Source organism: Hippoglossus stenolepis, chromosome 12 (assembly GCF_022539355.2).
Source record: "Hippoglossus stenolepis isolate QCI-W04-F060 chromosome 12, HSTE1.2, whole genome shotgun sequence".
Taxonomy (NCBI): Eukaryota; Metazoa; Chordata; class Actinopteri; order Pleuronectiformes; family Pleuronectidae; genus Hippoglossus; species Hippoglossus stenolepis.
This window is the reverse complement of record NC_061494.1, coordinates 4,375,258-4,663,615: the sequence shown is the minus strand read 5'-3', so window position 1 is coordinate 4,663,615 and position 288,358 is coordinate 4,375,258. Positions and strand designations below refer to the sequence as shown.

The 288,358-nt window shown below is 41.9% G+C and overlaps 8 protein-coding genes and 1 long non-coding RNA gene across 14 annotated transcripts; 4 read left to right on the top strand and 5 right to left on the bottom strand.

Annotated features, from left to right (window-relative positions):
• The first annotated feature begins 453 nt into the window (after nt 1-453).
• ttc7a (tetratricopeptide repeat domain 7A) lies at nt 454-54,303 on the top strand. Of its 4 annotated transcripts, XM_035172368.2 has the most exons (21): nt 454-590; nt 1,471-1,657; nt 6,477-6,640; nt 6,950-7,118; nt 11,473-11,603; nt 12,500-12,624; nt 14,078-14,156; nt 14,673-14,842; nt 16,817-16,880; nt 17,037-17,174; nt 19,513-19,596; nt 20,515-20,619; nt 23,586-23,703; nt 24,409-24,466; nt 24,893-24,965; nt 25,054-25,214; nt 32,499-32,615; nt 34,024-34,136; nt 34,712-34,846; nt 38,804-39,006; nt 52,623-54,303. In XM_035172368.2, exons 1-21 carry the CDS (start codon nt 534-536, stop codon nt 52,839-52,841), a joined length of 2,670 nt encoding a protein of 889 aa, XP_035028259.2. In that variant the 5' UTR covers nt 454-533; the 3' UTR covers nt 52,842-54,303. The 4 variants fall into 4 exon arrangements, with proteins under 4 accessions (XP_035028259.2, XP_035028257.2, XP_047198276.1 ...); XM_035172366.2 differs by having other exon boundaries at nt 16,817-17,174; XM_047342320.1 differs by lacking the exon at nt 454-590 and having other exon boundaries at nt 1,276-1,657; nt 16,817-17,174.
• Nucleotides 15,839-17,209, bottom strand: LOC118118886. Its single transcript, XR_004698012.2, has 3 exons — nt 16,985-17,209; nt 16,790-16,902; nt 15,839-16,545 (listed from the first exon to the last, which is right to left on the bottom strand). It is a non-coding gene; the product is annotated as an uncharacterized LOC118118886 (long non-coding RNA).
• Nucleotides 54,304-60,591: 6,288 nt separating the features above from the next.
• On the bottom strand, nt 60,592-70,124 carry stpg4 (sperm-tail PG-rich repeat containing 4). The gene is made up of 7 exons (XM_047342196.1): nt 69,981-70,124; nt 69,762-69,818; nt 68,901-69,155; nt 67,812-67,876; nt 67,463-67,508; nt 62,039-62,143; nt 60,592-60,813 (listed from the first exon to the last, which is right to left on the bottom strand). Exons 1-7 carry the CDS (start codon nt 70,068-70,070, stop codon nt 60,706-60,708), a joined length of 726 nt encoding a protein of 241 aa, XP_047198152.1. The 5' UTR covers nt 70,071-70,124; the 3' UTR covers nt 60,592-60,705.
• A 1,799-nt stretch (nt 70,125-71,923) lies between these two features.
• calm2a (calmodulin 2a (phosphorylase kinase, delta)) lies at nt 71,924-76,254 on the bottom strand. Its single transcript, XM_035172229.2, has 6 exons — nt 76,103-76,254; nt 75,169-75,199; nt 73,698-73,841; nt 73,507-73,613; nt 73,295-73,430; nt 71,924-73,205 (listed from the first exon to the last, which is right to left on the bottom strand). Exons 1-6 carry the CDS (start codon nt 76,103-76,105, stop codon nt 73,177-73,179), a joined length of 450 nt encoding a protein of 149 aa, XP_035028120.1. The 5' UTR covers nt 76,106-76,254; the 3' UTR covers nt 71,924-73,176.
• Nucleotides 76,255-81,630: 5,376 nt separating this feature from the next.
• Nucleotides 81,631-90,799, bottom strand: si:ch73-105b23.6 (mucin-like protein). Its single transcript, XM_035172228.2, has 12 exons — nt 90,532-90,799; nt 90,291-90,443; nt 89,616-89,794; nt 88,581-88,773; nt 88,359-88,478; nt 88,157-88,276; nt 87,274-87,294; nt 87,073-87,134; nt 86,751-86,943; nt 86,356-86,481; nt 85,292-85,427; nt 81,631-82,423 (listed from the first exon to the last, which is right to left on the bottom strand). The coding sequence occupies exons 1-12, from the start codon at nt 90,629-90,631 to the stop codon at nt 82,282-82,284; spliced, it is 1,545 nt and encodes a 514-aa protein (XP_035028119.1). The 5' UTR covers nt 90,632-90,799; the 3' UTR covers nt 81,631-82,281.
• A 20,126-nt stretch (nt 90,800-110,925) lies between these two features.
• Nucleotides 110,926-113,866, top strand: epcam (epithelial cell adhesion molecule). The gene is made up of 9 exons (XM_035173462.2): nt 110,926-111,262; nt 111,909-112,010; nt 112,120-112,381; nt 112,470-112,535; nt 112,629-112,695; nt 112,811-112,909; nt 113,006-113,203; nt 113,299-113,343; nt 113,463-113,866. Exons 1-9 carry the CDS (start codon nt 111,202-111,204, stop codon nt 113,484-113,486), a joined length of 924 nt encoding a protein of 307 aa, XP_035029353.2. The 5' UTR covers nt 110,926-111,201; the 3' UTR covers nt 113,487-113,866.
• Nucleotides 113,867-115,320: 1,454 nt separating this feature from the next.
• Nucleotides 115,321-154,345, bottom strand: plekhh2 (pleckstrin homology domain containing, family H (with MyTH4 domain) member 2). Its single transcript, XM_035173347.2, has 30 exons — nt 154,193-154,345; nt 150,823-150,958; nt 139,852-139,914; nt 139,612-139,761; nt 138,625-138,708; nt 138,442-138,523; nt 138,140-138,325; nt 136,502-137,403; nt 135,539-135,614; nt 135,369-135,463; nt 134,911-135,070; nt 133,921-134,057; nt 133,571-133,684; nt 133,175-133,261; nt 132,786-132,944; nt 132,505-132,585; nt 132,059-132,238; nt 131,233-131,341; nt 130,165-130,277; nt 129,796-129,975; nt 129,102-129,199; nt 127,470-127,647; nt 126,770-126,925; nt 126,564-126,661; nt 125,682-125,823; nt 125,434-125,570; nt 124,395-124,524; nt 120,614-120,700; nt 120,043-120,192; nt 115,321-116,825 (listed from the first exon to the last, which is right to left on the bottom strand). The coding sequence occupies exons 2-30, from the start codon at nt 150,943-150,945 to the stop codon at nt 116,640-116,642; spliced, it is 4,443 nt and encodes a 1,480-aa protein (XP_035029238.2). The 5' UTR covers nt 150,946-150,958; nt 154,193-154,345; the 3' UTR covers nt 115,321-116,639.
• A 471-nt stretch (nt 154,346-154,816) lies between these two features.
• Nucleotides 154,817-253,025, top strand: thada (THADA armadillo repeat containing). 2 transcript variants are annotated; one of them, XM_035172763.2, is made up of 38 exons: nt 154,817-154,898; nt 155,432-155,511; nt 155,700-155,809; nt 156,166-156,296; nt 156,687-156,835; nt 156,972-157,004; nt 157,092-157,140; nt 157,458-157,651; nt 158,837-158,931; nt 159,470-159,693; nt 159,787-160,511; nt 160,692-160,837; nt 160,966-161,121; nt 161,368-161,475; nt 161,958-162,081; nt 163,083-163,228; nt 163,582-163,810; nt 163,918-164,053; nt 164,201-164,337; nt 165,143-165,289; nt 165,873-166,033; nt 173,720-173,829; nt 178,657-178,789; nt 181,438-181,560; nt 182,096-182,218; nt 183,323-183,414; nt 190,897-190,986; nt 196,171-196,302; nt 205,489-205,657; nt 217,941-218,044; nt 221,573-221,655; nt 230,951-231,333; nt 234,997-235,121; nt 238,447-238,507; nt 239,738-239,888; nt 240,132-240,254; nt 250,572-250,747; nt 252,449-253,025. In XM_035172763.2, the coding sequence occupies exons 2-38, from the start codon at nt 155,436-155,438 to the stop codon at nt 252,767-252,769; spliced, it is 5,775 nt and encodes a 1,924-aa protein (XP_035028654.2). In that variant the 5' UTR covers nt 154,817-154,898; nt 155,432-155,435; the 3' UTR covers nt 252,770-253,025. The 2 variants fall into 2 exon arrangements, with proteins under 2 accessions (XP_035028654.2, XP_035028653.2); XM_035172762.2 differs by having other exon boundaries at nt 154,866-155,511.
• Nucleotides 253,026-255,556: 2,531 nt separating this feature from the next.
• On the top strand, nt 255,557-259,257 carry zfp36l2 (zinc finger protein 36, C3H type-like 2). 2 transcript variants are annotated; one of them, XM_035172550.2, is made up of 2 exons: nt 255,557-255,954; nt 256,115-259,257. In XM_035172550.2, exons 1-2 carry the CDS (start codon nt 255,865-255,867, stop codon nt 257,312-257,314), a joined length of 1,290 nt encoding a protein of 429 aa, XP_035028441.1. In that variant the 5' UTR covers nt 255,557-255,864; the 3' UTR covers nt 257,315-259,257. The 2 variants fall into 2 exon arrangements, with proteins under 2 accessions (XP_035028441.1, XP_035028440.1); XM_035172549.2 differs by having other exon boundaries at nt 255,559-255,954; nt 256,112-259,257.
• The last annotated feature ends 29,101 nt before the right edge of the window (nt 259,258-288,358 follow it).

Sequence of the window (288,358 nt, the reverse complement as noted above, 5' to 3'; positions counted from 1 at the left end):
TTCCTTAAATATTACGCTAAGTTATGTTTCTATCTAAATAAGCTGTATGTCGCCTTTATTGTCCTACAGGATGCAGAGATACCGCTAAAAAAAATTATGACATCATTTATGATTAATGTCGTATTACGGGGAATATGTTAGCTTTAGACTGTCTCTTTGGAATAAGAGTAAGTGCACTGAATATTTCTATAATTTAATCTTAAATTAGTGGTAAAATTAGAGGTATGAGAAAATTAGTTTGGCCCCCTGCAAAAATCTAGGTTTACTCAAATGGCCCCCTCAGGAAAAAATAATTACCCGCCCCTGCTCTCTCTACAGGCACTTGTGGCGCTTTCGAGGGAACAAAGTATTTTGTTTTATGACCGTTTCTATCTTGACCGAGAGACAACATCTTTGAGCAGCCTTTCATTACGTCAGCAGGGGGGCGGGAGGCACGCAGCCTCTCAGCTGTCAGATCCGCAGCCCCGCACAGGAGCGCGCGCAGGGCAGCAGCAGGAGGAGGAGGAGGAGAAGCGTGGATCAGTGTCAAACAAATGTCAAGTTTCCAGAAAGAAAATGACGCTGCTAAATCCCTGTTCAGGAGGCTCGAGGTTATATTTGATGTCATAAAGTAGCTGATAGAGACTCACAGTCACCCCCCACCCCACCTGTACTGTGGCTCATAGGACAGTAGTGTTCACTGTTCAGCACATCCTTGTGTAATCTTCATTTCCCCCCTCAGTAAATCTCGTTAGTGTGACGCAAAACTAAATATATTGTGATCGTCTGTTTGTCTAAGTGCAACCTTGTGCCTGACTTACATGACAGATGTAATAGATTGTCACTGAGCCAGGAGGTTGGCCAGTGTCCGCCTGCCGCTGCTGCTGGAGCCAGATCAGGGAGCAAGCCAAGCGATTACAAATGAACGGGTTTTATTCCCACTGAGCTCATCTATGAACTGAACGTGTTTTTTTAAAAGAAGAAGAAGAAAAAGCAAACAGCTGCAGATGCATGCAGCATGTATCGTACCTCAGCTGGGGGGGGGGGACACAGAGCGGAGAGCAGTGCTACTACTTAAGCTCCACCTGATCCAGTTAAAGTGTTAGTGCAGGAGATTATAGGGACTTGGGTTTTAAAAAGGAAGAAACGCGCTTCCTTCAAATCACGTTCACACTTTAGTCAAGAGGAACCCATTACTGACAGGAGTCCAATGCGTAAAGTGTGCGTAAAAGTGCGTAAAAAGTGAGCGTTGGAAAGTGCACAGTGAGCAAATATTCCACATGAAATGGAATAAAACTTAGACTTGCGATAGATAATAACTCGCTCCTGTGTTAACATGACATCCTAACACTGAAAATGAAAAACAGTATCATGTGTCTCACTGTTTACCTTTGCTAGTCATGTCCTCCTGTGGCTTTATCGTAACGCACACTCCACCCTCCATCCCTGCGCACTCACTCACAGATTACACATTTATTTCCCCGGGTGTAGTTTGCTGTTACTCCCATCGTATCCGGGGACTACAGTCACCACCGGGACAGAGCGACGATGGCGTCCCGGGTCTCCTTCACCCAGGTCCGGCTGGAAGTGGAGCTGGAGCGGTACCGGGCCGAGTGCCAGTGGGACAAGATGCCGGCGATCATCGACCAGATGCAGGCTGCGCGGTTCCACGAGGACGGTGAGCGAGTGTTTTTTTTTACACCTAGAGGATTTGAGTCCAAAGGTGACGCTCCCTGATTTTGTGCTCGCCTCTTACTTCATGTGCACGCTGCAAAAAATGACCACTGGATTACAAAAAGTCCCAGGGAGTCCAGGTTGGAAAGCTGGTGTGTCGCGTAATAAGTTCAGGATCAGGTGTCAAGCTGTTCTCTCACTTGTTTCAGGAAGTTGCCTCCAGAGAATGTGTAGCTTAGTTTAAAAAAAACTGATGCTAGAAATGCTTTGGAATAAGTTGCATTGAGAAGGATGAGGATTTACTGTCAACTGATGATTTCAAGAACCATACATATATATATTTTTTTTTTTTTTCAGAAAGGTTTGATATTTTCCTGCACAGGGGTTTGAGAGGAGGCTCCACAAGTTAGACTTTGGACTTACAGCTACATAGAGTAAATAACTGTGCTTACAAGTTTCCTCAGCATATGTGTCCCACTTGATGAGAACAGTAATAATAATAATACATTGTTATGTCTACAACCCATAAGACAATTTGACTCATAGGGTGTGACAGGTGTGAAACCCTCTGTCCCTAACCCCCGACTAGAGAGGGGGAAAACTCTTTTATCGGGGGGAAAAATGTAGAATCCTCAGAAAGAGCCACATGAGAAGGATCCTTCTTTCAGGATGGACAGAAGTACAACAGATGCACGTGTTAGCACATCGACAAATAACAATATTTACTGCATTCGTGAGAAAAGGCAGTGTCTAACATCAATGGAGAGGTGTATCAATGATTTAAGTACTTATACAGAATAAAAGGTCTGACAGAGATGAAGGGAGCAGTAAGGATAACGATGTATGGTATTGCCAGTACTAGTGTATGTGGGCAGGTATATTGTATATCTAGGCAACGTAGTTGTAATCATAACCCACGATCCATGATGTGGCCGCAGCTGCGATCCTGGATCTGCAACAACAAGGCACAAGTTGATTACTTTGTCGCGGTGCGTCACAGCAGGGTCACAGAGAGGTAGCCGTATGTCTCCAAGAGGAAAATGTCACAAGTTTCCAGTACAAGAATAACAGAGTGTGTACATGATCAAAGGTGCACGGGCCTTCACTTTGTTTACCCTCATGCAGAATACAGACAACCAGTGAACTGTTCACGCTTGGCTTTCAGCCGTGAAGTCCTCCACACTGAGAATTGCAAACACACTTCTCCTTCTGTGCCTCACAACACATGACTTTGGTAAGTCACTAATGCATGTGCCTCCACCCCTCACCTTAACAAAGTAAATACAGTTTCAGTTGACGCGACCGCGAATCAGAAGGGTGGGTATGAGGAGGAAATAAAGTGCTGATTTAAACTACCTGTAACAACACAATTAAATCGCACAAATCGTCGTGACCTTCTCCCACAGAAGCACCGGAGTAAAATTAGCCAAAAATATCTCCCTCAAATTCAGCTTGTGTTTCTAAACCTCTGCCTCCATGTTCCAGTAACGGGTTCCTAGAGCTGTAGCTTTGACCTCAGTATAATCCCAACTTTCAGCAGAAGTCAGGGCAGAAACTTCTCTCTGGGCTTTTGTAACATCAAAGTTATGAGTGTCCTCTGACCCGTGCCACAGGCTCAAACAATGCAAAAATGTACCTGGGTCTTATTAGTACAACCACCTGTAGATCTGCGTCACCCTGTGGCTAACACAAGTGACTCATCTCTAATTTGAAGTGCTCTACTTTCTCTCTCCCTTTTTCCAAAGCTTGCTCCATCCCCATTCTCTCACACTCCATTTAGAAATCTCAAAATGTCTCCCTTTTCCATTTTTGCATCACATTTCCTCCTGCAGTTGCACTGCTCTAAACAAAGCTGTGGAACTGTACTGCAGTGAATGCAACCTGAACTGCCTCCAACAGCTTGGCAGAAACATGTGTGTTTTTGGTATCATGTCAGTTTTTGAGCAGCTCAAATGTGTTGCCACATTAAATAAATCTTTCTTTATGAAAATGCGAGAAGATGGTTTTTACTTACTCACAGTGCTTGGTATCCATTTTTAATGTCGTCACACTGACTACACACCCAGACCCACATCAAGAACATCCTAAAGAACAAGACAAGGCAGATGGAGTCACAAATATACACAACCACAGGGAGCAACAACACAATTTAAACTCATTGTTCTCCTTGGGCACAGCTCATATGCTGCTCAACACTAGAGAACTAAAGTGTCTAAAATCTGAAGTCAACTGTCACTGTGGCCCTCCCAACAATATTACACTGCTCAAACTCACCTGAAGTGTCGACATTGTTCAGGTTCAAAATTGGACCATAACCCTGCGTGTGTTATGTTTAGCAGCATATTGAAGAAGGGAGGTCAACCCAGCAAATATTTAAAGGAACACTGCCCAACTTTTACTGAGCTCCAGCCACACGTGGTGATTGATTCTGTTGGGCTTCATGTCAGAGCCATTAAATGGTTTTAATTTAGAGAAAAAACTAATTTTGAGGATACACAAAGCCAGAGCTCTGAATGCTCAGTGCTCACAGTGGATATTACCCATGATCCCCAGCTTCCTGAACCAGAAGAGCTGCTGCTGAAACAAATATGTCATATTTTAAAAGTTTCCTCACTGAATATCAGAGATAAACATTTTTTGAATGCCTTCTAATGTCTTTTTAACTGATCTACGGTTCAGCATTACTTTGAACTTGCTGGACCTGATTCTGTCATTTGAAGCTGTGATGATCAGTCAGTTGCACACTTCTCACAGGAGATCGCACCCTCTCACCAGAGTTACATAGAGCAAGAACAGACGTTCAGGGTGAGCAGTGGGATCGAAAGCGGCTCCATTCTTTCTATTCCAAGTGAACCATTTTGTAGTAAACAAAAAGATAATGAAGGCTAGCTCAACATAAGTAGACTATAACTTATTTAGGCAGTCATTAATGTGACCTGAAGGCCGTCACAGTCTGACCTGGTCAGTGTGTTAAAAACATGGAGCGTAAGTTGATCTAGAGGAACTTCATGACATGTAAAGCAATGAGGAAATAAACTTCCACCGTGCTGTAAAACAGTACAACACCTATTACTCTGTGTTCTCAGCTCCCTTGTTGTATGAATTAAAGGATAAAGATGGGTAATGGCGGGATTCATCTGTATAATAAGAACAGTAATAGTTTGATATGAATCAGCCTCAGAGAAGATTGTTATAAAAGAATAATGTTGTACACCAATATTCTACAAGGCCACAGAGAGAAATGGAAGGTAAGGCCCAGCGGGTCGTGTCCTCTGTGGTTTTCCAGGGTCTGTGTGGGTTTAGGCGTCCAAGGGGAATTATGTCTGACAAATAGAGCACAAGGTACCTTGTAGACTGATTCTAGTATACTTTAGATGTAATATAGGCCTGTTCAAATGTGCCCTGTGGAGTTTTCTTCCAAACGAACAGCTTTTGTTAACATTCAGCCTCACTTAAACACACAGTGTGTATCCTCGAGGCTGAGCAAACATGTAGAAATAATTTCCTTCCTTATTAAACATTTGCCAAGTTTTTATGTTTGTCTTTTTGAGTATTCTAAAGCTACAGCATTTACCTCCAAGTTTACCAGCAGTCTACTTACCTTTGTGTCCTCTTTGCTACACTTCTTTGTGCTTTAGCTCCACAGATTTAAGTACATGGGAAGTTTGTAAAGGACTTAATTGTTTTCTCTCTTTAGTGAAAACTCTCCATCGGGCTTGTCAGTATAAATATCACCTTTCACAACTAGAATGTCACTCAGCAGTGTGCGTACTTCCGCCAAGGCCCAGGTGCCTTCCTAAATTAAAACATTACTAATAGCCATGGCCACGTTATACTACTTAGCTACATGTTGGTGGTACTTATAGGTTACTAGTCCTAATTATAACAGCAACAGACAAAATACTACAGCCCTATACCCCTCACATTTAAATCCACTAGATTTTTATTTGGATCCACACAAAATTGCACACACATCAATACCAACACCAAAAATGTGTCTAAGATCAATGAAGTATTCTATGAGAAATCAAGAAAATGTGGCCCACACCACATCCTTCCACCAGATTATGTGGTAAATCCAGTAGTTGTTGTCTAACTAACTATCAGACAAACAAACAAACAAACAAATGCCCACTCTTGAACAGAAACTACAGATCACAGCCACTTTAACTTCAGCACACCCGCACACTTTCTCCTTGGGTTTTTTTTCTTAATATTTTGTGGCAGAGCCTCATCCTGCTGTTTATCCCTAAACCTCCCACCTCACTGAAAGCTTTCGCCTTGACTCTGCTGATAAAACCAACTGGCAAATATGTCAGAGTATATCAGAGTGTAAACACTGCACTGGCGTCAGAACACACACACACACACACACACACACACACACAGACAGAGACACACACACACACACACACTGTGAAAAGTTCAACAGGAAGGCTTTAATCAAGCGTGTGTACTGAGTTCTAGCACTGGACGAAGAGTGAATGTCAGCTACAATCGGGGCAGAACAGGATCAGTTCATCAAATGAATAAACGGTGATATCTTGATCCAGAGTAGGTGTATGTGCAGTGTTTATCATGTGATTGCAAAGTTAAAGCTATTTGAGGAAAGTATGAGGGAAATGGAAACTGCAGCTTCTGAATAGACTTGAGGACTGTGGCGTATATTTGAACTTTTCTCCCTGAGCCAGTGGGAAATGTTGTTTTTAGTGGCCTGAGTGAGGTTTGCTTTGGCTACAGAAACGAATGACCTGTGACCCTGATCTCAGACCTGCTGCAGCAAAACTCAGTTCACGTTTAACTTTTCAAATCCCGCCCCCCAGATGATTATGGGACCCTGATGATGGCTGAGGCGCTGCTGGAGGAGTGTCTGCAGGAAAACATGGACCTATTGCGGCACGCCACACCTTTGTTGGACAAGACCCAGACGAGACTGTACAGGGCCAAAGGCCACCTCAACACCATCCTGAGCCGAGGCCGTCTCACAGTCAGTCTGATCTGTGATGTGTATCTGCTGCCTGCCTTACTTGTTGTCCGTCCCTGCTTGTCGTGCATACCTGCTCACTATCTTGTCCACCCATCGGCCTGTCTGCGTTTGTGTGTTTGCGTGTCAGTCCTCTGCTTGTGCCTTCATCATCTAACGCTTACTCTGCCTCCATAAAGCTCATTGTCCTAATATGACCCTAATAAAGGTGCATTAGGGTACGGCACACTGGAAGCTTCACTATGTACACAAATCTCTATCTTGTTCTTTCCCCCAGTTATTACCAACCATTCATCCCCTCTTGTCCTCCAGCCTAGGTACCTGAATGAGGCTCTGCTGCTGATGGCCAAAGTGCACTATGTGCAGGGCCGTTACCGGGACGCCCAGGGAATGTGTGCCAGGGTGGGACTGGAGGAGCTGACACAGGACGACCAGCCAACCTATCACCTTCGCCTGCTGGCTGAGGGTTTTGTTATTAAAGGTACCTGAGGCCTCTCTAAACTTAAAGAGCAAATGGTAACAGCAACATTATATATACACACTGGGAAATAGTCAGATCTGGCAACGTCACTAAAGAGAAATCAGACAGGGCAACAAAGCTCAGCAAAAACTATATGGAAGGTTCCGGTTGACAGAATCATTATTTGAAACCTAAAAACCTACCTACTGTATGTGCTATAGTTAAAATGATCATAGACCTTAAAGAACATTCACCCTCCTACTGTTATAGAGAACTCTCATGGTGTCCGAATAATCAATATATAATAAAATAACATATAATAAATAATTACCAACTGGTAAAATTGACATCAACTCCACCTCAAGTCAGAATTCGAATGTCATCATCACTTATAAATCAATTAACATAATTTAAAATCAGCTTTAAATGGTGTTTTATGATGTGAACTTGACAAATAAACTTTTTTCACTTACAAAGTGCAAATCCATCTGTCTCAAGCACCTAACATCAGACTTTTTAGACTATTTATGCCAGTGACACGTGATCCTTTTTCTTTGTTATTTTGTTGATATTATAATATCACCTTATAACAACACCTTGACACGTCTTTAGGTGACAAGATGTTGTTTAAACGTCATAAATATACATAAATACAATTCATTTAGTTACAGCGTCCATGTTTTTACCACATTCCAACATCAACGCACTTGAGCACATCACAGTCAGAACGAATAACCTGAATAACTGCACGTAACTGCACAGCTAGTTGTTGCTTACTAATTTTTCCACCTCTACTGTAGTCTTTGGTCAACTACACTGTTAGGAAAGTGTGTTGAAGATCCAACAGAATCAGAGAGAAGTTCAAACTGTCTTGAATATACTGAAAAAAGAGCTGTAGGTATTTTCGATTTTCTGACACAAACAGGACCCAAGTTATATTAAAACTGAAACTGTCCTTTTTGAAAGTGGCGACTGAATTGAGTAAACTTCCTCATGCCTCAGACATTATAATTGTGACAAACAAATTGAGCTGCCATTGATATTTACAGTGATATAAAATCAATTGAAAACTATCACATATGGGCAAGAAATGAATTCTCTTTAAAATACCTTTTTATTGTACATGTGTTGTTAAATGGAGGAAGGCCAGTAAAATATAATACTGTACTTTCACCATAGTTATCTTTAGAAAAGTCACAGATAACACACAGAAACACACACACACACACACACACACACACACACACACACACACACACACACACACACACACACACACACACACACACACACTAATGCCAGGGATGTAAAGGGCCAATCTAGCAAAAGCAGAAGGCTGCAGGCTTATTGGAACAAAGTGTGTCAATCAATTACACGATTAAACACATCTGTTCCTATTAGCACACACACACACACACACACACACACACACACACACACACACACACACACACACACACACACACACATAAAGATTCAAATGTGATGTAATCCACAGCCCTGCCAATGGTTTCACACTGTTAGCAGTTAGTAAAGTTCGTATCAGCTCACATCTGTTGCAGAGAATCAAAGAATGCAGCTAGCAAATATTTCAAGATGAAAGAAATTCATTCATCTCATTTCTTAGACCTCAAGGTTACACATGTAACCATGGTGAGAATCATAATTCATAATTGAATAGAAACACAATTGTGTTACAAATTAGACGACAATAATTACAGAAGCTTTCGGGTTATGCACAACTGCATCAGAGGTATTCAAGCAAATACTCTTTAGACATGGGACTCAATGTCATACATTCATTTAGAGAAACCTGTGCAGTGGTCTTCCTCCACTCAACTTGTGTGTAATGCTAAAGATAACACTATTTACAGCTTTAGTGATAAAATAAACCTGCAGTATGTCAGCTGGAGCCTTGTGTTGGCTGCTATCAGGATTTGAGACTCTGCACAGTTTACACCTTTGTTAATAAGCAGAAGCATCACTGTCGACTGGCATGTTCCTCTGAAAACCACCACAGGCAAGACTGAGCAGCTCTACACATAAATATCCTTGATGATCCTGTTCCTTATCCCTTCTGCTGGGAGATATCACCTCCTTAAAACCACAATGTCCCTGTGTGGAGTGTGGAAGTGGAGGGGTGGCCACATGAAATCCAGTCAGTGGAGATGGATGTAACACAGCTGGAGAACATCAGCTCAATGGGGCAGATAGTTATGTCTATTCAAGTTTTAACCTCAGCGTGTTAATGAAAGTTTGACATATTGGCCCGATACAGTTCTGCGGGACAAAGACGACCTTTGTGTTTTCTCCCGATGCCTATAATCAAGTCTCATATTAGATACATTCAGAGGGAAGAAACTAGGTAAAACTATATATACAGTCTATGGGTAAAACCCTTCTGGGAACAGATTTACTGACTGTGAGTCATGCATTTCTCAGCCACACACACACACAAGCTGTCTGAAGTTCAGAAGTGCAATTTCGTTTATATCTGATTTATTTGAGCGTTTACTTTTATAAAAAGTCCCTTTCCTAGAGATATTCGTATTTCCGTCCAACATGACACATTGAGTCCCAACGTGACGAAAGTGAAAAGTCACAGAACATTACACAGCCCGTTGTCCTTGGAGAACTGGACAATGTTGTTACACTCATCATTATCATAATGCCATAACACTCCCTGTTTCCTGTTAATCGGACATGACGTCAGGCCCATGAAACTGAAGACGATTTCATTATAATAACTGTCGGACCTTGATTTCCTTTTGATTGTTTTGAAACCCACTAAATGATATTTACACTGGATAGTTTGAGCCTCTGAGGCCACATGAGGAGACAGAGCAGCTCCTGTGGGGCTGGCGTAGCCCCTTCCCATGATTTATTTGTGTACGTAGTGTATATTGCTGTGGGAATGAAGTTACAGTAGATGTGAATATTTGGATGATGATGTCTTGTCTCTCGGCAGCTGTCTGTTTATTCGATTAGGCCTGGAGTCTGGCCTGAGGCTGCTGTCCGTCACAGGCCTCGGTCTAGAAAAGTTCCTGCTTTATTGTCGTTTATTTGGACCATTACGTCCACTAACGGGCATCAGAGCAGGCATCTGGACACCACTGCCCTACTCACAGCTTCCTCTGTATTCATGCATCTACAGTGCATCCCTCTGCACAGAGCTGTATTAATGAATGTAAAACATGTCTCATCAATTTTGACATCCAGAAACAAATCCAGCTTCTGTTGGAGGGCAATCGGTGCTCTGATGAAAATATATTATTTCAGAGTCTCAAGTCATGCTAGCAGCTATATGCACAGGCACATGCTCACAATGCTAATGTGCTGATGTTTGGCAGATACACTGTTGTAGCCATAGATGTCTGTTGTGTGGGTTTAGTAATGGACCTCCAGTCCCAGAGTTATGTTGCTGCTATGAGTATTTTTAGCTGTTTCTTTGTTTCTGCTTTTTGGTTTGTCTATGCACTTTGGCTAGGAGGCGAGGATCTGACCATTCTGCGATTGAAAATAAAAAATTTGAAATGCACCTCATCACCTAAAAACCTGATACTCCAATCTACTTTTTATTCATACTACATTTAAGGTTCCATTGAGTCCTGGTCACGATGAGCATCAATGAATAAAAAAGTTCCAAATATAAATACAAGCAGGAGCAAATAACACACCCAAACACAGCAAACAGAAGAACACAAACATATAGGAATCAATGGCAAAAATGAAATCATGGAAAATAAAAAGCACATGTTAAAAACAATGACAATATTCTATGAACAGATTTTAAAAGATTTTTAAACTTGCCAAGAAAGGGAAACAATTCTTAGTTTAGTTCGTCCTTGCAGCTCATTTCAAGTATGTCATACAGGAAGGCATGAGGCAGACTTACCCAGCTCTGTTCTTGTAGTTGGGACCTTGATCATTTTCTCAGATTGTGTATTTTAGGTATTAAACCAATTAAGGTATCTGCAACTTTAATAATCACTTTCATGACATTTTACTTTATTACCAAAGACGTGTTCTCACCCCTGTCCATTGGTTGGTTGGTATGTTCAGCAGGATATTAAGGGACAGATCCAGGAATACCTTTCTTAAACATAGTGAGATACGGCAGGTTTTTTGACATGTTCACTGATTTCCCAGTGAATAAATGTTGATGGAAAAAAATCACACATATTTAGGGGACTGATATCTATGAGTGTGTGCTATTGGTGCAACTTGATTGAATCCAAGGGGACTGGTGGGCCTTGGTGGAGGCATGTGCTGTACTGACTCAGTAGCTTTTAAATAGAATATCTTATTGTATATATGAATTACCACCCTTGCTGGTGGGGGACAGCAGGTGATGGTAACATCCTTGTGTTTTCAGGTTTGTCTCTGGACCATCAGATAGTGTCTTCAGTGTCTCGGGTTCGTCTGTCAGAGAGGGAGGAGGAGAGTCTGTCCTGTTACCTCAGGGCCTGCGACGCTGCTCTGTCCTTCCTGCAGGAGCTCGATAAGGTGGAGTGTTATACATGTAGAGACATGTCGGTGTGTTTCTGTGACTGTGTGTTTCTGTGGGGTCAGTAACACTGAAATTAGAGGTGTAGAATGTGTGTTTGCATGAATTAAGTGCAGTTTATTGACAGAGGAGTTGTGTTAATCACTTATATTGTTTTCATTCATTGTTTATTTGAGTGTATTTATTCTGTAGTATATTAGTGTAGTGTATTTATATTTAGTTCTCTAACATTTTTGACAAGTAATTAGTATTCTGTATAATGTAAACAAACTAAGGATGGTTGTATCCAAGTTACGGCACCCCAGGGAAAATATAAATGTTTTTAACATTATTATTATAGTATAACAAAATACTAACGGTGCATTATCTGAAGAAAAGCTAATATTTAACGTCTGTTTGCCGCAAAGTTGTTTTTACAAATCAACAAAACATGCAGATTACTCATTAAAATAAAACGCATGAATATTTTCATTCTACTTAATATATTTTGCAGTTATCATTGCTATTTTGTTTTCAGATCAAGATTTTATAGATTAAACACAAAAGATTGATGAGTAATTTGAAAAATCTGCGTCTTGACCAAACTTTAACATGAAAGTACTGCTTGCATGTTGATGCACCAGTGGTAATAACATGATAATAAGCGGGCTCATTATGCATCATAAGTGTTTTTACTTTTGACCTTTTATGTTTTGTTGCCTATGCTCACTGGTGTAAAGTTTGAAGTGACTTTATCTGGTGAAGAAGTTTTTCACTCTGAGACGATACAGTATACTGGAGCGTGATAGAAAAAATACAAACCTAAGACATTTAAGGCTTACTCATAAGTTTTTATTTTTTATTAATGTCCACCTGACTGTAGTGAATATAAACTTTATTGTGCATGTATTTACAGACAGTAACCACGCCCCACGCTAAGACAGCCAAAGCCAATCTGCTGCCTCCACCTGTGGAAATGGACCTGGGCTATTTCCTGCAAGCTGCACTACAGAGTGCTTACATTTGTCTACTGCGCAGGGGGTGAGTCGACCAATGCAACACCCAACACATACCCAGTGTCTGTTGCTCTCCAACGCATTTTGCTGCTCTGTTAAAAGGGCTTTTTATCTTTACTGTTTACAATAATCTTTGAGTTTAGTTACATTTATTTCATTTATTTAAGTGTACTCCAAAAACAAAACAAAACAATACTTATATACACATTCCATGAATGAAAAAAGAGCAGGAAGAAGAAGAATCTTCCTACCTGCCCCTTTCATATAAATAAGATTACATGTAAACAGATGTCCTTTCTTTTTAAAAATCACATCACAAAGCATTCATAAATTAAATAACCATCATCATAACATGAGCATTACTCAATAAGATCGTACTGTCATTACTTTGTTCTATAAATGTATTTGTTTTTCTTTTAAATTGGTTTGTTTGTCCTAATGAATTTAGATTTTTACTTGAAAATGTCAGGCAACAAAATAATCACCTATTTCATCTTCAATGTGATGGAAACATTGTAAAGATTAAATACTGACCTCTAACCAACTGTGAGCCGATTAGAACTTTATCTGAGTTTGGATCAATTGTAAGAAAATCTTTAAATCCATTTTTGTGTTGATGGCCTTATGTAATCTCAGACTGATTCATCATAGTTCATCCACCTGTATTTACGTGACGTCACTGGCTATGCAGTATGTTTAGAGGCTGCAGTCTTTGCTGACTCATCCTCGTCTGTGATGCAGGGAACCATCGGCTGTGACCTCCTGTCCTCGTTTTAGAAAAGTGAGGAGGAAAAGAAATCGAGCAAAATGCCTTCAGGCTCTGCATGACCCCAGTGCAGGGGAGATGTACTATAAGTTGTGACCAGCAGGTGTCAGTGTTTAAAAGCTAAAGAAGCATTGATGACGTGTGAGACTTGCATACAGCCAGTGGTCAGTTTATTAGGTACACGACTAATGCAGGTTGCTGTGACTGAAGGGGCTCGATCCCAGTCTTCCTCATCTGAATGCCGAAGTGTCCTTGGGCAAGATACTGTGTGAATGGCAATAAAAACTGTACTGCAAAGCCGCTATATAAATACAAACCATTTACCATTTATAGTATGTTAATGCTCTGTTTCTGTTGAAACTATGTTAATTTCTTAGTGTGATCAATTTGGATGTTGTGCTGATTGTATTGTATTGTTGTCACTCACAGTTGTTTCTTATCTCTACCATCACTGATGTTTATAGGGTGAGGAAAATGTTGGAAAAAAACAACAACTAGTGAGAGTATTGCTTCAGTCAATTTTCTTATTATATGTGGCAATCCGTGGCTCTGGGTATGTGAGTGCAGTGTGCAATCAGAATATCACTGCTCCTGTGATACCGAGTTATCTGCTCTCCTCTCCACAAGCTACTTCTGTGTTTTTATATTTAGGTATTTGTTACAATTTCACAGCCTGTACATCACATTGATATACGCCCTCTTTGTATGTTAGTCATCTCGCACAAGGTGCTCACCAGCTGCGTAGGGTGCTCAGGGTGGTGGAGTCACGAGGGTCTCAGAGCTTCAGGAAGGTGAGTTGTCTCTGTCTCCCTCTCTCTCTAACACACACACACACACACACACACACACACACAGCTGCTTAATCTAAATTTGTATACGATATAACATTGCACTGTATTCCTATACTACTGTACTACTACAAATTTCATCCACATTCCATTTAATGTTTTGACTTTTAAAACGTGGATTCTGTTCATAATAATATTTAATGTTCTCACCCTGAGCGTAAGGAAAATGGTCGACATGTAAATATGGTCTATAAGTGCAGGTCAGTAGCAATTTGCAAAACTCATCATATGTTTAAAAAAATCTGCACTTGATGAAAAATCATGATGAAAAATCATATTGCAGTGTTTTTTACAAAATGCATAATTTCCATCTGGAAAGTTTTTTTGGTTAACATGTTATATTTGTGCAGTGTGTTTCTATGAGTATGATAATCATTTCATACACCATAACCTCATCAGCATGCCAGTTGTCAGGATTTGAAATAATTCATCAGTTACTGCCTTGTTGTTGGATCCTAGTCTGCAGCGAGGAAGCTGGCGGGGGTGCTGCTGAGCTCAGTGAGTGAAGACAGCTACTGGCCCCCACTTGGTCCTCCACCCTCAGCCTGGCTCCATAGAGAGGGAGCCGCCGCCTCCAAAGACGCCATCTACCCCACCGTCAGACCACCGCAGCGTTACAGCACGGAGTGGTTTGTGTTTCACTTGTTTTCTTTTGTCTTAGTCTTTACTCAATGAAACCTCTTAACCCAAAGGTCACCATTTGAGTGACGATTCCAGTCGATTGTCTCTGTAGGAATCGAAGTTTCAGACCAAGTGTACCACTTTAGTCCAAGGTACCATCCGATCGACAAGAGTACATCTCAATACGTTTGAGCCAAAGAATGAGTCATTAGCAGGATGGTGTGAATAAACACACACAGATTATCTCACATTCCATCCTGCTCGTATCAGTGTGATCCAAAACTCAACTTGTACTGATATGAGGCAGCAATTTTGGTGCCTGGGAAAATCAATACTACACACAAAAAAGGCAGCCTGCCAGTTAATAAGCAAAGGAAACATCTATTTGACTATTAATCATTAGCCAACAAACCAATGATAATGTAGCCTGCTTATTAATTCACCATGTTTGGTCCAATTTAGTTTGAAATTTGTCTCAGAGTTTTCAAGTTATCAAGAGATGAATGTGGGCTCGACCGCAGGCAATGGGCTATCATCGGTTGTTGCTTATCATTAGCTTGTGTACAGAGTAAGAGACAAAATCACATGGTTCCTCAAGACCCATTGCTTTGTGTTCATAGGCTGTATCTGTGTCCAGTGGAACCCACCTAAATGCCACTAGAGGTCATTGCATATCAGGTTTAATTGAAACCTGAACAGTTAAAGGTCACAGTTAAAAGTCATGTGTTCACAGCTCAGGTTTCATATCAAATCAAGCTTAACTGAGTTGGTCAATATAAAGCAAGTATGTATCAATTAAAGCAGCATATGCTCAGTACCTGCAGAAAACTGTTACTTAGTTTGTCAGTAATGTAGACGGGTGACACCAGTGAACACCAGTGAGTCTATTCCAGTCTATTCCAATGTAGGATAATATATATAATATATTAGTTATGTAACATTTATATTTTACAGTTCTTGAAACCACAGTAAGTTGGACAGAGGCAGTTATTGTAGGAACAAAGTGTTTTATCATTTGATTCGATAGAAGCGTAACTAGAGCATATATGATAAAAACACACACTATACAGTGTTTGAAAGGTATTTCTAAATTCTTTCACCAACAACTTTAAACCCCTCAGAGTTCCTGTTTAATTGAATGCAGCCCCTCATCTTACTAAAGATTGAGTATAGATGACACAGCATAAAATAGCATAGCCTTACATTGCACATTATTGCACATAATATATCAGAACATTATACTGCATAGTAGTATAGCATAACATTGCATAACAGAACAGAATGGAAAATGGCATAGTTTACCATAGCGTAGGATAACATAGAATGTCATGTCAAAGTCACATACTACACATACTATACATATATATTATATAGCCATAAAATCCCCTTTCACAGTCCTGACAAGACAAGACTGGTTATCTGCATCATTTTGTTGCCTTGTTTCTGCATTTCCCACTTTGTGGGGATCCTGCACTCGTTGTTCAGGCCCTGTGAGCCATACTTAGTCACCGCCACATGACTAATCCTGCCCACACTATCACAAGTGAAGATCTAAATCCATGTCTGAGATTAGAAGGAGAGGTTGAACAGGAGAATTCACCCCCAGGAACAGTTGTACTCTTCATTATTGTCCGTGGCTTTTGTCATCGTTGCCTCTAGTGAATAGCCCAGTATGGTGTCTGGCAAATGTGTCCTTGAACAGGACACAGAGCTGACCAGAGAGGGAAGAGAGGCACAGAGAGGGAGGAGGGAGAGGGGTGGGAGGGGTAGAGATGAAGGTGTGTGTGCGTGTGTGTGTGGGACATCTGAGATAGTGCTGTATAGTGATACACCCAGGGTGGTCCGTGTTATGTTACAGCCCCACAGGTGAGACAGAAACTGGATGCTCCTGGAAATCTACCTCCAGACAAACTGTGTGAGTGTGTGTGTGTGTGTGATTGACTTCCTGTTCTTACCATTTCCTGTTTCCTGTGTCCTGGTAGTTGCTTCTGTCCTCAGGACGTGGTGGAAGAGGCATTGTTGCTGCTGCTCATCACAGAGTCAATGGTGAGCTACACACACACACACACTTGCACACAGCCAGCATGTTTGCTTTCTAATGTTTCACCAAATTTCCACACTGTATCTCAGACCTTCCTTTGTTTTCCTACCTGTTCTCTTTCCCCCTCCTCTTCATCACTCTCCGTCTCTCTCTTCATCCAGGCCAGTGGCGAAGCGGTGATCAGTCGTCTGCCTGACCAGGCCGAGGCTCGCCAGGCCAGTCTGCAGGATGCCACCTCTGTCTATGATCTGCTCACCATCGGCATGGCCAGGAGGGGGCAGTACGCCATGCTGTCTGAGGTGTGCTCACACACTCTTGCACACACTCATTGCTGGAGGTCTGAGGGGAGGGGAGTAAAAGAGCGATGAGATGTTTTAGTAAGAGATTTGCCTTTGCCAAACTTTTTAATGAATGTGCTCATCACTTTGAACAAAGGGATTATGAATCTTTTTCTCATAGTCTCTTCTCATCTCTCAGCATCCCATTTACTCTTTGCCTTCTTCTACAGCTTCCCCTCTTATTCTTACTTATCTTGCTCCAAATTCCTCCTACATATTCTCACTTTTACAGCTACATCTAATGTGACTGCGACCATGTGGGAAGATGGGGAGGCAGAGGTCGGAGGGGTCATCTTAAGTTAGGTTTGTCCACCTATCTGAGTGATTCATAGGAGGAATCAGTCGTCTTATAGGGAGGACAACACACACACACACACACACACACACACACACACACACACACACACACACACACACACACACACACACACACACACACACACACACACACACACACACACACACTGAGGTACCACCTACACTAGTGGATCAGTTTGCTGATATATATATATAATGCCAGTATGGGCCATTTGTTAAAAAATAGATATCAGCCAGTTCGCACCATCCATCAGTGATGTGATGAATAAGATTCACTGTGATCAACTACATACTCACTGTGACATTAATCAATTCACAGCGTGTCTGCTGTAAACCTTTATTATCAAAATTCTGTTTGAGGATACTCAAGTGTGTATTTGTATTTTCATAATGCTGGGTTTTGCAGATGATTGCCAATCATTGAAAAAATAACATTCAGGGAAAATGTTGAAGGATTGACAGTTGTATGAGGTTGAACATCAAATCAGTGGTGAAACAGGTTCAACTGTAGTTAAGACAAAGGAACAACATCAAAGGTTAAAAATATTCTAGTACAACCAAAGTCCTGAAATCAGTTAAAGTAGATGAATATTAGCTGAAAGAAGCTGATCTGCTTTTATAAAGGGGTTTGCATTGAGTTACAAGTACAATATGACACTGACACTGTTTATTACCACCATTTGAAGTTCATATGGTGAACAGGTTATCAAACAGTTCCCTATTTACACAACCAGAGCAACATGACAATGAATTCACTTGGCCAACGTTCAGCATGCCCTCTTCTGTGAGTTCCATTTTGGTCTCTTACAACTCCTGAGGGAAATATCTGGCTCTTCAGCTGCTAAATGTTCCACTATGTTCACCATCTATTCTCTAGCTTTGTCTGCTGCATGTTTTTCTTTTTTCATAGAAAACAGAAATGAGACTGATGAGGGCACTGAGGCTAAACCAAAACAGTGAAGGCGTAAAATAGACCTACATCTAAATCACAGAGCTGCAAGATGTTGAAACACAATGTGGAGCAGAGAGGATGAGAGAGTGTTGGTGGTAATTCTCTGGCTTTGTCAAAACATTATGCACTGTACATATTACACATAGTCATTCGACCAATTAAGTATGTCAAAAATAATGATTAGTTCAGCTTTAAGTCGAGTCAGTGACTTAGGTTTCTGTTCCTGCCTCCAACTTTGAGTGAACCCTAATTCAGACTCTACTTGTTAACCCTCTAAACAGGGGTTAAACTGGGATTTGTAATGGGCCTGGGCCTGATTTAGCAAGGTTAACAAGGGTCAGCGCTGTTATGTAGCAGCTTCATGTGGCTTTATAAAGACCAAGCAAGTATTTCTGGAGCAATTACGATTCCTGCTTTGCTTAGTTCATACATTTTGTCTGTTTTAAGAAATGCTATTCAGTCCTCAGTTAGTCGGATCACTCAGCGGTCGATAAGTGTGTGTTGAGCTCTGTGCAGCAGGATGTCTTTTTTTCTGCATGTTCAATGGTCAGCAGGCTTTCTATTAAGTGCACATTATTTAATCCGAGTATCAGGCAGACCTTTCTTCTGGTTGAGCTCACTTCTGCATGACTGATAACATCTGACTGATTGGCGCTCCATGCCATCCTCTGTTCATCCACACACACACATCAATCACAGCATTATGTACTGAAGCAGCAGAGTGGGTGGTGTGTGGTGACTGACAGGCATTTCCAGCTTGTAAAGATGGAGCCACGGAGAGCCGCCATTCATCTCAGCACTTTGTTAAGGAGAAAGAATGAGCAAAACGTTTTTTTTTTCCTGATTTAAAAATTGTTTTCATATTTGTTTAGTGTAAAGACATTTTAAACCAAACACTGTGTCTGTTCAGTGCAGTTTCCCTGCTGAAAACTCTGCTTACACATCCCTCTTCAACAAAAGGACATAACTAACATGTATTTGTGTGTCTGTGTGTGTGTGTGTGTGTGTGTGTGTGTGCTTCTTCTCCAGTGTCTGGAGCGAGCCATGAAGTTCTCATTCAACGAGTTCCACCTCTGGCACCAGCTGGGCCTGTCACTCATGGCGGCGGGGAAGGTGAGCTCATTACTCCTTATATATCAGCAACAGACCCTCACGCCACGCCACACCCGAAGGAGACATCCATCATCTGCCATGCCTCATGCCCCGTACACTGCGGCGCGCCTTCCTCACAGGCGTGCAACACATAGCATTCATAGCTAAGTGCTCAATTTGCTTGGAGGGGCAGATGGGTTACATTTTATTGGGTCTGGACGAATCAGGTATTGCCAAGTAATTGACAGTAACAAAAAGGTCCAATAAAAGTCAATCAGCTAGATTTTTCATTGAAAACCCTGTAGGACACATTGTGTTGTCCTACAACTGCCTTTCCCACCACCATCCACTGTAATATGAAATATTGAATAACTGGGGAATAATTTTATATTCATTTGCTGCTATGTGAACATGATGATGACATGATGAGAAACCAGTGCATTCTTCAAATGGGAGTCCTCAAGAGGAATAAGGAATCGTGTAGAATCCTCTCTCTCTTTCTCCTCAGAGTATGTGAGTGGATGGGAGCATGTGTGTGTGCGCCCATGTGTGTGACACAGAAATTGATCTGGGTTTCAGGATAAAGTGACACTGCAGATCAATGGAGAGCTCTGGAAATAGGCTGCTCCCTAGAAGGAGAAGGGGCCGCCTCACTGTCGTCAGATCCGCTTCTATTTAGGGCCAGCCGAGTGTGTGTGTGTCTGCATGTGTGTGAGCGCATGTGCGTGTGCACGTGGTCCATTAATGATTGACCTACATGTATTAAGTGACTGTGTGCCTAAATGGGTCTAATTAAGGCTGTGTAAGGACAGTTGATGTGTGTTTGATACACTCGCAAAAAGTGATCCATGTCATCTGTTGCTGCATGATAACTGGCTGCTGTGTGCACATGAATCACAATTTGTCACTGACATGTGTGTGTGTGTGTGTGTCTTCCAGGGTGTTGGTGCTGTATCTGTATTTAAAGAGTGTGCCAGGATGAGACCCGAGGACCCTTCATTGCCCCTGTTGGCTGCTAAAGTCTGCATTGGTCAACTGCACAGGGTGAATACAAATACACACAACACCTATGAAGTTGTATGTAATAACCATAATATGCTGGTACACACAGAGTCAGGCCTGGGAGCCTGAAGCTCACACACACATTGGAGGAAGAACTGGTGTCTTGTGCACTGCATTTCCCAGAGATACTTGTAGCTGTGAATCTTCTGGAGATGTGTTTCTGTAGGTGGAGCTGTTTTCCATGTCTGTTCACTCATGTGCTGACTTATATTCCTCTAATTAGAGGATCTTTTCACCAGCAAAGGTGGGTACATGTCTATGAGAGTACAACACTGGACCTTTATTGAGAGAAACTGCTTTAATTCACTATTTATTATAAATCCATCCATCAATGCAAAATCCTTTAAATCAAACAGTCTAAGAGGAATACAAAATCTGTCTTTGCACCCACTGCTCACAACTCATGTCCACACTGAGGCCATAATATGCGATGAGACCTCATAAGTGGACACTGCTTCATTCTAAGGAGTCACTAGAAAGAAAAAGTTGGGATCCATTGGTTTATGTTACATCTGTAGTTTTGAGTGAAATGTCTTACAGTTGGTTGGATCACCGTGAAGTGCACTGCACACGTTCAGTTGCAGTTTGACTTGTCATATTTTTTTGTGAGAACTAAAGATATTCAAGCTTTAGATGTATTTTGTGCTTAGTACTATTGAGCAAATGTTAGCATGCTGCCAACATGCTAAGTTGGTGAGAACAGTAGACATTATGATGCTAAACATCAGTATGGTACTATAGTACTTCTACTACACATATTATTGTATCATTTTACAGATTTTTTTTTTTATATACAATTTATTTGTAAATGCCATTGACTAAATAATTTTGATCAAATAAAGGTTGTAATCCATAAATTGATATAACAAGAAATTGTTCTTAATTGTCTTGAATGTTAAATTACATTGAATTCGATGTAAAAACACAGAATTTACACATCCTATTGCTTAATGTATGTATTTGTATTCGTATTTGTATCAAAGAAATTCTGTAGAGTAATTGGACGACAAATTTTTGGAAACTTTTGCTGTCAGACTCTTTGTTTTACAGTATTTTGTTATCGTGTGCATGTGTAACACTGTGCAACCTAATCGCTAACATGGCCATAGACTCTTAACACTGTGTATTTTGCATTTTAACACAACTCACTGACATGTTCTGTGACAAGTGGTTAAAACTCGCCAATGCTTCGTATTACATGGTTTTCAGGCAGAAGAAGTTAAGGTACACATAAAGGTTGACATTCCACAGGATTACAGCCCCAGTAGCAAGGATCCATTCTCCATCTGGAACTAATGAGATATAATCTGCATGTGAATGCAGTAGCACGGACAATCATGTCTGTAATCCATGCATGTTCATTTTCATTTAGTTAGACCTGTCCCCACAGCTTCAGTTAACACGTATAAAATGTTAAGCTGAAAGGTGACATAGTGTCATAGAATTGTGTAGTGCATCGGCTGGAGGGTTATACAATATTTAGTGGGGAAGGTGTGTGTGTGTGTGTGTGTGTGTGTGTGTGTGTGTGTGTGTGTGTGTGTGTGTGTGTGTGTGTGTGTGTGTGTGTGTGTGTGTGTGTGTGTGTGTGTGTGTGTGTGTGTGTGTGTGTGTGTGCACGCGTGAAGTCAGAAAGTCATCGCACAGCATCACTGTGTCGCTAATGTTTGGGGATTGACACTGGGGTCACTCAGGCAGATACACATCACTCTGAAGCGTGGCCAGCTTGGATAGTCCTGCTGTTCATGATCTGGGCGTCACAGCAACAGTGGTATTTAGGGTGGAGGGGGGAGAGAGAGAGAATGAGTGAGGGTGAGTTAGACAGAACGAGAGAGAGAAAGGGGTCAGAGATTAGAAAAGAGGAGCTAACGGGGGAATGGAGGGAGCACATCTGTCAGTGGCTGGAGATCATGGCAGGCCGGAGACACTAAGGAGCTTACAGCCTTAATCACAATGGGACACTGTGGCCATAGTGCAGTGGGGCATTACATAAATGGGCCACCATTATCCACCAGCAGCCCCACTGGACAGTCTGGACTGTTTATTTAGGATTTCTTCATGTCTTTATACATATATGTGAGAATGTGAGTGATGTCTGGGCACATGGAACCCTCTCATAACCCAGGACATCAGCACACACTGAAAGTGGAGCTCCTTTTCTAAATTCCTGAAGAGCAGTTTTGCAGATGCAAGGTTCTCACCCGACAACAGAAACATATTCTTCTTGCACACCATTCAAAAATGGCCGTGTGTTTTGAATGACTGGTGATTGTGTGCTGGCTGTGTGGAGTCAGAGAAAGAGACAAAGACGGAACAGAGGGGGAGGATGATGGGAGGAAGAGGAGTATGGAGAAGGAGGGAGGGAGGGTGTCAGAGCAGTTGGCTCACTGTGCTGCTGGCATGCAGTCAAAGGCATTACCCCCATGCCCACCTACCCACCTGCCTGCCCACCACCAGCAGTACCTCACACGGAGTGACACACTTTTTCCTCGGCTCAGAGCACCACGGCTCAGCTCAGCCACACAGCGCCCGCAGTCTACTGCTGTGTGTGTGTGTGTGTGTCGGTGTGTGTGTCCTTCAGCAAACTCTGCGTTGTCCTTCAGCTAAATCTACTCGGCCCAAACTCACACCAGGCACAGCCATCAACACTCCGTTCCCTGCTGCACTTCAGCTGCATCTGTCTAACAGTACGACTCTTGCTTTTCCTGTTGCACACCCATGTCGAGAATGTTGCAGGTCCAGTTCCTCGCAATGATCCTAGATCCTTTTAATCATATCAATTATAGGTCACATGATTTCTTTCTTTCTTCATGAATTCTTTGAAATACAACTGCTGTGCATTTCTTTACCTCTGGATTTGTGTGTGAAGGCTGTTTTCTGTTGCTGATCCTGGAGAGGCTATATACTTTATGTTTGTGTGTGTGTGCATGTGTGTGTGTGTGCGCCTCCAGTTTGAGGAGGCAGAGGCTCTGTCCCAGAGTGTGGTGTCCATGGGGGAGGGAGCTGGAGAACTTCTGCCCAGGGCCTACCTGGCTCTGGGGCTCTGCTGCAGTCTACAGGCCTCTGATGGTATGGATACACAAATACACAAACCGTCAAACAAACAAATCTGTGACTTGCTTTAAAGGGTTCACACTTTCCTGAAAAAAACAACCTCCCGTGGTCATGCAAGTAATCACTGTGAAGGCAGCAGGCTTCAAAACATTAAGACGGGTAATCAGGGAATGGTTGTCAATCTAGGTTTCTTTTAACAATGGTCATCTTTCCATATCCATAAAGTTAAACAGATCTTAAATAGTTCAACATTCATTCACTTTCTTCTCTCTAATGGTCAGATTAGCTTGGCATGAAGACTTTAGGCCTGGCTGGTTGAAAGCCAAAGCCCTTTGATCCAAGGTTTACAAATCCACTTTTCAGTTACTCTAAAGCTTATTAATGAACATGTTATCCTTTTAGTTTAATCAATATAAAAACCAATGTGTAAAAATGTCCAGTTGAGGTTTTCCTTGTAGTTTCATGCCAGAGTACTTTTGGCTGGGACTTCAGAGAGTGTTGTCACTGGTAGGTTGCTAGGATACCAGCAGTACCTGCCAGGCTAGTTCTCCAACCCTGTTGCCAGTATTTACGCATATGTGTTTGTGTGTTATGGATCATTTCAAAAGACGGATGACAAATGATCTACTTTGTTGATAAGGTGGTGACTTGTTGAACACATGTTGCTTCAATTCTATACAACATAAAACATTTTAAAACTAAAAACGAGTGTCTCTACAGCTTCTCTCAAAGCAGATCGGAATGACTTCAACAAGAGAGCGCTGCAGGCTCTGAGCAAGTACGTCCTGGTTCTCTCTGTTTTCAGTTTCTCAGTGATCAGATGCCTGTTGGCCTAACTACTGCTAATGAGAAAATGCCAACATGCAAAACTGTGATTGTGAACATTTTTACCTGCCAAACATGAGCATGCTGTCAATGTCATGATTAGCACACCTAAGTTAACTTGTAGCTTAAGGCACCACTATTGTTAGCTATAACATAATAATCATAAAAACACAATATAATATTATATGCATTTATGAATGAATGTAAGTATATATATATATATATCCAGCCCAACTTGTTTTTTTATTATTTTATCATTGTTATTAACTAGCACCCTGGTATTTTTGAGTTTAAATGGGATTTAAAAAAGTGACGTATCCTGGTGATATAACCTTTGCTAAAACATGAAACATAAGGGACGTGTCTCTCTCTTCCTCAGGGCTCACTCCTTAGACCCCCTGGATGCACAGATTGCTATGTACCTGGCTCTGCAGCTAGCACTTGTCCGCCAGGTAAAGATATCTGTTGCTGAATCGACAAGTTATGTATCAGAAATCGTTGCATATTGTAAGTTAGTGTGTGTGTGTGTGTGTGTGGCAGGTATCTGCAGCCATGGAGCCCCTGCAGGCAGCTTTAACTCTCCATGGAGACGACTTGCACTCCCTCCACCTGCTCACCCTGCTGCTCAGCGCCCAGAAACACTACCGTCATGCCCTGGACACCGTGGGCTTGGCCCTCAGCCAGCACCCAGACAACTTCAAGTAAAACCCACTGAACCATCCCACTCACACACGCAATAAGAAATGTGGGTAAAGGTGTTGGTGAAATGAGGATAAAGTGCCAAACGATCGCTGTACTTTTTAGACTTTGCATGTGCGTTTTCCACATTTGTGTGTGTGTGTGTGTTTGTGTGAGGGTGGCTCCAGTGAGTGGTGCAGTGAGGCCCCGTCCCAAAACTAGTCCTCTCCGTAGGGATAGGGTGTCTCAGTGCTACTTTGTTGGAGGCCAAGCAGACACACACTCAACACCTTATTTAGATGTGCCAGAGTAGAGGCCTTTGCAGTACCTATGCCCCTCATACCCCCTTACCCCCTTACCCTTTAACACTGCAGCTCTGACCCCGGCCCTCGTGCTGCTCTCCTGACAGATCTGAGTCGTTCACCATATAAACCCACCAGTCTGCTACACTAAGCAGGTTAAAACACAGCATTTTGAGGCATGTATGGAATTAGTCTTTTTCTATGGGACACGTTGAAGGCATTTCATAGCTGCAGGAACTCAACCTGTGTGTTGTGGGTTGATATCTCTCACCTTTCATCATAATATCATGTAACTTCAAGGACTCAATATAACATTTTGGGCTCAAATTCCAATTGCTTTCGAACGTATGTAAACATTTTAATATTTTGTAGATTTGTTCATATCCTCATAACAAAGAATATTTTGAATTATTATCCTTCTGATTATTATTCTTGTCTAGGTTGAAAGTTAACTTGTGAGTCTTTGGATTGCTCACCTTGAAATTGAGTCATTGAGTAAAGCCGGCACAGGTATAGTATAGTACAGGCCCCAAAATGTGGTTTAAGATGCTCACATAATCTCACAAGAATGTTTTCAGACAGCCATACTGAGCAAAAGCAGATTGATTAGCTGTGGAGGAAGCGCTATAGTGTCAGAGATACACACCATTAACTATCCAGGCCAGTTATTGCACACTAACCATAACATGGAAGCATGTTGCATCATCTTTCTGATGCGTCTTCTCTTTCATTTCAAAGCCCAGTAAAGCATTTCATAATGCAACCATTTGGGGTCAGTGTTGGCCTCCACGGCCCCTGCACACACAGATGGGGTACATCCATACATCAGGAGCGAGAGGAAGAGAGAGAGGAAATGCAGAAAAACAAGAAAATTGATGACATAATGAAGGGAAGGAAGGATGTAAGAGCCTGACAGGAAGAAGAAGGAAAAACTGAGACAGTGTGGGAGGATGCAGGAGAGATGACGGTTTCATAATTGCACAGGCTTTACTGATGAGTACTGTATGTACAATTGGAAAATGAAATCTGTTCTCTCTCTATCTCAATGCCCAATTGCACACACACACACACACACACACACACACACACACACACACACACACACACACACACACACACACACACACACACACACACACATACACACTACACCTCCTCCGTAGAGACACTTGACTGCTTTGACCCATTTAAGAGCTCTTTTCTGCGCTCAGCCAATCAAAATGCTCTCTGCGCCAGGAATCCCCATCGCCCCAGTAACCATGAGGTCATATGGGTAGAGCAGGCAGCATCAGTTGTTGTTCCCAAACTGTTGTTATGGAGTGGCAGAGAGACATTGACTTAGGGAGACAAAGAGAGAGAGAGATCAAAATCTATTTATGTATAATTTGCTGAATGGAACACCTGCATTAATGACTTGTTACTGAAAGTCTGTATCATTGCCTCTCAGATTTATTGATTTATCGATAGAGAGATATGGATCAGCCTGGGCTGAACTTACCCAATAGATTTGAGTCCAAACCGAACCTAAAGGAATTGTCTGACTAGAGAGTTACAGTGTAACAAATGGTCCTGTCCGCTGTTGTATAAATCTGTCCATTATAGTTGAGTTAACATGAAAAGTGTAGTTTACTGTATACTAAATAATAAAAAGGATATCATAAAGAAAGTTATATAGGGGTAATGTTACACCTCTTACCAAGCCAACTAAGACGACATCTCTTCCTATTAACATAATTTCCCAGAAGAACTATAGTACGCTTTAAAGTCAGCCCTAACAATAAGGCTGCGATCCCTTCAAGCTGCACTAATCAATATTTTCATATTAATGATGAATTAATTGACTGTGTGAAATGTGAACGGTGTCTCTAAAAGGGACTCTGCACTTCCTCTCATTTCCAGAGAGCGTTTTAGCCTCTTTCTGCGAAAGTTAATAAAAGTTAGCAACTCGCTGTTTATCATGCAGTAGTTAAAGTTCCAGCTTTTTCCCTCAGGAGTCAATGGACATCAATACAGAGCCTAAAAGAGAGAAAAGATTCATTTAGATTCCTCAGGTGCAGAGAGACACCTCTCGATGTGTGCTCTGTGTCTGCTGTTAGGGTGAAAAGCCAATTTGCTAACCAATTAGCCATTAGCAGCCAATACAGCTTTAATAGACTAAACCTAAATCACCTTGACTTGTTGTGAAAGGATTATTATAACAAATATTTTGCAAATGTGGTGTTGTGTGTTTTCATGAAGCGTGAATTCTAGGAAGTCGTAAATAAATGTGTTTTAAATGCTCGCAGAGGAGCACATCTTAAACAAGCTCACAAGCTCATTGGTTCATCCAACTTCCTGTTGGACAGGCAAGTTTAAAACAAATTGCTTAAAGATATAATATGTAGCTTCATTAAAATATCTAGAAACAACTAAACTTATGTTATGTGTTGTTGACTTGTGTACTTACATTATCCAAAAATGTTTCCAACATTATTCAAACCCAGAGAAAATCCCCAATTTTATTCAAGGTAACAGGACGTTTCATTTTGGTCATCTGTTAACTACGTCATATCCACATTGGCCGTGGCTTTGTCCGTGTCTGCTTTAACTCCAAACTATGTATGATGAAAGATAAACACACAGCTAGCCAGTTAGCCAGTAGGAAATAAAACTGTAATCGATCTTCATTCATAAACATGCGCCAGAGCCACTTCAGGTATCTGCAATGGTGAATTCTGCATCTCCCATGATCCCACGCTGCTTCAAGACGTCGTCAAACTAGTTATTTTGTTATTGTTTTGATTGAGAGGCTCCTCGCAGCCAAAGTTACACATTGTATGTTTAATGTCAGACCCAGAATTCATACAGAGGCATAAAATCAAACGGCTGCATGATTGACTCCAATTGGCAACCGTGCATGCGTGTTGACTTACATGCAGACAGGGTTTAAGATTAACAGTATGCATTTCAAAGAATGTATCATCATGTTTTGATTAATATGAGTATTTTTGCCTTTACCCAACCCAGACCTGCAATATGCACATGAAAATGAAGCCAGACCCAGTCAGAATAAGTCAATACCCCTGGGACCCGCTGGGGCTGAGGCCAAGTTGCAGATCTCAGAGTCAGAAAATGAAACAGAGAGAGGGAGAGAGAGAGAGGATAATGAAAGGAGGTGTTTTCTCAGTAACAAGCTCATTGAATATCATTTGCTTTGGATGTGTGAGTGAGCATCAGGGATCAAAGCTTGTACTGTGCGAGGTGCTAGGCATTCCAAGACAGTTGTGTGTGAATGTGTGTGTACTTGTGTGTTGTGATGCTGGGGGGGATGTGTACATGTGTAAAAGATCGTAATCTTGCACATGCATGTTTGTGTGTCACTGTGTGTGTGTGTGTGTGTGTGTACGCATGCATGTGTGTGATTCTTGTTAGCCGCTGCCTCTCTGCACCTCAGCAAACTGTCAGCTCGCTGTAGCATACTGAATTTCTCCTTCCTCCTTTTCTGCCACATCCTCTACCCCCGGCTTCGCTCTCTCTCACTCTCTCTTTTTCCATCTCTTTCTCTCTTTGGCTCTCGTCTTTTTTATCTCTCCGTCTGTGTTTTTTCCTTTTCTTTGTAATTTTAATCACCCAGTAAACAGGCATGCGTTTCAATGTGAAATGTGATTCTGCTACAGATTGAGAGAGCTGGGGAGAGAAAGGGAGAGAAGGGGGAGGGTTGTGTGTGTGTAAGAGAGCGAGTGAGAGATCGTGGTCTTACAGTTTGTACTAAAGAGAATGATTAATCCCAGTCTTTGATTCTGCATTCATCTAAGGGGATGTTGGAGCATGAGCAAGTGTGCATGTGTGTGCATCTGTGCCAGTGTGTGTATAAGCATGCACATGCATGCCTGGCTCACGCTCTACTACACAAAGCAAGCATGTCTGCACAGGCTTGAGTGTGTGTTAATCTCTATTCATTCCCATTCAAGTGAAAAGGAAAGTGGTTTCAGACTTTTGACCCCACTATATGAAGTACATGTATGTTATGTGTGTGTCTGTGTGTGTGTGTGTGTGTGTGTGTGTGTGTATGTGTGTGTGTACACTACACACACTCTGATCTGTGGGAGTGCAGAATGAGTAATACTGTAGATGTACCACTTTTTTCAAGGGAACATTATTAGCTATTTTTAAATGGAGTTTACGCAGGCAGTCACTACTCTAGCTGGGCGCCACTGAGCTACACTGCTCGCTGCCGTCCATCCACAGCCACTATGCTGGCTCTGCACGAGCCTGCCTCATTCCCAGGAGGGTGGAAATGACAGCCTTTGTAATTTGATGTGCAGTTGTGAGTGCTGTAATCTTGATGAAATCCACTTTTTTCTGGAGCTGCAAAGGAAACACAAGTATGTGATCGGGTGCTGCAAGGTGGAAAAGACTATCCTCAGATGCCTTAGATCATTTTGATATTAATTACCATCATGTACCAGGTACTATGTACTCATGACAGACTTATATGTGAATTAATGCAAAAGAAGTAGTCTGGGAATTTCCAAATATTTCCCTCATTAACAGAGAAACAAGCCTTGTATCATTGCCTGTAATTACTTACATTCAAATATTGATTTAATTTATATATTCAAACAAAGTATATTTGAGCAAGATGACTCCATATTTTCTAATCAGCTCCTATATTAGCTGCTGTTAATTGCAATTTCATGTTTTCTTGTTTCTTCCATTGCAGTCTGTACTAGTTAGCCGTTGTTTTTGATCTGTATGAAACTGCTGTCAATTCAACTCAACATTTTCTTACATAACACCTCTCACTATGAAACATCTGCAGGATGTGCTGAGTGTCCCTAACGTTAACTCAAGAATAAATTGCTCATTTATTTGTAAATGACAATAGCATCTATGTTAAAGAAATTAGCAATAATACAAACTCAGTTATTACTAGCTATATTAGTTTATATTATACACATTTGTGATGGCATAAAACTATGCAAGAAATCAGTGTACAGTGTCAAACATGGCCTTAATTGAAAACAGGCTCACAGTAGAGACAGGCCTCCCTGTTCTTCTTCTCAATTTTATGGAAAGATGACCATCATTTTACTGGTAATGCAACCTCAAATATTCTGCATGCATCCTTCATAGCTGCACAGATGTTTCACATCTTCCAGTCTTCCAGTGAGTCAAGTGTCATATCCCTCCCTTTCATATTTAATTTGTTACTACTGTAGGGAGTGCTGACTTTGATTTATAACAGTCAATGAGAACAGTATTTGTGTTTAAAAAAACAAGACAAAAGTAGGTACATAAACTAAGACTCTGTAATTATAAGAATATTATGACAATTTAGAGTAAACATAGTTTTGGTGCGTCATCATACAGTATCAGTAGATACTGTGCATGTAAGACAGTGGGAAGTCAATATGTACTGTATGATGTGTACCCACACACACACACACACACACACACACACACACACACACACACACACACACACCATGTCACATTTCAACACTAGGATGGATTTACAGCATCAAAATGCTTCTAAACGCTTTGCCACACTGGTAATGGGGAGCCTAGAGACACACAAAATCGCACACACACACTCTGGTGGACCCCTACTGGCAGGCGTATCCTTAACACAAAGTCCCTCGGCAGCACTTGTCATCCACACGTCAGAAAATCCAACGCCCTTCCTCCCACACACATACACTTCCTCCCTCCATCTTCTCCTCACCCCCTCTACACACACACACACCCCACTCCACCAAGTAGTGAGTTGGTAATGAGGCGCATTTCACTGAGAGTTTTCTCTCCTGACACGGGCTCGTCTCTCTCTGCTATTGATCCTCACCCTCCCTGCATCCCTTCGTCCTTCCCTTTCTCCTTCGCCTCTATCACCCCCCTCTCTCTCTCTCTCTCTCTCTCCCTTTGACATGACAGTACAGAATAATTGGAGGAGCCTTCAACAGGGAGGCAGTGGACAGATAGGCAGGCAGGCGTCGGATTTGGCGAACACCATAGTCTCCGTGCCTCTCTCGCTTTCTTTCTCTCTGTCCTCACACTCATGGATGAGTGATGCCCATGACAGACTGCATCCTCTGAGAGCCCCTTCTGGCAATTACTAAACACGCGCACACACACACACACACACACACACATGCACACACACCAGAGACTCCCACATCACTTAACCAGTTGTCTTCAACTAAAAGGGCAGAGCAAAGACACTCTATGGCCTGTACTCTGCAACCTCTTCACTCACACACACACACACACACACACACACACACACACACACACACACACACACACACACACACACACACACACACACACACACACACACACACACAACCACAAATAGATAACATATACACTCTTAGAGCTTGTTGTTGATGACCATCTTTACCCATCTCTCTTTCTATTGATCCATGGGTACTTCAATCCACATACATCAGTGAGATGTTGATGGGTCTTAAGCACTTACCAAGCTACTGTCGTGGCTCAAACACTTTCACAAGCAAATTAATCCATATTTATAAGCTTCTTTATTTTCATAGCCAAATAAGCAACTGGGGATATGCAGCTAATTTGCAGGGATCCACTTTTAGTGAACACCGTCAAGCATTCAAAGTCATTGTCTCATGCAAACTTAGAGTTGTTAGAATGTTGTGTATACATATGCATCAGTGACAAGAAGAACAGGTTAGACTGCGTTTGAATCCAACTTAAGACTCCTTCAGGCGATTCAGTTTACTGTTGAATTTCTTTCAGGTACAGAAACAGCAGCTACTTTACTGTACAATAGGTGCACATAAGTTAATCACATAGGTTCATCATATGGCAATAAAACACAAAAAAGTACCACAACATTGAAAAGGATTAGTAATGTGTGTGTGTGTGTGTGTGTGTGTGTGTGTGTGTGTGTGTGTGTGTGTGTGTGTGTGTGTGTGTGTGTGTGTGTGTGTGTGTGTGTGTGTGTGTGTGTGTGTGTGTGTGTGTGTGTGTGTGTGTGTGTCTTTTGTGTTCCAGTCTCCTGTTCACAAAGGTAAAGCTTGAAGAGGCTCTGCTCGGCCCAGCTGTTGCCCTGCAGACCTGTGAAGAGATGTTGCAACGGTGGCAAAGCCGCTATGATGTCAGTCGCTCCAGGTGAGTGTGGGTATGCAAGAGGTGTGTATCATATGTACTGAACATTGGGTGATACTTCACTGCTCAAGTATTTTTACTGCTATGTTAAGAAAAGAGGGGGAAGCTTTGCTGCGGTGGTATTGATTGAATTGATTAGTGTGTGTGTGTGTGTGTGTGCGTGTGTGTGCGTGTGCGTGTGTGTGTGTATTCATGCACTCTGCATTTCTGACATATTGATAAGACCAGTCAGTAAACTTGCATTTATTCGCTCTTACAAGTGGGTGTGTCCCCCCTTCAGACAGATTACCATTTGTCCTGAAACAGTTCGGGCCAGTCACGACCATTTATCTAATAATGGGGCAGGTTTGATATGATAAATGACATCAAGATGGCTGCTGCTGATATGTAGGTCTGTTGGATCTGCTATTGTGGATATTGAACAAACTGCCTGGATGTTTTGATCTTTTACGTCATCCACGTTTGTTTCGTTTATCCAGCAAAAGCGCAAATGGGTCTGATGTTGCCTAATATCAGATATCAATGTTCAGTTATATCATGATATGTTAATAAGATTCTATCTGTGATCTGTGAGAGTGGTTTTGAGATATTGGGCATCATACTTTTTAAAGATGTATGATAACATTTCTGTATCTTAAGCTAATAATAAAAATCAGCTTTTCATCTCGAAAAACATAATAAAATAATAATCCATCTGCTGGCTACCAGTTTTCTCTGATCAAATTATTAATTTTAGTTTTTGTTAAAGTTCAAAATGTCATTACTTTCTCAGTTTTCTTTCTGCCTGGTTCTACCCAAAAACTGTGATATATGCGTAGGAGGTCTAGGACACATTGTCCAACACTACTGAGCATCCACTTTTAGCCAGCACGGACTGCAGTGACTCTCAGAAGGATGATACAAGGTGGAGAACGACATAGTGTACATATCCACAGCTTGGCTTTCCAATTCCCTTTTTGACATTTGAGAGAGGCCATACATGGAGATGCATACACACTATAGTTTCTGGCAGGAATTATTATTTACAGCAAAATATACAAAATATTTTAATCGGGATTTAATTTTATGCTGAGTTCCACTTAAAACTCACATAAAACAGTCATAAAACAGTGAAACGGCACATATACTGTGCAAAACCTGATTGGTTCTCCTTACTCTCAGTGCTGACTGGCTTCACAGATGGAGCCTTATGGAGGATAACTTTAAAGATACTGGTAGAACATTTCTTTTTTTTAATATAAGGCGATTGATCAAATCCCCAAAATACACATACATAAAGTAATTTTTAAAAAGAACATAAGAAGCTTGTGTATAAGCTGTGTATATCAGTGCTTGCATCACTGGGTGTGTTGGCTCATGTATTATGCTAGTACAGCACATGTCTTCATTGGCGTGTGCATGTGTGTTGCAGTGAGACAGATGACAGCAGCAGTACGCCGATGGCCGAGAGGACAGAGGTCAGCCCCGGAGGCAGGAAACCCTCCATCCACCTGACCCTGCCTGACTTCCAGGACGCCTCCACCGGTCTGCTCTGTTGCTGGTTTAAGTCTTTTTAATGAGGGCACTTCCTCTGCACATATTTGGATTGCCACATGCTGAATTGATTATTTTTAAGTTAAACACATCACTCTTCCTCTCTGGTGTTGGGTAAATACCAGTGAGAGAAGGTGAACATGCCGGTCAGTTTAATTTCCCCGGCATTTGACCTATTATGGATTAAAACTGTGTTTGCCTGTCCACAACCCAGTTTTGGGCAACAGATGGGCTGTTTAAATAATAATGATCTGACTCACCTCCACATCTGTGATAGGAGCAGGATCAGGGGCCTGTGCACTTTTCATTCAGTCACAGGAAATGTATTGATGTTCTGAGAATGAGCAGAACAAACGTGTTCCCGAGCACGGCTCGATTCAGTCATTGTTATTTTCTGCTGACAAATGAACAATCGATCTCTGCTTCATGCTCAGTCTTGTCAATCTTGACCTGCGTTTGAAAGTTTGTACAATTTATCTGGGACAAATTATCGTTTCCCTGTGTGTTTCCATTCAATATCTGTAACAAACATTTACAGCTTGTCGTCCCTTCATTTCCCTCCACAGGTTCATTGAGCCCCTCGTCAGTTGCAGTGTCTCGCCTGGATGCGGCGCTCTCTGAGGTGTCGGATATCAGCTCCTCCCGTCGCCAAGGACCCACCTACATCTGGACCACCCTGGAACGCATCTGGCTGCAGGCTGGTAAGACAGCGATACATGCGGCTATAACACAGTTTTCCAAAATTGGATTTGAAATTCCCTTTTGTCAAGAAGGAATTTCTGTTACAGGGTCAGCAAGTAACCATGTAATCACAGTGTGTGTTGCCTCGGAGTTAATTTGCCGTTGAACTGAGAGAACAGGGAAACTGTGGCCATGTGTTTATTGACTTTGAGCTGTAAAAACGTTGGCTATAATTGTACAGCTATGGCTATGCAATCGATAGTAATCAGATTCTATGGTTTTGTGTGTCGCAGTGGTGTTATTAAGGTTTATGAATAATAATCTCAATCTTGAAGTGCAAAATGGACAGAACATTGATTTCAGACAATTATTAAGCTTTGCAGTTCTCCCCAGTCTTTGATTGAAAGATTACAGCAATAAAACCTTTCAACAGCAGAGCCTTCAGACAACGATGTATGTGAGGCTGGACTTTTATGCCTCTATTTCCACTGGTCAAGAAACCCACTAACACCTCACAATCTGCCTTTTGTCTGCAATGGGAGTGGATTCAATCAGCAGTCATTCCTGGGTCAAATGACTCTGCAGTAGACACTCTGGGTTCTGGCTCTGATTGGCAGTGATGGAAACATGACCCCTGGATGAACGTGCTTATTTGGCAAGATAGCTAGGTGAGAAAGTTTTTCGATGCGTTCATGACATTGAACCTGACACACCAGGGAAAAAACAGAAAGGAAAAGTCCTCTACTGGCAATGTGAGAGGGGTCAAACACCTTTTTAGCTGGTTTACCGCTACATTCTGATGTCAGGATGATAACATGTTCACAGTGACAATGTTAACATGCTTAGCGGGTATAATATTTACTATAGTCACTACCATGACTATACCATTAAGCTTGCTAATTACTAAAGGGCACTAATAACAAAGTATATTATAAAAATGTTTTTATTGTGACCTGATGAAGGTGCTAAATTGATTACAATTAATCCTGAGAGGGGCATGAATGTCACCATCAAATTTCATCACAGATCAGATTGACTATGAGATAGTTGTAAAGGAAGTTCTGTCAAAACAAAAATGAAAACATTGGTAGTACTACATGACAAGTCAGGTCAATTAAGTTATTAGGATTTATCCTCTGAGGACCATGAATGTCTGAAAATGTCATGACAGTCCATTCAAATAGGTGTTAACATTGTTCTGTCCACTATCAAAGTGGTGGATAAGTTCCCCATCTGACAGACTGACACTGTCATGTCAAGTTAATTGATTTGCAAAGAACATTTATAAATGACAGACATTTACCAAAGTTCTGTAAAATAGAGGGGATACATAAAGATATAAAACAAACAGCCAAGAAGACAACAATAACATAAATAATGATTTATTAAAAACCACAAATAAGTGTTAAAATGAATACCTAAAAAATGGATTGTATCCACTGTTTAGATCTGTGTTCAGAGTAAAGACAGTTAGGTCTATTCAAAGAGGTAATACATGCACCTTGTTGACTCTACTGATTATACTTGGCTCATCCAGATCCAGTGAGTCTATGACCGTCCAGTGGTCATAGATTGTCTCTCTTCCAGTTTGTTCAACAGGAAAGATGTGACTTTAAGGTGGGGAGATGTGGTGGACCTCAAGGATCAATCGTTGGACCACACACACTTGCGGTTAACCACAACCACCACATATCCATATATGTCAAAAGTATCCCAAAAATGTAAGCTCCCATTGGGGATGGAAACCTTTTTAGGGATGACCTCATCCGAAAATTCCAGATCAGACAAAAATAAAAGTCAGAATCGTTGATGGCAAATTTGAATGAAAATCCTCTCCACACAGACTGTTGTACAGATGCTACTATAAAAGCTGTGACTGTCGCACACAGCTTACTGACCTGCTTACAAGCTTAGTTGAATTTCAATCTCTCTGGGGAGCGAGACATTGTTTATGTACTTCGTACAATGTGAACACACATTTTTTTCTCCATGTTTTGAGCACTGCAGTCACACGAATTCACTTGGGGGTCACCTCTGTATAATGAAAGTTGAAAAAACCTTGTGTTAACCACAAGGGATATGTATATTTACAAGAGAACAATTCCTGCAGGAGATGATATATTTGTAACCTTGTTTAAAAACTACATAATTTAGTGTGACTGCTGCAGCCATTTTCTATTACCTCTGCCTTCACAAACAAGGGTAAATAAAAAATATGTTAACAATTTAGTGGTCAGAGCCATTTCAGTCCCATTGAATACTGCATACCTTATGTCGGAGTGTGCGCTGTACCTGCATAAATGAAGCCACTGCTCTATTAAGGGCAGAATGGCAGTGATGCATACGGCCATTACTTCCACCCCTTCAGCCCTCAGTCTGCATGTGGAAGTTCATGGGAGAGCAGAGCATTCGCAGGAAATGAAGGGAGAGAAGTACAGAGATGCTCCACACAAACACTCCATCTATCCACTCAGCTGGAGTGGACGAGGCATGGGAATGGGAATCCATAGTGAGCGCAGTGATGCAACCAGAATACCAGCGTGTTACAGTAGAGGATGGGATGGGTGGAGGGGCCGCGGGGTCACGTCCCCTGTGGCCGGGTGTAATTTGAAGGTTATTTTCTATGTCTGACCTTTGAACCCTACTATTCCTCTGCTGAGAACAGGCGAAATAGAACACGCTCATGAAGCTGTGTGCGTGTGTGTGTGTCTCTCACTGACGGCAGAGACAGTCCTACCCTCAGTGACCCCCTCTCCTTCCCAGCATTCCTCTTCACATCGGTCACTTCCTCTCTCAATCTTACATCCTGATTGACCAAAAACACACACACACACACACACAGAGAGAGAGACTGAGGGTTCTTTAAAAGGGACACACTGAGCTGTACATACACATTCAAACTCTAACACACAGACATCTAAATGGAGTGTATATATACACGCACTGATCTAATAGCAAAAAACATTTCTGAGAGCTCAGGTGATGAGCAGGAAAAGGCTTTACATAACCATTCACTGAATCCTTTTTCCGTGAAATGAAGCTATGATAAGGAACCCTGAGTCTGGAAAATGGTTCTCTTTCATCTCACATGAGGTAGCATGCATCCACTAAGTATTTCCCATCTGTGCATCTGTGGAACACAGGTAAACAAACAAAACATCCGCTACCAAACACACACATGGGTTCACACAGCGCTCAGGAGCAGACGGCACGTACAATGTATTTGCAGAGCACAGCTTACTCTATCTCTCTGTATCACACACACACACACACACTCACAGGGCAGTCTGTGTTCAGAGCTGAGGGTTTTCTTTCTCAGGGTTTATCTGGGTGTCGACCCAGCGTCCACTCATCAGAATGATTGACAGCTCCCTCCTACAGCATCCTGTCCACTCAGTGGTCTGCTCCATCCTCAGGGGCGGGTCCCCTGGTGTGTGTGTGTGAGTGTGTGTGTTTGTGTGTGTGTGTGAGTCTGGGGTTTGTCCTCATCTTCCCAACAGCAGCAAAGAAAGGAGGCAGCTTTAGTATGCGATGGCCATATTTAGGCAAGTCTCTCATGACTTCCCAGGCACTACACTGCTCCCACTCTCTCTCTCAATGTGTGTGTGTGTATGTGTCCATCCAACTGTAGTGTTTTGTGTTTGTATTTGAGCGCTGCACAGTTTACATTTTAACTTGATGGCGTTGAACTCACTGTGAAGTCATCTGTCACTTTCACTTATCGTTGGGGGGGAATTAATAATAATAATATTTTTTTTTCCTCCATTCTGTGTCCCTTATTTTCCCTGTTTTCTTCATCATCCTTTTCTTACCCTTGCTTCCTTTCCTAAACTCATTTACCCTCCTTGCTTTCTGTCTTCTCTGCCCTCGTCCAAACATCTCTGTCTTTTCTCCTTCTCCTCCCTTCATAACCCTCCATCTTTTTTTTCCTGTATCTCTTTGGTCTTCCTCCTCTTCACTTCACTCTCCTCCTGCAGGGGAGCTGTTCATGGCAGACAGTCGGTTAAAGGAGGCCCAGTTCTGCATAGCTGAAGCGAGCTCAATCTTCCCCAACTCGCACTCGCTGCTGCTGCAGCGGGGCCGACTGGCCGAGCTCCGGGGCCAACTGGACGAAGCCAAAGGCCTGTATGACGAGGCCCTGGCCATCCATCCCACAGGAGAGAGGATACTGGTGCACATGGTGAGAGACAGTGAAAGCATTAGAGGCTGCTTAATTAAATTAGAATTTATGACATTCTGTTCTGTTAAGTGTCTCACTCAATTTATGCTATTAGATTACCAGTGACCAAAGAAGCATGCACTCATGTATGCAGCCTGGCATACATCTGTACACTCATGCACACTGAAAACGCTGGGCTTGAATTCACTAAATTACATTACACTGTTACGCAAGAACATGAGAGTTAAGTCAGACTCACATCTGCAGTCATGTAACGTATATTCAGAAACACAAGAAACAGATGCAAACAAATTGTAATGTTTTTCTTAAAGCCACTGAATGGAATTACACAAAATTTAATTCTGTCAGATCTCCTTATCGTAAACATAAACACACCACAAACAGTACACGCACTCATCAGAATACGTAGTTTCATGTGAGTCATCGGGCCTGATCTTTATGTCTTTACACGCCAAGTCATTGCATCTAAATACAAAGACTTTCCACTGTAAGGCTGTTCAGTGCCTGTTAGGCCTATGTCATGCTATGTTTATGCTACTTAATACAGTGTTATTAAGTAGCATAAACATAGCAATATAACAAAAGTTCAATACATTGTCATTGTCTGTTGATAAAGGAGAGTTTTAAACCACAACCTTCAGGAGCAAAAATTGACATTTATCGTGATAATCATCAACATCAACCGATATGAAAAATGGTATCTTCATAACAGTTTTAGTCATATCACCCAGCCCAAAAAACATGTACTAAGATTAAATTACATATCAAATAAAAATGTTGTTGTTATTGTTTGCTTGGTCTAAAAACACAAACACACATTCAGGTATTCAATTTATTGACTTTCAGACTGGACATCACATAATGTATATTCAGACACACACATACATGCATACAAGCATGCACTCAGGCTAACACACACATATATATGCACACACACGCATGCACACTCTTAAGATACAACTTGAAAAGTCAAGTGTTTAACCCTCTTTTCTGTTATTAACTTTTTATGTAGATTTGAGTTGATTTTACAAATTTAAAAAGTCATGGAAATATCAAAATACCATTTAAATGACATGAATACAACCTAAACTACTTCATGACAAAATCATAAAGATAACATATTTTCTTTTAAAGGATTCAACAATCAATATATAGAGGAATATCTGTGATTCTTCATTAGTGCTGTAATATATTCTGGCATGTTTAATATCTAATCAATACCTCATTATGCTGAATCAGGTGGGCTGGAGGTGAAGCTTAACAAATCCCTCCTTTTTAAAAGCCTGTACCGAAGGTTGTCAAGTGCTCTGCGTTGTTAATGTGCAGCCCTCTTTAAAGAAATACTGTCGACTGATGACTTGTTTTTAGACTAGTAGGTTTTTTTTCTACTAATATTCACTCGCTGGCACATTTAAAGGTTGTAAATTGTGTTACCTTTAAATAGTCTCTATTAGAAGACAAAATTAATGGTAGTTCATGATATTTGTGGTTTTTTTATGAACCAGGCTTGGATGATATTATCTTGCAAGCCAATGGCTGCTGCTCATAGTCATTGCTATCAAACTAAACAATCACCCCTTATTACAAGCCGATAGCATATTTTAGTCTGAAAATGTATACTGGGAAAATACATAAATGTTAGTACAAAGCTAGTTTGTCGTTAGTGGATTTTATTTTTTCCCATGAGTGTACTGTGTCAGTGTAGTAGCTCAGTCATATTCTGAAATGTGTTAGGCAAACTTAAAGTTTCAACAAATGACAAATGCTCCTAAAAGACTGGATTTCGCTTGGCTGATCTCTCCCCCACATTTCTTTCATCCAAGCAGATCCACTCCTTCTCTCTCTCTCTCTCTCTCTCTCTCTCTCTCTCTCTCCCACACACACACACACACACACACTTCGGCACAATAAAGAGCCTCTCTCACCCACTTCCATCCACTCCCTCGCTCAGTCTCGCTCCAGTCTGTCCTGCTGATGATCCACTGGATTAACCACGGTTGCTCTGACCTTTGAACTTTCTCTGTTGTCATGGTGAAAGGACCAGAGAGGGATATTCCTCAATCCAAGACCCGCACTACCTGATACCTGCTTACACACAACACATGCATACACATGACTGTGGTCTCCATAGTGATCATAGATGTGCTGTTTGATATTTCTTTGTTTCAAGTACTAGCAACCTTGTGACCACATAAGGCTAATGCTTTTGTTCCTACTGTGCACTTTAGTGTGTGTGTGTGTGTGTGTGTGTGTGTGTGTGTGTGTGTGTGTGTGTGTGTGTGTGTGTGTGTGTGTGTGTGTGTGTGTGTGTGTGTGTGTGTGTGTGTGTGTGTGTGTGTGGAGAAGTGAAGTCCCATTGGGGTAGACAGAGGTACGCGTCTCTTCCATATTTGGCCTGTGGGAGAACCAATCCCAGGGGGTGAAAAGTTGAACCAAAGCCAGCTGGCATTGTCCTACTCTGGGTCTCTTACAGGGCAGCTGTGTTCTTAGTCTGAGTGTGTGTGTGTGTGTGTGTGTGTGTGTGTGTGTGTGTGTGTGTGCGCACGCGAGCATGTGCGTGCAGGCACATGTGCATGTGTCAAGAGATGACTATGTGCCTCCATGGATTTGGCACGTAAGTACACTTTTTTTTTTATAAGCTGTATGTGTAATGAACCAGTGAAATACAGACATAGGGGAAAGATTCAAAAGCAGACCTAGAGTCAGAGATGAAAAGGTGCGTCCTTTAACTAATGCCCTCCAAACTTTGTGATGGAGGGGTTTGAGGCAGGCAGTGGTCAAACCATCCAAAGTCCAGAGGGCTTACCAATATGATTGTTCAGCCGCTTGTCTGTAGATGGCTCACTTTCCCAGTGCTCACTAGTCAGCTGAGTTACTGTAGCGAGTCAATTCCTCTCTCATTCCTCTCACATAATTATTTTCTCTGACATTTAGCATTTTCCGGACTTCTCTTTGAGCTCATCTGTGACAGCTATAATTTTATTATTCTCTGAAATAAACCAGAGATTCTCCCTGGTTTATGTGCAAATGTCAGAAGACGCTAAGAACTCATCATGAAATTGAGCTCTGCAGATCACGTTAAACAACTAGAGGCACCCATTCAACCCACTGGAGGCAAGGAAAGGGTTGATACAGCTTAATACAGTCTAATGATTAACTCTATGTGGGTCTCCCTAATTCTGAAGGTCCATGTACCTGGTCAGTCAGATGGAATTCTAGGACTTGAGGGATTGAGGCAACTGCATATTACACCGAAGCCCTCTGTTTTCATGGTGAGTTGTGTATTTGAACTCGGCGGGCTTGCCAAATTAAACGGTTCAACCAGTTCTGCACGGTTCAACCAGTTCTGCAAGTTCCACAAACTTTGAATTTCCCCTTGGAAATGTAATAATAATAACATTTAGGACTTCAGCGGCTGCATGTAACACACTGCGGCCCCCTGTTTGGTTTTGCTGTGAGTCCTATCTTTTGATTATGGCTGGTTCACTTAGGTGTGGCCTGTAAGGATATCATCTCCCCTCCATTCTTACATTTCCAGTTTTACATTACAGCCTTTCAAATGTTAGTAGTTTTGTCAATGTATATATCCAGTATACATCTGGAGTATAGTGCACAGTTCAGACACAGTCTTATTTTCATGCTTCGTTTGGGGAAGTATTCAGGGTTTGGGTCAGGTTGTGTTCACAGGTTCCATTCTCTTACATGTGGTCTCGGGTTTTCATTTCTCTTTTTGTATTCTTGCAGAAATGACCCTGGGGGTAAATGTTATATTGCTGAGAACAGGCCAGGCATGTCTGTCTATTTAAGACAGATTATGTTTGATAACTTCACAATTAAACGTTGGTCACAGAATGTGCCCAGGATCAATATCAGACAGAAGACGAGAAAAAAATAAAATAATAGTATTTTCATTCAAGACTCTTACCAAAGGTAAATATTTTTTCCTGTCAAGGAGTAAAGTTATTTTGATTCTAATTCATAGAGCTTTGCCGCTTACTGAAGTAGGGATCAAGAGTAAGGAATCAGGACAGTGATATGATCACAGGAACACTGTGTTGTTAGAATGTCTCTTAACTTTATATGCCCCACATATATGTCGTGTTGATTTACAAACTAAAGCACTTTCCCAGTGGATTTTGAAATCTTTGGTGATCGTCAATTGTCACAGCGGTCTAAATCGCTGTCTGGATGAATCTCATTCTATTATCACTTTAATAATACACTTTAATAACTTTTTTAAGTGGATGTGATCTTTTACGATTCCCCTTGTGCATCCGTTCTCATAGGTGCTTGGACTTCCCCTTCATTTTTGGTTAGGTAAGGCACTTCTCAGGGTTGTCCAATCATCAACCTTTTGTTTGTGCTCAGCATTGAAGTCCTTGGCGGAGGCGATAAGATTCAATTCTTTAGTGACGGGCATTAATATGGATTCCCATAAAGTTCCCTATATGCCGATGATGTTCTGCTCCTTCGTACCATTCTTAACAGAGTGATAGCAGTTGTTAAGGTCGTCTAAATCTTTGGCCGGTTCTCATTCTACAAGATCAAAAAATGTAGCATTGGAGGCTATGCTTTGGATCCTCTCAAGTCACCAAGGACCTCATCTATCTCTGACCATTTCGATGTTCTCCTTCCTCCTTGTTTGTTTACCTTGATGTTAAATAATGATCTTTAGGTCATTACAGTATAAATCTCCTGCCTTTTATTCTGTAAAGTGAAAATTTAAAAGGACTAATCTCCCATTATCACTTCTAGATAATATTTTATTTTCCAAATGGTCTCCGTTCTTTTGACTATAAAGTCTCACTCAGTTCACCATTTCCCTTGTGCAAACTACAAAAGGTTTTCTCCTCATCTGTCACGTGTTAAGGGTTAAGAGCAGAGGATGTCGCACCTTGTTAAACCCTATGAGACAAATTGTGATTTGTGAATATGGGCTACACAAACAAAAGAACAATTCGTTATTGATTGATCGATTGATATAGAATTATGCATGTTGTGCATTGCAAACTCGACATGCTAATGAGGCATTATGGTAAATAAATGCATCCTTACAACGTGATGGAGTCTAAGTGGGACGCTATGCAGGACATTTTTATTTGGAGCACTGCCCATATTTCTGGCTTGCATCAGCCTGCCAGAATACAATCTGCAGTTGCTGCTACTCAGTGGCTCTGGCTTCATGCATTTATTTTTATACTATATCTGCTGTGACCACTTTGTGTGCCGGTGGCCCATTTAATCTGCTCTGCCTTAAGGGGAATTCTGATGATATTCTTGGACGATATTCTTACACTTGAGCAATTATTCTGCAAAAGTACATACTGTTCTTTCCTAGAATGCCTTTTCAGATCTTATACAGCTTTGTCCAGTTATCAGGAGTTGTATTAAGTAAAGTATATTTTAGTATACAAAAGATCTTAGCTATATTCCTTTACAATTTTTCAGTTTTTCATTATGAAAAATGTATTATTAACACATTATATGAGAATATGTGCCACTGTAACATGGCTCTAAAAAACGACTTTATTCATATTATTTTTGTCATTTGCCATAATTACACAGCTGACAGTGTTATTATGGGGGAGAGAAAGGTTCTTGCTTCTAATTTTTAATACCGTAGACATTGTTCTGGCCTTGATGGCCAAGTTTCCTGTACATTTTTAGAGCATTTAACGTGACATCTTCAATTACATTCACCTAAGCTACAGAGTGTGGAGTGAAGTCGTACTTTTCTCCACAGCATCCACAGTAGATGGAAAGATGTACAGGAGGTGTGATTCATAATAACACACCACCACCATCTTTTCACAGTCACCACATAGGGCCAACCACTTTACTCACTCTACCTCTGTATGCTGCCATCAGGCCTGTGTACATGGTTTTCGAGTGTGTGCATGAGAGAAAGAGAGAACGAGAAAGGCAATGATCAGACAGTGACTCACTGCTCTGGTCAGCTGCTGGTTTTAGAGTATTTTTGGATGGATGAGGGTGTGTTAGTGAGAGAAACCAGTATAGGCCTATGGTATGCTGTGTGTATCCGTGTGTGTCTGTGTATGTGTGGTAATGGTTAAAGACAACTCTCTAATTTAAAGTCTCGGTTGTTGCAGTCCACAGTTTAAATCCAAGTATTTATTCTGTTTGTCTATTGCAGAATTAGCCATGATTAGCTTTTAAACATTTGCTGGTCTCTTAACCTCATTACAGTATTTGGTGGACATATGTGTATGTGTGGCATGCTGTGCATGTGTGTCTGTTCCCGATGGATATCTGATCCTGAAACACGGCCCAGCCTTTCTTCAGGCGATGGTATGAAATTCATCTGACCCACTCCCAACATCCTCTACACCCCATCCGTCCTGTTCTGTAGTGGGGCCTGCTCTGAGTCAGTCTGACAAACACACACACACACACACACACACACACACACACACCCACACCCACACACTCTTTTTACTTTTCCTCCTCTCCAGCATATTCATACACAGCTTCATATATGTATGCTTATCTCAAGGACGAGGACTGTGCTCATTGAATTAATCGCGTTCCAATTATCAAATGCCCCCATCTCTCTCTCTCTCTCTCTCTCTCTCTCTCTCTCTCTCCTCGTGTGTGTGGATGGGGGTGGTTGTCAGCTGATTAGATAATGCAAATACATTATTTATAACACTTTGCTCATTCTCGCTGCTTTATGGGATTGCCTAGCAACCACGGAAATATATTCTATTGAGCAAGACCTCCGATAACCACAGAGAGGGAGAGAGAGAGAGAGGAAGAAAGACTCGGGGTTGCAAACAGGGAGACGATTGGGAGTTGGCTGGTGCCTCCGTTGCTATGTATGGCTCATCTGGGCTCACTTATTTTTTCCTTTTTCTTTGACGCCTCTCTCTTTTTTTCTCTCCATTTCTTTTTCTTTCTTTTCATTGTTCCCGTTTTAGCTCTCTCTTGTTCGCTCACACTCCCTTACCTCATTGCTTACTTCTCCTTTTCTTTTCCTCTTTTGCTCCTGTATCACTTCTCTCTGTCATTCCTTCTTCCTCTTGTTTCCTGTTGCTGTCTTTCCATATGTGTTTTTCACACGTAAATATGTGTGTGTCATGATGACTGAGGTGGTGCTCTTCGCAATTTGGGAATTGATTCTTGATGCATTGTATTTGTGCCATTTCTTTTTTTTCTCACTCGTTCACACACACACACACACACACACACACACACACACACACACACACACACACACACACACACACACACACACACACACACACACACACACACACACACACACACACACACAAACAAACACAAACTACAGGAATAGATACACATACTATTTGCCATTGAAACATGCCATGCAGGTGGATATCATGGCCTAATATGTCAAGCTCTGCATGGTCAGTATAATGCCAACAACACAAAAGATGGCTCAGTAAAAGTGTTGAATAAGATATAACCTCTTGAATCTCACTTAGAAGTTGGTGGGTCAGAGAGCAATTTCCAACGTTTCCACATATGTCTGTACATGTGTGTAAATGCACAAAGCAAACACAGTATTTTCATTTGAGATAGATAGGTAATTAAGTAGGTAGGTAGATAGATAAGATTATAATTTTGGAGGAAATACCTCCTTTTTTGAGAGCTAGATGAGAAAATTGATACCACTCCTATGCCTGTACGCCCAATATGAAGCTGCCGCCAGAAGACTTTTAGAAAATTGTTTGTATTAACATTGGAAACGGGGAAACTGCAAACCTGGCTGGTTAGAGCTCAATGCCTCTGACATTCTCTGATCAACACAATGTATCTGGACCACCCTTTTCCCTGCTTCCAGTCTTTACACTAATTGAATTTAATGGAATGCTGGCTGTAGCTTTATATTTCACTGACACATGTATTCTAATCTGACTCATCAGCAAAGCACCTTACCTCCCAAAACGTTGAGGTGTCGATGTAGCGAGCACTTAACAAGGTTAATAATTAAGGAAAGTTAAAGCCACCACGTTTGAAGTAAACAGTACCCTTGGCTCACCTCTCACCTTAGCTTTCCCTGTCTGCCCAGACTTAACCACTGATGAGATTAATGGTTCAGGTAAACGCTTTTACTCAGTCATTGGCAGGGCATCGTACCACTGTGAGTATGTGTGTAGTAGATGTTAGCCTACAGGTTCAACAGATGATTACTGGGTGTCATTACAAGCCCTCTGGATGTCACATTGCATTATTGTGGACCTGAACCATGCCACGCACACTCTTGACCACTTACAGCCTGAAACCATTGCAGAACTGTTTCTAACCTTGAATCTAGACTCAACAATTTATTGGCTCAGTCTTATTTTCCAATTTTTTCGGTCAGTCGTAGCTCCTTGGCTCTGTAGGCAGCATGGCTGACAACAGCAGATTGCAAGTCTATATTTAGAGTTCAGCTGTCTGTCTAGAAAGATGTTAATTCCTGTGTTTTTTTTTCTCTGGGAAATGATTCATAGGACCATTTTACACATTTTATTTTATTGTATATTTAACTGTGATTAGATGAAATGGCAGATTTTCCAATCAATTTACACCCAGTAACCCATAGAACAGAGTAAAAGAAATGTTTTTGGTTTGGATCCACATCCAACCACACATTTGATTGAAGCATGTATAGCTTTCGATCAGCGTGTGGCTTTAAACATTAGCTGGATTTGCATTTGAATTTTCAATGCAAACTATGATTTAATTAAGGAAGAAAATTAGCTTTTTCTCATAAAGAAGTTATCCAATAGATATGAGTCCCATAAATAAATATCTGTGGTGTCTGCTTAGCCGTAGTTTGTATGTTTGATTATTACAAAGCACTCCTTTTGTCTTTGTACAGTATAAAATATAAAATACTTTAACTGACACTTTAAAACAAAATCTAATTTCCCTGATTCTAATCGATTCCATAATCAAATCTACGTTGGCTGTGTTTGCGTTTGACATTCGGGAAGCTTTGATTCTTTTTAATCTATCTGATGGAAGTATACACTTAATTAAATGCTGTGTGTTGCTGCAGCATTTCAAAAGTTTGCTTAAATTCAGCCTGAAACACCACTGCACTGCCCACTTGCTCAGTTTGGCTCAGTTCAGTTCAGTTGTGCTTTAATGGCACGACAAGAAACAAACCTATGCTGCCAAGCTTGATGGGATCTGCTGAGGTAAAACTGCAGACAGATGGCTGCGAGTAATTAAAGCAAAACCAATAGATAACAGTTTTATTCGTGCGATGCCAAAAACATGCGGGAGCAATCTAAATGTTCCTGAGCACACATTCGTTCACTCACTTCCTTTTTTAATCTGTTCACTCTCCCACTCACTTTCATTTTCTGCATGGTTGCATCTACAATACTGTAAATAGCACTTAAAAGTGAGTCTCCTTCACCCATTCACATTAACATACTAATGTCAGTGACCACAATGGTTTGATGAATCTGAAGCAATGTGGGGTGTAGTGTCTTGATTGTATATTAACAGGGAAGACATAATTGGTAGCCAGAGTCTGCGCATTAGTAATCATGAAGTTGAGCCGTGGTATCGAGGCCCTTCCGACAATTAATTTTAACTCTGTCTCAGCTGTCAATCATTCTTCTCAGCTCATTTTTATAGCACCAAATATTTAAAACCAAACGTTCTGGAAAAATACACTGGAGCGTTCCTCAGTGTGATAAGAACTACCTCAAATGAAAATATGTATTTTTAAGTTTGCTTGATTTTTAAGGGTGGTCCATGTCCCATCAACTAACATGGAGTAGGTGGAGTTTATGACAGATACTGTGGCCAGCTACCAGGGGGTGATTCGGATGTTTTGCCTTCATTTTCTTCATGTTGTCCATCTTTAGTTACTGTCAATGGTCTTTCCCAAGGTTGAACTGCCTGTGATTAGTGGATGACCTGTGTCTCCTTTTCTGTTCTCACACTGAATGAAAATCTCTCTCAAGTTCCCTGAAAATCTGTTTTCTTTATCTCTCTCTGATTTTTGCTCCAACGTAAATAAATTGTTTATTACTTTGGTTATAACACAGTGGATTTTTTTTTATGTTGAGATAGCATAAATTTCAGATTTCAACATCGATTTCAGTCCAACATTTGTACATGACATTGGCATTACGACATTATCAACTCTTACGCAAGATATTTTCTTAAGGCCTGGTCATGTCAGAAAGTGGAAAAGTAAAATGATTGCATCTGTATGATCAGAAGCTTGGTCACTTCTCACAGAGCCAGCTGGGCAAATTAAAACTGTAGCTGGCGTACGACTTGCTTACATTGTAGCCAGCTGGGATATGCTCGAGACTACTTATGCTCAGGAACGAACATCATCTCAATCAAACGGAAGAAAGAAGCAAGCTCTAGTTTGCTTCTCACATATGCACAACATAGCAGGAGGTTCTCTGCACAGGCACATTAACAACAGCAACAAATCCTCTGCATTATTCAGGCGAAAGGTGGAGCAGCAGGCAGAGGCTGGAAGAAACGTATTAATTCCACTGCAGAGATCACGTGATTTCACTGATGACAGCTTTTATCACCACAAACTCTCTTGGCATCTTGTCGGTAACTTCTATGTGTATGTCACTGCTTGTTTTCTTTTAGTTTTTTTCTTTATTATTCGTGTTCAAGCGTCATAAACTCCCCCACTCGCTCGCTGTGAATCCAGCGGGGGATCCCCTGCTGTGTTCTTACATTGGATTCTCCCGACTTTCTGCAGACTTTATTCTAGCGGGGCCAGGCGGAGAAAGTCCGCAGATAATTCGGAGGCTCTCATTCGGACATTTGCGTTCACACATGCACCTCCTCCGGAGAAAGCACAGCACAGTGAATATATGGGTCACCAAAGCTGACTTACTTACCCGGCAAACCCAGTAACTAAGTAGTGGAATGAATTGCTGAGAAATTATCAGGTTTAAAACCATCATATTAGAGAGCCAAATACTGTTTGTACATACTGACAAGCCAACGGTGCTGTAGCCTGAGACACTGCACAGACTGAGCAGGAAATAGGGTTCAGCAGAAATCTTCCCTAAAGTCAACATTTGGCATTTTTAACAAGTCTGTACATATACAACTTTAAAATAGTTTAATTAAAACAACTTCAGAGTTTTTTTTTATTTAGGTTTATTTGCTTGGAACAGACCCAGGCTAGCTACCCTACTAAGCTAAGCCAACAACATCCTGTAACCAGCTCTGTCTATAATGGACATTGTTTTACTTGTTGCCATGTGCGTGTATTAGGCTGTAAGTTTTTCCTGTCGGCGTAGTGTTTATATCAGACCACAGTACACACTATGCAGTAGAATTTATTTGATTGAGCTGCTGACAATGATCAACTTTTCCATGGTTACCAGCATAACTGACATGCCGCACAGATGTGTGTGTTGGTGTGTGTTGGCCTAGTAGCCGACTGTGTTTATGCTAGAGACGCTGGAACAATGTAACCCCTGTGAGAGGCTGGAGAGCACAGACAGTAAGATGTGGACACTAGTGGCCAAACCAGTGGGAAGGAATACATCATACACCAGAGGCATACACCCACACTGACACACACACACACACACACACACAAGCTGGTAAACCTGTGTGTACATCCTGTGACAGGTTTTCTCCATACCCAAGAGTTTCAGTCTTCCTCTGTGTTTTCCACACAGCAGCAATGAGGAAAAGGAGAAAAGAGGAATAGAGAGTGTGTGTGTGTGTGTGTGTGTGTGTGTGTGTGTGTGTGTGTACTCTTTTGAAAGTTGAATCAGAGCCTCTAGACAGCTATGTGAATTTCAGCCCAATTAATCTGGAGCTTGTGAGTAGAGACTGTATAACAAGACTTGTCTGTCTGACCTCAGGCCAGCTTTCTGTGTGTGTGTGTGTGTGTGTGTGTGTGTGTGTGTGTGTGTGTGTGTGTGTGTGTGTGAGTGAGATAGTCAGAATGAGGGAGGGGTGCTTGTGTCACCTCTTGTGTGCTTGTGACACTGTAGCTTTTTTTGTGTGTGTGTGTGAATGTGCAGTATGTTTGTGTGGAAGACAGATTTGACTCCATGCTGTTGGTCAGTTGCACGACGCCTTTTCCACTGGGTCCTCAAACACACGGCACCCCAACTGAGCTGAACTCTGAAGAGACAGAACACACACACACACACACACACACACACACACACACAAAGTTCCGTATGACCTTTAAAATGGCGACAATTGATATCATCTGTAATCTCCCTCGCTCACATATATTCTTCCTTACGCACACACACACACCCTGAAACATAATGGCTGTTTATTTAATTTATACATCTATACACTTAATATGAAATTCCAGTTATATACTTCTCACACACACACACACATACATACAATATGTACATTGAGACAGTATAAAACCAGAGTGTGGAGCTTGCATGCATACCCACCATCATCGCCCAGCACGGCCCTGCAAATGAACACTACACAAAAATAACATCTTCTTTAGAGGTACATACCAATGTTTTTAGATCATTCTTGTTGATTTTTCTGCCTCTATTGTGCAGAAGTCTGTTCATTTTTAGATGTAAAAGGATACTTTCAGAGTTTTTGAACTTGCCTGTTATTTGTACTGAAAGTGATCACCCATGTTGGGGAATTAAATGCATTACTCAGTAATGAAAGTTAGTTGGTACATCAGTTACTCGTCCCAGGAGGACTCTGTTATTGCAGTTTAGAGGTTGGTTTGTCAGGTTGGCTTTTGTGTTGATTTGTGTTATAAACACGTCTGACCTGGACAATCTCCTGCTGCGTTCTTCATATGTGAGAGGCAAAGTCTGGACCCAACTGTGCAGATGTTCTCCGGCGTACATACTGAAGACTGCAGTAGGCTGCAATTGTTATTTCTTATAACATTGTAATCAGTACTGCTGCCAGTGAAGTCACATGCTCAGAAGGTAAAACAGTAAAACAGTAACATTGTAACCCAGACTTCAGGAAGCTACATGTCTGTTCAGGGATACCTATGATTGTCTTCTTGGTTTGATTCCTCCGTGTTGTTAGTGAACGCAGCATGGATTTCACGTTTGTTTGTTTGTTTGTTTGTTTGTGTGTGTGTGTGTGTGTACTGCACAATCTCTCTGCAGAGAGCTACCTCTTATCTATTGATTTTTATTTCTCCCTTCAGTTGTACAGTTCCAGATGAACATGACTAGTCAAGTGTGGTAGAGTTTATTGTTGTTTTGTACTAAACTAGTCCACAGGACAGCAGGCATTATAATCCAAGATGTTGTTTTAGTTTTTTTGTAAAAATCCACAATCTGCTTACTTGATCTTATCAAGCAAAGAAAAATGTTTTAATGTTGGATATTCAGGAACTTGAAAAAACATGACAAATGAGGTTCTGAGGTTTGAAAATGAGAGCAAGCCATAGTTCAGCTTTTATCCTGTAACTTAACTCAGAAGTTGGGTTAATTGAGTTTTATTTCAACAATTAAATGACACTTTGTCCCATTTTTAAACCAGTGTTTAATTACTTTTTATTCCCAAATTCTAAAAATGTCAGGAACTTCAAGGAACACAACTTGATATAACATTTGTATTAACATTTTGAAGCAACATTTGACTTCTTTTATCCCTCTATCTATCTTCCCATCCAGGGTCGTTTGCTGGTGAGAACCGGGCGTGTCCACCTCGGGGAGAAGATCCTGCGTGATGCAGTTCAGGTCCACAGCACCTCTCACGAGGCGTGGAGCGGCCTGGGTGAGGCCCTGCAGTCTCGGAGCGCCAGCCAGGCCCCCGACTGCTTCTTGACGGCACTGGAGCTTGAGGCATCTTGCCCCATCCGGCCCTTCACGATCATTCTCAGGGAGCTCTGAGGGGGTCTGGCCTGGGGTGGAGGTCTGAGTGAAGGTTAAGGAATTGGCCTCTGGCTGGATGATTGTACACATGGTGCAATGAATAGTTTGACATTTAAGGAAGTAGACCTGTTTGCTTTTTTTCCTAGCGTAAAATGAGAGAATTGAAACCATTCTAGCATCCTTCCATTTAATATAAAGCTAGAGCCAGCAGCACTTCACTTACACTTACTTACAGATGTTAAGAGATTTCCTCATCTTTGGACCAATGACTGTCTATATATGATGTCGCCACTTCCTCCCAATGTAGAAAAATGAAGCGAAAGTATCCCAGACCCAGGTGCCACCATCTTATTTGGAGCCAGAGTCTGTGCAGCAGTGATCGTGGAGTGGAACCACGTTATCAACATCCCATTGATACACCAGATTTTGGCTTCACTTTTGTGCTCCTGTCATGTCCCACATTTTAATATACAGTCATTGTTTTGGGTGCGGCCTTGCTAGCTGTTTCCCTGTTGCCAGTCTTTAATGTACAAATAGGAGAATGAGATCTATTTTTCTCATGTAACTCTTGGCAAGAAGGCAAAACCTTCTAATATTCCTTCAAATAAGTACATTTTTGGTAACAGGACATGTAACAAATAATTAGTCTCCTGGACTGAATAGTCTCAGGCAAAAATGAATTTGTGTCATGATGATCCTGTAAGTTTCCAGAACTACTACATCTGTACATTCATAGCATCTGATCTTAGTGAGCTAATGTTGGATGAAAAAATGGAAAATAATTAATATCAACATGAAAATGCAGGTAACAGGGGTGTATAGACAAATGTTTAAAGTACTATTTCAATGAACATCTCCTATGGAGTTATTAGTAAAGAATAAGTTTATTTCAACCATACTACAAATGTAATATTTTTAATAATCAGAAAATGTTCCCACGAATGGTTCATAAATTGCAAAGATGTGCTGGTTACGTCTTGAGGTAGACTGTACAGTATGTTGTTGTGTTATATGTGGAAATGCAGATACATGGTTTATGTACAGGCTCCCAGTCAGAACAGCAGCAGCTCCACTTCATCTGTATCTTAGCCTCTGATGTATTTTTGATGATCAAGTTGATTGACACAGCTTTTATCTGCACACACACAAACACACACACACACAGAGGGATATTACCACCCTTTCATCCTCAAATGAGAGCTCCTATATGATCCTAAATTCACTTATCATTCCACATTATGTGTGTGTGTCTATATGTGTATTCATACTGTACGTGTCTTGCATTATGTATTTTCATGCATGTGTGTTTGTTGAAGACCATCCCTCTAGGGTGTTATCAGTCCCTGTTCTGTTTGTTCTGTTTGTACAGTACAGTAGGCGACTCATCCCCTAATAGTCTGTGTGTGTTATTTGTGTTGTTTTTTTGACTCATCTCTTTGTAATGCTCTCCATTATAAACAACAATGGCTTTTAAAAATCACTGCTGAATGGCGCGTCTTCACCTGCCTTGTCACTTGTGACTAATGGACATCACTTCCGAGTGCCTAACCACATTAATGTGAGCAGTGGGACCGGGCTGCCGGCTTATGTAATACTGCCAGCACAGTTTTCTGCCTCCAAACTCCCTCCCCCTCCTCCTCTTCCTCCTCCTTTCTCTCTCTCTCTCTCTCCTCCTCCATCTCTCTATGTCTCTCGCTCTCTCCCAGCTTGCCTGATGTGATGTGATGTGGCTTGGTTGCCTAGCAGCCATCCCCTTGTTTGAGTAACTGGGGAAGGGGAGAGATATCTGGTCTGCTGAACAACACACACACACACGCACACACACACACACAGCGAGAGGCAGATAATGCCCCTGTTGTGTTGTTTTACAGGCTTGTCAGTGTCTGTTTGATGTCTGCTGTTGCCATGTGAGGTATGAGCCAGCTATAATCAATGTCTCAGGCTGGTGTAAATTGATTTGTGTTATGGGAAGAGTCCCTGCCTTTGCTCTCAGCAAACCCACTATTTCTTAACCCTTTAGCTCCCTGCAGGGCTGCAAACACTAATCCCCGCCTTCTCTGTCTTATTTTAAAACCCCTACCATCGCCCACCTTCCCAACGCTTCTCGCATGAAAATCTCTCATTTATCAATACATTGATTTGTGCGCTGGAATTATCGATCACTGTCGACTCTTTTCTACCGCCCGAAAAAAAAATCTATTTTTACTTTTCCCCTCCTCGCTCGCTGGCTGTCCCTTGTTCCATCCTCTGCTCATTAACGCCGTGTGTGACACCTACACAGGGGCTCCGGGAGATGAATGGTCTAATCCCTGTGGGTAAGGAGTGAAATATTACATGGTGTGCTCACACATGCACAAATACACGCACGCACTGACAATGAGAGGCACACGCACACACCGTGCAGTACTGTTCACATGCTCCAATACACACCGGTTTTGACTGCTCTGATAAAAGGAGACAGATTAATGAAGGAAATGGCCCCATGCAAAGCCTTTCACCACGACAACAGGCAGATGAAGCTCTACTGGCTCACACACACACACACGCAGGACTTACACTTAGGGTCAATATGCCTCATGTATAAGTTCTTACTTATTGTGTATGCCCCTCTGCGTCATTGTGACGTCAGAGCACCCAGGTGTGTCGCTCTGGTTACTCACTTCTACACCCGTGCATCACGAGACCGTCTTAGTGTGTGAAAGGAAGGTGGGGTGATGGAGAGTGAAGACTATCAAGTGTTGGTTACCCAAACCATAGCCTTTATGGTTGCTGTGACACACACACACACACACACACACACACACGCATCCTGAGATACACGGCAGCCATATTAGATTGATTAGAGATCAATAACAAACTAATAACTCACAATCAGGAGTGGTGAACACTTTGATTGAGGTGCCGGTGTGTTTGGTATTCAGGTCAGTGTGTGTGGATGCCAGGCCTGCAAGGGGCATATGGAGGGCACGGGCTGGGTGGTGCTGGTGTAAGGCAAGAAGGAAACCATAAACCGTCATTGTGATGTCCAAACAAGGCCGGGGAGTCACGGACGGGTGAGGGGTGTGTGATGGAGGTTATGAGGATCAGATGCAGTTTCATAATCTCATTTATAAATAAAATGGCCGGTACAGTATACACATACATGTTTCATCCTCGAGGGCCAAATGTGTTGCAGCAGAGTTCAATGCAACAAGATGTTCAGTGTTCACATGTTGACAAGAGAAGGCCTCAAGGTGAGTCGTACATAAAGTATAGTCGCAGAGATACTTTGATATACAAGTATTTCTTTTTAAAGGGTCATGCTCCGACATGAGCTGAACACTTTCTAAAGATGCACACTATTGAGTAATGTCTTAGCGCTGCTGGAATTGACATAGAATCTATGTAATTGAATCTGCTATTGTCACTTTTATAGGTGGAATGGAAAAAGAAATAGGTCAACATTTTGACAATCAATAAATATACAGTATGTATATACAGTATGTGTATATGAATATATAGACACACATAGTCTACAATGAGAACATGTGGACAACAAAGTTTAAAGTTAAAATACAAATTTATAGGGAGTGGTTTTATTCACTGACTTCCTTCACATGACAATTGTAACAAATAATTTAACTTAAATCATTTATCGAAATACTTGGGTTCAATGTCACAAATACATTGTATCCACTGACTCCAATATGAAATTTACTGAAAAGCTCAGTTTCTCCATGACATCATTGTCCTACTTGGTCTCAATACAGTCTTGCATCATGGGGGATTCTGGCCGTAACCAGTAATTGTACAAAACTCATCCAGCTCATCGTGCAGCTGTGAACAGAAAATAATAATAAGTGTGAAGGCAAAAAGGTCAGACTTTCACAGAAACAACAAAACGTCTACTCTACAAGCCTCAAGCAGCCCTGATAATCCTGCTTAACCATTTGAAACAAGAGTTGAATTCGTCTCACATTGTTGCTCTTGATTTTGGGACATGCTCTGTTGCTCATTTATGAGGCTAAAATAATCGAGCACAGAGTCCAAAAATGCCGCAGTCAACATCAGCTTGGCAGAGCAGTGCGGCCTCTCCCATCAATTGCTCCCTCTCACTTGATCGCCCCTCGGTCCACACACAGTGTGACGGTGCCAGCACCATTACCCACTTAAACAATGACCCCAACTTGTTTGCTAACAGTCCTCCTTTGGAGCTGATTAAACTTTTAAATGTCATTTAACAGAAGGGTAATGTTGCTCCCATGTGTCTGTCGGCAGCCCGGGGGAGGTAAACGGACACCTGGTCACCCTCCTGGCGTGTCACACTGCCCGCTAAATTCCTCTGCTGGCCAGTCATCAGCCTCGGCGTGGGATGTGATGAGAGTGAATGTGACCTGGGCTTAAAGGAGACAGCACCCCTGAACCTGCCGCCACTTTGTGTGACCCTCTCGCCGCTGGCTGGAGTTTCTCAAGGTGCTCATGTTATTCAGATGGGGGAGTAAGGGAGACGGAGTCGGGCCGGATCTGTAATACTGGGTGGCCATTGTAGTTCAACACAATGTCAGTGTATGAACAATGGCGGCTCTGTTGGAGAGATTGCTGGTTTGCTGACAACAAGTGGAGACTCAGCAACTGATAATGGCATTTGTCCCACACCATTATTGGATTATGGGTATTTCTGAGTAACCTCACATTCCCAGTAAATTCCAGCGGCGTGCCTTCGTCATCATTCTGCAGCAGTGTCACATTTTCTCAGCACGCTGTCCCGACTTAGCTGTTAATTTGACGTCCTTGACTCTCGCCCAGCTGCACCACTGAGTGGCAGGGGTCACCTCCTGTTGGAAGCTGCCAAAAACACAGATTTTGAATCCCGACCCTCGCTGACGTGCAGCACTGTTGTGCCTCCTGAATTTTCTCATTAAGCTGCTCCTGGAAGCTGAAGCTGATGTTTGGGCTCCCCGCGCGACCGGCCCTGACACCAGATGCTCTTATGATCTTTAAGTGATACAACTTCAATCTTAAATCCCTTTCTCGCCACGCGGATGAAAAGTCTGTGTCATAGTATTTGTGCACTGCATGTATAGTCTTCACTGCATGTGTTAGCTATGCTGACCATTTCCTCTGCTGCATTGAGCAAAAGCTTATATATACAGAAATGTTCATTCTTAAGTGATTAAAAAAAACAGAAAGCAGATTTTTTTTTAGGGATATCCAAGTCATTTTCAGTTATGAATCACTGAGTCCATCCTAGTCGGTGCATGTGTTTGCACGTTTGCGCATCTGTTTGCAGTGGTGTTTAAAAAAAGCAAAGGATCACCAGGGCACGCGTGCATTTGCATGTATGGCATTGTGCGGCTGCTTGCGTATTCTTTGAAGCAATGTGTGGGGGGCATGATTGACAGCGAAAGAGCCGGTGCCGGGCCGTGCCTGTGGTCGAGGCAGGCTGTGGGAGATGGAGGGTGTTAAGTCGTCAGTATGAGGCATATGTCAGAGATCAGTGCTGGACTCTGGAGATCACTGACATGAGAAGGGAGGAAGGGAGCCGGGGGTTGAGACGGGCAGAGATTACTGGGGGCTTGGTGCGTTGAGTCATCACACACAAACACACACGTACGCGTGCACAAACACACATCTCTCTTATTGCATCCTTCCTCACAAGCAGTGGACGCACAGGCCCAGCCCTCCAGAGGCTGTGTGCAAAGCCGCATGTTAATAAGATTGTCTTCCTCTCCGGGTGGAAGTGTGCACTCCTTTGTCTCCAGCATAATGACAGGGGGAATAAGAGCCCGGCTCTTGAACCTCTTCATGCTCTTAAGTGTCTGCAACTGAAGGAAAACAGTGGAGGAGACTAAAGTCGGCCAAGTAGATGTGCCGTGATAACGTCCTGCATACCTCGCCTGGAGTGTTGTCACAAACAAAGCATTTAACTGATGTACAGCTGGAGGAGTCAGTGCAAGGCCTCTTGCTGTTCAGTATCTCACATGTTACAAAATCCCCTGAGGTAATCTGTGATCACTGACGAGTAATTCTTCAAGCAAACCACTGCTCTCCATTTAGTTTTATGTAATAGGTTGAAATGGGCATCTATGATGCAGCTATCCCTCCTGTGACCTTAGGGATGAACTGTACGTTACTCCATGATTGTGTCACACAGCGATCCCAACTCAAACCTTTGGGAAAATAACACATGTTGCTGCTCCTAATGTGTTTCATGATCACACAGATATTTACAGTCTGTCAGGAATGATAACATCACAAGCTTTCCAGTTGCATGGCTTTAGTTGTCTCTTCTTCACAGTACAGGCCATGTGCCTTGTGCTGTCATTCGCCATGACAGCAGATTTAAAGGAGCATTAAATTGTTTCTTTCTGCTGTTGTTGTTTTATCCCTGGTAAACAGGGCAAGAAGATGCAAACACAATATTTACATATAATCACTTTATTCATTTCATATTTGATATAAGTGTGTATGCATATCAACCAAATATGGTGCAACATTAAAGAGAGTTGTTTTTCTGCTCTTATAGTCTAGATCTAAAAGTAGGTTGAAATAGGTCTTACGGTCAAAAAATATCTTTTACATCTCTTTTGGTCTCCACCAACTCCTTAAAGAAATATTTGGTTCACATGCAGCCAGTAGCTAACAGTAGCTGTCTGCTGCTTGGGGGTCAAAAGTCTAAAATTTCGTATGGGTATATTTTTAGATTTGTGAGTGGAGCCACCTTCATACTTCTCACTGGAAATTTGAGTTCCGTGGGGCAAGGACATTTTTAGCTGCTCAGTCGGTGGTGACTTTACATATTTTATCAAGAGAACACTTGTTGAGTGTCTACATCCAAATGAGCTCAAAGAAATGAGCCGAGATCCTCCACCAAAGTCATGACCGCTGTTCTGTCAATGAAGCAGCCAGCAGACTCTTTACTGAATGGGTGATTATTCATGCACTAAAATAAAGCTCAATCAAGTGGGCTTTAATTACCTTGAATCTGATAGCTGAATCTGGGTGGGCCAGTATGGATGAATACACTCCCTCAACAACTGTCTGAACCGGCTGTGACAAAATTCTGCTGCTGTCGGGCCTGAGTGTTTGACTCTGTGGATATGAAGCAGTGCTGATAAAGTGCATACATGCTCAGCTTCTCTGAAAAAGTAAAAGTTAGAAAAACTATATTTTTCTATTTCGATATCATAACAGTAATGCACCTGAAATGTGTTTTCTTTGTACCTTTTCCTTGTTATTATCTGCACCACCATTATGTTGCATGTGGAGGTGATTCCTATCACCGCTGCTCTCCATGTCCTTACATTATTGCCCATGTCTATCTGTCGAAAGAAATGGTGGGTATGCAGAGCAGGTAGCGATAAGAATAGCTGTTTTATTGTGTGCCACTGCCTTGGCCCCTAATACTGAATGTGTTATCTGAGGGTGCAGGATGCCATACTAAGCTATGTGCATGTGACGCATGGCTGAGCAGCATTCCTCCTCCTGAGTGCATCGTAGGCCAGAGATAGTAGGAAGGCGAAGCAGCCTGACTGCCAACAGAGAGGGAGAGAGGAGCGAGAGCAGGCGTGAGGAGAGATGAAGGGAGAGAGCAATACCGGGAACATGTAGTTAAGTGGAATGAAGTACCCTTTGTTGCAGATAAGATCATTCTGCTTCCCTGGCTGGCGTCACTAAAGAGATTTGAGCACAACGAATGTAGTTGATTACGTCGTTGGCGGCCCACAAAATCCATCCCTGATAAACATGAGTCCAAGTAATAAGAGACTGGAGGGTTTTTGTCTTTTGTGAAGCATGATTTTATTGTTATTTCATCAGTGAGGCCGGGTCATGTGTGATTTGACCGTAGGTTGAGAGAAAAGATGAAGGGAGGATCAGGGCCTTATGGGAAATAAAGCGCACTCTAGGGAATGCTGCGGAAAAAGAGGCTAAATGAGGGGTCCATGACCTCTGTGTTCAGAGGGCCACCAAACTTCCAGTTTGGTTCATAAGCTCCTGGTCCTGGGGTCTTCTGCGCAACACACACACGCACACACACAGACACAAATACATTTTTCATCTCTTGCTCTTTGTTAAGACATTTTCAAGTACATGTAAAATATTTACAGAATGTTCTCAAGTGCTGAGGCCATTGCTTATCTACTGTTCTCTTAGCCTACTGTATATAGTATGTGTTCTTTGCTGCATCCTGTTAAGAACACTTTCTTTAAAAAGTATTCAGACATTCTTTTTACACATTAATATAATGCCGATTTAATTTTGTACTAGAAATTCTAAAATGTGTCCTTTCCATCTACACTCAATTAACTGCGATGACTAAAAGGAAAAATACATTATGGGTTGGAATTTTGGTCTAAACTGATATTAATTATATCAGATCCGATCAATGCAAAGACCTGACCACAATTCACAGCATATGGTCTGAGTGCTTTTGTAAACAAGAGACGTCAAACCATAACACAATTAAGTGTGGTAAATGCGAACGGGTCTGGATACTTTATGAAGCCACTTCCATTTTATATATTTCCATCAGTCATGTGGAAATCAGTCCCATCACCACAATGAGGTAATTACATAAATATCATCAATGAGAAACAACCAACTATGCCCGAATGCAGCCAAGAGGATATAAAAGTAAATATAAGTTCATACTTTTACACATATACGCAAATGGGGCTGATTTACTGTGTTCACAAGAAGAGTCCATCTGAACTTCTGTCAGAGATAAATGCTGATATTCCAAAGGGCCTCATCTTTGCCCTCTGGCATTATGCCTTTGCTAAACTGTGGCTTCTAGGCACCTACAGTAGCTAACATTAGCATCCATGTTGCGGTTTCGTAGAGTCTGTGTTCTCACAACTTTGCCACTTGAACGCCAAGCACACCATGTCCATGACTTTTCATGTCATAACCATGAGCTCAGGAGTTCTGTTTGAAAGCAGCGCTACAGTTGCACCCACACAGTGGTTGTCTGGTTTACCTCTCAGGACTACGTGGGCGGGATGATTTGTTAACCCGTCATCATTCTTATTGGTACTCAAGGGTTTTGTGACGTAATACATTTCCGCCTTAGTTCCACCCATTTTCACCCTGACCACGTCCAATCAGCCAGAGTCATTAAAACACTGGGGTGTGTGTGTGCATTAGCAGAGGTTTTTAAAATGGCTGCACTTAAAATGATGTGGTGTGGGTACGTGTTCACAGATGGAGGTGTAAATGGGATGTACAGGACTCACTAGGTCAACATAATGGAGCCGTGGCAGAGTGGATTTGAAGCAGGAAGTGATGCCTTTCCCAGGTCTGGTCTGTGGATTGTAGCGACATGGAGCAGGTCCCTCCCTCTGAGGTGGTCACAGAGAGGAGGTATTAATGAGGGGGGGGGGGATTGATTGATTCATTGATTTTGTGAGCAAGCCTCAATGTGCCGCTGAGCAAGGCTAGCATATAATCATTACCATGTAAACACACGGACACTTTTTCCCATTCATTCTTGATTGTAAATGTCGATTGTAAATGATTAATAATTAATTCATTCATATTAATTGATATTAACAATGGAGCTTGGTGAGATGGAGGAGCTTCACTGTGCAAAGCAGATGAGCTATCAGTGGAATGCACCTGAGCTCTATTCCTGTCCTTTGTCAAACAAAAGATCAAACAAAAAGTTAATTACAAAAAGAAAATATCAGGTAGAAGTAGCTTATTTTTCGTATAAATTTTTATCAGCTGAATACAAATATTTTAGTTTTTTCTCCAACATAGTTTTTATTGAAATTTACTATGGAGGCTCGAGTCCTCCTGCAGCGACCAGTCCTGTCCATATCTTTAAAATGTCCATTAGCAGTAACTTGTAGCAAGTAGCTTGGTCATTAGGCAAGCTTCAATGACAGAGCATAATCCAAATTGTAGTCACCATAACTTTAGCTAAATATGATGTTGCGATGTGTAAAGTAGTTATTTTCAAAGCCCTCATTCCCACAGTTCATCATTGAAACTGCCTAGTCCCACACACTGAACTGAAACATGGTCCAAATGTGTATATCTCTCATGATATCTGGTTTTTAAGTGCTGTTGCTGAGACCGACTTGCTAAACATTGCAAAAAATTCTGAGATGAAATCGAAGATGAACAATGGATTGAAGGCTTTTTAAGGGTTAGGGTTATTAGTCAGATTCTAACAGTTTGAGCAGATGAGTATTCAGGACTCATGTTCACTGTGCAGTACATTCTGTGAACAAATCGCTCATCGTGCACCATTCCCTCGCAAAAAGAATCAGGAACAGTCTCTTTAGTTTTCATATATTTTTATCATTCATATTTACTGATGTTATTTTCATCTTCTTATGCTATCTATAATTACTCACGCATAATTTGCGCTATTGCTACTTGTTTCAATAAGCTACTGGTGACATGTTTTGCTTCTGCTGTGGTAATTTCCCACCGGAATCAATGATGTTCCCACCTAGACTTGACTCATTTCCTCCTGCAAAGGAAATGACTTGTATCTCTCCCTCAGTGACTGAGTGTATCCCTGTGAATGTGATCTGAGTGAGTGATTCAAAGTCATTGATTTGTTCGCAGGGATCCGCACGAACAAATAACGTTTTCAGAGATTCGCTGACGTGACACAGGGTGAGTGACTCAATGACTTGTGTCAGTCACTCAGTGAGTGAGTGTAGCCCTGCACGTTCGATCACAACTGACTGAGCACTCAACCCAACTGAGAGATGAATGGATCGAAGTGATTCAGCTCAGTTTGTTCACCCAAACAGTCATTTTATCGTTTGAACAACCCTAAACTAACCTGATATACATCTCAAGCTTAATAGACACAAACAATCGAGGACACGGTGTTGGGTAGAAAACACATTTCTACAATGTCACAACAGCTTATATACAGACATGTTCAATATTTAGAAATAAAGCAGCTTTCTGGAAGGCTGTGAAATTAGAGTTTAGAGGTGAATTTGTATGCGTCACATTTCCTTGCATTTATCATTTTTTTAACCATATTCCACCTTTTGATAGACAACTCTGGCAGCTCCGACACATATTCCAGTGAGGAACAGCAGTTTGTAGTAGTTGGTAATTGTAAACAAGGCTAATCACAAAGTTAGCTCCAGGTAGAGAGAAATAACCTGTGTGTGTCCAAAACCATCACCTGACACTGGTGGTTAAACTTAAAAGGACATGCTGAGCACTGGTGAACTCAATCTGTTTATTATATTTGTAATCTCTGAGCCCACTGGCGGTAACAGTCAATGTTTTGGGGCTTCAGGTGTAGACAGCAGGGCCAAGACGTTGGCCGTACTTTACAGTACTGGTAGTTTATTTTATTACATGAGTCAAACGTTTCTCCACACAAAACTCAAACAGTGATACCTTTTCTGGCTTTGGGTGTGTATAGAGATTGATACATTTGTGATGAATCCTTCGTTGTTCAGGAATGGAAGGAAACTGTTCTTGGCTGAATTTGAAGGAGCCTTCAAAATGGGACGGCCTGGTCGCACCGCTGTGATGCAATAAGTCTCCAAATGCAGCCTCAAAAGAATGTGGCCCTAATTCTTGTGGTTTTCCACCGCACGTCTTTGCACGTTTCACTCTGATGACGTCACTTACAATTCCATCATGTTGCAGGGCAGGGCTAGCATGTGATCACTGGTATGTAATCCCACATATAGTTACCTTGGTCAGGTCAGAAACCGCTTTATTGTATTTTTGTGACTTGAACATTAGTACCATGGCGGTTTTTCCATCTCCTTGTCATTATCTTTACTGGAAGTGTCAGTTAGCAGGAGATTATACCTTGTTGAAAGCAGCCTGCCTATTAGACAGATGTTCAGTTACCAAGCAGAGTCAAAAACAAAAAATCCAGAGGCAAGAAGGGACTAGTCTAAACTGTCATTAGCTAAACCCCTTTAAACAAACGGCTCATGTTCCCTCAAGGGGCAACATGGACTTTTTATTCCACCTGAATTAAAGTTGTATTATTCATAAGAATCCAAAGCAGACAGGATGATTTTATGAATATTTCCTGAGGCCAGAGTAACTGATTTTCTACGGTCATCATGACCTCTAACAGTTAAAGAGCCAAATGAGAGATTAATTGTTACACCCTTGGACCTGCACTCGTGAAAACTCTATTGTTAAACCCCGCTGTAACTCCAGGCATCTGAGGGATGCACTCACTGTAAACATGAGACATATTTTACATCACATACCAATATTTTTAAGATCTAGGACATATCATTCGCCATGTGACTGAATGGTCTCTGCCCTGTTGTTTAGGGTAAGGTTAATGTATGTCAAAACTCAGTGTCTCACTCTGTGTCTCTCTCCGTCTCCTTGCCTTTCACTAATCCTTTCCTCTTACCCACTAGCACACATACTGGTCATCATCAGTGGTGTGCCATGCAGAAATAGCATCAAACCCCTCCACCCTCCTCCTCAGACATAAAACTATCTCCCTGTCCCTGAACACCGGACCAGTCGTTCATTCTCAGCTCTGATTCTGACCGAGGGAGACAGGAAGGTGTCTTTTCCTTTTCTCCACCCCTTAGAGGAATGACTGCTATGTGCCATTTAAACCCTGTTGCATGTTGACTTGATCATGTGCAACTGGTCAGCTGGCCCCCATCGTGCCTGGGGATGCTCCCAGAGGTGCTAATGCAGGCATATTTTATGGGATCAAGCAAACAACAGTGACATTTTTACAGATGTGTGTGTGTGTGTTTGTGTGGGTGTGTTTGTGTGTGTGTGTGTGTGTGTGTGTGTGTGTGTGTGTGTGTGTGTGTGTGTGTGTGTGTGTGTGTGTGTGTGTGTGTGTGTCTGTGTGTGTGTGTGTCTGTGTGTGTGAGTGTTGAACCTAAGCACCTGGCCTACTTTCCTACAGTGGCACAGCACATTAGGAGTGTTCCCCTCTGTGGAGTAGGTAGGTGGTGAAGTGAAATGAATATGATATTTTGATTTGGAAAATAACAGTGAGGCTGTTTTGTGTCCATATACATATTAAATATTTCACATAGTGCCACCAAATTTGTATTCCCAGCAAACAAAAATATGACACATCCCTGCTAGTGGCTCTGTACAAGTGGAGCTGGGTAATGCTAATGTTGGCATGCTAACATGTTTCTGATTACAATGCTGACTTACCAGGTTTAATGTTTATTTTTACCCAGTTAGCTTGCTAACATGTGAATCAGCTTCATTCTGGGATGACAGTGGTATAAGGTGAACTGTAAAGGGATCACCAAATGAGGGGACCATGAATGGAATAAATTTCATGGCAATCAATTTAATAAATGTCTAGATATTTCACTCAAAACTACTAATGGTGGTGCTAGTGGGACAGACAGGAAGCCAGCATCATTAAGGTACTTCCTCTGGGCACCATGAATAACTGTATCATATTTCATTCTAATCAATGTTGTTTTGGGGGTATTTTTCCCTACTCTTGTTGAGGGTTAAGAACAGAGGATGTCACATCTGGCCCTATGAGACAAATTGTGTTTTGTGAATATGGACTATACAAATAAAATTTGATTGATCATTCATTAATTGTAGCACATCAACTTGTTGTAGAGATATATCCTTAAAATAACACAAATGTTAACCTCAAGGGAACTAAAAGTCAAAAGAACATCCTCTATGGAACGTGTCAGTCTCATGGTTTGTCTGGACGTGGTGAACTGACCAATAAAATAAAATAAAAAGGACCAGCCTGGTCATCAGGCAACAGCATTAGAGTGTAAAAGTCTGTGATTATGACTTTAATCGAAACAGGCTTGAATCTCAAGGGAGAATTTGTTCCTTCCGAGCAGCACGTGCAGTCGATATTGCAAGAAAGCACAACATATAAATCTAGGACACACAGGGGCCTCGGGATGGAGAAATTAAGTCCAGTCATAAAAAAAGAGAATATATACAGCTTATTGTTTTCTTTTTGTGTTCCCAAACATTCTCAGCTCACTGGGGGTTTCTTTTTTAAAGGTGTGGAATTCACTTTCATTTTATTCTGGGATCCATTCACAGAGAAGTAGGACATTTCTATCTCCCATCTCAGGACGGACCTAGAATTCCCAGAGTAAAGCATTACAACGTCTCAACTTTGATCCACTAATGTCTAGTCAGCCCCATCATTTCAGCTGTCTGATCGATCTGCGCCTTCAGTTAACTTTGCTGCAGCACTTGTGTAGCTGCTTAACCTTTGACAGTAAACTTGTCTTGGAGTCGCTATGACACCACTAATGGCAGAAAACTGCTCCCAACTCTGCAGTAATAACACCCTCGGGATTTCTTAGCGCCTTTCCTTCTCTGTCAACACTCAGCAGCTGCCAGCACGGCTCAAATATCCATCAGCTACCAGCATGGACACATGGGAGAGGCTGCGACACCCTGCAATATGAACCAAAGCTGACTGGTCAGCCAGAGCAGTGCCATAACAGGCCCTCAAATGGGACAAACCATACAACCAGCCGGTGGAATCGGTTTTTCTTTGACCCTTGTAGATGTCATAACTAGCCTGTGCACACAGCACATACCAGATGCACGTCATAGCTTGTAATCAAAACCTATTGAAAGTCTATTGTAATGAAGCCCTTTTGTGTGCAATGGAAAGACTGATTGGTCTTAATAACTAGTCTTGGTGACCAGATACTTACAGGCGGAAAGCTGATCCTCTGCACAGTCGACCGAAACATTGCATGCCTGCAAGGAGAGCAGAGCAGGGGGGTGGCTGTCAAAAAAAGAACAAGAAGAAGAACAAGAGAGGACAACAATGAGGGTAGGAGCGAGTGAAGAAAAGAATAAGGTTGTGCTTGACCAGAAGCAGAGAACAGAGAGCAGGTTGGCGGTTGCTCCTTCATGTTTGAGATGCGAGGAGGGAAGATGAGAGAGAGGGAAGGAGAAGCTGAATGAGGAGTAAGGACTCTTCGATCAAGGGATGAATCATGGGTTGACTGCTCCGCTGCGATCTGAGAGTCAAAGAGAGGCTGTTTGTCGAGAGCTTACTTGCAGGGAGTCTTCTCCACTGGTTTGGCCGTCACATCGTAGTCGCACGGTGAAGTGTTTATATGCTGGCACAGGGAACAAAGGAAAAGACCTGTTCATATGACAGTATCACCATGGGTTTGCTTTTTGTCTGCTGGGTCACATAAAGCATACAGTCGGCTTCTGTTTCCAACACATCTACTGTTTTCAGGTAGCAAGTACATTTTAATGAGCACCTCCTGTATTTTTAAACAAAGCACTGTGATGAAATCGAAATGCCAAATACACTATTAAAACTTATGAATAATAAAGAGTGCTTAAGTAAAGGAACCCCTTAGGCTTAAAAACTAGAATCAAGGTGGTGTTGAGGCGGTGGAGCAACAGTTCCTGCTAATAATAACTTCAGCAGGAAATACATTATTGACTGGCTATTACACTGCACATTGCATCGGTTTTTAGGTTGTGGCATCAGAAAGACAATAACTGTTTAAGATTTTTGAAAAATAGGTTTATATTGAGGAATTCAAAGCACATTAACCAAGGAGGTTATGTTTTCATTGAGGTCTGTCTGACTTTTAGCAGGATTACGCAAAAACTGCAGTGCCAATTTTAGTGAAACTAAAAACTAAGGGTTCTTAAGAAATAATGTAGAAATCTTGATGAAAAAAAACTTAAGCGTGTAAAGTGCAAATATCTATGATCAAGTGAAATTTGGTGCAGATCCAGATAATGATCCGGATGTAGCTGATTTCAAGTGCCTGTTAGTGTTGTCAGAGGTATATCCACTGTCCAAGTTCCCCTCTAGTTATATTTTGTTGTACTTGGGAAATGTCTCTATTTTCTTTTATTTGTTCATTTTTTACAAAGAGTATAGCATCTGTATTCTAACTATGTAGGCAGAGACAGGAGCTGATGAAAGCAGAGGGAAAGAGCTAGCCTGACTCTGTCCAAACATCAAAAGCACAAATCATTTCTCTAATTTCTTGAGAAACAAGCTTCCTTAATTCTTGTTAAAACAGTAGTTGGAGTTGCATCAAAATGTATCACAAATATTGACCAAATATTCAGAATATCTGCAATGTGGTCCCAAGGGAGTAATCTGAAGCCCACCTTGTCTCTGATGCCGAGGGTATCGATGTCGGGCCGTGGGCAGTTTTTGAAAGAGTAGGAAGCCTGGTTCATCAGGACCTCCTGGGTGGAATCAATGTAATCATACGCTCCAGGCATCAGCAATTCCCCGTTACGCACACCCAGGGTCTTAGCTTTTCTGCCCACACCTTTAAACCCATAGGTTTTCTTCACAGGGTTCAGTTCAGCTTCTTCGATGAAGTCTCGAATGTGATAGAGACCAGGGAGGGGTGTGTCCTGGGAGAGGATGAGAGGGGAAAGCTTTGGGGAATGTTTGCTTGTTGCTGGGATAGGCAAATTATATAAGCGAGGTAACTGAACTGCACTGACGGTAAATGTTGGAAACATCGAGTTGTTTGGCCTATTATTTGCTGTGCAGGAAACATTGGGCAGAAGAAGGAAGCTGTTTAAAAACGGAGACTGAGAGCTTGGATCAGATTAATTTAAACTGATAATTAATTAGGTCTATATGTTATTAGAATATGCACTGTGGACCACTTAGGGACTGGACTCAGAGCAACGTAAGTGTTTCATTTATTTCTGGCAGGCAGCACACTTTGGAAAGAGACAATGGGAAAGTGAAGTGCAATAAAAGCCAGTAATTGAAAACTATACACGTCCCAAGAACAATGATATGTTTATGATGCTCTTCTCTGTTGTATTATTCTCAAACCCTGACTATTGGAAGGTTCCTGAAGGCAGCACAGCACTGCTACAGCTACACATGAGCTAATGAGCCACTTCACATCGACAAACCAGTGACAAGCGTTCAGCTCAGACGCCCGAGCAGTAGCGTCTGCTGTGAGGACAGGCTGTGAAACCACACTGCAGCATGACACCTACTTTCAGTGTTCGCAGCCACCAGCTCCCACGGCCACACAGGTCCACCCTGTCATCGCCCTGCAGATAAGACCAGGACACAGTGGATTGTTTCAGTTCTGATGACACTGCTATGCCAACAATGTCCTGATGCATCTCCAGCGTGTCTCATCCTGCGCTTTCGCAGCTCTGCTCATTAAGCACACACACACAGTTATGAGGGCTGTAAAGATAGACCCTTACCTTATCAGTTCTATTGCCACCCCTGGACATGTCAGCGACTTTACTGGCAGCTTTGTGTTTCCATGTGACCGTGTCCTGCGCTCTACTCATTGTCGCTCGCTATCTCCTCGACTGGAGATCCGGTGACACCTGACCACCATTAAAACTGTGACTGTTACTATAGCAGCCACTCCACTATCGATCAATTTTTCAACAAGCCGGCCTGGTGAGGGGCTAAATTTAGACTCACCTACCAGTTATACTAAGAGTAAGACACAATGGCAAGCACCGAGGTATACAGAGCATACTGCACATGCTGCAGTTACTTAGTCCTCACGATCATCATCTACTCACATGTGATATTTGGAGGCAGACTATGACATTGACAGGAATATACAGCCGGAGAGTTGGCATTAAAGTGCAAATTGCAGGTCGAGAAAAGACAGGAACACAAGTCTCATTCTTCACTGCATCTGGTTTCCAAACCATGGTCTGAGGATTTCCTGTGGTCCGGTCACCTGACAAATACTAACCTGCATCATGGAAGTTATCCTTTCCAATTATTTGTTGGTTTGTTTGTTTATTTGTAAGGATTGATTCATTGATTTCTCAGAAAATAGTACATCTTGATGAAAAAAATCAGGCATGTTTACAGGACTGCTATTTATGGGTGTGTGCAACTTGGTGCTCTACTGAGTGACATTGTACTTGGTTGGTTGGAGGGATGTGATATGAGTCAGGAAAGAACCGATTCAATTTTGGTTCCAGAAATGCTGAATGGGAGACAGGACGTTTTTCACAATGTTTACAGATTCCCCAGGGAGTAATCTTGTAAAAGAAATTAGGCTCATATTGTGAACTGATATCTGAGTGTATGAAATTTGGTGCAGCTTGATTGAGTTTAAGGGGACTGTTGAGCTTTGGCGGAGGTATGCGCTCTATGGCAATTTTTGTTTAAATAAGCAATTTATTCTCTCATTTTGACATTTGTAAAGACAGAACTCTATCGATCATTCAGCCTCTGAATACTGTTGTCACCTCAGCCTCTTTTCTGTGGATCTTACCGCCAGTATCAAACTAGACTGAAGTGTGATGTCAGGTACAAGCACATTCACATGCACACGCACGTGCACAGACACACACTCACACAGAAATTGGCAGAACTTAATCCAACACCTGAAGTGAAAGTCTCGCTCTGGGAGCATAGGCGCAACATTCAGCCTCGTTGCTAGGCAACATGGAAATTCAAAGTTTGAAGGAACCAAGAATTCATGTTTATGCTACTTGACAAGGATGTCTCATGAGATCAGAGAGTACATGAGGAGAAATACACAAATACACACACATAGGTGTAGGAGCTGTTAACTGACTGACGTTTTCCTGTACATGTCTGTTTCCACCACAGTACCTGATGTATATTCAGTCTGTTAAGTGTGGACATTGAATGAGCGCAGACACGAACTGTGTAATTAACAGCTTTTTACAAGCTGACGGCAATGACACTTTAAACTGAGTGTTTTCAGTTGTGTGATAATTGGTTGGGACGAGATTAGAACCACTTGTGTCCTCGATTCACACCTGAAATTGTTGTGGGTCATGTTGCTTCTCTGTTGTCTTGGAAATCAACTATGCAATAATCACAATCATCTCACTTCGAGCTACATTCAAGAAAAGTTAGTCATGTGTAATGTAAATAAATAGCTGTTTCACATCACAGTTGTACTGCGTGTATAAGCTGTTACCTCACTTAGAATGCTCTGTTTGAATGTGCTTCCACAGGGAATCCTCATCATGCATGACTGACCAAACCACAAACTGCTGTCCTAACGACTCCCAACGGACAGTAAAACATCAGAGAAACTCAAGTTGTAAAACTGTTTTTAGAGTCTACTGCGCAACCACTGCATAGGATCAAGGGCACAGCCTTATAATAGCAGCTAAAGAATTCACAAAGTACACAGAGCAGAGGTCCACAAGAGCTTTATTTTGTCATTCGTCAAAATAACAAACTTAGTATCTCTGCAAGCTACTGTAACAAACTCAATAATCAGAAATAAAATAAAAAAACAGGTACACCTCTATTTACACCATGGTTTCTGATGTACAATCACCTGCACCTCGTGATTGGGGAAAATGCCAAGTAAGACATGAGGCAGTCAGCTTCTACATGGTGCCGTGCCAACAGCAGCAGACAACACATGGCCTTTATAGTCAGTCGGGGAGCTGGACAGTACAAGGCTAATCTAATGTTAAGTACCATTGTGTGCACTTCACAATAGAAGCCTTTGATCCCACTCAGTGCTTTTATTTTAATGACAATACAATTTCATCTGAGCTTATCTGAACATTAAGAGGCATTGGCTGATGCTCCTCAGTGCTTTTGGGAAATTAACAGGGGACACTGTAAATCTAGAAACGTTAAACATTGTGTTTATTCTATGCAACAGGAGAAAAAAAAAAAGTCCTATTGAAAAAATAAAAAAAAATAAAAAAAGGAGCATCCTGTCCTCAATACAAAAATGGGAATTATTACAGGGTATACAAACTCAAGGATCCATAACTGAGAAAACAAGACAATTTTCATATCTGGGTAGATTGTAAATTTTATTGGAAAACAAAAATATACAACTTGGAATGAATTATTTGAGGCATGACCAGAGGTCATTAAAAAAAGAAAACAAAAGAAAAATAAAAGTAGTGAGTAAAACATTAAAAAGCATAAGATTAGTCGTTTTCTGGTATATAGAACAGCAGATACAAAAAGAGTTTGTACGAGTACCTAGGAGATACACCCGTGTCATTTTTTTTGCAATAGTGCAATGCTGAAAGATTTCCATATATACTTTGTCCGTAGTCCATGCAGAGTTTAAACTCCTCTACATTGTTTCCATGCCAACAGTGTTGCCAAGTGACAACCAGCTGACAGGTTTCCAATGTCGCCATGCGTGGAGGGGCCCCGAGCACACAAGACAGGAAGATTCGAAGTTCTCCGGCTCCCAGGGGCCTCCACGAGCATCTGGTTGTACGACCGTTCCGTCACTCCAAAACACCATGACAGCAAAAGAAAGGGACATGGGGACAAGAGCCTATGCAGTTTACATGCAGTTCCTTTGGACAGCAGAAGGAGCAGGGACCAAGGGGGGCTATTAAGATTTTACAGATAAATTACACAAAGAAAAAAGGCAAATTATTTATATACGAAATCTGTACAAGGCCTTCACTTCGCTGTCATCATTTGTACGAACTCTGTGGGAAAGAGGGGGAGATGAAAATACACATCAGTATCCAATGAGCGATCCAAGCGGATTACAATACATAATACAACATATACAAACCTTCATAGTTGACCTGGCCATCCCCGTCAATGTCTGCTTCTCTGATCATCTCGTCCACTTCCTCATCAGTCAGCTTCTCTCCAAGGTTTGTCATCACATGGCGCAGCTCAGCAGCACTGATGTATCCGTTGCCATCCTGAATATAAAGATCATTCAGTAAGCAAATAAAAATTCTGCAGATACACATGTGCGTGAGTGAAGACGGTATTTACTTTGTCAAAGACACGGAATGCTTCTCTGATCTCCTCCTCGCTGTCTGTGTCCTTCATCTTCCTTGCCATCATGGTCAGGAACTCGGGGAAGTCTATCGTCCCATTTCCTGAAGATGAAACAGACTTTTATGGGCAATTCCATCCGGCATGCATGTGGTTACCAGGTTCTGAAGCCAAATTTGAGTTCTCACCATCAGCATCCACTTCATTGATCATATCCTGCAGCTCTGCCTCTGTGGGGTTCTGGCCAAGAGAGCGCATGACTGTGCCCAGCTCTTTGGTGGTGATGGTGCCATCGCCATCCTTGTCAAAGAGCGAAAATGCCTCTTTGAACTCTAATTGAAGAAAACAAAAAAGGATATGAGCTTTTTAAAGAAAGGTGTCATACCTATAGTTAGATATGTACATGAAAAGTGGCAAGACACAATGACAGTGGTTGTAAACAAAAAGCACAGAAGGTTGAACCTAATCATTAAACCATGTAAATACTGTCAGCCCAGCCTGTATAACAACATCTTCCTCAAGTCTGCAAATCACACTGACCCATGTTTAACCTGTAAACTAGCTACAGCATAACAACAAGCCCGTCTGTTTAGTGTTCCAACTGCAGTCGTTTCTGGCTAAACAAGGACAGCGACCACGAGACCAAGCAGCAGGGCAAAGTTGGGCACCATCAGCACTGAATGACAGCCTGTGTAGTTCAGTTGAGCCGTGAGGGATGAGGAATGATAACACACATCAAGTGTGATGAGGCCAGTGGGCAATGTGTACTGGCATGCAGCAGCTTGTGAGCATCATAAAAACTACAACCTGCCCTGCCATTTGCAGGGTCAAACGCACAGGGCAACACCCTTTGTTATGAGAAAAGGCCTGTGGTCTGCAGCAACCGCAGGAAGTTCTGGGGGTGCCACATCCCTCTGGTCGCTGAGACAATTACAACCTCACATCACAGAAGGTGCTTATTACGCTGTAATTTACTAAAGTCAATAGGACATTTGGACTTTGTTGAGGTGCATATTCATGCTATGCTGTTTGTACAAACTGGCAATTTAAAAACCTGCACATCAGCATAAGGCACAGGCTTACTCACTGCAAGCTGATACTATGAAATACAGTAAGAGTATGATGAGTGTATTGTAAAACCTCAGACCTATGCTATATCTAGTCAACAGGAGGACGTTATGATCGGGGAAACCGCTACAACTGTTCCCCAGTTTAGACATGAACAGCATTCATTGCAGTCTGAGCACATTCTGTAAGCATATGCAGACACTCGTTTTAGGATACCAGCAGACCAAGCCCAGGTTGTTGCTGCAATTGTTCTTGAAACATTCCTATCTGATGAGTACACACCCAGGCAAAGGACACGTCACATAAAAAGGTGACTGCAAATACCCCGCCAGAACACATAGTGCTTCCAGATTACATCATTTATTACATGGCAACCATGAAAATGCAAAGTTTTCCATGAGGGAGTCCTGCGTTCCAGAGCCAGCAAGCAACAGCCGTTTCATTCATTCCTGTTTTATGACCAGTAGGCTACCCTGTGGAATGCCTTAAAAGGCAAAAGTATAAATCCACTGCAAGGGATGCAATGATCCATAATGAAGGCCACTGCGCAGGATATGAGGAAAGTAGGAGATCAATGCAGCGATGTCTTACCAGCAATCTGCTCTTCTGTAAGCTGATCAGCCTGGAAAAAAGAAGATGGGAGGAATTATTAGTATGTCAGAGCAAAAAAATATAATCCCCAATTAGCATTTGCACCTAGACGCTACTTTGATCGTCATTTTAAGTAAATCACCACAAACATATCTAAAACATTGTAAGGAGATTTTAGTACAGCTGGCAAAGTGTGATACAATGTGCGTTATGATATTGGAATATTGTAAGTATAAAAGCATGGTATTATCGTACGGGTATCTACCAATCCTATTACTGAAGGTGAGGGAAAGAATATGGAGAAAACGTACGAGTCCGTGTGGTGTTCAGACATCCCTCTACGTTTGAATGTCTGATGACGCCAACTTCGCCACAGACACCGAATGACTGACAATTTGGCGGTAACCGTTAGCTAGTGAGAGCTAAAGTTAGCTAGCTACCGTTTGGCAGCAGGCTTACAGTAACCGACCCACAGACACACACTCAGCAGAATGACTGACTTGTAAAACAGTCACCATCATTTCTCACACCAGCCCCTGTCAGCCAGGAAGGAGAGACGCATTTACCAACAGTCACTGTCGGGATTTAGCATTAGCTAGAAATATGTTGGGCTTGCACAAAAGGCAGTGTTATTAATGGACGTGCCCTGTCTCAGGTTATGCTAATGTTATACACACCGTTGTTACTGCATTCATTCAGAACAGCCCAGCTGAAGCTAACGTTAGCTTTGCCTGACAGCCCAGCAACCACCGAGCTGTCACTTGCTCGTCGGGCACTGCGGTGGTTACATTTACGAGCGTCGGCTTAAGCTTAGTCAGCTGTACCTTCCTCTTTCACCGACATGAGATATGCAGCCTCACAGGAAGGACCGCGGCTAAAAGGTCTGTCCGCCATTTCTAGACAGCAGAGAAAGCACAAATGTGGCGTCTCTTACCATTTCGATGTGGGTGCAGCGGCTGATTCACGACAAAATCCGTAACAACCGGGTCCAGAACAGAATCCGCGCAGTGAACAGAGTCTATGGACACACTGAGGAAGAGGCGGCAGCACCCGCCTTTAAGCGCTGCCCTAAACTCCGCCTCTTTCCCATATCCCTCCGCCGACTTCCCTCTTCCTCGGTTTCCTAATCCCTGATAAAAACACATTTGCAATCATCGTCGCTCGCGCGGAAAAACAGACACGCGGCCGAAACACGCGTGTCTGACTGTCGCGCGTGTTCTCATGTCAATATCACCGACGGCGTCACCCGTCGCCGGCGGTCTACATGGCGGCGCACGAATACCTTCTGCTACTCCGCGGTGGGGCGCAAGACGTCGCTGGGAGAAACCGCGCTCTGTGATTGGTGCGTTTGTACCTGCAATGCGTCACTCCCATGGTCTGCGCTGCCGCTGCGTCTTGTCCGCAGACACCAGAGCCACGGGCGCCGCGGACGGGCCTGTTGCACGGTGCGTGTGCACGTCATGCGCACAGAGGTGGCTTTTAGAAGCAATTAGCTGCGGTTGTGAAACGTTGCCGACCCCGTTCACATGACCGGTGTGCTCGTTCCTTATTAGATTACTTGTGTTTGATCATTTTAAAATGTGTGTTACAAGGTTACCACACACCCAGAGTCACTGTGTCTGAAGTTTCTCCTTCTGCCAGTCCCCCAGTGCACGTCTCCATCACTTGACATTCTACACAGAAGTGAATTTGTGTGAGTTAGTGTTCAAGAGTTGGTCATTCTTGGTGTGCATGTGTGTGTGCACGTTTAGAAGAGTGATATGTGACAAGCCGGCAGCTGACAGTGTGTGTGTGTGTGTATGGACTGGGGGGGGATCTGATGACCTGATTGCTTATGCCTGACTGCCCTCCTGTCTCCCACTGACCACCTGCCTCCGGCCCTCTCCCCCCCCAGTCCCCATGGGAGATGCCGTGGAGGAGGGTGCACGGACAGACGGAGACGTGCCAGGAGCATCCTCTCAGAGAATGTGCTAGAATCTCCACGTCCCCAAACAGCCCCCCTCTCTCCTCTCTCTTCTCTCTCTCTCTCTCTCTCTCTCTCTCTCTCTCTCTCCTCTTTTTCCTCCTGATTCTGCTGCCTCTCTTGTTGGTAGATGTCACACTACAAGCACAGAGGCAGGGACTGTGCAAAAAGCCCCCAACGCTGATTGTAAGAACGAGGATCCAAAGTGGTTCCCCCACCTCACATCTGCACCGTGAGGTGATGGCGCCTGCGTCATGTGTTCTGCTGAGCAGCCTCAGAATCACCTGGGCCCCCCCCCCCCACTGACCTGCCTAATCTGGAGCACATTGGTTTCCTTTCATTTGAATCTGTTTTTCTGCTACAGGGTTTTTGTCACCGTGCAGATTATGTAATGGCAAAGGTGGCGGCACAAAGGCCTAAATCTGTCACAAGAATCAGATAAGCTGGAGCATGTGTGGAGGTGTATGAATTCACGTTTTGCCTCTTTTAAAATACTTAAAATGTGACCTTAGATGCTAATACGCAGCTGCCATGAAGACTTTACTGCATTTCTCCTACAGTCTTGTGCAACACCTACAGTAAATTATCGGTCAGAGACAATGCTTTATTGTTAGTGGGTCATAAATATTTCAATATCAGAAGAGCTCTCTACTTTGTCCTCCTGCCCAATTTCTTTAGCTGCACTTCATCCAATATGCACAATCAGCTGTTTGCTTGGTTCATGACATGCCCCTCAATGATCCCCAGGTCCCAGAGGAGCCGCTCTGGGTCAGAGGTGACTGTAGGTTGAAGGTTAATATGGACAGGGCATATTGGAATTCAGGAGACATGACTTAATGGTCCATAAAAGCTGAAGCCAATCTCCAGGATGGAAACTAGGCGTTCACCCTCGACGTGGAGGACAATGCAGTATTTCTCACAGTGTTGCCTTATATACATTTGCGAGCATGTAAACGTTGTGCTCAAACCACTGCCGTTGCCATTATGTTTCCCCTCCGGTTTTCAGCTCTGTGAATATGTAAGCGCCTCGTGGAATACTTGTAAGTCCTTATCGGACGCAAGCTCAGCCAAGAACAATTTTATCGAACCGCAACTTTCATTTCCAGATCACACGGGCCAAAGTTCATTGGAGCTGCACAGAGGCGAGGCCGAAGTCAGACCCTCCATTTTCATTTATATCACCTCCCAGTGGCCTGTACAACATCACTCCCACTGATAGCATTGTTCCCTCCGCAGGACAAAAAAAAAACTTATCATGTGGGTCAGTTCGGTTTGTGGAGATGGGGGGGTGGGTTGGCACGCAGCATGTGAGAGACGCTGTGTGGTAGACGTGTGCAGGGTGTTGCAGTCAGGCCTTGAAGTTAATCAGCTCTCAAGCAAAACGCATCCAGAGCAGAGAAGGCTGATTGGTGTACCTGAGTGACCTGAGTGGACTTTGAGGGATAAAGCGCTGGTGACAAATATGAGAAGATGTTTACCTGTGTAACTGAAAGACGCGCACGCCATTATTAATGAATGAGGCTTTGTGTAATGCACCTGCTGGTCTCATGCCAACGGGGTGGATCACCTTTCATAGGAGAAGAATGGCCGTTTGTTTGTCATGGACGTAGCTGCATCAGTGAAAAGGCGTTTACATTGTGTGAGCCTGTGCACATTCAGGCCTGTATGTGTTAATGCTAATTGAAGATACACATGTGTGTGTGCGTTAGATTAACCTATATTATGCCTCTGTACAGTGCTTCTCTATGCACACACTGATGGTAAAACCCACAAGGACGAGGTGTGTTTGTGTACGTATGTATTTTTTATGACTCAAAGGCAATTTCGGCTTCATCTGATTACCAGTGCTTCTGGCCAAAGGTCTGCCGCAGTCAATGGAAAACGTTAACGGCCTATACAACAAACCACGTCCAGATAGCGTGAACGGTTTTACTGCCGTGCACTAAGGGCATAAGCCGCGTAAGGTCCAACATCAGTCTGGCCGCCGCACACGAGCCAATCCTACCTGTTACTGAGAAATGACTTGTTTTCCAAAATTACATCATGAAGCAGAAATGATTAATGGCCTCAAATCAGATAAGAGGATTTGCTTTGGCCTGCTATTCGCAGCCTATTTCAATCATGTAGTGATGAAATGGATATAGTGTTAAGCATGCAGTTATTTTCCCATCCCCCTGAACATGTTTCTGGTTTTGTTGGGGCCTGGCTCTAGATCATCAGCCGCCTCTAAACTTGCACATGTCACTTGTTTTATTTGAGGGGATCCGAGAGACAAAACCACTTACTGGCTGTCAAATAGAATCCCTGCTGTTGATCTTCACTCCCTCATTTTTTTTACCCCCCGCCTGTCCCCTCTCTCTGTCTCTCTTTCTCTCTCTGACTCTGTCTCTCTCCCACTCTCCCTCTCTCCCTCTCTCTGGCGTGCCTCCAGGTTGTCTTCTGCAGTCAGCGAGGAGCTGGAGTTCAAACGCCGCAGCCTTCAGCATCACATGAAACACTGCTACTTGGAACCTTCCAGAACTGTGACACTACAAAGCGCTCTCTCGCCAAGGTGATTTCATCCTCAGTGGTCGTTTGTGAGTGGCCACTGTTCGCTCTGTGTCCTGCCTTTGTATCACAGGTGTCAGCAAGTCTACTCGCTGTGGATTTTTATTCTTTACAGAAGTTTCCTCTGCAAATCCTGTCTGTGCTGTTGAGGGCTCAATCTCAGTTTACCTGCTTAGTCAATCATGTCGAAATTGAAACTGAAGGAATCAAGCAGCACTGCAGAGTTTATGCAGGGGTAGCTGTCTGAATGACTGTGTACTTTGGTGCGTAACGGCAATAAAAGAAGTGGCAGGTGCAGGACAGAGTGTTTGTGAGAAGCGGCCCGTCCTTGACCCTGGTTGTAGCAGAGGCCAGGTCTGTCTCTGCAGTGGCAGGGACCTGCAGGGCTGCCTCGCTCCGCGTCCCCCTCAGATGATCTCATTCTGCAGGGGGCAGCGGGCTCCACTGCATGCTGTGGCCACTTCCAGATCAAGGCTGCAGAGCAGGTGTCTAGTCATCTGTTTGTGTGTGTGTGTGTGTGTGTGTGTGTGTGTGTGTGTGTGTGTGTGTGTGTGTGTGTGTGTGTGTGTGTGTGTGTGTGTGTGTGTGTGTGTGTGGCTGTGACAGTGCTGCGTTTCTGCTTAAACCTCTATGGCTTAAACCCTGCTCATAAACAAATGTGATTGATCTGCCTTGGGTGTAAGGCTCAGCTGAGACACCCGGTGGCTAGTAGAGGAATTGCAGGTCAAACAAAAAAAAAGTGAATGCCTTATACAAAAGTGGAAAATTACATTTAGTCAACTACTGTGCATAAGATGAATTAATATATCGTGCGCTTTTGTATATGAGTGCATATTATGCTACTTCATGCTTCTACAACAGTTTCTAGTTATTTTTCAGATGCAAAAAAATATGATCACCAAGCATGTTTATAGAAGAATGTACATGAGAGTATATAAAGTAGTTAACATTAACTCCACCACAACTATCTAAAAAACAAATATTCTACTTACATGTTAATGCACCAATAATAACATCCCTATAATACACATACTGATGTAGAGGGATTACTTTTAGTTTTGATACTTAAACAGATTACTCATCTGTACTTTCTAAAGTAAGTTTTGAATACAAGAAATTTACTTGTAATAGGTATAAAGTTGTTAAAATCAATTATATCTAACTAGGACAACATTAAAACCTTTATATGTGAATGCAATAGCTCTAAAACGTTAAGTGCACTCTGCTGATAATACTTATATATAATTGTACTTTCATATTTGCAAAATGTATAATTTAGCAGTTTTACACCATGCTATTATTTAATACAATGTGAGTTATTATTTAACTAGTGATCAAATTAAAGATGAATCCTTGATTTAGTATTAGTCAGAATGTATTGTAAACCTCCACTTCAGTGTGTAGTTTATTTGACATTAAGTAGCAGGATTGATCCATACTGTACTGATAAAAAACAAGATTTGTATGCTGTAGTAGAATTGGAATGAATTGTCCTTCATTTCAGAGTTTGAGGTGTTTTTCTGCGCTGCTAAGAATAACATTTGGGGGAGATGACATCACTAAGTTCATTCGGCATGCACACCTTTTAAAGACACTGAGTCCTTAGTTACAGTTACAGCTTGATATGTATTAGTTTGCAGGAAGATGACAATATTAATTTCCCTCCTCAGTGGCAGGTCACAGGTCAAAGTAAGATGTAGAAAAAACTAATCTAAACCCGGTGCTTTCTTCTCTTCTTATCTCTTTCTTATCAGTTAGCCACAAGGCCATTCTGTTCCCAACGTGAGTAAAGTGACATCATTGTTTCTGCTCTTGAAATCACCACAGCAACACTAATCAAGTTGCTCTTTTATTGATTTACATTATATTTACACATCATTTTTTATTTCTATTGACAGTCTAGCTTTTCTGGAGACAGCTTTCAGTTGAAACACTGAGTTACTCGGCTGTGTGATATGAACTGGGAATGAGACATGAACAATAATTAGCGGTTGGTTTGTTGTTGTGTGATTCCAAAGTGAGATAAATGCTTTCAGAAAGTACTTTTATGGACTGTGTTTGCAATCATAACCACATATGTACGTTACTGTACATTTTGGACAAGGGCAGTAATAAACAAGAAAGTGAATATAATTGTGCACAGAGGGCAGGAGGGTGACACGCCAGGCATTCTGGTAAATGCTAATGTTGCTATCAAGAATGCTGTTGGCCTCGTATCAGCTGGAAGCTAAAGACCACTGCAGTGGTATACTTTTCATCAACGTCTCCAGCCAAGAGATTGTCAAGTTCTGCTGGGTCAGACTCTGACTGTAAACTGTCGTCCAGGCAGAATAAAAAAAACTTCCAGCTCACACTTGGCAGGTCCATCCCTCAGCGGGAGAGGATCGGAGATGACTGACATTAAAAGTCACTCAGGTTTAATGCTTGTTTGTTACCATATAAATAAATGTCATTCATCTTGTCTTTATAAAACATATACAGTAGCTCCAAAAGTGCTTTGTGTTTGTAGACTTGTGCATTTCCGTGTGCAGGGTTCACTGTCTTTGAGTGTCTGTGTGAGGGATCTGCAAACATATTGCATGTGTGTTTATGGGGCATATGTGCTATCTGAGGCGTTGCCTGGGTGTGTAAATGTCGATGATCCGGGGGCTGCAGTGGGTCATGTAGTGCAGAGCGGGGTCAGAGTAGTTGAAGGGTGGGGGGTTGGACTGCTCCTGGATGTGGTCTGGCAGCAAGTGGGGGAGGCTGGAAGAAAACACATGAGCCAATCAGATTGCAGAGGTAAACAAGAAATCACTGCAGTCTGCCTCTCAAGATATATTAGAATATGTTGTACTCATAAACCAACAGAGTGATGTCCATATTAATATCTAGCATTCATTTTAAGGATATGATGTCTATAAAAAGCGGGGCCAGTGAGCCTTCAGTATGTGGACCGAATTCAAGGTGTCTTCTTCTATGTCCTCAGATAAACTACAGCAGTGGTCGGCAATAATATCTGACCCTCCAGATCATTATGATAATGTAAATATATTTATTTCACCATATCGGACTGACACAGACTGTCTCTGTCTCCGTCATAGAATCACATCCTCTTTTGCAAGTTCTCTTCCAAGCAAAAGCTAAATGTTAATTTTGTTGTTGCAATGCTTTATGTTGAGCTGAATTACAGAGCTTTTATTTAGAAAGGTTGTGAACTTGGGTCTGAAGATTATGTTGATGCTTAACAGACACTCTGAAACAGCAGACATGCAAAGTATGAAAAAACACCAATCAAGCAAATTAAGTGTTATTTTATGAAAAACACTAACTATAACATTTTCATTGCAGATAAACCAGGTAGGATGAACACAACGTTTTCTATCTTCACTCCGCACTGTTTATAAAAAGCTCTGCACTCAACGTCCAGCACACCAAGAATAAAAAGTGACTATCATTATTATTATTGTAGTATTGTAGTATATTAAAGAGGAGGACTCACTAATGAAAATGAATAATTCTGAAGTAGCTCTGGAGCATTAACACAGGACAAGAGAACAGCCCATTAAAAACAGGCAGGTTTAGAGTGGACACTGCACTAGTCTCTATCACTTTCTGTTTATTTTCGACCTTATTCAGTGGATTCTTAGCTCTAACTACTGCTGCCACTAATTCTCCATCCAGCAGACAATCATCTCAGGCAATTCGTGGACAGCTTTGGATGGGCAGCAGTTGTTGTGGAATACTCAGTGACTCATGAATATTCATGCAAGTTCTAGCCTAGATATTCAGAGTGTTGAAAGATGCTGAAATCTGGGGCTAAAGCTGATTCACAACATGAAACACACATCCTGAATGCTTCTCTGGACTCCCCGTGGTGTGATTTGCAGCTCAGACACATTGTTTACCAATATGGTTGTTCTTTATGCAGATATGTATATCCTCTCTGATAATGAGGTACACACTGTGCAACCTTGTGTTCCATGAATCATTCAAAACACAATTCCAGCCAAATCATTTCTGTCAAAAGATTTGTCTGCTCCTTGATTACACTACATGTTGTGACGTGTTGTGTTTAAAACGCTTTGTCCAGAATCTAGTCAAGCACCCTGACATGTTACATATATTATAAATATAGTGGTATTTTGTTAATGAAATGTTGCAGCACCTACATACGATGATACATAGCTTTACGGGAACACTGGAAACGTTGCATAAACAGTTTCTGCTCCATCTCCATCATATCACATGCATCTGGGATTATTATTTTATTATATATAAATAATCTTCTTCAGATCCAACAGCACAATCTCCTCCCTGGGTTTTGGTCCTCAATTTAACATAATCCCACAATGCAGGCACAGACCACAGCTATTATTTCCATAGGGTCTAGTTTACAGATTTGCAGAGAAAGCAGGCCAGTCATCAGGGGGATTAAGGGTCTCTATGGCCCACTAACACCTGGCCCAGATGCCATACATCTGTACACACACGCTGGGGCCAAGGACACACGCACATTATGCTGCACTAAGTCATGAATACACTGCTGCACACATTCACACACACATAGACATCTGCATGAGATGTAACCTATTTTAGAGCGAACTTCCATTCCAACACAAAACATTCAGCTTTATCATGAAATCATATGATTGTGTGATATATTTTTCATGTGATTGTTGAGGCTGTGGCTGAATCATTTCAGTCTGTTTATTGTCAATGACTTTTCAATCTGTGTTGTCAAGTTCAATACCGAAAAAGTCTCACAATACCAAACACTGTGTGTTGTAGTTACCTCCGCCAAGGAGGTTGTGTTTTCACCCATGTCCATTTACTCAAAAACAACTAAACGGATGTGCACTTGGCAGAATGATGTGGTATGGATCAGAGAAGCAACCATTAAATTTAAAATACATATTCACTCCCTTCAGAAACTCTACAGGGTGATTTAAGCAAACAACCTCTGATTACCTTGGTTTAGTGTCTATTCTATTTACTGTTCCTTGGTGTTACCCAAGCAAAGTTTCATAACTCAGACCAAAGCTGTTAGTAGGAAGTGTCTTTGTTTAATATAGTAAGAGAGTGGGCAGTTCATCCTCCGACTGAGAAGTTAAGAAGAAGACAGTGCTGCAGCAGCAGTACAGAGGACAGGATTTAAAGCCTCCGAGCTGCTGAAAACGATTGTCTCTGGGCAGACCTACTTGACTACTGTACCTTGAAACAGTGTGTGTGTGTGTGTGTGTGTGTGTGAGAGAGAGAGATTTATATTGTGGGGACGTAAAGCTGTTTCCACATTATGGCTCCTTGTATTCCCTGAGGTATTCCCCAAAATGCGAATCATGACATGTTTTAAGGTTCGGGTAAGGTTAAGTTTAGGGTTGGGCAAGAAGTAGCTATGGTCAAGGTTAAAGTAAGTCTCCAACAAATAATATGTCATAAAAGTCATGGATCCACAACCCTGTGTGTGTGTGTGTGTGTGTGTGTGTGTGTGTGTGTGTGTGTGTGTGTGTGTGTGTGCCATTGTCTGGTCATTCACTGCAGCAGTATATTGTGTGGTGACCCTGCCTCCCCCTGCCCAAAGGAGCTGCTGACCCACCTAATACACACATTTAATGTGTTACGTGTGTTACTCACTCTCCAGTCACCGTCTTCCTGCAGCAGCAGAAGCAGGCCAGTAGAGCCAGGAGAAGCAGCAGGAGCAGAGGGATGCCGATGCCCAGAACCAGCCCAAGGACAAGGTCCCGCCCCTTGTTACTCACCCTGCCTTGCTCTGGAACAGGTCAGGCAGTGTTAAGTCATGGCAAACTGAGGCAAAGTCTCTTCAAATCAGTCACACAGAAGTGAGAAGGGACAGGATGAATGTTAAGGTGTCTGTTATAATTTATAATTACAACACCATTGAACGATTTTTATTGAATCTTTCAATGATTACATCAGGACCTGCAAAATGACAATGACACTGGATATATACTGTAAGTGTTAATATTAGTTCAAGTAGTAAATGTAATTTCTAGTAAATGGTTCATGGGTTTAGTACTCATAACATTGATTCTGACCATCTATTATTCTGAAAATGAGCCTTAAGCTGTTTCAGAAATGAAGTTCAGAAGATGTCCGGACGATGGGGGACAGACTTTCTTCAGAGTTTGACTTTTACCTATGGAGAACTCAACAGGAGAAAATCATCTGGAGCGTTCAGGTGAGGGCTGGCGCAGCAGGCAGAGGCACATTTTAATTCCGTTGCAGAGATCACTTGTTTTTGTCTGTCACACATCAACACAGGCGTCGGCCCCTTATCACCAAAAGCCCACAAATCTTGTTGTCTTTCCAAGTTGACCTCTTCAACTGTGTCTTCGACGTGTATGACACCTATTTTTTTATCCAGAGACACTTGTGTTCATTTTGCATCTGTCCCTTGTTAGAAACGTTATCACCCACTTGCTCACAAAGGATCCTGTGGATCTCCTGCTGTTTTCTCACATGGGCTCACTCAGACATTCTCCAGAGTTTTAACCCGGGAGTTGGCAGGAGAAACTCCGCAGAGGGTCCAGAATCGCTCACTCTGACATTTGCGTTCTTAGATACAGCCCCTCCGCATAATTTCAGGAGGTTATAAAGAGTTCAGTGCAGGTCTGAAAGCAGCTTTAGGGTCATTAATAAACCTGCAGGGTAGATATAACGTATGCTCAGGTTCTCACCTAATACACAGGACTGGGTTTCATCCATATCAGTGCCGTTACAGACACACCTGTAGCCTCCGTATGTGTTAGCACAGAGCGCTGGATGGACACACACCGCCTCCTTGGCCGTGCACTCATCCAGATCTGTAGGTTTTTTGACAAAATAACACCTTAAAACATGAGGAAAATAACAAAACAAATATCTATCACTCAGAGCTTTAAATAAAATCTAAGAAAAGCTATAAACTGAAGTGACCGATTTTATCAAGTGGAATGAAAAGCATTGATGAGTGTTAGCACTCTGGTGTTGGACTTGTTGAGCTTATAAAAGGAAATTTGAACCCTAATCCTTCCAAAAATAAATGAATGAAAGAAAGCAAAGAATACAAATATTAAAACACAAAGTATCTTACCATCAACCTCAATACCATTGATGTCATATTGGCTGCTGACTCTGGCCAGGTAGTCTCTGATATACCAGTGAGGCGTGTCACTGGACATGTTAATACGATATTCATTTGAACCTGGTGTGGAGCTCTGTTTTTGATCCTTCTTACTGGCGTTGTAGAATTTGTTCTGGAAACCCATCATCAAGATGTCCACCAGCTGAGACAAGGTTAGCATTAACAGATTATTGATTTGCAAAATAGAAATGGGTTCAATTGTTCATTGGTGATATAAGTTACTATTTAAACACACACACACACACACACACACACACATGCTTGCACACACCTGTTCCAGCCCGTCAGATTTGTCCTCCCTCCAGTTCACAGAGACGTTGAACAAATTTGACCCTACAGAAACACGACAGCAGGAACATCTCTGTTATCAACATACAGTATATGGACATGTTTACCTTGGCAACACCAGATGCGGGGCTGAACTATGATGTAGCCCATGAGGCCATAGACAGAGGCACATGGAAGCTCTCACCTGGAGGGTTGGCAGAGTCACCTGCAGAGAAACACATGATTCAGTCAAATACACACTGACTCACATGTTCACCACTGTTGAACACAAAGCAGTCATATATCAGTTATCATTATTTGTTTATATATTTGCTTCTACCCTTCATTTATTATGATCAATAAAGATCAATTCTGAGGGATTATTATTACCTCAATGAAGGAGGATATATATTCATCAGTGTTTGTTTGTCTGTTTATTAGCACGATTACACACAAACTACTGAACTGATTTACATGAAATTTCCAGTTCCAGTAATTCATTTTTATTTCTATTTACTTGGCCAGATAGGGTGTTAGCCTTGACAGAGGCTAGTGCTTACCAAGTGCCCCTGTAGTTATTTATAATGTGCATAAAAATACATGTATTTAAAGGAACATCATTTCTATGTGGGGCCTTCTATATAACACACTGTAATTGGAAAAAGAAATGATGTACAACATGTTGAGGGGCTGCCAAAGATCATATTAATCATAATAAACTATAAAAAAAAAAAAAAGTAGAGTATGAAGTTAGAGAAAATATAAGAGGATTCATCAAATGTATACCATATACACTTGCTGCATGTAGGTGTAATGTATAGTATTTTGGCACATAAAGTAGCCTACAGCACATGTTAGCACGGGTACTCTAGATCAGAGGTGCACTAAAAATTCACCTACATGCACATGTTTGCAGTGGAAGTGGTTCCTAGTTTGGGAACCACTGCTTTCAATGAAGCTGTATCTCATACATTATCTATAGCACCTTTATTGGCAAGAAAATACATAAAAAAATACATTGTTGGACTATATTTGCTGTATTTTGTTGTCTGTTATTGTCTGCTGGTCAATAGACAATCAACACATACCACATCCATCAGTGTCCTTGCTGTCCTTGTATCTGCAGAGGCATTCAACAGAGCCTGGCTTGTTCTTACACTCAAACTTAGCATTGGGGCAGGTTGAAACCTCTGCACACTCGTTTATATCTACAAATAAAGACAAAGGCAGATGCGAGGTTAGATTATTGTAAATAAATGTGTTCAAACTGAAGTATTGTGTCTTCAGTACCTGTGCAGTTGTGTCCGTTTCCTGTGAAGCCAGGCTTACACGTGCAGGTGTAGTTTTGTTTTGTGCTGCGGCAGTCGGCATCTTTGTGGCAGGGGAAGGGGTACGGAGGGATGCACATGTCTGAGAAGCAAGAAAGAGATAAATCATACTCTGTCGAGGTCAATTTTATTTTTAACAAATCTAATAATGTGACTGTAAAAAAATCTGTAATGTGCCACAAACCATGCTCAAAGCACTTATATCCCTCTTTTCCATTGGAGACAGTATTCTCAGGACACTCTCCACAGGTGAACTGGTCGGGCTCTGTCATGGACTGGCACCTCACCCCTCGGAAACAGGGCTTTCCTAGACATATGTCTGAAGCGTTCCCACAGAACTTCCCACTGAACCCCTTTGGACACAGGCAGCCCACCACCTACGAGGAGGAGTAAGAAGGAACGGAAAGTGCGACGGACAGTTTAATATTCAGCATACGTAGACAAGAGCTTCGTAAAGCTGGAGCATACTTAATTTTTACCCCTCCCACTTGCACTTGGATGCACCAGCAAGGATGACCTTTTCAACAGTCTCATCTTGTCCTATACTCAGTGAGTGTTGCAAAAGTCAAAACATCTATACATGTCTCTTGTCCTCTAAACCACATTTCTTTAAATTCAATGTGAAACATCATCAAGTCAAGGACAGATGTAGTTGCTCAGAGGTGAGGACGACTGTTAGCCCCCGAGGTTTCTTAAAGAACCCCAGTATTGACAGAATCCACCTGAATTCCGTCAAGACAAAATGTGACTTCGGACAGGAACACAACTAGATTATTCATCAAGGTAATCTGATTAATCCTAAAACTGTATATCAGGGCATTAAAAATCATTAGGCATTGCCTCAACACTGAGACACCCAAGTGTCACAACAGTGCCAACATGTTGTAGATTATACTGTTTAACATGATTTAATCCATATCAAAGGAATATAATCCAACAATACTTTTGAAATAATTACAAAATCTATGAGACGTAATGAGGAGATGCCTTTTTGGTTAATAATCTTTTTTTTCATCATGAATATTCCAGATAAGTTCATTTATAAATCCTTCTAACTTAAATAACTTGTAAAATCACAAGATCTGTTTATTACTGTTAAAAGACAACACCAGCACAAACTGGCAGATTCTCAATAAGCTGTGAAACGTCAGGTGAGGAATATATGAAAGAATGTGCAAACCACATGCGATACGAGAGTCGGCTACATTCATAACCTCACCTGGAACTTCCCCTGCTGGTGGTTTTCGGCGATGCTGTTGTACTGGCAGGTTCCTCCATTGAGGCAGCTGCAAACCCGCAGAATCGGGGTGAACAGGGAGCTAGAGAGCTCGTCGCTGACCTTGATGGTTAGCTGGACAGGCTGCGTGCTGAGGGGAGTCCACGCCAGGTAGCCATCACCTGGAGCGGAAAGCACAAAGAGTTGTATAACAGGAGAGTAAAGCCTCAACAAACAGGAACTCATTCATAAACTGCCATGAGAGGGTCATGGGGTATCTGAGGCAGCATACATTGTCTTTCTGAGGTTACATTTTTAAAAGAACACACATTACAACAATGTACAAGAGCATTTTCTGTCAAAGTAGGAAAATACCAATAGTATAACAACAGTACAATACGATAATAATAAATTATAAATAATAGTATTTTGGCTTTTTGGTTTGTTTGTGCATGTCTCTCTCTGTGACCCATCCACTGACTCAGCTCTGAAATGTCCCATCTGGTGAAAGAGTGCACTGCTGCTCATCATCCCACTGACAAATGTCAACAGTAACGTCATCGGCAACAGTGATGGACGAAAGGGGGGGGGGTCTCCTTGGTAAGAAGAATCAAGTAAGTGTCTTTTTAGTTTGTGTGCATGTGTGTGTGTGTGTGTGCGTGTGTGTGTTTGTCTCACCACTGCTAATAGAAACTCCTGGAGGCCTGGGGTAGAGCAATGAGTAGGTGATGGGGTCGGCGTTAGGATCCTCAGCAACAATCCGAATGTTGACAGTAGAATTGACCTTGCTGTGGATCACTGTGGGTTCTGTCACTATGGGAGGCATGTTACCTACCAGACCACAGACACACCACATCAAATTAACACAGGTCAGTGATGGAAACTCGAAAACCTTTCCATAATCGTGCAGACAGCTTACCATAGATCCGAGCCAGATTTTGGAATTGCTTCTTGGCGTCCAGAGTCTGCAGGCCCATGTCAGAGCTGCCTGATGCTAGAGTGTCGTGGACACACATCATGTTACCTTTGCAGGTTTTCCTCAGCTCCTCCACCTCAGCAGGACTGACGCTTTCCAGCAGGTGCTCAGTGGAGACATGCTTCAGTGGAACCAGTGGAGGCGGAGAGAACAACAGGCTCTCTGGGACTGGGACTGCCCCTAGAAACACAAACACACACACACACAGAACCAAAAATGAGGACAGATGTGGGTAGAGACAAGTGTTGTATACAAGTGTTAAAATATCAGCCTATCACACAGTCCTGGACTGAAGGGTAATGTGAAGCTCGGAGCTGTAAGTTTCAGTTGGCATTTTGCGTGAAACCAGAAATGTGACTTAGTTGTTGATCTGTATAAAGTAAGACAACTGCATTGTCAGCACAGTGACTCCAAACATACATGTAGGTGTGGATGTCACAGACAGGGTAGGTTTGTAATAACAAGGCCCTGAAAAGGACGAAGCTGTTAATATGTGGTAGAATAGACAGTATGGATGAGGTCTTGAACCTAAAGCTCTCCACTTAATTTCATATTCCAGACAGTTTCTGTGTCACACAGTATATTTAAGGGACCAGTGTGAAAGATTTAGTGACATCTAGTGGCAAGGTTGCACACTGCAGTCAACTGAGCACCCTCCCTCTTACTCCTCCCTACCTGAAGCCATTTTAAGACATGACCTGTCTGCCTTTCATACATGCACAACACAGCGGGGGGTTCTTTGCCTGGTGCAGCAGGCAGAGGCAGGAAGTGACGTATTAACTCTGCTGCAGAGATCACACAGATACTGGTGTCAGCTCTTATCACCACAAGCTCTCTTGACACGTTTGTCACTGTCTTCTATGTGTATTTCCTTTTCACCAGGAGATATTTGTTTTCTGTTAGTTAATTTTATTATTATGTCGTGCGTGTGAAGCGTCATCAACCCCCCCACTCACTCGCGGTGAATCCAACAGGGGATCCGCTGCTGTGTTCGCACATCGACTTCTCCTGGATTTCTAGGGACATTATACTAGCCAGGCGGAGGAAGTCCACAGAGACTACGAAGCGTCTCACTCTGACATTTTGCGTTCCCACATGCACCTCCTCCCGTGAAAATACAGAGGAACTGCGGAGTTCAGTGCATGTCTGAAAGCAGCTCATGTGTGTCGGAGAACCTATGATGTTCTTCATCTCTAGAGACAGTGTTTGGTTTGTGTTTTCTGAGCTACAGTAGAAATGTGGTGGCTTCAGTGGAAGAGGACCCACTCCCTCAGAAAACTACCTGGCTCTTTACTTGCTGAATGTGTTCCTTTTGGTCACCAGCTCGTTGCTAACTTTCCACATCTGTTGTGTGGCACTGGACAGGTAGTGAGCTGTAGGTTTATCAGAGTTTTTTCCTCTCTTGATTTGTCACTACCAGCCACTCCTGACACGTTACCCATAGCAATCTGATCCACTGTTACTATTAAAATATTGATTATAACAGCTTTAAAAGCTGGCAAAAAGAACTCCAGTTTTAGCAGCTCAATTTACACCTGACATGACGGATATGGTTCTGTTGTCAGAAGCATCGAAGCAAGTGAATCTGCTGTGGACGAGCGTGCCCAGAGAGGGCTGGATGGCAGAAGTCAAGCTCCAGGTATTAAGATTTGATACAACAGAGTCACAAACGGGGATAGACATGTCACTGAAGGCCGCCAGTAAGCCTGACTGGGAATTAGTGGTGATACAGGAAAATAGAATAAGTGTATGCATCTACTCACAGGACAAACCAAAGTGATGCAGTCTCTCCTCTGTGGGGGGGTTGAGGTCTGCTGAGGGGAGGAGCCTGCCGTCTGACATGAGGAAATCATCAGAGCGGTTGGAGCTCCACAGACCCATGAGACCCACGGTGCGGTTGTAGAAGGCCTGAGGGACTCCCACCATGGCCGCCAGCTGATTGTGGCCTACAACCCGCCATGCCACCACATGGAGACCCCCAGCGTACAGCGCTGCACAGCGATCCACTGACATGCAGCGCACGGCAAAGTCCTTCACACCCATGTGCACGACACCTGAAAGGACAGTAACAACATGTTTATCATCTGATGAAGACAACAGCTATTAGGACTTAAGTAGATATTTATGTTAAGTGTGTTTGTATAAAACATGTTCTTACATCAATTGTACTACAATTAAAAGTACTGGGTTACATGTCAGATGTGCCAGGTTATAATTACCAACTGTTACTGGGACTTCAACATTATCCACAAAAATCTGGAGTCCGTCTCCTTTCGCTGCACATCTCCATTCAATCTGTAAATGACACAACAGCTGGATTAGACACAAGTGTTCCACGAATATTATCTACCGCTTATATAAATATCGCCTGCTTAAACAGCTGCATGTAAAACTGGATTGTGCTGGCTTTAAAAAACTAGATGGGTATCAGACTATTATACAGAAATGTGTCCAAGCCTAAAGTACTGGTGTCTTTGGCTTTTATAGAAAACTGCACATATATCCTAATCCAAATAATAATATAAAAATAATTTTTAAACAATATATTTTATTAAATTAATTAATAGGAATATTTCCTCCAAAGATTTTGATACTGAAACTCTCTTCTTCTTTGTCACATTACAGACAAAAAATGGTTTTAGATTAATTTGTTTATATAGTGTATATCCTCTTACTTTTTGAAGTTTGGAAATTCTCATCTTAAATGACCAAATCAAACACAAACTATCAATTAATGAGTTTAGAAATATATAAGACTTCTTTTTGTAACTTGAACAATCTCAGGCTAGCTACTTCCCCCTGATTATTTTTGCTAATTTAGGCTTATCACCACCAAATTCCAACTTTATACCGAACACTCACACATTAGTATGGTATTGATAACCCTCAGAAAGTAAATGGGCTTATTGTTAAAAAATTTAACTTATTTGATACAGAACTAAATTCTATCTCTCTCTCTTTGTACACACACACTCCAGTGTCTCCCCTTGCGACACACAAACATCCTGACCTTGCCGATGCCCTGGTGGAAGGCAGCCATGCGAGCCACCACTGGGACTTCGATGAGCCCCTTTGCGTCTGTGTGTAGTTTGTCAGTCTGTCCTTGCAGGGTGAAGATATTAGAGCCGGTGGTGGAGGAAAGACGCACGATCACAAACTCTCCCAGGGCCTTGAAGGAGTATTCTGTACCATCAAAGGTGATGAAATGGAGGCTGCCATACACCATCGCTGCGAGAAAAACACAGCACATCTAGGTTTTCTGGGCCATTATTTGAATTCATCATACTAGGCAGACAGCTGAGTATCAATACTATACTATTTTCCTATGTAAAGAAATAGAAGTAGGAGTAACAGCTTCTTTTTTTTTAAATTAAAGGCAAAGTTGGCTACTTTTTTATTATGGCACTCATAAGTTGCTCTTATAAAATATTATTAAGAAATCCTTAAGAGGTGACATATGGTTTTTCATATTTCATGGTGTCAGTATGTAAAGTCTACATTAGCACAGGCCAAACAAATAGTAAATATAACAGATTGCTGCATGTGTTCTGCCGCTTTTAACTTGCTTTGTATTTATTGAGTCGAGTCCCTCACCTACACCCTGTGTCGCCTTCATGCCTGGGCTGCAGCCGTCACGGCTGGCCCAGCTGTGACCTTGGCAGCGGTCCAGTGGTCTCTTGTTGAGGTACAGGTGACACAGAGGAGACTCGATACAACACCACTGGAATGGCAGGAGATCTCCATCTGACGAGAGAAGTTTGATTAAATGGAGAGGTCAGACAGAGTGTCCTGGAAGTAGAAGGTTGCAGGTTTGATCCCAGCTCTGTCTTGAGCAAGGCACTTATATCTTACAGACGCTACATTTCCTTGTGTTTATAGTGTATCTCAACGTGTTACTTTTATCTGCTTTGCTGCTGTTCAATGGCAAATTCCCCCATAGTGGGACTGATAATGGGTCATCTAATCTCATCTTAATCACTAGGTTATTATTACATCAACTAAAATCAGAGATAATTAACTGGCACTTAAAATCCTATGTCTATGGTTGATTTGACCAAAACTCCAGAATCATTGTATTACCGATTTGTTTCTGTACGCTGTGTCCGGAGAAGTAGCGTTCGTTGTATCCAGCCAGCAGAGGACCCTCTGGTTCATACACACATCTTTTCCCTGAGCCATGTCTGTTGGACAGGACTGACTGAAAGACATGCCCCGCTGCACCCCCCCACCGCTGATCCCTTAGCTTCTTCACCCTTAAACTCGGATCAGTCGTATCCTGCAGGAACGACAGGTCCTCCAGAGCCTGGGTTCGGGTGCAGGGACAAGAAGACAGCTCCTGTGTCCACTCAGCAGGCTCAGGCTCCTCCATTGCCCAAGCCTGGCATCTGATTTGGGGATGTACGTCTGACCCCGCTGGTTCTGTCAAATCATACACCAGCTGTCCCAACTGCCCCAGGGTCCTTTTCCCCTGCTGGGGCCGGTATCTGCCTCCAGGTCCAAACAGGTTTTCAGGGGGAACAGTTGGTTCCTTAAAGGAAAACTTTCCATTTGTGTATCCAATGACAGCATCGTGATATTGCCTCTGGCCAGGACCCCAGTGCATGTCCCCATATCGCAGGAGAGCAAAGGAACGTGCGCCATCCGTGGTCAGGATGCACTGGAAAGTGTTAGTCTGAAAACAACAAATCAGAACTGTTTTTAAGATACTGTATGAATTATCACACTGTTGTTCATGAACAATAGGACATTTGTGACATACAATAGACAGGTGGCAGCAAATATCACGACACCGCATTGAAGCCCTTTAGGATGACTCAACCCCAAGATGGCACCAAAGTTAAACAGAAGAGCAACAACAAAAGAGTGTTTCATTCACGACTGATTAGAGCTGACGGTTAAAGTTCAAACATTGCACATAACAACAGCATTTAAAGCAGACAAGCATGAAAGCAGACAGTGACATTCCCTGCTGCATCACACCCTTCATTCAGACTGGTACAAAAGAGATTTCAGATCTAGATAAAGCCTCTGTCAGATACGTTTTAGATTATATTCAATGAAGTGCTGTGATGCCATTTTTACTTGTTTGTTCTTCTTACTATGGAAGCCTATAGGGGACTATATGATAATTATGATATAAACTTGAAAAAGAAAATGCAATTCCATTACAAATCTTCACATACAATGTTGATTGTTATTGGTTTATTGATAATATTATTATATTTGTTATGTATCATCTTATTATTATTTATGTTACTTGAGTATAAATTTAGATGTAAATTTAATAATCAAATTAGCCTTTTTCACATTCTATGTGTGTTTTAAGACTCAGGTGAAAATTAAACACTGTTCTGTGATTTTAAAAGTCACACGCCCCTCTAAAGAGGACAATATTCAAACGTTAATTGAAATGTGAAAATTAAATAACAACAAAACATTTCCTGATGAGCAACTACCAATACTGCTCTTGTTCTGCCTTGGCAATCAAAAATTACAATCAAACTGGTAACAGACTTTACACAGAGGGAGTAGCATTGGTTATATCACTACAGGGTGAATTCTTCACCTCCCAGGTTCCGGCTGCCTTTCAAAAATCAGGTTCAGGTATTCCACCTCCAGAGATAAATATGAATATTTATAATGCTATTTTTAGAAATTCCATTTTCATTTTTAAGTTTACATTGTCATTTGAACTTAGGCCCAAATAAGCCTCCATACCTTCCAGTTCATCATTAATACTATGGACCAGGATTGTGCACACACACACACACACACACACACACACACACACACACACACACACACACACACACACACACACACACACACACACACACACACACACACACACACACATAAACCAAATACAAACTCACAAAAAAAACAGGATACATAGCACATTTGAACGTTTTCATGGTTGAATCAATCTTTACCTCTGAGAGGTTGAACTTCTGGTAAAAGATGGGCATCACATGGTCCCAGGTGATTTTGAGGATCCACGCTGGAGTAAAAGGAGGCTTGGTTCTCTGAACCTCAAACTTTGTTACTTCATACTTTGTACGATTAAACACTATCTGGGAGTAGACGTCTGACATATCCATCTTATCATATTCCTGAGAGAAAGAGTAATATCAATCATAACTAGTAGAATAAAGTCATTCTATATGAATGGGCAGCTTGGTTTGCAGATTGCAACTTTATGACTTTGTATTTGATTTTACTTTCTTTCAACTGAAAAAAAAAAAAAAACTCTGGTCTTACTCCACGAGGCTTGACCCCTGATGGCATCTAACCTGATAGAGCAGTCGTCCGTAACCATTGGTGAGGTCAGCATCATCCCAGAAGGCTGCCAACAGAGCCACATTCATATTGTTGGGAAAACCACTGGCAAAAGGAGCAGGGAGCAGGTACTGCTCATTCTCAGCGACAGTTTGAAACTGGACAAGGCCATTGTCCGAAAACTGGGAAAGAGAGAGATGGTATAAAGCAGTTATCAAAAAGGTCAACCATCATCGCCTGTCATTCCTTCATTTCATTATTAGATCCATGTGCATTATTGCTGTTCTAGGAGGAGTGAAAGCCTCATAAGAATCACATATTCTATTTGCAGCATTATGCTGCCATTGCAGACTGTAGTAAGTCTGCAATGGCTGTAGTGTGTGTATCATTGTCTTCACAAAATCACACTGATGAAGATTATGCTGTATCATGATGTATTCACTTTCCATTACTGTAATGTTTGTCATGGATCTCTAAATATTTTGAAATGTAAATAATTTTCTACAGAACAGGACATTTATAAATTAATTAGATATAACATTTTAAAGCAATTTTGTAACCGTGGCAGTGGGATGTGTTTAGTATTGTAGTGGATTGAGCTTAGAAACTCACATAAACCCTGTCGTACAATTTTCCCATAAAGGGGAATCCCATTGGTGGAGTGATATACGGTGAATTTCCATCTTCTGTGTCCACCTTTACACCTTCATCACCGACCTCTGCTCCAAAGGGGTACAGGTTGCTCTCTATTGGGGAAGCACAGAAATTAAATAAGGATTGCTACATTTGGATGTCATCAACCAAACTAACCATTTAAAAATATAAAATTCACGGTGTATATACACATCAGTCAGTTGATATATTAAATGGATGTTGTGCTATCTGAATGCTAAGCTGCTATTCTGTTCCGTTCTGTGCTGAGCACTGTGCTGACAGACCAAACTGCCTGGAGAGTCATCCTGCTAAACATTTAATATTTGACACCACAGATAAGCGATATGTTCATTCTACCTACCCTATTATATTTGAACTGATTTGTTGAAAGATTTTTTCCTTTAAGTGACAATTATAATTTCAAATTTAACTAGCTGTACACTGTGTTTCTCAATAAACGTGGTCATAGAAAAGGGTGAGTCATATATGAGCAAAAACAGACTATGATAATCAACAGAGGTGTAAAACAAAGACATTGCGAACCATCTCGAGCCATTGTCGTTGTTGTGCACCATGTGCCGCTCTTGGGACAGGAACAGGTAAAGGACCCTGGCATGTTCTTACACAATGTTTGCCCTGGGCATGTCAGGGGTGACACACACTCATCGAAGTCCACACATCCTTCTCTTCCATGACCATTATCTTTGGTTGCATTCCATCCGTAACTGCATGAGCATTTGAAACCTCCTGCATGGTTGGAGCAGGTGGCAGCAGGGTGACACTGCCCATTATCCTGCTGGCATTCATCGAAATCTACACACAGGGGCCCTATACTCATGAAGCCGCGTATACAAACACATATAAATGACCCAGGGGTGTTGTGACAGCGGGCAAGAAGGTGGCACGGTTTGGTCAAGGCAACGCATTCATCCACATCTTTGCACCAGGATCCATTCCCAGCAAATCCCAGAGGGCAGTGGCATGAGAAGGAACCAGGGGTGTTCCAGCACCTTGCCAAGTGGTGGCACGGTAAATGCTCACATTCATTGGTGTCGACACATGCCTGTTTCTCCTCATGGTATCCCACGGAACAAGAGCAGTTGTATGTTCCAGGAAAGTTGGTACACACCTGGTCAAAGCGGCAGGTGGTGTTGTCCTTGCATTCGTCAATATCCTCACACCCCAGGCTATTGGGTTTGTACCCAGGAGAACACAGACAAAAGAAGGACCCTGCTGTATTGTTACATAATGAGTTCTCTGGGCATGGGGTGTCATCTGGGTTGAGACACTCATCCACATCATGACATACTGTACCATTCAGAATAAATCCCACATTACAGGGGCAGAGGTAAGACCCTAGGATGTTGACACATGTAGAATGGGGCTGACACACTGAAGAGTTGAAAGAGTCTGAGCATTCATCTACATCTACACACTCTGTCCGATTGCTCCAGAATCCTTTAATGCATTCGCAGTAATATGACCCAATGGCATTGATACATGTCCCATTGGTGCAAAGCTCCCCCATCTCAGTGTCATTGCATTCATCGATGTCCACACACAAGTCAGTTAAACTGGAAAATCCAGCATCACAAAGACACAGGTAACCGCCATCGGTGTTGATGCATGTGCTATGCTCATGGCAGGTGGAATTGTCTAGGCACTCGTCGATATCCTCACAGTCAGTGTTGTTGCCTTGGTAACCTTCCCAGCACTCACAGACAGAAAATCCAACAGTATTAAGGCAGTTGGAGAAATTAGGGCACTGGATAAGGCCAAGGAAGCATTCATCTATGTCCAAACACAAGGAGCTGTTGCTTGAGAAACCTGGGTCACAGGTACATTCATAGCTCCCATTTATGTTAGTACAAGCACTGTTTTCAGGGCAGGTGTAGTTCCCTGTCACACATTCATCCATGTCCTGACAGCGTGTCCCATTGTTTTCAAAGCCTTCCCAGCAGTCACAGATAAAGGAACCGTCAGTGTTGAAGCAGTGGGAGAAGGCAAGGCAGACTTCCCCTTGTAAACGGTCACATTCGTTTACATCCCTGCAGTCAGTGCCACTTCCTTCATAACCATCTTTGCACCTACAATAGAAGGAACCCTGGTATGGGTCACACTCGGCAAGGCGGTGGCAGGCGCTACTAGCATTCAGGCAAGTATCTTCACTCACGCACGTGCCATTGTTGTACACCAAGCCCAAAACACATGTACATGTGAAGGAACCAAGGGTGTTGCTGCACGTCATGTTCGGGCTACAGGTTGTATTCAGCTGACATTCATCCACATCTTCACAAACGAAGCCATCACCATGGTATCCATCCTGGCACTGGCAGATGTAGGAGCCGTTTGAATTGAGACACAAAGCCTGGGCACTGCAGTTGTGTGGCAGGGAGGAGCTCTTGTCACACTCGTTCACATCCTGGCAGTCAAAGCCACTGCCCTCCATGCCAGGTGGACAGGCACAGTAGAAAGATCCACGTGTGTTAGTGCAGCTGGCAACCGGATGGCATCCTCCATTTTGGATTTGGCACTCATCAAAGTCTATAATTTATCCAAAATGGGAAAGTGTCAGGGTAACAGCCCCAAATGGTGCTAAAAGAAAGCTCAGCAGACAGTCCACTTATTGGGGCAAAAATACTATTAGCATTATAAATGTTAACTATTAGAATTTCATGCTTACCAGAGCAGTTCCTCCCGTCACCTGTGAAGCCGCTCAGACAGACGCAGGAATAGCTGCCTATTGTGTTAACACACTGGGCAAACTCGCTACACTCCTGCTGCCCTGTCTCACACTCGTTCACATCTAGCAAGGTGATGGACAAATGGAGAGGGAGGGAGAAGGAGAGGGAGATCATTAGTTTTAACAGTGTGTTGTCAGAGGGCAGTCAAGTAGAAGAGTTAATGATTTCTGTGGGCTGCTTAAGCCAATTTTTACAGATGGACTTTTACTTTGAAGTGAGGTAAAGCAAATGTCTAAGTTTGGTGGCTATGGACAGAAAGGAAAAAGGATTATAAAAAAGAGGTATCCTCATTATCATGGTTCTGTCATGTCAGTTTGAAATGTTTGGAAACTTAATGACATTAACACATATTAATTTGAAAATAGGAATGATATAACTGTATTTTACCGACACATCGTGCTCCATTCAGGGTGTAGCCATTCTTGCAGACACAGGAAAATGATCCAGGGATATTCACACACTCAGTTTCATTTTCTGGACAAATGTTTTCCCTCTGGCACTCATCTATGTCTGAACACGTCAGTCCATCACCCACATAGCCCAGGTCACAAACACACTGATATCCAGTGGGTGACTGGTGGCACAGACCATGTTTGTGGCAGGCAGGGTCACACAATGGACTAGGTGGCACACAGGTGTCATTGAAGGCCACTGTACCATTCAAACATGAGCAGACATGATTACCGGGGGAGTTGATACACTTTGAGAAGGCTGGACAGATGGTATCAGAAATGGTGCACTCGTCCACATCCTGACAGGAGAAGCCGTCACCATTGAAACCCTGCTGACAAGAGCAGAAGAAGTCTCCTATGAAGTTGGTACAGAGTGCCCGTGGGTGGCATGTACCCACCACAGAACACTCATCAATATCCTTACACTGGGTGCCATTTCCTGCAAAACCTCGCTTGCAGGTACAAATGTGTGACCCAATGATATTGAGGCATGTGGCGTTGACATGGCAAGGGTTGTCTTTGCACTCATCCATATCAACACATTCCATGTTGTTGGCAGGACGATAGTAACCAACATGGCAGGGGCACTCGTATGATCCATCAATGTTCTTGCACTCTTCATTCACTCCACATGGATTATTCTGTTCCTTGCACTCATTTATATCCTGGCAAAGAGTCCGGTTAACCAAGACAAAGCCTGTCAGGCACAGGCAAGAGAAGGAACCCAGGTTGTTGTCACATGTAGCCTTGTTTCTGCAACCTCCATTATCCACCAGACACTCATTCACATCATTGCACTGGATCGCCCCATCGCCAAAATATCCCACTTGGCAAGTGCAGTTGTAGGAGCCAGGAAGGTTAATGCAAAGGGCATTTGAGTGGCACTGCCTAGCCAACGAGCATTCGTCCACATCCACGCAGGTCAAGCCATCTCCTCTGTACCCTGCTTCGCACTCACAAGAGAAGGAGCCAGGGGAATTAATGCAGTTTGCATAGGGACTGCATCGGCCCACCGCACACTCATCCACATCAAGGCACTTGGAGTCGTTGAAGATGAAGCCAACGCCACAGTCGCAGTAATATGATCCACCAGTGTTGACACAGGTAGTGATAGAAGGGCAGATGTTGGAGGTTGCACACTCATTAATATCCTCACACAGTCGTCCATCTCCAATGAAACCTGCTAGACAGACACACTCATAAGTCCCCAGCCTATTGATGCAGGTAGCTTTGGGATCACATTGATTGTTTTCATTGCATTCATTTATGTCAGCACACATCAGCCCATTTCCGACAAAACCGCTGTTACAGCTACACCGATATGACCCTATGCTGTTTGTACAGTCTGCATATAGACTGCAGATGTTACTTGCACATTCGTCAATGTCCACACAGTTTTTCCCATTACTTTCAAAGCCAGTGCTGCATGTGCAGTAGTAAGTGCCTGGTAGATTTTTACAACCTTTGTAGCCAAGTGAGGAAGAACAAACGTAAGGAGTCTCTGAACATTCATCTATGTCAAGACACAGGTAGTTTCCATTGCCCTTATAGCCAACATTACAGGTACAAGCATAGGACCCTGGGTTGTTGGTGCATGTGGCATTCCAATGGCAGGTCCTTGTGTTAGTGCATTCATTATTATCAGTACACTGGAAGCCGTTGCCCGTGAAGCCAACTTTACACCGGCACTGTCGCCCTCCCTCGAAGTTAGTGCAGAGAGCATTGGCATGACAGCCTCCATTTTCTTTTTGGCACTCGTTGATGTCCTGGCAGTTGGTGCCATCTCCAACATATCCACTGATGCAGACACAGCTGTAGCTGCCCAGAGTGTTGTTGCAGCGGGCCTTTGTATGACAACTATGCAGACCGCTGAGACATTCATCAATGTCATTGCACAGGATACCATTGCCCTGGTAGCCCATGTTGCACACACAGGTGAAGTTGTTGCTGGCCTTCAGACACTCAGCCTCAGGGTGGCACTTGCTGCCTGCTGCCTCGCAGTCCCTCAGGTCAGCAACTGCAAAAAAACAGGATAAGACAAAATAGTATGAAAGATAAATCTTTCAACTAATTTTTGAATGTTAAAGGAGTATATGTTATTTGGTTTCTTCTGTCTGTATATTGAATAAAAACAGTATTGATTGTTAAACTGAAGGTACCTGCACTGCAGTATTCCAGCACTGCAACTAGACTTATCAGCCACAGGAGTGGAAACCTGTCAGGGTGAAGGAAAGAAATTCATGAGAATTGGCCATTACCCTTTGGAGTAATATTAAGTAATGTGTTTTGCTGTATATTCAGCTATAGTAGAATTATACTGAACAAAGACTAAAACATTAAGTCATTGTTAATTTAAGGAGACATGAGTTTCATCCCCTTAGTGTTTGGTTGGAGCATTCAATTAAAGACATATAGTTTCAGTCTGTTATGTCATCAATATACAGCCATGAAGCCATTGAAAAACGTTAACTAGAAAGAACATTTAAAAAAATGTCAGAATTAACACAAGCCATGGATTCACACCAATCAGCCACAACCTTAAAGCTCTTACCAGTTTTATATTTTGGTTGATTTGTGTAAAGTTCTGATTTGACCTAATTGAGGAGTGTGTGTTACCTTGCTTACTGTACTTAGAGCCTACTTTCATCCCACTGGAACAATGGTGGGGTGTCTATTGTTACAGTTAGTGTAGCACAGTTAAACCTGTCTTATCCTAACACAACACTCAAACAGGACATTTACCATCATTCTGCTCTGGCTTACCCAACATTGCATTCTCCTTTCAGATAAAGTTTCATAATGTGAATAGTGTTTTCTCATTTCAAAGTAGGAATAATTTTCTCGACTTTATAGACTGTCTATGAAATAGATTCTGGAATAAAATTTTTTTTTCTATGTAGTTTCTTTGGTAAATTCCTGAAAATTCTATTTCCTCAGCTCAAGATGAATGAAAGATATCCCAGAGTTCCTGTGGGTCTTTTATACCTTGAGGTACATGTTTTTATTCAACCTCACATTAATCCAAACTGTGCAGTTTGAACATGATATCAACCCAATGATAGTGTGTCTAGCCCGACACACCATCATCGGGTTGATATCATTTTCAAACTGCACAGTTGCGGCTCTGGTTTAAAATGTCTTTCCCTCTGCTCTACAGGTCCCATCCATTTGTCCCACTGGCTCAGGGATTTAGTTGAGCTGAATTATTACAATCACTAAAATAATGATAATAGTCCATGTTTGTTCTGATTGGATTACAATCTATATGTCAATACTCACTCCAGGCTATACAAGGCTATTGTCTGTGTCTCAGGGGAAGGTTATGGATGGACAGTGAGAGTGCTGAGGCAGAACCCCATTACATAAATGCAGGACTGTCTACATTGAATCGCACAGAGCCTCCCTGAGGAACTGGAACTGGGACAAAGACCGTATTCATGTATGACAGCCGCCATAATCTCCATTCCCATCTGTAACATGTATAGCCATGTGAAACGTGAGCAGATGGTTACTGTCTCAGGCCACTGGGAGTCTGAAAGGTCAATTGTCTTACTTTCAGCATTTTATTACAATTACAATTTTATTGTTTTTCTGCACGCAGATTTTCCCTAAACAGAACTCATCAATCACTCATTCTTTACCTAAATACACCCATCAGTCACAACATTAAAGCCTGATTTAATTTAGAATTCTCATACCTCCCCATTAAATATGATTGTTCAACTAGCAGCTGGTTAGCTTAGCTTAAAGGCTGAAAACCTTGCTCTAAGTTTGTTTATCAGTACCTTAAAAGGGTCTTTTTTACTGTATAATGTATCTTAACCATCTTAATCATTGTTTTGTGTTTTTGTTACTTGGCTTCTGTTTTATTCCTTATATTTGTTTGTTTATTTATACTTTTCATCTGTATCTACATATCAGGCTGCCATTTTGGCCAGTTTGACACATTAAACAGTTGTATTTTTTAGGAATGAGAATGAGAAATAACCACAAAGTAATTAGATAAATGAAATACATTTGTAAATACTGCAAGTAAACAGTGAAACAATAAATTAACAATTACATACTTAAATTGATAGTGACAAAGGAAAAATATCACAAAAATGTATTAATATCTTCTTTTGTTTATTACTCAAATATATATGATAGTATGTAATCAATAACAAGATCCCATCGGAAAAACAAAATTCAAAGTTGACAAAGTTTGTCATGAACTGATTCATTTAACAATGAATAAACTTCTTTGTGTCCATGTGAAACCTTTATATTTAATCTTATAAAATGGATCATGTGGGTTCAGGGTCACATTACATGGATTAATGATAACTTCGCAAATGAGCTATAATGAGCCATATTTGGCCAATTCTACCAACAACATAAACAAGAAAGACGTAAAAAGAAACGTTCAAAAGCAGAGATTTTCACTTACCGCATATTTCCCCGTCACCTGGTGGGCTTTGAGTCTTTCTTGGGGGAGAAAGTGTGGACTCCCCTCTTCTGGATCTCTCTCCTTCTCTTCGTCTTTCTTCCGCCGAGTGGAACCTCTGTCCTCAAGCAGCATCTTCCGTTTCCTTCTTCTCCACCTCTGTCTTGATTCCTCCACCCCTGGGACTAGGGACAATGGCCCACCTCACCATACCATGCACTGCCCTGACATCTTAAACCTCTGGGAAGGGGAACACCCATATTCCCCTGCTTATGTGTCAGCTCTCACACAATAAATGGACCTCTCCCCTAAGGCCCTCATTTGTCCTCTTCACAGTTGACAAGAAGAAGGGACACCCAAATGTCTTTCATACACCTGTTAATCTGAAGAGAAAGAGATTTGGAGCTACCCGGTATTAAACTGTGTGATTTGTGTTTGATATCAGTTTCTAGAAAATAAGTATAGTACAAACATGTGGATCCCATTACAATCACCAGTGACACCAGTAGAATAGTTTAATCAAACCATTTAGACCCATTTTTCATGAGCTATACTAAAAGCTGAGAATCTTTTTTTCAGTTTTATTTATTTAAAACATCAGTCCACTCTTACTGAACTGACTTGAATCCTACATTCTGTGCTATGAATAGTATAATAGTATTTTCTGGTAAATGCCATTCATCCATTAATGACATGAATGCCAATTCATAACTGTCTTTTTTCATGAAGGTTTTCTATATTGTTATTTTGTTAATGTGCACTGTTACACACCACATCTATTGCACTTCTGTGACTCTCTTTTCCTCACTCTTATTGAGGGTAAAGGACAGAGGATGTTGCTCATTGTTAGGCCCTATGAGCCAAATTGTGATTTGATTTGAAATATCTTAATTACAATGGAGTATTAGGGCTATTTGTATGGAAAAACAAATACATAATAGTACAAGAATAAAATCATAATTTTAGGGTATGTGTTATTTCCGGAATATCAGAAGATCAGCCTGTGGCTAGTGTTAAAATTAGGAATGAACATCTTGTTAAGTTATACTTGAGTATAGGTTTCACAACTAATTAAACACTTGATCTTTTGGCACATCAGCACCACATTATCCTAAGTATCAGGACCCTGTAATATTGTACAAGAAACTGTCTATTCTGAAGAATGAACAGCACAGACTTGGAGGAAAGTGCCTCTTGTGTGGAGGAGGAAATGTTTGGTAGTGGTCAACTGTAATCTGTGCGCTATTCAAAGGGGTTTCATCGATTCATTGAAACTGTTACATTGATAATCAAGAGCAGACGTTGAACTCTGGTAAGCACGGGCTCTCCTTGCTGCTTATTTCATTACAAATACTTGTCTTTATCTCGTAATATTATGATATCTTTGTCCTTAAAATACAACCTTTAATCTTATAAAATTATGACATTTTTTATCAGATTTCTTTTCAATATGGCCCTAAAACTCAGTCATGCTAAATATTTGATCTAGTTCTGCTGTTATTTGAGGGATTATTTTATGACCTAACTTTAGAATTCACCTGGTCCTTGCCACTTTTCAAGCAGTCTCATGGTGGACCTGCCACACAGTGCAGTGCAGTTTATGACATGCAGCAATAAATTGGCAGCAGCTACTGCACAGATAAGGCGGCCATGAGCAAGTTTATGATCTCCGTCCACAGGTGGGAAAAGTGGGAAAACTCTTGTAGTGGACTTATGCCCTTATTTGGTGATGTTTTTCTTCCAACTGCTACAGCGGACGGACAGACACAGATGATGATCTCATGTCTTTCATGTCTTTTTTCATATTATGTTTTATGAAACGCCTCTTTGTATAAGTTCTGGCTTTTGTGAACTTGCGGCCAGTTCCATTTTGAGCACCCGTGCTTGTTGTGTAACCTCTGCAGAGCTTACTATTATAAAGACTCAAAGGCAACTCCAGTCGGAGAATTTCATTATTTCAAATCTCAAGATGAATTTCCATCACACTCTTTTCATGGCCTGTCTTTAAGATTTACGTATGTGATCACTTGGGCCTCTGTAATTGTTGACCTTTTTTTATAATTGACAATAGGTCTTATGATCTCTTTATTGCTGATCAGTCTGTGGCTGTAATGAGCACAGTTTTGTTCTGCTTTGTTTTCAGTGAGGTGCTAACCATGAAAGCAGCTAACATGGTTTATTCTGTGTGTTTCTGTTTCCCAGTGAGGCTTCTCTCTGTCTGAGCAGAAGAAGCAGTTTGTCCTCCTACGTCCTCCCTCAGGCTAAAAGTGGGATTAGCAGTGACAGGGACAGGGTATATCTGATTGTACAATTAAAGCATATTGTCACATTAGTGAAATATGACATAATATTTGCTTGAGTGGGAGGAGAAGAACATTACCCTTCAACTCTCTTCTGAAATGATATACTGGCTTCCTTCCTGATATATAACAATTGTGCAATGTTTCCTCAATCATTTTTTGATCTTCTTCCTTTCTAGACCACTTGGAGTGTTGTCAATAATAAAGTTGAAACAAACACACAGTGGGTCCAGGTGAGCTATGCTGGGGCCGTGACTGAGGTTAGTGACTACTTGTGACATCACAAAAATATGGAAGCCATACTGGCTAATTTTAGGAATCATTTTTGAATTCAAACTATATTCACGTCCATGACATTTAACTAGCACCTTAAAAAAAAGAAAACAGAAATCCTACTTTCTACAATATTAGACCTTAAAAAATAATTGAATTTTTCTCTTTGTTATATTCTCTGTTGTTAAGCTATTAAACGTTGTAACACAGTCTAAAGTACAAATCCTGTGTCCTTTCCTGTCCTTTTTTCCTTGACCAACGAAAGATGTGAAGGACTCAGGAGACAAAGTAACTTCGATACTACACATACATGAGGCCACATAATCATGCCATAATCAATGTGATTGACCAAGTGATTGGATCCAACGGTTTTTTTTGCTAAAGGAGACAACAAAGAAAGCATTGAAGCATATTTTTCAAAAGAAAAGAGACAATTCAGCCACAGCCAGTATCACGGTTTCTGTCTCCGCCCTGTTTACCAACCTCCTATCATACTCCACCTGGCCACTAGATGTCCCTGGTCTTTCCTCCTGTGTCCGGATGCACCTGCTCACCTGTTCCTCATTTCTCTCATCTGCTTCCTGGCATTTGTTGCAGCCCTGTTTCACCAGTCAGCTGCCACATCGTCTCCTGTCTCTGTGTGTCTCCCTTTGTGCTGTGCATGTTGTGGACTCCTGTAACTGCTGCCTGTGTGTAGGTATCTGTTGTCTGCTCTCACCTGACTGTCTGCCCATCTGTCTGTTTGAGCCTGGTCCTCATCTATCAATTCAAGTTGATTCATTGCACCAGCCTGCTCTCGGGTCCTCCCTTCCACTGTTCCCACCACCAAACATGACCCTCAGCAACCACTTCTCAACACAAGTGCCCCTGCAGTAATACAAGATGGTAGGAGGCACACCGACGGGTTTCTACATTTATATGACGGATCTGTCCTCAGAGGCACATGAAAATAACTTGTACACTCTTTAATGAGATCCTCTAATAATCGTACTAGAGAAAGGGTGTCATTATGGAACCTGTTTGCTTACGTCTTAAGAGTATGAGGAACATTTTTTAATATCTCAGCCTCACAGAACAGCAGCTTATCTTAATCGGATGTCTGGTTTTGAGATTTGATTTGTCAGAGAAATACAAAAATCTAGACGCATGTATGAACATGTCTAAATAAACCATGACATTTCTTCACAACAGCCCCACCCGCAACCATCTACACCATTTTTATAGAAACTCTGATCTGACAGTAATGGACTCAGGTAACTAATACTCACGTCATGAAGGTGGCTGATTACCTTAACATTTTACCGCAAATGATTTAAGTGACTTGTGGCTGTGATTAGTGCATGTTTCAGTATTTTTCTTACTTGAGATTTGTGACTTGCACATTTAATGCAGATTCATGAAGTGAAGTAGATGAAAATTATATTTTTGCTTGTCAATCAAAAACACTGAATAAAGAAAACTGAATCTGTTCATTTCTCCTTGGCTGAAAGCCTGAAAATACAAAATCCTACACACGCTTTGAATCATTTAGTTGATTTTTACCTCTTACATCAGACTCCAAAGAACACAACGTGTGAATGTGATTAAAAAGGTCCAGGGATGAAGATCTTAATTATTTCAGTCAACTGTGAATGTTATTATCGCAGTTTGCATATGATGTTGGAGATATGTGTGCCAACATTTCTTCATCTATTCCCTCCTACAAAATTCTTGTAAGCTGTTGAGAGTTAATTATATGTTTCCAACAGATGAGGTTAGCCAGTATAAGACAAAAAAAAAATATTTGAGAAAAGTTTGACTCTGAGTCCATTAACTTAGAACGCAGGAAAAATAGTCAAGTTTCAATGTAAATTGTTAGGGATGATATCTGTCCGTAGCTCTTGTGGGTTTCAGATGTCTTTGCAAAACAGATGTTCCAAGAAAACATTTCAAGTATGTTACCTTCATTTTTTGACCTTTAAAGGTTCAGGGAGCAACATGCTTTTTAGTCACATGCTTATCATAGAATCCTGTGTGTTGGTATTTGGTCCACATTTGTTAAATGACTCTGACTTTTAGCATAAAAGCAAATTTCAAAACAAATTCTATTTTTTCATCGGGTCCCTTCTGCTGAATGTCATCTCCTCCATTTTCCGTATTTTACAAGTTTCATTATTGACTTACTTTGTTTAATGAATCAGACTAAAGAATCCACATCACTGCTGGTGAGAATATTTCACAAACATAAACTACATGAGACCTGAGGCTGTGACTCATCCAGCTGAACGTGACTCACAACACCTGAGAGATGTTTTCTCAACCTCTGGTTTCAGTCGTGTTAGATACCTGCTCGGACATTTGATGATGTCATCATAACACAATGCTCCTCAGTTTATAGTAAACAACAAACATATTCGGACTTAGTTTCTGTGCTTCTAATGCACACAGTGGGATATTTGAAATGAAATATGAACAAGGACACCGTTTTGGACAAAGTGGTTTGAATGTACCACAAAGTTTGAGAGATTGTGTCTGAATAACTTACCACAAAGAATCAAAAACATGTGTATTGAAATAGTACAATAGAATAAATGGCAGCGTTTACACATGCACATCCACACGATGATTAACATCTTGCAGAAATGTACAAGTGATTTATTGAATTTAAAGATCAGAGTTGGAAGAAAAGCCAAATCTTTTTCACCTTTTTAACTCACACTAAAGTATAGAGATCAGTCGCAATAGTGACTTCTAGAAATACATTGATTAACAGATTGTTTTACAGATAATTTCCCGGAGGCAGAAAGAATGAAGGTCAGACAAAAGCAACTGCTACTAAATTTGCCTTAAATCATTAATAAATAAGTTTAGACTGTTAACTGTTTGCCAAAGTAGTCTTTGGAATGTGGTGAACATTCATTGACAACAGCAGCTCGTTTTTACCAAACTGGTTTTGAGATTTGATTTGCTGGAGAAACACAAAAATTGAAAACATCTCAATAACCCTAATATTACCCCGTTTTATTTATGAATCAATCAATCAATAAAACTTCATAGAATACATCTTGGAGTTCCTCGGAAATGTAACAGAAAGAAAAACAAAAACATGAGAAAGGAGGGGGCGCGACCAAATATGGTCACACCGGGGAAAGGGTGCGCATGAATCCCCGCCCCCTCTTGACGTCATGCGTGTGCAGGTACAGGTGATATAAAGTGACCTCACCTTCACGGTGTGCTTCAGTTCTATCAGAACAAACGGAACTAGACGGAGCCGCGCATTAGCCGAACGTCCCCTGCAGCCCAGCCCTTCACCTGTGTGCGTGCGCGCTCTCGCTCGAGTTTCTCTCCAAACAGGTTGGACGAGGACACACCTGCGGCTCAGACACAGGAAGCCCCGTGTGTGTGAGGTTATATAGTCAGTGGACGGCGAACAGACAAGGACGAGAACACAGGGACACTTGTTCAACACTCTGCTGAGAAGTTTGCGTTGCTTTTGAAAGTCCATCATGAAGATGTGGATCGTGCTGGTGCTGGCGGCCATGGCGGCGGGCGCCTCTGCTCAAAGCTGTGAGTAGTTTGATCAATTACACTTTTAAAAAAAAAAAACCGTTTCAAATGTGTCGTGCCGCAGTTTGATGTCTGAGTGTCGCCTCCACGCGAACAGCACTGCGGGGCTGCAGCAACAGTTTGGTTACAGGCGGGAATAATTCGGTGACATTTTAAGAGCTGGAGTTAATGTTTCATCTCCTCTCTCGCCCCAGCGTGTCAGCCAGTGGTGTGAAGTGACTTTATGGTTGAGTTTAAATGGACGGAAGTGGGATTCAAGTCGGTTAATGCGAGGGACGCGGTTGGTATCGTTGAGTGGGGGTGGGGAGGATCTGCCCGCTCTTTGAGGAAGTGTGTGTGTGTGTGTGTGTGGAAACCAACGCCCAGGTGCTCAGTAAACCTGCTTGTCTACCTGCTGCACTAGTGTTTATAGGCCTGTATATACCACAGCACTATAAAAACCTGCCAACCCTGCCTCTGCAACAGTTCTCTTCTTTAGTACTTTTGACTAAACCTCCTAGAGGCCTTTTGTCCGTTTATGTGACATATTGTGTTGTTCATTCAAATCACTGGATATACTAACTGAAGCTTCCTTGATGCTGACATGAGGTTTGTTTTGTGTTGATTGTGTGTCGGTGTGAATTTAACCCTGGTTCTTTGTGCTCAGGTTCATGTGAAACTCTGAAGTGGGCCACCTGCGATGGAACTCCGTGTACGTGTACCGTCATGGTCGACGAAGGCGCAAAACAACCTCTGCTATGCACTGAATGTAAGTATTAATGAGGTCAAACACATACTTTACCTCCCACAGCACCACTCTTTATTTTTGTTGTTGTTGGTGTTTCCTTCTCATGTGCTCCACCCCTTCTCATTTTCAGTGGTCCCCAAGTGTTACTTGATGAAGGCCGAGATGTACCTATCCAGAAAGGGCAAGGACACGCGTACGCTGGGAGGAAAGCCAGTGGAGTCCGCCTTCGTGGACAACGACGGCATCTACGACCCGGAATGCGAGAACGACGGCAAATTCAAGGCCAAGCAGTGCAACAACACCGAGGAGTGCTGGTGCGTCAACAGCGCTGGCGTCCGGCGAACTGACAAGGGAGACAAGACTATCAAGTGTGAAAAGCTGGTGGAGACCTTGTGAGTAACTTCATCCTCATCGGTGTGGATTACGTATTGGAATCAAATGTTTAAATGTTCAACACTGAAATGTTTTATCTCCCTTCAGCTGGGTTCGTCTTCAGCTGACTCACAAAGAGGTTACAAAACCAGTGAATGCTGACAAGTTGAAGGCGTAAGTATATTTGACAGCCCCCACATTGAAACACAAACGTACAACTACATTCTTGTCAATAAGTTTCTCATTGTAACCTTGTTTTCAATACAGTGCCATTGCGGAGGCCATTCAAAAGCGTTACAAGAACTTCAACAAGGACTTGGTGGAGAAAATCGAGGTGAGTGGTATCTCCGGGAAGTTTACGTTGAGTTTTCTCACATTTCTATACAGTGACTTTTTTTCAGGAGAGCATCACAGGATCGACACTAACAATCCTGTCTGTCATTTTGCAGTATGACCCTAAAGCCCGCTTGATCGTGGTGGATGTGAAGAAGCCAATGGGAGACCGCACGAGTGACCTGACCCACATGGCCTATTACATGGAGAAAGATGTATGTTGAAGCTTTATACTGAGTGTGTATTTTGCAATTCCACACAAGGTTTTAACTGTTAAAACTCACACTGTTACTTCTTCTCTTCTCCTGCAGGTGAAGGTGCTGCCACTGTTCAAGAACCAGGAAAAGTTTGAGCCCAACGTGGACGGCCAGAAACTGGAGATGGAGAACATCCTGGTGTACTACGTGGACGAGGAGGCCCCGACCTTCACCATGAAGCACCTGTCGGGCGGGATCATCGCCGTCATCGTGGTGGTGGTGCTGGCTGTGGTTGCCGGCCTGCTGGTCCTGGTGAGTGAACTTTTCTTTGTCTCTTCGGTTTTGAAGCACGGTGTAGATTTTTCAGACCGTTGGACGATGTATCCTGATTTTTCTTTTGTTTGCAGTTCTTTGCCAGAAGGCGTCAGAGCCAGAAGTACAACAAGACTCAGGTGAGATGAATGTCCTGTAACTTCATATTTTTGCATGTTAATTGGTGTAAAAGTCCCTTGTTGCGCCGCAGAACTGCAGTTTAACGACCCTTTATTCTCTGCTCCCTCCTGTAATGCAGCAAAGAGAGATGGACCCCATGTAACCTCTTCATTGCAGCGGCAGTCTTACGAAGAGTCCGCTTTGTACATCAGCTTTTTGGATGAACGTCTTTTGCAGTGGGATTGTGCCCTTTTCACCATTTTACTTGAGGAATGCAGATGGATCAACTTGCTGTTTGTCAATGTTGTCGTTGGCAATACCGGTATCGCCATTTATTTATAAATTGTGTAAAGTGTTGAACTTGTCATCCAATCTACATGCCATAAAGAACTGTGCTTTTTAAAAATACGCTTGGCACATGCCACATTTTAATGTTAGAACGTGTTGATCGGTTTAATTTCCATATCATAGATTGTACAGTTTCTTTCTTACTAATGTGTGTTTGATGGATTGTTTTTAATAAAATATGTTTTAAAGACTCTTGATGTGATGTGGTGCAGGCTTCTTTTCATGACACAGGTTTGTCAGTGGACTTTGTGCCTTTTTTAAATGCAGTGGAAAAATACAGTGGGAGTGTATGGGGGAAGGGAACAGGCTGCAGGAAGCTGCTGCAGGCTCTTTTTAGCATGTTGAGCTTTTAGCCTTAACATCAGAATCACTAAGCTGTGAAATTCCTCCCTGATAAGTAAACCTGATACATAAAGTCGGCATAAACACTTGGTGTGCTTAAATGATTACAGTACACAAACGTTTCCCTCAAACCTCTCCTCCTCTCAGACGTGTAAGATGGCTGCTTTGATAAAGGTGAATTGCACTGAGCCTTTTGTTTACTCGGAGCAGCTCTGATTGGGGGTTTTCTACTCCGGTTTTAAATGGGTGTGGCAGGCTTTATTTATTTAGTTTTTGAATGCGTCACTGTCCTGGTTTTAAATGTTTCTTCTTTAAGGGAAACTTAATGGCTTGACTTATGATTATAGGAAGAGAATACACCTGCAGATGAATGCAATGATGGCTCTTGGCACTAACAGCGTGAGACTCTTGAGTTCTGTGTAATTTTTATGACCGCACCACTTCAGCGTAGGTTGGTTAGTCATTTCTAGCTGTATCTCTCGAAACTGTTTGGCGTCGTGTCCAACCTGTCAGTCAGGTTCTGCCTCACTCATTCAACACGTGCACTATATGTACATAACAAATACTGAGAGAAACTTGAGTTCAAAGCCTCACTGCACGAGCCCTTTATCCACAAGTCGGCTCAAAAGTCCGGCAGAAATCGTCTTAATTGAACAAAGAGACAAGAGTGCGAGGTGGGAAGCTTGTTGTGTTGCACTGTGAAGAAGCTCAGGTGAAACGGCTGAAGTGAAAATTCTTTGTGTGTCCTGTCACAACATGCTCAGTGGTTGGTGTTTACGTTGTCTACCTGAAGGCAGCAGCTCAGGAGGGAGTCCCTATTTAACCTTGTCACAGCGAAGTCCTCAAAGATGCAGTGACCCAAAAGTAACACTGACAATAAAACAGTTCCATAAATGACAACTAATCCTATCTATTTCCTGTTGACCTTTGTTTTTACATACAAATCACTGGTATGACTTCCTCTTTTTGATGTTTAATCATTCCTTTTGTTATAGGCACCTATTTCCTAGTTCCATTTCGCCTCTCCCCAGTGATCCCGCCCCTCGTCGTCTCCATGGCGACACCAGGACAAAAGTATGTCTCTAACTAGTTCAGGCAGGTTAGGTATCATATATCCTCCCTCCCCCCACCCAGCTCTCTCTCTGTCCTCTGTGAAAGACGACAGGAATGAGGGTGTGTCAGTTGCAGTCGGGCACCTGCAGCAGGTATCAGCATGTCAGTAATGCTCCACCAATGAGGATGCGGCAGGGCAGCTTTTGTCGGACTGGGCCTTAGAGGAAGTGATAAGTTGAAAAAAAATGAGTGTCTGAGCATCTTACGGTTTCTGTTTATTCAGACATGCTTCCCAGGAGGCAAGGTTTATTATGTGAATGAGTAAAAAAAGAGCAGTTGTCTGGAAAAAAAAGTCACCTTGTCTGCTGCAGTTCAGTTTATTCCAACATTAGATAGTACATAATTATGAGACTTATTCCAAGGATGATTTAAATACAATGTATTTCATATGACAAATAAATATAAGACCTGACAAATCTTGCTGTATGACATTAGTTCTCTTCCTGTATCGGTACCCTGCCCTAATCACGTGGAGGCGTCCTGCTGATTCTGAGTGAAGGATTAAAGTTTCACAGCTCTCCTGGCTGTTCAGTAACTAAGAGCACACAGGGTTCACACTGGTCTCCTCCAACAACGTTCAGTCATTCTCAACACAACCAACCAATCCAGTCTATATCTATCACACATGTTGCATCACAGCAGATACACAGAGCTCTTACATTTCCAGGGCAGTTTGTCTGTGCTGTGGCTGGTTACCTGTTATTGCCTCCTGCTTTCATCATATTGTTCAGTAGGCTTCATTATACCACAACACTAAGAGTTTTAGTCCCTGGAAGAGTTACTGTGCCCTACAGGAGGCAAGACAAAAAAATACAAAAACAACCCTCATCTTCACCTCTTCTATGACGATTGTGTGATGGTTTTGAAGGCGGGAATACAAATGATAACATCAAACAGCGTCTTTACCAAAGGAAAAGTACCAGACAGCACAGATTAATGAGACATATCAGAAGCGAAGTCAGTCTGTCAATAACGGCTGTTGACTTCTCTCTTTGGAGTCAGAACATAAAAGCAACGCACTCATCATGGAGACAAAAAAAGGAAAGGTCCCTGGGGAATGTAAAGCAAAGCTTCTTATTTGTTCCTAAACACCCTTGTATCTTAGTATGAAGCTCAAAGCTCCAGTTTAAGCCCACATCTGATAATGTGATCTGTGACAAAGGCACAAAATAACCGTTCTGAAGGTTACAGCTTAAAACTGGAGGACGTGGACGCACAATAATCCTGTGTGATGATATCAGTGAAGTGCTGCAACCTGAGCTGGTGTCTGATATCAAATTATACCAAACAGAGAAAGGAGGCCAGTTTTAGCCTCATCTGGATGGAGCACTCGTGGTTTAAGGAGATAGCATTAAACCAGAAATTAATCTGTCCCAGTGAGACAAATATACAGACGAGAAGGACACTGGAATTAGTTCCGCTGTAGCTGCAAATATGTCCTTCCTTTTCAAAGTCTAAACAAGGTAAAAGGAAAGTGAGTGTGTCTCAGAGAGATCAGGGTGTCGTCATGTGGTCACAGCAGCGTAGGGGCCTTGCTGGGACGTCCCAGCGCTGGTGGAGATTTGCTCCTCAGCTCTTTGCACTTCAGGCTGATGGGCTGGGCCACCATGAGAGCTGGGGCAGAGAGGTGGTGGGCAGCGGCCTTCAGCTGGTGAGCACTGTTGATGTAACTGGAGATGAGGAGGGTGATTTCCCTGATCTGTTGACCAAGCAAAACAAAAAGCACATCAGTGTTTGTTTCCATGTATGGGTGAAATAAATAAATCCTTATTGTGGTTGGTTTCCGAGTTTCTCAGGTTAGACCAGGTCAGTTCGCGGGACTCAGTAGTTCCTCAATCTGTCAAACTGTTCACGGAACTAATTAGATCAGATAATGTGCAGTTAGTCATGAGGTGATGAGGCACCACAATAACAGTACCATCACAAAAATGTTAAAGCAACAATGTGTATCCTTTTTACCTTAAAATAGCAGCTTCAAAATGAGTTTGATGGTTCACTGACTCAGAGGAGAGAGAAAGGTGCAGCTTTTGTTCCCACTGCTCACCCTGAATGTCTGTTCTTGCTCTATGTAACTTTAGTGAGCATGTACGATCTCCAAAATGAAGGGTGCGTAACTGAATCCTGAATCAGAACCTGCGAGTTCAAGAGTAATGCCAAACTGTAGATCAGTTAAAAAGACTTTCTAATATTCAGCCAGGAAACCTTTAAAATGTGAAGAATTCTAAACAGAGTTTGGTGGATTTGGTACAGCAGCAGAATCTTGAATCATGTTACTATATTTGGTGTCAGCATCAGTCAGTGGAGACAAAGCTGAAATTTAAGAGAGAGGAAAGTTCTGGCTGGGCCAAGATATCCTGGTTTGTATGGATCTTAATTTGGTGTAAGCATCACTTTCTGAGACATTTCTTGGACAAGAGAACTCCAGGAATGTTGTTTGTTCCAAAAGGCGTTGAGGTCATGCTGTAAAAAAGGAGACTTTTCTGTGTTAGAGTCAGAATATCACGGGCATGTCTACCTATGTTGTGAATAACTGTAATCTCCGTGATCATGTACTAGACATGTATTAGAGAGCACTTTCATCTAACTTCAACAGAACTTTTTCTTTGATAATTAAGGAGAGGTCTTTTCTCTCACACTCCACAGATTATCATTGGGCCAAGTCAGTAGCTCTTACTGTCTGTTTTTCAATGCAAGGCTGTGTAAATACAGAATTGTGCAACACCTTGTTCAACAATTGCATCTTTATTAAGTCTCACAATCTGGTGTCGAACTTGTTCAGGCAGTTCCTCACTGTGTGGAGCCATGTTGCATTAGACACAACCCAGACCTAAACTGAGGAGACTGTGGTGTTCACATGTTATTTCATAACCTTGCTAATTCAATTAGGCTTGACTGGAAATGTTGCAGTGTCACAGGTACTCTGGGATCTGTATTGTTATGTGGTATGTTTTTTAAGTGTATATACAGATACTGCACGGTATATCAAATACTGCACTCCAAAATAACAGTTATTGTAAGATGGGATCATTGGGAATCATTTTAGTGACATCGCTCTGTTTTGTTGTACACTGTATTGTTTGCAATATGTATTGTACCTGTGATGCCAGATACTGAATGCTATACATTGAAATGAATTGCAGCAGTTGTCATTAGTGGACTCCTACCACATACTGTATGTTTGTAAACTACTCTTGAGTAGGTTTGCAAAGGGGCAGAAAATTTCTGGTAAATTTCCAGAAATTCCATGGGAAGTTAAGCTCGGGAATTTGGGAAATTTTGACACTTTTTTTGCAAATGTTAGCCTATAAAAGGTAACTTAAATGTAGTTGAAAACAAGACTAGGCAAGCCTAGCTCAGCTGGAACCTGGATGCAGCTAGTTGGGAACATTGTCTGCCAGAAACGTAAACCTATGACTTTCTGTTGTTTTTGAACGTCTTTGTCGTTACCTAGCATATTGATTACTTGTTACACTGAAGCCATGTTCATTCATGTTTATTTGTATACAGTAGGCTAACTTTTTACAGCAGTGAGAGTAGGATGTATGTATGTCCACACAAAAGTACACCATCACCTCGATTACTCGCGGCTGTTGGGGTCCATCAAAACAGCGCGAGTTGGGCTACTTATCGAAAATAAAAGTAATTACCGCAAATTAAAGGCTGAGCAATAAAAACGTCATTCAAAACTCTATTTTAAAGATGTATGGGATGCAGCACACGCTGTGTTTCTTTGAAAAGGATGTAGCTAGCTATTGTAAACCAAATTGACAGAATTAATGGATTGAATGTTTGTCAACCCGACATGATCAAATGTGTCAAATGAAAGTCCGAAGTCCTCTTGTCCGAGAAAGCACGCTGTATCCATTATTGATTGACAACGCAAACAGGTGACTGTATTTATAGTCCACAGGAACAAAATTGTCTTGCTGGCAAGTGGCTAACGTTAGCAATTCTAGATCTTGCAGCATGATCTTGGTTAAAACAACCAAGATCATGGTTGATCATGGTCGATGACGTGATCAGCATCGCTTTCTCCTCCGCTGAGCCACAGGAGACATTTAACACCTGTGAACTACTTCCCATTAACTGACGTTTATGTGTAAAACTACTTCCCCTTGGCACTTTACATCCATTTCCTCTAAAGTAAAAATATATTCAGAAACCACAAATACTCATCTCCAACATACTGTCACATAGAGGAAACTGCTGAAGTCAAATTTTCATATTTAAGTCCATCGTTCCTGCAGGTTCTGATAAGTTTTCACTGACCGGGTTCTATCCTGAGATCCACATAGAGACGGTAGAGTTCTACTCACAAATGGATTAAGTCAAAAATGTAATTTAAATTTTTTTTATTAGAAATGTTTGCATGCATGTCTGCTTATGAAAAAACAAAATGTTTATATTTATGTCTGTATATGACAAGGTAAATACAGTTAGTATAAATTACCCCAAAGTTTCCCATATTATTCCCGTTAATTCCCGTATATTCCCGTTAATTCCCATGGAAAGTATCCAACTTTGAATATTCCCGGAATTTTGCAACCCTACTCTTGAGTGAATTGTGGTAATGTGATAAACTTAACCTAGACGCTGTGCAAAGGCTTCGAGGTATGTTTTCTCTCATTTGGTGGGTGTGTCAGAGGTGTTGTCCAATCTGCAGTGATGTGTATACATACCCAGCCCTTATTATAAAGGCAATGCGCACAATGGATTCTTAAGTTCTCTACAAATGTGGCAGTATTAAACATGTATTTAAACCCATGTCATTAACCTCTAAGATTTCTTGTAAGAGAACGCCTCTCAGGTGCCATAGTTGCAATGCTTGCATGATCAATACAACATTTGTGTTTGAACAAAGATTTGCTACATTTTATCCCGGCTGAGTGCAGCCCAGGTGTGGAATTCTCACCAACCTTAGAGGTGTCCATAGCAAACAGATGTTTCTCTGTGGGTTTGTCTTTGCTGCTGTTGGTACTGATGCTCTGACCCAGCACCAGCATGAAGTCCTGTTTGCAGCCTCCAAACGTCATCAGGTTTTTGTAGGGGTGTGACACCAGCGGTTTCTGAGGACACGGAAGCAAAGAGGTTTTGACAACCACATAAAAGCCGATATTACTACCCTCCCCCCCCATCTGTCATCTTTCACAACCTCATATCTTATCTGTGTGAGCAAGTGGCAGCTTGTTTTTCGAATCTGGTACTAGGATCACAAAAACATCCAGCTAAAGTGACTTGCATTTAAACAGCTACTCACACTATTAATCAAGCTGCATTTTATAAACAAGTCATTTTAGACTCAACAGACCACAAAGAAATGTCTTTTACAAAGATCACAAATTTAGGGAAACTAGATGCATATTAGCTTCTTAAATAAATCACTGACTTGGCATGTGACAAATAAATATTGTCTCATTTCCCACTAATGTTAGCAGGGGACATCTAAAGTGGAGGAATAATGTGTGAACAGTCGTCAGAGATGCTTACAATAGAGTTGTGCTCCAGAATACTGATACCATCTTCATGCACGGCGAGCCAAATACGCACACCCTGCTCTGGAGAGGGAGTAATGGACTACAAGGAAAGACAGACAAAGAAAGTGAGATCAGTCATCAGATAAGATAAGATAAGATAAGATAAGATAAGATAAGATAAGATAAGATAAGATAAGACTTTATTAATCACCACCTTGGGAAGTTCAAGCTTTAGAGCAGCAGATATTCAGGATGACAAGAGTACACATGAAAGTATGAAAATAGAATAAAATAGGCAATAGAATACTAAATAAAATAAGATATAGTCATAAAATAAAGTTAAATAAAAGGACAGAGAATTTAAACATAATATACACCTACACCACAGATGGAAATATTATTTGTAGAAAAATGTGCTGTAATGATGCATTATGTATTACATTACATTACATTTCATTTAGCTGACGCTTTTATCCAAAGCGACTTACAATAAGTGCATTCAACCATGAGGGTACAATTTTCTTCAAGAAAGCCAAACTACAAAGTGCTATAAGTAAGTGTCATTTAAGTGCTACTAAATGTTTAGTTTAAACTAAAGTTTTTTTGCTTTTGTTTTTATTCAAGGTATAGTCGGAAGAGGTGTGTTTTTAGTTTGCGGCGGAAGATGTATAGACTTTCTTCTGTCCTGATGACATTGGGGAGCTCATTCCACCATTTAGGAGCCAGGACAGCAAACAGTCGTGATTTTGTTGAGTGGTTAGCTCGCAGTGAGGGAGCAACAAGCCGATTGGCAGATGCAGAGCGGAGTGAATGGGCTGGGGTGTAAGGTTTGACCATGTCCTGGATGTAGACTGGACCCGATCCGTTCGCAGCACGGTACGCAAGTACCAATGTTTTGAAACGGATGCAGGCAGCCACTGGTAACCAGTGAAGGGAGCGGAGGAGCGGAGTAGTGGGAGTGAATTTAGGTTAAAGACCAGTCGAGCTGCTGCATTCTAGATTAGCTGCAGAGGTCGGATGGCACCTGCGCCGCCTTCTGAGTGAGAAGGGGACGTATTCTCCTGATGTTGCGCAGCATGTATCTACAGGAATGTGTTGTTGCAGTAATGTTGGCAGTAAGGGAGAGTTGACTGTCAAGTGTCACACCCAGGTTCCCAGCAGTCTGGGTGGGGGCTAACACGGAATTGTCAAAGGTAATAGTCAGGTCGTGGGTGTGAGAGCGTTTTCCTGGAAGGAAAAGTAGTAGTAATTTTCAGGTGGTGTGCAGACATCCAATGAGAGATGTCAGTCAGACAGGCAGAGATTCGTGCTGCTACTTGTGTTTCAGAATGGGGAAAAGTGAGGATTAGTTGGGTGTCATCAGCATAGTTATGGTCAGAGGTGTGAAGTAACGAAGTACAAATACTTCGTTACTGTACTTAAGTCGATTTTTCACATATCTGTACTTTACTTGAGTATTTATTTTCCTGACGACTTTTTACTTTTACTCGATACATTTGAACACAAATATCTGTAGTTTCTACTTCTTATTTTCTCAAAACTGCCTCATTACTTGAGCAGCCGAGGTTGGCGCAACGTGCGCCTTTACACACGGCGCACCTCTCTCTCGCTCACTCGCGTGCCCCCTGCCTCGGGAGATGCGCAGGCGTGTTTGCCGTCGGGGGGGCAGCCCGAGACCCTATGCGTCCGGAGGTTGGTCGGGCTGCCTTGGTCAACCAGGGTCGAGCAGGCTGTACCGGTAATGATCCCTCCGCAGGTTCACCTTCAGAAAATGTGTTAAGAGTTTTACTTCCTCTAGATAGTCAAGTTTGATCGTCTTCTCGGCGCTCCGCCAGGGCCGTGACCAACTCTGGCAGGGCCGATCTGAGGACCTCACTAAACCATCCAATGGGTAGTAGTGATGTGTGTACCAAGAGCAGGGACTTAATCAACGTGAGCACATTCCCCATCCATTTATTCCCTTTACAATTACCCAGGTACTCATGCAGGATCTCCGTTCAGTTCAGTCTTTATTATTCTGTCTGAAATTTGGCCTGCAGCAAAACTAGACTGTGTCCAGTGATTCTTTGCTTCTCTGTACTAGCACTGTCCAGGTTGTTAAAAAAAGAGAAACTATCCTATTTTGTGTGCCTCGAACTTGTTTCCTTTTGCTGAGTTATCATAAGGGGCATTGTGTATCATTCCTGCTACTGATTAGAAAGTGAAAGGTCCATGTTTAGTGATATTTGCAGAATTTTTTAGTGGTTATACTGTGGTCTATTAGTCTTTTTAGGCAGACACAAGAGGCACTTGTTTATTCTGTTGTGTTGGTTCTTCGTTGTCCCTAGAAGTTCAGATGCACTAGTCCAATACTATTTGAACCTCAGCATCTGGGGTTTCGGGTTGTTTTGTGTCTGTGTAGGCCTACTATAAATAGCACTTTGCATTTTTTATTTTGGTACTTGTACTTTTACTTTTGATACTTAAGTACATTTCAACACCAGATACGTTTGATAATTAAGTACATTTAATATGAGCTACTTTAAGACTTTGACTCAAGTCATTTTCTTCCGGGTGACTTTAACTTTTACCGGAGTCACTTTCAGGTAAGATATCTGTACTTTTACTCAAGTATGGCTTTCAAGTACTTTATACACCACTGGTTATGGTAGGAAAAGCCATGTGAGTGAATGACAGAGCCGAGAGAGTTGGTGTACAGAGAGAAGAGGAGGGGACCCAGGACGGAACCTTGAGGGACCCCAGTAGTGAGAGGACAAGGTTCAGACTCAGATCCTCTCCAAGTACCCGGTAAGTGCGTCGTTGAGGTAGGATGAGAGCAGGGAGAGAGCAGAGCCTGAGACACCCAGGTCCTGAAGGGAGGAAATAAAAATCTGGTGGTTCACTGTGTCAAATGCAGCAGAAAGGTCTAGAAGGATAAGGACAGAGGAGAGAGAGGCTGCTCGAGCAGTGTGAAGTTGCTCAGAGACAGCAAGGAGGGCAGTCTCAGTTGAGTGGCCTGCCTTGAAACCAGACTGGTGAGGATCAAGAAGGTTATTATGGTGGAGATAGGAGGAGAGTTGATTAAAGATAGCTCGCTCGAGAGTTTTGGAAAGAAAGGGAAGAAGAGAGACAGGTCTGTAGTTGTTTACTTCAGACGGGTTGAGAGTGTGGGTTTCTTCAGGAAACCCACCCATCTATGAGTTATTGAACTAGATATGGATATTTAAAATAACCTGAGTATAAAAATGGTATATATACGTGTGTGTATATATATATATTTACACGTGTGTGTGTATAAATTCACAACAGTATATAATATGATATGAATATCATCAACAGTACATTCAGGATGGAGTTTATTTAAAAAACAATGGATGGTGTAACGTCTGTAATGATGGCGATTTCAATGGAAGTAAGTACAACAATCACTGTGAGTCGATCATCCTGCAGTGTGTTTGCACACAGCTGTGACATCAACAGCATGTTTTACCTGTGACCCCCCCCGAATAATCCCAGTAATGTCAGTCTGTGTTGACGCTGTGTCAGTGAAGTGTTAATTCAACTTTATCTTGAGTGATGAGTGGATGAAATATCAGAGACACCCACACTGTGCGAAGGTTCCTATACTTATCTTTTATTTGTGGTTATTTAGTTTGTTTTTAATCTCTATTTGTTCAAGGCTGTATCATGTTTTTAATTTAAGAGGCGATAATAACACTTTGTAATGTCGTCTGAGTTGGTGATAAAATAACAATTCAATTTAGATTTTCAAGAGATTACACTTCACACATACACACGTGTGGACACACACTTACCTCTGCTTCAAATAGTTTGGCACCAAAGAAAGGCCATTTCCTGGCAACAGTCAAGTAGATCCTGACGCACTCGGGTGAACTTCGACCTCTGAGCGAGGCCCAGCGGGCGGAGAGACGCTGCAGCAGCTGCCTGAGAACAGGAAATGAAGGGGTTAACTGCCAGGGAGCAACCTCCTGTAATCGAAACCTTTAGTTTATGTCAGTAAAACTGATTCAGGCTGTGAGATTCAGCACTTTCAGTTACTGAATAAAATAATGGGAAGTACATTAAAGTTTCAGATTTAATTTGAATAGTAGTTTACAATCATTATATATTATACAATACATTAATATAGAAAGTTGAGAAGTAATTGGACAGATGCACACAAAGTAAATCAAAGCCACCATAATTCATATTGTGTTGAAAATCCTTTACAGTCAATGTCCCTGCTCCGACTTGATATTACCATCCGTCCTGAGACATCCAATCACAAGAGGTCAGCTATAAGTTTGTCTGTTCACACCTGGTATTAAAATGAATGTGTCTCTTGTGACCACATGTGATTGAACCTCACTTCTGGCTTTGCCTCTCTGAAAGTTTTTTTTAGCCTAATGTTTATCCTCTTGTACGGTCCCCTCTTCCTACTGACAAATCAACTCCACCTCAAGCTAAATGGCATCTCTGAACTCTCTGAGTGTGAGTGAGTCATGTGTGAGCTTTTTCTGTGCATGAACCGTAGACTGTATATAGAAAACATGGCATGGACCAACAGTGAGATGACACCCAGCTGTCCAGGAAACCTTAAGTGTCCAATTACCTTTTAACCCTTTTCAAGCTTTGCAATTTGGACTCTTAAGTGTTGAAAGGGCAACATCTACCACACAGGTCTTTCAATATTGATGTAAACCAACTCAAATTTACCTGAGACTTTGATGTAGGTATAATGTGGGTTGTATCTAGTATTGATAGATAGCCAATTAAATACATTCATTATATACCCATGAAAGTTGGAAATGTGTTTGGACTGAATCATAGGAAGTTTCCAGTGTGTCATTGTACCTGAGCTGCTCCTCAGACGTGGTTCTGCGGTAGTGCTTCGGGTAAAATCTTTCCAGAACTTGTTTCAGGGTTTGGTTCGACTTGGTCTGCGCTGAACCAGGAGCAGAGAAGGGACGCTCAAAATCTCCAAACTCCACCTGAACAAACAAAACTATTAGCCTTTGAGTTAAGGTCTAAAAATATCAACTTGACTGCAGCTTTATTATATGTGATAAATAAATGTGTAAGAAGCAAGTGAAGTTCTAGACCTGGGCCAGCAGGGCAGCCATTTCCAGAGCCAGTTCCTTGTTGACAGGAAAGTGTCCTGCTACAATGGCTTCGTTGGTCTGATATGCCAGCAGCAACCTCTCCCTCTCTGACTCCCCCCTGACCTGGGGAGAGAAATACAGCCTGGGAACATAGAGAAAAAGATAGAGATGGTAAAAGAAAAACAGAAACACAAAGAAAGTTGAGGGGAAGAAACCATGGAAGGATTGAACATAATTATACTCCGAGGGTTTTTGAGTATTGCAGTTCCATTGGAATCTACTGGAGTAGAAATATATTAACATTGCATTGATATGTATTAGAATAAATGAGCCGGTGAATAAAAGACCTGCTACTGTCTCTATAAAGTGAATCAAATCAGATATTATCTGACCACAGGAGAAAATAATGTGAGTGTGATGGTTGTTGGTCTGTGACTGTCGGCCCGGTGATGGACATGTGACCTGTCCAGGGTGTGCCTCTCGTCTAATGTCGACTGGGATTGGATCCAGCTCCCCTGAGACCCTCAAAGGATAAGGCGTATAAAGATAATGGATTGATGGACTTCAGAAAATGTGGATGTTTTGTTGGTCTCTGTAAAATTTTGGCCATCAACCGAACAAACCAGGAAGTTACGCACTCTAATACTGTAATACTTCAGTTATTCATTCATGGTGAGCCTATGTTCCCCTGTGTGGCTCTCAGTATGTGTGGAAACAAATCCGGAACCATGCTTGGTAATCTTCTCTGCTATCATGTGTGAGATGTTGTTACACTACAAAACAGTGTCCTGGTTAAATATAAGGAGTCATGCCGGGTCTTAACATAGATTTATGTAAACATATTGTGATTTTCAGCCTCAGGCCGGTTGTGTTGTTGTCTACCTGTTCTTGTAGGTGAGGCGTACAGTCCTGGTGTTTTCAGACTTGCCGGTGTGCTGCTCCTTACAGGCCTGCTCCCATTTCGAGATAATGTCGCAAATCTGTAGAAGACATCAAGAAGACAGGTTTGTGATGAGGAACGATGTTAAGACAGAGGCGACACTTCCTGCCTTCAAAACACGCTCAGATCACATGACTTTAAATCGGACCTTAATGCCTCCTTGCAGACAGTGTTCCAGCTCTCGTCCGGTCGGATCATCTGTGTACAGGCTGAAACCAGACAGCCCAGTTTTTCTTATGCCAGTGTCCTGGTTGAGGCGACATTGGAACTCGTCCACTGTGGTTGAAGCATCGAAGCTCACCACCTTTCGAAAACGGAATTAAATAAAGAAGATATGCAATGTATTAAATATATCCATACAGTTATATTTGATTTCCGCTTGCCTTTAAGAACTGGCTCGGGACAACAGATGGAAATTGGCCTAAGAAAATTAAAGGCAAAGTTGGCTACTTTTTCATTATGGTGCTCATAACCTGCTCATATTAAATATATTCAAAATAAATCCTTGAGAGGTGACACAGATATTTCACCTCACTCTTGTTCAAGGTGACCTCCACTGTCAATATCTCAAGTTTCTGAAGACTTTACTGCTAACTTAAAAGTCCTGTTGACTAGATTTTGTCAAAAAAGGAAATAAACAGACTGGAGCTTAGGTGTCCCACATCACCCAATGCTCCAGACGACCTGAGTTCACCCTATGTGTAAACTCTGTGTGACTTTGAAATATGATTCAAGAAAGTATCAGCAATATTCAAATGGTTGAGTTGCGTATGTGACACCAGCTAGCTTTTCCTCCTCCACTCTGTTATTATCATAATCTGTGATCCTGTGTGACGTATCATCGGTACCTGGTAGGTGTTGTTGAGGAAGTGAACAGGGACGCTGAATGGCAGCGAGTGATGGTAGGGGTTCCTCAGCAGGATGGAAAGGATCTCCATACGGGACGGCCGGCCCTGCCTCTCACCCTTCTGCTGGGTCCGCTCCATGGACCGCTGGCAGTAGATGGCATACTTACCCACCTCAGTCCTGAGGACAACAGGGAGACAATGATATGATACAGTGGTACATGAGTGGCATCTACATCATGTACAATTATGAGCTTCTTATTCAACAGTCGAATCAAATAATAATTACGAATAGATTTATGAAAACAAATGTAAGCATTACTGCTGTGTTCACTAAATACTCATGTTAAATCAGATCTGTCACTTTGGAGGTTAATGTTAATTTATGCTTCATTTACTTAAACGACTCTTCAGCTATTTAATATTGCAATTGTATAATTTTCAGGGAGTCACAGGGGACAAAAGTAGTTTAATTATAAAAACAATAGGTAACTTCTGCAGCTATGGGGTCTAAAAATGTAAACAGTAACTAAGGACCTAGATTGATGATGTCATAAAGCAGCAAGGGATCATGGGAGTTGTTGTCTTCACCACCTGACATTACTTAGGTGCAAATCTATGGGGTAATATATTGAAGTTTTATTCACGTTAGGCAGCAAACAGCAATGAATGAAGGGGATCCATTACAAGTGACCAATACAAGCAGTGCTAGGGAAAAAACGCTGACTGGCTAACTGGCAGGCACTCTGTCTCTTCTTTGACATACGTTGTTTGCACTCGAAGTTATAGCAGAGACGAGCAAAGACATGGACAGGTTAAGCGGATATGATGCGATTAAAAGGCGACCAAAAGGACTGTACCTTGTTACCTTGAATAAAATTGGTGATTTCTCTGGGTCTGAACATTGTGTAAGTACACAATTCAATAAAATATATGACATAGGTCTAGATGTTTTTAGACATTTCATTTAATGAAGCATTGTTACACATATATCCTTAAGTGGCAGGTGAGCTCCTGAGTCTCGTGTGGGTCAAGCTGCAAAAGCACCTATGCAACTCTTTAGTTTAGCCTCTCAAGCTCCACACCCTCAGTTTGGAAGTGAGAGGCATGTAATGGAATTAGCAGCTAAACTGTCAAATACAGGTAAAGCAAGAGTCTGTGATAAGTGATGGTTAAGATAGTTTGCATTATGTTTGTGAGAGGCAGATGTTGGGCTGTAGCACAGTGGAGGCTGGAAACCAGTACAGCAAGTTAAGGGTTTTAAAAGTTTCTCTCTGACAGTTTCATGTCAGTTTAATCAAAGCACGGTGAGTCAGACTACTCAGACAACTGTGGGCCAATATGAAGGAGTTTTAAAATGTGAAAATGATTTTGTGACAGGGTAGATCATTAAAAAAAACAGAACAACTGACTCCAGCAGATCACTACACGTCTTTTAACTGAATCATGCCAGATTCACGAAAATGACAGAAACACGTTTATCTGGCCAGAAAATAATTGGAACCGTTTTGGCAGATTTTGGTTTTGCTTTAGATCTGGAGTTCCAACATGTTTCTTCCCGGCTCCATCTTTCACATTGGGCTTTAATTAGTTCTTTTGTGTCACTTCATGTTCTGGCTGAGTGTTTGTTGTCACCTGGAGTCTCCTTGTCTTTTGAGGTGAACCTGGAGCAGCCAGAGGAAAGGATGCTGAGGCAGAAACAGTCCGACGCACAGGGCCAGAAACTGCCAGCCCTGAGGAATGACACAGAAATCCAGTGTGACCTCACAGTTATGACACAGAGAAGCATCATGTGAGTGACAGTTGTCACCAGTTTTGATCAGGTTATTGAGTTACTCTCATTCATACAGTATCACAAAGGAGCTTGTATTATGCTATGAATCATTCTGTTGTGTAAATCCTGTGGTTTGCTGTCACATGATCATACTTTGGAACTTACAGGTTGTGCTGAACGTCAATTGCTGCCCTCTGCTGGTGATATTACTGAAGGTGTTAATGGTGGTTCAGCTTATTGGATATGGGAAATCACATGACTACATGGTGGACAGAGTTTCTAGTGTAAAACTGAAAAATGTCAAGGGCTTGATCTTGATGTATTAAAGTTCATTTTGTATTCATGCAAACAAAAGAGGGACAACTCTCTCCAAAGTGCTGTATTGAAGTAAAGCTTATAGCTTTCCACATACTATGGATGGAAATGCTATAAAAAGAAAGAAATTAAATATTCAGTTTCCTAAGTGAGCCCCTGATGATTGCAATCTTTTATCCCCCCCCAAACTTCTAGTACATATCATGAGCGACTGCTGACACCGTGTGGTGAGTAGCGAACCTGCAGGGGTCCTGGGTGGCCATGAGGCTGCCTCCTGCGGGTCTGCTTGATGAGCTGGCAGAAAAACTCGTTCTGAAGCGCCGGGTGGGTCAGACACACCTGCAAGGCGCTCTGGGCTAGCGAGACGTGGTAGTCGATGGCCGGGGCATCGATGGCCACATTGATGAACAGCTGACAAGTCTGAGGGGAGATGATGCATGAGACAGACGCAGGAGGAGAGATGATCTGCACTCGTGATATATGATGCAAAACACTGTATCAGATTAAAGCTGCATGAAACTGTAAATTATAAAAAATGTATTCGCCTGCTAGGAGGTCTCTGGACAAAACTTCAATCAATGCAGTGCATCTATGTATCCCTGTGTTTACCTTGAAGAGTTTAACAGCCTCTGTCTGCAGAGCCTGTGAGGGCAGCGTGGTGAGAGGAGATGACAAAGCCTCTTTACTGAAACACAGCATGGGATGTCTCCAGATCTGAGAGTCTGAAAGAGAGACAGAGAGACAGACGGGTGCTAATGAGAACATGTCACATAGATCAATGAAAAGCAGTGTGTTCACTAGAGGAAGAATAAACCACACAGGAAGACAGACAACAATTGCTCCAGGTGAGGCTTGAACTCACAATCTCAGCATTTCTCAACAGTTTACTATCTTATAAGGACCACGCACGGATGACTACGCCACTGGAGCGCTAAACTATGACAACTACAAGTCCTTTCTCTGTAATTGTTGACCATAAGGATAAAAAACAGGGGATTTAGCAATAAATTTGACTGCAAAGACAAGTTGTAGAATACATACGTACACCCTCAAATCTATGAGGAGACTGATTTAAACCACCTTATTAGCAGTTTGGGAAAATTGAGATTACAAAGTGCTTCCAAGGCAGTAATTAAAACAAACAAGTCATATACTCATCAGATTTAAAAGACGATAGTTATAAGAGTTAAAAGTAAAAGTCAAGTAGAATCAGGATAGGCAATCTGATAAAACTAAAACTGTCTTACGGACTGAATAAGAAACACCTGAGTCATCTTGTTTTGCGTGTTAAACGTGCTGACTGGTTGAAGGAGAATACAAACAATACTTTAGTTCATGACGATGCTGATAGCCGATGATATAGATGGTCAATATTTTCAAATAAATCTTATTTAAGGCTTTAATTATGGAGGCAATGGGAAGTTCCTCTGTCACTTTTTATCCCCCCCAAAGAATATGACTCAACCAAGACATTTAATAGTTGACTAGTTGAATAGCAGTTAGATTTTGCCAATAGGATCCATCCAGGGTGTGACCAGTACATTTTTTATACTTTTGGTTGTGATTGTTGTCTACTGTGGTGATGCAAGACAGACCATACACATCCCAATGAAACTAAATCATCAAAAAGAATCAAAGACACAACAAGGTGGAAAATAATTTGTAGAAAACACTCACTTGGATCTCCGTCCACCTGGAAGAGCTTTCCCACCAGCTGTTCGAACTCGGTGCCAACTTTACCCACCGTGGTTCCTGCTGCCACAGACAGATGGTACAGCCACGAGTCCTACAGAGGCACCAATGGCAGGTAAGGACATGTTTGGACACAGTTACAGAGAGAACAATGAGACTTTACAGAGAAGTTACTGCCTAGCTTTCCTTTTGCTTCTCCCTAATACTATGATGATTGTGTGACCCATCAGGAGGGAAGTTTATTTATTACAGGTGCAGAGTTAGGTGGTAGGGGAAGCCTGACACTCCTCACGGGGGTTGGGGTTAACTCCCCGTTTAGTGACACACCTGGCAGGGACACAGCTGATGGCGAGTGACAATCCAACAAACCACCTCTGGAGACAGTAACCCAGAGCACAGATTCTTTTTCACATCACTACTTCACTATGCACAGGGACACTTTCCCATCACTTATGAACTAAAACCATCATCAGAGTCTGAGCTGGTCGAGGTCATGGCCTGGCGTGGCTGGAGGGGCCTCCCAACAGACCGCATCGTGGTTCAAGGGCCCGCTGGTGGAAAACGTTATGAGGCGTAAAGCGTGAGATATCCATAATTTCCCTATTGTCAGATTGTCTGCCTGCACATAGGTGAGTGAGACATTCAAGTGATGAGAACAGGGCAAGATTTTAATAATAGCGAGCCAGTTCAGTTTGTCTCGTAACAATGATACAGGTTCACACCAGGGAGAACCAGATTGCAGATAACAAAAATAATAATAATGAAAAGTTGGTGGTGTGACAGTGCTGCTGTGATGACGTTAACCTCTGACCTTTTCATGGCGGGACTCGATTAGCAGGTAGGTGGGCCCTTGCTCCTGTGGGTGGATAGAGATGGTGAAGGGTGCTCCCTGTAGGCCCCGCCCACATGCCTTCAGGTCATCATCTGAATCCCGGGACCTGTCCACCTCCTCCACCCTGGCCTCCCACAGCTTTATCTGACCCAGTGGGAACTGCAAAGACACAAATACAAATAAAAACAATAAAAACATGAGATTCATCTATAGTTATTGACCATTATTTTGCAAATTATAAAAATATTTGAAAAAAAATTATGTGTCCTAATTTCAGGAAATTAGGACTCAAATACTCAAATTGGTTATATCACCCAAAAATATATTATTAATGTCGGTAGTGAAATAAATAATTCATAAACTCCAGTAAAAAAGAGTTTGCAGAGTTTCACCTAATAAGAGTTGGGTGAAATGATGAATCGTACCTTGTCTTCTTGGTTCCGGAAGTAGTACAGCGTTTTGCCAATCAGGGCACACCAAACGCGCTTTGAGTAGCCGTGCTTCACCTGCAATATAGCATATACAAATTTGAGAAATTGCAGTCATTTCAGTGACAATATAGTGATAGATACTATATGTTGTGTTAAATATATACAAGATGTATAAAGGCTGGGGTCAAACGACGAGAGCAGCTCCAGAGAGATGAGAGTGATAACAGAGTGAGTCATTTTTTTGAGTTTAAGGGCATATCAGTGAGTTGTTGGACCTTTATGAGCAGCCCCTTCATGCCAGGGCGAATATCAGGCTGGGTGAAGAGCGGACTGGCAGCTTTCACCCTCAGAACACTCAGCAGCACCTTGAGCCACTCCTCCAGTAGGTTGGGAGAGTCAGCTTTCAGGTAGTAAACACGCTTCCCCGTCACTATCTACACACAACAATAAAATAACACAGGTGGAGGTGAAGACAGGCACAGGTTTGTAGAAATATATATAAATGTAGGAGTATAATGCTTGAAAAAAAAGTTATTCCCTGTTAATTGTGCTTCTGTGTTTCAGTGTGAGAAAAGAAGTTGAGACTGTTTGATCAGTGTTGACATGTGAATTGATGGTGGACACATGGAATCAACGTTTTTTATCTACAAGCAGAGATAAATACCTGGAGAACCTGTTTCCCTTCTCCGCGGGCGATGCTGCTGGTGGCGTTGACCTCGATCTGACCCTGAGGCTTCCTGATCACATCGCTCTGTGGGAGAACATATAGATGATAATGATAACGTTTTATGGAACTCATAAGAGACAAGAATACATATGGTCTATCAATCGAATAAAAGGCCAATATAATTAAGATTTGAGGGTTGGTGTGGCATTTCATTGAATGTAAAGGGGCAAGAATATATTGGAAAGGTGCCTATAAATTATACTCTTAAAAAAAAGGAGCCTTAATTTATTTTAAGCTCTTAACTTGAGCCCGACAATATTCAACAAAATTTAATTCCATAATTACAAAACAAACAAAAAGGAAAAAGTAATGAATTGTCAATGTCAAACTCACAGGCGACTTGTAGTAGAGCAGCTCTCCGTCTTTGAGGACAAACCAGCGTCTCTTCCAGGTTTTCTTCCAGGTCTTAACCATTTTCAACAGGTAGCCTGACTTCTCCATCGGCTCCTACAAGATACAACAGGGTTTAGTTAAGTGTTGTACAACTATGTGTATAATGCAGGATGTAAATAATGACCTCCCAACAACTTATTCCACTTAAAATGTATGAATTTCCCTTTGCAATGTTATTGATTAATAATGTGAAGGGCCAGAGGTGATAACTAGGGATGATTTTGTTGTGTGTATCACAGGTGAAGTGATGGACAGGCCTGGATGTGTCACTGAAACACAGACGGACTCACACTCTTGCCGTTGTCGCTGGCTGCAGAGCAGGTCTTGGGCAGCTTCTGCTCCGGTTCGAAGCACTCTGTGTCAGTGGAGTAGGCGTCAGGAGGGATGGCGTAGTCGCTCTCTGATGTCATCGAGGACATGGACACAGCTAGAGGAGATGAAGAGGGTGAGAGAGGGTGAGAGTCCAACATATTGTACTATGATATATACATAAACATATGTACAACTAGGTTTCTTCATGGAACATTTATTCAGTAGTAAACGTTGATAAAGAAACTAAAGAAACACTAAAGAAACGGAAAAGAAGAACAACATGTAGGAGAAATGATCACCAGCATTACCACCATTAAAGAAACACTTTGTCACTTTTACTTGACAACAGCGCCCTCTGCAGCCACATGAGGTGACTAATTGTGTAAGGCTTCGTGATTGAGCAGTAGAGAAAAAACAAATCTTACAAATGTGTTGAGCTCTGACTGCATAGTCCCACTCACTGAACTGAAACACAACTGAATGATGGATAGTACCTATGATCCCCAACTTCCTGAACCAGAAGAACTGCTGCTCTAAAAAATACACCAAACTCTGTTTAGAATTCTTCACATTTTCAAAGTTTCCTGGCTGAATTTTGGAGATGAACTTTTGTTTATAATTAATTTTGAGTCTTTATAACTGATTTATAGTTCAATGTTAATCTTGAACTTACTGGGTCTTATTCTGGTGATTTAAGCTGCGTCTATAACACAGTTACACACTTCGCACAGGAGATCGTACCAACAGGCGTTTTCTATTTTCAGGTTAAAAAAAAGGTTCATAGTTTAACAGGAGCATTGCACAATCCTTGTTGGATATTTCAGACATGATGAATTTGTGATGTAAATCTGTGGAGATTTTTTTGTTTTAGTGCTGATCACTGCAGCAGCTGTTGTGCTCAGGGACATGTTTTCCTGTGGGGTTTCTAAACAACCTCAGGGTGCAGTGCATGTGTTGCTGTGTCGTACCTCTCTTGAGAGAGCGTGGGCTGCCGGGGCTGCTGTCCTTGCGCGAGCTCGACGAGGTGTGGGAGCTGCAGACGGAGCCGTCCTCCTCTCCTGAACTAGACGACTCCTCGGAGCTGGACGACTCGTCTGAGACGGGACTGCTGCTCAGTAGAGTGGCTTTCTGCAAAGATACAGTGACACACATAAAGACACTGTCACAGTTACATACACCAGGGGCACAGGCCTTCTAAAGGTTTCTAAAGCACGGAGCCTCTGAACAATTGCACTAAAAATGATTGTGTGATACAGTCAAAATGCTAACATCTGCTGGCTAACCGTTGGTATTGCATCATAACAGTGAGGCTTGCATGAACAGCCAAACAGGCCTGTATTAAAATCAACCTTTGTAGACCAATAAAAACTGAGACGGTCAATTAGGCAGCAGGGAATAGAAGAGAAGAACTATAAATCTCTCTTACCCCCTTCAGAGTAGTATAAACTGGTGTAGTCATGTTTTTATAGACGAGGGATGTATACATGACGAAGGCAGGGTAGGAGGACTGGAGGGAAGGGTCTGCAACACAGATGAAACCTGAGTTAACCAATAGTTTAATAAAACATTTATCAACCATCTCTGTACCTGACTTACCTTTACTGGCAGGGTCTGTGCAGGACGTCTCAGAGAGTCGGATTCCTGATTTAGCGACAGCGTAGATACGACTCTCCTACAGAGAAAACACATTTTATTATCAGTAGTTTTAAAAACCACGTACATTTCTACCATTAAGAAAATGTGTGTAGTGCCTGTTGGGAATGGGCTGTTTGCTTGGTCTGTCAGCTTTCTTACTGAAACTGTAGAAGTGACCTGCAGTGATTGAACCACAGCAAATAAAGACTTGCTGCTGGAGTCCGTCCACAGAACCCTGAAGCTGCACAAAGAGCTGTTCACCAGTTTATTCAAAGTTCAGTGAAGCTCGACTGAACCCTGAACTGGAGAATCAGTTGCCGTTGCTGTTATCGTGATCGACTAGGTCACTAACGTTGATGAGTCAAAGCCGCCACTGCTGAAGAACACTGGTCGCCTGTTTAATCAAGGTTTATGAATATCAAACGTATCACATGGCACCAAATTGGACACTGCACTGGGCCCTTATCAATACACATGACAAATGTGAGGCTGATAAGATGAACAGATGTACGAGAATAAGTAGATAAATAATGATGTGATTATATGTCCAACAGTGGTTTACTGTGATATATAGACTGTGCTTGCCCAACAGCTGGAAATCATGTTGAAATGTTGCCAGCTTATGTGAAGATGTGGTTTGTCATTAACAAGGCATCTGACAGTCTTAACATTACACTACTTAAAGTATGTTGGCTGGAATACCATCACCACCTACAGGCTGTAAACACTCTGCTGTTAAAGAGCACCTGAGCAGCAGAGGGCACTGTGAGCTACAGAACAGTGTCCTACTAACTCTACATGACAGACATGGCTTAGTTAGATAAAATAGTTAGTTAGTTTAAAATGATAGAATAAGCAACTTGTACAGTGGAGGAACAAATGCTGGATTTGTACAGTTTTAAATGGGGAGCAGTTCATTCTTACCCAGGAGGGCAGTCTGTGCAGAGGGGGGGTGGGAGGTGTGTTTCCAGGTGCTGAGAGGTCACTCGGCTCTGGACCAGGTTCAGGTGAGGTCTGCAAGTAAAGCATGGTGGGTGGAGCTTGTGAGCCGGCGAGGGTTTGAGGGGGCGTGTCCCTGCCTGTCTCCATGCCAGCCTCCTGCTCCTGGTCCAGGTCTGTTTCCTGTGGCCGGAAGGGACGCAGCATGCTGAGCGCGTTGCGTGTCTGCCCGTGTGCTGCCTCGCTGCTGATTGGAGGCTGGCTCAGGTGTTTCTTTGCCACGGACGCATTAATCAGCCCGAACCCTGCTGGGGTCCGCAGGCGCGGCTGTTTGGGTGAGGCGGGGTTGTCCCTCAGGTCCTGGGGTGGGGTGGGTCGTTTGGGTGTGAGGGCCGGCGTGAGGCTGGGGCTGGGAGTGTTGGGTTCGCTGGAGGAAGATGAGGAGTCGAGTCTTTGCGACTGGAATCGTTTGTTGAGCTCCTCAGAGGTGCTGTCCTCCAGCTTGGCCCTGTGTGCCGCCTCCTCCTCACCCTCCTTACCCAACCCCAGGGTCCCATCCGATGACCCCAGGAGGCCAAAGCTGGGCCGCTCCGCTCGCTGCATGTCATCGTCAAACAGAGAGCTGCTGTCGTCCGAGGCAGTCAGGTAGGTCTCACTGCCGGGGCGGCTGAACTCCAGACCACACGCTCCACCCCCTCCTCCTCCTCCTCCCTCGCCCTCGGATGCAGCACTGGAGAGCACAGAGGAGACCGCCCGAGATTCACGTCCACATGTACTGTCAGCCAGGCTGTCAGACGCACTGTCGTCCTCGAGAGGAGAGCACAGGAGTCCAGTTTGGTCCGGTCTGTGGACTTCACCGTCTGTCTCTGAGGACGCTGTGTGCTTCACTGTCAAGGAAAAACAATACACATCCCACATGTATCAATGAACTCTGTTTCATTGTTGTTTTCATTTGTGTTTGTTAGTCTGATAGTTAGCAGGAAAAAGACGACAGGACAGATTACCATGAAACTTGGTGGACTGAGATGGTGTTGGTCAGAAAAGAACAGATCAGTGGCTAGATCCAGGAATTATTTTGCACTTTTGGTAACATTGTGGGATTTTTCAACATTCTCAAAAAAGCAGAGTTATGATTTCATTATGGTCATTAAGCTGAAAGGTTATAAAAACCTACACTAAATTAAATCAATACATCATTTGGTTTTGTCTTTTTTTTTCATAGTGAGTAAAATTTTTGAATATGTCCAATTCATTGGTTTATGACCACACACCTGCAAAACTTATCAAATTCCCATCAGCCAAAGATGGTGAACACAGCACCGATTAACAGTGTTTGTCATTGTGAGCATATTCACATGCTGACGTTGGCATTTAGCTCAAAGCACTGCTGTACTGCTGTACACTAATAAGTGAGATACAGCAAGTGGTAAGGCTGGTTTGTCTCAAAAAACTTTCCCTATGACCTCATGGCAAAAAAAGGGTCGTCTGAGTCAGTTTCCATTTTCCACCATGAAACCGTGCCATCCTGTGTCCTGCTCTTTCCAAGTGGCTAACTCCATTCAGAAACATGCTGAGTCAGAGAAGCTGTTTCCACAGAGAAGCTGTGACTGTGTGGGGACTCACCAGGTTCACCTCTGGCCTCAATCTCCCCCTGGGAGCTGAGGGTCCTCTGGGAGGGTGCCGGGCCAGTGAGGACCTGGGGGTTCTTCCCTCTCACCTGGAAACAGCCAAACGTGAGGCTGCTGAGACGCTGGGCCTCGCCTGGTCTGCTGAGGACTCCACGTCCACCACTGCACTTCTGCTCGAAGGCTGAAAACACACAAAATGTTTCAACTCGATTACATATGTATGTAGAATGAACTCTTATCAACCTAATTTCTTCAGAGGATCATAAGCAAACATGGACAATGTAAAGATGTTCTTACCCTGCACTTGTTTCTGTAGCTCCAGAATCTGAGCCTCATGTTGCTTGTTGGTTTCTCTTAATGCTGCATTCTCAACCTCAAACTGAATCAGAAACATGTTTCCACATAATTGGTCGAGAGGACGATGACACATCAATGACTCTAACCCATCATCCAGCTTCACACAAACTATTTCATATTTACCTCAGATAACTTCAGCATCACCCACTCCTTGATTTTTGCTGCTTTCTCCTCCACTGTTTTGGAATCTTGAAGTCGGATCTGTTTCTGGTGAAATAGAAGAGGTTTGTATGCAAAAAAACATCAGCCATGTTTTTTCTGTGGTTGAACGCAAGCAGCCATATAAATCTTTTTTAGGACACAAAGATACCAAAGATGGAAGGGACCCAGTGTATTTCATGGAAATGGAAAGTCACTGCAGAGAGGAAGCATAGTTAGAAACTCTAAGAGGGGAGGGGTTCACAGGAGGTTCGTAGCATTATACAAGAAGAAGTATACGCTTAGAAAAGTAGCATCTTCCATGTTCTTTTTAAAGGATAATAACAACACAGTATTTCATTTGTCCATAGTCGAGTGTTTGATATCTTTTCAGTTCAGTGTCACTGTCCCACACTAATTCTTCACACAAAATATGTTTTCCTTCTCTCTGCTGGGGTTTACTGAGGTTTGATCATCTAAAATTATTATCCAGATTCCCAGAGTACGACAGCAGCTCTTCAGCCAACTGCTGTCAGATGAGAATTGTATAACTCTATATGTCACTCAGTAGAGTGGATACCTCTGCCACGGCCCGACAGTCAAATTCAATCAAACTGCACCAAATTTTACACACTCATAGATATTAGTCCTCTAAATGTACCTGGTGTTTTTCACCAAGGCTCTAAGAATTATTATTCTCACAATGTTAAAGAAAGTGTCCCCCTATCTGCACCAAAATTCAGCATCCTTACATTCAGTTAATTGTAATTGTGTAATCATGCTGACAAAACAACAAACCAACCAACAAACAAATTGACAGGTGAAAGCATAAGCTAACTAGGTGAGAGTTTCTGCTGCTTGTGTGTCTTTGTGTCTGTGAAGACAAATTGTGTGCTGCAGCTTCCTTGAAAAAACATCCACTGGTGCTTCATCTATTGCTCAGATACAATCTTGTGTGTGACTGAGTTTCACCTGCTCCTCCAGCTGCTGCTCCAGCTGCTCGATGACGTCGTCCTTCTCCTGCACCGAGGCCTGCAGCTCCTGGCACCGCTGAAACAAACGCACCTCTGCATCTCCGGACTGACCTTCTGGAGCCTTCAGCTTCTCCTCCATCCACTGCACCTGAAATCATCAAACACACAATCAATGGGCACACGGCCACACACACACACACACACACTCAGGTAAAAAGACTTTTGTTGGGACTCTTACCTGCTGGTGAGCAGTGAAAGCCCTTTTCTCTGCATCGATCACCTGCGTCTCCAACTGTTGAATCTAGGAAAGGAAGAATATACATTTTCATTTCATTATTTATAATTTGATCTACTTTGTGATTTTTTTCAAATATCATCCTTTGAACATTTGAGTACATTTGTTACTTAATGACAAATATTCCATATAATATACACACACCACTGTGTGAGACTCCCCACACCCGAGCTGTCTGGCTGTGACGCAGCCCTTACAGTACCTCCAGCTCCTCTCACCACAGTGTTTGCACACTGTACACATGGAGGTGAAATATCAACTACACTTCTGTCCCACGTCAAACACAACAGCACCAAATAAAGACACAGCTGCATGCTACAGACGTAATGAGAACTCCAGTCAAGATAACGCTGCTATGCTGGAAAATAGCAAATGCTTTTCAGCTGCTCCTTCACATTCCTCATTTTATGTGACCCCAAAGAACGTGTATAATCAGAATTAGGTTATTGAAAGGGCACAGATTACTCTTGAGGCTTTTTTACTCTTATAAAATGTCTTTCCTATGAGAAATTGGATTCAAGAAATTACGGCACAATCTACTTGTGGCCTATCTTCTACAGCCTCACTGTTGTATGGATCATCTATTTTGTGCTAAAGTGAAATTTATGATCATCCCATTTCAATTAGTTATTTTCAACTAATATACTGTGTTTGAGCGACAACATCACAACAACAATAAACTAGAATTACAGCCTCACAATTGTTTCAGCCAATCAGTTAAGTTAAAAGAAATAAGGTCACATTCTCCCCGTCTGCTGTTGAGTTATGGTTATGGTGTTGATTAATGATGACACAAGTGCTTTTGCGGAACATTATGATGTCACAGTGATGCTGAGGTTTGACCTTTTGGATCATTTCACCCTATTAGATATTTTGGATGAAAATGTGTCATAATTGGCGCATCAATTCTTGAGATACAGACAAAAGCCTGTTCTGTGACGTCACTATGATCTCCGTCCTGGAGAATTTCCCTGAAAAGTGCTGTAAAATAGCTCAGCAGTTGTCTCTAAATATAAAATGCAAAAGCTCTTGTAATGTTGAATCCAGTACATACTGCATTGCTAAGACAAGGCCGCCACTTCTTCTTGGTTATGAGTTAATTTGTTTACAACATTAATTCCTGTTTGTGTCTCAGAGCTGATGCATTGCAGCATGTAAAACCTTTAACCAGCTCCATAATGATGATGAGGTGTCACATCTATACACACACAACCAGCTCTTTGTGCACGAGGATCAGAGCATGCAGAACCTGGAAGGAGTGTGTTAAAACTGCAGCAACACCAAAAGGTCACGCAGCTTTCACACACAGGCTACAAGACACAGGTACGCACACACAGGTACGCACACACAGACAGATAGTGGCACACACAGCACACACACAAGGATAAAAAAAATAAAGAACGTGGGAATGGAGGAGAGCGATGACTTTATGAGACAACATTCCTCTGAAATACCTCAGCTCAAAGTGGCGGAAGCAGCAGAGAAACCAGTGTCTTCTGAGGAGAGTCTCTGAAACCTCAGCGGCCTTATGGAGGAAAATATGTCGGAATGTCTCAGTGAAGTAGTTCTACAACCACCACGGTCGGAATATTCTGCTTCAGTGCACGTGCAAATATACAGACACGTGCAAATGAGACTATATTAGAGACAAACCTTTAACGAACCCTATGGGGAAGATGGCTGACACACCAGAGAATCTGATATTGCTCAGAACAGGGCTGAAGGTAGATGATGAATAAGGTGAACTATTCTCAATTTGACATAAATAGTAACTTATTTACCCCAATTCTTTTACATAGAGTAAGAAATATGGTTTCTGATCTCCCAGGTGGCAATTTCTTTCTTTTCAATAAGGTTCCAAACTGAGCCAGATAAGAAAATATATGTACTGCAAGAAAACCTGCACTGCCTTTAAAGACAGATTCACAGGTTAATCCAGACAAGATAATAGTTCACCTTTCATTTTCACTTTCACACCAGACATTCTGACTTTTGGCAGCAGGAGAAGCGAAGGTGAATAAATATCACGGATGTTGATTAGGTGTCCCAGTAACTGAAACACACCAGGTCCCTGAAACTGACAAAGCAGATTCAATAAATCAATTAATAAAGCCTGTAATCTTATCAATGTACTGGACACACCCAATGGGACTGACAATTCAATATTATGTTGCACTCAGTACTGTGCAATTTACAGTACAAGCCACATTCACCCATACAACACTTCTACAGACAGTGGTTTATTACACACGTCGGAGGTAGTTTAGGTTTAATGTAAGTTAAATATGTGACTTTGGAATGTAATTTAATATAACTATCAATATTTATTAATCCTCGTAATTATTCTGAATGTGTGAGTATGTTTAAAAAACAGTATAGGGACAATTATGTATTACTATGTCAATGATGCATATCATGATACAGGGGGTTAGAAAACACAGTGTATCAAATACATCACCATTTGTATAAAATATGTTGCTACATCACATTGGAAGTGTCAAATGGCTGAAGATTTATTACAGCACTGCTGTCTAGTGGTGGGAGGTTTAAAAACAACACCAAATGAATCACTGCCATGAATCCTCTACTTCAAACTATTAACTAAAAATCAACACAGTGTTTTGGAGAATTGATACAGTATCTGAAAAAATGTAGTTCATCACAATACTACTCTGTGCTAAATTTGTCTTACACAGCTTGTATATAAGAAAAATCCCTAACTACATTGTTTATTATATTAACAAAACCAGGGCATGAATAAGCAGAGGTCTACATTAAAATTTGACACCAGTCCATCACAGGCTGAGGAGCTTGGTAGCTGTAGTTACATAAGATGTGCGTAACAGATAGAAAACATTTATGACTAATAGTACGGCAGAAGAAATATTTAAGACTTAATCAAAATAAATGCTTTTGTATTTATTAAAAAAATCTTTTGGTTTCATTAAGTTTTTTTTTTGCATTCCTTCCTCCACCCAAGTTCCTAGAAGCAATTCAGTTTTCCGACTATTTTGACTCCAGTACAGTGTTTCAGATGTGGAAAATGACTTACGACCAAAGTCACTTAAGTCATTATGGACTCTGATGTTGCCAGCTACTGAGATTCAGAGTATTTCCCGTACACACACTGTTTAAATGAAAACTATCAGTATTTAAATGAGTTAATGCAGATGCTGTTTCTGCTTCATATCCAGACTGCGAAGAGTAAAAAGTGTATGTGGTCTCACTGCTCACTTCCAGAGGGCAGCAGAACTGGACCCAGCTCAGGCTCTAAAAGCAACCACACCCTGCTAGAGACTCACACTCTTTCCACTGCACAGCGTTTTCTGGAGCAAAGTGGAACCCTTTAATGCAGCCACTATTCCACTTGTCATTTCAGTGCGATTTTTTAAAATTAAATGTATCATGCTGGTGGAATCTGAGTGAGTTCACGTCAGGTTTTGACGATATCGTGGCAAATGTCATCCTCTTTGCGCTGATAAAAACTGCACTGAAATGACAAAAATAACAATAACATGGACACATGACTCCTGTGTGTGAAGCTGTTGATCTATTCATGGTACGAACCACAGAAACACACACACACACACACACACACACACACACACACACACACACACACACACACACACACACACACACACACACACACACACACACACACACACACACACACACACACACACACACACAGATCACTTTCACTTTAAGTTCTGATCAAAAGCAAACATGAAAAAGGTTAATCTCTCTCTCTCTCTTTCACTCTCTCTCCTTCTTTTCTTCTCTATATAGATCATGTGCTGTACCACAAGCCACATGTGCCTCTCTAGGGAACAGATATAGCATTTGGCAGAGAAGAGCTTGTTAATTACAAGGCACATATATTCTATACAGCTGGAGACGACACACACGCTGTCTCATACACACACCAGACATAACAACATAGAAAAAGCCATAAACACAATCTAATAATAAAGATATTCTCCAGTGTATACGACCATGCCTGCAAGTGTGTGTGTGTGTGTGTTTTGTGGATTATAAATATATAGGACCAGTCTGGTCTGGGTGTGTACATCACATCCTGGGTAGCTCTAGATGACCAATGAGGGGTTAAGGTTTAGGTTGTGGTCATTTTCAGATGTACATGCGCTCATTTAGTAATATACTCCTGCTTCACTGCGTCAACGCCTGACACACTCACACACGCGTGACCTCTATCCCTCAGCCCCCGTAACCTCCGAACAATGCTCCATCACCTCTGCACTCAATTCCCTCCTCAGATCCAAAACCCCAGTTCAACTTCCATTCCTGGAATTCCACAACTGGCGCTCTGTGGCCAACCTCCCACTGAACTCCATCCATCCCTCCCCCATCGCTCCGTCCGCAGCCAGACAGCCAGCTCACAAAGCCTCTCTCTGTAGCCACTGTGACCCTCAGTGTTTACCTGCAATTATACAGGTTCAACACCAAATACATCCGTCACATACAGCTACAGTTAGGACTGACTCTCAGCAGAATGTGCTCACCAGTGTAGTATAGTGTGTGTATGTGTATACAAATACTTTGCTATACTGTACTTGAGTAAATTTCTCAGATATCTGAAATATCTGTTCTTTCTACACCTTAGATTTTCAAAACAGGCTCGTTACTTTCACTTGAATGTGCATGAGAGGAATTATCCTTTTTTAAAATTCTTCTCCATCAAGCACCGCCTTCCCAACATCAAGACAATTCAACCTACATGGACAGTAACTCAGAAAAGATTATTTCTTGTTGAGTATCCAAGAGCATTTGTCCCTAACAATGTGGAAGAAAGTGGATAATCAGCAAACATTGCTGACATCGACAACAATGATTCATTGCCCATCACTGGCCTTCTTTAAATTAAGAATACTTCATGCAGTACATGGTACACATTTCCTCCTGGAAAATGTTTCATCATCACAAATGTTTTCTTGCTTTAACCTTGTTTAAGCTCAATAGTCGTCAAACTATATGTAATGTGAGTCTCAATTTTCTTTGCACAGATACAGCGCATAGAAATGGCCTTCATAGACTTTTTACTTTTATACTTACATGTATAAGTACATTTTGGAACCTGCATACTTTTATATAACTACTTGAGAAAAGAGGTTTAATCAGTACTTACACCTTTACTTGAGTAATTTTTAACACAAGTTACTGTGTTCTACTTGAGTAAAGAATTTCTGTACTTTTGCCACTTCTGGATTTTAGGGCAATCCTGGCGATGCACTTTGAACCTGTTGAGTGTGACCAGTATAACCAGTGAACCTCGCCTACAACATGGGCGGATGCTCTGTTTCTTTCTAAATGTGGAATCAGTCCGAATGGAAGACTGAACTAGAATATGTCAATGCACCACTTGTGGTTTTGGTGTGAGTCTACTGTATGTACAGTGTGGACAGATGTTCCAGTGGGGAGCCCCCAAACCTTCAGGATAGTCAAGCTGGAGACTCTGTAAACTATTTAAAAAAGTGTTAAGATGCGTAATGTAGTTTTTTTATACTATGTCTTTAATCTGCTCCTTTTGTACATGTTTTCTGGCGCCTTATGTGTTTTCCTTTGTTTTAATCTTAACTTTTTTATGAGTAGTGTCCAAAAAATAAACTTTACTTATTGTTATGGCTATATGTGTAACTGTTCTTTGTCCCTGTTTTTCAATCTGTTATCAATGAGGTGCAACTGGCCAGTGAAATGAGGAGAGGCTTCCAGTTTGGGGACTGCTCATTTGATGTGAATCAATCCCAAGGTTTGGAATGTTTAAAAGGCTTTCTGTTGTTGATTTGTTTCAATGGTGGCCAGTGATCTTACAACATGTAAGCCATTCAATTGTGGGGCACAACAATTTGTGTGTGCATTTTGTGTGTCAGTGTGTTCTTGGCTTCCTATCTAAAGGATAGGTCCGATATACTTTGCTTCTTATTGTTTCCACACCAATGAATGAATATGGTTTGTGTATCTAAAGCATGATGTATTGTCTTATTCCTCCGTCGCACAAATCTATTACCAACATATCACTGAGTCACATGTGTGTTCATGTGCAGGTTTACAAAAAATGTGTAGTATTCATGTGCTTAAAATGCTTAAATAATACCTTGGGTCCATGCATGAATACTGAATTTGTTCACATAGTACATTCAAAAATGTCACTTTATTTCGTGTACATATGCAAATGTAGTTGACAGGTATCTTATTGTTCAATAGTCGGTGATGTCACAATATTGTTGAATGCTGTTTGCCTGACAACTTTAATAATTTAATAAATATGCACATTTATCATAAAAAAATCTGTATTGGCTAAATAAGGCGTTAGATGATTGTAAGAGATGGACGTGCAGCTTGCAAGTGAGAAAAGTGTAACATTTGACAAGTTGACATTAAGCAACTATTTAGAGCTGATTGTAAAATAATGTTGATTGGTTTATAAGTAATGACGCAACTGAGTTTCTAAGTTGTTGTACCTGCTGTAAATTCACACTACAGCAAAAAGGGTGTGTCAGTCTGAACCGGTCAACAGACAACAAAAATGCACAATTCATTGGACAGCTAAACCTCTGGTGTTATTGGAAATTAATCAATATGATGATAAATCAAGGCAGCGTTTAAGGGATGGAATCTTTCCATTTCTAGTTTGCATTCCACCAGATATACTTTTTCTATAAGGGATGAGGTTCACTCATTTCTTTGTCATGGAGAAAACCACAGCAGACAGCTAGAATAAAATATGTGAGTGAGCGTGTCAGGTCGGAAGCAGGGCGGCTGACAGAATCAGAAAATATAGCACACACAGCCTCTTTGTCTCCACCAAGAGATGTGTGGCCCAGTGTTACAGCTGGAGGCCCCCGCTGGCCAAAACCAACGTCCCTCCCCAAATAACGGCACCACTCCCCCCCCGCCCACACACAAACACACACACACACATACACACACAAACACACTGTCACTTTTCACGTTCTGAAAAATCTACAAGTCAACAGTGAATTTAAACTGGTCTTTTATACACGAACACAAACGCACACAGAGTTACTAACAGACTCACTTGCAAACTCACTTCCTGTGCAACACGCATGAACACACACACACACACCCACACACACACACACACACCCACACACACACACACACACACACACACACACACACACACACACACACACACACACACACACACACTATTTACTAAACTGTGTATTTCCTTCCGTGGGGCAGCTCAATCTTTATTTTTTTCTCCTTTTTTTCTCCCCCTCCTTCCAGCTCCGTCCCCTCGCTCAGGCTTTCGAGGATTTCAGCAATATGCCAAGTCCAGCTGGAGTCACGCAGTTCAGCTAAGTCAGATACATTTACAATTCAAAATTACTTCCGATAGCTCACATTCATAGTCTGGAGATAGTAAGATTTTAGAAGACAACAAACAGTTTTAGATTTTTAAAGGAATAAAGAGGACATTGTCACTACAAACTATATAAACAATATCCATTTTTGTTTTTTAAATAAACGAGTAACTTACTAACAAAAACAATAATAAATATGACAATTTGTTAAGAATTTCTATTTTCTATCATTTGAATATATGTACTGTATATAAACAGTTAAAAAAAGAATGTGAACCTTACTGAATCAGGAATTGGGCATGGATGTTGGACATATAACTGCCCCCTCTGTATAAATAGTGGCCCCTTCTTAGATCTGCCACTACAGTAAGTTATAAAAGTATAATTTAGGTCAAAATAATGACATTTTCTTGATCTTGTATTTAATTTCAAACAACTTTTTTTAAAATTAATACTGTTGGATCTTTGAGCTCTCACATTATCTGCACTGAACGCCACCTGCAGATGTAAAGTGCACTAATGCTGCTGCTGTTGCATCAATGAATAGACACCAACCTCCCGTGTCCTTTTCAGCGCTGGAGGCCTCGACCACCTCCACAGAACGCCTCTTCATCCTCATATGAGCCCACCTCCGCAGTGAGACATTAGGGGGGAATTTGCTGTGACGTACATTCGCCCACGCAACGGCTTTAAAAACAACAAGCTCTGGCTGAGGCGGTGGGAGCCAGAGAGGGAAAACATCAGCAGGGGTCTGGATGTTAGCATGATGAGCTCATGGCATCAGGAGGTCAGTGAGCACAAGGTGACAGGTCATTCAACAACAAACCCACCAGAGTCAAAACTATGGCCTGTTTTTTAAATGGATACGTCCAATCAGCATTATCCGTCTCTGACGTAATGAAAAGCAAGCAGTAGTAGTGGTAAGACTGTACTGGTTTTCAGTTGGAGGCGTTAAAATGAATCCACTCTGGTGTGACACAGATACTACACTGAATAATTAATTATGTGCTTCCTGGATGAGAGATATAAACTGTTTTCAGACATGAAGGCCTATGAAAGTCCCGACATTTTCCAGAGTTCGCCTTTAGAGGTTCAGTGTGTGAGATTTAGGTGAAAGGGATCTAAGGGCAGAAATTGAATACGAAATGTTTTCTCTAGTGTGTAATCATCTACATTGTATGAATCATTGTTTTCTTTACTCTAGAATGGCCCCATTTATTGAAATACTTTATATTTACATCGGGAGTAGTCCCTCTCTACTGAGGCCGCCGTGTTTTAACAGTAGACCAAACTGGACAAACTAAACACCTTTTAAGTTTTTATGAAAACTTAAGACTGCCACAGGTTCTCTTTCATGTTTTGAAGGGAAGGGTGACATGAGGGGTATTCAGCTGCAACATGCAACTCCACCACTAGACGTCACTAGATTCTACACACTGAACCTTTAACATATGAAGAATGCGTGTTCACAACAACAGGAAAATGGCTGGAACATTCAGGTGAGGGGTGGCGTCTGGGTAGAGCACGCAGGAGGCAGGACATGATGTATAAATTCCACTGAAGAATGTTTTTGTTTACAGCACAGTAACACAGAGGTGGGCCCTTATCAAAATCTCATTGTTTTTAATTTGTCTTTGACGTGTATGACACCTCTTTTTCCTCTTTAACAAGATATTTATATTCCTTCAGTTCCGAGTCTGTTGCGTGTCAGAAACATCATCAACACGCCTCCCTCCCTAGGAATTTTCCAGACATTTTCCTGCTGTATTCTCACATGGGCTCAGTCTGTCTTAGTGGACTGGCAGGAAAAGTTGTGGAAAATATACGGAGGAACGGACTTGGACATTTGCGTTCTCACATACAGCCCCTCCGCAAAAAATTCCAGAAATCGTCCGGACTTCAGTGCATGTCTGAAAGCAGCAATAGTCAAATTCATATACAACTAGAATTCTTCAGATCAGAAATAAAAAATCCAAGCTTCTTTTGTGGGAACGTCTATGGTTCTAAAAAACACATACTACTGTGTACTGAGGGCAGCAGTTTAATGGTGCAGGCATAATGCTGCTTTTTTAACAGAAGAAAGAAAAGGCAACTGAGGTCTAAACTATTAAATACAGATTGAGTAAACACTTCTGTGGTAGAAACTGTTGAAGCTGAATTACTGCATATAACACTACATTTGTTACACTGTGTGCTGCTCTTGCATTTAATGGCGTATTTTACGACGCTGAGTGGAAAATTCGTCTCAAATTCAACCTGTCAAACAGGATGGATAAGGCCAAAAATACGGAGCAGAGACTTTCACATGTGGTACATGGGCAGCACAAACCCACCAGAGCCAATCTGTCTTCCAAGTCTCTCCAGGAGTTTGTTTTGCTGTCCAGCTGAGCTTACTTTGACTCTGTAATTGACTGGAGCTGGGTCAATCCCAGCATGCAATGCGTGGCGGAGCCCTGCGGTCAGACTGCTGTTTACATTAGAGCTCTAATCAGCATCCCTGGAGAGCGGCTTCAGATCTAGGCCACTGAACAGTTTGGGTCGACCCAGTGTCGGCCAGCTGGGAGGGACGGGCAGCTCTGTCCCCCACCAGAAGCACCACATCGCTCCGTCTGAATGTGGATGTCTTCCTGTACTGATGAGGACCACATGTTGGTGATTTTTAAATTTTAACATCATCTACGGTGCCATGGCCAAATCTTCCCACATCACCCCCATCAAACAACATGAACAGAGGTTTGAGTTTCTGCTCAGCAGGAGCTCGAGGAATCAGCTCAGTGATTGGCTGTTTGATCTGATGGTGCAACGTCTGTTCTCTTGTGTAAACAGTATAATAAAATTAATATTACAACATGATTGCAACACAGTGGGTTTAACTACCCATGGAAACATGCTTAACTGCACCAACAGTGGATCCACTGTTATTCAGGAAATACAAATGATCAGTTTATTCTGAATCATAACTCATAAAAACACTTTTACAACTTTATCTACTTTTTCTTTATGAGCCAGAAGACTTTCATTGTCTTCGTCTATTCTTATATCCCGTTTCAAGTGCTTATTGTTATCAAATATTTCTCCTACACATCTGCACACACTTACTTTCTCTGCCTTTCACAAACCAACTACTGGTTTTATTTAGAGCAATTAAATGTTTTTTTCTCTTTCACATCTGTGTTCTGTTCTTTCAGTTTTGAATGAAGTATAATGATCAGACGTCATCAGGCGTCCGTCATTTTTCAATAAAAAATTTGTATTTACAGAATGGTTGTCTGCACTGATTTATGTTTCCTAAAAGTGATGCTGTAATTAGCGAATGAGACTAACTCCATCCTCTCAACTACTTCACATCAAGAGGAGCCACTTAAGCTAACTGGAACGCACCCCTGCAGTACAGACCTCACAGCTGTGCAGCAGCTTTAATGTCCACTTCCTCTCACCATCACCAAATTCAAACTGGCACCATTTCAATCATTATCTCACTCCTTTCACCACCACAATCTCCCTGTGGATGAGTTTTGTCGTTAAGTGATAAACAGAATAGAAAGAGTTTACTTGAACCAACTTTGTCGGCGGTGAGCTCTCGAATCTTGATGATCTGCACTCTGAACTTCATGAGCAGCGCCTCCAGCACCATACACTTCTCCTTCCAGTCCTCCTGGCTCATGGCCTCCTCCCCATCCGCCATACCGGCCGACCCTCTGTAACACACAGCAGCAGTGAGCGAGAGAGAGTCAATATATGTACATATTAATACAACCAATCTCCTGGAGGCTTCCTGTGGGAAAATCCGCTTTTTCATTTCCTCCTCTTGAAGGAGATGAGAGATCAGGGTCAGCAAGAGACAACCACCCGTGAAGCTGGGTTGGGATTCAGAGTTTTGCTCAAAGGCTACTCCGCCGTATGAAGAACTGCTTGTCTGTATTTTCTGGGAGACCCAGCAGAGGACTGACACACGCTTGTGCTAATATTACAAAGAGATTCTGTTTGAGATTTCAATGTGAAATGAATTCAGGTTTCATTCTTTGCACTACATGTAAAACAGTAACTGGACCATATCTGATAAACATACCTACACACAGACACACAAAGGGTTTGTTGTTGTTGTACAGACGCTCCGCCACCAGCCGCCCCCCTGAAATATTCCAGGGTTGAGTCCAGTTGGACCAGCGAGGGCAGTGGGCGTATCACATTGGCTTGGCCAAACAGTAAAACACTACTGTTGCTCCAAAACACCTCAGTACCCTCCCTGGTGCCAGACTTACATCAGGTTTTCCAGGGAAAAAACAGCCGGTAAATAAAGTGATGAAGAGCGAGTGAGTGAGAGAGAAAAAGAGGGAGAGAGATACGACGATCTCAGATGAAGGATATGAAGAGGCGGAGGAGGATAGAAAGTCTGGGTTTCTCTTCCATGTAATAACCTCTCATTACCCGACTGGTCTCCTCACAAACATGTGTGGAGGGAGGCAATAAACTGGTTTCAACAGGCTTATTTCTGCTGCTTGTTTGCTGCGGTAAACACAAGAAAAAAAGAGGCTGTCGCCAAACAAAACAACATAAAGAGCCAAATGCAAGGAATTTAAAATGACTTAGTACATGAGGGCATGGTCTATTAATACCTGTATAACATCATATCATAAGGAATACATTTTTATATGATAGCTCGCAGATAATACTACAAATAGAGGCTACTGTAAAATATGATAAATTGGGCAACTTTGTCAATAAACACTTCAGAGCAACACTGTAACTTTTCACCTTAAATGATTCCCACTCCTCACCATGAATGTCTGTTCTTGTTCTATGTAACTTTGGTGAGTGCGTACAATCTCCTGTGAGAAATGTGTAACTGACGGATAAATGGTCTGTATTTATATACCGTTCTAGTCTAGAAGACCAATCAAAACGCTTTAGATTACTGTTTATTGCCATTCACCCATTCACCCATTCATGCAGTGCATCTATGGGCAGCACTTCTATGAGAACATCACAGCCCTGACGGCTGTTTGGGGTTTAGTGTCTTGCCCAACGACACTTCTGCATGCAGAATGGGGGAGACTGGGATCAAACCGCCGACGCTCTGGTTTGAGGACGACCCGCTCTATCCTCTGAGCCACAGCCGCTTCAATTGTCAGAATCCGACTCAGCACACGCTGAACCGAAGATCAGTTAAAAAGACTTAAAAGCAGTTAATGTAAAAAAGTACATTTACGTCATTAATGTAGGAGCATTTTTCATGTATATGTACTTAAGTAGATTTATTTTCCCCGTAATTTTTTTACTTTTACACCACTGCATTTATCAGCAAATATCTGTACTGTCTGCTCCACTACATTTTTACATTTTGTCTATTTGTTTGCACTTTTACCCAAGTAAAATGTACTTCCTCTGCTGTTGCTTAAAAGTAGCTGAATTATAAACCAGCGTTTATCATCAATATTCAGCGAGGACGCTGTTAAAATAGGAGGAATTCTAAACACAGTTTAGTGGATTTGTGACAGCAGCAGCTCTTCTGGTTCAGGAAGTCGGGGATCATGGGTAATATCCGCATTTCAGCTGTGTTTAAGCTCAGTGAGTGAGAAAATGCAGTCAGAGCTCTACTCAAGAGATTGATAGTCTCTGTTTTTCCTCGACACGAAAACCCCTTAATCGCTCTGAAACAGAACCCAACAGAATTAATCCCCATGTGACTGCAGAGGGCGCTGTTGCTCAGCAGTAAAAGTTACACAGTGTTGCTTTAAGGTAATAGTATAATTGTAACAACCCACAAGGTTTTAGTTGATAGATTCTTATATATTCTCAAATTATAATCCTTTTATATAGTATACACAGAATTTGTTATTGTTATTTTAATATCAGGTTATATTTTTTATTGGATTTATTTTGGTTTGCTGCAACAGTGGATGTTTTGAGAGGTGACTTCACTCATGTGTCCTTACTTTGTAGAATAAGAATCTGTGTAGAATTTCTCTCGACTCCACAGTGGTGATAAAAGGAGGTAGTTGGTGGAAAACATTAAAGTCCAGTTAAACCCTGACCCCTTTGTTATTCTGTCCGTGATTTACTCTCACTCTCACTTCCTGTCAGTGCACAGAGACAGTGAAGCAGAATGTGCTGTGTGAGCACATCCCTGTGTTTTGGTGTGGAGGCGTGCTGCAGCCATTCAAGACTTAAAGACCCTTCTACCTGCTGTTAACGGATTTAAAATGAGGTTTAAATTGTGTGAATGGGATCCACCTCTCACTGGGAAATGAACTGTGCAAAAACAATGAGGTTGTGTGTGTATTATAAGGTATAACAAGTCACTCCTTATAAATCCCCCCCCTCAAAAAAACTTTTGAGTGTTCAGATGTGAAGCCTCATTGATTATAAGAGTTTAATATATAGGACACATTGTTTTAGAACATAGAAATGATTTACTGAGGGTGATGGTCCTCACTCAGGGCTGAAAGATGGTGAAAGACAATAAACTGAGGTAAAGTAGTCAACAATGAGGCCCTCATAGGTTTCTATTGTGGTGTTTTTAAACTGAATTTATAGAGACTATAATAACACACGGTGAGACCTCCCCCATGTGTTACACTGAAATTCAATTAAATACATAACCCACCAGATGGATTGTGTATTTAACCATAAAACAAACGGACCAATTGTAGGCTTTATATTCTAAATCATAACACCAGCTAGCAAAAGACAAACATAGCACCACTTTATTTCCTTAGAAAACAGTGAGTGTGGTCAACTTAATAATTGTTTTCACATCACTGTTACTCTGTTGCACCAAGTAAAAACATTCGGTTACAAATGTTTAGTCTGAACTTTTCCGACGAGTGAGTCAATAACAACGTTTAAATCATTCTCACTTTGAAAACTCATTAGATAAAACGGTCACTCTCCATCGTTTCCTATTAAATATCTAAAAAAAAACATCTTACCCTTGACGATATTGACGCAGAAGTGTCCGGCCGACGTCACGTCATGTCGACTCCAGTGTTTACACGTGTTTTATTCTGAGTCCTGTGAGGAAACCTTGAATAAACGCGGTGAATGGTTCACTTTTCTCAGGTTTTCATTCCAGCTCAGGCACAAAGTTAGGAACGGGTTGGAATAGGAGGGCGTGGCCTCGCGACGGGTGTCCAATCACAGGCCAGATGGGCGTTTCTCTGCGCAGCATAACCACGAAGACCGATCTTGACTGACGTGTGATTTCCACCAATACAATCGTGGAGCGCTACTTTACGGACAGCTCAGTCTCTGTGGGCGGGCTGTTACAGTCCGTCGGAAGTGACGTCCCCCGCGTGCGGCATGGATCCTGGTCCTGTCAAATTACCGAGAAAAAAACAAGACGCTCAAACAGCATGGCTTCAAAGTTAAAGCTTTACATTATACAAATATGTATTTACACTCTGTTCAACCACACGTTTCGTACCATATACTTAAATAACTGTGGAATCAAACAAAGAATATAAATATCAAAGAAATATAAACATCTACTGCATTTCATAAGGTTGTTAGATATAGTACACTTTATTTTGAAAGAGATCTTACCGGAAAAGGAAGCGTTTTAACGTCCAGCTTGACACTGGTTACAGTTACCAGCTGAGGCAAACAGACTCCAACTACACCACATGTTCATCTGAGGTGGATACTGGTTCTATTTCATTTCACACCTTTATTAACCAGTTTGACCATTTGAGTGTTTACTGTCGTAATGTTTCTGTGTTACCAAGAGTGTCTCTCTATTTAACTTGGGTCGTAGAGCCAGTGCTGGACAGCTAGCATGAGTTAGCTCACAGGGTTAGCAGCAGGACTTTTAGCTGAGATACAACACCTGAGAAAGTGTGGACATGAGGTCCTCTGTGTGTGTTTGTGTATGAGAGAAGAGAACGAGAGAAGGACAGAGAGAGAGAGAGAGAAGCTGGGGTGTCATGTAGAGAGAAACGGGTCGTTTGTAAACATCAGGTGGTTATTTGATCTGTTATCTGAGATGTGAAGCCTCTCACCTCTGACAGGTGTGAGAGTCCACAAGTTAATGCAAACCTGCAAGTTGTGTTCCTCGTAGTCGAGCCCTGTTGCAGCTCATTATATGTTTGACCTGCACTGAAAACACTCACGTTGGTTGAACTGATTTATTCGTGATTCATGGAAACGTTTGCACCGATGCTGCTGCACAGAGTCATGGTGGTGAAGAAGAAGAAGACAGCCAGAGTGGAGGCTGTGGTGCTGGAGGAGGAGAACCTGCACAAGCTGATAGGTAATGACACCACCGATGAGCAAAATAAAGCTGTGGTCAATGAAAACAAGTCTTGTAAATGATCTTGTATGTGTTACCTCATGTAAGTGTGAGCACAGAGTTCTGTCAGTCCATGTGTGTGGGCACCTCCGTTACACGTTATACTCCATGTGTCATAGTATTGAACCGTGTGTTTTTGTCTTTCTTAGCATCCCTTTCTGTGGATTGTGGAGAAGATGGCATCAGACAGGTTGCCCAGACCCTGCAGTCCTGTTTGGAGCTGACAGAGCCAGTGCAGCAGATCCAGCTGATAAAAAAGGTTAGCAGCAACAAGATGGATGTGGTTAGCACTGTCGCACCACAGCAAGAAGGTCTTTGGTTCGAATTCGGTTTGTTTAGGTGTGAATGTGAGTGTGAATGGTTGTTTTTGTCTGTATGTTGGTCCTGAGATATGCTGGTAACCTGTCCAGACTATACCCCACCTCTTGAGCAGTGTCAACTGGGATTGGCTCCAGCCCGCCTCTGACCCTTAAAGGATAATTGCTATAGATAATGGATGAGTGTGTATGCATGTTGTTAATTTACTCCTTGTTCAGTGAATGGACCTGAGTAGGCTAGTATTGTAAGCCTTATCATACAGTGTATGTCCTGAGTTGTGTGTCCATACCGCATCAGGCAGGGTCCCAGTTGGAGGCCCTGAGCGATGAGCAGCCAGACGATGCTCTTCTGGAGGCCTGTCTACACACCCTGGCTCTGGTCTTCACCTCACTGCGGGCCAAAAACCCCCTAAGACGAACCATCGCCAGGTACACAGCAGTTTGTAAATGGATGTATACAGCCTATCAGAGAGCTTCCATGGTCACTTCCTGTGGAGGCAAGAAATGGTCTTACGCTGTTCCAAATCCTAAATACCAGAATCTAAACCCATGACCAACAATTCAGACACCAATCAGTGTTTATAAATAATAGCTTGAGGTCAGTTACTGCTTTATTTTAAATTTCTGTTTTCACTTCATATGATATCATTAAATGCCTAAAAAATAGAACATAGATGTTTGTGTTAAAAAAATATTTTTTGTTGGGGCTGCCTGTCTAAGTTTGGACCTTGTTAGTTCATAACTTGTCTCTAATTTCCTTTTTTTTACATTACAGTTATATGAATTATAAATTTTCTCTCTTTCTCTATTCACCCTCAGTGCTTTTGGTTCAGTACCAGCCTGGTTACAGGAGCGGACTGTAGACTGTTTGTGCTCCTGCTTGTCTGACTGTCTGTCCAACTCAGGCTCCGACAAATATTCACACAATGTCGACACCATCAATGCCTGTTTGGATGGCTTTCCTCTTGGTGAGAGGGCTGTTGCTCATGTTATTCTTTACTGCAGATTTTCTGCTTTTTATCAGAAACATAATCAGATCAATCTTAAATCTCCTGTTATCAAAGTCAAATAAATATCTTCCCTTTCAAAATGCTTTATCCACAGGTGAGAGATGCATTAACAAACTGCTGCCTGAAGGTAAGTGTTCGTATGTCCTCAATGTCTGATTTTGAGAAGACACTGTTTTCTTCCTCAGCCTCATCGTCTCTCTTCTCCTCTGTACAGTTTTGCAGTTTCTTCACAAGGGACTGAGACAATACCTTCATCAGAACAAGTACAGAGACATATTTTGTAATTCCTATAATTAAGAACTCATATTTTATTGCCAAAAGCAACTTGTGTAAATAATGTGAATGAAAATTTTAAATAAATATTCTTTGACATGTGAATGTGGTTTTTCTTTGCTATTACGTAAGTTTTTAGAAACAACTTACTGTATATTTTATTCAACCAAAATAACTGCTATTAATCTGTTGTTTCTTTGGGTGATTGGTTGCATTTTCACAGTTTTTATTCAGATATTTGACACATGCATGGTTTGTGTCTTGCTGTTGATCAGTATGTCTCTGTCGCCCCCTGCTGTTCTCCAAGGGGTCTAGCAGGCCGCCACATTGCCCAGGCTCAGCTGATGCAGTCCTGTCTGGCTGCAGTGAAGACTTCCATGCTGGTAGTCCAGAGATCACAGGAGACAATCAGTGAAGTCCTGCAGGCTGAACAGGGTCACTGCAATGTGGAGGACACACTGAGCAGCCTCCTGAGCTGCTACATACACATCCTCACTGACGGTAAGAAACACAGATTGTTCAGTAGAGACCAGCGGTAGAAACAAACATGCTGGATAAAATGTGGATGTACACTCATAGCTGATGTCCTGACTTTGAGGATATAATATAAGCCAAAGTAGTGTTTGACTGGCAAACATGCCTCCAAATATATCCATCAATATCAACCAATATAAGTCCGTAGATATAAATCCCTCAGTCAGTACACTCACATGTTGTACACTGTATATGCAACGCAGACACGGCTGTTATGCACTCAATGGAAATGACTATCAGGATTATTGCCTGCCAAAATATCTACCGGATGCTTTCCTCACTTGACTAAAAAATAATAATCTTTTACTTTTTGTGTTCGCTCTCTCTTTGCATCGATGTGGAAAAGTTGGCGCTATCAGCTCTGCCATTTTCACAAATTTGAAAAAGCGTCAGTGATAGCAGAGTTCTGTGCCTGGGTACAAAGAGACATTACCTATTCCTGTTGCATTTCATTGTATGAGGATTTATCTTGAATCAAGTTAACAATTTCATGATACTTGTGGTGATCTACTTATATCAAAAGTGTGTATAAAGAAAACAAGAGTCTGAATAAGTGCATTGCTGGATGAGTATCAGCTGCTGTCTTATTTCTATGCCTCTGGCTGACAGGTGTAATGTTTTGAGGTCATGATCACAATATCTCTTGTGGCGTGAGGCATTTTTTTCCAAATTTGGTCCAAAGCTTTACTTGAGGGCGAACTCCTTAGATTTTGTGGTCAAAGGTCAAAACATGTTTTTGCCTCTGTGAACATGATGTCTCAGAAACACTGAAGGAATCAAAATGTTCAGCAGCTTTCTGGTCATTGATGTTTCCATAAGAAGACGATGTATATCATATTACATGTTTTCTACCATTCTTCTGTAAATGTAGCCGATGTTCTCAAATCTGAATTTTTTTAATGATCAGAATCATGTACATTTGACAACTGTCTAATTTGCATCAGTGTTTGCAGATGAAATGAAGATCTATTTCATTGACTGATAAATGAATAACTGTGCACAAACAATAACATTGTTCTGAGCATACATGGAGTACAGTCCCTCCATTGATTTTGAATGAGTGAAAATTTGAAATGTGAATCTACAAAGTACTGTACCCACATACTTCTTTTCTTACTGATTTTCTCCTCTGTCCCTCTCTGTGCCTCCTAGAGGAGTTCATCCAGTCAGTCCAGAGCACAGCCGGCATGGCTGTAGTGTTGATGATCAGGTCCATCATGGGCTCTGGGGATGAAGTTGCTTCTGTGGTAAGTAAAGGATTAAGAGTTATGGCTATGTCACATAATTTCCTGTGCACATTAGGAGAACATGTACTTGTCCTGAAAGACACACCAAATTCACCACTACTGTATAACTCACCTGCACTTCATGAATACAAATGTAAAGTAAGAACGTAGCACATCAAAATGAATGTACAGTAAAAACCACATTTGCCTGAAGTTTTACTAAATATTTGAAATCAGTAAATTGCAGTGTAATGTCAAACAAATAAATATTTGTCAACACCAAAGTTCCTGTGAAAATTAGTTTTTAGTAGTTTGTATTTTTGGTAATATTTAGTTTTGTTATTTCCTTATCTTTGAGAAACAGTCTTTTATAGTCACATCTGTAGCAACAGAAAAGTCCTCTTTGCATATCTTTGAAATGCACTAAAATCTTAAATTAAGTTCATGCCCTTTTAAAGACACATTCAACCAAAACATTTCAGAAATTATATTTGAAAGACAAGTTTTTATTAGATTAATATTTAACATTTCTCTGTTGGTCATTCTCTGTGTGTGTCAGGTGTGCAGTTTGCTGCATGGCTCTGCCCAGGGCTTAGCCCCGGCCCCTCAGTGGCTCAAAGAGAGGTGTGTCAGTCTGTGCACTAGTGGTCGTCTGCCAGGGGTCTCTCTCTATCTGTGTCATGGGGTTCTGGCTATGTTGAGCTGGAAGGGTGCTCTCCCAGGACCACAGTGGGAACAACTGCTGCTGTTGGTCCCAAACACGCTGCTGGATCTGGATGTCAGGTAGGTCTGACAATATATCTTAAAAAAAAAAACAACAACACAAAGAAAAGGTATTTTTCAGAGCTATAACATTTTTTTTGTTCTTTGTCGTAGTGTGAAGGAGTCCAGTACAGCAATGGTGGTGGCTCGGGTGCTGACCCTATGGAGTAGCGCCGCTCTGGACTGCCTGCAGGGAGAGACGCAGCCCTGCCCTCCTCACCTCCAGCAGTCCCTCAGCGGAGGCTCCGAGCTGCACCAACACCTCCTGGAGCACATCTACTCACACTGGGAGCACCCACTGGACGGAGTGCGCCACCAAACCCGATCGCTGTTCCGCAACCTCCTCCTGCTCCATCAACTTACCAACCCCTCCACTTCCGACCCTACCAAGGACTCTTACATCACAGAGCTCACCCAAAGCCTGCTGGGACTAGAGTGGCACATGAGGGGGAAGTACGGCTCCTTGGGCTGCCTGGTGGAGCTCTATGGAGCAGGGCACTTGCTCAACATCCAGCCCCAACTGCCTTCATGTCTCCTGGGTTTGATGGGTGATCAGAACATGGCTCCTTACGCCAGCGACCTGCTGGAGAGGCTGTTTGTTAGTCACAAAGCTCAGCTGGCAACTGAGGCTGTTGCAGCAGGAACGACAGAGGACTGGATGGAGCCTTGGCACGGGACATGGGTAACCCCGCTGCTCCAGGTGCTTTGCCGTGCCAGACTGGACCAAACCACTTACATCCTGGACTACTTCCTGCCCAAGCTGCTTCGCTGCAGCCCCTCCAGCCTGGCTCACATGGTGCAGGCCCTGCAGGACACACCGCCCTGCAGCACTGGCAAAGGCACATACCTCCTATATCTGTATCTCATCCGGTCATACTCTCTGCATATCAAAGTCTCTCACTTTCACACAGTATTCAGTGGTCACTTGAAAGAGATTATTCTGTAACACAGTCACTACACTTTATTAAATATAGAACCTTTGTGTTAATACAGTTTTTATTTTCTGTTCGGTGCTTCAGGCAGCAGGGGTCAACTCGGTGCTCTGATGACGTGCCTGCGGGCAGCGAGGGCCCAGGGTGTTGTTCCATCCTCAGAAGAGGGTCTGTGGGGGGGACTGGTGCCCCTCTCCCTCCTCCAGCAAGCCCTCGTACACAAACATGATCAAGTGAGTATGTGTTTCTCCTTGAGTGTATATTTGTGGTCTTCCAATAAGATTATTTCAAGATGTTTTCGACATTTTTGTGGCATACATCTTGGATTTCCATTTATGTGTCACCTTCTCTTACTACCCAGGTGAGGATGGACGCTTTAGGTTTGGTGTGTGAGACCCACCGCAGCACTGAAGTTCTGACCTTGCAGGAAATGGACCTGACTCGCCACTTCCTGCTGCCCAATCTCAACAGTCAGTCCCCAGGCGTTAGACAGCAGACAGTCAGTCTGCTGAAGAAGGTCAGCAGCTCATGTCACATCATCTTTGGTGCTGGAAGAGTTTATATTCTCTCTGCATTTGAAAAAGTCAGGCATGTCACTTCTATCAAGCTTGTGTTTGCCTGCGGGCTGGGACGAGCAGCCTGTCTGTTTACGAGGGTTCATTGATGTATGTTTTAACAGGGATCCACTGTAGGTACTAGAAACTGTTTGACATTTGATTAAACGAAAATCACTAAATTAAACTTAAAATCTTCTACTTCACAGTTACTGTGTCGAGCGAACGACAGCACTCAGCTGCTGCAGAAGAGACAGAGTCAGGAGAGAGACCAGGAGAAGAAAGACAGACAACAACACACAATACAGCTGTACAAGGTATAACACACATTAATGCAGGGTTTCCATTAAGGACAATCAGCAACTATTCCCTTTAAAAAGTCTTAACATTTCTTGAATTCAATCTTATAAAAAAGGCCTTTAAAAGTATTAAATAGTCTGATTGGATGGGTAAATTCTTTAGGCATGTCACTGCCCAAAGGTCACCAAGTAAATGTTTCCTCTCTGGCAGACAGAAGAATTATTACTTCCATGTATGCATTGCGTCATTGATTTCTCTCTGGTTTATGCATTAAACTAATGCCTTTCTAACCTGCCTGTTAGCTAGTATATGAACATGAATGATGAGTACTCGTGTTGGTTAAAACCAGCTTAAGTTTAATTTCAAATGGTATTAAACGTGTTACATTTGACTTGGTTATAGCTGTAGACTCCCTGCCTTAGTGTTGACATTTTTTCTTAATGCAATCTTTTTTTCTTTAATTAATTGAAGGCTTATTGTTTCCGTGTGTGTGATGTAGGAGTTCCTGCACTGGCTGTGTGTGCGGCTGCTGGAGGTTCTGCTTCCCGGATCGTCCTTTTCTAAATGCCTCATGTCCCTCCACCTGCTGTGTCTCCTGGGCCAGTTCTTCACCTTCAGCACGGGTACATATGATGCTCACCAGCTTAACCGAACATCAGAGCTGTGTTATGGTCCCACTGTTACCATGGTTTTATTATATTATTATATATTATATTTATTAAATTTTAATACTAGAAGGGCTAATACTTCCGGGAAGGCTGGTACCCAATTTTGCCATGTCATTCATTATCTAGACTGGTTGCCTGCTATATTCTTATTTGTCCCACCACAGTTTCATAATGATCCAAAATGTTTTTTACACTTTACATAACACAACATAAAAAATCTCTAACTTGGTGTTTTGCTCCATTGCTGCATTGTATAGCTGTGTACACTGCTATTTGCTGCATGCTCGCTCATGCTATTGTCCATAAAATCTTTACTGTCCATGCAGACAGTCAGACCTAACTTTAATGGGTTATTTGCTGACCCATACTTGTCCTTCCACCAAGTTTCGTGGTAATCGGTCCAGTAGTTTTTGTCTTGGTGGAGGTAATAAAATCCTTGAAAAAGTAATGGCTTTGTAATTTTAGCCTTTTAAACTTTAAAAAAAAGTTTAGACTAGAAATAGTAAAAATGTTGTGAGTGATTATAATACAAAACAATCATGTTGTACTAATGTACAACATGTTGTAATGGAACTTGTTGTAATGGCTGACCTGTCATCATTCATACTGCAATCTTTAGGCTACTATTTTTGGATCCACTATTGGAACATGTCTTCCTGGTCATACACTAAGGAGGAAGCAAACTCAACCAACAGGCTCACAGCAGCTTGGAGTTCAGTGCTTCACTCAAGGGCACCTTCCTCATGATGCTTGGCACATTTCATACAATAGCATTGGCCAACTCACAGAACTGGAACCCTGTTAGTGCCAGAGCCAGCAGCCTTCCCATTTTTGCTCAGTCTCTTTAGTTTGATGCCAGCCTGGTGCTCCATCTGTCTCAGCGTGTACTCTTCCTCTTGTCACTCACTGTCACCTCCTGTTTTTCTTCACCTCCACCTGTCCTCCATCGTCCTCAGGGCCTGATGTGTTTGCCCTGGGTGAGGTTGTGACCTCTGCACATGCTCAGAATGTCCTCTACTGTGTTGCCAGCAACTTCCTGGAAGTCAAACAGCTGGCCTCCACACTGCTGCCGCAACTCCCCCCATCAGCGGTGGGGCTACAGGTTAATATTCCAAACACAAGCTATTCTTAAAAAAGTCTTCTACAAGATGTTTTGATTTATTCAAAAATATTTGTTCTTTTTCGGTTTTTTTAGTAAGACCTTATTTTTAGAGTATAGAATTGGTGTTATGTAATTAAATTTCAATGTAATATTTGGAAGTACATTTCTAAAACTTAAATATATATTGCTGTGATGTGCCGACTCATTTTTCAGTCTGTGATATTTCCTGCAGTTCGGTCAAATAGTGATTCTTAAGACACTACATTCATCCAGATATTGCATGTAGTTTAAGCAAACGCATCACCATGTGTCATAGTATTAAGCTGATATCTCCTTTGTCTCTGTGACCTTAGGTGCCAGAGAGAATGTGTTGTGTCCTTCAGGCTGCTCTGGAGCTCAGTACAAGCACCAAGCCTTTTGACAGCGTTTCAGCAGCCCACCTCCTCACCCTGCTGCTGCACCAGCCACACCTGAGCCAGGCTCTGCTGCACTGTGCCCAGCAGCAGGGCCTCGAATTCCAGCCTCCCTCCCTCCGGCCCCAGGATTCAGAGAACCTCCTTCTGGAGCTCAACACTCGGGCTGGTAAGATCCAGATGTACACACTTGATAAATGTATGTATGTGTTAAAAATACCTTAAATCTGCAGTCTTATGTGAAACTAATGTGTTGTGTTGTCTTTCTGTCCTCAGTGGTTCAGTTCTTGTTGTGTTGTCTGCAGTCAGACGTGTTGAGGGCCGAGTCGTCTCTCCTACAAGCAGCTGCTTCTTATCCTCTGTATGGAAGAGCTCACTGCATCACAGCTGTACTACAGCATCTAAACACTGAGTGAGAACAAGAATCATCACAACAAATGCACATGTTAAACAACTTGGTTTTTGTTGTTGGCAGCAGAAAGCTTACTACACGTAACCTGCTGATATTTGTTGTGTTTTGGTGCTTGTGTGATAAGTGCATGTCTCTGTGTGTGTTTAGGAGTTTGAAACAGACGGAGCAGTGGAGATGTCTGGTGTCAGAGCTGATTGCCGTGTGCTACAGGATGTCTGATGTGGTTTCCCCCGTAGTCCAGAGCTCCTCCCCAGAGGGACTCATCCCCATGGATACTGACTCCGGTAATCAGATTTCCTAACATTGTCCTTTTCACATTAGGCTGTATTATAAGTGTAGTAAGTGATTAACAGCAGGGCAAATTATAATGAGCCTAAAATAAATTCAGTTTCAACTATATAAACAGAAGAGTGAAGCGTTTCACTAAGCATGGAAAATGCTGGTTTGTTTCCTGACTTTCAAAGATGGGAAACTTTCCCCCGTGGATTTTGAGAAAACAAAATACTTAAATTTCCATCATTGTATGTAAAGAACGACATGACACCTCCCAAAAGTGAGGCCAAAGTGCCTTGATCGCCACCTGGTGGCTGGCTGCAGTATAGGTTATAAATTCTGTCTCCTCCAGGATTTTGTCCAAGTGTAACTTTTTCTGGTATGTTTGGTTTTAGTTAGCTGATTCTATAAAAATGGTGATACATGCGTGTCACAATTGACAGCTGAGACTGACTCACAATTGGTCAAATGCGGTATCGGTATTTACTGTAACCTAGATACCACGGCTCAATTCCCCTGATCCTTACTGCGCAGACTCTGACTCCAAATGCATCCGATGGCAGCGTTTATATCCAGGATATTTTGTCTTCATTTCTGGATAATGGGAAGGAGTGCAGATGCCTCATAGATTTTTAAATATAGTTTATTGTTTATAAACACAACATAAACAAAAAACACTGACAATTTTTTTTAAAGACAAGAATATACGTTTAGTTCATGGAATCATTCTAATTCAGTAATATAAGATCATTGAATTTTGTCGCAATGGATATAATATCGTGAATAAGAAATATTTGTGTGTGTGTGTTTGGACAGAGACGTCAGCAGGTCTGCAGAGGATCCTGCAGGAGATCCAGCCCAGGGACACCAATGACTTCTTCAACACTGCCAGAGAGTTGGACGCACACCATGGAGACGATCACACACACAGTCAGACTACACACACACCATCACTGAACACTGGTGAGTTATAGAGAATTAGACTTACTAATGTAATCTCACAGGAATGTAGCTTTTCTTTAGACCTTTACTTGATTGAAGTTGTGAATTAACTGTGATTGTTTAATAATAAGTCAGGTTCACCAGCTTTAAGATAAGCCTAAAATGTCTCTTTAGTTAAAGTCTCTCCACTTACCTTTTCCACTGTTTCCTCTGAGCTACAGATTCAGTTAGTGAAACCACCACTGATGTCCTGATGGGGGCAGTGTTTGGCCTTTATTGTGTTATACTGTATATTTACTGTACATGATGCTTAGTCTGTCGCTCCTCGGAAACTATTTAATGATTACCAAAATTACTGTAATTTAACCGTGATGAGGAAAATAAAATTGTTTGGTGTGTGTTGGCTAAGTGTATGTAACTTACGTGACCCAACATAAACAACAAAAGCAGGCACATTATGGACTTCTTATGGTTTCCATTGCAAACAAAGTTGTAACATTGTACATTACATCATTTAGGTAATGAAACAATAAGTGATCAAACTTCTCCCGTGTCATTTTTTTCTGTTCATTTGTGTCACTGTGGGTGTATGTGTTGGCTTCAGGTGGTGAAGGCTACAGGGTGACAGCCCAGATGGTGCTGGTATGTTGCTGGCGGAGCATGAAGGAAGTGGCCATGCTGCTCGGCCAGCTGTGTCAGAGCCTGCCTCTGCTCTACACCAATGATGAGGTGCAAACACGTCCAGGGCTCATCACAGAGGAACAGGTGAGAACCAGAAGAATAAAAGACACCTCACCTCAGCAAACTGACTCTGTGAAACAAACCGGTTGAATTTACAAGTCAGTTTGTGGATTCAAAGTGGGTCTGACTAGGTTTAATTCTAGCCCCTTGACCTTTAAGACACAATTGTTTATTTTAAATATCATGGATATGATTACATTTTGTCAAATAAAAAAACAAAATACAGTGTTACTTGATCCTAAATATGCATCAGTAATTTATATAATGGCTGTTATGAGGCCAGTTAGAGCAACACTATGTAACTTTTACTGAACAACAGCGCCCTCTGCAGCCACACGTGGTGATTAATTCTGTTGGGCTTCATGTCCGAGTGATTAAGAAGTTTTCATGTAGAGAATAAACAAAGTCTATCAATGTGTTGAGGTCTACGTAGTCCCACTCAGTGAACTGAAACACAACTGAACATTGGATTACCCATGATCCCCGGCTTCCTGAACCAGTAGAGCTGCTGCTGTAACAAATACACCAAACTCTGTTGACAATTCTTCATGTTTTTAAGTTTCCTTGGATATAAACGCTGGTTTTTGACTTCCTACTCTTTCTAACTGATCCACAGATCAACATTGCTTATGAACTTGCTGGGTCTGATTTAGACAATCAGTTCCTCACTTCTCACTGGAGATCATACCCACTCACCAAAGTTAGAGAAAGAAATGGTGTTCCGGGTGAGGATAAAAGTAGCACCAATCTCACTATTCCAAGTCAGTGAACCATCAAACCTATTTGAAGCTGCTATTTTGATGATAAAAAGTTTCATAGTGTTACTTAAAAACTCAATCCACAATGAATGTGTCAGTCCAACAAGTACTGATTTAATCCTAATTAATCATGTAAGTGCCACAATGTGATTTACACATCCTCAACTTAGAGGTTGGAAAGTATTGAGTCAGACCAATACATTGATTGCTCTGTTTATTTTGCCTTATCAACCATTTTCCCTTTATAAAAAGCCGTTGGGGAACAAATAGTGCTTTTGGATTAAAATTGACTTATTGAAATATTAGATATTTAAAGATCGAATTGAATCCCAAAACATTACTGACCTGTGTCACTAGGTTTGCTCCAATCCACTGGACTTTATTAAGTAGATCATGTTTTTGCGAGATGTGATTGACCCATATTAAATATCACTGTCATTATAAAATTCAGAGTTGCCTTCATTCCTTCGCCACAGACACTGACGCAGTTTTTAGTGCCACACTGATCCATGGCTTCATGTTACCTTACGTTAAAATGATTCCCAGTGTGGTCTCCAGATTTCTGATGTGGAGGGAAATGAGCACTGGTAGAGGAAATGGTTATTTGACATCAAGAGAAAAAGTCAAACTGATGCATTCCTACATGTCAAAATTAATTGTATAAAAATGTTGCGGTGAACCATTGGTAATAGGGTACAATTAGAATTGACATATAAAATAGCCGCTGTGCTCCCTTCATGGTGTCTTTTTTCTATGACACTCACATGTACATCTGACGGTGGGATCCTCAGACATCTGCTGCCGCTATTCATCTGTCGGTATTCTTATAGCTTTGAAGTCTTTTGGGAATGGGAAGGCCAACGAGGTTAACCAAGCTACAACAGCTGAGCTGTGGTGGTGTGCTGCCTAGAACACACGCCAGCCCCCCATCTTAGTCGCATCAGGGATTGGCGATCTCACACAGTGACGATCAGATGATGTAAAAATACACACTGCTGCCGAACCCCAATGTGGACACTGCTGTTGTCACTTGCAGCAGCTGTTTGCATCTGTACCCTCACACACACACACACTCGGACACGTGCTACAAACCCAGTGCACCATTCCAAATACAGTAAACATTTATTTTACTGTATGTGTTCTGTAGTGAGAGAGGATGTGAGTGCTTGTGTGTGTGTTTGTGACACCACGCTGGGAGGCTCTTCAATTAGCATCCGCCCTCGTTAGCGCCGCGCTTTCATTTGAGGCTCGACCCTGCTGGTTTAACGGCCGCAACGCCCCTCCCTTTCCACTGCATTCTTTCCAAATCACTTCCACCACCAGCAGGAAAACACTGCAAACAACACACACACACACACAGATACACAAACTCATGCAGGAATAGTTGTCTGAGTGGTTCAGCATGTGAACGTCCATAATAACAAGGGTACCAGACATAGGCTGTGTTTGTCCGTGTAGGGGGTAAAGGGTGTGTGTGCGTGTTTGTGTTTGTCTGTTGACCATTTATTTACACTCCGGAGAGAGAAAGTAGGAAGTATCACGCTGCTCTATGTGCTGAATGTGTGTTTTTTTCTGTGTTTGTGTAGATTGCAACAACTGGAGTAACATAAATATATTTATTCCTCAGTCAGTCACTGAGCTGCAGGTTAAGACGCGTGGTTTCTCTACCAACTGGATTCACATTTAGTTCTATTTTACCTCTTGAGTAATTCTCAGTTGACATTTGGTAAAAACTGCATGGACTGTGATCCATTATTGGGATCCTTGCCAAAGTGCCCGTGAGCAGCACTGTTGTTTATCATCATAGTGTCGGCTGTGTCAGTCTGAATCTGTTCTCCTGTCTCTGAGTCTACATGCTCAATGATACTATTGCATATTTGTGATTTTAAACGTGGACATTTTGTGAAATTTGTGTATTAATTGTACTTGTCAAATCTGTATTTTTATATTTTTTTGTCAACATTTAAGAAGGTGAATAATGTAGAGAAAGATTGCACCCCTATGTCTTTCTAGTGAATATAAAGTCAGTAAGATTAGCTAGGGTAGCTTGCTAATTACTGACCTTAGAGGTGCTCATACGTGGATTTTATTACCTTTTCCAGTTTTTGATCTAAGCTCCGTATGGTAGGTTCATACAAACAAGAGAATGGTATCTAACTATGAAAAAGAAAGAGAATAAGTGTATTTTCTAAAATCACAAGCTAAACCTTTACCAACCCAATAATGGTGAAAGATATTTCAGAGCCCAAACTATTCAGATGCTGAAAAGTCTTCAATGGCTTAACTACTGTGAATCTGCTTACCTGGTAATCAGTGTTTGAAAATGGGTTCAAAATCAAATGTAAGACCTGCATAGAAATCAGAAAACCAAGTCAGTTGTTAATTTCACTGATCTATTAAATCTGTCCTGCAGTTATTTAATATTTCCTCTAAAACTGATATAACAGGTAGAATATAAGTTATACGTAAAACAGCCAGAGTAGTTTTTACTGGGCATTGCTGAAATGGATGTGATAATGGTGTGTCACCACTACCACATATTTGATGGTGACATCATGCATACCTTTTTTGTCCACTGTGGTAACTATGGCGACGAGCCTCATTACATAACTGATGATTTAACAAACTCATGCTCAGGACCACGGAGACAGGAGGAAAATCTGAACTTCTGTCCTCAGTCTTTACTGCATCTCTTTTTTCATTTGCTTGTCATCAATTCCATGGTGTGTGTGTGTGTGAGAATAGTGTTTGTGTTAGCATTAACAGTCAGTGGGATGATTCCAATAGTATTTGGAAAGTTAGGTCTGGCTAAGTCTATGTGGACAAAGTAATTTTGCTGTACCAAAGTAATGACATACATAGGCAATTGTGTGTGTGTGTGAGAGAGAGAGACAGAGTGAGTGACCAGAACATCTCCTTTCAAGATGTGCTCAACACCTCCTGTGGTCCACACACAGCATCCTCTGTTATGTGCTTGTTGGCCTGGAAACACAGCAGATGTTTTATTGGGTGGCACCATGGCAACAGCAGTGGTTACAAATGGTCATTAATAGTTTGATTGATTTCTTTCCTGTCTTTATTTTCTGTCAATCATCACTTGTAGAGGTTTTTAGCTAAGTCGATGCATTTGGTTTGAACAGGACTGTGACACTGGCTGATTCTATTGGATTAGATGAAAAAAGGAAGAAGTAGCACTTTTGCATCTTGACGGGACCGTAAACGTGTGACAGACCACCGAAGTAGTTGATCATCTGGAGTCTGACAAGCCTGATGTTTATTTGGCACCTTCTATTGGAGCTGTGGTTACACAGAGGAGAGAACATTCGGGAGGGAAACACGTCCTCATCCACACACAGCTATTAACACAATGTGAATACTTTGTTTGACATTACTCTGTATTTGTTTTCTATTGCACTGTATTTTTTTTTACACTTTTATTTGAGTGCCTGAATTGGACCTTTTACCCCGAGTGATCCGATCACAAATGGTCAGTGCTAAGTACATGTGGGAACGCACCCAAACATCCTCAATGCGTCATGAGATCTGATCACTCAAACCACATTCAGAGGTGGTCTGGGACGCATGTGGCCACATTCCTTTCACTGTGTGAACATAAATGTGTCCACATATGAAGGGCCGCGTATTCCTGTGACATCCATTGACCTGCTACAGTTTCACAATGAATCAAATGTATTTTTACGCTTCTCAGTTTTCGTACATGGATTTGTTTGTAGTCACTGCCACAATTTTTTTTTTTCAAATAAGTAAAATCTTTCTTTATTACAGATCTGCGCAAAGCATCAATTCATTCAACTTCATCCAGACTCTCTCTTACGACAATACACAGACTGGTTAAAGATGACATCATTTAAGCAGTAACAAATAGGACATTTTTTCATACGTGGACTTAGAGACCAAAAAGCTGCTTCTATGACTTTCCAATTCAATATCATTGAGATATTGCGGTTTGTTGAGAAAAGTGTAGGAAAGAAAGGAAACCAGAAGGACTGAGAGAAAAGAGATTTAATTGTAGGATGTTACACATGCCAATATTTTTATCCGATACCAAATTAATTCCATCAGCACTGCAGTAGAGCAGAAGAAACTATTAATTATAGTATTCATGGTTTTCTGTTAGCTGTAACATTATAAAGCAAACTTCATATTTTCTCCCTGTAGATTGCAGTAACAACAACAACAACAACAATAAACATTATCAGAGTGCTTTCTAACTCTGTCCCGTCGGCGGAGAAGTTGGCTATTTAGGTCACTGTCAAGGTCCAGAGCCATACATGTAATTAAACTTGGGAAACTTCTCTCTCCGCACATGGAAGTTTTTTCTGGGAAACGGGCACGTTTGCAAACAGGAAGTTGACGTCTAAATAAAGTGCCCCCCCGCGCCACCCTCCCCGGCTCCTCGGAGGAAGCTTGCTCGGCCCTTTTGAACAGGGAGGGAGGCTTTAAATAGGCAAAGCCGCTGCCCGGCTCGGCCCAGCTCAGCACCGCAGCGGTCTGGGCCCCGGGAGCCACGGGCCATCTAACAGTGACTGTCGCTGCCATTTTTACCCCGGTGAGGTCAGGCCTGTCCTGGGAGTCCACTCCGGCCACCAATGTGATAAGTCATCGGGCTTGGTACGGCTGCGGTTTACTCAGTCCATACTTTGGTGTTTAAGTTAGTCCACTTTGGGTCTGTAGGGTCAGTCGAGTTTACTGACCAGTCATGTGGCCAAAAAATGGGCTGCTTAAGCCCTACATTTATGTTGTATTCATATTCCTTGTAGTTTTTCCAATTTATGCATATATTTCATATTCAAATACTCACATTCTGCAGCTGTTTTCCTCATATAAACTTCATGCATCGCTGTTCCCTCATTCAGTGACATCAGGGCTGGTTGCAGAGACTGGTCTACTCCTAGTTCATCTGCGGGTCTCTGTCTGTGTTAGTTTAGATGTTGTGTCTAACCCCACATCCCCCAAGGGGCCGTTGGGATTTTTTTCTTCCCTTTTCACACCGGGGTTTTTTGCATCAGGCTTGTGCCACCCCTCCCTGTGCCCTCCATGCCACCCCTGACTAAGTCGGGGCATGGCTGTCTCTGTGGTGGGGGTGATACCACAGCCTTAATGACAGGGCACTGGAGCTCTGCGTCCGCCTCGCCCTGCCGCCTCACCTGCAACACACTCACCAGTTTACACACTGCTACAGAAACAGCACTCAGTGTGTGTTTGTGTGTGTCTGTGTGTGTGTGTGTGTATAGTTAGAATAATGTCGCTAACACTGTTACTAACTGGATGGTTTTACTGACAGTGGCCATTATGTGGATCTCTCAGCATCCTTATTTGAACACACTTGTCACGCTACTGACATGCCGCTCTCACGCTTGACATGCTCTGTGCTCACTGGCTGAAAATGTAAGTGTCTCTAAAACAAGAGGGTAGCCTGTGTTACAGCTTCACGTCACTTGCCAAGTAGAGAAAAGGTTAAAGTGGGATTAGGTAATGCAGCTCATCAGTGTATGACCGTCTTTTATTCGCCACACTGCTTTTTAGTCTGAACTCTTCTGTCTTAAGGACTTTTCTAGCAATTGACAAAGGAAAACCCACAAACAAACACCGATGAAAACATCACCTCATTGGCAGAGGTAGATAATAATCTGTAGGGAGACCTTCAGTGTCTTGTATTCAGCCACTAGATTATATTTATCATGTCATGCAGGTACTTGTTTAGTGGAAAGACAAGCCACAGTTAACATAAGTGTCCAGTAATTTTAGAATTTGTCAGTTAAACCCTGAATGAAGAGTCATCTTTTCTTACTCCAAAACGACATCGTAATACACACCCATGAGGTTGATTGGTTGAATGGGGCAGCGTCTTCTATCGGTTTCCTTTGCTTGGTTTAGTGGAGTATTGTTTGCCAGCTTTGTTTATAGCAAATATGGCAATTAGTGGGGATGGTTGGATTACTTGATGTAGCCACTGGTTGAAATGGATCTAATCACCATGTCATCAGTTATCTACCCCACTTTGGGTTTTTGGACTGACTTGATCGAGTCATTTGAAGACATCGCCTTTTTTACGATGTACTGATTATATTACAGATTTAGTACAAATTTGATGAACTGATGTTATCAGTTGTATTTAATACCACATAAAGCTCCAAATATACTATTGAAGAACTTTGTAGATTCTTTGCTTTGTATGTGTTAGAGTTAGGGCTGGTAATCCAGGAAGCAACAGCAGGCTACACTACATCCCACTTCCTCCCATCGGCCCTCACGTCAAAGCTACGTTGCCAAAACATCTGACATCTGCTAGAAGCCAAAAGTCATGGCTTACTAGCTAACTTCTGGCTATCGTCTATGCTTCAGCGGTGTGTGTGTGTGTGTGTGTGTATTTGGCTTGTGAAGAGGCCAGTTATGCTCAGGGAGAGGACGAGTGTGCACCCAGCCACACAGGTCGGTTATTGAGGAACAGATACGCCAGCGAATCATTTAATTTGGTCCGAATTAAATTATTGGTTGTGTTTATTACAGTCCTGCGAGGGTCATAGACACTGCCTTTTTTTCCCAGACTTAATTTATTGATGGCTATCGGGACGTGAAGCAGATTTTCACATATAAGATGACAAGTGTGAAAACAACTTACCAACCCTTCCTTTAAGTGCACATAAAGTATGTGTACTTCCTTAATTATGCAGTTCTATAACAATCAATGTCTTTCAACTGAGAAAACGGTTCACCCTGCTACCTCATTGTTCCCTAAATACCTGATGTACTGATGACTGCTTCCTTCACACACACACACACACACACACACACACACACACACACACACACACACACACACACACACACACACACACACACACACACACACACACACACACACACACACACAGACTACTGCCCCTGTTTGAGTTGAGTTGCTGATCCTCTCTCTGCGTCTCTGTTACAGGTGGAGGGGGTCGGCCTGTACTTCCGTCAGCAGCTCCTGCAGTCCCGTCACCGTGGCGCCTTCGAACTGGCCTACGTGGGCTTTGTGCGCCTCACCGACATGCTGTGCAGGTGTGTGTGTTTTCACATTCAGGGCGAAGGGGCTGAAAGGTAATACTGCTGAATGGCTGTGGGCATGGCAATGGCTGTGCCTTGTAATTAGTGAGGAGGCACGTTCTCTCAGTATCACTAATATACTTGAATTACATCAAGAGAAGTGGAGCCATTCATCATGTGGTGCCTCCTGGTTGTCAGAGATACAAAGGTATGACAAACATTGAGCTGCTGATAATAGACACCCTGTGTAAACTCAGTGCAACGAACAGAGTGAAAAGTTGACATATTAGAGCTGCTTTCTGACATGCACTGAACTCCAGAGATTCTCCACACTTTCTCTTGAGGAGGTACATGTATGAACGCACATGTCCGACTGAGAGCCTCTGGACTTTCTCTGCCTGGCCCCCTTGTATAAAGTCTGCAGAAAGTCGGGAGAATCCAATGTGAGAACACAGCAGGAGATCACAGCCAGGGAGTGGGGGGGTTGATGACGCTGTGCCAGAAAAAATGAAAAAAACTAAATAGAACCAAATATGTCCCCAAGAAAAAGCGGTGTCTTACGCGTAGAAGACACAGACGAAGATGACTAGAGATGATTGTGGTGATAAGAGCAAACACCGGTGTCTCTGTGTTGTCAATAATATCCCGTGCCTCTGCTGCACCCGGCTGCTCCACCTCTTGCCTGAATAATGTGGAGGATTTGTTGCTGTTGTGAACTTGTCTTTGCAGAAATCCTCCCGCTGTGTTGTGCACGTGTGAAAGGCAAACTGCTGGTAAAGTCCGGACCCAATATTCTGGACTTTATCCCCAAGTTGTCTGAAAATGTCTTATTTAATCTATGGAACAGTTTGGGGAAAATTTTTTAATTGTCTTTCTTTCCAAAAACAAGATAAGAACATTGATTCCACTCGGTCTTTGTTTGGCACAGAGCTGGAGTCTGTCTATGGTTAGCCTAGCTTAGCAGAACCACCAGAGGCAGAAGAAAACTGTTTGCCTGTCTCTATCAGTAAATCCACCTCCCAACAACTTAAAATCAGCATTTAATATCTTGTTTGTTTGACGTGCACGCATTCAGTAACGGAAAATTATAAAGTTGTTAGTTGGGTACTATTTCTTGACAAACAAGTTATTCATTTGCTCAATACTTATTTGTTCCCGTTGGTAGTGACGATGGTAACAAACCTGCCAACTGCACTGTGATAACTGCACTGAGTTGTTGTTCACCAAGAGATAGTTCAGCACTTTGCAGTTTTATGAGGCCACACACTACACACTACTAAACTAATATGCGTATTTGCTTTCTACTAGAGACTAGAGTTGTCAATCTTTCTCTACAATCCCATTCAAATGTCATTCTTTATCATTTTTAATATTGTAATCATATTTAAAACTTTTAGTGATATTTTAAGTACAATTAGCCGAGCAAAGCAAAATAGTCAGTGAAAATGATCTGTTGATAATCACTTTGACATCACACCATCAACAGTACACCTTTCACAGGAGTTGCAATGTCTGTATCTGTAGAATTTGTCACTGAGAATGTTGATGGGCTTATTTTTTTGGTGTGCTCTCCCTTTGCCTCCCTCTAACAACACATTCATAAAACAAATAAAAATACACACTCAAACAATAATACAGCATACAAATAGGATATTAATATCACATGTGTACGCTGTTAAGCTACAGCCAACAGCCACTTAGTTTAGCACAGCACAAAGATTAGAAACAGGTAGACTTCTATCCTGGCTCTGAAAAATTACTAAAATTACCTAGTAAGCCCTGTGGGGTATATATTAATTCAAATCCTTGGGAAGAAAACAAGTTGGTGTTTCCAAAATGTTGACCTATTCCTTTTAACTGCTGCTGCTTTTTTTTAATATCTCTGGTTCAACATGTTCCAACTAGTTTTAAAGTCATGCAACAGTGTGCAGTAAGAGTTTGAAAATGTGCATACTAATACAGCTAATGATTACATTCAATATTGTAGCTGTAAACTCTGGTGTGTATAGAACATATAAAGAAATAAAAGTTGAAGTTCTGCACTTACTAAATTATTGGGCATAAAAAGGAAAGTTGTTTTTAGTCGTTAGCATGACTTAAATAACTGAAACTTACTTGTATAACAAATCAGGGCCAAATACGGTTAAGACCCCACTGAGGATTTCTCCAATTCTGATCCCAGCTTTATAATTCAAAGCTACTAATGCACTTAAATCGCACGTTGAACATTATTAGACTGATGGGGCCTCTGTAGGGATGTTTTTCTAGGAGCAACACTAAACTTGGCTGGAGTCTCATACTCAACTCCACAATCCCCATCACCCCTGCTATTACAGGAAATAATCCCACTATTATCCCCCTGAGGGGAAGAAGAAAAAAAAACAATTGTTTAATTCAGAACGACATGAAAGAATTCCTCACTTTCTTGTACCTCTCTGTTTTCCTCAATGGCGGCATGTGGAAGATGTCTTTAGCCCTGCGGCAGGTGACGAACCACAAAACCGTTGCAGCAGTATTGACTTTGAACCACCCAGGGCAGAGCAGTTAAAAGAAAACTCACTTGTTTTGTTCTTGTGCAGAAACCAGTCTTTCAATGTGTTGTGTAATGAGGGCGACATTCTGGTGGTTGTGTGTAGGCGTACTTGAAGTGTGTGTGTGTTCTGCTCCAGGCGTGTGAGTGTGTGTTTTCAAAAGGGGGAGAGCAGTGTGTGGATGGTATGCAGGCCGTGCGCTGGGTTATGGGGTGTTGATTGCGGGGTGCCTAACCACGGCCTTTTGATGCTCTGCCTTGGGATCTGGCGCTGGTGTGTTCCACTGTGTTTGCGCTCTCTCACTGTGTCTCTTTATCTCGCTTGTTTCTGCCCCGTTTTCCTTTTTTACTCTTTATATCCTTCTTTACTTTCTCTTCTTTTTTTCCTCTCGATGACTATGTTTTCTGGTTCGACGTTTGCCTTTTATAACTGAAGTTGTTTACTCCAATGGTTCACATGCACCCCCACAGCCATGACACATGAACTCAAGCACCTTTTCACGCACATCACCTGACGTGTTCTAAATATGTTGATAGAAGCTGTTTTTTGGCTGGATCTTTTTAACCGTTAGGTATATTACAATATGTTAATGTTAAGGTTGGTGTGAACTACTTTTTCAGTATTTCTAAATTACTTTAGCTCACTAATTCGGTGCTTGCCTGCTGCCTAGTTTTAATCGTAGACTGTTTATAAAGATGGATAACGTGAACCAGATCCCAAATTTGAAAGCTGATATCTTGCACTGATGATGTCGTTTGCAGTCAGAGTCTGCACAGTAATGATCGCGGTGCAGAGCCGCTCCAACGAGGTCCTGCCAACACGCGTTTGACCAATTGCGAGCCAGTCTCTGCTGTCAATCATTTCACTTCGTTTCTATGGCCTCAAATAACTGTTTAAACCCAAATTGACTGGAAAAAAGAACACTCGCTGTGATAAGAATGCCTAAAATTAAAAATTGTATTTGACCGTTTTAGTTGCTCCATGTCCCATCAATTAACATGGAGGAGTTGGGTTTTATAACCTATACGAGATAGATTGGCTTTACTTTTGCTGTTATGTTGTACATCTTTATATACAGTCTATGGTTCTAATATACTTATATTTAAAAAAATAAAAATGTATATACATATATATTCGTAAGTAGTTGATAAGCTCCTTAATCTTTCCACATATCAATTGGAAACTGCTGAGCTTCCCTCTGGATCGTCCCTCCTCTTAATTATATTCTGCTGTATAACACAGATCTACAGTAGATGTATCACCACATGTGTTTGTGATGTGCGTGTTCTCAGTGAATCAAATACTTGCAACAGAGCACGCTGGAGTGTGTGGAGCAGAGCTGCACCCTTGCTCTGTCCTCCACATTGAATCGTTTGAACTCATCGCCTGTGTGTCTCTGGCTCTTGTTAAACTTACTGGTTACTTGCTGGTGTGTGTTTGCCAGACCTGCTGCAGATCACATTATCTGGGTTTGTTTTAAACCCCTCAGGGCACCAGGTGCCCCGCAGCACAGTTCATGTGTCTGAAAGTTTAGAGCAGCACCTTCCTTTGTAACGTCAACCCACTCCTAACACTGCTGATTAACATTCAAACTTTTATTTTTAAAGAAATACAGCCTGACACATTTCAGGTTTTTGGATGCGTCTTGATGGAAATTACATTGGACGAGTTTATTGCCGATTTTCCATTTTGCTGGACGCCCACAGACGCTATCTTTGGAATCACTAGTTCAGAGGATTTAAAAGATAATCAATCACACATTATGTTGTGGTTCATGATTATTCTGACACTTTTTCAACTGACACATGTGACACATTTTATCATTTTTATTTTCATTTTCTTATGGAAACCTACTTTGAAATCCATCTGGTTGTCAAAGTAGATTTAAGGAAATATTAAAAATTATTTGCAGTGATGTGATCCTGGTTTGGTGTGGTTTTGTGTTGAGAGAAACATATTGGATTTATTGTAAAAGATTGAAGTCCCGCAATAGTGTGCAGTCAGACTCTCCATCCTGAAAATATGCATTCAGATACAACTAATGAGGATAAACCGCTGACAGCTCCTCTGAACATTTTAACTACTAAAAGGTGAACAACTGCACTGAATGAATTATTTTAGCTAATGGCTTAAATAATTAAAAATATAATTTAGATAACATAGTCATTCATTCATTCATCATTAAACTTGAATGCCTCTTTGTGTGAGTCTTTGATCAAAGAAATAAGACTTCTGTTATTTATTACCAATGTTTTTCTGTGTGTGTGTGTCTGTGTGTCTGTGTCTGTGTGTGTGTCTGTGTGTCTGTCAGGAGTGGAAGTCGGGGCCTGCAGCAGCTTCCGGCCCACTGGCTGTCTGAGGTTCTGGAGGAGGTCAAATCCAGCGATTCGACATCCAAGCTGTGTGCCACGCGACGCAGCGCCGGAATACCCTTCTACATCCAGGTGTGTGTGGGCACGATTTCCAAGGAGTATCAGAAGGGTGCTAGTCAAGTTTCCGGCTTGATTTGCGACTCACTGTTGATTTCAAGTGTTGGAAAGAGGTTATTGTTTCGATTCTGACACTTAAGAACGCACAAGTTTCTGACCTTTGTCAGTAAACAGCACATTCCTCTGGTTTAGTTTCTACCTTTTTGCAAAACACATACTCATGACATAAGTTCGTAAAAACGATAAAAACATGAGTAAACGTGTTCCTGTTTACTTCTTAAAGTTGCATACTCGGCAGTTCTTGGCATGCCTCTGGAGCACAGCGTTTCTTAATCCATCTATTTCACTCACTGACACTAAACACTTATCACACACACACACACACACACACACACACACACACACACACACACACACACACACACACACACACACACACACACACACAAACTGTCCTTTCAGTGACCCCTCTTATTAGTCACCAGTCCCACACACCTTACATATGTGTTGTAATCTCTCACTAAACCCACCTTAACACTTGACTGACTCAGTCTGTTATTCAGCCACAGCTCGCCTCCCTCACTTCCTCTGATTACTGATATTAAAACTAGACACGACAGAGTTTGTGTGTTATCACGGTAGTTATTTTAGAGTGAGGCTGCTCTTTGTTGTGGTAATGGGTACGAGACGCACGGCTGCACCGCTGATCTGACTGATGTTCTTCTGTTTTCATGCATTTGTGTGACCAGCATGTGCTGCCTAAAAGAGGATTGAAATCTTTGAACTAGATTTCAATCTTTATTTTCGTTTATAATGAAATTGAATTAAATTCAAGGTTTCAAAAGTCCAAATTTAGACTTTTGGAAACTGGCACATATGGAACCTCAAATGTAGAGAGCTAAGATAAAGTACAGAGAGAGAAAAGCGGAGGAGTGGCAAGACAGAACAAAGTATTGATAGAAAACCAGGCTGGATGACTGAAGATGAGGATGAAGAGAGACGGCGAGACAGAGCAGATAAGATGGAGGGGAAAGAGGAACAGCCCGACAAAGCAGAGGAAGTCTGGGGCGAAGCAGAAGTCCACACCTTGGCAGAGGTTTGTGTTGCATTCCTGCACACAGAGAGACAGAGGCTGGCTGCCGCGCTCGCCTCACGCTGCTCTGGATCAACCCGGGACAGACTTCACAGGAACCCGACTCGCCCTCCTCTTCCTCTTACCTTCCTTCATCCCTACTCCCCCCCCAAAAGTTTATAGGAGCCAGATTGTGCCTCCTGCTTTCCTCCCTACCTCTACCCTCCATCTCTCCATCCCTCCCAGGCCTAACTCTGAAGCATAACTCTGGCCAGACACACAGCTGGCTCCCATCAGCTCCCACACTAAGATAACTCCTTTCTCACACAGCAGCCAAGTGCTGTGACCTCCTTGCTCCCACATTCCCAGATCCCACTTCTGGCGCATACAAATGATGTCATTCACTCAAGCCATTGCTGTAGAAAGACTTATGTAATGGCTGTGGCTTCATGTTACAGGATATGATTTTATATAGTGCACTTAATTAATTCAGATTAGAGGTTTTGCTGCTGCAAGTTTAGGGGCAAGAAATAAGAAGTGATAATTAAATACTCACCCACTGAATATCATTTTAAACTAAATTTATTTTCAGCAGCTCAGTGTTTTATTAGAATAGACACGAATACAATAGTTGCACAAACTTATTGATGATTTTTTTTCATCAAATGTCAGATATAAAAATATATCCAGCATAGCTTAGAAAACCTTTTTGCATATTAGCTTTGATAAAATAGTCATATTTGTTGCTTAAAAAACACCTTTTATAAAGTTATTTTTCCTGTTACAGGAAGAAAGAAAACACAAAAATACTAACAAGTTCAAAAAGTGGTAAATTACAACAATATACATATTCAGTTGCATCTCCAATATGTACACTACACACATTTGGAAGAAGAACATGCATATCAGAGTCTTGATTGTTTTTAATGCCATAGTCATACATTATGTGTTTGGTTTGTCACTTGGATTTTGCATAAACATTCACACAGACACGAGGACGCACTGGTTAAAGTTTGGTGTTCAAAGGACACAGTGATCGCATGAAACACATTTCTTGTCATAACTCAAGAATCAATACAGTATTTAAAATAAGATTGAACTCAAATGTCTTAAAAAAAATAAAATGATGAAGGGATGACATTTTATATACAACAGGTCAAAGGTCAACATCATTGTGACATCATTATCCTAGACAAACAACCATTCACTCTCATTAACGCACTGTGATATCATCATGTTCTGCAAAAACACTTTTCTCGCCGTTAATCTCCCTTCAGTTCCTCAGTTATGGTGTTGAATGTGACCAATGTGACCTTATTTCACATTTGGTCAGAACCTGGATGGGTTGCACTAGTCTTGGGTTCCCACAGTGAAACTCTGTTGATTGTGTAGATCTTTTGTGCGATCATGTTGAAATGTCTTTACTGCATATATCATATAAGTCTGAACAGATGTGATATGAACTGCATCTTGTTTGGTTGGTGGAGGTATACTCCTGCAGGGCAGTAGTTCTATTTCTTTTTTTTATACTTTAATTCAATTAACTCAATAGAGTTTCATTGTTTATGTTTCCTTTTGTCCTCTGCTGCAGGCTCTGCTCTCCTCTGAGCCCAAGTTGTCCAGTTGCAGTCTGCTGAAGATGACCATGAAAGAACTGATCAGCCTGGCCATGCCGTCTGTGGACAGGAACAACGAAAGCTCCTCTGTTCCTCAGGTAGTTATCGTCCATCCAGTGCCTCCGTGCAAGAGACATACCAAACACACCAAGAAGCAGCATCATCATTTATAATACTGGTGTAATGGATGCTATTATATATATTCTGTCTTTGCTCTTCATCCTAATGTTTTTGCACAGTCTATTTCACTTTTCTGCTACCAAGCATCTTACGTTAAAAATTAAATAAAAAATTTTTAGTTGTCGCAGCTGATTACTACATCATATCTATGATAATGGTGGGGGTGGAAATCACAGAGGTGAAAGTCCAGCTTTAGGAATTAAAATAGGGGCAGCAGCCAAATGTATCTGTATTTTGGTTGTTGCTGATAAATCTGTTTTCAAAGTTCAGCAGGTGACCAGTTATCTTTTTATAAAATCTTTCTAGTTTATCAAATACTGATGTACAGTTTTTCTGTGGATCGTGTGGACACATCGGTTTTTGTATGTGATCTTTTCAATGTAATTTATGTGATGTCTTCTTAAAGTGATTCTGCTGAGTTTGTTCAGTTTGACTGTGTTTACCCCACAACAGGTCCATGCTCTGAACATCCTCAGAGCTCTGTACAGGGACACTCGTCTGGGGGAAAACATCATCCCCTTCGTCTCAGATGGGATGCAGGCCGCTGTGCTGGGCTTCACCTCTCCTGTCTGGGCAGTGAGTTTCAACTTACGTTTTTTTTCTACCTTTATATTCTATCTCTCTTTTGCACACAGCATTGGTTCTACAGAGGTTGATAGTTTTGCTGCACAGGCCACAAAGTTGTACCACAAGTAAACATGTTACCATCTCTGAAAACAATCACAGGTGTTGGGGGTTTGATTCATAACATGGAAATACTGCTTGATTTTCCTTCATTAAAGTTCATTAACCAAGTTGTAATGTCTCTGTCTGAGCTAGCTCGACGCGCTGATAATAAAGGGGGATTGTTCGGTAGGAATTGCGGGATTTGGTGTTTGACGTATGAACTCTATTTAGAAAGGGACATGGTTTTCACCATGTCCCTTTCTTCTACTACTACTACTACTACTACTACTACTACTACAAAAAAAGGCAAACGGTACTGTAAAGCACTTTGAATGGTCATCAAGACTAGAAACGCGCTGTATAAATACAGACCATTTCCCGTAGAACAGCAATACGTCATCAGTTCAACTCACACACAAGCAAGCACACAAAAGTGTCTTTGTTTCAAACACACACACAAAACTGTAGCACACGGCTACAGTGGTGAATTTGTTTCACTGCTCACAGTTTGTTTGTTTAAGTCATGTATGTCTTATATATCACACTGTGCAGCCCTGTATCCATCATTAACATCTTTGCTGATGCTAACCTGTTGGAGCAGGTTTAAATTTGTTTCCCTCCAACACCTCCCAGGTGTTTGTGATATTCTTTCCACTTTATGATGTCACGTCTCTGTATAAAGCAACACGGTATAATTCAGCAGCATCACAAATTGTATCCTGCCGGGTGACCGTAAAGTTGAATCAACACCTCTGTGATTATGGCCTTCATCCCACTGTTACTTACTGCAGGGCTCTTGTCTGGATTTCATTAGTTTAGCTCAGTGCAGCTAATTAACTGATCGTAGGTCTGAGGCAGGGAATTGCTTCAAAACGACATGGTGCTGACTCTCCAATTCCCTCTCTCTGTGATGCTGATGTTTCATCTTTTATGTTTTGACAAACAGACGTATATCGATTTTCTCTCTCTGTTTTCCTTCTCTGTCGTTTATTGTTTTTTTCCCCCCTGTCCCAGGTGAGGAACTCCTCCACTCTCCTCTTCAGCACTCTGATCACAAGGATCTTTGGAGTGAAGAAAGGGAAGGACGAGCACTCGAAAAAGAACAGGTCTGCTTCTTCTCCCTCTCTGTCATGTGCATCCGAGTAGAATGAAATGCTTCTATTTGAATGAGGGATGCACAAATCAGTGGTTATCAGTCATGTGTGTGCAAATAAGCTTCAAACACTAAAATAACTGGTGCAGGAAGTTATTCCCCTTAATCCTACTTCAGTTTCCCTTGGATCAGCTGTTTTATAAAAATGCAAGTCATGTGCTTGACTATAACTATCCAACTATAATTTTCCCCACATATTTTAAGAACTACATTTTTCCAGCCTCTAATCAAGACTGTGTAAGATACAATGTAAGAAATCTACTTATACATATTTACATTTCACAATACATCAACTACAATTCAGCTTATTTCCAAGAAAGCAAACATTTTGGTAGCAAACCTTCAAATATTCAACACCAAGGTAAAGGAGCTGAACAGTTGCTGTTTCACAGCACTGAGGGGCGCTGTTGTAACAGCACACTGCTTAAAACGAGTGTCCCTCCACTCAAACCCTCTGCTGGTGGATTTCAGGTCTCCACTGCTGCTGGACCAGAAATTGGGAAATTACACTGGAGGCAAGGGCAGTTCCTCATTGCAAAATACATAGGGAATCATATCCGTTATTCAGCTATAGGACACTTCTTAGTCGTGCTGTACTGAACCTGTTTCATACCTGGGGGATGTAATTGTAAAGGTACAATATAACATTCTCCATTCATCTGTTGTTTGTCAACAAACATATAATTACAAACAAAAAGCTCATTGGAAATTGTTACAGGTTATGAGAGCCTGACATCATACATCTAAGAATTATATTGTTTTGGAGTATTTTACAATTTTACAATTGAAACTTGAAACAGCATTTACACTATCATACTTTCATAAAACACATTTAGATGAACAAGTATCTGACTGCCTACAAATCTAGAGACATGCAAGCCCCACCTCTGAGTGCCAATTCTGATTGGCTGGAAAGACATCACATGTACATCACAACTGCGTACAAAGACATTGATCCATATTTGACTACACTGTTAATTATAACTCTTATTACCGTCACTAAATGATGAAATTATTGTACATAATGGGAATTTGGGCATTACTGATAATATATCGTACAGAGGGCAAAGTTCGTACAAATAGGATAGTTATCATACATCTGGTAACGCTGCCATAGACCATGAGGAATTCAAAGGGTTTATTTAAACTCAAGACCATGGTGATATTATTTGAATTTCAATTAATTTTCTCAGAGATTAAACCTTGTCATAGATACAGTCACAGCAACTGTATTGACAAAACGTTAATAATGTAGACTCACAATGACATGCCTCCTGTAGGATTTTTCTTGTTATAGATATTAATTTCTTAATTGATATTTTAAGCCAGAACCTGAAAATGTCAGTCACAGTAAACAACACAGATGATGATATTCTTTAACATATACAGGGCAAAAGATTTGAGATTACCAGAAATGTATGCAGTCAAAATCATCAGCCTGCACATCCACAATATTCTGTTTGTCATGTTAATAATTAAAAAGATTCATAGTTTTGAGGTCAAGCGTTTGGTGGATGTGACATTTTTGGGGGGTAAAATGTTTATGTGATCATCTGCAACCATCGCACACCCAGACAACACATGGTAGAGCTGTGCAAATGATGAATCTGTTTAGAGGTTTAACAAATTCTTCACAATTTTAGTTGCAAGTTGGTCAGTTGTTAATTCTGCTCTGCTGCTCAGGATTGTTTGGAAAATATGTCGATTGTTTTTGAGGCTTCTGAGTCTAAAATGATGACCTGCTTCCAATGCTTTGTCAATCAGCCACCCAGGGTTAAGAAAAAAACCTTGACAAAATACAATCACTTTGGATGCTGCAAGTTCAATGTGATCACACAGAAAACCTTTACTCAACAGGAACCTTTACTCTGTTTTTTGTTTTGTTTTTGTTTCACTTTGCACAAAAACACACACTGAAAGAAATGTCTTCCCTCCTGTTGTGACCCAATTTAAATTTGTAGATAGATTCAATCCAGTTGTATTTGTATATCACGTAAATTATCTCAAGACACTTTACATGTAAGGTCAAGGCCATACAATATTTATAGAAAACTAACAGTTCCCATAATGAGCAAACACTCTTATCGGCAAGGAACCTCCAACAGAACCAGACTTCGAGAGAGAGCGAGAGATTGCCAGTGCATCATGGGAATTTAAAGCTAGCTTTATCAAACTGGATACTTTTAAGCCTAATCTTAAATGCAGAAGGGATTTTTGTCTCCCGAACTCAAATAGGGAGCTGGTTCCAGAGGAGAGGAGCCTGGTATATGGAGGATGAAGAATAAGATCCAACATACACTTAACAAATACGCAAACATGACCTGACAAGTTTCTTTAGTAAGCTGGATATTCAGTCTTGAAACTTTGGTCGAATGAAGCATTACAGATGATCCAATACCTTTTCCATTAGGTTGAGATTTCGCTTTGTACAACACTTTTTACCACTGAACTAAGATGACCAACATGGGAAACATGGTAGACTCTCAAAATTATACCTTCTGCTAAAGATTAGCATGTCAGCATGTCACCGTCTATATCATAGACTGGGTACAAAGATGGAGGAAACGACTGCTCCCCAAAAGTGAAGCCAAATGTCTCGATTTCCCCCTGGTGGCTGGCTGCAGTACAGGTCATACATTCTGTTGGTGGATGGGACGGGCACCAAACTAAAAAGTTAAAGAGCACGTCGCATTCTTCTCAAAGATGGTTTCTGTCATTTTAGGTAGTTATTGTCACACTGATGTTTATTCAAGTTCTCTTTTTTTTTTAATTTGATGATATAAAAACTTGTCCTAATTGGCAGCTGAGAGTGATCGGTCGAGCCCATGTTTCAACAGAACCTCGCTATCGCGGCTCCATCCCCCAAAAGCTGCAGACAGGCTCCAAATGCACCAAAAATGTCAGAGTTCATATTGATGACATTTCAGATTCATGTCTGGATAGTGGGAGGAAGTGGAGACGCGTCGATTGTCTATATTGAGTTTAGAAGTGATTTGCTTCACCAGAGATAATCCAAGGTAGAGTTTCACAGGGGTCTGGGCCTTGTTCCAAGAGGCTCAGTCTGGTTCTTTTTTCTGTGTTTCTATTGGCTACTTTCTGTGAAAACGTCTGAAAAGTATTAACCGAGCCAAGGCTGCTCCTGTTTATCTTGTCTGTTTTTACTTGTGTTTTTAGTCTGCTGTCCCTCTCTCTGTTATTCACTTATCTCCCCCTCCTCATGTCTGCGGCTTTCTTTTTTTCCTTAATACTGTGCGGGTTTGTTTTTATATACCCGTGGGAGAATTTGTGATGAATGAGGGATAGAATGATGGCTAAGAAAAATTAGCATTTGAAGTCTATCACTGTCTGTACATGTTGTTCTTAATATATTTAGTTATTACTATAATTGTCAGTTGTCACACCAGTGAACCAGAAATGGGAAAAAGACTGCGTGTTTGTAAAAAAGCTGCAACTCATTTATAAGAGTGTTTGATAGTTTGGCTTCTTCACAGTCCGTTGTGTGCCTCGTCTCTGTTATTAGCACAATTTTAAAGCTGCAATCTTTGGCTACAGAAGATGCATTATGACAGCTTGTACACGCAATAATATTTGGCTGTATGTGTGTGTCTCTCTCTCTCTTTGCACTGCAGCTGGAGCATAGACACAATTCCCTACACATACAACATTATGTGTATTACTGTTTTTGGAAAGACTGAGCTTGCTGCTGTCTGTGGGAATTTCAGTGTGTTATAGTCACTAGAATCCAGACGTGTTGTTTGCTTGCAGATCAACGGCCTTCACGGCCTCCTTGCGCCGTGTTTCCATACATTGTTGCTGAAGCAATATCGCTGTTGAGATAAATGCAACTGTAAACATTATTGAAAGAGTGGAGATTGCTCTCTGAATTCCAACCAACGCCTCCAGCTTTATCTCAAGCCCACGTCAACATCTCACTTTGCACCACATGTGCTCTCGTACATAGAGAAATGTGCAAATCAACGTTACTGAGGTGCTTTTGAGCGTTTCAGTAAATATTTGTCTTCAGAGAGTGAAGGACTCAGAGACACCTGATGATATCAGCGACGCATAGAGTATCACGTCTCAGACTGAAGGGGAAGCACAAGTACAACAATAAAAATGCTCCATTACAAGTACTTGTCTTGTTTCTCAAAGTGCAACTACACTTACAACTTCTTTAACGTGGCTTCACTTAGTTTGAAGCAAACTCAAAGTAAACGATACGTTTGACCTTGGAGTCTCCATGGCAGTGTGAGTCAATCCAGGAAGGCTTCTCATGTGACATTTTTCCTCTTTATCAATGTTTATGAAGACATTTTTTAAAAAAGCAGCTGGTCAAGGGAAGGTATTTTTAAATGCTTGATATTTATTTCAGTAGTTTATAATTGATATAATATAAATAATGTGATGGGTAAAATTTGAAAAAAACACATACTGCTACTACTCAAGTATGAATTAATTTTCTCTAATCTTTAAAAAAAAAAGTGGCCTTTAACTGATAAAAACTCAGAACATTTTTTTTATGCAAACTTTCTTTTCAAAAAGTAACTAGTAAATATAGCTGTTGATTAAATGTCTTGGAGTTAAAAGTACATTGTTTTCCTCTGAAATGTCATGGTTTCGAAAAATAAAGTTACATACAAAGTATCTCGGAGAGTACTTCAGTAAATGCACTTACTTCCCCTCCTCCACTAACGTTTCAGGAACACTGACCTGTTGATATGAATTGAACAACCCAAATTCACTCACGCTGAATTCAATATACAGATCGGGATGCGTGTAGTTGAGCTGCTTTGATCTTTTCAGATGAAAGGAGAGAATGCCTCAAACTTATCTGTGTGTCACTTGCACAATATCTCCATAGATCCATATTGGCCATTCTACGTGTTACTGTTATTGTTTTCTGTGTCTGCCTCCCTCTTCTCTTTGAGTTTATATTCTCTCTTTGTCAAACTAGGATGCTTGTAGGTTTATTACGCCACCCTCACTAGTCCTGGAAGAATCCCATCTCCAGTTGAAGATAATGTTGCCTTCGTGAGAGTGCACACACAGCTTTTAGCCCACCAACATGACTCGGCCTTTTCACTTACACCCCCTCCTCTTTTCTCTCTCCTCTCTCCTCTCTCGTCCTCTGCGACCTTTCCCCCTTCTCCCCCTCTAATCTGCACCGACACGACCTCTGACCTTTGTCCTCCAGGCAGCTTGTCTGACTGAGAGACTCTCATTAGAGAAAGCATAGGAGGGTGGCGGGCACTGAGTCCAGTATTTGCACATGTAGACAGTGACAATAAAGTTTGAGTGCAGTTACCCCCACACCTCATCTTTGTGTATTTGTCAAGTCACAGGAGGCGAGCAGTGTGTCACATCCATGTTGAAAGGGGTTTTGGAACTCACTTGCCGACCATGACAGCGCCTGCTGCTAACTTTGTGTGTGTGTGTGTGTGTGTGTGTGTGTGTGTGTGTGTGTGTGTGTGTGTGTGTGTGTGTGTGTGTGTGTGTGTGTGTGTGTGTGTGTGTGTGTGTGTGTGTGTGTGTGTGTGTGTGTGTGTGTGTGTGTGTGTGTGTGTGTGTGTGTGTGTGTGTCCAGAATTAGTGGCAGTCGTGACTGGAGCAGTATGCCATCTCTCCAGTCTTGTGATCATGTGCTTGGCAGACCAGCCCTCTTCGCTTTAGGAGCGACTTGATTTAGACGGGCAGAGTTAAATAAAAACTTTATTGGCCCTGAGGCTGAATGGCGGTTGCATCAGCAAGACCGCCTGTGTTAAATATATAGTTTGTTATTTTATTGATAGTTGTGTATGTGTCTGAGTGGATAAATAAGCACAAACACACATGACCATGGCACAGTATGTACATATACTACACCATCTGCCACATGACTGTGGCACGCAGTATATACACAAATATGGCTGTTGATTTCTCGCTGTAGCCGCATAAAAAAATGTAAAAGCTTGATTTGTTTCAGTCTTTGGTACAAGATCATGTTCTTATCAGTCACAATGTCTGACTGTCAGTTCTCTACACTATATCTTGTCCTGTGTCTCTTGCTTTTTCTTGTTATGTTACTTTCCCCTCATCATTGTTTGGAGGTAGAGGGACGTTGTTTGGAAAAACCTGTTAAAAACAGTTATGGTGTCTGACAAGGAAGTTATGTTTTCACCCCTGTTTGTTTGTTTGTTTGTTTGTTTGCAAACAAGATTACAAAAAACTACTGGACGGATACCACAAAACTTGATGGAAGGTTGTGGTATGGGCTAACGAATGACCCATAAAATTTAGTTTGGCTGCAGATCAAGAGGCGGACCCAGGATTTTTTTATATTTCTTTTTTCGTTGGTTTCACAGAGAATAATTAATGGGTCTTGATTTAAAAAAAATCTGGCATGCATAGTGGATTGATGTTTATGAGTGTGTCCAATTTGGTGCAGAACCAAATAAAAAACGAGAGGATTTGGTGGATCAAGTGAATTTAAATGTGGTTTCACTAGGGAACTGTTGGTGAACTATGCGTTGTCCTGAATGCCAGTCTAGTTGCAGCTAATGTGAATGACAGACATTTTGTTGAGACACTAATTGATCTGAAATCCACAGATATTTAATTACTGTTCTCCACACTAACACAAACTCGCTTAATACCTCAGCACAAATTTAGCTTCTGTCTAATACAGGGCCAATGGTTTTGGTATTATCGTTACAGTCGCAAATTGCTCGCTGCATCAAAATGGAAAATCTTGCTGCTTCTCATCCACTTGAGGTTTTGTTTGTACATTGTATTTTCTCCATTGTATTTCACAGCTTTGAAGCAGACGGGGCTCAGTTGGAAAAAGTTTTTTTTGCGCACCAGTCAGGTTTCAACAACATTTTGAATCAATTTCTTTTGACAGTTGTTGGGTTTTCTGCGCATATTAAACTTGCTTATACTTGATATTGCAATTCTGTTAAGACAAACTACAACCAAGTTCTTATGGTCTTTAAATAATGGTGTAAACTACCACAAACAACAACTTTCAGTATTGCATTTTCTTGCTGACATATATGCCAGGACACATATCTGCAGAAATATCTGGTAGGTCCGTCAGTTGACTCTCGGGGGGGATGCTACACAGTGCATGTAAGCAGTTGCATAAGGTTTTCTGCTGATGTGAATCGATGTCCCAGTATGGAGTGTAACTGCTCCGGGCTATTTAAGAGTCTCTTAACTTTATGGAAGTGCAACAATCTATTCCCGAAGTAAAATTGCAGAAAGAGAAAAAGAATCCACCAATTCAACCTCTGTTTATTGTTTTATGAGATCAATATTCTTTACGTCTTAAAACTCAACCATTATCCTTAACAAACAGCCTGTTAAATAATCCTGAGGTCAGTGGGTTTATGGCTAATGCCCTCATGACTATTAGATACTCACACTGTCTCTTTCTCTCTTTTTGCTTCTGCCGCAGGATGACAGGCCGGGAGTTCTTCACTCGTTTTCCAGCCCTCTATCCGTTCCTCCTGAACCAGCTGGAGGAGGCTGCATCCACAGTGGAAAGGTGAGGTGGTTCTCCTTAATCCTCACACATAACACAATCCACATTCAGCCCTTGCCAAAGCTTTTCACACTTCCCTGATCCCATTAGGTGTTTAATTTTACCCACATTGTGCCATTCGAGGCAGCTTTTTTTTTCTTCTGTTAAGCTGATCAAGAGGTGGGGATTTTGTGCTACTGGTTGTCTGGAGAAAGTTTGTGCAATTTTTTTCAAATCCTAAAACTAGATTTCTTCAAAGTGGGAAAGATAAAGCGTGAACTCAGCTCTTACCTATGAACAAGTAGCATTGCCCTGGATCGAGTGCTTGTGTGCGCCTTTTTTCCCCAAGTTTCACTTGCACAATTGACAGACTATTTACTCAAAGCTAAGCAAAGATTTTACAACCGAATAAAGTAAATGTCTTGACAAGATTTAGTTTTGTTCTTTTCTCCAGCCGGGAGTTGAGTCCACTGAGGTTCATTGGCCTTATCGTTTTCAGCTCAGCCCAAACTCCCTTTTTTTAAAAGCCCCAGAGTCCTCCAACTGCTCCTCAGGCCGCCTTATCTTAATATGGATCCAATTAATTGACTGCTTTTTCAGACTGCCGCTTTCTCAATTCCCCTTACTCCCTTCGACCCTTGTTAAAGCATTTGCAAATTTCCCACGGAACCAGATCTCGGCCGTCTGAATTCCCACATCATGTCAGTGTATCGCGCCACCCAAACGGAGCAACCACACCAAACTGTGGCAGTGCAGAGCTGGACAGGAGGCAGGAGAGCTGCTGTTAGTGGTTTCAAACATGTGTCTTGTGGACGTTGCAGCACAAGTGTATTCTCAAAATAGGTCACATTGTATGAAAGATTATAGAAATTAGATCTGGAAGTTCTAAGGTCATACTTTTGAGGCTGTGCACATACATTACGCATGGTGCAACACAAATGCTGTGAAGAAGAATCATGAATGGAAAACAATCCTGTATCCAGAGATAGTTCAGCGAACAGAAAGTTGACAAACGGACACGTATATGAACAGGAAGGGGCTGTAATGTTGAGCTGCAGGTATGTGATGTGTTTGTACACTTTTCATATACTTGTCTATCTGTGTGTTAGGGTTTATGATTATATTTAAAAATAGCTGCCAAAATTAATTAATAAGTAAAGCCAAATTACACTAAAATCTGTAAGAATTAGCTAGTGTTTCCCATTAATTATCTAGATTATAGCAGCCTGCCATATTCTAATATGTCCTGCCACACTTTCATAATGAACCAAAATAAAAGTCTGTGTACCTGTCACTCAGAAAACTGTTGGGCGCGAGAGCGACATTCACGCTTGTGCACGTGCACCCCAGCTACCGCCATAGATTGAAAACTTTCTGTGGGAAACACGAAATCATCTCTTTTTTATCATTGAGAGAAATATTAGTACTTTATGTAAATTGAGAAACAATTTATCTGCATTTTAGAATTTGTTTAGGGTGCTGGGGATGTGTCATCACCTTAATCTCAAATACACTATGGCCGAGCAGTGTATACTTGTATAACAGCCCTAAGCCTAATTTAATTGGGAAAATATGCTGTAATCACGAGTATGTAATTTAGCATGAAGGTAAAGATGAATTATTTTGCATCAAAATGTTGTTTGTGCTTTTTTATGAGACCTGTTGATTTATAAATTTAAAAATCCCCATGTTATTATCTCAGCAAACTTCACCCGGTTTATCTCTGGAGCTATTTCAGGTCACCACCCACATTTAAACTGTCTTATCTGCTCCTGCCTCCACGTCCAAAGAAAACAGCTTTCATATCATACTCCAAGTTCTTTTCTCTAATTCCCTAAACAAAACTGATGATTTATTCATCTGACAGCGAAGCAAATGGTTCGCTGTTTACTTTAGAGCTTCTTCTGCGTCTCTGCTACTATGTCCCCTTCACTGCTTTCTAAATGAAGACGAAAAACTACTTAAGGTCAGCGTTCTGTTTCCACTCTCTTTAAAAGATGTATAACCAAAATAAGCCCTTCATCAAAGACCCGGATACTGGAGATGATTGAGGAGTGTAGGGAGAGAGGGCAGACATTCATGTTAGACCTCAGCATGGAATTTAAGAGTGCCATTAAATGCCACAGAGTCTCTTTTTCATCCTGTCAAGTGTTTGAGCCTCCAGCTGTATCCCAACATGGCCTAATATGTTTGCAATTTTACCTCTATCTGGCCCCCCTGCTGTATCTGTGACATCACATCCTGTCCCGCTGGGCTCGGCTGAACTGTGACACTAAACACATTAGACCGGTTACTAATTGGGCCTCAATTACATTTCCCATCTCGCCGATCTACGGCAGTCCCAGCGGATGGTTCGGTGCTGAAGGAAGTAATGAAAAGCACAAGTTGTTTTCGCAGGGGGTCTGTTGTTCTGCCTCCGTTCAATGAGATCCTCATGACTAATAACAGGGCCCGAAGGACATTCCGCTCTCCTGACACACACTCACATAAGCAGGTCTTACGTACTTCCAGACCTGCACAACACTCCGCTGCAAGAGCTCCCCACATTGTAAACTCTGTTTTCCCATCATGTTCCCATATTTGAAAAAAGTTTTTTGTCCTCACTGCTAAACCAGCTAGAGTGGTGTTATTTATAAGATACAGCAGGAGGGGTCTCCTTTAGCAGAAGATATACTGTTGAAATCTTTTTGCATTCCTATCATCTTTTTTCATCCTGTAAAGAGCTACGCTGCAGGTCAATAGGAAATAAAAGGGTCCTAAAGGTAAAGCATGTCCCTTTCCCACATTAGGTACCTGATGTTCATTCATTTTAGTCTGGGTGCGAAAATTCGAGGGTCGGAGACCCCTTGATTGACACTTGAGGCCCCCTGAAAGCCTCAACAGCAAAATTCTGTGGGGTCTCTGGAAAAAAAAAATTATAAATTGTAATTGTCATTAAAATGTCTTTTAAATGTGTAATATGTCCAGTATTAGGTAGGCAGGGTTTCCGCAACGTTTATTTTGCAGATGAAGCCCGTCGCCGCTTCAGGATTGGTGCAGACACATTGGCATCCTTGTACCGGGCTGTATTACCCTGCTGCATGTCCTCCCACCACACTCCCCCACTGATCTGCGCTTACTTTACACATTAACAATAAACACCAACACAACCTTATTAGGACCTGAACGGTACTGAGATTTACTTTGTCTTTATTTGATTTGCTCTAGAGTTCTCACAAGACATGTATTTAAACACAGACCTTTTGCACGCACACAGTTCAACTAACACAAACAACACGAGAAGAGACGTGAAGCGCACAGCCTGGACATCAGGGTTAAAGTGGGTTAAATGATCCGGATTCAGGATCCGACACCATCGATTAATAACTAAATACATGTAATGGTCAGTTTGTGTGAAGAGCGATAGAGACAAGCAGACACACACACAGGCTGCAGACAGGAGGGAAGTTCTTACTGCGGTGTTTTGACTTCACTGTTGCAGAAGAAGCGATGCCCCGTTTATCCATTAATATGAATTCAGCAGGTTCTACATGTTAGTGATTAGAAAAGAGCAGAGGAGCAGAATGTCCTGTTGACCAACAGGGCAACTCCGACACCACACAAGTATAATAAGAATAATCACTATTGATGTTATTATTTAGTTTATTTATTTATTTATTTAGGGGGGTTCAGATTACGATCGGGTGGGGTGGGGTTACTTCAGCATAACACTAGGGGGACCCCCCCGATTGCCACTGGGTATTTCGCACGCTTTAGTCATTGTCTTGTTGTCAGCTTCTCTCTCTTTTTTCATTTTCCTCCCTGCTTCCCTCACCGCAACTGTGACAGAGTGAAAATGTGAAACCGCTGGCACAAACAGACAGTTTCCATTCTGACTCAGTTGGGGATGATGATATTTGGAAGGAGGAAAATAAAGGGAGGTGAAAAGCTCAGCTCAAGGACGGACGAGGATATGACTGTACTGGAGTGTGGGTGGTTTTGCATATGCAGTGTGTAAAAAGCCAGAGGAATTTAGGCCTGTTATATTCTGTGTTGGCATTTTGATTATATGCGGTTTTCATATTGCTCTCATGTCCTGTTTCACAGAGCAGACTACACATTATAACTGCATCCACAACTAGTTGTTTCCCATACACTGCTGGAGCTACAACGAGTCTTCTCATGTAACTCTCAGCAAAAGAAGCACATTTCCCAAAATATTAAATACTTTTTTCATACAAATTGATTAAAAATGGGCTATAGAATGAATTGGTCATTATACTTATTACTTGTTATACTTATCAGAACTTCCCAGATAAGTCACGTTCTTGACAAGCGCAGTTATTTTTAGCCTTTAATTTCAATAATCATCCTGTCTAACCATTTCACATGAAGAGACAAGTTGCTGTCTCTAAGACCATACAGCAGTGGTAGGAAAATAGCAGCCTGTGAATCAAATCTGCCCTTCCAGCAAAAATATTTGGCCTTCCAGTGAAAGCTCCCCTTTTTAGTTTTCATCAAAAACTTTTAACATAATTTCTCGGAAATCTGCCGTCGGCAAAAATGTACAGGCAAGTCCTGTGTGAAGCCTAATAATTGTGATATTATAACATCTAATAATAGTCAAGTGTTCGCATCAAACACATGCTGTAGGTGGCAATCCAACAAGAACAGCCGCTTTTACAACCATACATTCATTCAAACATAATGAAGCATAGTCCGCTGTCCCTTAAGAGTATTTTTTACTGAGAAAACCACTGTAGCTCTCACCCACTAACGGGAATTAAACTGAAATGGAAAACACAAAAATAAAAGTAAACAAATAAAACGTACAGACTTGTATCTCCACTTTGTGTGACCCCTGAATCTAGGATAATAGATGAGATTTGATTGACATTTAACAAGCCTGTCAGCATCCTACAGGTGCATTGTGCCAATTTTCAAACTCCTTCTCTTCGAAGTTGTTTACAACAGTCGTACCAGGCCGTTCCAGCAGCCAAGTTCCCCAGATACTTGTAGAATCTGGGGGCAACCTCAAATGCATACATTTGTAGAGAGAGATCTTGTAGTTCAACATGAGTAAAGTCCAAAAACATCCACCGTTCAAGCCAAATCGTACTTTTCCATCACAGTTGTCATTGACCTAAGGCCGCTAAGTTCATGATGCTTGCACAGTTCTGGCGATATTAACTGCATTGTTAAAATCTGACAGATATTTTGTGTGTTCAGTGACAGTGGTCAGGTGAAGCTACACCCCAGTCTGTTCCTGCTGCTGCTGGTGCTCAGTCGCCTCTACCCCTCTCCCATGGATGGATCTGCATCACCTCTGGGACTTGCCCCTTTCATGCCCTTCATCATTAGGTGAGTGTCTCTGCTTCACAAACTCATAAGCATACACACATTCATGTACATCATAGACCGTGTTTCCCATTAATTATCTAGATAGTGGCGGCCCACCATCATCATAATAACGAAAAAAACGTTTCCACTTGCACTTAGAAACATATGAGATCCCCACAATTATAAAGTTGTTACAATCCGCAGAGACAGTCACACCTCATAGCTTCAGCTGCTGTTGTGCGTGTAGCTGCAAGTGGTGTGTTTATACAGGTCTCTCTCATGCGAGAACTCTCTTTAGTCTGTGTACCTGTCACTTGGAATCTGTTGCGGTTGAGAGTGACGTTCATGCGTGTGCACTTGCATCCCTCCTACCGATATAGATTGAATTGATTCTGTGGGAAATGGTGATAGACGTGTGATCTTCATACTAAACATAGAAATCACACTTTTGGGGCAATTTGGTGGCAACTGTTTACTGCTTTTAAAAGTAGCTGAGGTTTTGTGTCAGAAGGTGAAAGCCCCTGGTTGACCTACCAATAGTGTTAATTTGTCGGCCAGTCATTTACATTTGTGTTTCCAGGACTGGGCTCAACAGAAAACAGAAACCCTCAACAGAAAACAGAAACCCTCTATCAAATTCTAGAGGGTCACACAGCTGTTCTCATCCCTGATAAAGCTCTCAGCAATGTTTTCATTGAACCAGAAGTTATTCTAAGTATAGAACACGTCACAATCACTGAGACAAAACACCTTCAGCCTAAACATGAATGTGTCTTCTTGTGTTTTGTTTGCACAGGTGCTCCTTTATCTTTTATATAGACCTGTGCCTTACGTAACTTCTAACATCACAATCCCCGAAATCCAGATGATACTGTATGTTCTAATGTGTGACCATAATGAGATAGATATCACTTTTGTGTGAGTGTGAATCTTCGTCAAAGTGAGTGTTTCTGCACACTAAGACAAACCCCTGTCTGATGTGAGTCTGTCTCTACAGAGGCTTTTGTTGTCGTTGGTGCCGTCTCATGTGGCAGTTGATTATGTTGTGACTGGTTTTACCTGAATCCACTCAGTGTTGACTGTGGAGGAAACTTCACAGGCCACTGGGAAACTGTGGTCACAGTCTTCATCTGTTACATTCCTCAGACAGAGAACTCGACAAATATTATTGGAGCATGTCCATTTACATGCACTGCACCTGCAAGTGGAACTAAAGCTTGTATGTCCTGCACACTCGCTTTGTATATCTGCTGCTGTGAGGACCTTCACTGAATGAGAGGACACATGGGAGTTACATCCCAAAAATGTGAAATATACGGCATCATGTGTTTACACAATGTTTCACATAGTAAAATGTTTAAGTGTTCTCGACCGCTGTGTGTGTGTGTGTTTGAGAGGAGATTCTTAGGCTAAGACCTTGAAGTTGGAATGCTTTACTAACAGTTAAGATAACTCGAGTGTGTGTTCTTCAACCATGTGTTTATGTTAGTCAGACACAGGTGATATATCTATGTATTGTTGTTATGTTCTTTGAGAGCAGATACTGTTTGTTGATTTGATTGTTTTTAGGATGATGCTGCTGAAATGTCTGTCTGCTGCTCCATTAGCATTAGCTTTAGGTGTTTAGCCATAACCACATAATGGTTGTATTGCATCCAGCAGCTTGTCTCTTGGCTTGTGCCAATCCATCAACCTTGGTGATCCCTTATCTTAAACAACACCACCTCTTTTCAGCCGGTTGCTTTAAGACCTGACAGTTGTGACATATATTTAATCCTTTGACTACAACACCTACAGCAGAAAACGTTATTTGTACAAACTTGACAAATCTCCTGTCTCTTATACTGGATGAGACACTAATTTCTGTTTGAATTTAAAATGATAATGAAATAATGAAAGAACTGATAGTTCACCAGAATGACATCGGCAAAACAGACGGACTCTATCATCACCTTGTGCTGGGATTGGTTTGCAAATTCAGAAATTGTGCTGTCCACCCCTCCTGGTTTGCTGTGGGCTATAACCATAACTTTACTATGCAGTGACAGACGGGTGTATTGTAATTGGCAGTTTCTGTCTGTCTGTCACAGCAATAACTCATTTTATATTCAATTGGGGTCATGGTCAGAACCTGTCATAGGTCACAGTTTGGGATCAAAAAGGTTTAGCCTAATGCTAATGCGTTGGAAATACATTGAACGCAGATATACATACAATATAAAGTGTTTTTCAGTTACAGATTGTATTAATGAATACTTACACATTTAATTCATGTAACATATTTAAAAACAATACATTGTTAATATAAATAGCTACAGAACACATAAGACCACAAAACATATTTTGCTCATCAGGTCTAACGATCTCATTTTACAGTGGCACTATAAATGTATAATTATTTTGCTGACCCTGCATCCCTCTTACACTTGTCAAGTTGCAATAATATCACCATTTTGTCAATAACTTTAACTTATTGAAAGTTAAAACTGAAATATTTTAGCATTGTAGCACATGTTGAGTATTTAAGACTTCATGCAGCATGGGTGAAGCATCATCATATATTTCTAGATTTCTCTTTTCTCCCCCTATATTTCTTACGTTGTGGCAAATTGGTATCATTGAGAATGTGTCAGTTTTTGTTTATAGTGTAACCAGTGAAAGTACAGAGAGCGTTCACTGAATTACTTTCATGCAGACAAAATGTAATGATTCTCAAACAGGTTCTGAAGTTGTAATCAGCTTTTGTTCATTGAATAAATGCATTCATGGATGTTTATTAACGGTGGACGTTAGTGATCCAAGATTAAATAACTTTATTTCACCAAACATCAAAAGCAGGGAGGAATGAGAAAAGGTTTCTTAGTGGTAAATGGGATCGCAATAAAACAGTTTCAACACAGCCCCTGCCTGAGAGAGGAAGCTGTTCAGTCTTGTGGTTTTTGTTTTGATGCTCCTGTAACGTTTGCCTGAAGACACAAGATCAAACAATTTGTGGAGAAGGTGGGAGGGGTCCTTGATAATGTTCAGTGCCTTCTGGATGCTTACGTCCCTGGAAAGTGTAAGTACAGTGTGTGTGTGTGTGTGTGTGTTCTTTGTGGTTCGACTGAGTTATGACTTGGGGAAAGACTGCCATAAATGCTATAACTTGACGTAAATAGGGGGCAAATCAACATGCCACATTTCAATGACTATCTTCCTGTTGTTTTTAGAAGGCTGGCGTGCGTCAGTCTCTTTCACCTCGCGTAAGATCTTTGTCTTAATTCCTCCCCTCATCTCTCCTGCACCCCCCACAGGAATATTTTACATTTGGAATTGCAGCTCAGAGAACACAAAAAAATCCAATTTCCCATTTCCCCCTGATTACAGAAACCTATTTACCAGACTTTTATTGTAACAAGTAAAGTAATCCCTTCAGTCTCTGCTCGGTGCAGTTAGCAGCTCGTCAGCTGACTTGTGACCGGCTGGCTGAGAAGGTATGCAGCGCTCACATCCACACAAATGAAGCCCACATGTTGATGTTAAATATAGCCCAGCCCTAACGTCTTTGGCTCCAGCCGTGTTTCTCGACACTACCCCCACTCCCCAACCCCGTCTTCCCTAGGCGTGTGCGGACGTGTCTGATGAGGTCGATGACTGTCGGCCCCCTCCACCTCCTCCTCACCCTCACCCTTTTCTTCCTTCTCTCCATATGATTGGAGCCACCACCTCCAAGTTATTTCATGCAGCTCAGCTCCTCTTGTGTAGACAGGACAGAACTTCATGTGTAATAATTACTCCCCTTATACCCCTCCATCGCACCCCACAGGTGGTTTATCTATATACCCTTCCTCCCCACTGCAATAATTTTCATTCCTTCACTTCCCGGCCTCTGCATGCGTCATACCTGCCCAGTTAATGAGGAAGAGAATGATGATGATTATGATGATGCGGGGGCGGATGATGACAACCAGACACATTTATCTCATAACTGATCGCAGCTTCATTCCAGTCTTTGACGTCTTTTTATCCGGTGAACATTTTGTCTTTTCTCTCTTCGTGTCTCCCTTTTCCCTCTCTTTCTCTTTCTCCTTCCCCTCTCCTTCTTTCTCTGCCTGAATGTTAAACCCTCAGAGGGCTGGTACAGTGATTTATGTCTTGTGATATCCAGTCCAAGCATCTTTCCGCACCCTCCCTGTCTACCTTACTCCTTTCCTTTCCCGTCCTCGATGCCTCGTATCTCATTTCTTTTGAAAGGGCACGGTATTGCCCATAAACTAAAGTGAGGCTTCAAAGGGGACCACTGTCATTTCCTTCCCAGAAGAGATGTTGTAGATTTCTCCTCCTCGCTGCTCATGTTCATTTCTATATGTTGCTTCGCTGGGACTCGGGACAGTGGACAATGACAAATTTAAGTTGTTTACTGTCTGTCATTGTCCACATTGCTGAGAGTAACCTGAACTTGTCAACTGTGGCTGAACCCCGACACCCTGGACAGACACAAAAAAAGAAATTGTTTTCCACAGTTGAGTTTCAAAACGTTAACTGATACTGTTAACTTCTTTTCACTTGAAAAATCGACGAATATGTGTTCAGGGGTTAATCAAATTACCTTTAATGCTATAACTTACATTTAAACTTAAATTTCTAACAGGATTTTTACTCGCAAATATTCTTTTTCATATTGTGTTATTGCTAAATCTGCAAATACAGAAAATCACTCACTACTTTAGACTCAGTGGTGAGAAGCAAATTGAGGTTTTGATGACTTGCATCGTCTGATGACTTTTGCAGCTGCATCTATAAAATGTGTCATGTTTAATTGTGGGATTGTTTGTTGATAGTCTCGGACAAATCCATTGTGTAGATATACGTCTAGACACTTAGAATTTGTACTGTACAATAAAATTGTACTTTAATTGTTGTGCACTACATGTATATATTGTATAGGAATACCTTTGAACACAGACTGTTTTCCTCCACTGTATGACCTTTAGTTTGTAGAACAATGAGACAAAACGACTGATTGTTTTCAGACAGCTACATCTCACCTGTATGAATGACTGAGGCAAAATCATTTTCATTGAGTAACTGAACCTTCATCGTCGCTCAGGCTTGTTTAGTTAAAATGCTACAGTGTCGACGGAGGAAAGTATTCTCCCAGTTCTCCAAAATGAGTCCCAGATGAGTCTCGTCCATGCCAGTCAACAGTCTGCCTCCTGACCCCACAGGGGACGGCCCTGTTTCTAAAATTACACCCTTCCAAACTGTCATTTCCTTTTGCAAAAGAGTTTCAATGGGACAAATTAGCACAGATAGTTAACATATGGGCCCCAAATGGTGGTGGGCAGGGGTGGAAAGTGTGGAATGGACATGGATCTTGGTCATTAGACCTGTTTGTGTGTTAAATGTGCAAGTGTGAGGTCGCCAGTAAATTATTGTGCACAGGCGTGTAGAGCTCAGGAATGCAAACTGTTGTCTGTGTTTGATACATGGCCTTCGGTTGTCTGTCTGTCTGTAGGTGTGTGTGTGTGTGTGTGTGTGTGTGTGTGTGTGTGTGTGTGTGTGTGTGTGTGTGTGTGTGTGTGTGTGTGTGTGTGTGTGTGTGTGTGTGTGTGTGTGTGTGTGTGTGTGTGTGTGTGTGTGTGTGTGTGTGGCATGCTCACAGCAGGTGGAATAGCATTTGTTGACAGTTGACTTGTTGCTCCTAACAGCCCTCCCTTTGTTTCAGTCCATATAAATTTCAAGCCACTTGTCTTTTATTTTCCCGTCTCTTATTCTGACCAGCAGTTCATTTTTGACAAATGACCCACAGAAAATTCGAAAACATGCTGGTAATTATTTGCAAATAGTTTTTCTATCTTTTTATCTTCCCGCTCTATTTTTTCCTCATCGTAGGTTATACACAGCTGTAAGTTTGTGTCTTTAAACTCATCTCGCCCTCCAGCATACCAAAGCCCAAAAAGCGAGCTTCCTTTTCATCCCTGCATACCACTGTAGTGATTGATAGGTGTTTCACGTTTCGCTGGACCCTTCTGCTGAATTTTCCGCGGTGAAGCAGAGCCTCTTGTTTGGCCCCCACAGAACCCTTTAATGCCTTTACAGGCCCTATAAACAGCCTGCAACCTACACACCTCCTGTCCTCCTTTGACTTTAGGTCTGCGTGCATGTATGCAAGTGTGTGCTCGTCTGTGCTCGGCTCTGGATCCAAGGAACGCTCTCTATAAATGTAAGAGCCAGTCGTCTGTCTGAGACTCAAAGATGATGATAATTCCATGGCTCTATGCTAATTTGTTTTGTACACAGTCTCAAGGTCAACCTACAGAAGCACTTTAACACATACTCTATCTACTGAGGTCTCTACCAACTCCAACTGGAACAGACAGGCCTATGTTGGGCGATGACATTTGTCTCCCTCTGGTCTCTGGTCTGGTTGTAATTATCTGAATTAGATTAATAATTTAATAATTCTAGACACTGTTCCTGGAGACAACTTGGAAAGTATTTATGTCCGTTAAACTGACCAATAGTTTGGTGTAAGGATGCACATAAACAGTTAAACATAAAATGAAACCATAAAGTTAAACGGTAACAATATATTTTACTCTCAGACTAGGCATTAGACTAACCCCACAGCATGTAGACATGTGGCTATTTAAAAAACAAGCAGATGGCTGATGAGTGTGAGAGAGGAGGAGAGTGGGCCATAGAGCACTGCACACAGCTCTCCAATGAAGCAATGATGAAAAACACTCAGGAAAGGACTCTGTCTGCCTATTTGTCTGCTAAGTGTAAGTGTGTTATATGTGAATCTTCCTGTTCCATTTTCTATTGTGCTGTTTGCATTTACATCTAGAATGGCCCTCAGTAGAGCATGTGTACATCCACCAAGGCCCAACAGGCTCCCTAAATTCTATCAAGCTGCACAAAAGTTCACACACTTTTAAATGTATTTTCTGTAATTATGTCTATTTTTTCATCAAGATCCATGCATTATTATTCCCTGATAAATTTGTGACACTGTCCAAAAAAACCTCACACAATTGTGAGAAAGCCGTAATGAAAAGTTCCTAAATCCAACCCTTTTACGGATCCACACTGAAGTTTAAAGGTCTGTTTCTTGGTCCGTGTCCGTTTATTTATATATAGTTTCATGGGTTAGTTACTTATAGTAGTTTTTGCGTAATCCCACTGACAAACAACCAAATGAATGGACATGAGCGAAGACATGACCTCCTTGACAGAGGTAAATTAAATTCTTGTTATAATTTATTGATATTTTTAATGTTTCACCAACACTCGCACTGCAACGCTAATGGAACCCCCTTCAGCCTCAGCCACAGTTTAATGCTTTTTAGCCACTGTTTGCACGAAATTAAGATTATGAACATGGCCAACATTATACTTCATTTTGAGAATATTACCACCAAGCACCAATATTTTGTATTTAAGACAGCCTTCTTCAGGCTTGATGTCTTGTTCTAAAGATACGGCCAGTGTTGGCTAAGTTATTTCTTATGGCAAAGTGATCATATCTGTAATACACTGTAACAGACATCATGCACACTAATTTACCTTTTATTCATAGTTGGATCTTAGATTGTAGAAAATGTCATTCCTTGGGAATTATCTGCTTTGTAGTCTCTATGCTAAGCTTCTGGCTGTAGCCTAAAATTTAACAGACAGACATATGACTGCTTCAATCTTTCTCTATTTCTTGAAAAAAAAAAGCATTTCCTGTGTCTGTGTTTTTTGAAGACTCTGAACTACAGTTAACTTTTTTTTACAATATAAAATGAGTGTCGTCTACTTCCTTCAGCCACTCTTACTCTGTCCCTCCTGGTCTCTCTCACTCCTCCTCTCATCTCATTCGGGTCTTGGCCATGTCCTTCCCTCTTATCAGTGATGGCAGTGTTATGACACTGGAGATGGAAAGACTATCAGCTTGTAAACAAGGTTAATTTTAGCCTGTACTCAGGGTGACTGGCCACATTCTCAATCACTAGTGAACACTGTAAATGACCATATGTTTGTGTGTGTAATACAGACATCTGTGTGTGGGCAAAAACAAAATGAAAGAGCATATTTCCTGGCTGGTTGGGTAGGGATTTCAAAGTATTTAATTTTGGCATAATTGGTCATCTGCTGGCCGAGGAGCTGTTTAGATTTAGATTTTTCAGAAACGGAGAATGGATGTTTTATAATGTTTAAAGGGCCCATATTGTGTAAAATACATTTTCTGGGCTTTTACTATCCGTACTGACTTGAAGGGGGAGAGTAGGGACCCTCAAAGTATGAAAACAGTCACTCCGCCATCTTTTTCACTCAGTCCATTCTAAGAAATATGTTATTGAAACATCGCGTTTCGTACTTCCTGTCCGTATGATGTCATCTTGAAATCGCACTCTTCTCTCAGCCCCACCGAGCTGGTACCAGTCCAGCCTCCGAACCCACCACCACCACCACCCCCCACCACCACACTGAACAAGACACCAAGCAGACGTATACGTTACTCTGTACTGAAACTCGGGACTGTCACTCGGGACTGTCACTCGGGACTGTAACTCGGGACTGAAACTCTGGACACTCTTACATAGGCCGACTGTCAACAAACATGAGGCGGGTGTAACTTACCGTTCAGAAACATCCTGTTGTAACCGACTATGAATATGTGGCTGGTCTTCTACAGCTGCAAACACAACAACATGACTTTCAGCTGTGTTTACCAGAGCATGTCACTCAAAGTGCAATCAAAGGAGGGGCTCATAAATAATTAATGAGACAGGCGAAAACAGCCTGTTCTGTCTGGAGGGCCAGAGAGAGGCAGAAGAGAGGACATGGAAATTCAAATCAAGTCCCAGAAAGGTGTAAAATATGGGCCCTTTTAAGGTTAGATCCGAACATAATGTTTGCATAAAACCTGCGCCAATTGTCATGGGTCATCATTCCTAACACAATAATTTGTCCATGACAGAGTGTGACTGGAGAACATAATAATAAAGAGCCTTAATAATAATACACACATTTATTTTCCATAGTTGTAAAATAATTTGAACTCAACAGTTACAATAACAATCCATGACCTGAGTTAACTCAAACATATACACAAATATTACATAACGCAAGAATAAAAGACCACAGAGCAGGTTTCCATGACTGTATTATTGGTATGACTTCTTATGACAATAATGTTAATGCTGCTCTGTGTGTGTGTGTGTGTGTTATCTGCAGATGCGGTCACTCCGCAGTGTATCGGACCAGAGAAATGGCAGCTCGGGCCCTCGTCCCCTTCGTGCTGGTCACCCAGGTCCCGTCTACAGTTCACTCTTTACTGCAGAAGCTCCCTCCGGAGCCAGGACCCAGAATCCAACAAAACCACATCCACGGGACTCTGCTGCAGGTCTGAACCCACACACGCAACAACATGCAACAAATACATATGTATATATGTATGTACATGAAACATGCCGGAATCTTCAGTCAGATGTTGCTTAAATGACCAGTGTTTATTTAGTGATGTAGCTTCAGTTGAATCAAACCTTGAACCACATGATTACTGTGGTGCAGAGGACTACAATAGGTTGCTCAATGCTGTACTTTAATCGGATCCCCCACACATACAACTGAGCTGCATATACCCATCACAACTGCTGTCACACACATTTACGTACAAACAAAGGGTACAGGCCCTGTTTATTATTCTGGAGCTTTCATCTGCATCTCACAGTCTCTCTCTGCAAATGGAGTTTGCTCATGTGTCATGTAGTTGACATCACCATTGATCTGCATGTGTTATTGAGAGGTTGTTGAGATCACGGTGCTTTAAATTCCTGTCATACGCCGTTGGCCTCATGTATCTTGAGATCGTTTGTGTCCTCAGCAGAACTTTTGTTGTCTTCTACTGGAAAATTCTAGGGTAACAGTTTTGTTGTAAAGTCCGTTGAGTGTTATTATCAGACTGTTATTGCAAAGTCCCGGGGCTTGTGTGCAATGGTGTGCGACAGACTTGGAGGTATGTTTTTTCTCGTTTGCTGGATGTGTCAGAGGTGTTGCCCAATCAGCTGCGACATGTATATAACGTCGCTTCTTTGTCCGAACTGAACAAGGCTCGTCGCACCTTCACCTGCAGTGGAAAGTTTATGAGGTGCAGCAATTTATTCATTCAATCCTCTCCAACACTGCTGCCCTGAATGAAATCCTACATGTAAGTAAAATGGCACTGAGTAGACTGCAGACTTTCGCTAAGGCCCAACAGTCCCCTTGAATTTATTCAAGTCGCACCAAATTGCACAAACTCATAGATATAAGTTCCCTAAATCGTCCGGGATCCATGAACCATTCCTTGGGAAAATGTTCAAATATCTTGCAATGTTAAAGAAATTGATAAAAAAATCCTGGATCCACCTCCTCATCCATATCCACACCAAAATGCAATTGGTTCTTCCCTGGTCCATATTGCATCTTTCCACCAAGTTTCGTGGAAATCCATTGTGTTATTTTTGCTCACAAACAAACAAATCAACAAACAAATGGATGGGGCTGAAAACATAACCTCCATCACAGAGGTGATGAAGTTTACTTCAATTATTGCTAAAAAATAATAAGTCTTTTAGAAGCATTAATTATCAACTATTTGATGATGGATTAACTGTTTAAGAAAAAGAGTGAAAACATTTTTGAAATGTTTTTCATTCTTGCTTAAAAATTGATTTTTTTTGCTTCTGTTTGAACTCAATGTAGAGTTTACCTTTAAACTTATTTTTCATCAATTCTAGGAATGTATAAGTAATTAATGGGAATTACTGTTGTTTACATATTTAGGACTTTGTTTTACCAAAGCAGTATGGGATTGCTTGAATCTATATAGTGAAGGTATTTTTTTGTAATTTGTTGTCAATGTTGCTTTAGGGAACATAGTTTGCATTCAATGTTGAAATGGTACAAAAAAAAGCGAACACAAAAATGTTGTGTTAGCTTTACAAGTTAATGAATGCAGTCTTATATTTGCATTAACAACCTTTCATGGGATTGAATGACCTCAGTTCATAGATGAGTTTATGAGCCTGTAATCCTCTCAGGTTAGAACTTAAAAATCTTCACAACTGGAATCAATCAACAAGGAGGAAAATATCAAATCCAACCATCAAAGCAGTTTTCATAACATGTGTGTGCACACTAGCCCACAGATTATAATATGGGCATCAAGCCTTAGCATGTACACACACATACACACACACAAACTACCACTCACACACATGCACTCACACGCTAATTCTAACCTGAATCTTAAAACCCAGGCTTAACCATCAAACAGCCCTTTAAAGTTGTGACGAATGTCCTTACAACGAGGGTTTCAAACCAAAATTTGTCGACATAACCAGAGAAATCACACACACATACACACATGATCTCTGTCGGTCCCACACACCCAGTTTCCACACAGAGCCTGTCCAGACAAGGCGGTTATCGCAGTGTAAATACCAGTGTTTAGTTCTGTCATCACACTCTGACAAACACAACCAAACAGTCTGCTGGTAATATCAACACACAGAGGAAAGGGGGGGATCGGGGGGTTTCCCTGGCCTTTTATTGAACGACACTGATGGGGTCGATGAGGGAGCTGGAGGCGTGGAGTGGTCAGACCTGGAGCTGAGGGGTCAACACAAAGAATGAAAACCACATCATTTTCTTCAGGATTTGATTGAGCACTTGTGGTTTGATAATGGTCTGGACTCCGGGGAGGTCTGCCATGGAATCAAGGCGAGGGGGAGGAGGGGGAGCAGGCGGGAAGGTTGGTCTCTTAAAGGCTTAGGGGAGATTTCGGGAGGAGAGTGGATTTTAGTTTTCTTTCCTGTCATGGCCGCCCTGTGTGGAGCTTCCCCAGATGTCTCCCGATCTGTCTCTGAGTTCGTCTCTTCTTGTCCATGTCCATCTCTGTTTCCTAGCTTTCTGTTTCTCCTTTTAAAAATGATGCGGTTCTTCTTACTCGCTTCTGTCTCTGTTTTTCTGCTTTTGGTCCTTTTCCATCATTAGGATTAGATCACACGTTCTCCTGCCTTGTGTAACATAGAGTATTATGTCATAAATGTTGTAACAGTATCGTATGGCATGACACAAGGCCTCAACATGGAGCACATACATTTTTCATCTTTTACAACAAGAGGGGAAAGAACATTTAATAACAGTGGAGTCGTGTTAATTACATCGAAGGATTTACAATAGAAATTCAAAGACATGACGAGACTCACAAGCTGCTTATTAAATGGAGATGATTGATCAGTCATTTTTTGTTCCATTGTACCTGACACACCTACACGCTGAACTTTACATAAGCATGTGCTGCAGCTAATAGTTTTCTTCATTATCATTTAATGTGCTTTGGATTTGTAATTTTGCTTGTAAAACGTCAGAAGGTAACTGATTTACTTCATTATCCTGTAAATTAACAAAATGTAACTTTGGCCTTTATGGATCTCTCAATCAAAAATAAAAGACTTGGTTTGATTACAACGTGAAGTAGTGTGGGGTCATGATAGTTGTCACCATTGGCAATGAAAATCTACCTGATGTTACTCAGGTGCAAATCATGTTCACGGATGAGTTGATGTATTCAAGTTGTATTCACCTTATGCAGCAAACAGCAATGAATAATCCAACAGCTGAAGGATAAAAACCGCCGACTGGCTAACTGGCTAGCTGTTGGTTTTTCTTTAGTCATACGTTGTTTACCCTGGAAGTTATAGCAAAGATGGGCCGAGTCAAGGGTAAAGCAGATATGACACAATTAAAAGGTGATCGATATCAAAGGTCCTGGTACCTTTTGTCAACAAAATACATAAAATAGGTCTAGTCAGTTTTAGACATTTTATAGAAGAATAGTTACATATTAGATCTTTAAGCCAGAGAAAAACAACAGAAACCAGCAAATGTGTTTTTTTAATTTTTGCTTGAAGAACTAATTGATCAATTATCAGCATGAACATGAAGTACAGTACATCGTAAAATCGCTGTCATTTTTTTGGAGCGTGGGACATTTTGCTGCCCTGCGCCTCTCACCACAAATACACCAGTAAATCATGGGCCCTTGAATTTTATTCAGCAACCTGACAGTCGTATCCTCCCACTGTAACCGCAGGTCCCTTAGTGACTGTTGCCATGTTGTTTGGCCAACAGCATTGCGATGACTGCACCTTCTGGCAACCTACCAATAGTTTGTTATAGTGTTTTGAAATGGAGAAAAAAACAAGCACGTCTCTGAGCCATCTTCAGTCGTGTGTTTAAAGCGTACATGTAATTGAAGACACTCAATGGCTGCGGCATTAGAGCAGAAAAATGGCCGAGAAAGATTGCGATTGGTACATTTCAGGAAAAGGGACAAAGCTTAGGGTTGGTCCTTTTATTTTGTACCCACATTTAGCAGCTCTGTTTCTGTTTTGTTCCGTTTCTCTGTCCAGCTTTTTTGACCATCCAAAAGAGAAGGTAGCGATGTGCAGTGCGTCACAGTCGAACAGCCACAGAAATGTCTGAATGGGATATAACACAGCTGATGCCTGCAGGCCTTCCTTTGACATTCAATTTCCTTTTTCCTTCCACCAAAAGCCCATCAGACTGTTGAACCTCACACACTGTTCATCACTGCATCTACAAACACAATCTCTGTTGTTTGCTCAGAAGAGAGAGTAACACATTTACTCTTCCCATAGGTTTCTATGACACGTCACTGGGAGAAAATGTTTCAACTTTATTTCCATGCGTTATAAACTATTTAAACAGATTTTTGCCCAATTCTTTATTGATAAATTTATGTCTCAAATAATATTCTATTAGTGATGTTAGCATTTGTTGCAGATTTCACAGATTCCATCACCTATTCATTTTCATCACAGCAATAGTTTGACAATTTGCAGAGTTAGATGCGAAGATGGAGGCCACTCATCTCTGTGCGCTAAATGTGAAGCTAGTTATTTTCCAGTTAACTTAGCATAAAGACTGGAAACAGGAAATGAAATGAAAATTTGCCTCCTAGCAATAAAGGGGCGAAAAAATTACACATTATACCTCGTTATTTTAATAAGTATTAAATCCAAAGTGTGAAAATGACATAGTATGGTTTAAGAGGTAGGAAAGCGATACATTTTTTCTTGAGAAATTCACAAAAACTTTTCTGGATGCTCCCCCTGAATCAAATCTGGTCCAAAAGTCAATGGGTTCTTCTTTGCTCATACCCCACCCTCCCACCAAGTTTCAATAAAATCGGTTCAGCAGTTTTTGAGTACTCCAAACAAACAACAAACAAACAAACAGTTGGAAGGGTTTAAGGAACTATTTGATCTGACTGAGTAAGTTGAATATGTCTCTTGTTTTCCCTGTGGTGCTGTTTATTTATGTAGTATATAAAACCTCTTGTGGGGCACAAACACATTTTTACTTGATTACCCTAGAACCCTCGTTCACACACGTGCTCTGTGTTAACCTAAAGTTAGTAGCCATCTTAAGTACAGTGCATATGAAAGGTCTCCAAACCTTTCAGTCTTTTACTACCGAGTTCAAATTAAGAAACAGATTACAAAAAAAGGAGTGTGCGAATTGTTAAAGTATTTTCTCACACTGTTCTAAAATTCTGCCATTTCCGAGTGTGTGTTGCAGTGCAAATTACATAGAGCCCTCTGTGAGACAGCAGTTTCCTGTTTCTTCTTTTTTTCTTCCCCATGAGAGTGTAAAACATGGACCAGACCCTTTGGATTCAGGGCAGTTTTTTGAGTTACTCAGAGCAGTGCTGATAAGTTTGTATATATCTGCAGGGACCATCTGCAAGCAGGCTATAGATAGCAGGTGTGTTGGTAGCAAGAAGATGGAGGCAGATATTTAAGGAGTGTGCAGCTGTGGGAAGAGGGTAAGACTGTGATAGAGCTGCATGCAGGTGAAGTGGTCTAAAAATAGTAAAACACAGATAAAGGTCTGCAGCGTACGTGTGGAGAGGAGCATCTCACACACACACACACACACACACACACACACACACACACACACTGATATAGGAGATAGTGGCCGTGTGTGTAAATATTCTGAGCACGTGTATGATGTTTAGACTTGAGTGGAATGAACAGACAGAGAGAAAGGCTGTGTGTGTCTCCACATGCACACCACATACTGGTTGTGTTTATGCTGAGATGATGAGGACATTGTGTTTAGCTTTGGGAGATACCTAATGTATGTAATCTGGTGTGTGCGTGTAGTGTGTGTAACAGGTAGCAGATGTTTTTGCTGGAAGGAGGAATGACTTCCTCTGTTATTGTCAAAGAACAAATGTTAGTGGGCCAAGTGCAGAGCTGGGAACTATCACAGCTTCTGAGGCAGGCTGTTACCACCCTGCTGACTTTCTCACACACACACTGAAGAGGTTTGATAACCCACACAGGAAGGTTTCCATCCAACTCCGCCTCCAGCCCCAATCCATTCTTCCTTATGTTGCAGATTCTTCTATGTCATTGTGAATAAGAGTATGAGTTTTGTGCTGAATGGTGTAAATCAGATATGGCTTAACATCAGGGCTGTCATGGGGGGGGGGGGTAAAGGCCCCAAACAACCACTTGGACTCAAAATGAACTAACACCACCTCTACAAATTCAGTAGAACTTTTAAGGGAAATCTGGCTTGTCACACTCGGTTGTGATGGCTACAGCTCGCCCCTCATATCTCACAGGTTTTGCCCATTGACGAAATTTCAACTTATTTGCCTCAGGAAAGTATTTTTGGGGCGCTGTGACATTCATTGGCATATCCTCATGAAACAGATGGTTCCAGAGGTCTGGTGACCTGTTAACATGGTAGCCAGCCAAGAATGTTATGGAAATTCTAGCATCAATCAGTAACAGTAGCTGTGTTTGGTATTTTGCAAATACTGACTAGCTTATCTCCTTGCCAGTTAGATTGCTGTTAACATCCTTCATTTAAGAGATGTAATTGTTGCGTCAAAACCTGTTTCATAATTGTCTGCACATCTCTTTTGTGGAGCCGTGTGTTGATGCAACACAGCTAGTTATATATATGAAATCTGCAGGTAATTTCTGTCGGGGACAATTCCCACAGTCAAAAGTTCAAATGAATACATTTTCATCAAACGAGAATTTCATGCAGAAGTTGAGCATGTTTTTCCTCTCTTCAAAAGAATCTGCTAATCATGGTGTTTTATTTGAAAGTAATAGATTTTGTTGTTCCATTTTAGTATTACTTGTACTGCATTTTGAATGAGATCAGCCTGTTCCAACCTGAAGCAGCTCTGTCCTCTGGATGGCCTCAGTAAGGCCCTTGTCTAAAACATCTTAAAACAAATTGGAATCCCTTCTGTCACGCCACCATGCCCCAAACCTCAGCTGATACAACCAGAACTCAGCTTGAGAAGCCCATCGGACAGGCCGACAGTAAAACAACCCGACACCGACCTCCACTCTTGACACGTGCCAGCAACAGCCGTGGCCCAGAGCGCCTGGTACGGGCCAGAACTATTAAAGCTGTGGCCTGTGGTGGTTTGAGAAGGGCCAACTTGACGGATGTAATCCTTTGTGTGTTTCCACAACAGAGACTAAATGAGACTGAGAGGAGGAGGAGGCTCAAGAATTAGGAGAGTTGCTGTCTCCTTTTCTCTGGCAGCGGTGACAATGGTGTTGTTTTTCCAGATGCATTCTTTCGTCTTGTCTTCCAACATTTTTTTCTTTGGCCTGCTGTTACGACTGCTGCCTTTGGCCAGTGGTGTGCCTGGGCTTTCTGAGAAAATCCTCAGGGCAGAACCAGTGAAAGAATGCATGGGCCTGAAAACCCAGAAAGCCAACTTTTAATATGACATAAGATTTACCTAACCCCGAAAGAACATAAGGACATTAACCCTAGAGTTGTAAACATTGAATCCTAGTGAGGACAAACAACGATCAACCGTCACACAACTTTAGGGTGACCTGTGTACAGTGATGAACAAATGAGTGGATGAATTTAGTTGATAGTTTAAACGTGTTAGTTCATGTGTTAGAGTTATAAAACAGTAACAGTTGAAGATGTTCCGATACCATTACCAGTATCACAAATGCCTCTGATACTGCCGGAAATGCCTTCATTGCATTTAAACACAACAATATATTCAACAAAGACAGCCCCAAAGAAAGAAAAGTAATTGACAAACTAGATAGTAAAATAAGTTCTATGGTATTCTTTTGCTATGGTATTGGAGTGGTTCTCTTATCTGCCGATATGCAAAGTCCAGGTATCGGGAAGAGGAAAGTGGTATCAGAACATCTCTAGTTCAAGTCCTGGAGAATAAAAGGATGAAACTACGAGGTGAAAATTTGGAAGCTCATTATTTTCATCCTGAAGGTGGAGTTAATTTGATCATGATATTTAATCCTTTATGCCACCTGCAGTTTCTCTACCGACTACGAAGTTGTCAATCCATTAAAAAGTTTTCCAAAATCTTTTATTCATATTTCACAGTCGTCATCACAGTGTGCTTCCATACAAAGTCACAAAATTCAAACTGAGGCAAAGTTATCCTGTGATGAGGCAGTGAGATGTGGTTGAAATGTCCAGAAAACGTCTTTCTTCTCAGACTCCCACACACACACACACACACACACACACACCCCTCATGCTGCTAACATAAAAAAATTGCTCTGGTCAAACTTTTGACAAAGACGTGGTAACACAGTTCTTGCGTGCGCACACAGACATACACCCACACCACTGAATGACTTGGTTGTCACACCCATGTCCAAATGCATACGTGAGGGAGTATGACTTGTTGTCTAGGAAGCATATGGAAGCTTTGTTTGTGCGAGAATAACGCTATATAGAGTAAAAGCGTGTTTTTATTTCTTTTTATATTTAGACCGTCTTTATTGGGATCTCTTTTTGCCTAATTGGGCGCGTCCACACTTTGCCTAACCCCTATCTGGTTTTATGTGAATGCCGATTTATATGTTTCTTTGTGCATGTGTTTTACTGGACTGAACCACGAATTGGCGTGCAATTATTTGCACTTGCACTTGCTCTGTGTGTGTGTGCACACGCGTGTTTGTGTGCATGCGTGTGTGTACACGCATGTGTGCGTGTGCGTGTGTGTGCGCGTGTGCTTGCTTGCTTGCTGCCGCGTGTGGTCAGTCTGTGGTTGCGGCAGTGGGAGGGACGGCAGGGCAGGCTGATAACAGAGTCTGAAGGGACCTCACATCCACCACCACTATTTTTACCGGGCCCAAAAGAGGAGTAAGGCTTGTTGCAGCACACACTCAGAAAAACACTCAAACACACATACACACATTTAAACGCCTCACTAGGATACAAGGCCTTTGATATTTTTCATATTTAGCACTGCTGCACCAAGTTTTTCTTCTACATAAACTGCTCTAGAATCTCTCCTCTAGAGGGGGAAAATATATACATAAAAACAATATCATCATATTAATAATGATTAAAATTCATGTTTCATGTGAAAGATGTTCGTAGAGATTAACCCAGAGATTCACCTCTATTCAGCATTTTAGTGTCTATCAGCTCATTGTTTTGTCGTCATGGCCGACATCTTTACTGTTTATGTTGTTTCATAGTTATCGTCAACCAGATTTTTAACAGAGAAAAAGCTATGATAAACTTCAGTACACCTTCATCCCACAAGCAACAGCAGACAAGTAATAATTGTTTGATTGATTTGCTATGTGATATGTGAAAATTTAAAAATGGAAATTGCCATCCGTATTTATGTTGTTATTCATATGATAGGGGCGAGAAATATACGATTTTTCTTTTCCAGCTCCCTTATGTTCATGAAATGTGTATTGTTTTGTAAAATAGTTTTCGGATAACACTGAAAGGAATGAAATAAACTAAATAAAGTAGACACAGTAAGAGATTAGCTTGTAAAAAGTGGAGTATTTAGTGGCTCAAGGGCCAGATATTAGATCCTAATGCTAATTTACAATAAAAATTCACGATAGTAATTCTCAATATTTTTTGTACATAAGAAATAGGAGATATTCATAAGAAGAATAGAAACTACTTTTTTGTAAAGAAATATAAAGCAAGCTGCCTCACATTTGAACAAGACGTATTATGGTGTGATCATGGTGTGATCATATCTGGGTGCAAAGTCGCTCAGTGTGAAAGAGTAATATCTCAAGTGATACATTTCCTGCAGGTGTAGGAGTTGTGGCAGATCCGAGTGAAGCATCGCGCCTCATAGCATTAATCAGAACTTTAAATTGGATTAACAATAAATTAGCCTGCATCAGGCCTCTGTGCTGCCATCTTATCATCTCCCATCCATTTGTATCTTGATCCAGTCCCAGCATCTCCTCCTCCCACACGGGGTGCAGTGCACTACTCTGTCTTTGGGAGGAGGAACAGGGAGGCTGCGTTTTCTATAAATATTCCGGTTTTCTCCATGCAGGGCTGGATTGAGCTGGTTGGGCCTCCCATGTAGGGACTTCCCAACCCGATGGATATGGTGTAGCTGTGGAGTGCACAGAGACTGAATGGAGACATGGGGCTCTGTCACTGACACTGGAACCAGTGCTGGTACTGGGGCTGGTAATACTGCTAATGAACAGGCCTGTGCACCAATTCCATTGCTTGTAATAATACTGAACGCAAAGTGTTCCTATAACCATCAAGAATGATTGATAAAAAGAGCTAGTTACATCTTTACTGCGGATGTGCTGATAAACCCCCACAACATCTTAAACATGATTGTTGATTTAAATGTAAGGTCAGATGATCTGTTGACCACCAAGTCATATGTTATAGTGTTGATATTAGTATAGAACACATTTGATGCATTCATTTTTTGTATCTTCCCAACTTCAAACCTCATCTATTCATTCATAACTTATTATTATTCAAATATTCTCCATCTTGTCCTATGTTCTAAAGATTGTAGTTGCATGCAGGATTTTATGGTCACGTAGCGCTGCCCTGAACAGAATGTCATGCTTGGTTTTATTACAACAGGTTCAAGAGGCCACAATTTAGCTGATTTTGCGGGTGTAAGGTTTTCATGACATGTTTCCTATTCTGCACCACCACAGAAGGTTTTACTGACATAGATTATTAAGATTGATTTAGTCTGAGACCATTGTGTCAGTCTGACAAATGTGCACATGTTTTCTACAAGTGAGCTGTGACCTATGAATCTGCCAAACCTGGTCAGAGCTCACACTGAACCTGAAAACACATTCAAGGGCAGCAGATATTTGCAGAGAATGCTTCAAATGTGACTTATTCTTTAGTAATCAGTTTTTGGATCGTGGAATCACTTGGATTCAATATCTGGTTTGGGAGTCAGCTCCAGCACTGACTCCTTGTTTGTGGAAAAGCCTGTAGAGAGTGACAGCAAGAGTAAGAAGGACGCAGAGGTGTGGAGGCTGTTTGTGTGAGCCCAGTGAGTGTCGCCTGGGCGTGGAGACTGCAGGAGAAGAGAAGGGGCAGGCCGGGACTCGGTGGCCAGGCTTGGTGCTACGTGGTCGGCCTGGTTTTTCCCCACGTTGCCTTCCCTGCATGGCGTAATGAATGGCTTCCTACTGGTCTGTGGCCGTGGCCCTGGCTTAAAGAGTATACTTACCAAGGCCCAGAATACACACCCCAGCCAGCCAGCCAGCCTGTGACCTGGCCTCTGAACACTCCCAACCACCAGTCCACCTGCTACAAACTGGCTCCATCTCACTGTCTCATCAGCCACAATGAAAAGAATGATTTGATCCTCAATGGGAAACAGTTAAATACGTTTTTCTCCTGTCCCCACAAGCTGTGCAGTTACTGCCGTCTTTTGAGGCGCACGTGTTTGTCACACAGGTCAGAGCTCAGGAAAGGATGGTTCTCTGGAGTGAAAGGTCGGGCACTCTAGAGAACCATCCTTCATTGAGCTCTGACCTGTTTGTACACATGTTTGTCACACAGGTCAGAGGTATGGCACTCGCTGTTTCCTCTTAATGATTAAGTAAGGTCTTGGAAGTAGTTGGTTACGGCCACACTAATATGTTTTCGTTTTAAAACAAAATATCTCCCTTCAGATTAGTGTTTTTGCTCTGAATCAGACCTAATCTCCATCTATATTAAAACACCTGAAAAAACACATCACATGACCACTCGCGTACACTTGGGATACGTGTGGTGTAAATATGAAGCAGTTTGTCTATTTGCAGTTGGTTACTTGGTTCCAGATAATCATTGATGAGGTGGAACTGTTTCTGTTGGCATTGCTTTGCCGTCACCGCTGGTAGTCGAGTCATGACAGGTCTGAACCGTTCAGGAAGCAAATGCATGTGATTTCATCTTTTTTTTTTTTTCTGAATCTATTTCTGTCTGCTTCTGACTAAAATGCAGTCCCAACAATTTCAAACTAAAACCCTCTGCTTGATAAGTGTGGAAGACATTAGTGTAAATGTAGCAAAAGTCGTGCATTTTATAACCAAAAATGTATTGTGTCAACTTTGTGTCTCTTTCATACATGATTTTCTTGACTTCAGTTTGGCAAACTAGTTTAAGCAGGCAAGACTCAGAAATACTTTGTGAATCTAATAAACTTCTATTTTTGCAGTTGGTGACAAGATCTAGCAACATTAACGTTAAGCTGATGTGTTTTATGTGCCGATGGTAGTTCTCAGATTTATAACATTTCAAATGTGTCTGTATTTGTGTCTATTCAGGTGCTGTTTCTCCTGCGCTCCTACCAGGCTGACTCACACAGACCCCTGCCAGCAGGAAATGGCATCAGCGAATCTCTCAGTCAGCGCATGTGGCTCGCCTCTCGGTAATCCTAGACACACACACACACACGCACACACACAAAGATAAGCATCCCTCCCTCGTTCCCAACTTGCTCACCAGAAGAATAGCTCCTTGTCCCTTGTCCATCCCCTCCTTGGCCATGTCCGCTTCATGTCCTGCCCAGGCTTACATTTCAAAGACACCGCCTGCTGTCCCATCCGCACACCCCCACCTACACCTCTGGCCCTCTCACCCAAGATGGAGGCCTCAAGATGGTGCAGATTACCCTCCTACCGGGCCGAGGTCAGGCCCAGGTCTCTCATCTCCCCCCTGCTGCGGCCTACAGCAGATAACACAGGGTTACTGGGTTAGCAACACTAGCCCCGCTAGCTCCGCTTGGTTACACTGATGAGCCTTTATTAAGATGACGGGGGGAATTCTTGCTCACCGGAGCACGCCCGCAGACTGTCTGTTTGATCACCCCACAGAGCCCGGCACCCAGATCTAAGGACATCACAGGTCAGAGGATCTCTGCTTTTGGAAAAAGAAAACCAATTTTCTCATCCAGAACACCACTAATTTGAAGCGGCCACCTTCCAAAAAGGATGGAATGCATTGTTCGTCTAGTGAGAGTCTGCGTTTGGTTTTGGCCTTGCAACGTCTCCGCGTTGTGTCATTCACTGTCGTTCACTTTTTCTGGCTCCCAGAGGTTATTGGCGCTGTAACGATGACTGCACACATACCACTCACTGCTGTTGACTCTGGCTTTGTGGTGCTGCAGCAGACTCAGTACCAACGGAGTAGAACATCTCCAGTGTGCTGTTTGGCGCTAATGATTGAACTTCAGCATAAAGCTCACCTCTCATTCACGCACACAAACACACAGGAACAACTTCACAGGACCCATCTCTTCCCGAATGTGTTTTCACTTAAGACGCACACACACAATCCCCTTGGCCCTTTCCTCAGCCTCCACTCCTGTATGTGCGTGTGTGTGAAGCGTGCAAAGGATCTGTGCATGGGTGTGTGTGTGCGTGTTATTAATATCTGAGTGATGAAAATATGACGTCAAGATCTCACACTGTGCCCCTTGTTCTCTCACACACACACACACACACTTTGGCAGCGTAGTGGTCATACCCTTGACTGAGCACACACATCAACTGAACACACACACACTTCTCACTGCCCACACATGCTGCTTCACTTACATACAGACCATAGGCCGACACAAGCCATTCATGCCAACGTTCACAACTAATGTAAGTGTAGTAATTCTGTTGTGAACGCGATGGGTCATAGGCTTCATAGTAAATTGATTAATTGTGTATTTTTACAAACGGAGAGAAAACAAATACAACTGGTTCCTTGATCGTACAGCTGGGGGCATCTCATGTGATGGGTCCACGCTCTTCGCTTCAAGGACTCGCCATTAATGAAGACTGATATCAGTGAACAGTCAAATGTCTTATGCTCTCAGCTGTTGATTCAGGACTGACAGTGACTTTTTGTTTCAGTTGGCAACATGGAATTAATCCAATTCATCGTCCGATCATGTGCTGAAAGGATTCGCTGTTAAATCAATCAGTTCATCGCCAACAATTTTATGTATTTTGTTGTCCAAACTGGGCAGCACTAACAATACATTACTTACAATTAAAATAAGACGAATAACACAAACCAAGCCCGGTGAAAGTGTGGGCTTAAACTCGCCTGGGTTGTGAGCACTATTGCCCAAATCTTCTTCATGGACTTCTCTATATTTTGCTGTGTTCACCTTCTCCCCAGTTCTGACCATTCTCCCTGACTTTGCCCTGAGTTCTGCCTTAAGTGTTCAAAACAGAGACTCTTTTTCCTCGTGCTCAACAGTCCATTAAACTGTGTTTGAGAGACTTTCCCCTTTTCCACTGGTCAATAAACCCCACGAACATCTGGGTTTTGTCTGCAATGGGAATGTATACAGTTGACTCCCGGGTCAAATGACTCTGCAGTTGACCCAGGTTTTAATCGACTATGGCTCTGAACGGCAGTGATGGATACATGACACCCGAGGGAACGCACTCTCAACGATGTGAGAAAGCACCGCAGTTTTCAGTGTGTGCATGACATTGAAGGTGCACTGGGAAAGGAGTCAATCCCCTTTTTTAGAGGATTATCCCACGTTTGAAAACCCTGCATTTACCTACTAATTTCGTCATAAAAGAGATATAAGCAGGTTGTTGTTGCATCCCTTTTACCCATAGTGGTTTCCATCCTGCCACCTCTAGAAAGGAGCCACTACTCCTGTTTGATAGAGAGCTGCTGATATGGTCTTATTTCCAGTAGCACCTCCCACCTCTGCAGAGGACCTCTTAACCTCTGTGACAGTGACCTCCTTGAACAAGGCTCTTCTTACCTGGTTTCTCATTATGCCTGGACAACTAACTATAAGAGGAAGAGTCCCGGTTATTACAAACTTCTTAGTATTGAGGTCACTGTCACTCCTGGCAACAGTCAAAGCTTTAGAGATGGTTTTATATCCTTGCTCTAATCTATGCCTCGCCACAGGTTCACCACAGAGGTCTGCAGAGAGCTCCCTGATGTCATGCTTTGGTTTTTGTCCTGACATGCAGTGAGACTTAATATACACAGACGTGACCCTTACGTAAATATGTCCTGTATATAACCGTTTATTTTGCCACAGGTGAAGGCAAGTCAGGTTCTAGACAAATCTCAAGGATCATTAAAACAAACACGATGCACATGACCACAGGTTATAGCGCCATAGCAAAGGGTCTGAATGCTTTTGTAAAGAAAGATTTCAATTTCTGAGTTTTAATAAATTTGCAATATTCTGAGTGTTGGCAAAATGTTATAGTAGTATGCCACTGTAAAACAATTAAAGGAGTCATATATATATATATATATATATTATAAATCAAGTGATAAACAGAAAACTTTAAAAAAAATGCTAGTAAGTCTACATTGAGTCAAAATAAGTTTAATTCTGTTATGGTAAAATATGAACTGTCTTTTCTTACTCCTTATTTTTCCATTATACTCACTAGAAATATTCGTCTGTGCTTTTGCAACTTAAAACCCACAGCAGGAGGTCTGACCAGGACAAGTAACGTCAGCCCCAGAGATCACATCCAATCACAAAAAGTCACCAGAGTTTCTCTCAACCAATAGATTCATTTAGTTACACATCTCCAGTGACCTAATTCAGCAGTTTGTGGTGAGACATGAGCCTGTTTCTGAAGAAAATCTTTGTCTGTGATCTTAATGGAAAAAAAGATAACCAATGACTGGAGGCTGCAATGTTACCTCTTTAACTCAATAGGGGAACATCTCCGTAATGAAAGGGGGCTTTCATTACAAAAGATTCAAGAACATTAACTTTGTATTTTTTACCAAAAACAATTTCAATCAAGAGTGGTTGACTGTAAAAAAACAACAACATTTTGCTGAGGTTAAACTCATTTTCTCCAGTTTTGTGTGTGTCAAGAGCAAAGCTTATTATTTAAGGTTTATTTGTTGGATGCAGAAGCTAAAAGAAACACCCTGTCTTCTTGTTGTTCTCTCTTTTTAGACAGAATAGCTGCGTGGTGACCAGAGGAGCCTTTCTGGACGTGTTAGTGGGCCTGTGTGGGCCGAAGGTCAGTCTCCTGGAAGGTGAGTAGTGTCTATTTCTTTCATGTCTCAATGCAGGCAGCAGGATACACACACAACTCATCTCACTTTACTGACAAGGTTTCAGGAAACATACCAAAGTTTTAAAACAATGAAGTACTCCTGCAGGATAATCCACTGCTCCAGTCCCTGTCCATACTGTATTTACATTTTCTATCTAAATATTCAGTTTGGTTCATGAGCAGGCGCATGCTTTGGTGGTTATACGTTAGATTGCACTTTCATTGCACTGCCTTTCACTTTCCTTGGTCAAATGTTGTAGTTCACTGATTGGCTTCCTTACATGTCACTCTCACAGTCCCCAGCTCTAAAGACTCTCAGCTAGTTATTTTTCTACTAATGAGGGAAGTATGTAGTTATAGATCAAACAGATCCTGCTTAATGTAAATCAACTATATATCCTTAAATATATGTATTTAAGGGTTACATATACATATATGTAACCCTTAAATATATAATTCTTCATTAAATGAAGGAAAAAAACATTTAGAGATTTCAAAAATAGAGTCATAATTTAACAATAACAATGTCATAATATCATGAGAATTATAATTTTTTTAAATGAGGAAATTGGCAGCAAGGAGAACCCGTGCTTGTGAGTTTCACTGCTTTTTATCCAAACCAATCTCATTGTTTCTTTAGAATCTATGAAATGTCTATGACTATCACACAGATGTAACCAATGATAATCTTTCAGTCGACAACTGACAACAACTCATCAACTTTCTCATCAAAAGACACAATTTCCACAAAATCTGTGTGGTCCTCAGAATTGACCCAATTTTCTGCACAATCTTTTCAAAGACCAGATAATTGTGATAATTGGAGCTGATGTGATTAAATTAAGTGTTTCTTTTGTGAAACCAATAACTTAAAATGATGCTCCACATTCCTCATTTTAATGCAGGTGACAGGCTGATCTTCTTATATTACCTCTCTTACGTGACACAAAGCCTAAAATTTCGCCTTTATTCTCGTAAAATGACGACCTTTAGCCTTAATTGCCCTAGCATCATAAAGAAACAACTAGACCTGTGTCATATATTTTGTTCACTTGTCTAATTACATGATCTAAAATGTTTTACAACTATGTTCAAACCCAGAGAAATACACAATGTTATTCAAGGTAAAGGGACGTTTCATTTTGTTCACCTTTTAATTGCGTCCATTCCACTTTACCTGTGGCTTTTTCCGTCTGTGCTATAACTTCCGGAGCAAGCAAATGTGAATATAACTTTAATACATTACGTCATCTGTGAAAATGATTTGCACCTGAGTCGCGGTTGGTTATATGTTTTGTCTACTTATTCGTTTACTTATTCGAGAGAAACAGCATTTCAATCCTGTCTATGTCCTTTTCATATGGCAGGATTGACAATAAACTTGACTTTGACTTTGAGGTAGATATTGATTGACAATGGTGATTAAGACAACAACTCCCAAGAAACCACTCTCAAACTAGGTGTTTGTTATTGTTTTGATTGAGAAAGTGAGATTTGGGGTAATAATTGACTTTCCAGTCAGTGTTAACCGGAGGATAACATTTGGGCAGTACATTGCAGCAGACAGAGAATGTTGTCAGTCAAATCAGATCGAACTGCTTGATACGACAATAAAAGATAACATTATCTTGGCGCCTGAGTGGACAAGGCCTCTCTTCCACTGGGCAGCAGCCTCACTCTCGATCAGACTCACCCTGGGTCTGGATCCGCAGCTGCCTGTACCCAGAAATCCTCACCCAGGGGACTGAAGTTTGTCTTTCTCTCTCCTGGACTCGGGTCTCTCTTGCAAATGAGTTGTTAATCTCTTAATCTCAGTTTGAATGAGATTACCAAATTAAAAAGTCTCCTATTGTGTGTAAAAAGTTTGAATGATAGTGGTTTAGGGTTTGGTTTTGAATGTGTTGTCATCTCTGGAGTTTTAGATCTTCTATGGTGTTTTGCTGAAGTCAGCCAGTTGCTGGGGAGTTTGATAATCTCAGTAAGCAGCAACTGTGTTCCCTCCATTTGTTGTGAGTTTGACTTTGAATACTTGTACGTCAGAACAGACAACCCCGCAACGTTTGCTGGCGAGGCTGTCCGCGGCGCTCTCCATTTAGACGGATCGTTGACAGAAGTCAGCTTCATGTCTCGCCTGATTCAGAGAAGCCCCCCCCTAGTGTGTGTGCGGGTTTGTATCTGTGTACGTGGTGTGGTTGTGTGCACATGTGCGCAGATTGGCAGGGGGTCTGCGCGGTGGAGGAATGTGAAACCAAAGGCGAGGGATCTCTGACAGATGGTGGGATTGTGCCTATGACCCAGTTTATGGAGGAGTGCTGTACGGAATGGGAAAAAGAGAGAGAGAGGAGGGGGAGGCACTTAATGTTTTTGGTCTGCCATGTGCTGAACACATGTTTCGCCTTGACAGTGGAAATACCGGGGATTTCTCAAAACAAGCCTGTAGATTGAGGAGCCGGCCTGGCCCGATTTGGCTCTGCTCCTTACATAACTAAATAAGCACCCGTTAGCTTACACACCTCTAATGCCTCTCTATTATTATCACAAGCTTGTCTTTGGCTTCATTTCTCACCCTCTCCCTGCTGTTCTTTCTTTCTCTCTTTTCTTCTTCCCCTCTTCCATGAAAGCTCTTAAGGCCAAAGGTGAACAATCGGCTTTTTCAATATTACTTTTCCCCTTTTAACTGGCTCCCTGCATTAAATATGAACTTTGCATTGAGCAGCCAATTCCTCTCTCCTCTGAACACAGGTCTTTGTAAGTGTGTGTACGTGTGTGCATGCACGTTTCTCTGCCTCGGGCCTTTGATCCTCCCCGACTCATAAAAAAAAAAGCCCCCACCGTTCATTGCTTCATCTCTACCTCCGCCGGTCTTATGTTTCTCTGCCAGTAAAAATGAAAAGAAAGTCGGGAAAGAGACTTGACACAAATTACGGGGAAAAATGGAACAACTGGACTGAATTTGCAGTAATTTCACGTGTTTACATTAGTGTGGTAACAGATAATGATGGTCAGGCTTTAGTCTTTTAGTCCGCCTCAAATTGTTTCCTGGTAAATCTTTCGATTGTCTGATTAGAAAAAAATTCATGGTGTCCTCACAATAAAAGTACTACACCTTTTAGTGCCTTTTTGAGATCATACTTTTGACATCATTACAAACGTAACAGGATATGTATGGATTATATCAGGTCAGTCTTAATACAATACTTTCATGCTGTATATACATTGAAAGTTATTGATTGCTGTAATGGAACCTCATCTCTATATAGACCATGATATGTGCTTTTGACACACAAGTGCACTGCAAAACCCACAGTCATTATTCTGTACAAACTAAATTCAGCTTGAAGGTTTCCTATTCAGTTTTTGTCCCTCATGAGTTATGAACAAAGCGCCACGATGCCTAGTCCTGCTGCAGGTTTCATCCTTTTCCACTAACAGACAGTCGGTTGCCATAAAAACACAAAACACAGCAGCGTCCGAGCAAACATGATGAAAACTGCAAGCGAACAAACCTGGACGTAAACAAGGGGAGATCTAAAACATCAGTTTAACAAATGTTTTACGAGGGAAAAATAATTGATTCAGTGTGTTTTTAGGCCTCCAGGACATACTCAGGGAAAAACCACTGACTGTATATAGGAATTTGTTTATTTACAAGAAAAATCCACAGGGTACCTTTTAAGCTAATATCAGGTTTTAGTCTTTCTGAGTGAAATAAATCATCTTGTAATCATTATCATGTGGGTTTAATGCAGTAAAGCAGTAACTTTGAATAATACCTGCTTGATTTATCAAAGTCATATTGATAATAAGCTCTATATTTATAAAGCACCTTTCAAAGCAGCTGTTAAAAAGGTGCTTCACAAAGTGGACAAGTAAATAAATCAAACAAATACAAAACATCAAAGAGAAGAAGCAAGTGAATACAATGTCATTTAAAATCAAAGACGGCAAATGATCAAATATACAACTAATTTGAGAATCTTTGTAAGGAACAATATTTTTTTACAGTGTAGTTACACTATGACAGGACGTCAGTATGGACACGAGGAACAATTACAGCGTCCCATTAGTAACTTAGTGTTCATACTATACATGCATGTCATGATCTGAGGATGTGATGTGAAAAAAATCCTGTCGTTTAAGTTGAATCAGTTTTAACACATAAAAAACTAGGGTTACCATAATTAGACTTGTAGTATCTTTAGCGTATGGGATTGATGTTCATCTGTGACAGCTTGGTTAGCCATGTAGTTGGATGTTCTCATTTAACTTGAAGATGTGTTTCTCAGTCATAAATATGCACCAACCGCTGCAATCCGATGTCAAGAGAGGAGCTCTGTATTCAGCCTCTGAAACACAACGGAATACTCCACTCGACACTTTACACAGGATGAACCCTCTGCCCCTTTCAACTATGAGAGTAATCTGAAGAAAAAACCTTTTCAGTCTAGAAAAAAACTTTACTTCCTGACTTTTTTTCCTAGTTTAAAATATTCAGATGAAAATGGAGAGCATCACTCTTTGGTTCTTTTTGGTGTCAACCTGTGATGAGGGGGTCACAAGAAGACGTTGCTCTGGTTCTACGAAGTCACAAAGAGAAACGGTTGGAAGCCGCTGCCCTAGAGGAATCTGAATGCAATATGAGCTTCTCGAAAATAAAAGATTTGATGAATGCCTAGAAAACTCATAAAATGTGGTGTTGAGCTCTTTCACGATGCTCTCAAAGTAACATACGTATTTTGGAAAACCTGGGATACGAGGTTATTTGCCGAAAAGGTTTTTTCACTTTGTCCTTTTTTCTCTGGGTATGCAGCCTTTGTCATATTTTAGAGTTTAAGTGTTTTCAGCACTAATTAATTTGGTCAGTAAAGTAGTAAAACTTCCTCATGAATTTAGGAATCTGTCAGCTACTGTGGCTGGTAGACAAAGTCGTCATAGCTTGATGTTATTTATATCACTCAGACACTAAGGATAACTCGTAACCCCCATGCTCACACACACACACACATTTATATATATATATATATATGTATGTATGTATGTATGTATGTATGTGTGTTAAGGGTAATTAGAGGGAGGGAACCCAGCAAATTTTAAAACTCCATCAGCATGTGAAGGAGGTCAGCTCTCTCACTGTCAGACACACACACTCACACTCACACTCACTCCCACGTAGCGTCTGGGGCTTGTTTTTCACAGTTTGGGTAATGACGGTGGAAGCTGATGTGAAATCCAGCTGTGTGCTTGCATGTGAGAGCACGTGCGAGTGTCTGGCCAAAGTTCTAGCTTGACACAGCGTCTTTTACCGCCAGTGGGCTATAGACCGTCTAACGCAGAGCCAAGAAGCTAACTGACACACACACCTACACCCAAGGACTCATCCAGCACACTCTCTTCTACTTTCTGTGAAGCATTAGTACAAAGCAAACTTTGAATTTACTTGCATGTGCACTTGCATAAAATGGTGTTGTTGGATAGGACTTGGGTTTTCACTTAACATTTTTGTGTGGATCACAAAATGTTCTCATCAGGACCTTTTCCTCGCGTCCAAACCTGATTCAGGAAGTTTCTTTGGTTTAGGGGAGGACAATTGTGGGCATGGTTAGCCCAGGTCTATTTAAACCAGATGTTGTGGTTGCATTTACTTTAAATATTTGACCTGTACTGTAAAACAGGCCATCACACATATACACCACCTAGACATGTGAGCAACAGATGATATGAATATGCTTTAGTTTAACGTGGTGAGTATTCAGAGTTTATTTGACTATGTACAGTTCAAACACTTGTTTTCATAGCATTAGTACAGAGTGGAGTTTCATTTGGGGTGTATGCACAGGAATGCTAATAACACCAGGTTAAGGGTGGTTCTCTCAAGTCTCGAGTTCCATGTACTCCAACATCCTAATTTCACAGTGGAAATCAAGAGAAGACCCTGATAACTGATGTTAGCGATTGTGTTTATAATGTTTACTTTCCCAATAACTAAGGGTGTGATAGCATCTGCTGCAGCTGAGGATGATGGAAATGTCATTGACGTCATCGTTGATTAAATAAATCATCAGCTACTTTTATTATTGATTGGGATAGATCTACCAATGTGTGAGACTACCTTAGCTTTGGAAAGTAATACCTTTTTCAACAAGATTAGCAGGTGTACGCAGGTCTTTTACTCCTTTCCCATTGCCTGTAGAGTTTTTCTTTCTGTTTTTCCCCCAGTGAGTCATGTTCTACATCGCGCCGTATACGTACACACCAGAAACTGTGAAGCACTCTCACCTCGCTGTCTTGCCAGTGTTGCATCTTGCACAATACGAAGAAAAAAAGAAAAGCTGTTGCAAAGATGCAAAAAACAATAACTACACTAATGTTACTGGCTATTTATTCACCAACCCCTGGAAGTTCAAGGTTTACGTGCTGGAAAAGGTGCATTGTCTATAATGGGTGGCTGTGGCTGAGAGGTAGAGCGGTCGTCCTCCAACCAGAAGGTCGGCAGTAAACCAAAAATATTTGACATATCAAATAATTTTTCCTGATGATGGGGGGGCGCTAAATAACAAGACAGGACACTGCTGAAGATTTTACACTTCATCCTTAGGGCAGTATAAATAGACCATGGTTGCCCCTCCCCTGAGCTATACCGCAGACACAGTTGTGGACATTTCACTCTTGACCCTAACGCTCCTGTGTGGCTGTTTCCCAAAATCTCTGAAACAGCGTTTTAAGTCATCACGGTGCAAAGAAACTCTCCACTGACACCTGAACCAACATTTAATAACACACCAAGGTTGAAGTTGTGTTTACATTTTATTCCCCTGAGTCAGACCTCATCACACAGTGTCCTGAAATATCGAGTAGTAACCACAACCCATCGGAGCCTGGACTTGCTCCAGCTGCAGGTTTACACACGAGCTGCACAAGTGTAGGAGACACGGGTTTAAATAAACACAGCTGTGGCAGAACAATGGCTACTCATCATCGGACATGAAAAATCACATTGAAAATCTCAGGAATGCCTATTTCACTTACTGTGGGATTGTCTTACTTCTGCCCTCCTTTGATAATCATGAAAAACAGCTTTACATCCTCTCTTCCTCTTTCCTTCTCACTCCCATTAATTCTGTCTTTCTTTTTCCTTCTATCAACTTTACCTTTTCTTTCTTTTTCTCATTTTCATTCTCTTCATATTTCTTTTTCTTTTGTTAATGAGTTTGCCGTTGGTTCAAAGTATTTTTTGGGCCTCCATACTACTTTATTTACTTTCTTTTTGTGTGTGTTTGTATCTTTTTAAGTAGGGTATGAATCAGAACCATAGCTTTATAGTTGACTAGCTAATGGCTGGATGGTGCATTCTATACACACACACACACACACACACACACACACACACACACACACACACACACACACACACACACACACACACACACACACACACACACACACACACACACACACACACACACACACACACACACACACACACACACACACACACACACACACACCATGTACTCCTGTGTTCCAGCATGACAGACAGCCGTTTTCTCTTTGACACGCTCCCATTCACGCTCAGTCATCCTCCTCCCTCTCCTCCCTTCATCATCGGTGTCATTACTGTGCCCCTTCCCTCCATTATAACCATTAGGCTATGCTTATTTGGCCCAGGACCCCCCTTTGAGGATCAGGTTCCATAGTAACCTGGCCCATCTCCACGGTAACCCAGCCCATCTCTGGAGGAATGCAGCATTTACCACTCTTTTGTCAGGCCACGTTTTGAGTGGCGCTGCAGGGCCAGATTGAGTTGCAGTGGGTTTCATAAGCTTTTCTCTCTCTCTCTCTCTCTCTCTCTCTCTCTCTCTCTCTCTGTGTGTGTGTTAGTTTTAATCTAATTGAGTTGGCTGTCAAAGTGGGGTCTGTGTGGAGTCTTGGAGCGAAACTGTAGGGAGGAGCACAGCTTTAGAATGGCATTGGGTTACTCTATAGCTGCCTTGCCTCTGGATTATACTTATATTTCAGAGGAAGTGCATGTGTTAGTGTGCGTGCACGCGTGTGTGTTTATTTGTGTGTGGATCACTCCCCAGGGTGTGTGTTCACAGGTGGTTGGGTTGGCACAGGCATGGGCACTTCCAAACAGACACTGACGCAGCCTTTCCTATAAAAGTCAAAATAGAAAGGAACAGAGGACACTGGCTTCTTCAGTCTGGTCTGTTGTCTGCATCTGTTCGCTTCACAAAGTGTGTGTGTAGAGATGTTGGAATGGATACATCTGAAGAAGCTGAACCTCTCGAGCTTGATAAACAAACATCCTTTATCCTTTAACCTTATTTTCAATATACATTTCAAGCTATAATAGCTGCCTTGGTGTCCGAGGTGAATATCTCCGCTTTCCCAAATCTATCTCCCCTTATTTCCTGTCATGTTTCTACTGACATCTGTCTAAGAAACACATACATTGCTCACAGAGTAAAAAAAGATTAAAGCAGTTTCTGCTTCTTACCCTTTTGCATTGTGACCCATGTGGGAAAAAAAATTATAGAGACATTTTTTATAGACTTTTTATCTGACTGATCCTCAACAACATAATGAATGAACAATGGGTCACAGCATTTATTATCTTATTAGGGGGATTTTGTATATATATATATATTAATTAGAGACTTTCTGGCTTAATAACATTATCTCAGGCTACATACTATTACATTTTCAGCATTTTTAAATTAAAACAATCTAAGTCCACACAAGGATTTTGGCTCCGTATCAGTATCAGTCCCTGTCCATACTAATATGGCTAAAAATGCATATCATGTGACTACTCGTGTACACTGGGCATGTGCGTGTCAGTGTCTTCAAACTAAAATAGGGGCAGCAGCATATACAAACTCCTCAGTTTTAGCGGCTCTAAAGCTCTGGAGTAGTGTGGTAGTGTAGGTGAATCCATAGCAGACTTGATGCATTTTTAAACAAAAACATAGTAGTATGGATGTAGCCTCTTTGTTCTGGCCTTGGATTCAGATATGAGCCTTTGTGTTTGCAGCATTAGAACTTGTCATCACATGTAGTTTTATGCTATCTACACAAACCAACTATTTTAAAGACATGCAGTGTATTAACAGAGGAAATACAGGAGGCTTGGCAAAAGATTCAAGACTTAAGTCCTCTAAAAAAAAATACATTTTTATTTTAATTTTTCTAACAATCCCACACTGGCACCCCACACAGTTGCAATAATCAGTTAAAATATCATGTCAGCTAACATGACAATTCCTTCTTTTCAGATTCACAGGTTGACGAGCTCCGTCAGAGGACTCTGTCCATCCTGATGGACTCAGACCTGGTCATCTCTGATCCCTCCTCTATCACCCGTGGGCCTGGCAGCACCCAGTACCTGCTCAGTCTGGTACGGGTGGCCCTCAGCGCCAGCATGGAGATCCCTGAGCTCTGGAGGGCCCCTCAGCTGACAACGCAGCTCCTGACATGTCTGCTGCAGTTTCCACAGTACGAGGTGAGGGAGCTGGCGCTGCAGGGGCTCCTGAGGAGGCTGCAGGAGGAAGAGGAGGAGGAGGAAAAGGACAGGAGACCTCAGTGGCTGGAGGAGACCACCCTGTCTAACCTGACCGGCCTGGCTCTTCACGAGACACACCCCCAGTGTCTGGCCAAGGTGGGACCACACGCACACATACACACGCAAAAAACATTATGAGAGGTGCATTTATTTGTTGTGTTTTTGTTTGAGAGTCTGTATATATGTCTGGTTGTTTTATAGGACCAAGTGTGTGCGTAATCTCTCGTTTATGCATGTGTGTGTCTGTCTGAGTCTGTAAAAGGCCGTAAACTGAGTCCTGTCATCACACACACACACACACACACACACACACACACACACATTATGAAACCTTTCCAGAAACAAAATGTTTTTCTTATTCATCACATTTTCACTGCACCACACTGACATTTGCTATAAATTGGTAAAATATCCAAATCCATCTGGCCGAGGCTTGCGTGAGAGGATAATCGGCAGCAGGGGACACGCCAAGCACACTGGTAGTGACTCTTTTATACTCTGTCTCTTTTTCTCTGACATACACTCGTGAGAGGGTTTGGTAGGCTTCCACTCTAACGAGTTTTGGAGGGGAAAATGCAGCCTATATCCTGTTTTGGGGACAGAAGGTCGTATTTCAGTGTGTTCATAAAGTTGGGACGGGGCAGCCTGCAGACCTTCTCTGTCCTTCCCTGTCACTCCTGTCGTTAACACTCCTCCAGTGCCGACTCGAGTCACCACCGCTGGGACTGTGTGTGTTTGCATGCTGCTGCTTCAGACATTTTTTGTGTGCCTGTTCGCCAGGCACCGCTTTACAGGCTGGCAGTTAATGTTTAAAGTGTCGGCCCTGTTAAGTGGAGCCTCCCCTCCACCGAGGACATGCCGACCTAACGGGCCAGTTGCCATAGCTCGCCACGAACTCAGCTGAAGCATTATGGGAGTGGGCTGTTGGTCTCTTACTCTGCTCATGATGTCATCGTCAGTCCATATTGAAAACATTTCACAAATGACACACACAGGAGACTGACAGGAAAGATGACAGCCTGATAGACTGGTTTTAGTCATATCTGGAACACAGATCAAATATAAAGCAAATTAGGTTTACGCTAATGTTTGCTCCACGAGTTAAAGTGTCTGGGGTTAACACTAATGGTTTGAGCTGATTAATTACTAAATCTTGAAAACATTATATAAATAAAGTCTTTATAATCACATACTAAGAAAAACCAGGGGGAAATGTCAGCATCGTCAGCAGCTCCATGTAGAAAACAAAGAAACAGTATTATTCTAGTATTGAGTGGTCAGACTGTTCAAACATAACCCAGCCTAACTAAAACAGTGTATTGTAATCATTAAATCATTAATATAAAACAGTATGTTTGAAAGTGTGCTCCACTGAGAGAAACGCCTTTCCTCAATGCTAGAAGAGCAAAGGCTCGAGGGTGACCTGATTTCTTTTTGCTTATTGTTGGTCATAAAAGTGGTTTATAGAGACATTACCGCCAACAGCTGGACTGGTGTAATGCAGTAGACCATGATTAATTGTGGGAAACCCTTAATGCTGAACTAAACTCTGAAGCAGTGTTAGGATAAATGTGCGGGTTAAGTGAATTTCAGGTTGATGTATTTCAGACTACCTGGTAGCATGTAAACCTGCTAAAAAAAACTACTAAAATGACAGAAACCATCTTTGAGAACAAAATATTCGACGTTTACTTTCACTTGGCTCCATGTCCCAACCATTAATATGGAGGAGGTGGGGTACTGCAGCCAGCCACCAGGTGGTGATTGAGAAACTTAAGCTTCACTTTTGGGGAGCAGTCATGTCGTCCATCTTTACATAAGGTCTCTGCTCTTAACACACTCATTAGACTATTTTCCGGTTTGGATTCATTGTGACTTTTGTGATATTAAATCTAAAGTCCTTCCATCCATGAGCTGATTCTAATCCCAGCTGGTGACAGGCGGGGTACATCCAGAGTATCGCAGGGCTAATTCAAAGTCATGTGGTGAAATTTCTTCTTGCAGCCCTGGTTTTTGGTCAAAACCCCTTCCATTGTTTGGGGAGCTGCTTTGAGACAAGATAGCTGCGAAAAGCACCTTGAGGCAGTCTGCTCAAAAAGACAAAGATTTAGTGTTCGACTGCAGTGCAAGCTGGGTAGAGCCTTCGTAGCTTTTTGTTTATGTGTCTGTTCATGGACGTTGGGCGGCTGAATACCTGACAGACAGATGGACAGATAAACGGTGAAAATCCTGGGCAGGGCTGTTAAATGATATAATACCCTCAATAGTTCAAAATGGGAGGTAGATAAAATTTTTTTATCTATGCAGGGACGAAATATTGTCTGATACAGACATTATGACCACCACGGCCACCCAGAAAATTACAATGGGCCGCTGCAGATATTGGACACTACTTGTTGCTGCAACAGAACATTTCCAAACGACTGGTGTCCAACAGTATGAAAAATGGACAAGTGCAGCGCCGTGTGTCTGCATTAATGGGTTTTATAGGCCAATTGGGGGCAGCGGAACAAATGAACAGCACAACATTTACATGGTATCGCATTATTAAGTTGTTACATGTGTTGGCAAACAGTGGTCTCTTTACACATCCAGAGCGGTATCATTCATTTCTGGCCATCTGACAGATGACTGCAGGTCCAGCACACTGAAGTGGAGAGTTTGTGGGCCCCAAAGCCAAAACAAAGAGCTTTAAGATGTTTCATAGCCCTTCACAGTTTGTTGATAACTCTCTGTGGGTTTGTCACCATAAGCGGCTTTGAAATTCTCTACATAGTCAAAGAGCAACTCATTTCTAAATCTATCATACATGTGCTGTACTGTCGTTTGCTACTTGTTTCTTAAACTTAATGATGATTGTTTATGGATTGACAGAACCATCAGCACAAGAGACATATTAGCTAGAAGCCCTACTTGGCCACTTGTCTTATCCTCACATGCACAAATATATAGTCACACACATACACACATACACACAGTTGTTTACACGCAGACACTGAATACACCCGCTCACCCTGCTCTCCGCCCACACAGATCCTGTAAAGCAAGCTTTATTTTACAGCTCTAATAACAGGTTGGAAGAGAGAAAGGAATAATAATCATTGAGATATGCAGGAGGAATGTCAACATGTGTTCTCGGCTGGATGTGTGTTTTTAACAGGGGTCTCACGCGGTGGAAAACAAGTCTTTTCCTCCTTGGACTCGGTCAGCTGCCTCCCTCTCTGGAGGAGTGACCGGGCAAAGAAAACAGTATGGGAAGGATGGAGAGGAGGGGGACGCAGCGATGGGTGACGGACAAAGCAAGTCAAGTTTGGGGGGTTAAGCTGGAAGATGCTTAGAGAAGACGAGGACTGTGTTCCCAGCTGATGGGCAGATGGAGAGAATTGGGAGCTTGAATATGCCCTCAGTCAACACACTCGTTTCTGTGCCTGAATGTAGTAGTCTGACTACATGCATATAATCGTGTGTGTATATGTATTTGCGTGTGTGACAGAGAGAGAGCAAGAGTGAGGCAGCTGTGTACCCGTGGTTAGGGTGTGCGTAGGGAGGATCTGACCGGTGTGGTAAAAATACCCTTTGGGGCAACTTGCCAGCCTGCTGCAGAGAGGACACCAAAGCTGTGTGGATGGATGGCGCTGAAGAACTTCCCCCACCAGTAGCTCTGAGTGTGTCTGTGTGTGCAGCTAAATCAGTCACTTATTTAGTATCTCTTACTCCTTTGACATTCTCTTTCTCTCTGCCTCTCCATCCTCCTCTCAGGTCCTTCAGGTGCTGTGTGTGTTTAGCTCCAGTGGTGAACTCCTGTGGCGGGATGGTGCTCAGACTTTGTCCCAGGAAGAGGTTCTTCTGCACCTCCTCACTCTGGCTCAAAACTCTGTTCACAGGTCAGACAACACACACTTCTTCATGTTCAAATATCCTTCATTATCCCAGAGTTATTTTATTATAATAATATAATGTTTCCTCTGGATCAGAAGATTAGACAGTTCCTGTGTTATTCCAGGTCTGCTTATAGGCCTCATCCATAAGGTTCCACTCCTTTATTAACTATGCAAATAGTACTTTGAGATTGTTTTTGTATCAAATCACATCAAAATGGGTTATGAGTTCAAAAGTCTTTTAATGTCTTGTTAACTCTATTTTTAAAGATTCTAAAATGAAATTGCTTTTCAAAAGGCTGCATCTTGCTTATTTACATCTCTGAAGTTCAACACAAAGCTACGGAGGGTACTTTCATGGAAATGTATCTGGTTATAGCAGTTATACAGATTTCCATTCTGGACCAAAGTGGTGGATCAAGGAACGCTGCCAGTGCCACACCACTAACTTGGCTAAAACTAAATGGGACTGCATTGCCCATGCAAGGTGGTTACCTGAATCGTAATTCTTTAACTCTGACCTTGGGTGTTAGTTTTCTCAATCCAGATGAAAATGTAATAATTCCAGAGGAGATTCAGTACAGTGGGTACCAGAAGATACTGACGAAACAGAGAAAACACACATGGGAAAGCTGAACAGTCCATCAGTCCAACCAGCATGATTTGTTATCCAGTTAATCCTCGTTGTCCAGTTAGATTTGGACATTTTTAAGTTTTGAGTGTTACTGTGGCAGCAAGAGATGGTCAGGTAAGGATAAGTGTAGTTAATGAAGAGTGAGATGGACAGAGGAGGACAGCAGCAACAGGTGAGATTGACTGACAGATAACATACAGAAAGAGCTGTATATTGTTAAGTTATTTATTTGACATTGTACTACAGCACAAGATGCAACCACGTTCTCCTCCATTTGCTGTTTTTTGTTCTGGCTCCCTGTGGTTGTGAATGAGCCCTCACACTGTTGTGTCAGGTGGATTGTCAGGCATCCATTCAGAGCCACAGTCCATGGAGGAGAGACACACAGGTTCCCTCGCTGCACCTGGATGCCTGGAGTCGTTCATGCACTGTATTTACATTTCCAGCCAGAGAGACTTGTAGTTTTTAAAAGTAGGCAAACAGAGAAATGAAAATGTGGATGAAAGCTGATCTTTCTGCTCTGAGAGGCTGTCATCACAACATTATTCCTAAATTAGTGTCAAATGCCAGGCTCCCACTATTACTCCAGTGAGAGCTTACAAGTTCCTGAGTCCCAGGCCCTCTCTTACCACAAACCGATTTGGCACGTACCGTTCCAGTGTTTGTGTGTGTGTGTGTGCTTGTACTGTAAACCCTTTGACAGACACACACACCTTCCTTGACAAGCCACTGCTGTACTATTCTCACCCCGACAAGAGAATACAGACCTGAATGAGGATTGGATTACAAAGGCTTTTAGCCCTGTAAAGCCTTTTCCTGGCCACAATCTCTGGACCCAGGGATCCACTTTCCCTTTGGAGAGGCCCCAGGGTTATGATTAGAGCCAGGGAGGGATGAGATTGGGTTGCTGGCTGCCCTTGTCTGCCATGTGATTGAATGGCACTGGTGCTATTGTGATCCATAATGCACCGGTGAGTACCAGCACACTTCTTTTGTGGATTGTAAGTCAATACAGTTGAGTGATATTTGTGTAGTTGACCACACTGGAGTGTTATGTTTGCCAGAGTACGGCTGCATGTTTCTGTCAGAAATATCAATGGTAACTGAGCCCGACCCAGACCTGATAGGCCTCATGTTTAATGTCCCGACCTGATCCCGACACGGTTGATGTTAGCTGAACCACTGGGTAAGTGTTACCCTGTCATGCAGTTGTTGTGACCCGTTTACCCTGATTACTCGTGTGTGGGCACCTTGTAAATGACCACTAAAAGGCATTGTTTTATAGAGGCGATAGGTCAGTTGTTTTAACTATAGTCTGTAATTACAGATGGATCTCCAGTTTCTCACACAATTCAGAAATGAAGCAAAAATATCCTGGATATGAATTCTACTATTTTGTGAATTTGGAGCCAGCGTCTACATAGTAGCGATTGAGGATGGAGCCGTGTTATCAAGATTCCACAGATACACGTGCTCGACCAATCGCGTGTCAGTCTCAGCTGCTAACCATGACGTTTCACTTTAATTGTATAGCTTCAAATAAATTATTAAAACTAAACTTACTGGAGAAAAGGAAAATGTAACATTCATCAGTGTGATATGAACTACCTAAAATGACAGAAACAATCTGTGAGAAAATTAAATTTTATGTGTACTTTTTAGTTTGTCATTTCTGTCACTCTACTAACATGGAGGAGGTGGGGTGTATGATTTATACTGCAGCCAGCCACCAGGGGACGATCAAGAGACTTTAGTTTTAGTTTTGGGGAGCTTTCATATCGTCCATCTCTATATAGATTCTATGGTTTTAACACACACACTATGCATCGTCATCAGCAGGTCTTCACACAGACAGAAGGCGACAGTTGTTCTCCCGTGTCAAACATTAACAGCAGTGATGCACTGGTGGACTCACAACCAGCAGGTTAGACTGGTTAGACTGGTTAGCCTTCTAGAAAATGTTTCAGGCTGCAGACGAGGCAGGTTAATTATGTTACGAAGCAGTACACAGATTATGTGATAAATAATTTCCAGAACCTTTGCATGCAATACTAGACCTGTGTTTACAGCACATCAACACTGGTGTTGGCCCTTATAACTAAAAACACTTAAATCTCTGTGTCTTTCCAAGTTTACATATTTGTTTGTATTGACAGCTCTTTTTCATCCCGATATTTGTTTTCTTAAAGTTCTTTTCGGTTACAAGTGTGTGGGTGTGAGAAACATCATCAACACGCCCTCTCACTTTCGATGAATCCTCTGAATGTTTCCCTGCTGTATTGTCACATGGGCTCTTTCGAGACATTATCCGGGGGCTGGCAATAGAAACTCACAGCAATTGACTCGTAAATTTGTGTTCTCACATACAGCCCCTCCGGATAATTTCAGGAGGTTATCTGGAGTTCAGTGCAGGTTTGATAGCAGCTTGACAGCTGTACTATTAAGCAACCAAAATGACGTTATGTTAATCTCCAATGTAATGGATTGAAGAGTGAAGCTAAGAACCTTCAAGATCCACTACATTGATAATGGTAAATTTTATAAAAAAAATATTTTTTTATATAAAAATAACTTTGCACCCTGTCCCTATTTCAGTTAAGAGTTTAAAAAAACAACCTCTCATCTGTGAAGGGCAACGGAAATAAGCTGATTAAGTTGAATATTTAGACAATGAACGTGTTTGATTTTGCATTTCAGTTTGGAGCTCCAATGCGCTGCCCTGACCCTGATGTCTCAACTGGTGAACTCTGACCCAAAGGTAAAGAATGATTAACATGTATGCTTTAATCATTTCTGACCACACACACAGGAATCTGTTGATATTCCTATAGAGTTTGAACTGACTTGAGATACAGAAATGCACAAGAATTATGTGTCAGTTGTTGCCAACAGCCGTGTTGCTTCATTTTGGTTGTAGCTAGTAGCTTAGCATTCTACTCGTTGCCCTCACCACAGGGCTGAAGAGTCATTACACGGTGAATCAATATGAAACTGAATGAGGAGGGAACACACCTTTTATCTCAACACACTTTTTAACTTTCAATAGTAGGTGCCACTTATAGCACAACCAATTACATTGAATTGCAATAATTACTGAAACCGCCATTATCACTGTTATTAGCTCCACATGTGCTTCTACCATGTTCTGAGAAAGGTCACTGAGTCTTCCTCAAAAATACTTTAAAGAATACTATCAAGGTGAAGAAAATTCAGCAAGATTTCATCAGAAATTAGATTCTTTGACTTAGAATTTGTGCATTTTTTTTATTTTTTCAAAACGGAAAGAGACATGCCCTTCATGTTCATAATAATGTTATTTGTCTTTTTTTGGGACCTGCTTCCCCAATTTTTGTTGTTCTGGGTAATTTTGTTCAGCCTCTTAAGACCATTGGAGCAGCTTCAATGTTCAGTGAAGCTCAGCAACAATGAATGTTGTGCTGTTACTTTGAAGTTTGCCAAACAGGAAATAATTCTATCAATGTTGTTGCCATGACTGAGGTCTGCCCCCGTGAATGTCTGTGTCAAACCGATATGGTGAAATTAAAATAATGAAATTATCAAAATGATCTAGCTTTGATTTTGGCCTAGTTAACAACCACTGTTGTAGTTTATCCGAGCACATAGAAGATTCAACTGGGTCAGCTGACTGACTGTTAAGGGCCCGCTGCCCCCACCCCACTGACTGCTACAGAACACTGGTCGCCAGTTTATTAAATTTGTATTAATGTTAGCTTGTCCAAATCACACCAAACTCAGTACTGCACTTCCCATGACCACTAAGATGCATAGCCAACTGTCTTGCAACAGCACCTCTGAGAGATAAATGCTGTTGATCGTATCATTTTTATACCAGAAATGTGGACAAATTGGATGTCATCATTCATTCATCTGTGATGTATCATAGTGGAACCTAGATCGATACATTTAAAATCAAAAGGGTTATTGTGATTAATCTATAAAAAATGTCTGTTTTGATCTTGATTTCTAGGTTGCGATTGCAATGTCTTGTTTTGCTCAGTGGGGGGCGCTGGTGTGCTCATGCTGCAGCGAGGAGCAGCCGGTGGAGGTGAAGCTGATGGCCGCCTCGGTGTTGGTCAACTGCACAGAAGCTCTGCTGACCAACCCTCATCTGCCACTGGGTGAGTCTCAAATGCGATAAAACAAAACACAACGTCACACATCGCAATACAACGTAACACGACTTAACACAATGTCCGCCTCTGGTGCAGTTACGGAAAATGCTCCGACGAGAAGGCAAATGTTAACAAGTCCAACCTCTGTTGCAAAATATAAATTTAAAGTAATTTTCTGAAAATGTGTTGATCTGAAACACAGAATGTAAGACACGTGTGTGTGTGTGTGTGTGTCTGTGTGTATTTCAGGTCTGTTCACTACAGTTTCTCTGTGGAGGAGTCTGTTCACATTGCTGCAGGATGAAGACCATGAAGTCCGAGATTCAGCCTCTGATTTCATAGCTAATGTACCAGCACCTCTGCTCAGTAAAGGTACACACTCACTGCTCAGATTGGAAATGATAATGCGTGCGCACACACACACACACACACACACACACACACACACACGTACGCTTATAAATCATGCGTAAATACACCTTTTTCAGACCTGTACACAACCCTGGTAACACACACCCATGTTCACATTTGCTTCCTTGGTGGTGCACATGCACACTGACTCAGATACAAACACAGCAGAGTCAGTGCAGAGTGATATTGCAATGAAATATACACACACACACACACACCCTCGTATGATTAAATAGACACACACCAATATAAAAAACACCACAAACACATGCTGATGTTGAAAGCGGTTGATGACATCATTTCGAGCAAAGGGTGGTGAAGAATTCCTGTAATGAAGGGTGCTAATTCCAGTTTGGCAGAGGGGACACAAGAGTGTAAGAGTGTTTGTGTGTTTCTGTGTGTGTGTGCTCTTGTACAGCTTCTTTGTGAGGACCAGGTTGAGTCTACAACCAACGGACTGAGGACATTTTGGGAAAGTGAGGACATTTGGGCCGGTCCTCACTTTGTGACCCCCCTTTAATGGACTGTTTGGGGGTTATGACTTCGTTTTAGGGTTAGAATTAGGTTTAGTTTAGGTTTGGGGCTAGGGAATGCATTATGCCAATGCTGTACAAACTGTGTGTGCGTGCGTGCATGTGCGGTTATGTATCTTTTTTGAGAATGTCTCAGGTCAGTTCTCTGAAGAATTATATGTTGCCCAGCCTTACTCACAAATACCTCAGGTATACAGACACCAGTGACTGGACCCTCACAGCTCTCTGCGTCCTTCTCAGAGGACAGAAAGCTGCCACCTATCAAGTATCCCCCTACAAACAGCCACAGTGCTACTTCCTGTCGTCACCACACTCACTTCCTGTATTTTGCTAGTTTTCCTCCCTGCACCACCCTTATTGTGTCTGTTGGTACTGATAGTATCTCATAACATAACACAAGATAGAAAAACATCTCCTCTAAAGTCTCTGCAGCCCCACATGGAAACGCTGTTTATGGATGGGAGGGCAGAGTCATGAGGGAAGACTCAACTCCAGCTTGTTTCAGCTAAAGCCTGAAATGGACTCTGGTTTTGTGCATGTTCATGTGCATGGTCCTGGTCTTACCATTGTGTGGGTGTTTTGTGTGCGGGAGGGCGCGTGTGTGTGTGTGTGTGTGTGCTTGTGTTTGTGTTGCATAAGGCCAGACAGCTTCAGATAAGCTGTCAGTTAAAATCTGATAAAAGCTCAACAACATGACTAAGATAGAGAAGTTTTTTCTACAACAGGAAGAGAACACAATAGACATAATTACACACTGGGTGTCCGTGTGTGTATGTGTGTGTGGGACTGGCAAAATTTAAGGTGAGGACGTGTTAAGGTTCGAGTAAGGCAAGTAAACGTTATAGTTAAGGTTTGAGTACGTCTCCAAGAAATGAGCTTGTCCGTGTGTGTGTGTATGTGGGTATAAAATAGAGTGGGCTATCCTCCTTTGTCCGTATCCACTGTTCATTTGGAGATTACAGTGTTTCTCTGTGTGTAGGAGGCGTTGTGTGTGTGTTACTTACCGTGAACCCGCCTACATTTCCTCCTGGATGCACTCTGGGTAATGAGTGTGAGTGTTTGTCTCTATTCTATTGTGTGACCGTTCACCCTCCAGCCAAGCCGCTCAAAAACTTACTCCAACTTCCAAACTGACCATGAAAATCTGTCACCAGGAGAACAAATCTAGAGCTGCAGTAACTTTTCCTAGGAACTTAGAACCTTTGCAGGAAATCTTGCAGGAGTCCCAGAAAGTCTTCACAGTGTGGCAGCACAATAACAACACCCTGGAACTGAAGCTATATGGAATTCGGCCATCAATTGTTTGGTTGTTTTTTACGAGTAACACCTTTGCATTTTCTCCAGTGACATGTTAAAATGTCGTCACTGAAGAAATTCCATTTACAATAAGAGGACACGAACGAGAGATAACTCAAATCAATCCTTCCTCTTCCTTTTTTGCACTTATTCCCTTTTCCATCTGAGTTTGATATAGAGATCAAGTTGTTGTTGGGTGTATTTTATAACTTTTGGGAGAAATGGGGTATTTTTATTTAGTTTTTTTTTTAGCTCAGCTGAACTTACTTTGCAGACTCCTGGTCAAATGTCGGGTGTGTTTTCAAGAGCTCGGCTGTTACAGTGGTTTAGTTCTCGCCCACCATTGCAGACACCTGGTGTGTGTCTCTCTTGTTGACCTGTATAATATCTTTGGTCAGCATAGTTACCTGCTGGTGTCAGAGTGTCAAGGAAACAGAAATAGAGTAATGCAGCATGTTGTTAAATCATAGCTATAGTGTGGTGCTGTGCCAGTGGAAAAACAACTGTCTTTTTGTGTGTGTCTGCGTGTGTGTTTGTTTGTTTGTGTGTATCTTTCCCGTCCCCTTCAGGCCAGCCAGGCAGTCTGCTCGGAGGGTGATGTAGTGTGTGTGTGTGCGTGTGTGTGTGTGTGTGTGTGTGTGTGTTTTATGACCTGCCGTTGCAGAGTCAAGTATCGGAGGTGTTAGCTGCTTCAGATGCAGGCGACGACTCCTGGCCCTTTGATATGGAGGACAGCCAGAGATGTGAGAACAGAGACGGCTTTTGCAAAACACTCAGAGACACAAACGGTCATGCAAAAGGACAAAATGCAAAACAACCCTCCTCTTTTAGAAAGACAAGAAATATATCGAAATTTAAATGTTTAAACTCATTGTTGTGTTAATCATGTGATAATAGTCTTGCTGGACAGCACAGAGACATGTTGATGGTGTGGTACATGAACCCAGTATACATTATAACCATTAAAAGAATAGTTTGATGTCTTATCTGGTTCACAGCAAAAAAAGAGGATAAATCTTCCCAAAATGTTAAATTGTTCCTTTCATTGATGAATTAGAGCAAGACTCGCCTTTCCATTAATAAACTGCTTTGAAAAACTCTATTCCACTTAAAATAGATGAATTTCCTTTTACACTTACATTTGTGTACTTAGAATTTAGATGAGTTATAATACAAATAACCTGTTTAATCAATGTGGGAGAGAAATCTGGGCACATTCACATCAGGTCAGTGAAGTCTCTTCTTCCCAGAGCCGTGAACCACAGTGGAGCCATTGTCCTGGACAGGAAGAGCAAATCTAATTTAACCCCATCCTGCCCTCCAACACCCCCACACTCCCCCTCCAACCCCCCACCAGCATCACCACCACCGCCGCCCCCCTCTCAAATACCTCCAGAGTAATTGGGTCTGAAATCAAACTCCGCTCACCCTCACTGGACCTCCAGCACCGTGACAGAGTCGGGGCAGGAACAGAGGGATCACTTTATATATAGAGCACAGAGGGATTTGGATCGGACGACATGTGATAAGAAGGCAGTGATTAGAAATGTGGTTAGGGGAGACAAAAGTCAAAGGACGTTGAACTGCACTGTTATCCCCCACTTTGATTAAAAACATAGGGAGCTTTATTAAACAAATAAGCAAAATTGAACAAAAACATGACAGTAATGAGACGTACAGCCAACAGACCTGACAATTCAAACAACACTCATTTGATATATACTTATCAGGTCAAGTAAGTCGTGTAGGAATTTAACAATTAAATAAATTAGCATATATATAATCATTGACTACATGGAGTATATATATATATATAGTGTATAAATAATATTACATTATTTCCAATTGACTATTAAATATTGAAGATTGTTTACAGTGTAAAACAAGATTAACTGATAGCTGCTATTAATGGAACAGGAATTCACACACAACAGACCCCCCTGACTTGTGTCTACTGAAATATCAGCCCCCACTTCTTTACTCCAAGCCATCGTCACATTATCACTCAAATATTCACCATGATCAACAAATAAAGAGGTGTACTAATTTAGATATAAAATGTCTGATATTGAGAGAGTTAGATTTATACCATTCCCAAGTCTGTGCAGAATATGAAGCTTTAGCCGGCCATTTGGTTAGCGTAGCTTAGCATAAAGAGTGTAAACAGGGGGGCAACAGACCCATCTACCAGGACCACTAAAGCTCACTGTTAACCAAACCGTAAAGAGAAAACTATTACGTATAACTACAAAAAATTACTTCAACTGATAATACTCTGATGAAAGTTTGTTCAAATTAAAGTTAAGAAGTTATGTTTGTTCAAAATTAAAGTTAAGAAGTTATGTTAACACAATTAATAACATTTTTATATCTAATTTATTTGTATGTCACCAATTGAAGTTTGGTAAACAATTTTCTTTTCCCAGCACATGTTATATTTTCTTTGACGGTCTTAAGTTAGAAAAAAAATCTCGCCACAGAAACATTAAAGGACATGACTGTTCAATTAAAAACGTAAATTACAATTTAAGGGTAAGGTAATATGCAAATATATAGCAGTGGCAAACCTTTATCTCTTGTTCACTTTGGTGACCTTTGTGTATGTGAGTGTCCCCTATAGGGGGTGAAATCTTTCCTTTTTTTCAAGATTAAATGATTTACATCTTAAGTGTTAATTATTTGAAAAGGTTGCTTGTCACTGAAGTAAGTTATGTTCTGACAGAGCCAAGCTACCAGATTCTTTTTTGTTTCCAGTCTTTGTGCTAAGCTAACAGGCTGCCGGCGGTTTCACATTCATCATACAAATGTGAGAGTGGAATCAGTCTTCTCATCTAACTCTCCACCAGAAAGCTAACGAGCTTATTTCCTATTTTTTAAACTATGCAAACAATACAAATACAAATAAATACGCAGTAGGTTGCAGCGCTCTTGAGTGGCCTCACACACTCTGCTGACGTGCCCATATTTTCCAGGGCAGCCTCAGTGAACCATTTATCAGCTGGCTCGCCTGAAGTAACCTCCTTGGCTCACTATAAAGCGAACAAATCCTGTGTCCTTTCCCCCAGTTCGTTGACCTGCAGCAATGAATGGAAGGCTATGACCTGACGAAGCTGAAGGACACTCACTAAACTCACCATGACCTATTTTTGATCACTCATTTACATAGATGTACAACTGAAGGTACTTTGTGCTGCTGGAGAGTTGATTTTCAGCTCTCAACTTTCCTGTTGGAATAAATAAGCTGTTATTTTACTGTCCAGTGAAAACACACGAACACAAGTGATGTTTTTTGCAGGTTTAACTCAAACGGCAGCGTGGGGAAATGAGATTTTAATGATTTGGTGTGAAACAAAATCACATGTCTCAGTAATGACTGGTGGCTGCAGGCTGTGTTGAAGAAGTGTGTTTACAGTGTAAAGCAGCAGGTTGTGATACTTGACTGTGACGTGATTTGAAGATAACAGGAGTGCAGATTATCTCTGTGAAGCCATTTCTCAGTCCAGACGTGTCAAGCTGAGGCAGACTCGTTGCTCATCCTGTGTTACTGTGAAACAAACGCAGTCAGACCCAGATCTCATTGTAGCTTCAGCTCAGGCGTGGTAATATTTATGTAACTGCAACTTTCACAGTCAAAAGATCCACAGACAGAAAAATCACAAAAAACAGGGTCTCGATCTGCCCCTGGTGGCTGGCTGCAGTATAGGCCATAAGCCTGCCAGGTTAGCAGATGGGACCAAACTAAAACAAACATTTTCTCAAAGATGGCTCTGTCATTTTAGTTATGATCACACTGATGTATGTTCAAGTGGTCATTTCTCACTAAGTTTGTTTTTAATTAGTTATTTGATGCTATAAAATATTGGGCCTCGATACCGCTGCTCCACCCCCTGATCACTACTGCACAGACTCTAGCTCTAAATTACGTCTTGGTACAAGTTGTCAGCCTCCGCATCCGGGCTATTTTGACTAAATATCTGGAAAGTGGGAGGAATTGGAGACATGTCGTCCATCCATATATACAGAACTATGTTTGGGACAAAATAATACAAAAAATTTAAAACATAAATAGATGATTTTTTTTTGCTGCTCCCTAGTACTTTTACTTGTCATTCATGCCAGCTGTGTGGATGAATAAATAAACATTTAACAAAAAATCTATAAATTATGTATATGAGCACAGCATTTAAATGTGCGTTTACTTATTTGTAAAGATATAATAACTGCTGTAACATAGGCACTGGCCTCTGGCTTTTTCTACTGTCGACTAACCCTGTTTTACAGTTATGGCATCTAATGAATACAAATAACAAAAGACCAATGGGAAAGAAGCAATTGGATCCATAATTATATGGGATTGACCCATATTAGGACCCATATTAACAGACAGGTGAAACCAGCAGTGTTTTTTATTCCATATCTGAAAAGGTATTTAAATTCAAACCACAGAATTTACAATCGGCTATTGTTAGAAAATCTTATTTCATTAGTGAAACAGGGAATTTAATGAGTACGTTTGAAGTTTGGCTGTGTTTTCATGACAGAGACAGACAGGAGACTTCCACCTTCAGGTTTCCATTGAGTTGTATATGATCCTTTAACAGCCACAGTCTGGACTCAATGATAAGAGCTGCAACAGTAGATTTTTATGTTAATGCTCACCATTCTACTTAGTTTTTGTACTCTTTGTCGTGTTATTGTTTCCCGTTGTTGTTCTCAGTCTACAGAGGAAGTCAGGGCTGTAAAGTGTCTGTTTTTATTTCACACCTCTCTCTATCTCACACCCGTACTTCCTGGTGTCTCGGCTCAAGTCTGTAACAACTGTGTGTGTTTGTGTGTGTGTGTGTGTTAATGTTGCGGGTCTTTTCCTAACGTTGGGTGAAAGTCTTTGTCGACTCTTAGTTGTTTTGTATCCTAGAGGCTTGTTTTCAGACTATTCAGACAAGGCAAGTTGTATGTACTTTTGAGTTTGATAGAATACATTTTAGAAGCACCAATACCCAGCCCCCCTCCTCATCTGATCACAGATTAAACCCTGGACATGCAGATCTCTGTGGGCCCCTCATTTGACAGACCGTCTTTGTCCAGGCTGTATGGAATAAAGACGTGACTGTGGGACAGGGCAGGTGTAGCTAAGAGACCCATACGGTGGTCCGGCTGCAGTTTACAGCCCAGGTGGGATGGGTGCCCCCTTACCCCCTGCTTAACAGTCAGTTGGAGGGGGGGCGGGAGATAGGGGGAGGGCTTCAAACCCAAATCCTTTAGATGTGGGTGGCTGAGCAGAGGAATTAACTCCCTCTACAGTGAACATGATGACACCAGTAGCGGGAAGGCTGCGGGGGCGGGAAGTGCTTTGGATTTCTCTCATTTCACTGCCCTGACAGCCCGACACCCCCACTGACATCCCTCTGCATAGACGGACAGATAGAGAGAGAAAGAGAACTTGATTAAACCGAAAGGGAAACTGCAGTGGTGCAGCAGCCACTTCTCAACTTTAAAAAGGCAATAAAACCCACAATAACCTCCAATAAATCACAAAACAATGAGGAAATAACATGCGATGCAATTAAGAAAAGAATCATGTAAAAAATAAAAAAAAAACTGAGACTAAAGAAAGAACTATAGCTATACTACATGCTGCATGTGCAATGGAGGTAATATAATCTACTATATAGAGAGCAAACCTTGAAAGGTCTCATCAATCAGATACATGTAACAGATATGAGGCAATATCCAGGTGAGCAGTAAACTATCTCCTCATCCAACACACAGGAGAATCATTGTGCAGCGGGACGGCAGCTGACAGCCAAGACTTCCTGTCGTGTCCTTTGTCAAAGCTGATGACGTCTTCTACAGAAAGTTGTTTAGCAGCTCGTGGAGGGGATGTTAGATGTTCTCCATGATGGTCCAAAGTTTGTTAAGCATCCTCGTCTCCACAAGCAACTTCAAGTCCTCTAGGGAAGTCCCCTCAGCACAGCGCCAGCCTCACCTCTGACCCACATCCTATCATTCAGTGTGTGCCCCAATCTAAAGAAAAAGGAAACTGCAGTAGATAAGGCTTACACACAGAGGGATGAAATTGTAAATTGTTTTAATGAGGCCATTTTCTTCTTGTGTGCAGTTTAACCCTCTTTAAAAATGTAAACACACTTCCGTGTTGGTGTTAGCATGTAGCAGAAAGCACTGCTGTGCCTACAGCATCAAACACCCTGCTAACTTGCCTGTAGACTCTTTATTTTGTTTTGTGGTTTTCTGTCCACATACGAGGTAGCTGTGGCACATTGGGCTGCTTTCATTCCATCATGTACACTTCCTCAATAAAGGTGATAGTGAGGGCCTGGTGAAGGGCTGGTTGTGCTTCAAGATGCCAATTTACATATAAAGCACTTTATAAAAACGTAGTTTCCACCGTCTCGAACAAGGCAACCAAAGATCTTAGTTCAGTAAAAAAAACTCTTCAGAATGGTTCAACTGTTTTTCTGTTTCCTCAAGTGGCACAGGGTTAAGTTTTTCCCTCACGCTCCTGCCCTGCCCAGGTCCAATGAGTGCCAGTGGATGAAGAGTGTGCCAGGGGATGCCAACTGCACACCCACACACACACACACAAACACACACACACAGCCTCACCCCATCATTCTCAAACACATTCACTCACCAACTGGCAGTGATATTGTCATATACAGAGACAAGGTTGTTCAAAATCAATACTCAAAACAACATAGGACAACATTCATACACACACACACACACACACACACACACACACACACACACACACACACACACACACTCATATGCTTCACACCAGGAACAGCGTGAAAGACAATCCCCTTGAGAAACTGAGCATTTTGCACCGACAGCTCGAGGAGGGAAATCGCGTTAAGCAACGTGTAAAACCTCTGTAGAAAAGTAGATAAATTGAATGCAGCTAAAATTTCCTATTCGGGGTAGGATTCTGTAAAGGCTTGACATCAGAAGAAGGGCCGTCCCAGAGAGAGGCGGCTTCTTGGTAAAGAAAGGAATTTGTCACTCAAGCTCCTAAACTCTTAAATCTCCTCTAATACGGGACAATCAACAGCCTCTAATGTTCACAGGCCAGGTCTCCCTCTCCGCTCAGACGTCGGGCTCGGCTCTGATTTTACGCCTCCTCTCTGAAGACGGAAAACAATCTGGGTTCCCGACCCTATTCGTGTTTGTGTGTTTTACACTGTATGTGTGCTGATGGGGTCTATATACAGTACCTCCACCCTCCCTCCCTCCTCTCTTCCCATGGTGGTAGTGTTTTGGCTAGTGGCTCTCGAAGCCTTTTGAAGTTTCTGGTGTTATCTGGGTGTCAGCTGTGGTGAGAATGGTAAAGGTGGGAGAACAACTCTCTCTCTCACACACACACACACACACACACACCTCTGTCAGATAGTTGCTGCGAGGACAACTGGTGATGTTAAATGGAGTTGAACTTTATGTTTCCCCTTTTGAAGTGTGTCTCACTTCTACAACACTAACTGTGTGTGTGTGTGTGTGTGTGTGTGTGTGTGTGTGTGTGTGTGTGTGTGTGTGTGTGTGTGTGTGTGTGTGTGTGTGTGTGTGTGTGTGTGTGTGTGTGTGTGTGTGTGTGTGTGTGTGGCGCGCGCAGTGTGAAAACACAGGACTTCAAATAGCAAGAATATTTTTTTTTGCATGAGTGAAAAATAAATTCCATGTGAGCATTACATTGACACAGTCCATCCATCCATTCATTAACACGTAAACAGGAAGTGAAGTGGAACGTTTGCTCTTACTGTGCGTGCATGCGCATATTGGTGAAACGTGCAGAATGTTTTGCTTCTATGAGCCCAGAGAAGACACGCATGCGCACTCGTTCAAAATAGGTTTGGAACACACCATCAGCTCTGCATCATTCAATCATCGCTACGTCACAAGCACCAACGGTTACATGCCCACAACGACGGCAGAAAAGTGGGGATTATGTTTCTGTGCAGGTGTTGAGTAATCAGATCTCTCTTTATGAATCGGACCTGGTGTTTTCATTTCACAGTTGATAATCCTACAGACTACGCTGTTTGTTCCCTGCTCTGGGACTTGTGGCAGAGTGACATGCATGCACACACATTTTCCTTTAGCGTGCAAATCCTTTTGAATTTTACAAATAGTGCACTGTTCAGCTGTGGAAACTGGAGTTATTTAGAATTATTTATTTCAGTTTTCAGTTTGTCAGACTTTGGATTTAATTATTTTGGATAGAGGGACACACCAGTACAAGTAATGGTTTTTCCTTTCATGCCACCGCATCACACGATACTCCATGTGCATGGATTATGTCATACACATGCACTGCTGTAGGAGCCCATTGAGAAACCTGTGGACAGTGTATATAGCTGAGTAGCTGACTCTGTGAGTCTTGAGTGTAAAACAGTGTTTGCAGACTATAACGCGTTGTCTCGTCTGTCCTCAGAAATGGCCGGTGTGTCAGTGTGTCCTCCTGTAGCTCTGGACAGGGGCATGGGGCTCCTGTGTCGGCTGTTTGAGCTGTGGGGGCAGGTTCCCGCTGGTGTCCTCACACTGACAGAGTGGCTGCTGGGAGACAAAGACGACAATGACGAGGCAGTTGCAGACGATGCTTCCTCTCTGGTGAGTATCACTCAGAGGTCACACAGAGTATCTTTGATGCCCTTAGAGCAGAAAATATATTGACAATTTACAATGTGCTACAAGAACATCACAAACTGTACCAAGATATTTGTGAGACAGTAGACGACATGTCCCAAAAATGTATAGCTTATGATTGTCAGAGTTTTATTTTCTGTCAGGAAAACTGTGACACTGTGATGTGATCATCAGCTTACTTTTCATATAAGAAATGAATACATGAACAGAGAAATCACTACAAATGCTGCTTCTTAAGGAACTTTAAGCAACAGTCGACCTCGTGTTTAAGACTCTAGTTTTGAAAAACAAAATCATCATCTTTGTGTTTTATGATAGAACACTGGTTTATGCTAAATTAAGAGTGTAATTCAAGTTGATTTAACACTGTGTTTGTAAAGTGTGGAAACTTAGGCACAGACAGAACAATATATTTTTTATTGTTGCTCTTGTTTTACTCACAGTAGCAGACAAAGTATCTGGGCAGTTTATAGCCACCAAGGTTCCTGCTCTCCGACCACTGTGTTTATTTTCTTGTTTTGTTTTGGTGCCTGTTTAATTGTTGGGTTCTTTCTACTCAAGACTCGAGTTAAACAGCTTTGAGCAAGTAACTGTAAACCCCTGCTTCTTGTGGCTGATTGTCCAAATATCCTGAGCTGTAAAGTTGTTCTTCTTAAAGCTGCACTACTTACTGTTGTTTTACTAACGATGTGGTCAAATGACAATGTGGAATTTGAGCAGTGTCGCTCATAGTAATGAATCCACGGAGAATTTTCACCTAATTTTGCAGTTCCACTCAGTTTTATAGTCCATTTTTGCATCTTTGAGCTCACTGTTTTGGTTTTCCAGATCACAATTTATCTGTTTTCACTGCTTTCATCAGTGTTGTTGATTCAGCAAAGAAAAAAACAACTTCATGCAGCTTGCCTAGTAGCATTGTGGAGCATTTGACAGCTGATTAGTCAGGTGTTGGTCCCTCAGGGGTTAGTGGAAACAAACATGACTGGAAATTAAAACTAATGTTGCCTTGTGCTTGTTGCATTTGTAAATATGTAGCTGTTTGCTAACAAGTTGGCCAAAAAGGGGACAATATGTCAGTTGTATGTCTACAACATAGGCTGTATGTGAAGATGGACGACATGTCTCCATTTCCTCACACTATCCAGAAATGAAGCTAAAATACTTCAGATACGACCAGTGCCATTTTGGAGCCTTCTTCGTTGTAGCTATCGGGGCATGGAGCCATGGTAGCAAGGAATCGCCGATACACACCCTTGACCAATTCAGAGTCAATCTCAGCTGTCAATCATGACATGGCACCCTGTTTTCATAAGCAAATAACTAATTAAAACCAAACGTACCGGATAAATTATCCCTTGAACCAACATCGGTGTGATAAGAACTACCCAAAATGACAGGAACCATCTTTGAGAGATATTGATTTGACGTAATCTTTGACTTTTTAATTTGGTCCATCCACTAACATGGAGGAGCCAGAATTTATGGCCCACACTGCAGCCAGCCACCAGGTGGCGGTCAAGATGCTTTGCCTTTACTTTTAGCAGTCATGTCATCCATTTTTTTATACAGTCAATGGTATACAACTTGTTCCACTGCCCCCTAGTGGCCAAAAAACAATCGGCTTTAACTTGCACTCTAGTAAACTGTTGTTTTTCTAATGACCAGGATGAGGAGGACTTCCTGTTTGAGAAGGGGGATCTGAACCTGTGGGCCGAGCCTGTCCAGTGGGTGAAGCTGCTTCACAGACACCTCACCTCCCTCATCCCGACCTTTAAGCAGAGCCAGCACCCAGGAGCAGTAATCCTGGATCAAGCCCGGCTCCACACTCTATCCGCCCAGGCCCAGACCAAGGCCCTCAGCTCCCAGCAGGCCCTGGACTCCCTCCCTGCCCTGCCCCAGTTCTCCTGCACTGCGGAGCATGCCCGGCTGACCCTGTGGCACCAGAGGGCCACACTGGCTCTGGATGTGCTGGAGAGGCTGAAGTAGAGAAATGAGCATGAAGCATCTCTAATACCACCAATTTTTCAAGGGAATTGTCTGTAAGTCAGAATTCCTTATATTTCCAAAAAAGGAAAGTTTTCAGATAAATGAACACAAGACCACAGACCGGCTTCTTGGTCTTTTTTTTACTCTGTACTTGTCTCTTACTTTTTCCTACGAATTTTACCTTCACTGTTTATCAGATTTCATTTTTATGGTTACTGTTCATTGATGTCTCCTAAATAAATATGTCCCAAAATACTACATGATTTCAATGCTCCATTTTTCCGAAAAGGAAAGACATAGCTGTACGTCTCAATTATTTCCCGTTAATAACTCTGTAATGAAGCAGGAAAGAGAACAAATACACAATATTAATATGATGTGACTACATGTGGGAAAGTTGTGAAGCCATAACAATAATTCAGCGCGAGCTTGTACACAAAGACACTTGATGCACTGTTCTCTTATCAGCAGGAATGTGTCACACGACAGTATTGAGTATTCAGTATTGAGTAAACGGACCATTCTGCTTTCCCTGTGTCTACCAGGGATTTAAAGTTTGGAACAAAACAACTCGGTGCCTAAAGCTTCAAGCACCAACTTCAATGGTGTGATTGTGCAGCTTTATGGCCGAGGCATGGGATTGTGAAATCAAGTGTTTGCGCTGACACGTCACCAAAGTTGTATTTCAGTGTACGCTTCGAGGTGTGTTTATACGAGGTGTTATTTTCCTGTGATATTTAATTTACTGCAGGATTCTTTCCATTGGACTGTGTTTTTATTCTTCCCTCTAGTTTTCCTGGTTATGTAATTAGGAGGACGGCACAATGGACTACTGTCCTGTGTGTGTGTGTGTGTGTGTGTGTGTGTGCGTTAGTGTGCGTGCGTGGTTTGTGCTGCCTGCTCATAAAGCTGGACCCTGCTCTCTCCCTGGTAGCCATGTTCCCTGTTACAGTAAAACTGACGTAATGTTTTGGAACAGCTCGACATCCCCCAATAAAAACAGAGCTGTGTGATGGGAGAGAGCGGTTTGGGACGAGGACATGTTCAAGGGATTTCTCAGGAGCCTCGCTGTGTCTGTCCTTCACATTAAACTATTTATCACATCTTGCAAACGCGCAAATAGTCCTGGGACAGCCCTCAGCCTAATTTTAGGGTTGGTAGTAGTAGATTCCAACCTCTTATGTCACTTGTTTTTCGCCTGTTGCTATTTTCCCTTTTTTTTTTTTTTTTACCTCCCTCTTTCCTTCTCCGACCAAACCATTCAGCTCTTAAGAGAATATTGAATCATGTCACAGAAAGAAAAATCATTTTTAAACCAATCTTTCAATTATGATCCCGTATGGAAAAGACTTAATGGTTACCAGTGTCGCAGAAACCTGCAATTTCTGGTGATATGTGTCGCACGAGGTTTTTTTTACACCCTCGGCACCAAAATATCAGCCTTTGGGAGTTCTGATGTCGAGTCTCGCTCTCTGTTTGCCAGCGCTGCAATCTTTCCACTGCGGTTTTCCAAACTCCGAGAGTTAGAGCTGCAGTAGTTTGACGTTTTCATGTGGACGTGTTGCCGTCCTGGGAAGGTTACACCATGCTGAGACGGGGGCAGCTTAGTGCAACCACACTGCACTCCCTGACTTTACAACAAGAGGGGTGGGGGTGGGGGGGAGGGATTTTCATTGGGGAGAAAATGAGGAAGCAGGTTTTGCAGCAATAAGTAAAGGAATGACTAAACATGACTTCACTGCAGCCAGTTTGTCCGGAATGTGCCTTTAAATCCTGCTCCGGCTCTGCTCAGCAGGTGGCGCCCCATTCCTCTCACAGTCAGTTCTCACTCTGCTCTCATGGGGGCAGTGTTAACCTGCGGAAACGAGAGGAAAGCAGCATTCCTGCAGTCTGGGCCCTGGCTCTGACACTGGGAAAAACAAGGGAAGAGAGAAGCTGAGAGTGCTCAGCGAAAAAGAAAAAATAGGAACCAAAGCAAATCTCACTTTGTGTTTATAATGACTCAACGTGTTGTGCTTTTAAAAAAAAAAAAAAAGGGGACACATTTCTAATCTGAGGATTTGGTGGAAGTTTAGTTGTAGTTGTTGAGATGGTGCTGAAGTGGGTCATGTGAGCACAGTGGGTATTAACTTGTCTGTTTTTCCATGTGTAGTAGACTGGAATAGGCGGCGTGTTGCACGGTGGAAGTCGGATTATGCAACGGGCGGATTCTAAAAATTGTGCTGCACTCTGCCTGGACTCCTCTCCGCTCATAGTTGCGGTCGCAGCCCCATCCACAGGGAGAGCGGGATGGAGAGGGAGGGAGAGTTTCCTTCCATTACAAATACATGTGTCAGCTTCCAAGTGTGGTGCTCCAGGGGCCGGAGGATTTGTTGTTGGCGGATCAAAAAGGACCCCCAGACCTTTTGCTGCAGGGGTGACGGAGCCTTTGAGCAAGGCACCTCCTCGCCTCAGCTTCAGATGACAAGCCCAGGTATGAATGTGCACTGTAAACTGGCTCCTTCCAAGATACGAACCCTCCCCCCCCCACAAGAAAAACATCCACAAAGATTGGTTGTGTGATTAAAAAGAGGGAAAAAAAGTTTTGGAGGGGTGTGAGGAGGAGGAGGCGGGGGAGGAGGAGGAGGAGGAGGAGAGGGGCAGCCGGGGTTAGATTTCAAGGCGTGGTGATGAAGAATAGGCGGCCAACCGGTGAATGGAAGTTTTTTTTTCCTCCGAGAGGAGGAGATGGAGGCGGCTCCTCGCGACAGAAAAAACTTTGCGCCGACTTCTCTTCGCCCCTCCCTGAGGTGCGCCAAGCGTTTATATTGACGCAGAGGAGGCGAGTGCGCACAGTGAAGCTGTCTGGTTCTGCGCTTCCTGAGGGGGAGGACAAATACAATACACCTACAACTCCAACAGCACCGACCGAGTCCCCTCTCCACTCGGTTTCTTCTGCTACGGACCTTTTTTTTTTCTAAGAGGAGGGAAAAGCGAGGAAACTGCACGCGTCCAACCTTTCGAAGCAACTTTTCAAAACAAACTTTTCCGCAACCAAAAACCAGCCGTGGCACAAACTACCGCTCGTCGCATTCAGGGATCCTGCTCGGTCCTCCATGAAAGAGGGAGTGCGACTGCCAACTTGGGGAAACGAGATGTCTGCCACCGTCTTGTCCGCTTTCTACGACATGGACATGCTGTACAAGGTAAATATCAGTCTGGTGTTTCTTAGTCTCTTGGCGGTGCGCTCCTGGGGAGGCAGCGTGCGAGGGAGCTGCAACAAGTTGGGGAAACGGTGTTAAACGCGCCATGTGGTGCGCTGCTCTGAGATCTGTGTCTAACTCGTGTGTTTTCCTCCATCAGCAGGATAAAGGCATGAACATGAACGCCCTCCACATAAACAGCATGCTGGACAAGAAGGCGGTGGGCGCTCCGGTCACGTCTCCGGGCTCCGGCAGCCCCTTCGGGCCGGGCTTTTTCCGCAGAAACTCGACCAGCAACGTGGAGGCGATGAACAACGGCAACAAGTACAACATGGGCTCCGGCTACGGCAGCCTGAAGGAGAACATGCCGAGCGGCGTCAACAACAGCAGCGCCACGGCCCTCATGAACAAGGAGAACAAGTTCCGCGACCGAGCCTACAGCGAGAACGGGGAGCGCGGCGTCCTGCAGCAGAAGCCCGGCTCCCAGATCAACTCCACCCGCTACAAGACCGAGCTGTGCCGGCCCTTCGAGGAGAACGGGTCGTGCAAGTACGGGGAGAAATGTCAGTTCGCTCACGGCTACCACGAGTTGAGGAGCTTGTCCCGCCACCCTAAGTACAAAACGGAGCCGTGCCGCACCTTCCACACCATCGGCTTCTGCCCGTACGGTCCCCGGTGTCACTTTATCCACAACGCCGACGAGCGCCGGCCCGCTCCGGCCAACGCCAACATGCAGACGGGGGAACCCCGGTCTGCCCGCGAGCTGTGCGGCTACGGGCAGAGAGACATCCTGCCGCCGCAGCAGCTCGGCTACAGCCAGAGGGACAGACCAAAGCTCCACCACAGCCTCAGCTTCTCCGGCTTCTCCACCCACCACGGACTCGAGTCTCCCCTGCTCGACAGCCCCACGTCCCGGACCCCGCCGCCGCCCACCACCGGCTCCTCCTGCGCCTCCAGCTTCTACGATGAGGTGCTGTCCCCCAACTCCATGTCCTGCATCAACAGTGCCTTCGCCTTCCCCGGGCAGGACCTAAAAGCCTTACTGGCCCCGCTGGCAGTGCACACCACCGGCGGCTACGCCAACAACCACTCCACCGGTGCGTACTACGGGAACATGCAGGGCAGCGTGTGCCCGCCCTCCCCTCCGACCTACAACATGAGCCACTTGCAGGCGCTGCGCCGCCTCAGCGGGTCGCCGGTGTTCGAGCCTCCTCCCAGCCCGCCAGACTCCCTCTCTGACCGGGAGAGCTATGCGAGCGGGTCCCTCAGCTCTTCCGGGAGCCTCAGCGGCTCCGAGTCGCCGAGTCTGGACGCGGGGAGACGGTTGCCAATCTTCAGCAGGCTGTCGATTTCAGATGACTGAACCGCGTTTTGTTTCTCAAACGGATTGTATGGACGGGTCAGAGGGGGGGAGGTGGAGGTGAGATAGACTGTCCTTCAAGCAGAGGATCCCAGTTGAGACCCCCTCTCACCCCCTTTTTCAGCGGCATCCACCCTGCTGAAGTGCCTTTGAGCAAGACATTGAGTCCCTAGCAGCTCCAGGGGTGCTGACCCTGCTCTGACCTCCCTGGTGGGGGGCAAGAGAAGAGTTTCACCCACAGGGATCAATAAAGCTTCATCCAGTTTAAAGTGTCCTTGACGAGGCATTAGTTTAGTCTTTTTCTTTTCTTGTATGTAATATAGCTGTATTAAAACTTAGATAGCAAACAGAAGGCATTCCATCAGTGCCTTGCCCAAGGGCTCATGGCAGCCCCCTCTCCCTTTTTGCTCCATCAGGCAAGCCACACTTTTCCTGGGATTAGATGTGTGTGTGTGTGTGTGTGTGTGTGTGTAACATGACTTGACAAGAAGAAGAGACTAAGCGGTTTCAGATTTCCTCCATCCTGCCAAGAATATGCCTTGACTCAAAGTAACACTTTTTTCTTTTTTTTTTATCAAAGTGTGTTGTTTTTTTTTTCTTCTTCTCTTCCTCTCTGAAAGCTTCAACTTCCATTCCAGACCTGTCTTCTCCCAGCGCCACCCAGTGGTTCGTTTGGTTAGTCTAGTTTGTTGCTTGGTTAAAAAGCACTCTTGAGTTGGGTTTGTTTGGGGAAATCACTGCTGATGGTTGAATATATATTTTTTTAGCTGTTTTTTGAGTGATTTGCATAGCGGTGCATAACTGGCTATGGACTATTTAACTTATTTATTATCTTGTGAAAAAAAGTATAGGCTACATTGGTAATTTGTGTCCATACTGTATTTATCAAGTATGATGAAGCAATAGATCTATATTCTTTTATGTTTAAATTATGATCGCCATTATTAATCTGCATAAAGTGGAGTGTATGTTCTTTTCACAGTAATATATATATTTTGTTTTTTTTTTCTCCTTTTTTGTAACTTCACTTGGTTATTTTTATTGTAAATGAGTAAAAAAAATCTTAATTTAAGAGAACGTATGTGATATTTATTTCATTAATTTTGTTTCCTTGTTTACGTTTATTAAAAAAAGGTTTGCGTGATTGCTGTTTGCTCTTGAGGTTGTGTCAGTGCTGTAGAAGGCTTTTTTTTGGGATCCCTATTTAGATGTATCTGTAGAATGTATAAACAATGTGGTTGTACAGACCGTCCAAACCTTAATTCTTTTCTTGATCTAGATCAGGCTTCAGTGACAAAGAACCCAAGTCAATAAATTAACCAAAAAGTATTTTTTTTCTTTAAAATTTTGTTTTCTCTGTTTGCACGAGGTCACACTGTGATTCCAGCCACGTGCTAAAGAATGTAGCAATCCCTTGTGCCCCAGTATTATTGTGTAGTGCCTAAGGGGTTCACCATCTTGACATGCCTTAAAATTAACCAAATAAAGTATTTTTCCTACATGGCATCTTTTTATACACAGGTTGAACTGAATGTAGTGTTGGATTCTGAACATTTTGTTAAGGTTGTTACCACTCAGACACTCTGATAAACAACCGTAACTTCTCTCTAAATCCCCATTCCTCTTGTTTTGATTTCCTTTTTCTCTGTTTTCTCTTTTTTTGATATTGAAATCTAGTCTGAGTCTTGAGTTTGCTGGAGAGGGAAGTGGATAAACACGTTTGGTTTGTACATAGTAGGTACAGGGGGATGCGCACTATGTACTTTTGACTACTTTATCAGAAGTAAAGCTTTTTGAATGTAACAAAAAAAAAAACGGACAAAAAGACAACGAGAGTTGTAATATTTTTTGGGGAGTCAGTTCACTACAAATTGAGTGTGAGACTGTTAACTTTGTACTGTACATTTATTTTGTAGTTCTCCCAATAAAAATCATTTTTCGAAAAAGCTCCAGACTGTCGAGCTGTGATTTCTTTTCCCCTCCGGAGTGTGAAGATTCAACAGGTGTGACGTGTCGATCGAAAACGTGAACTGATGATGGTCAGGAGCGTGACACTTGTGCTTCTCATGTTGCTCACATGAAAGTATCAGGTGTCTCATGACTATAGTCTTCTCCCCCCCAGAAGAAAAAGCCCTGGGACAGGCAGGAGGGTGGGGGAGTGTGTGTCCTTGGTACAGTGGAGCCTTTGCTGCCCTGTGACACTATTTGTCCTGGGACCCTCGGGGGTTCTTGAGCAGCGAGTGTTGGCCCATTGTCCTGAGCGTACAGTAAAAACAGAGAGCAGGTAGTTTCCACAGTGTAAGGAACAGCCTGAATTCCTGTCTCCTGTCCAACAAAGGAAGAACAGCTTAAGTGTCGGTATGTGCCGTGATAAAGGAGAAATCTGATTCTGAGGCGGAAAGCAGCAGCTCCACAGAAACTGATAGCCCCGAATAAAATGTATGCAATATTACATAGTGTGTAATGTTGTGCTATAAACAGGGCGGCATGCGATATGCCCTCGCCTTCTGAGGAATGAGGTCTGGAATTTTTAAATGGAAAATGTATCTGTTTGTGTGTGTGTGTGTGTGTGTTGCGGTCACAGAAACGCCAGTTGAATTGTGTTGGGGGCTCAGGCTGTAAGTCTATCTGGGTGTTTGCCATCAGGATGAGATTCGAATGTTTCAATAAGCTGCGTCATGATCACCTTGACTGACACTCAGCATCCTGGCAGAATGGCCACTTGTAGTTTACATGAAGATGAAGCAGAAGTTTTCTGATGATTAATGTTTTTACTATTCGAGGGGAAAAGAGTCAATCTGAACAAACTAAAAGAGGCTTCGTCTGCTTCTGTTGTATGAGGTCACAGACCAGAAGTTTATAGATATTAAGAACACATTCTGCAACGATGAACCTGAATCTTTGACAAACTTATTTTACCTTTGCATCTATTCAATTACCTTCTGAACTTGATTGAAGGATTATATATTGTGGAAATCTAATCTTCAAATCAAGAATTATAACATGGACTTCATTATAAACCTAATGTTTCAGTACAGTTAATTTCACATCCATAAATACAGAATGGCAAACAGTACCCCTGAGAATATATGAAGACCCTACAACTTATCAACAAACTGTCCAAATGTACAATGAACTTTTCAATGAGCCATAAGAAACTGCTTCCCTCCCTCTTTCTTTCATTTTCTCTCTATGTTTATGTTATGTATCATTTTTGACACAATGCACTGTTTTATTTTCTCTTATTAATATTTATTTATCTATGTGAGTACATATTAAGTTCATTTAACAGTCACTTTAGACAGATATTTTCTGTGTTGAGCACATATCTGCAGTACTTGTACATATACACGTTTGTAAATAAAGCAGTTAAATATATGTATCGTGTATTTCATGAGTTTTTATGAAAAACAAATTAATTGAAAGCTACTGTAGCTGTCATAAATCTAGTACAGTAAGTACATGTTCTCTCTGAACTGTAGCGCAGTGGACTTACTGAAGTAGGAGGAAATGAAAATACTCCAGCAATGTACAAATACCTCACATGTCAACTGAGGTGCAGCTCTTGAGGAAACTAGTTTCCACCTCTGAGGTTGAGAAGTGAGCGATGAACACTATGAGCTGTGTGTTCCACTGGCTCAAACAAGGATTGGTTCCTGACAAGTGGGACCAATCAGTGAGCTCCGGTCACATCTGTTGGATCCTACGTGCTGTTTTGCCCGATCGATCCGTTGGAGTAATCCATCAGAAACCTGTTATTGCCAGTGATATCCCCGTGCTCCGGGGTCAGACACGTTGAGATGGATGTATCAGTCTGGGAACTGAACACCAGCCATCAACCCGTAACTGATTAACTCCCTAGCTGTAAATGTGTTTCTTCTATCAGGCACTTGAGCAGGTAAAACGGGGACAGTAAGTTTTGCAACTCTCCAGCATGTAACAGGGCACAAAGAGCCCTTCCCCTGCTCTGATTGGAGTGTAACATTCGGTCATGTCTAGACCAAATAAAAGCCTGGGCTACATTTCAGCATGAAGCCCCCTGTTGTTGTGGCGCTTCGATTTCCCCGAAAAAACGGTCCTGCAGGCTATTTCGGCAAAGTTATCAGTGGTAGCAAAGGCATTAAGAAAATAAAGGGCCCAGGAGTCATGTGGTGCCTGGAGTTCAGGCCAAGATAAGGGAGGCTGATAAGCGCGCCTGCAAATATTTACTGTGTCCTCAGGATTTCATAATGAAGTGTTTATCAGAGCAGAGCCAAAGGGCCGCACAATGTGCCGGGCCCCGCCAAGAAGGATCCAGGTACCTGTGACTCAGTATGTGTGGGGATATGAGTGTGTGTGTGTGTCGGTCAACAAACCCACATGTAATGTTGGATTGAGTGTGTTAACATTTTACATTTGTTTTCCCTAAAAGATGAACTTCTGTGTAAGGATGCAGTGGTGTTGGTGTGTGCACACAGGGGTCTTGCTGGTTAATGGGGTCCGCAGCACCTACAATGAAAGGAAACGCTCTCTGACTTGTGATTAGGGCAGGAAGAGTCCCGCTTCCTGGCCACCACCCATTTCCACCTCTTCTTCGTCCTGCTGTTTTTCCTCCTCCGTCAGTTTCCCCTCTCCTCTGTAGTGGCGGCTCCGAGAAGTTACTATTTGTGTTCCACTGCTGCACTGGGAAGCTCGGCTCGTCCTGGTATTGTTTTGGCATGTTAGAGCCCAGACCCGGGGTCAAGTAGTAACCGCACATAGTTTTGAGACTTTGTTTTAGCGTTCATGGGGGCCAGATGGGTGGCACGCTGCCAGGTAGAAAGTGGAGAGCAGAGGTTGTAAATCATCTTTGTGTCAGAAAACCCAATTAGACTCAGATAATGGTTGAACCGGTCCACCCGTCCATTTGATCTCATCCCCCTCGGTTTTTTTTTGTTGTTGATTTAGTAATAAAAGATTTCGGTGATTTCAGGGAAATCTTCCTCTTTAATGAGCTAAAATTGCTGCTTATAATACAACTGAAAGTAAACAGGCCTCCTGCTTACAGCGGCCTGAGTCACCAGCATATGGTGGAGCTCCCTTACAAAACCCGGCTGTATGCTTATCTGTGATTGTCTACTTTATGTCACTATTCTGCTTTCACAATGAAACAATGTGCAGTACAGTATAATGTGTGTCTTTGTGTGTGAAACGGACTTGAAACCCCACCCAGCTGCTGCTACTGTAAGATTCAAACAAAAAAATCATACAGCAAATGTTCCCTTCGAGGCTTAGGTTCTTATTTGATTACTTTTGTAACTTTTTGTAATATAAAGGCCGATGATATCTACACAGAGTCTTTCTTAAAGCTGCCAAGAGAGACAAGGCAGAGTTACAGTCTAATGGGATCCATCCCTTCAGAACACTGGTTCCAGAGCCAGCAGGAGGCCTGTGGGGACTGTAACTTAAAGCCTAAGCATGGACCTTTTGAACAAATAAACACATTCTTCCTGTTACACAAGGAAAGTTGAATAAATAGTAAAGCAATGGAACACACCTTGTCTCTGTTCAATACATGCAGGGGGTTTGCTCTTACAGCTTCATTTACTTTAGGGGCTTATGGCAGCTTATGTTAAAGCAAAACATATCTGGGTTATTAGACACATTACTTGTATGATGTTTTCACTTGTCACACATAAATATTTTAATGATCTTATCACAGAAGGTAAAACAGGAAGCAAATGTTACCTCACCGAGACACACGTTTGTTGTTTCCGACCTTGTCTTCAACAAGTGATCATATCTAAAGCTGCACCAATCAATCATTTTTATATCTACAATAAATCAGATTACCTTCATGTCATGTAAAAATCGTCAACAACTTAAAAAAAAGTTTACAAACAACCAGGAATGATGAAAAACTGTGCAAATGTGCCAGTTCACTGTAAATGTACTTCTTGCTACAGTTCAGAATATTTCTCTTAGTATCTTTTTTACTTGAATTCACATGGAACCGCACCAGTTAAGAAGTGTATGGGGATCACCACTGGCTTACAGGCAGCTTCACCATTTTATACAAGTGGAGAAAAGAAAAAAAACGTGAATGATGGGGATTCAGTTATACAGTGTCAAACTCTCCTGACAGGATGAAAATCTTTGCCTTTTTATTCAGTTCACTTCCAACGTTCACCTCACCATGACCCCTGACAGGTCACAGTTTACATCAGCGTTCACTGTACCATTGTGAGAAGCTAAAAACACAAACTCCACCTTATTTTCAGGAAGCAGCCCTCGGCCCCACGCTCAGCTCAGGCGACCTCCACAGCTGCCGCAAGGTAAGCCAAGGTAAGCCGCAGCGCACAGATGCTGAATAAGGTTATGTTGTTTGCCCAGTGGATGTCCGGTCTTGTGATGGTCAGAGGCGATGGGGGGGTGGAGACCTGTGGGGTTGGCTGAGGCCAGTCACGTTCCGCCGGCTCTGCTTGGGCCGTCATGTTCCTCTCCGTGCAACGCCGGCTGAGCAGTAAATATTTACAGAGCATCTTGTGAGAGGCTTGAGTGTTTACCGCCAATGCTTGTGGCTCTTCAGTGTGTGGCGTGTGTGCATATGAGCAAGGCAGAGGAGATGCTTCTCTTGGTCCTTGCACAGTGTAAAGCCTCACTGTGTGTGTGTGTGTCGGATGGGGTACTTCCCTTGGTCTCTCCACAGTTTACTAACACTGGCCCCTGACTCCTATTCAGGCCCAGACTCAGAGCTCAATCTGTGAATCAACAGAGAGGCGGTCCCACCTCACTCTACCTTCTCTGACCCCTGCAATTGACAGAGAGAAAGATGGGAGAAGTGTTTGTTTACCTCGCCCCGCCCTGTATATGAGGTTGTGGCGCTGACATCACATCTTTACGAGTGGAACATTCTCATAAAAAGTGTTGTCTTCACCCATTTCCAAATGTAAACAATGCAGAGGGAGTAAATACCATTACAGGCCCAGCCGGGCCATTTGAAGGCAAACAGCACTGTATGTTTTCAGATGGAGCACATGGACGGAGGTTTCTCTGTGGTGTGGTTAATAATGTCCACGTGCTAACCTGGCCAGGCTCTAGCTCTGTATCCGGCTGCTTTATCTCCGAGGTCAGAGTATTCTTGAATGCTCTCTATGCTACCACAGAGCCCACATTAAACCAGACAGGAGGAGATGCAGTTCCATTCCCCAGAGGACAGAAAAAGATCATGCTAATCTCGATACTTTCGCTACACAATAGCACAAAGTCAGTAATCGAAATCAAACATTGACCATTAACGTGAAAGATGCAGGGTTTATGACCTATACTGCAGCCAGCCACCAGGGGCGATAGAGGCACTTTAGTTTTACTTTTGGGGAGCCATCATATCTTTTTTACTGTCTGTCTCTTTAAGTGTTACTCTTTAATTATATTTCTAAAGAATGGAAAACTGAGTCACTCCATTAAGCAGCCATGTCTGTATAAAGTTTGCAAATGTTAGCAAACTTTAACGCCGTCATTAGCTAGGTGAGTGCACTGCAGCAAGGAAGTTTCACTGCTACTGAATTCAAGTTTACTTAAGAGACTGAAACTATTTCTTTTTCAAATGTTACATATTTTATATATAATTGGTAAAACACTCGACACAAGAGTCCTTCAGCACTACCAGCTAATGTAATAGCCATAAAAGAACAACTTAGGCAGCTAAACACCAAAGTGCACTGGATTTGGTGACATGTTTTGTTGCTACGAATTCAACTTTATTTTGTCTTTTAAAACTTTTTCTCACTTTAAGATGAAAAGATGGCACCTCCATAGAAAACCAGCAGTAAACATCTTTCTATAACACTGCATCATCTGCTAGCAGCTTTGAAAACAGATCGGATTAGTGAAAAGTGCTTATGTACAGAGAGAGGAACCTGAAAGTGTCGCTGACTGTGTCCGTTGTGTTTTTGCAGGCCAACATGACCAGGGTCTGAAACTGAGGAGACAGAGGGCGGGCGTGAAAGTCTCAACCCTGGGTATTGACAGACATAGCTGTAAAATTTAGCATGTCCTGTCCAGTTCAGTAAGGGGTTTACTTAGACCAGGCGTTGTCTCAAAACACGTGATTGACAGCCAAGCTCGGAGGGCGATAAGAAGGTATCTGTGAGGCGAGGGGGCGGGATTGGTGACAAAGTGAATGCTGGGAGTGTGTGTGTTGACATTACGTGGCCTACTTACACCTTCCAACCAATGGTGTTAAAGACAGAGAGAGCCACACATGAGAAGTCGGCCGTGATGAATGAAGCGCCACGGTCAGCGCTGTGGTTTGAGAGAGCGAGCGGAGAGCGAGAGTGAGAGCGAAGGGACTGTGGCAATAAGTGACTTAACTGACATGAAAATATTTAATAGGGGTGTTTATTTGGAGAGGATCTTGGCAGTGAGCATTTCCCTGACTTCTTTCATTTACCTTATTACTCAGTAAACACTTTTCAGCATGGATGAGAATCCCCAAGGTCAGCGTGTGCAGGTTTGTGTCAGTCCGTTCATGAGTATCTGTGTGTGTGTGTGTGTGTGTGTGTGGGTGGGTGTTTATGAGTCACTGTGGATGTCCGTGCACCCGTGCTACACTGGATAATTATATATAATCATCCAGAGATGTTTATACTGTACAAATAGCATAACTATGCAGAGTGAGTGGCTGTGTAGGACGGGTGTAGCTGGTGTTGTGAATGAGCTGGGCCGCTCCATGATTACCCAGACTCAGGGTCAGCAAACCAGAGAGCCTGCTTCCACTCTTTATGGCCATATGTACTACACTACACTGTTATCAAGACATACTTATGCACTCATCATGCATCATGGCCATGATTACAGTAGATCCCATTCATAATGTAGATCTTTGCACTGACAAGCTTCCACCACAAAACCACTTCCAATTGGTCCAGTCACATTTTTCAATCTAATTCAATTTTAAACACGCTACCAGTTTGAATCAGATGAATCTGCCAAATAATTATCAAGTTTCACATTTTTATCATGTTTGTTTGTGTCGTTGTTTGACTCTAATTTTGCATTTCCTGGCTGAGACATTATATTTGGCATAATTTAAATGTAATGTCAGAACATTATGTCTTTCTCAGATTAGTTTATATAGTTTAGTTTATTTTTCCCACAACATAAATACAAAAATACAAATATGTGTGGGATGTGGTAGAAACCAGTAATGGCGTCTATGAAAACCACACCCTAATGAACACCAACATACAAAATCTTCAATAGAGGTTATATATTAGTATAACAGAGAAAATTGTCTATATAATACATATATTAGTATATAATATAGCAGATGATATATAGTACATTTTATAAATGGTACTTGGAAAAGTTAAGTATGTCTGTCAATCCAGGAAATTATTGAATGGATTACTATGGGAATTGGTAGATAATTGTCCCCAGAGGATGAATCCTAATGACTTTGATGATCCATTGACTTTTCCTGAGCTGTCACCAAAAGCATGACATTTCTGGTTTGGATGTTTTGCCATAAAATTTGGTTAGGCTAAATCTTTTTCTCCTCAGGATGAATCCTAGTCTTTTATGGAGCTTTAATCTGGTCAATATTTTAATAATAAAGATAAAGCAATAAATTAGTTCAGTACTTTGGTTTATGACCCATGTAATGAGGTGAAGTAATCCCATAAACGTCAGCTGTACTTTGTCAATTTGCTTATGTCACATGCTACATGCAAAACTTGAACATAGCAAACAATATATGAAAACATAAATCTCATAGCATTGTCATATTGAGCATGCTACATAGCATACTGACATTGAGCAAGAAGCACTGCTCTACCTACTACAACCTCAGAGCTGCAACCACAGCTCTTGGTCTTGTTTTCTTTACCGCAAGTTTTTAGTGTCAAGGCCAATCAAAGGCACTCTGGCCTTTTTGCATCAAATGTATCTATAACCTTTTTGCATGCAGATGTTATGACTCACTTGCAATCCATAAAACAATAACAGCACATTATGAATCCTCATTAGTACATACAAGGCTGCTCTTGGCTCTGTTAGAGTTCAGTGCAACTTTGAGGTTTGACCTCCATCTGGCAGAAAGTTAAAGGGGGCTAAGGGTCACCTAGTCCCGGATGTGGTGCTAGTAAGGCCATGTGTGTGCGTGCATCCTAACAGTTGAGGAGGGGTGTGGGTTAGTAGATCTCGGTCTAGTTGCAGTGCTCTTACTCACGTCCATATTTCATATCTGCGGCTTTCAAACAAAAGCCGTATGTTGATACAATCCCATGGCCGACCGGAGGAAATGAGTGTTTGTGTGCTCACTAATGATGTTTCTGTTTCTCTTTCTAATGAGATCCAGTTTTTTTCCACTGAGCCCATTAGATCGCCCCGTTTCATTTCTTAACAAAACAGCGTATCTATTCCTCCCTGGGCTGATAGTTTCGTCACACTCATGTGAGGATGAAAGACACATGGGCTGAACTCGAATCATGTCCTGTGATTCAACATGTGTTTTGTGAACAGATGATGTTGACAGGGGTCTGGAGGTGAGACTGTGTGCTTTTCTGGTTTGGCTGAGTTACATCTGCGTGGAGATCAAACCCATGACCTTGATATTTCCAGTAGGCTTACTGTGATACTAGCCAGTCACATTTTCCACTGTAAAGGTGAGTTCACATTGAAGGAAATGATTTTAGACTCCAGATAAATTTGCACTCGGGGGGGTTGTGAAAGCTTGAATGAAACTTGGACTGCTTTCAGATATGTGATGAACTCCGGCTGTATGTATAAACTCACATGTTCAAGTGAGAGACTCTTTCTGCAGACTTTCTCCGGCCAGTCTCCAAGTTATAAGTCTCCAGAATGTCTGAAGGAGCCGATGTGAGAAAACAGCAGGAGCACCTCTGCAGGATTCACCGTGAGCGAGTGGCTGTGTTGATAATGTGACAGACGGAAAAAACAAACAATAAGATGAAAAAGTGGTGACCTTCATATAGAAGATACTGACAAAGATGGTGATCAGAGCCGACGATGTGCTGTAAACAAAAACACATGATATTCGCAGGGGAATTGATATGTTACATCCTGCCTCTGCCTGCTTTCTGTGTTGTTTTGGACACGTCTGAGCGGAGAATCTCCTGCTGCATTGTGCATGTGTGGAAGACAAACTCCTGAGAAAGTCTGGACCCAATTCTGGGGACATTCTTCAGAGGTCATGTCTGAAAGCGGCTTTGAAGACAAAAGTTTAAGCCACAGGGTACTGAAACTAAAGTTTTTGCATCAAAGTAATAAATAATAGTAATAAACTTTATTTATACGGCACTTTTAAAAAACAGAGTTAACAAAGTGCTTTGACAACAAAGCAATGAAAGTAACTTAAAACGTGAACACGAAAAAGCTGTAAAATGACAATAAAAATAGATGAACAAGTAAAATTATAGGTGAAAAGAAAATGATAAAATCCCAGTTAAATTACAGTATCACATGAAAACAAGTCTATAAAAGAGGGTTTTAAGAAGTGATCTAAAAGAAGTCACTGACTGTGCCAGCCTTATCTCCTCAGGTAGGCCATTCCAAAGCCGAGGGGCCCTGATGGCGAAGGCACGGTCACCTTTCATTTTCAACCTCGACTTTGGGACAGCAAGCAGGGCTCCACCTGAGGATCTAAGGCTGCGTGCAGGCACCTAAGGGGGTCAGTAATTCTGTGATGTAGCTTGGGGCCAGACCCTGGCGTGCTTTAAAAGTGATCAGTAAAATCTTAACATCAATTAAAAAATGGACAGGGAGCCAATGAAGACAAGCAAGGATCAGGGTGATGTGATGTGGCCTTTTAAGACCAGTGAGAAGCCGAGCTGCTGCGCTCTTGAACTAGAGAGGGACTTTTGGCCTGTGGCAGAGAGGAGGCTGAGCTGTGTCACCTAAATGTTTCACAAGCAAAATGCTCATGCTCAGTTCATATGCTGCATGCTAACTAATGTGTACAGCTGCTAATAATCTGAACCAGAGGTCTTTGACAGGTCCCCCTGGTTCCTACTAACTGAGATACAACCTAACACCAGAACTGGGTCATGTCTCCATTCATTTTAATCAGGTCCTGTAAATTTCTGTGTGTAAATACCCAAGTGGATCCCAGAAGTCAAGCTGTTGGAATTGATTACATCATGACTCAGGAGAGAAATGTGTTTCTTAAACCAGGTCAAGGGGTTTTAATTGTAAAGTTGAAGAAGAACTAAGTGTGCTGGTGCTATTTTTTATTCGTGACTCATAATTTATAGAGTCTGTTCAGGTTGAATCCATTTTCCATATGGTCCAATTATCCCCCAAGACTGTTTCATGAGTGATCGGAACTTGATTTCCCCACATGTGTTCATGTATCACTGAAGACAGTTGCCAAACCCGACCAATCACTGAGCTGTCTCAACCTTTCTTTTTTTGACATTTAATTTATGCAACTTGGTTTTCTTTACTGCCCACCAATACCCCAAAACAGTTAATCAGACCTCGTAATGTTATTGACTTCATACTTCATTCAGTAATTGCATTTGTTAACAAATAACTTTCTGCCTCAGGACACCAGAGCTCTTGTGGCTCCATTTGTCAACTGTTCTGTGCTAATGAACTGAAAATGTGTTTGGGAATATGCCTCATTAAAGCACAATATCAACTGATATGACAAGGGCCATTAAGTCTGGTTTGCGACTTCCAATGTTTCATCTTAGTACATGTTCCTATATTTATTTTTGTTATGACAAATTATACTGCACATTGCATGACGGGTGGAATAAATGGGAGGACAATGGGGGCCAGCCGGTTCATCTTGGCAAGAGGCTTCCCACCAGATCAATCCAGCCATGGCACCTGATTACCAGTCCAAAAAGACTTGTATTGGTCATTAAAAACCCAATCAGCTTCTATGACTGTTTGCATGTGTGTGCATATATCAGCCTGCGGTGGCCTCAGATACTGGAGGTCTTGGCTGTGTTTGTGCGCTGAAGGATCTGATGTTTGGCAGCGCCGCCATGTTCTCAATCTAAGTCTCAGAGATTTTATTTTACAGTCCTGCTTCCACATCCATCCCTCAACTCTCTCCATCCCTTCCACTGCCAGTGTGCTGCAGGCGGACGCAAGTCCTGGAGCTGCAGCAGCTCGACGGTCCTCCCATCAATGCTTCCTTTAAGGGTAAGTGGAGCTGAGCTGCAGCACAGACCACCTTTATCTAGCACTCTCAGGACACTCATTCATACACCAGAGAGGGGGAGCTATCTGAAGCAACACGCACGCACGCACGCGCACACACACACACAGACACACACACACACACACACACACACACACACCACACACACACACCACACACACACACACACACACACACAAACACACACACACACACACACACACTGAGCAAAGCTTGTGTATGTGTGTACTTACTTGCTCAAAAACACCATCGGGGAGCAAGAAAACACCTCCTGCGCTCGTTTGTGTCCGTGTGTGTTTTGCATCTCGAACTATGCATACACACACCTCTGTTTACTGTAAATAAAGATAGATTTCATTTTATAAACAAACTCATGTTTATTTGAATGATCAATTTCAAACTCGTGCTTGTGTGCAGCCATTCAGGAGTCTGGTTTTTTTGGCGGGCACCACACGGCCACTTCTCCAAGATGAACAGCAGATGCCGTTGGCTATTTCCCATGAAGTTTACCTGGCAACATTCTGCATTTCTCCATGGTGCATTTCAATCTAATAATAAAGACACTGGTATTCAACATTTTATTCAGAACCACCCCATGCACACATTCACTGTTGAGCTTTTGTGGGTTGGATCACACACAGTGACCCACTAACACATGCACACACATACCTCTGTTGTTACTGTAGCTAGTGGAGCAAACCTAAATAATCTGCTATTTAAAAAGTTGAGTCACCTTATAAACACAAAGAAACAGTCAGAATGGCCTCAAATCACCCCGAGTCCAAACAAAACAGGAAAGTGGATCTTACTAATACGGAAAAAATGTGTCCTAAAACAAAGAAAATTGCAATTTGTTTCTAATTTCTGGGAAAATCAGTGGTTCATTCACAAATTGTGCTTGTTGACTCAGTAATCTGTCTCACGCCTCATCCCTTAACTTCAGATGCTCTAGTGCATGGAAAACATTTTCCTTCCCACTGGCGGTACTGTCAACCAAATGTAAAAAAGCTCAGAAAATTGAATACAAGTCTAAACCAGAAACCAGCGCCACCTAATTACGGGTTTCAAGCACAACGTGAAAGCAACAAATGTTGCATGTTGCAACGCTAACTGATGGCAGTAATGAACATAATGACAGATGGTGAGTCATCAGGCCTGAAGCGTTTAGACTGCTTGACCTAAATCGCAATCTGCCTCTCTCATTCCTGTGTGTGTGTCACCATAGTACAATACTTCAGTGATTTACCCAGGGCCAGAGCTCATGCAACATTCATTTGTGAGAGAGACTTTTTTGGAAACTCCTTAACCCCATTTACTGAAAGTGAGGCCTGCACAAAGTCACACGCGTCTCATCAGAGGAACCTGATGAGTGGAACCATGATAACAGTTTCCCTCTCACAGTTATGTGACAACATTTACATTATAAGCTGTGAACTTTAAGGGTTCATTTCCTCTTCTTCCATTAAAACACTAACCCTCCATGAGCGCACTTCTTATTTCGAGCTGCCGATGGTCAGTTTTGGCAGCTGACGTTACAGATGTTGTTCCCAGACTTTATTATCTATATCTAACTGATGAAGGTAACACTAACTGAATGTGTTGGTTGAAAAAGGTTTTCTCTACTTACTTTTCATTGTTTTCAGCTGATTTAAAAAATATATCTGGAAAGAAAAGGCATCGTTACTAACTTTGAATAGCGACATATTTCATAAAAATGCATTAAGGCTTAAGCTGCTGATAATATTGTTAGCAGAAAGATGTGCACACACACACAAGATGGTGGAGGGTAAATATGAGAGTTTAAGATTGCAATTAACAGATGCATTTGACAACGCTAACAGTGGTAATAAAATCTGATAAAGAACAGAACAGAGCAGCTAACGCGCCTAACGTGCTAACGATAGCCCCCTTCAATAGATAAGATCAACATAAAGTTAACACTTTGGCTCTTGTTCTGGGTTTTGGATAGAAAAGAGAAAGACAAAAAAGACACAACTTCCTGAAAATGTGGACTATTTTAAACTCAGTAGAGCTACGCGCTGCTTCAACATGTGGAAAAACCAAACTTTGACAGGACTGCCATGTCTAGTTGCTGTTGTTAAGTGGTTATGAACAACTATTCGTGGGGAGTTTAGCGATCGGTCACTTCCAGCTGGAGGCATTCACAAACATATATTACTGGAATAATATTGATGGGAGCGCACATCATACCCTTCGTGCCTCATATCCACAAAGAAATCCCCAAGGAGCACTGCTCTCCAGAGGAAATGAGAGGTTTGAGATCTGCCCGTTGATAAAGTGGCAGACCTGTCACTGTGTGTTTACACAGCGGCACGCTTCTGCTGCTTCCCACCACCATCCAGCAGGCCTGCACTTCCAATTTAAGTCCTTTTTCCACTGCCGCTGTTTATTAGACTATCATTAGATAGACTGTTTATGAAAAAATAAGCTTTCTTTTCTTCATTCCCAGGGAAGTGTATGAAGTCATTCATTACTGGTCAGTGTGTTTGGCCACTCTTTAGGCTCTGCATTAATTACTTGTCAAACATCTTGGCATGTGAATTTATATTCATAGAAGCTGTATCCAGCACTCAGGTTGAAATTTACTGGCGTTTTTTTTTTTTTACTCTTGTAAAAATCTTTTTACTATCAGGCCAAGAGGCAAAATGTGTGAAGACTTTGTGTGAGAGAATTAACGTAGAGCTGAAGAAGAGAGCGCCAGAGCCGGGTTACATAGACTTTCATTCCATGGTGAACATGTGTTACAGATCAGCAGAAGGCTATACACATTTAGATCATAATTTTTGAAGATCACCAGTGGCTTTTCTGTTTTATTGATGTTCTCCTATGTTTTCCTTTAAAACGATCTGTCCACACAATTTTGGCTTCACGTCCATACTAACTCACCTGAAAAACTATATCACGGGATCAGTCATGCACGCTGGGCATGTGCATGATGGAATTGATTGAAAAATAGCTCGCCGCCTGTAAACATTGCAAAATGCTGAATTTAACGGCATGAATAGCGACAATATCATCCGGAGAGCCCCTGTCCCCGGCCCCCAGCCACTGTTTCAGACGAACGCATGCACCATCAGTTTGACACACATACACGGAAAACGCATATGCGGAAAACCAGGAGAATATATATATCCATTTTCTTGTCTTCTATAAAGTTTGTGGATATAAATTTTTGTATCAATATATACATGTATGAAGGTAAAACAGCCGTTGTGCCTACATAATAAACATTAATCTAAAACAGCTGTATGCCTCTACAGACCGATATATGTATAGTTTTTTTTACTTTATACTGATTGTGATTTTTAAAGGAAAGATAAACTTAAAGAGCCTTTGTTGGACCTTCATTTGGGCACTCAGCCATGGAAATCTGAGACAGATATAGAGTGCTGCTTAAAGCTGTTCACTGTTATGCCACCAGTATATTTATTTGTCTTTCATAGAGTGCTGAAATGAATTTTCAGCCTAGATGATGTAATACATATACTCAGTTTCCTTCTCTTAGTGGGTCTGGAACTCTTGCATGCTCAGGTCTAAACCGATGGGGGACAGGGGCTCTCCGGCTCTGCAGGAGGATGTTTCTTGTTAGCAAAGACAACAGGGTCAGCAATGCTTGTAATTGATAATTCATGTTGCATTCTACACTAGTAGCTGAGGCTTTTGCTGGTTGTTTTCTTTTGAAAGGGGGTCTCAAACTAATACGGGGCCATTGGCATTTCCAAACGTCTCTGTTTTAGCATCTCCAAAACTCCAGAGTATCTGGACACCAGGCGTATCCAAAGCAGAGTTGATGTGTAATCAAACAAAAACCTAGTATGGTTGTAGATTCAGCTTAATGTTTTAGTTCAGTGCTCAGCAAGTTATTTCTAACAGATTAGACCGAGTGATTATACAGTTACAGAAAGGGCTTTAAGCAACAACTCATTTTACAAGTCATGTCGTTCTTATCTGTGAAGAGCTTTAGTGGCCCAACCTGTTAAAAGATTGTTTGAAAGGTTTCTCTTTTTGCTCTTGTCAACAATCAAGTCCTAAGGGGAACATTTACTTTTTCTCCGAGATTTCCTGGAATGGACAGGATCATGTTTGTTACGTGATCATCGGATCAATAAATAGGTTACTGTCGTCAGCAGCTTTCGACCAAATACAACAGTGTCAATGACAAAGGGCATGTCTCATTCAAGCAGGGTAAACACAGAAACATGGAGTCCCTCTCATCACAACTACTCAGCTCCCTACAATCTTTCTCCATGTGGCATTGGGTCTAAAAGATTATCCCCACCTTGTGATGCAGAGAGATTGTATTTGTTGCTCTGACAACCGCAAGTCAAGTTTGTTTGTAAAGCCTGGAATAATATATAATTTGTCAATGGGCTTGGCTAGGTCTTAAGAGTATAGCTTAGCCTGGCTTAACAGGAAAAACAAGGAAACACTCAGTCAAAACCTTAAGAGAAATGACGAAACAGAAAGAAGACAACTGGACTTGTGACAGGGCCTGGAGGAAGAAATGGTCTCTCAGTATAAGTAACTGTAACCCATCTACCAGCTGGGTTAGCTTCACTCGTCCTCGCGCCTTGATTTCACTCTTGCCCTGTTGTACTCCTGGTTGCAACACTGACCTAGATTCTCACTTAAAGATTACTCTGTGTGTGTGTGTGCGTGTGTGTTCACATGCATGGATATAATATGATAAGAGACACAGGTTGTCACGTTGCTGCTCGCCATCAGGTTCAATGAGACAACGGGCTGACACACACACACACACACACACACACACACACACACACACACACTTGCTCATCTATCCTTATTAGGACTTTCCATTGACTTCCATTCATTGTGGACAGCCTAAACAAAAGTTTATCTCTCATCTTAAGCATGATCAATTCATATTCATCCCTAACACTAACCTTAACTTTAACACAAGTCACATCTGACTTTGACCAGACTTTGGTCCCCACTAGGTCCACTGGTCCTGACAAGGTTAGAGGTGTACTGGAAGAAAAAGCAACAAAAACAAGTACATGCACACACACACACACACACACACACACACTGTAGTTATTGACTCACTAATACCGTAAGCCCTTTACTTTGCAAACAGAAACCGTGCACATGTTGAAATGTACATGTAGCACCAGTCTGACCTGTAAACAGTAAGAACTGATGAAAGGAGATGACGCTAATCTAAGGATTAAGATCATATACAGTCATTTCTTACAGTGTAGGACCAGATCTCAGACCAAAACATTACCAAGATCACATTTTACTCACAATCTAAAGGGTATTTTAAAGAAGCTCTAGCTTATGCATAGACTCAGTGAGTCTGAGTGAGTTTTATTAACAACTAGCATACTAACACAGTCATACACACTAGTATTACACACAGGTATTAGATCCCCGATGGTCAAACAGCATGTTACAGCATTTAAATTCCCCGTTCTAGCCCCTGGGTGAGCACAGAGGAATCTCAGGCCCATCCAATAAAACAGAGTGTGTTTGTACGACTCCTGACTACTGAGGGCTGCTTTGCACATTACCAAATACTGTACATTCCTCCAAAAGGTAAACACATCCCTGTCTCTCTCTCTCTCTCTCTCTCTCTCTCTCTCTCTCTCTCTCGCTCTTGCACAGACACACACACACACACACACAAGCTGAAATACTGCTGTGTTTGTGTGTTGGTCAGTAGCACATAAATCTGATGAGTCAGACACAGCTGATGTGATAACTGAGACACTGAGGGAGCCAATGAGTGTGTGCGAGCCCGGGTGTGTGTGTGTCATTACTGCTAAAAGCTGCCAAACCCACCTGAGGAGCCAGGTAGGGAACAGCTGGATCCAGGCAGCAACATCTGTCAGTCGCGTCAGATACTCACCCCGTCTGTGTGTGCATGTGCGTGCGAGAGTGTGTGTGTGTGTGTGTGTGTGTGTGTGTGGGGGTTGTATACCCCCCCACCTCCCTCACCCACCCAAGCCTCACAAGTGCAAGACCCGGGTGAATCTCGGGGGTTAAAGTCATATCTGCCCTTCGACTTGAATGAGTGCACGGCCCCGGCTGCTGATGGTTCACCTCAGAGGGAAGTAGTTGTGAATAAATACCGTAAAGATTGTGATAAGAGATTCTGTCACACAGCAGCCTGCGAGATCAAATAATTCTTTGTCTCTAATGAGGTCTGATCACATATTTTACCCCAGCATTTCAATGTTATAAAACCACTGTTCACAGCAATATTACATTTTTCTACGTACTCAAAGTCAATAATAGCTGCTTGTTATAAAATACTGGATCCTCTGGTTATTTTCTTTTGCAGCTCAAACTTGAACATGGAGATAAGCCTAGCTTAGCTTAATTGCTCGGTATCTATGGTATCAGTTAACAGCACCCCACAAAAGTAAGGAGGTACATGTGGTTAGTCTGAATTCAAGGGAAGTGTCTATATAAATCAGGGAGTACTGCATTCATGAAGACATACTGTGGCTTCAGAGGGGGCTGTGTGAGGTTTGATGAATTACCTTGAATGATGTCACTTGAGTCCGATTCTACATTTTTGAAAATAATAAACATTAGAGTTGGAAATTTAGAGTTTACCAGACTTGTTTAGCTCGCTCATTATCTCTACCTGTTGTTAGCAGCTGAGGCATAGCGCACCTGACACTCCCTTTGAACTGTTGACAGTTAATTTGCATTGTGGGTAATGTAGGTTCCAGATTTCGACATGGACAAATAATGTTTGGAAGTAAAAAGATGTTTTTTAACTCCCCATAATGATTATGACAATGTTATATGAGTTTAGGGTAACACAGTAAAGTAATTATGAGTCTTTTAATAAGTTACAGAGTTGACCTTATCGCTGAAGTTGTCATTTGCTAATGCTCCCAGGGGCCTTAAAACATGAAGTATTTCACCATCATGACTAGATAAGCAACAATCAAGGTATAAGATTGAAAATCACATGTTTAGTTATTATTATTAATTGTTAACATTATTGTTAAAACTCACAAACTCAGTGTACAACCACACAACTGTCATCAGCTACTTATTCAGATGTTGCTAAACTCATGATCAACAACAGGACTGATGCATGGAAGAAACCAGCCCCGTGTCACCAAATGGCATGTGAATAACAAGGCAATGTCCTAAAATGATTTCATGTGTAATCACTGCGCATTACCTCGATTTGTGCCTGTCATTTCATGCTTAGTGATTTCATCCCTAATATTACAAGCACCTAATGTTACAAGCAAGTTAAATGAGTAGGAATGAGTAGACATGAAACGCCCTGAAAGTGTCACAACAAAAACACAAATACAGAAATCAATCACATATGGAAAATGGATGTGTTTGTGTAGATCCCATCATTCAACAGTGAGATGTAGACATGAAAAACAAAGATCTATCACACCTACATCTGCTTATCTGGAGTGATAAGAAAAATATGTGCAATGACACAAGGCAAATTAGTGCTGTGTTTTTTAGTCAGATTTTCTAATCTGATTTACCAACAACTTTTTACGGAAGCAACATCTCGGACCAACTCCTGTGTATATCCTGAATGAAAGAGATCTAAAGAGTGACGATCAGAAGTGGTCATCTGTGATATGCAAGCTCTGAAAATAGATCAAAAGGATTTACTGATGCTGAAATACAAGTAATCAATGAAAAAATGATTAGAAATAAGCACAGAGTTTAGAAGCCACACAACTGTAACCTCTCGTTTGAAAAGGTCAGATATTCAGTAATGATGTATAGCAGCTCAACTTCACGCCATGACCTCAAAGTCACATAACACTTCATCATGTTGTATCTGTGAAGATAGTTGCACTTTTAATTTACGTTACATAAAATTATTATTCATTTCATGACAAATAAAGCAGAGGTCTCAAACCTGAGTTGAACCCGCACTCAGCTGTGTCATTGAGGGAGTAAATGGATTATCCAGTCAGGCTGCTTTTCTTTGCAGAGGTATCATGGGAAATTAGTCCATCTCCGTGTATCACATGCTGGTTCACACAGTTGATCTCTCTTATGGCTCGATCACGTCACCGTGTATTCAACTGCTCCCTGAAAACAACACCGCATCCATTCAGTCTTTATCAGTGCATCAACAGTCGGGGGAACACATGGCTCTCCTCGCAGCGCTGTGTTCTCTCTCTATCATGTTTCCCTCTGTAGCCTTTCTCCCTGCTCTTTGGACGCCCTGGACAAGAAAAGTTCCATGTAGTGCTAGAAAATAGGTCTTTAGGTCCGGGGCGGAATAACGTCTGTCATCATAAAGAAACATTTGAGAAAGGGTAAGAGGTTACACAAGCTCTTTATTTGATTTGCCTTTTTTAAATACAAATGAAAGGTTATTATAGCTCCATATAGAACCACTCACAAAACCAAAGAACCACTGACGACCTCTTCCTTTCCTCAAGAGAAGCTTTATGACATTCAGGCCAACTGTTTTTCCTATATTTTCCTAAAACCCTGACTCTACAGCTCAGGAGTTATAGAGGACAGGGTTTAAGATGAATGGCTTGCTATTTGCCAGCCCACTACCTATTATTGTGGACCAGTGTATGTATGTGTTTGCTTTTCAAGGCGTATGACTTTTAAATGACTATTTTTGTAGGTTTTGGTTGAGTGTTTGTGTGTGAGACGGACAGAACGTGTGTTTGCCTTGTGTGGTTTTCCTCCGGCTGTGGAGGGCTGGCCTCAGCCTCCTTCACGCTCCTTGCTCCCACAGGACGGGAGGGAAACACAGAACATTACACATCACATCTGTGGAGATATCAGTTCAAAGAAGTGAAACTTGAGGAGCCATGTTAGCTCTGAACTAGACTAATGAGGATCTAAAGGAAATAATTGATATTGCATCATGCTCAGTTCTAAATTACATATAACTATACTACCTATTAATAGTTATGACAAAGTATTAGGGCCATTTAAAAGGGAAAAGAATATCTGAGATTTAAAGAATAAAGTTATACTATAAGAAAAATTTGCAAACTTGCGTGAATTAAGTTGTAATGTTACGAGAAAAAGAAGTACATTTACAAGAATAAAGTCGTAACGATAGAAGAATATATATATATCTATATATATATGATCAGTTTTGTATTTTTGAGCGATATGAATATATATGTAACAGATTTATCATCCAAGTAAGTTTCAAATTATGCATGTATTCATATAATATTACATTTTATATTATTTTGAAAACAAATGTCTTGCAACAGTGCAAACAAGATTTTTGACATAAATCACCTTCATATTGACATACACTCGTTGTTTTACCAGTGCAAAACATATTTACAGATAATATACCCCACACATAGCTTAACAGACAGTGGTCAGGTACAGAGTGTGATTGTGGCTGTCAGCAGCTCATCTCAGATATCAGCCTCGACAGCTGGTAATTCAGGTTTAAACACAATCAGCCGAGTGTTTCAGCTGCTTTTTATCACCTTGCAGTCGCTCTGGTGTTGATTTGTGAAGCTTTGCTTTGAGATAAACTTGTTGTTTAAACTTGTGACACTGAGCTCAAACTCTCTTGTCTACATGTGAAAATTAAACAGGTTTTTCACTCAAACCTAATTTCAATCAGTTGATACATACATCCCAGCCACTGCAATCATTTCCCCATTTCTGTATGTCTGTAATGTCTCCCTTTTATATAACAATTAAAAATGTTATCTAAATGAACAAATACGGAGTGATTCACTATTTTACAGGATGGTTTGCAGCCCTATTGAGGCTAAATGATGGTGTCTTTAAACACCCACAGACAAACTCACATTTGTTTCAGCTAGCGAACGCAGTTAGCGTATGTCAGTAGTAATAGTCCACTAGATATGTTAGCTATTGTTAGGTAGCTATTGTTCAAACCAAAGCAATAAAGCCAAATGATTAGCAATATATATGGCTGCCAACCATCCTGTAAAATAGGAATCACCCTGTTACAGGACAGTTTGCAGCTCTATTGCTAATTCACCCAAATTCATTCAAATGTGTTCATAGCAAGCTAGCTGCCTAAAAGGCTAACATTATCATTTAAGATTTGGCCTATAGTTAGTTACACTTAGCCAAGTCGGTAAAGATTTAGCTACCTGGAGCATTGAGGCTAAATTAGGCTAAAGTTTTAAAGTGCCTAAAGTATTTAAACACAAACTCACTACAAGCATCAGTTTCCTTTTGTAACTTTTCAATAATGGATTCATTTCTACAGTAATTATGAATCTCAATGATGGACTGTTTCTAAATGTATGATGCATTTCAAGCCTCTGCAATGCTAATAATCTGCTAATGTGTGATATTACGTTAGTTGCTACTACACACCACATTGTTTATGAAATGATAATGCATATGCAAAATCTAGAGCCTTGCATGTGCAAATGTTTGTGGCAGTGGATTCTTGTGAAATTTAGTGACTGTTGCAGGTCTGTAGCGTGTCAATAACAAACTCAAAGACCTGAGATATAAGTAAGATGGAGAGCTGGGTTTAGGGCCCCTGAGGTGACACAAACAGTCACTATCAGCAGGTGGGAAAGAGGCCCGATGTGTTTGGGCATGTGTGTCTGTGTGTGTGTGTGTGTGTGTTGGGGGTCAGGGAGGTCAGTGGGTGGTTGCCTGGATTCCTTCATGCTAGTATTTAGCCATGCCGCTGCTACAGACCTTGTGTTTTTAGCCATGACAGCTGCTAATCTCTTGTCCGGACGGCACCCTGACAACCTGCCTGACTGGAAATAGAGGTGTTTGTGCGTAGGCCCGTGTGTGCATGTGAAATCCTGTCCTTCTCCTTGTGTACATGCTTGAACCTGAACTACGTGTAAGCTGACACAGCAAAGTCCTGTTAATTAGCGCTGCAGGTTCATATTTGTTTTTCCCTCAGGATAGCTAAGGGTGATCCGATCTATGTGTGCTAATGTCAACAACAGGGTAAATACACCGAAGAGATGCAGACATCTTTCATCACGATGCTAAGGGGCGTCCTTCGCCTAAAGAAAAAAAAAAAAATTACGTCAACAAGACGTGATATGAAAATATCCAAAGTCGAGCTGGATTTACTTTCTGTCCTCACAAGTCATCATTAATGACTATGAGAATTCCATTTAAAAACCTCTTTTACATTAAAATCATTATTGCACATTTCAGACTTTAACGCAGTGTAGGTTTTGATTCCAAACGACAATGGATGTAAAGCAATGCAACAGCATGAACGTCTGTATTGTTGCATTGTTTTTGAGAGTTTTCATCCACGTCTTCTCGACATCAAAATGCTTGTGGGTACGTAAACAGCTGAGAGACATTAAACCCGGCTCTTATAGTAATACATCATTTGTGTCTTGCATAATGTTTGAATTTGCTGACAAGTATCCAGATTAAAACTCACTGACACAGTAACTGAACTCTGCCACAATGTAGGTCAATAATCCACTACACACAGTTTAAAGCAGAAGTTTTGTTCCAGCTCTTAAGCCACAATACTGTATTTGATGTCTCTCGGTGCTTATTCAGCACAGGACATAATGACAGCCTAAGTATATATGTATGTTCCTCTCCCGCAGTCTTTCAGTTACTGGGCCTCTACATGTCGTGCCTGAGTGAGTGGCATGAGTGGGGTGACTGAGTTCACAGTGACTGTGTGTCTGTCTGTGTGTGTGTGTACATGTGTGTGTATGTGCGTGCATGCTTGAGAGAGAGAGGGAGACGGATGGCGGGAGGTAGAGATAGACGGGACCGGCTGACCACAGAGGAATTCTCCCTGCAGGCCTCGGGGCCCACAGCTGATCGCAGCACATGCTAATTAGTTCACCTCAGAGTGTACACACACTGTGACACACACAAGAACAATACCACTCTCCAACATTGCAAAAACACATCTTTTACACACACTGTCTTTTATAGACTTTCTTGAAAATCGTAAAAGGTTGTACATGTCTGGCCTCTCTCTCTCTTTTTCTCTCTCTCTCTCTCTCTGTCCGACTCCCTGACTCACACATACACACACACACACACACACACACACACACACACACACACACACACACACACACACACACACACACACACACACACACACACACACACACACACAGTCTATCGCCGTCCTTGGGGAAAATGGCGGCGCAGTCAAATGACATGGGACTTTGTCACACACATGACACTGCACTGTGCAAGTGGGCCAGGCACTATTTGCAAAGCAACAGTGTTTGTGTGGAAACCAGATGGGTGGAGTCGCCCAAACCAGGACAGTCCAGGACAGTTGTTTAGTCAAATGCTGTCAAATTTAGAAAAGTACACAAAGTCGAGGACATCCTGCTCTGAAGAGCAAAAGCATTTGCTTTGTTCAGAGTTTTTATTCTCGTCAGTATCTCAAACTGCATCATGGGACAGAAATGTTTTTCCACTGAAACCAGCAGCGGCAACAGTAAATCATAATTATCCATACTTATATAGAATCTGCATCACATTAAAAGGACTTCAGGCTAACCACTTCCCATAAACTATGGTAAATAAGTAATCAGTCTGATTATATATGTTTCTGTGGTTTTCTACATGATGTGATGTGATGGGTTAAACAAGGACATATTTCTGCTGTGGGAAATACATTTGTTCTATAGCAGTATCACTTGGTCCTAGTACAATTATCGCTGCATGTTTGTATTTAAATAATTGATCGCATTTTTATCAGATTACAATTGAATAACTTTTTATTTTTCAGTCTGACAAATGTCAGGAAGATGTGAAAAATGCAAATCCAAAGTTCTGATAAGAGTTATTCAAATTTTTCATTGAACTATGAAAAAAAAAATTTCTTGATGATTAATCAATCATCAAAATGTTGTCTTTTCGTTTTCATTTGACTGATTATTAAATGAATTAATTGCAAATATTAGGGGCTGTGCTGATGAGGAAGTTATAATTTGTCTGAAATGTCTCAGTGGAAAAGGAGTCTGCTACAACCTCTGCAGCCGGGTCAATTGTTTTGCAGAATCTTTTATTTGTTTCATCTGTTTAGTGTCACTCAAACTCGACTGTACATGCGCTTTCTGAGGTAAATGTAGCTAAGTGCAGAATGTAGTTCATTTGAAACAAAGCTAATGTGTGATATTGAGGTGTCAACCATCATATGACCGGATCACTGCTCTATAAAAACATAGCCACATGATCTATGCACACACGGACACACACACACACACACACAGTGGTTCAATGGGAAACATCACACCACCTCTTTCTCTCTTGACTTAGCTGACCGCGCCCGCCATCGACATGGCAACCCTCGAGAGAGATGGACGTCACGGCCACCTTGACTCCACCCTCTTGTCTTCTTGGTGTGTGCTAATTGATCATGAGACTATGGAAACACATAAGAGGGAGGGCGAGAGAGCTAGGGCGAGAGGGGACGAGATTGAGAGAGAGAGGGAGACAGACATTAAGAGAGAAACAGTTGTAAACAGAGATAGAAAAAAGGATGAGGAGGGAAAGTCCACCACTTAGGGCTTGAGTTAATTTACATTTATTGAATAACTCTTGACGTCAGTTTTTCAATTACAATCACCAGGAAACTAGGCTCTGAGACTTTTGGGAAACATTTCTTAATTGTGTGTGTGTGTGTGTGTGTGCGTATTTGTTGCAGGCATGAATGATAATTTCTATAGAAACCTTTTGATGAAATGTAATAACAACAATAACAATAATTTCCTAACTGTGGCCTATTTACGACACAACACATGTTCTCTGCTTCAAACCGAGCAAGGGGGGGAAAAAAGAGGTCATCAGTTCAATTCTGAGGATTTCCTCATGACCTACCCTATATGCTCCAGTGTATCATCCACAGTGTATGTGCTGTGTAGCCTACAACACATCTCCAACAGTCCATGCTGCTCATATAAAGGTTACTGTTCACTCTCACCTACACACAGGGCCGTGCAGGAGCCTCTGGCTGCAGTATCCTGTGATAAACCACTTTATATGCATCTCATTTTACATAACATGCGACTGGATCCATGTGGTCTGTGCAGCTTAATGGGAGACATATGACACTGTGTGGATGTATTGTAAGCCGGCCTTAATAAAGACAGCTCAGGGTCTTAAAGGGTCCGCTCAGCCAAATTACAAAAAACAGCATTTTCTAAAATTTGGTTTTATTCATTAAGGTTTTGGTCTCGGAGTTGTCGCATGGTATTGTGTTGCATATAGGCCTATATTGAAAACAAATTTCCACTGGTACAAATGTGATGTACCAGCAACACGCTCAAATCTAACCCACTCACTCTTCAATTTTCCTTTAACATCCACAAACGGACCCTTATTGTACTTTATGAAGTCTGTCATTAACAATTTGACTTTTATTCCAACAGCACATAAACACAACCACCCTCACAGAGACACACACAAACAGCCATTATCAACGCTCCTCACACCATCTAGTCAGGACATTTACATGACTCTAATTACACATGGTGTCACCCTCAGGTCAGTACGCTGACCTCTGCTCAGCGAACATGACCTGTGTGACTGACTTCTAATAGAATCACGTACTGCCGTGAGCATCACTACAGATTGAATGGACTGGAAAACTGAATGAAAGAGAAGGAACTGTTTGTGTGTGTGTTTGTGTGTGTGGTAGTAGTGTCATATGATTACATTCGTCAGACACTGACTGCATTTCATTACCTCTGCATAAGCCTGCTGGCAGTATGACTACAAAGATATCTTTAAATACATAAATAAAAACAACAGATTCTCAGAGCTCTGTTTTCAGGCATCTTATCTTCCTGTGAATCCGTGACATTGTAATTAAATATATTGTGCTTTGTGCGGCCTCTTTTCCCACTTTCTTAAAATGACCTATTTTAAAATTGACCTATATGTGTATGTGTTGTTACATGTGGCCTTATACATTAGGGTGCGTCTATATACATTTGCATATGGTGCATTTGCATGTGAAACCATGTGGGGACTGATGCTATGGTTTAACCCTCATGGCACTGACTCATATTAGCCCACTGGGAAACTGGCTCCGTCATGCTTTTGCAGCTCTGCTGAGAAACACTCTTTTATCTCTGTTCTCAGAAGATTCTGGATGGATTTATTTAAAACAGGGTTCCGATTAGAGTCAAAGTGAAAAGGAGGGTTTCTTGTTATATAAGCCTCTGTGTCTTATCTGTTACCCCCAATGAACCTGCTCTGACTCAGACTCTGGCTTCTCGCTCATTGATGCCGACACGCAACAATGCGTAGTGATTATCATCATTCCTCATCCCAGCAGATGGTGTATGTTTTTTCGAGAGGTAATTGAAAGCATCCTCTGTTTTCCCTATGCACACTGAGGAGATGTAAGAAATATGATCCGAAAACTCTATGGGATTCAGCTTGAATGGAATTTGTGATAATAGTGATAATTAAGAACATGCAGTATTAAATATGGAGCGATGCTTGTGAGCTGGTTCAGGCAGCTCGAGCTGCGCTGCTCCAGTCATGTGACATGCCTCCCTCTCCACAATCATCTATAATACACACCCACCCTATTAGGAGGTCTAATCTATTTAAGATGAGAAAATCTCCCATCACTCCCCTTGCTTACCCCCGCTGCTGTGTCAGTATAACTGCCAGTTGCTTCAGCCCCTCCACCACCCCAGCATCCACCTGTAGGCTCCGACGGCGGCGGGGGGGTTAGAAATATTTGCTCATCACTCCCATTATATCTATGTAAACATATTGAGTGATGAAGTCGGAGCCCAGACGCCAAACACTAACCTGTTCTGCTGTTGCAATAAACATTTGAACCTGAGTTGTCTGACTGAAATACCCTAGTGGAGAAAATGTTGTTTTTTACTCCACCTCTTTTATATTACAGCTAACTAAGATTTTACATATGTTTAGCCTATAAATTATGATGATACAACAAACCCATTTAACTCCTGTTGAACATCTGCTATTGGAAACACTTGACTATGGCAGAATAAAGGTCAAAATGTTTAATTTGAAAACTAAGTCTAACATTAGGCCCCACAAGCTACTGGCCACAGCAAACAAAGTAAGCCTGTAGATTTAAAACCGCCATTGGAATTATTTCTTGTGTATTTTTGTTATAAACCTGTAGCTTGTCACATTAAATTCAAAAAATTAAATAAGAATAAAAAGATATATAAATAAATGTGATTTATTTTAGCCTGAAATCAACTTTAATGATGAAACTACCCAACACTATATAAAATACTTTTAATTAGCTTCACCTTAAACATCTACAACATTAAATTGCCACTTAACCAAAAGAAAAATAATCCTAATATATAATTATATCATCATCATCAATCATGAGAAATATTAAAAACATTTATAAAAAAATATGGTCTCTTGGTCTGCAAACGTATCAGTTCTATTAAGATTGAAGATGAATGACGCTCAGAGGACTAAAGACGAATCGACACCGTGTCACGGTGCAGATGAGACGGACACGTTAACGAGATGCATGTGAGTCAGCAGCTTCCACATCATACAGCCTCCAGGTCGATGTAGGAGTAATACACTCTGAATGGATTGTGGCAATTTAACCAGCAGCTGTTCTGCTCAATAAAAAGCTGCTATACCTGAACTACACTACAGCACGCACAAAGTGCACAAATACAGCATGTGATGATGGCCATCACCTTGTAGCCTGTGTGTGCATCTTGATACATATTTTCACTGTGCCTGTTTCTTTGGCGACAGAGGCTCGTGTGGGACATAAAACCTTGGACAAGTGGAATAAAAGTTGGACAACTGTATCTGGTTGTGGCCAGACCAGTCGATACCCATAATTCAGCGTGAGGAACATCTCTGGCCTGGATGGGGGTAAAAGGTTATGAGACAATAGTTTGGTGAATGCTTTTTAATATGAAGAGCAGCTGTCTATCAAGACCTCTACCACCGTCTGTCTGTCTGGCTGTCCGTCTAATATTACATCTTTTTTAAATCTGGTGCTGCATCCCTGATGTGCGAGTTTGTGGAAACTCTATCCTCCCTTCCTCTTCTCAGGCCTCCAAATCATGCCTGACTCACTTTATGAGGCGTCCCCATGGACAAACAGGCTTTAATGCTTCACGTAACTCTTTGTGTGTTGTGTGTGCGTGTGTGTGCATGTATTGGGAAACTTTTACTCATTCTTAATTGTTTGTGAATGTGCACCCGGGCACGCAGGGTTTTGTGTGGTTTCAGGACCCAGGAGATTCATCAGTGTAAGATATCACTGGTCCTGTTTGCACGGAACACATGGACCATTGGAGGATACACGCTTGACCAGATGTGCACTCGCACCGAGCTTTGTGCACATCCATCGTAATCGGGTTGAAAAAAAGTACCGCTGGAAACTGACGACTGGAATGAGGTAAAGCGTAGAAAAAGTATAGCTGCATTTGTGTCAGTGTGACATGCCTCTGCCTACACACCTCGTCCTCTGATGTTGTCCAGTATGTAGGGCAGCTGATAAGAGCCCTGGCAGTAGACAAATAGTTATCAGACAGCTAATTTCTAACCACCCATCAACATAGTCCTGCTTAATAATTACTGACACTCTGAGATATATAACAGTCATTCACACTGATAAAACTCCCAGCAGGTGAGTTGGCCGTTGTAACGTGGCAGGTTGTTTCGGAGCTTCACAGTGTGACTGGAGGAGACCCGGCCCAGTAAAGTTGAGTTTAGGTTAGTTGTCAAAGGCGGGTCAAGTAAAGTTCAGAGTCCAGAGCTGATAGGGGAGGAAATGAGGCCCTAGTTGGCCTTTAGGTTACACAGTATTAAAAGTCTCGGCTCAGCACTTCAACATGAAGTCACATGCATGTAAAGGTTACAGGCTCTGGTGGGATCTTTGCAGTTTAACACGCCTGGGTACACAGCGGTGC

Excerpts from the sequence above, each read along its gene's own strand:
- ttc7a (XM_035172366.2), top strand. The coding sequence starts at position 534 with ATGTCAAGTTTCCAGAAAGAAAATGACGCTGCTAAATCCCTGTTCAGG. Across the intron at positions 6,641-6,949 it reads TGAGCCGAGGCCGTCTCACA|CCTAGGTACCTGAATGAGGC; the intron begins GTCAGTCTGATC and ends CTTGTCCTCCAG. Across the intron at positions 24,966-25,053 it reads AGCTAGCACTTGTCCGCCAG|GTATCTGCAGCCATGGAGCC; the intron begins GTAAAGATATCT and ends TGTGTGTGGCAG.
- stpg4 (XM_047342196.1), bottom strand. The coding sequence starts at position 70,070 with ATGAGTAGAGCGCAGGACACGGTCACATGGAAACACAAAGCTGCCAGT. Across the intron at positions 69,156-69,761 it reads GGTGGCTGCGAACACTGAAA|GACACACCCCTCCCTGGTCT; the intron begins GTAGGTGTCATG and ends ATCCTCTCCCAG. Across the intron at positions 60,814-62,038 it reads GGCTCCATTATGTTGACCTA|AAGACCCCAGGACCAGGAGC; the intron begins GTGAGTCCTGTA and ends TGTGTTGCGCAG.
- calm2a (XM_035172229.2), bottom strand. Across the intron at positions 73,842-75,168 it reads TACAGAAGAGCAGATTGCTG|AGTTCAAAGAGGCATTTTCG; the intron begins GTAAGACATCGC and ends TTCTTCAATTAG. Across the intron at positions 73,431-73,506 it reads CATTCCGTGTCTTTGACAAA|GATGGCAACGGATACATCAG; the intron begins GTAAATACCGTC and ends CTTTATATTCAG.
- si:ch73-105b23.6 (XM_035172228.2), bottom strand. The coding sequence starts at position 90,631 with ATGATGTGTGTCCACGACACTCTAGCATCAGGCAGCTCTGACATGGGC. Across the intron at positions 88,277-88,358 it reads AAACGGACACAACTGCACAG|ATATAAACGAGTGTGCAGAG; the intron begins GTACTGAAGACA and ends CTTTATTTGTAG. Across the intron at positions 86,482-86,750 it reads CAATGGTATTGAGGTTGATG|ATCTGGATGAGTGCACGGCC; the intron begins GTAAGATACTTT and ends AAAAACCTACAG.
- epcam (XM_035173462.2), top strand. The coding sequence starts at position 111,202 with ATGAAGATGTGGATCGTGCTGGTGCTGGCGGCCATGGCGGCGGGCGCC. Across the intron at positions 112,910-113,005 it reads CCTATTACATGGAGAAAGAT|GTGAAGGTGCTGCCACTGTT; the intron begins GTATGTTGAAGC and ends CTTCTCCTGCAG. Across the intron at positions 113,204-113,298 it reads TTGCCGGCCTGCTGGTCCTG|TTCTTTGCCAGAAGGCGTCA; the intron begins GTGAGTGAACTT and ends TTTTGTTTGCAG.
- plekhh2 (XM_035173347.2), bottom strand. The coding sequence starts at position 150,945 with ATGGCGGATGGGGAGGAGGCCATGAGCCAGGAGGACTGGAAGGAGAAG. Across the intron at positions 126,926-127,469 it reads TCCTCAACAACACCTACCAG|GTGGTGAGCTTCGATGCTTC; the intron begins GTACCGATGATA and ends CGTTTTCGAAAG. Across the intron at positions 116,826-120,042 it reads TTGCTATGGACACCTCTAAG|ATCAGGGAAATCACCCTCCT; the intron begins GTTGGTGAGAAT and ends CTTGGTCAACAG.
- thada (XM_035172762.2), top strand. The coding sequence starts at position 155,400 with ATGGAAACGTTTGCACCGATGCTGCTGCACAGAGTCATGGTGGTGAAG. Across the intron at positions 181,561-182,095 it reads AAAGCTCCTCTGTTCCTCAG|GTCCATGCTCTGAACATCCT; the intron begins GTAGTTATCGTC and ends ACCCCACAACAG. Across the intron at positions 182,219-183,322 it reads TCACCTCTCCTGTCTGGGCA|GTGAGGAACTCCTCCACTCT; the intron begins GTGAGTTTCAAC and ends CCCCTGTCCCAG.
- zfp36l2 (XM_035172549.2), top strand. The coding sequence starts at position 255,865 with ATGAAAGAGGGAGTGCGACTGCCAACTTGGGGAAACGAGATGTCTGCC. Across the intron at positions 255,955-256,111 it reads ACATGGACATGCTGTACAAG|CAGGATAAAGGCATGAACAT; the intron begins GTAAATATCAGT and ends TTCCTCCATCAG.